Genomic DNA, 280000 nt, shown 5'->3' with positions numbered 1-280000 from the left:
CCTCTCCTCCACTACCTCTCTCTCTCTCTGATTCCTCCTCCACCCCCTCCACACTACCTCTCTCTCTCTCTCTCTGATTCCTCCTCCACTACCTCTCTCTCTCTGATTCCTCCTCCACTACCTCTCTCTCTCTCTCTGATTCCCCCTCCACTCTCTCTCTCTCTCTCTCTCTCTCTGATTCCCCCTCCACTACCTCTCTCTCTCTCTCTCTCTCTGATTCCTCCTCCACTACCTCTCTTTTATGTTCCTTTCTATGGCATAGTTCTTGCCTTGTCTCTTAAATCATTCACAGCCTTGTGGGAAGTTACCTGCGGTGTGGATGTTTAGGCCGAAGTAAGTGTAATTCTTTGTGTGCTCTAGAGCAACAGTGTCTAGATGAAATTTGTATTTTGTGTTCTGGCAACTGGACCTTTTTTGGAACACTATTATTTTAGTCTTACTGAGATTTATTGTCAGGGCCCAGGTCTGACAGAATCTGTGCAGAATATCTAGGTGCTGCTGTAGGCCCTCCTTGCTTGTTGACAGAAGCACCAGATCATCATCAAACAGTAGACATTTGACTCCAGATTCTAGTAGGGTGAGGCCGGGTGCTGCAGACTTTAGTGCCCTCACCACTTCATTGATATATATGTTGAAGAGGGTGGGGCTCAAGCTGCATCCCTGTCTCACCCCACAGCCCTGTGGGAAGAAATGTGTTTATTGTCCATTTTAACTGTACACTGTTCCTGTTTGTGTACATGGATTTTATGTCATATACTTTCCCCCAACACAATTTGTATAGCAGACCCTTTTGCCAAATTGAGTCGAAAACTTTTTTTTGAAATCAACAAAGTTTTAAGAAGACTTTGCTTTTATTCCGTTTGTTTGTCAATAAGGGTGTGCATGGTGTCTACGTGGTCTGTCGTACATCTTTTATTATTATTAATGTGGTAAATTGGTCATTTGTTAAGAAGCTAATTTGACATTTGCTTCAGTTTTCACTGAGGAAATGTTGGCTATTGATGATACAGGATTTATCAGAGATTGATGCTGTTGATGCAGATTCCACAGTCATTTTTGGGGTCAGTTTAGTCTTTTTGTGGATTGGATCTGTCCTTGGTTCCAAATATTATGGAAGATGTCATTGTTTTTGGTGTTTGTTCTTTGTTATTTGGCCAAAAAGATTGGAGAAGAGGTTTATAATAATATCCAGACATCTCCATTTTGAATAGGTAGCTCTTCATGTTTTTTTTCATTTTTGTGTTTTCCAATTTTCCCCAGAAGTAATTTGATTCTATGGATCCTTCAATTACATTGAGCACTTTTCTGTTGTGCTGTTCCTTCCTTTTTCCGTAGTGTATCTCTGTATTGTTTTACTGATTCACCATAGTGAAGGGTCTCTGGGTCTCTGTGTTTTTGGTTGGACAAGTTTCTCAATTTCTTTCTTAGGGTTTTACATTCTTCATCAAACCATTTGGCATTGTTGTTCATTTAGGTTGTCTGCTTGAAATTTTTAGATTTGATAGGGAAGCTGAGAGGTCAAATATACTGTTAATATGTTCTACTGCCAAGTTTACACCTTCACTATTACAGTGGAATGTTTTGTCCAGGAAGTTGTCTCAAAGGGAATTAATTTGTTGTTACCTAATTGTTTTTTGGTAGGTTTCCACACTACTTTCCTTCCATCTATAGCATTTCTTAATATTATTCAGTTCCTTTGGCTTTGATGCCTCATGATTGAGTATTTCTTGTAAGTTGTCTTAGGTTTTCTGCTGGAATTTAAATGTGATATATTAGCTGATAGGTCAAATATATTGTTCAGGCTTCTGTCGTGTCTTTGGCTATGCCGGTTTAGTGATATAACATGCTATTCTATAAAATTATTTATCCGCAATTAATATTACCTGATTGAGCTAATCATGTAAATGTAATTAACTAGAAAGTCGGGGCACCATGAAATAATATTTATAGAGCTGTTATCTTCCGAATAAACTCTTAAAGACCTAGTAATATTTTACATCAATAGCAGGCAATTTTAATCGTCATCTTAATTCAGTCTCATCTGAAAGTTGTAAATTCTTAGTTATCTGCAAGAACCCTGGCTAACAATTTGAATCCGCAACGCAAAATTGTTTACAAAATACCCAAATAATCACACAGAATTAGACATACAAATAATTAAATCATAACTTGATTACAAATTACGTCATAAAGGAAAACGTCCCTAACGGGCGGAACAGATATGACAGCTTGTTACACAAAAGAAAAGGGGCTGGGTTTGAGTGAAAGAGCGGGAAGACTGAGGAACGAAGGGCGGAGCTGTGCTATTGTAAATACAGTATCTTATGCATTCTAAATTACCGCCCATTTGGAAAAGGAAAATGCAATAAATATTTACTCTATGTCATGTATTGTCATATATTGTCATGTCTTGTCCCTGTGCTTTCTCTTCTATTCGTTTCCCCCTGCTGGTCTTATTAGGTTTTTTCCCTCTCTCTATCCCTCTCTCTCTCTATCGTTCGTTCCTGCTCCCAGCTGTTCCTCATTCTCCTAACGACCTCGTTTACTCTTTCACACCTGTCCCCTATTTTGCCCTCTGATTAAGTCTCTATTTCTCTCTCTGTTTCTGCTTCTGTCCTTGTCGGATCCTTGTTTGCTGTGCTGTGTTCTTGTTCCGTCCTGTCGTGTTTTGCCTTCATCAGATGCTGCGTGTGAGCAGATGTCTCTGTCAGCTACGGCCTGCGCCTACCCGAAGGGACCTGCAGTCTGTGGCCGCTTATCCTGTTATTCCCCTCTACAAACTAGAGGATTTCTGTTATCCCCGTTTGGACATTTCCTGTTAAGGATTCAGGATTTGTTATTTTCTGTTTGGACTTGAATAAACTCAGTTTCTGTTAAGTCGCTTTTGGGTCCTCACTCACCTGCATAACAGAAGGATCCGACCAAGAATGGACCCAGCGACTACGGATCCTCGCAACTCAGCCGTCGAGATCCAGGGAGCGTGCTCGGCAGACACGAGCAGGAATTGTCTGCTGCTCGTCATGCCGTTGAGACCCTGGCCGCTCAGGTCTCCGACCTCTCAAGACAGTTTCACAATCTCCGTCTCGATCCACCAGCTACTTCCTGGGCTTCCGAGTCTCCGGAACCCAGAATTAATAACCCACCGTGTTACTCTGGGCAGCCCACTGAATGCCGCTCGTTTCTCACCCAGTGTGATATTGTGTTCTCTCTCCAGCCCAACACATACTCAAGGGGTAGAGCTCGTATCGCCTACGTCATATCATATATTCATATATTACTGGACGGGCTCGTGAGTGGGGCACGGCAATCTGGGAGGCAAGGGCTGAGTGTACTAACGAGTATCAGAACTTTAAAGAGGAGATGATACGGGTTTTGATCGTTCAGTTTTTGGGAAGGAGGCTTCCAGGGCCCTGGCTTCCCTATGTCAAGGTGATCGATCCATAACGGATTACTCTATAGAGTTTCGCACTCTTGCTGCCTCCAGTGACTGGAACGAGCCGGCGTTGCTCGCTCGTTTTCTGGAGGGACTCCACGCTGAGGTTAAGGATGAGATTCTCTCCCGGGAGGTTCCTTCCAGCGTGGATTCTTTGATTGAACTCGCCATCCGCATAGAACGACGGGTAGATCTTCGTCACCGAGCTCGTGGAAGAGAGCTCGCGTTAACAGTGTCCCCCCTCTCCGCATCACTACCATCTCCCCCCACTGGCTCAGGTGTTGAGCCCATGCAGCTGGGAGGTATTCGCATCTCGACTAAGGAGAGGGAACGGAGAATCACCTCTGTCTCTATTGCGGTTCTGCTGGACATTTTGTCATTTCATGTCCAGTAAAAGCCAGAGCTCATCAGTAAGCGGAGGGCTACTGGTGAGCGCTACTACTCAGGTCTCTCCATCAAGATCCTGTACTACCTTGTCGGTCCATCTACGCTGGACCGGTTCGGCAGCTTCCTGCAGTGCCTTGATAGACTCTGGGGCTGAGGGCTGTTTTATGGACGAAGCATGGGCTCGGGAACATGACATTCCTCTCAGACAGTTAGGGGAGCCCACGGCCATGTTCGCCTTGGATGGTAGTCCTCTTCCCAGTATATTATGTGAAACACTACCTTTAACCCTCACAGTATCTGGTAACCATAGTGAGACCATTTCTTTTTTGATTTTTCGTTCACCTTTTACACCTGTTGTTTTGGGTCATCCCTGGCTAGTGTGTCATAATCCTTCTATTAATTGGTCTAGTAATTCTATCCTATCCTGGAACGTTTCTTGTCATGTGAAGTGTTTAATGTCTGCTATCCCTCCTGTTTCTTCTGCCCCCTCTTCACAGGAGGAGCCTGGTGATTTGACAGGGGTGCCGGAGGAATATCATGATCTGCGCACGGTCTTCAGTCGGTCCAGAGCCACCTCCTTCCTCCTCACTGGTCGTATGATTGTAGTATTGATCTCCTTCCGGGGACCACTCCCCGGGGTAGACTATACTCTCTGTCGGCTCCCGAACGTAAGGCTCTCGAAGATTATCTGTCTGTTGCTCTCGACGCCGGTACCGTTGTGCCTTCTTCCTCTCCCGCCGGAGCGGGGGTTTTTTTTGTTAAGAAGAAGGACGGTACCCTGCGCCCCTGCGTGGATTATTGAGGGCTGAATGACATAACGGTTAAGAATCGTTATCCGCTTCCCCTTATGTCGTCAGCCTTCGAGATTCTGCAGGGAGCCAGGTTCTTCACTAAGTTGGACCTTCGTAACGCTTACCATCTCGTGCGCATCAGAGAGGGGGACGAGTGGAAAACGGCGTTTAACACTCCGTTAGGGCACTTTGAATACCGGGTTCTGCCGTTCGGCCTCGCTAACGCTCCAGCTGTCTTTCAGGCATTAGTGAATGATGTACTGAGAGACATGCTGAACATCTTTGTTTTCGTTTACCTTGACGATATCCTGATTTTTTTCACCGTCCAGATTCATGTTCAGCACGTTCGACGTGTTCTCCAGCGCCTTTTAGAGAATTGTCTTTATGTGAAGGCTGAGAAGAGCGCTTTTCATGTCCCCTCCGTCATATTTCTCGGTTCTGTTATTTCCGCTGAAGGCATTCAGATGGATCCCGCTAAGGTCCATGCTGTCAGCGATTGGCCCGTCCCTAAGTCACGTGTCGAGTTGCAGCGCTTTCTCGGTTTCGCGAATTTCTATCGGCGTTTCATTCGTAATTTCGGTCAAGTGGCAGCTCCTCTCACAGCCCTTACTTCTGTCAAGACGTCTTAGGCCGCCCCATCCCGCATGCGGGATCGTGACTACAGCCTCAAGCTCATTACCATAACGCAACATTAGCGATTTCTGAAAATTGCAAATGAAATGAAATAAATATGCCTGCCATCAAGCTTATCATTTTCTTAACAATCCTGTCGTCTCAGATTTTCAAAATATGCTTTAGAACCAGAGAAAATCAATAATTTGTGTAAGAGTGGTGATAGCTAGCTTAGCATTTAGCGTTAGCATTTAGCACGCAACATTCACAAAAACCAGCAAAGGGATCAAATAAAATAATTTACCTTTGAAGAACTTCAGATGTTTCAATGAGGAGACTCTCAGTTACATAGCAGATGTCCAGTTTTTTTCCTGAAAGATGCTTGTGTAGGACACAACGTTCCGTTTTGTTACTATGCATTTGGCTACCGAAACTAACCGAAAATTCAGTCACCTAAACGTCGAACTTTTTTCCGAATTAACTCCATAATATCGACTGAAACATGGAAAACGTTGTTTGAATCAATCCTCAAGGTGTTTTGTCATATATCTCTTCATTGAAATGCTGTCCCTGGAAGCCTGCATTCTTCTCTGATTCGGATGGAAAAATACTGGTACCTGACTTTGCGCACCAATTTCCACGCAGACACCGTGAGGGACACTTGGTAATTGTAGGCTCTTATGGTCAATCTTCCAATGATATGCCTACAAATACGTCACAATGCTGCAGACACCTGGGGGAAACGATAGGAAGTGTCCGTTCATTCCTGTCGCATTCACAGCCATATAAGGAGATCATGGAAAACGTGCCTCCAGAAATCCTGTTGATTTCCTGGTCACTCAAACATCTTGGTTTTGCCTGTAGATTTTGTTCTATGGCACTCACAGTGAAAATCTTTGCAGTTCTGGAAACGTCAGAGTGTCTTCTTTCCAAAACTATCAATTCCAAGCACAGTCGAGCATCTTTTCGTGACAAAATATTGCGCTAAAAACGGGCACGTCTTTTTATCCAAAAATGAAATACTGCCCCTATAGGTCTAACAGGTTAAGTGGTCCGTTTCCGCCCAGGGAGCTTTTGATCTCCTCAAGAAGCGTTTTACATCCGCTCCTATCCTTGTTACTCCTGACGTCACTAAACAATTCATTGTCGAGGTTGACGCGTCAGAGGTGGGCGTGGGAGCCATTCTGTCCCAGCGCTCCCATTCTGACGATAAGGTCCATCCTTGCGCGTATTTTTCTCATCGCCTGTCGCCGTCGGAACGTAACTATGATGTGGGAAACCGCAAACTGCTCGCCATCCACTTAGCCCTAGGCGAATGGCGACAGTGGTTGGAGGGGGGCGACCGTTCCTTTTGTCGTTTGGACTGACCATAAGAACCTTGAGTACATCCGTTCTGCCAAACGACTCAATGCGCGTCAGGCTCGTTGGGCGTTGTTTTTCGCTCGTTTTGAGTTTGTGATTTCTTATCGTCCGGGCACTAAGAACACCAAGCCTGATGCTTTATCCCGTCTCTTCAGTTCTTCTGTAGCCTCTACCGACCCCGAGGGGATTCTCCCTGAAGGGCGTGTTGTCGGGTTGACTGTCTGGGGAATTGAGAGAAAAGCAAGCACTCACTCACACTCCGTCGCCACGCGCTTGTCCTAGTAACCTTCTTTTCGTTCCCGTTTCTACTCGTCTGGCCGTTCTTCAGTGGGCTCACTCTGCCAAGTTAGCTGGCCATCCCGGCGTTCGGGGTACGCTTGCTTCTATTCGCCAGCGGTTTTGGTGGCCTACTCAGGAGCGTGACACGCACCGTTTCGTGGCTGCTTGTTCGGATTGCGCGCAGACTAAGTCAGGTAACTCTCCTCCTGCCGGTCGTCTCAGACCGCTTCCCATTCCTTCTCGACCATGGTCTCACATCGCCTTAGACTTTATTACCGGTCTGCCTTCGTCAGCGGGGAAGACTGTTATTCTAACGGTTGTCGATATGTTCTCTAAGGCGGCTCATTTTATTCCCCTCACTAAGCTTCCTTCCGCTAAAGAGACAAATCATCATTGAGAATGTGTTCAGAATTCATGGCCTTCCGTTAGACGCCGTTTCGGACAGAGGTCCGCAATTCACGTCTCAGTTTTGGAGGGAGTTTTGTCGTTTGATTGGGGCTTCCGTCAGTCTCTCTTCCGGTTTTCATCCCCAGTCTAACGGTCAAGCAGAACGGGCCAATCAGACTATTGGTCACATCTTACGCAGTCTTTCTTTTCGAAACCCTGCGTCTTGGGCAGAACAGCTCCCCTGGGCAGAATACGCTCACAACTCGCTTCCTTCGTCTGCGACCGGGCTATCTCCGTTTCAGAGTAGTCTGGGGTACCAGCCTCCTCTGTTCTCGTCCCAGCTCGCCGAGTCCAGCGTTCCCTCCGCTCAGGCTTTTGTCCAACGTTGTGAGCGCACCTGGAGGAGGGTCAGGTCTGCACTTTGCCGTTATAGGGCGCAGACTGTGAGAGCCGCCAATAAGCGTAGGACTAAGAGTCCTAGGTATTGTCGCGGTCAGAGAGTATGGCTTTCCACTCGTAACCTTCCCCTCACGGTTCTGTCTCTCTCCACTCCAGATTCTGACATAGTGGTTCTGTCTTTAGTGGTTCTGTCTTTCTCCACTCCAGATTCTGACATAGTGGTTCTGTCTTTAGTGGTTCTGTCTTTAGTGGTTCTGTCTTTAGTGGTTCTGTCTTTAGTGGTTCTGTCTTTAGTGGTTCTGTCTTTCTTCACTCCAGATTCTGACATAGTGGTTCTGTCTTTAGTGGTTCTGTCTTTAGTGGTTCTGTCTTTCTCCACTCCAGATTCTCACATAGTGGTTCTGTCTTTAGTGGTTCTGTCTTTAGTGGTTCTGTCTTTCTTCACTCCAGATTCTCACATAGTGGTTCTGTCTTTAGTGGTTCTGTCTTTCTCCACTCCAGATTCTCACATAGTGGTTCTGTCTTTAGTGGTTCTGTCTTTAGTGGTTCTGTCTTTCTTCACTCCAGATTCTCACATAGTGGTTCTGTCTTTAGTGGTTTCTCTGTCTGTCTTTAGTGGTTCTGTCTTTAGTGGTTCTGTCTCTCTCCACTCCAGATTCTGACATAGTGGTTCTGTCTTTAGTGGTTCTGTCTTTCTCCACTCCAGATTCTGACATAGTGGTTCTGTCTTTAGTGGTTCTGTCTTTAGTGGTTCTGTCTTTCTCCACTCCAGATTCTGACATAGTGGTTCTGTCTTTAGTGGTTCTGTCTTTAGTGGTTCTGTCTTTCTCCACTTCAGATTCTCACATAGTGGTTCTGTCTTTAGTGGTTCTGTCTTTAGTGGTTCTGTCTTTAGTGGTTCTGTCTCTCTCCACTCCAGATTCTGACATAGTGGTTCTGTCTTTAGTGGTTCTGTCTTTAGTGGTTCTGTCTTTCTTCACTCCAGATTCTGACATAGTGGTTCTGTCTTTAGTGGTTCTGTCTTTCTCCACTCCAGATTCTCACATAGTGGTTCTGTCTTTAGTGGTTCTGTCTTTAGTGGTTCTGTCATTCTTCACTCCAGATTCTGACATAGTGGTTCTGTCTTTAGTGGTTCTGTCTTTAGATTCTGGTGGTTCTGTCTTTCTCCACTCCAGATTCTGACATAGTGGTTCTGTCTTTAGTGGTTCTGTCTTTAGTGGTTCTGTCTTTAGTGGTTCTGTCTTTAGTGGTTCTGTCTTTAGTGGTTCTGTCTTTCTCCACTCCAGATTCTGACATAGTGGTTCTGTCTTTAGTGGTTCTGTCTTTAGTGGTTCTGTCTTTCTCCACTCCAGATTCTGACATAGTGGTTCTGTCTTTAGTGGTTCTGTCTTTAGTGGTTCTGTCTTTCTCCACTCCAGATTCTGACATAGTGGTTCTGTCTTTAGTGGTTCTGTCTTTAGTGGTTCTGTCTTTCTCCACTCCAGATTCTCACATAGTGGTTCTGTCTTTAGTGGTTCTGTCTTTAGTGGTTCTGTCTTTAGTGGTTCTGTCTCTCTCCACTCCAGATTCTGACATAGTGGTTCTGTCTTTAGTGGTTCTGTCTTTAGTGGTTCTGTCTTTCTTCACTCCAGATTCTGACATAGTGGTTCTGTCTTTAGTGGTTCTGTCTTTCTCCACTCCAGATTCTCACATAGTGGTTCTGTCTTTAGTGGTTCTGTCTTTAGTGGTTCTGTCATTCTTCACTCCAGATTCTGACATAGTGGTTCTGTCTTTAGTGGTTCTGTCTTTAGTGGTTCTGTCTCTCTCCACTCCAGATTCTGACATAGTGGTTCTGTCTTTAGTGGTTCTGTCTTTAGTGGTTCTGTCTTTCTCCACTCCAGATTCTGACATAGTGGTTCTGTCTTTAGTGGTTCTGTCTTTCCCCACTCCAGATTCTGACATAGTGGTTCTGTCTTTCTCCACTCCAGATTCTGAAGTCGTGGTTCTGTCTTTAGTGGTTCTGTCTTTAGTGGTTCTGTCTTTCGTGGTTCTGTCTTTAGTGGTTCTGTCTTTAGTGGTTCTGTCTTTCTCCACTCCAGATTCTGACATAGTGGTTCTGTCTTTAGTGGTTCTGTCTTTAGTGGTTCTGTCTTTCTCCACTCCAGATTCTGACATAGTGGTTCTGTCTTTAGTGGTTCTGTCTTTAGTGGTTCTGTCTTTCTCCACTCCAGATTCTGACATAGTGGTTCTGTCTTTAGTGGTTCTGTCTTTCCCCACTCCAGATTCTGAAGTTCTGTCTTTAGTGGTTCTGTCTTTAGTGGTTCTGTCTTTAGTGGTTCTGTCTTTCGTGGTTCTGTCTTTAGTGGTTCAGTCTTTCCCCACTCCAGATTCTGACATAGTGGTTCTGTCTTTAGTGGTTCTGTCTTTAGTGGTTCTGTCTTTCTCCACTCCAGATTCTGACATAGTGGTTCTGTTTTTAGTCATTCTGTCTTTAGTGGTTCTGTCTTTAGTGGTTCTGTCTTTCTCCACTCCAGATTCTGAAGTCGTGGTTCTGTCTTTAGTGGTTCTGTCTTTAGTGGTTCTGTCTTTCGTGGTTCTGTCTTTAGTGGTTCTGTCTTTCTCCACTCCAGATTCTGAAGCCGTGGTTCTGTCTTTAGTGGTTCTGTCTTTAGTGGTTCTGTCTTTAGTGGTTCTGTCTTTCTCCACTCCAGATTCTGAAGTCGTGGTTCTGTCTTTAGTGGTTCTGTCTTTAGTGGTTCTGTCTTTAGTGGTTCTGTCTTTCTCCACTCCAGATTCTGAAGCCGTGGTTCTGTCTTTTCCACTCTGTGTCTTCCACAAATCAGCCATCCAAACAACGTTCCAAAACAGACTAATTGAATAATTCAGGCCAATCTACTGCGTCAACACACACTCTATGCTAAGTACACACACACTTCCACACTGAGTACACACACTTCGCACACACTCTCCACATGGGGCGGCAGGGTAGCCTAGTGGTTAGAGCATTCCTCAAATCCCCGAGCTGACAAGGTACAAAATCTGTCGTTCTGCCCCTGAACAGGCAGTTAACCCACTGTTCCTCGGCCGTCATTGAAAATAAGAATTTGTTCTTAACTGACTTGCCTGGTTAAATAAAGGTTAAATAAAGGTTAAATAAAGGTTGAATAAAGGTTGAATAAAGGTTAAATAAAGGTTAAATAAAGGTTAAATAAAGGTTAAATAAAGGTTAAATAAAGGTTGAATAAAGGTTAAATAAAGGTTAAATAAAGGTTGAATAAAGGTTGAATAAAGGTTGAATAAAGGTTAAATAAAGGTTAAATAAAGGTTAAATAAAGGTTAAATAAAGGTTGAATAAAGGTTGAATAAAGGTTAAATAAAGGTTGAATAAAGGTTAAATAAAGGTTAAATAAAGGTTAAATAAAGGTTAAATAAAGGTTAAATAAAGGTTAAATAAAGGTTAAATAAAGGTTAAATAAAGGTTAAATAAAGGTTAAATAAAGGTTGAATAAAGGTTAAATAAAGGTTAAATAAAGGTTAAATAAAGGTTAAATAAAGGTTAAATAAAGGTTGAATAAAGGTTAAATAAAGGTTAAATAAAGGTTAAATAAAGGTTAAATAAAGGTTAAATAAAGGTTAAATAAAGGTTAAATAAAGGTTAAATAAAGGTTAAATAAAGGTTAAATAAATGAATAAACATACACTGATGTGATTAAAGGCTGCGTCCACATTTACCTTTCCATCTCTAAACTAACATCCCAGACTTTTACAGAGAATGTAATGGCTGCATTGATTAACGTATAACTTCTTGGCTCTCTGCAATTCTGTGTTTGAACCCTGAACCCAGTGAACGGACCCTTCAGCTCCAGTCAGCTCCCCTCATCTCCAGTCAGCTCCAGTCATCTCCCCTCATCTCCAGTCAGTTCCCCTCATCTCCCCTCAGCCCCCCACATCTCCAGTCAGCTCCCCTCATCTCCAGTCAGTTCCCTCATCTCCCTCAGCCCCCTCATCTCCAGTCAGCCCTCATCTCTCCTTCCAGTCAGCTCCCTCATCTCCAGTCAGTTCCCTCATCTCCAGTCAGTTCTCTCATCTCCAGTCAGTTCCCCTCATCTCCAGTCAGCTCCCCTCATCTCCAGTCAGTTCCCTCATCTCCAGTCAGTTCCCTCATCTCCAGTCAGCTCCCTCATCTCCAGTCAGTTCCCCTCATCTCCAGTCAGTTCCCCTCATCTCCAGTCAGTTCCCTCATCTCCCCTCAGCTTCTCTCATCTCAGTCAGTTCCCCTCATCTCCAGTCAGTTCCCCTCATCTCCAGTCAGCTCCCCTCATCTCCAGTCAGTTCCCCTCATCTCCAGTCAGTTCCCCTCATCTCCAGTCAGTTCCCCTCATCTCCAGTCAGCTCCCCTCATCTCCAGTCAGTTCCCCTCATCTCCAGTCAGTTCCCCTCATCTCCAGTCAGTTCCCCTCATCTCCAGTCAGTTCCCCTCATCTCCAGTCAGTTCCCCTCATCTCCAGTCAGTTCCCCTCATCTCCAGTCAGTTCCCCTCCTCTCAGCTTCCCTCATCTCCAGTCAGTTCCTCATCTCCAGTCAGTTCCCTCATCTCCAGTCAGCTCCCTCATCTCCAGTCAGTTCCCCTCATCTCAGTCAGTTCCCTCATCTCCAGTCAGTTCCCCTCATATCCAGTCAGCTCCCCTCATCTCCCCTCAGCTCCCCTCATCTCCAGTCAGTTCCCCTCATCTCCAGTCAGTTCCCTCATCTCCAGTCAGCTCCCCTCATCTCCAGTCAGTTCCCCTCATCTCCAGTCAGTTCCCCTCATCTCCAGTCAGCTCCCCTCATCTCCAGTCAGTTCCCCTCATCTCCAGTCAGTTCCCCTCATCTCCCCTCAGCTTCCCCTCATCTCCAGTCAGTTCCCCTCATCTCCCAGTCAGTTCCCCTCATCTCCAGTCAGTTCCCCTCATCTCCCCTCAGCTCCCCTCATCTCCAGTCAGTTCCCCTCATCTCCAGTCAGTTCCCCTCATCTCCAGTCAGTTCCCCTCATCTCCAGTCAGCTCCCCTCATCTCCAGTCAGCTCCCCTCATCTCCAGTCAGTTCCTCTCATCTCCCCTCAGCTTCCCTCATCTCCAGTCAGCTCCCCTCATCTCCCCTCATCTCCCCTCATCTCCCCTCATCTCCCCTCATCTCCAGTCAGTTACCCTCATCCCCAGTCAGCTTCCCTCATCTCCAGTCAGTTCCCCTCATCTCCCCTCAGCTTCCCTCATCTCCAGTCAGTTCCCCTCATCTCCAGTCAGCTCCACTCATCTCCCCTCAGCTTCCCTCATCTCCAGTCAGCTCCACTCATCTCCGCTCAGCTCCCCTCATCTCCAGTCAGTTCCCCTCATCTCCCCTCAGCTTCCCTCATCTCCAGTCAGTTCCCCTCATCTCCCCTCATCTCCAGTCAGTTCCCCTCATCTCCAGTCAGTTCCACTCATCTCCCCTCATCTCCAGTCAGCTCCCTCATCTCCAGTCAGCTCCCTCATCTCCAGTCAGTTCCACTCATCTCCCCTCAGCTTCTCATCTCCAGTCAGTTCCCCTCATCTCCCCTCAGCTCCCTCATCTCCAGTCAGTTCCCTCATCTCCCTCAGCTTCCTCATCTCCAGTCAGTTCCACTCATCTCCCTCATCTCCAGTCAGTTCTCTCATCTCCCTCAGCTTCCCTCATCTCCAGTCAGCTCCTCCTCCCTCATCTCCAGTCAGTTACCCTCATCTCCAGTCAGCTTCCCTCATCTCCAGTCAGCTCCCCTCATCTCCAGTCAGTTCCCTCATCCCCAGTCAGTTCCCCTCATCTCCAGTCAGTTCCCTCATCTCCCTCAGCCCCCTCATCTCCAGTCAGCTCCCCTCAGCTCCCCTCATCTCCAGTCAGCTCCCCTCATCTCCAGTCAGCTTCCTCATCTCCCCTCATCTCCCCTCATCTCAGTCAGTTCCTCTCATCTCCAGTCAGTTCCCTCATCTCCCAGTCAGTCCTCATCTCCAGTCAGTTCCCCTCATCTCCAGTCAGTTCCCCTCATCTCCAGTCAGTTCCCCTCATCTCCCCTCAGCTTCCTCATCTCCAGTCAGTTCCCTCATCTCCAGTCAGTTCTCCTCATCTCCAGTCAGCTCCCTCATCTCCAGTCAGTTCCCCTCATCTCCAGTCAGTTCCCTCATCTCCAGTCAGTTCCCCTCATCTCCAGTCAGTTCCCCTCATATCCAGTCAGCTCCCCTCATCTCCCTCAGCTCCCCTCATCTCCAGTCAGTTCCCTCATCTCCAGTCAGTTCCCTCATCTCCAGTCAGCTCCCCTCATCTCCAGTCAGTTCCCTCATCTCCAGTCAGTTCCCCTCATCTCCAGTCAGTTCCCCTCATCTCCTCATCTCATCTCCCAGTCAGTTCCCCTCATCTCCAGTCAGTTCCCCTCATCTCCCCTCAGCTTCTCATCTCAGTCAGTTCCCCTCATCTCCAGTCAGTTCCCTCATCTCCCAGTCAGTTCCCCTCATCTCCAGTCAGTTCCCCTCATCTCCTCATCTCCAGTCAGCTCCCCTCATCTCCAGTCAGTTCCCCTCATCTCCAGTCAGTTCCCCTCATCTCAGTTCCCTCATCTCCAGTCAGTTCCCCTCATCTCCCCTCAGCTTCCTCATCTCCAGTCAGTTCCCCTCATCTCCAGTCAGTTCCCCTCATCTCCAGTCAGCTCCCCTCATCTCCAGTCAGTTCCTCATCTCCAGTCAGTTCCCTCATCTCCAGTCAGTTCCCCTCATCTCCAGTCAGCTCCCTCATCTCCAGTCAGTTCCCCTCATCTCCAGTCAGTTCCCCTCATCTCCAGTCATTCCCTCATCTCAGTCAGTTCCCCTCATCTCCAGTCAGTTCCCTCATCTCCAGTCAGTTCCCTCATCTCCAGCTTCCCTCATCTCCAGTCAGTTCCCCTCATCTCCAGTCAGTTCCCCTCATCTCCAGTCAGCTCCCTCATCTCCAGTCAGTTCCCCTCATCTCCAGTCAGTCCCTCATCTCCAGTCAGTTCCCCTCTATCAGTCTCCAGTCAGCTCCCCTCATCTCCAGTCAGTTCCCTCATCTCCAGTCTCCCCTCATCTCCAGTCAGCTCCCCTCATCTCCAGTCAGTTCCCCTCATCTCCAGTCCAGTCAGCTCCCTCATCTCCAGTCAGTTCCCCTCATCTCCAGTCAGTTCCCCTCTTTAGTCTCCTCAGCTTCCCTCATCTCCAGTCAGTTCCCCTCATTCCAGTCAGCTCCCCTCATCTCCAGTCAGCTCCCCTCATCTCCAGTCAGTTCCTCTCATCTCCCCTCAGCTTCCCTCATCTCCAGTCAGCTCCCCTCATCTCCCCTCATCTCCCCTCATCTCAGTCAGCCCCTCATCTCCAGTCAGTTCCTCTCATCTCCCTCAGCTTCCTCATCTCCAGTCAGTCCCCTCATCTCCCTCATCTCCCCTCAGTCAGTTCCTCCCCTCATCTCCAGTCAGTTCCCCTCATCTCCAGTCAGTTCCCCTCTCCCCTCATCTCTGACAGTCAGTTCCCCTCATCTCCAGTCAGTTCCCTCATCTCCTCATCTCCAGTCAGCTCCCTCATCTCCTCATCTCCAGTCAGTTCCCCTCATCTCCAGTCAGTTCCCCTCATCTCCAGTCAGTTCCCCTCATCTCCAGTCAGTTCCACTCATCTCCCCAGATCTCCCCTCATCTCCAGTCAGTTCCCTCATCTCCTCATCTCCAGTCAGTTCTCCTCCTCATCTCCAGTCAGTTCCCCTCATCTCCAGTCAGTTCCCCTCATCTCCAGTCAGTTCCCCTCATCTCCAGTCAGTTCCACTCATCTCCCCTCATCTCCATCTCCAGTCAGTTCCCCTCATCTCCAGTCAGTTCCCCTCATCTCCAGTCAGTTCCCTCATCTCCAGTCAGTTCCCCTCATCTCCAGTCTTCCCCTCATCTCCAGTCAGTTCCACTCATCTCCCCTCATCTCCCCTCATCTCCAGTCAGTTCCACTCATCTCCCCTCATCTCCCCTCATCTCCAGTCAGTTCCCCTCATCTCCAGTCTTCCCTCATCTCCAGTCAGTTCCCCTCATCTCCCTCAGCTCCCTCATCTCCAGTCAGCTCCCTCATCTCCCCTCATCTCCAGTCAGTTCCCCTCATCTCCAGTCAGTTCCCCTCATCTCCAGTCAGTCATCTCCCTCATCTCCCCTCATCTCCAGTCTCAGTTCCCCTCATCTCCAGTCAGTTCCCCTCATCTCCAGTCAGTTTCCCCTCATCTCCCTCATCTCCAGTCAGCTCCCCATCATCTCCAGTCAGTTCCCCTCATCTCCAGTCAGTTCCCCCTCCAGTCAGTTCCCTCATCTCCCTCAGCTCCCTCATCTCCAGTCAGTTCCCTCATCTCCCTCATCTCCAGTCAGTTCCCCTCATCTCCAGTCAGCTCCCTCATCTCCCCTCATCTCCAGTCAGTTCCCCTCATCTCCAGTCAGTTCCACTCATCTCCCTCATCTCCAGTCAGTTCCCCTCATCTCCAGTCAGTTCCCTCATCTCCCTCATCTCCAGTCAGTTCCCCTCATCTCCACTCTCCCTCATCTCCCCTCAGCTTCCCCTCATCTCCAGTCAGTTCCTCATCTCCCCTCATCTCCAGTCAGCTCCCTCATCTCCAGTCAGTTCCCCTCATCTCCAGTCAGTTCCCCTCATCTCCAGTCAGTTCCCCTCATCTCCAGTCAGTTCCACTCATCTCCCCTCATCTCCCCTCATCTCCAGTCAGTTCCCCTCATCTCCAGTCAGTTCCCCATCTCCCCTCATCTCCCCTCAGCTTCCCCCCTCATCTCCAGTCAGTTCCCCTCATCTCCAGTCAGTTCCCCTCATCTCCAGTCAGTTCCCTCATCTCCCAGTCAGTTCTCCCCCTCATCTCCAGTCAGTTCCTCATCTCCTCATCTCCCAGCTCATCTCCCTCATCTCCAGTCAGTTCCCTCATCTCCAGTCAGTTCCCTCATCTCCTCATCTCCAGTCAGTTCCCTCATCTCCAGTCAGTTCCCCTCAGTCCCTCATCTCCAGTCAGTTCCCTCATCTCCAGTCAGCTCCCATCTCCCCTCATCTCCTCAGCTTCCCTCATCTCCAGTCAGTTCCCTCATCTCTCCAGTCAGCTCCCTCATCTCCAGTCAGTTCCACTCATCTCCTCATCTCCCCTCATCTCCAGTCAGTCATCTCCCTCATCTCCCCTCAGCTCCCTCATCTCCAGTCAGCTCCCTCATCTCCCCTCATCTCAGTCAGCTCCCTCATCTCCAGTCAGTTCCACTCATCTCCTCATCTCCCTCATCTCCAGTCAGTTCCCCTCATCTCCAGTCTCCCCTCAGCTTCCCCTCCCATCTCCAGTCAGTCATCATCTCCCTCATCTCCAGTCAGTTCCCCTCATCTCCCCTCAGCTTCCCTCATCTCCAGTCAGTTCCCCTCATCTCCAGTCAGTTCCACTCATCTCTCATCTCCAGTCAGCTCATCTCCTCAGCTCCCTCATCTCCAGTCAGTTCCCTCATCTCAGCCCTCATCTCCAGTCAGTTCCTCATCTCAGTCTCCCTCATCTCCCCTCAGCTCCCTCATCTCCAGTCAGTTCCCTCATCTCCCCTCAGCTCCCTCATCTCCAGTCAGCTCCCTCATCTCCAGTCAGTTCCACTCATCTCCCCTCAGTCAGCTCCCTCATCTCCAGTCAGCTCCCTCATCTCCAGTCAGCTCTCCCCTCATCTCCAGTCAGCTCCCCTCATCTCCAGTCAGTTCCTCTCTCTCCTCAGCTTCCCTCCCTCATCTCCAGTCAGCTCCCTCATCTCCCCTCATCTCCAGTCAGCTCCCCTCATCTCCAGTCAGCTCCCCTCATCTCCAGTCAGCTCCCCCTCCTCATCTCCAGTCAGCTCCCTCATCTCATCCCAGTCAGCTTCCCTCATCTCCAGTCAGTTCCCCTCATCTCCAGTCAGCTCCCTCATCTCCAGTCAGTTCCCTCATCTCCAGTCAGTTCCTCATCTCCCCTCATCTCCCCTCCCCTCATCTCCAGTCAGTTCCTCTCATCTCCCTCAGCTTCCCTCATCTCCAGTCAGCTCCTCTCATCTCCCCTCATCTCCAGTCAGCTCCCTCATCTCCCCTCATCTCCAGTCAGCTTCCCTCATCTCCAGTCAGTTCTCATCTCCCTCATCTCCAGTCAGTTACCCTCATCTCCAGTCAGCTTCCCTCATCTCCAGTCAGTTCCCCTCATCCCCAGTCAGTTCCTCTCATCTCCAGTCATCTCCCTCATCTCCAGTCAGTTCCCTCATTTCAGTCAGCTTCCCTCAGCTCCAGATCTCTCCAACAACACCACAAGGCTTGAGAGAGAGAGAGAGAGAGAGAGAGAGAGAGAGAGAGAGAGAGAGAGAGAGAGAGAGAGAGAGAGAGAGAGAGAGAGAGAGAGAGAGAGAGAGAGAGAGAGAGAGAGAGAGAGAGAGAGAGAGAGAGAGAGAGAGAGAGAGAGAGAGAGAGAGAGAGAGAGAGAGAGAGAGAGAGAGAGAGAGAGAGAGAGAGAGACGGAACTAACTAACACGACCCAGTCCTGTGTGTTTGAGAGAGCCAGGCCTCAGCCAAGCCCACCATGGAAGTGCCTTTCACCCCAACACCAGCACCAGAGGAGAGGTACTTAGGTAGAGGCAGACACCCTCAGGTGTGGTGTCTGCTTACAGTGCAGGGAATTCTGGGTAAAGAATCCTGTGGCCCAAACGGAATGTGTATCACCAGCCAGCGCCTAAATAATGGACAACATTCTAGAAAATAAGGAGGGATGAAGAGAAGGAGGGATGAAGAGAAGGGGGATGAAGAGAAGGAGGGTGGGGGATAGGAGGGATGAAGAGAAGGAGGGTGGGGGATAGGAGGGATGAAGAGAAGGAGGGTGGGGGATAGGAGGGATGAAGAGAAGGAGGGTGGGGGATAGGAGGGATGAAGAGAAGGAGGGTGGGGATAGGAGGGATGAAGAGAAAGGAGGGTGGGGGATAGGAGGGATGAAGAGAAGGAGGGTGGGGGATAGGAGGAAGAAGAGAAGGAGGGATGAAGAGAAGGAGGGATGAAGAGAAGGAGGGTGGGGGATAGGAGGGATGAAGAGAAGGAGGGATGAAGAGAAGGAGGGATGAAGAGAAGGAGGGTGGGGGATAGGAGGGATGAAGAGAAGGAGGGTGGGGGATAGGAGGGATGAAGAGAAGGAGGGTGGGGGATAGGAGGGATGAAGAGAAGGAGGGTGGGGGATAGGAGGGATGAAGAGAAGGAGGGTGGGGGATAGGAGGGATGAAGAGAAGGAGGGTGGGGGATAGGAGGGATGAAGAGAAGGAGGGTGGGGGATAGGAGGGAAGAAGAGAAGGAGGGATGAAGAGAAGGAGGGATGAGGAGAAGGAGGGTGGGGGATAGGAGGGATGAAGAGAAGGAGGGTGGGGGATAGGAGGGATGAAGAGAAGGAGGGATGAAGAGAAGGAGGGTGGGGGATAGGAGGGATGAAGAGAAGGAGGGTGGGGGATAGGAGGGATGAAGAGAAGGAGGGTGGGGGATAGGAGGGATGAAGAGAAGGAGGGTGGGGGGATAGGAGGGATGAAGAGAAGGAGGGTGGGGGATAGGAGGGATGAAGAGAAGGAGGGTGGGGGATAGGAGGGATGAAGAGAAGGAGGGTGGGGGATAGGAGGGAAGAAGAGAAGGAGGGATGAAGAGAAGGAGGGTGGGGATAGGAGGGATGAAGAGAAGGAGGGTGGGGGATAGGAGGGATGAAGAGAAGGAGGGTGGGGGATAGGAGGTATTTATAACCCTCAGACAGGGATGGAGACAGAAAGAGAGATGGAGGTATTTATAACCCTCAGACAGGGATGGAGACAGAAAGAGAGATGGAGGTATTTATAACCCTCAGACAGGGATGGAGACAGAAAGAGAGATGGAGGTATTTATAACCCTCAGACAGGGATGGAGACAGAAAGAGAGATGGAGGTATTTATAACCCTCAGACAGGGATGGAGACAGAAAGAGAGATGGAGGTATTTATAACCCTCAGACAGGGATAGACAGAAAGAGAGATGGAGGTATTTATAACCCTCAGACAGGGATGGAGACAGAAAGAGAGATGGAGGTATTTATAACCCTCAGACAGGGATGGAGACAGAAAGAGAGATGGAGGTATTTATAACCCTCAGACAGGGATGGAGACAGAAAGAGAGATGGAGGTATTTATAACCCTCAGACAGGGATGGAGACAGAAAGAGAGATGGAGGTATTTATAATCCTCAGACAGGGATAGAGACAGAAAGAGAGATGGAGGTATTTATAACCCTCGGACAGGGATGGAGACAGAAAGAGAGATGGAGGTATTTATAATCCTCAGACAGGGATAGAGACAGAAAGAGAGATGGAGGTATTTATAACCCTCGGACAGGGATGGAGACAGAAAGAGAGATGGAGGTATTTATAACCCTCAGACAGGGATAGAGACAGAAAGAGAGATGGAGGTATTTATAACCCTCAGACAGGGATGGAGACAGAAAGAGAGCTGAGATGGAGGTATTTATAATCCTCAGACAGGGATAGAGACAGAAAGAGAGATGGAGGTATTTATAACCCTCAGGCAGGGATAGAGACAGAAAGAGAGCTGAGATGGAGGTATTTATAATCCTCAGACAGGGATAGAGACAGAAAGAGAGATGGAGGTATTTATAACCCTCAGACAGGGATAGAGACAGAAAGAGAGATGGAGGTATTTATAACCCTCAGACAGGGATGGAGACAGAAAGAGAGATGGAGGTATTTATAACCCTCAGACAGGGATGGAGACAGAAAGAGAGATGGAGGTATTTATAACCCTCAGACAGGGATAGAGACAGAAAGAGAGATGGAGGTATTTATAACCCTCAGACAGGGATAGAGACAGAAAGAGAGATGGAGGTATTTATAACCCTCAGACAGGGATGGAGACAGAAAGAGAGATGGAGGTATTTATAACCCTCAGACAGGGATGGAGACAGAAAGAGAGATGGAGGTATTTATAACCCTCAGACAGGGATAGACAGAAAGAGAGATGGAGGTATTTATAACCCTCAGAAGGGATAGAGAAAGAGAGATGGAGGTATGTATAACCCTCAGACAGGGATGGAGACAGAAAGAGATGGAGGTATTTATAACCCTCAGACAGGGATAGACAGAAAGAGAGATGGAGGTATTTATAACCCTCAGACAGGGATAGACAGAAAGAGAGATGGAGGTATTTATAATCCTCAGACAGGGATGGAGACAGAAAGAGAGATGGAGGTATTTATAATCCTCAGACAGGGATGGAGACAGAAAGAGAGATGGAGGTATTTATAATCCTCAGACAGGGAGAGAGACAGAAAGAGAGATGGAGGTATTTATAATCCTCAGACAGGGATGGAGACAGAAAGAGAGATGGAGGTATTTATAACCCTCAGACAGGGATGGAGACAGAAAGAGAGATGGAGGTATTTATAATCCTCAGACAGGGATGGAGACAGAAAGAGAGATGGAGGTATTTATAACCCTCAGACAGGGATGGAGACAGAAAGAGAGATGGAGGTATTTATAACCCTCAGACAGGGATGGAGACAGAAAGAGAGATGGAGGTATTTATAACCCTCAGACAGGGATAGACAGAAAGAGAGATGGAGGTATTTATAACCCTCAGACAGGGATGGAGACAGAAAGAGAGATGGAGGTATTTATAACCCTCAGACAGGGATGGACAGAAAGAGAGATGGTATTTATAACCCTCAGACAGGGATGGAGACAGAAAGAGAGATGGAGGTATTTATAACCCTCAGACAGGGATGGAGACAGAAAGAGAGATGGAGGTATTTATAACCCTCAGACAGGGATGGAGACAGAAAGAGAGATGGAGGTATTTATAATCCTCAGACAGGGATGGAGACAGAAAGAGAGATGGAGGTATTTATAACCCTCAGACAGGGATGGAGACAGAAAGAGAGATGGAGGTATTTATAATCCTCAGACAGGGATGGAGACAGAAAGAGAGATGGAGGTATTTATAACCCTCAGACAGGGATGGAGACAGAAAGAGAGATGGAGGTATTTATAACCCTCAGACAGGGATGGAGACAGAAAGAGAGATGGAGGTATTTATAACCCTCAGACAGGGATAGACAGAAAGAGAGATGGAGGTATTTTTACCCTCAGACAGGGATAGACAGAAAGAGAGATGGAGGTATTTATAACCCTCAGACAGGGATGGACAGAAAGAGAGATGGTATTTATAACCCTCAGACAGGGGTGGAGACAGAAAGAGAGATGGAGGTATTTATAACCCTCGGACAGGGATAGAGACAGAAAGAGAGATGGAGGTATTTATAACCCTCAGACAGGGATGGAGACAGAAAGAGAGATGGAGGTATTTATAACCCTCAGACAGGGATGGAGACAGAAAGAGAGATGGAGGTATTTATAATCCTCAGACAGGGATAGAGACAGAAAGAGAGATGGAGGTATTTATAACCCTCAGACAGGGATGGAGACAGAAAGAGAGATGGAGGTATTTATAATCCTCAGACAGGGATAGAGACAGAAAGAGAGATGGAGGTATTTATAACCCTCAGACAGGGATGGAGACAGAAAGAGAGATGGAGGTATTTATAACCCTCAGACAGGGATAGAGACAGAAAGAGAGATGGAGGTATTTATAACCCTCAGACAGGGATGGAGACAGAAAGAGAGCTGAGATGGAGGTATTTATAATCCTCAGACAGGGATAGAGACAGAAAGAGAGATGGAGGTATTTATAACCCTCAGGCAGGGATAGAGACAGAAAGAGAGCTGAGATGGAGGTATTTATAATCCTCAGACAGGGATAGAGACAGAAAGAGAGATGGAGGTATTTATAACCCTCAGACAGGGATAGAGACAGAAAGAGAGATGGAGGTATTTATAACCCTCAGACAGGGATGGAGACAGAAAGAGAGATGGAGGTATTTATAACCCTCAGACAGGGATGGAGACAGAAAGAGATGGAGGTATTTATAACCCTCAGACAGGGATAGAGACAGAAAGAGAGATGGAGGTATTTATAACCCTCAGACAGGGATAGAGACAGAAAGAGAGATGGAGGTATTTATAATCCTCAGACAGGGATGGAGACAGAAAGAGAGATGGAGGTATTTATAATCCTCAGACAGGGATGGAGACAGAAAGAGAGATGGAGGTATTTATAACCCTCAGACAGGGATGGAGACAGAAAGAGAGATGGAGGTATTTATAATCCTCAGACAGGGATGGAGACAGAAAGAGAGATGGAGGTATTTATAACCCTCAGACAGGGATGGAGACAGAAAGAGAGATGGAGGTATTTATAACCCTCAGACAGGGATGGAGACAGAAAGAGAGATGGAGGTATTTATAACCCTCAGACAGGGATAGACAGAAAGAGAGATGGAGGTATTTATAACCCTCAGACAGGGATGGAGACAGAAAGAGAGATGGAGGTATTTATAACCCTCAGACAGGGATGGACAGAAAGAGAGATGGTATTTATAACCCTCAGACAGGGGTGGAGACAGAAAGAGAGATGGAGGTATTTATAACCCTCGGACAGGGATGGAGACAGAAAGAGAGATGGAGGTATTTATAACCCTCAGACAGGGATGGAGACAGAAAGAGAGATGGAGGTATTTATAACCCTCAGACAGGGATGGAGACAGAAAGAGAGATGGAGGTATTTATAATCCTCAGACAGGGATAGAGACAGAAAGAGAGATGGAGGTATTTATAACCCTCGGACAGGGATGGAGACAGAAAGAGAGATGGAGGTATTTATAATCCTCAGACAGGGATAGAGACAGAAAGAGAGATGGAGGTATTTATAACCCTCTGACAGGGATGGAGACAGAAAGAGAGATGGAGGTATTTATAACCCTCAGACAGGGATAGAGACAGAAAGAGAGATGGAGGTATTTATAACCCTCTGACAGGGATGGAGACAGAAAGAGAGCTGAGATGGAGGTATTTATAATCCTCAGACAGGGATAGAGACAGAAAGAGAGATGGAGGTATTTATAACCCTCAGGCAGGGATAGAGACAGAAAGAGAGCTGAGATGGAGGTATTTATAATCCTCAGACAGGGATGGAGACAGAAAGAGATGGAGGTATTTATAACCCTCAGACAGGGATGGAGACAGAAAGAGAGATGGAGGTATTTATAACCCTCAGACAGGGATGGAGACAGAAAGAGAGATGGAGGTATTTATAATCCTCAGACAGGGATGGAGACAGAAAGAGAGATGGAGGTATTTATAACCCTCAGACAGGGATAGAGACAGAAAGAGAGATGGAGGTATTTATAACCCTCAGACAGGGATAGACAGAAAGAGAGATGGAGGTATTTATAATCCTCAGACAGGGATAGAGACAGAAAGAGAGATGGAGGTATTTATAATCCTCAGACAGGGATAGACAGAAAGAGAGATGGAGGTATTTATAATCCTCAGACAGGGATGGAGACAGAAAGAGAGATGGAGGTATTTATAATCCTCAGACAGGGATGGAGACAGAAAGAGAGATGGAGGTATTTATAACTCTCAGACAGGGATGGAGACAGAAAGAGAGATGGAGGTATTTATAATCCTCAGACAGGGATGGAGACAGAAAGAGATGGAGGTATTTATAACCCTCAGACAGGGATGGAGACAGAAAGAGATGGAGGTATTTATAACCCTCAGACAGGGATGGAGACAGAAAGAGAGATGGAGGTATTTATAACCCTCAGACAGGGATAGACAGAAAGAGAGATGGAGGTATTTATAACCCTCAGACAGGGATGGAGACAGAAAGAGAGATGGAGGTATTTATAACCCTCAGACAGGGATGGACAGAAAGAGAGATGCGTATTTATAACCCTCAGACAGGGGTGGAGACAGAAAGAGAGATGGAGGTATTTATAACCCTCAGACAGGGATGGAGACAGAAAGAGAGATGGAGGTATTTATAACCCTCAGACAGGGATAGAGACAGAAAGAGAGATGGAGGTATTTATAACCCTCAGACAGGGATGGAGACAGAAAGAGAGATGGAGGTATTTATAACCCTCAGACAGGGATAGAGACAGAAAGAGAGATGGAGGTATTTATAACCCTCAGACAGGGATGGAGACAGAAAGAGAGATGGAGGTATTTATAACCCTCAGACAGGGATGGAGACAGAAAGAGAGATGGAGGTATTTATAACCCTCAGACAGGGATGGAGACAGAAAGAGAGATGGAGGTATTTATAACCCTCAGACAGGGATGGAGACAGAAAGAGAGATGGAGGTATTTATAATCCTCAGACAGGGATGGAGACAGAAAGAGAGATGGAGGTATTTATAATCCTCAGACAGGGATGGAGACAGAAAGAGAGATGGAGGTATTTATAACCCTCAGACAGGGATAGAGACAGAAAGAGAGATGGAGGTATTTATAACCCTCAGACAGGGATGGAGACAGAAAGAGAGATGGAGGTATTTATAACCCTCAGACAGGGATGGAGACAGAAAGAGAGATGGAGGTATTTATAACCCTCAGACAGGGATGGAGACAGAAAGAGAGATGGAGGTATTTATAACCCTCAGACAGGGATGGAGACAGAAAGAGAGATGGAGGTATTTATAATCCTCAGACAGGGATGGAGACAGAAAGAGAGATGGAGGTATTTATAACCCTCAGACAGGGATGGAGACAGAAAGAGAGATGGAGGTATTTATAACCCTGACAGAAAGAGAGATGGAGGTATTTATAATCCTCAGACAGGGATGGAGACAGAAAGAGATGGAGGTATTTATAATCCTCAGACAGGGATGGAGACAGAAAGAGAGATGGAGGTATTTTTAACCCTCAGACAGGGATAGACAGAAAGAGAGATGGAGGTATTTATAACCCTCAGACAGGGATGGAGACAGAAAGAGAGATGGAGGTATTTTTAACCCTCAGACAGGGATGGAGACAGAAAGAGAGATGGAGGTATTTATAACCTCTGACTCTGGAGACAGAAAGAGAGATGGAGGTATTTATAACCCTCAGACAGGGATGGAGACAGAAAGAGAGATGGAGGTATTTTTAACCCTCAGCCAGGGATGGAGACAGAAAGAGAGATGGAGGTATTTATAACCCTCAGACAGGGATGGAGACAGAAAGAGAGATGGAGGTATTTATAACCCTCAGACAGGGATGGAGACAGAAAGAGATGGAGGTATTTTTAACCTCAGACAGGGATGGAGACACAGACCATTAGCTTCCCTGACATCTGGCCTTGAAGCTCTTTGAGATTGATTCATCTCTCATCCTCTGGAAATGACATGCTTTGCTTTCCTTTATAAAGGTTACCAAATATGTTCCTCCTTTGCAATAAGTCATAGCTCCCATGTGGAGGTGCATGGCCTCTTTTTCCCCTCTGGAACAGCCTGGACCAATCATCTCTCTGCTCTGGAACAGCCTGGACCAATCATCTCTCTGCTCTGGAACAGCCTGGACCAATCATCTCTCTGCTCTGGAACAGCCTGGACCAATCATCTCTCTGCTCTGGAACAGCCTGGACCAATCATCTCTCTGCTCTGGAACAGCCTGGACCAATCATCTCTCTGCTCTGGAACAGCCTGGACCAATCATCTCTCTGCTCTGGAACAGCCTGGACCAATCATCTCTCTGCTCTGGAACAGCCTGGACCAATCATCTCTCTGCTCTGGAACAGCATGGACCAATCATCTCTCTGCTCTGGAACAGCCTGGACCAATCATCTCACTGCTCTGTAACAGCCTGGACCAATCACCTCTCTGCTCTGGAACAGCCTGGACCAATCATCTCTCTGCTCTGGAACAGCCTGGACCAATCACCTCTCTGCTCTGGAACAGCCTGGACCAATCATCTCTCTGCTCTGGAACAGCCTGGACCAATCACCTCTCTGCTCTGGAACAGCCTGGACCAATCATCTCTCTGCTCTGTAACAGCCTGGACCAATCACCTCTCTGCTCTGGAACAGCCTGGACCAATCATCTCTCTGCTCTGGAACAGCCTGGACCAATCATCTCTCTGCTCTGGAACAGCCTGGACCAATCATCTCTCTGCTCTGGAACAGCCTGGACCAATCATCTCTCTGCTCTGGAACAGCCTGGACCAATCATCTCTCTGCTCTGGAACAGCCTGGACCACACCGCTCGTCTGGAACAGCATGCTTCTCTTCTGCTCTGGAACAGCCTGGACCAATCATCTCCAGCTCTGTAACAGCCTGGACCAATCATGGGAAAACTCTCTGCTCTGGAACAGCCTGGACCAATCATCTCTCTGCTCTGGAACAGCTGGATCCAATCATCTATCTGCTCTGGAATAGCCTGGACCAATCACCTCTCTGCTCTGGAACAGCCTGGACCAATCATCTGTGCTCTGAACAGCCTGGACCAATCACAGTGTGTGGACAATGTGTGTGCTCTGGAACAGCCTGGACCAATCATCTCTGTGCTCTGTAGAACAGCCTGGACCAATCACCTGATGTGCTAATTGGAAGACAGTGTGGACCCAATCATCCTCTGCTCTGCTCTGGAATGCTGTCCAGGACTGTGCAGGCAGGTCAGCACACGACCTGCTCTCCTGGACCTAACCATTTCTGGAAAATGGCTGGACCAATCACCTCTGCTCTGGAACAGTCCTGTACCAATTATCTCTGCACTGGAACAGCCTGGACCAATCATCATCACTCTGGAACAGCCTGGACCAATCATTTTATCTTATGGAACATATATGGACCAAAAATCAGTGTTGGAAATCAGCATATTATATTATCTTTGCTTCTGGAACAGTAGACACCAATCATTTAATTTCTGGAATTGTTGGAAATAATAATAAAATTATAGCCTGGACATAATAGAAACAAATCACCAGCTCTGGAACAGCTGGACCACGTGATGTTAATTATAGACATGTAGAACCAAGTATTCCCACACAGTAGAGAGACACGTGATGTTAATTATAGACATGTAGAACCAAGTATTCCCACACAGTAAGAGACACGTGATGTTAATTATAGACATGTAGAACCAAGTATTCCCACACAGTAGAGAGACACGTGATGTTAATTATAGACATGTAGAACCAATATTCCCACACAGTAGAGAGACATGTGATGTTAATTATAGACATGTAGAACCAGGTATTCCCACACAGTAGAGAGACACGTGATGTTAATTATAGACATGTAGAACCAAGTATTCCCACACAGTAGAGACACGTGATGTTAATTATAGACATGTAGAACCAAGTATTCCCACACAGTAGAGAGACACGTGATGTTAATTATAGACATGTAGAACCAGGTATTCCCACACAGTAGAGAGACACGTGATGTTAATTATAGACACGTGATGTTAATTATAGACATGTAGAACCAGGTATTCCCACACAGTAGAGAGACACGTGATGTTAATTATAGACATGTAGAACCAAGTATTCCCACACAGTAGAGAGACACGTGATGTTAATTATAGACATGTAGAACCAAGTATTCCCACACACAGTAGAGAGACACGTGATGTTAATTATAGACATGTAGAACCAAGTATTCCCACACACAGTAGAGAGACACGTGATGTTAATTATAGACATGTAGAACCAAGTATTCCCACACAGTAGAGAGACACGTGATGTTAATTATAGACATGTAGAACCAAGTATTCCCACACAGTAGAGAGACACGTGATGTTAATTATAGACATGTAGAACCAAGTATTCCCACACAGTAGAGAGACACGTGATGTTAATTATAGACATGTAGAACCAAGTATTCCCACACAGTAGAGAGACACGTGATGTTAATTATAGACATGTAGAACCAAGTATTCCCACACAGTAGAGAGACACGTGATGTTAATTATAGACATGTAGAACCAAGTATTCCCACACAGTAGAGAGACACGTGATGTTAATTATAGACATGTAGAACCAAGTATTCCCACACAGTAGAGAGACACGTGATGTTAATTATAGACATGTAGAACCAAGTATTCCCACACACAGTAGAGAGACACGTGATGTTAATTATAGACATGTAGAACCAAGTATTCCCACACAGTAGAGAGACACGTGATGTTAATTATAGACATGTAGAACCAGGTATTCCCACACAGTAGAGAGACACGTGATGTTAATTATAGACATGTAGAACCAAGTATTCCCACACAGTAGAGACACGTGATGTTAATTATAGACATGTAGAACCAAGTATTCCCACACAGTAGAGAGACACGTGATGTTAATTATAGACATGTAGAACCAAGTATTCCCACACAGTAGAGAGACACGTGATGTTAATTATAGACATGTAGAACCAAGTATTCCCACACAGTAGAGAGACACGTGATGTTAATTATAGACACGTGATGTTAATTATAGACATGTAGAACCAAGTATTCCCACACAGTAGAGAGACACGTGATGTTAATTATAGACATGTAGAACCAAGTATTCCCACACAGTAGAGAGACACGTGATGTTAATTATAGACATGTAGAACCAGGTATTCCCACACAGTAGAGAGACACGTGATGTTAATTATAGACATGTAGAACCAAGTATTCCCACACAGTAGAGAGACACGTGATGTTAATTATAGACATGTAGAACCAAGTATTCCCACACAGTAGAGAGACACGTGATGTTAATTATAGACATGTAGAACCAAGTATTCCCACACAGTAGAGAGACACGTGATGTTAATTATAGACACGTGATGTTAATTATAGACATGTAGAACCAAGTATTCCCACACAGTAGAGAGACACGTGATGTTAATTATAGACATGTAGAACCAAGTATTCCCACACACAGTAGAGAGACACGTGATGTTAATTATAGACATGTAGAACCAAGTATTCCCACACAGTAGAGAGACACGTGATGTTAATTATAGACATGTAGAACCAGGTATTCCCACACAGTAGAGAGACACGTGATGTTAATTATAGACATGTAGAACCAAGTATTCCCACACAGTAGAGAGACACGTGATGTTAATTATAGACATGTAGAACCAGGTATTCCCACACAGTAGAGAGACACGTGATGTTAATTATAGACACGTGATGTTAATTATAGACATGTAGAACCAAGTATTCCCACACAGTAGAGAGACACGTGATGTTAATTATAGACATGTAGAACCAAGTATTCCCACACAGTAGAGAGACACGTGATGTTAATTATAGACATGTAGAACCAAGTATTCCCACACAGTAGAGAGACACGTGATGTTAATTATAGACATGTAGAACCAAGTATTCCCACACAGTAGAGACACGTGATGTTAATTATAGACATGTAGAACCAAGTATTCCCACACAGTAGAGACACGTGATGTTAATTATAGACATGTAGAACCAAGTATTCCCACACAGTAGAGAGACACGTGATGTTAATTATAGACATGTAGAACCAAGTATTCCCACACAGTAGAGAGACACGTGATGTTAATTATAGACATGTAGAACCAAGTATTCCCACACAGTAGAGAGACACGTGATGTTAATTATAGACATGTAGAACCAAGTATTCCCACACAGTAGAGAGACACGTGATGTTAATTATAGACATGTAGAACCAAGTATTCCCACACAGTAGAGAGACACGTGATGTTAATTATAGACATGTAGAACCAAGTATTCCCACACAGTAGAGAGACACGTGATGTTAATTATAGACATGTAGAACCAAGTATTCCCACACAGTAGAGAGACACGTGATGTTAATTATAGACATGTAGAACCAGGTATTCCCACACACAGTAGAGAGACACGTGATGTTAATTATAGACATGTAGAACCAAGTATTCCCACACAGTTAGAGAGACACGTGATGTTAATTATAGACATGTAGAACCAAGTATTCCCACACAGTAGAGAGACACGTGATGTTAATTATAGACATGTAGAACCAGGTATTCCCACACAGTAGAGAGACACGTGATGTTAATTATAGACATGTAGAACCAAGTATTCCCACACAGTAGAGACACGTGATGTTAATTATAGACATGTAGAACCAAGTATTCCCACACAGTAGAGAGACACGTGATGTTAATTATAGACATGTAGAACCAAGTATTCCCACACAGTAGAGAGACACGTGATGTTAATTATAGACATGTAGAACCAAGTATTCCCACACAGTAGAGAGACACGTGATGTTAATTATAGACATGTAGAACCAAGTATTCCCACACAGTAGAGAGACACGTGATGTTAATTATAGACATGTGGAACCAAGTATTCCCACACACAGTAGAGAGACACGTGATGTTAATTATAGACATGTAGAACCAAGTATTCCCACACAGTAGAGAGACACGTGATGTTAATTATAGACACGTGATGTTAATTATAGACATGTAGAACCAAGTATTCCCACACAGTAGAGAGACACGTGATGTTAATTATAGACATGTAGAACCAAGTATTCCCACACAGTAGAGAGACACGTGATGTTAATTATAGACATGTAGAACCAGGTATTCCCACACAGTAGAGAGACACGTGATGTTAATTATAGACATGTAGAACCAAGTATTCCCACACAGTAGAGACACGTGATGTTAATTATAGACATGTAGAACCAAGTATTCCCACACAGTAGAGAGACACGTGATGTTAATTATAGACATGTAGAACCAAGTATTCCCACACAGTAGAGACACGTGATGTTAATTATAGACACGTGATGTTAATTATAGACATGTAGAACCAAGTATTCCCACACAGTAGAGAGACACGTGATGTTAATTATAGACATGTAGAACCAAGTATTCCCACACAGTAGAGAGACACGTGATGTTAATTATAGACATGTAGAACCAAGTATTCCCACACACAGTAGAGAGACACGTGATGTTAATTATAGACACGTGATGTTAATAGACATGTATTCCCACACAGTAGAGACACGTGATGTTAATTATAGACATGTAGAACCAAGTATTCCCACACACAGTAGAGAGACACGTGATGTTAATTATAGACATGTAGAACCAAGTATTCCCACACAGTAGAGAGACACGTGATGTTAATTATAGACATGTAGAACCAAGTATTCCCACACAGTAGAGAGACACGTGATGTTAATTATAGACATGTAGAACCAAGTATTCCCACACAGTAGAGAGACACGTGATGTTAATTATAGACATGTAGAACCAAGTATTCCCACACAGTAGAGAGACACGTGATGTTAATTATAGACATGTAGAACCAAGTATTCCCACACACAGTAGAGAGACACGTGATGTTAATTATAGACATGTAGAACCAGGTATTCCCACACAGTAGAGAGACACGTGATGTTAATTATAGACATGTAGAACCAAGTATTCCCACACAGTAGAGAGACACGTGATGTTAATTATAGACATGTAGAACCAAGTATTCCCACACAGTAGAGAGACACGTGATGTTAATTATAGACATGTAGAACCAAGTATTCCCACACAGTAGAGAGACACGTGATGTTAATTATAGACATGTAGAACCAGGTATTCCCACACAGTAGAGAGACACGTGATGTTAATTATAGACATGTGGAACCAGGTATTCCCACACAGTAGAGAGACACGTGATGTTAATTATAGACATGTAGAACCAAGTATTCCCACACACAGTAGAGAGACACGTGATGTTAATTATAGACATGTAGAACCAAGTATTCCCACACAGTAGAGAGACACGTGATGTTAATTATAGACATGTAGAACCAGGTATTCCCACACACAGTAGAGAGACACGTGATGTTAATTATAGACATGTAGAACCAAGTATTCCCACACAGTAGAGAGACACGTGATGTTAATTATAGACACGTGATGTTAATTATAGACATGTAGAACCAGGTATTCCCACACAGTAGAGAGACACGTGATGTTAATTATAGACATGTAGAACCAGGTATTCCCACACAGTAGAGAGACACGTGATGTTAATTATAGACATGTAGAACCAAGTATTCCCACACAGTAGAGAGACACGTGATGTTAATTATAGACATGTAGAACCAAGTATTCCCACACAGTAGAGAGACACGTGATGTTAATTATAGACACGTGATGTTAATTATAGACATGTAGAACCAAGTATTCCCACACAGTAGAGAGACACGTGATGTTAATTATAGACATGTAGAACCAGGTATTCCCACACACAGTAGAGAGACACGTGATGTTAATTATAGACATGTAGAACCAGGTATTCCCACACAGTAGAGAGACACGTGATGTTAATTATAGACACGTGATGTTAATTATAGACATGTAGAACCAGGTATTCCCACACAGTAGAGAGACACGTGATGTTAATTATAGACACGTGATGTTAATTATAGACATGTAGAACCAAGTATTCCCACACAGTAGAGAGACACGTGATGTTAATTATAGACACGTGATGTTAATTATAGACATGTAGAACCAGGTATTCCCACACACAGTAGAGAGACACGTGATGTTAATTATAGACATGTAGAACCAAGTATTCCCACACACAGTAGAGAGACACGTGATGTTAATTATAGACATGTAGAACCAAGTATTCCCACACAGTAGAGAGACACGTGATGTTAATTATAGACATGTAGAACCAAGTATTCCCACACACAGTAGAGAGACACGTGATGTTAATTATAGACATGTAGAACCAAGTATTCCCACACAGTAGAGAGACACGTGATGTTAATTATAGACACGTGATGTTAATTATAGACATGTAGAACCAAGTATTCCCACACAGTAGAGAGACACGTGATGTTAATTATAGACATGTAGAACCAAGTATTCCCACACAGTAGAGAGACACGTGATGTTAATTATAGACATGTAGAACCAGGTATTCCCACACACAGTAGAGACACGTGATGTTAATTATAGACATGTAGAACCAAGTATTCCCACACAGTAGAGAGACATGTGATGTTAATTATAGACATGTAGAACCAAGTATTCCCACACAGTAGAGAGACACGTGATGTTAATTATAGACATGTAGAACCAGGTATTCCCACACAGTAGAGAGACACGTGATGTTAATTATAGACATGTAGAACCAAGTATTCCCACACAGTAGAGAGACACGTGATGTTAATTATAGACATGTAGAACCAAGTATTCCCACACAGTAGAGAGACACGTGATGTTAATTATAGACACGTGATGTTAATTATAGACATGTAGAACCAAGTATTCCCCACACAGTAGAGAGACACGTGATGTTAATTATAGACATGTAGAACCAAGTATTCCCACACAGTAGAGACACGTGATGATGTAATTATAGACACGTGATGTTAATTATAGACATGTAGAACCAAGTATTCCCACACAGTAGAGAGACACGTGATGTTAATTATAGACACGTGATGTTAATTATAGACATGTAGAACCAAGTATTCCCACACACAGTAGAGAGACACGTGATGTTAATTATAGACATGTAGAACCAAGTATTCCCACACAGTAGAGAGACACGTGATGTTAATTATAGACACGTGATGTTAATTATAGACATGAAGAACCAAGTATTCCCACACACAGTAGAGAGACACGTGATGTTAATTATAGACATGTAGAACCAAGTATTCCCACACAGTAGAGAGACACGTGATGTTAATTATAGACACGTGATGTTAATTATAGACATGAAGAACCAAGTATTCCCACACACAGTAGAGAGACACGTGATGTTAATTATAGACACGTGATGTTAATTATAGACATGAAGAACCAAGTATTCCCACACACAGTAGAGACACGTGATGTTAATTATAGACATGTGAACCAAGTTAATTATAGACACGTGATGTTAATTATAGACATGAAGAACCAGGTATTCCCACACAGTAGAGAGACACGTGATGTTAATTATAGACATGTAGAACCAAGTATTCCCACACAGTAGAGACACGTGATGTTAATTATAGACACGTGATGTTAATTATAGACATGTAGAACCAAGTATTCCCACACACAGTAGAGAGACACGTGATGTTAATTATAGACATGTGTTAGAACCAAGTATTCCCACACACAGTAGAGAGACACGTGATGTTAATTATAGACATGTAGAACCAAGTATTCCCACACAGTAGAGAGACACGTGATGTTAATTATAGACATGTAGAACCAAGTATTCCCACACAGTAGAGAGACACGTGATGTTAATTATAGACATGTAGAACCAGGTATTCCCACACAGTAGAGAGACACGTGATGTTAATTATAGACATGTAGAACCAGGTATTCCCACACACAGTAGAGAGACACGTGATGTTAATTATAGACATGTAGAACCAAGTATTCCCACACAGTAGAGAGACACGTGATGTTAATTATAGACACGTGATGTTAATTATAGACATGTAGAACCAAGTATTCCCCACACAGTAGAGAGACACGTGATGTTAATTATAGACATGTAGAACCAAGTATTCCCACACAGTAGAGAGACACGTGATGTTAATTATAGACACGTGATGTTAATTATAGACATGTAGAACCAAGTATTCCCACACAGTAGAGAGACACGTGATGTTAATTATAGACACGTGATGTTAATTATAGACATGTAGAACCAAGTATTCCCACACACAGTAGAGAGACACGTGATGTTAATTATAGACATGTAGAACCAAGTATTCCCACACAGTAGAGAGACACGTGATGTTAATTATAGACATGTAGAACCAAGTATTCCCACACAGTAGAGAGACACGTGATGTTAATTATAGACACGTGATGTTAATTATAGACATGTAGAACCAAGTATTCCCACACACAGTAGAGAGACACGTGATGTTAATTATAGACATGTAGAACCAAGTATTCCCACACAGTAGAGAGACACGTGATGTTAATTATAGACACGTGATGTTAATTATAGACATGTAGAACCAGGTATTCCCACACAGTAGAGAGACACGTGATGTTAATTATAGACATGTAGAACCAAGTATTCCCACACAGTAGAGAGACACGTGATGTTAATTATAGACATGTAGAACCAAGTATTCCCACACAGTAGAGAGACACGTGATGTTAATTATAGACATGTAGAACCAAGTATTCCCACACAGTAGAGAGACACGTGATGTTAATTATAGACATGTAGAACCAGGTATTCCCACACAGTAGAGAGACACGTGATGTTAATTATAGACATGTAGAACCAGGTATTCCCACACAGTAGAGAGACACGTGATGTTAATTATAGACATGTAGAACCAGGTATTCCCACACACAGTAGAGAGACACGTGATGTTAATTATAGACATGTAGAACCAGGTATTCCCACACAGTAGAGAGACACGTGATGTTAATTATAGACATGTAGAACCAAGTATTCCCACACAGTAGAGAGACACGTGATGTTAATTATAGACATGTAGAACCAGGTATTCCCACACACAGTAGAGAGACACGTGATGTTAATTATAGACATGTAGAACCAAGTATTCCCACACACAGTAGAGAGACACGTGATGTTAATTATAGACATGTAGAACCAGGTATTCCCACACACAGTAGAGAGACACGTGATGTTAATTATAGACATGTAGAACCAAGTATTCCCACACAGTAGAGAGACACGTGATGTTAATTATAGACATGTAGAACCAAGTATTCCCACACACAGTAGAGAGACACGTGATGTTAATTATAGACATGTAGAACCAAGTATTCCCACACACAGTAGAGAGTTAATTATAGACACGTGATGTTAATTATAGACATGTGGAACCAGGTATTCCCACACACAGTAGAGAGAACACGTGATGTTAATTATAGACATGTAGAACCAAGTATTCCCACACAGTAGAGAGACACGTGATGTTAATTATAGACATGTAGAACCAGGTATTCCCACACAGTAGAGAGACACGTGATGTTAATTATAGACACGTGATGTTAATTATAGACATGTAGAACCAAGTATTCCCACACAGTAGAGAGACACGTGATGTTAATTATAGACATGTAGAACCAGGTATTCCCACACAGTAGAGAGACACGTGATGTTAATTATAGACATGTAGAACCAAGTATTCCCACACAGTAGAGAGACACGTGATGTTAATTATAGACATGTGGAACCAGGTATTCCCACACACAGTAGAGAGACACGTGATGTTAATTATAGACATGTAGAACCAGGTATTCCCACACAGTAGAGAGACACGTGATGTTAATTATAGACATGTAGAACCAGGTATTCCCACACAGTAGAGAGACACGTGATGTTAATTATAGACACGTGATGTTAATTATAGACACGTGATGTTAATTATAGACATGTAGAACCAGGTATTCCCACACAGTAGAGAGACACGTGATGTTAATTATAGACATGTAGAACCAGGTATTCCCACACAGTAGAGAGACACGTGATGTTAATTATAGACATGTAGAACCAGGTATTCCCACACAGTAGAGAGACACGTGATGTTAATTATAGACATGTAGAACCAAGTATTCCCACACAGTAGAGAGACACGTGATGTTAATTATAGACATGTAGAACCAAGTATTCCCACACAGTAGAGAGACACGTGATGTTAATTATAGACATGTAGAACCAGGTATTCCCACACACAGTAGAGAGACACGTGATGTTAATTATAGACATGTAGAACCAAGTATATAAGGCTTGAAATGGTTCTGTTTTCGTCAGATATTATATCTGTTTGGGCTTCTTGCAGTCAATTTGCAGTCTACAAATGATTTGTAATTATAAACTAGGTGGTTCTTGATGCTGATATCTTTCTCTACAGCAGAGTATGGTAGATATTGATACCTCTCTATATGTCAGAGTATGGTAGATATTGATACCTCTCTATATGACAGAGTATGGTAGATATTGATACCTCTCTATATGACAGAGTATGGTAGATATTGATATCTCTCGATATGACAGAGTATGGTAGATATTGATACCTCTCTAGACAGCAGAGTATGGTAGATATTGATGTCTCTCTAGATGACAGAGTATGGTAGATATTGATATCTCTCTAGACAGCAGAGTATGGTAGATATTGATATCTCTCTAGACAGCAGAGTATGGTAGATGTTGATATCTCTCTATATGACAGAGTATGGTAGATATTGATATCTCTCTATCTCTCTATATGACAGAGTATGGTAGATATTGATATCTCTCTATATGACAGAGTATGGTAGATATTGATATCTCTCTAGACAGTAGAGTATGGTAGATATTGATATCTCTCTATATGACAGCGTATGGTAGATATTGATATCTCTCTATATGACAGAGTATGGTAGATATTGATATCTCTCTAGACAGTAGAGTATGGTAGATATTGATATCTCTCTATCTCTCTATATGACAGAGTATGGTAGATATTGATATCTCTCTATATGACAGAGTATGGTAGATATTGATATCTCTCTAGACAGTAGAGTATGGTAGATATTGATATCTCTCTATATGACAGAGTATGGTAGATATTGATATCTCTCTATATGACAGAGTATGGTAGATATTGATATCTCTCTATATGACAGTGTATGGTAGATACTGATATCTATCTATATGACAGAGTATGGTAGATACTGATATCTCTCTATATGACAGAGTATGGTAGATATTGATATCTCTCTAGACAGTAGAGTATGGTAGATATTGATATATCTCTATATGACAGAGTATGGTAGATATTGATATCTCTCTATATGACAGAGTATGGTAGATATTGATATCTATCTATATGACAGAGTATGATAGATATTGATATCTCTCTATATGACAGAGTATGGTAGATAGTGATATCTCTCTATATGACAGAGTATGGTAGATATTGATATATCTCTATATGACAGAGTATGGTAGATATTGATATCTATCTATATGACAGAGTATGGTAGATACTGATATCTATCTATATGACAGAGTATGGTAGATAGTGATATCTCTCTATATGACAGAGTATGGTAGATATTGATATATCTCTATCTCTCTATATGACAGAGTATGGTAGATATTGATATCTCTCTAGACAGTAGAGTATGGTAGATATTGATATCTCTCTATATGACAGAGTATGGTAGATATTGATATCTCTCTATATGACAGCGTATGGCAGATAGTGATATCTATCTATATGACAGAGTATGGTAGATATTGATATCTATCGAGACAGCAGAGTATGGTAGATATTGATATCTCTCTATATGACAGAGTATGGTAGATATTGATATATCTCTATCTCTCTATATGACAGAGTATGGTAGATATTGATATCTCTCTAGACAGTAGAGTATGGTAGATATTGATATCTCTCTAGACAGTAGAGTATGGTAGATATTGATATCTCTCTATATGACAGAGTATGGTAGATATCGATATATCTCTATCTCTCTATATGACAGAGTATGGTAGATATTGATATCTCTCTATATGACAGAGTATGGTAGATATTGATATCTCTCTAGACAGTAGAGTATGGTAGATATTGATATCTCTCTATATGACAGAGTATGGTAGATATTGATATCTCTCTATATGACAGAGTATGGTAGATATTGATATCTCTCTATATGACAGAGTATGGTAGATATTGATATCTATCTATATGACAGAGTATGATAGATATTGATATCTCTCTATATGACAGAGTATGGTAGATATTGATATCTCTCTAGACAGTAGAGTATGGTAGATATTGATATCTCTCTATATGACAGAGTATGGTAGATATTGATATCTCTCTATATTACAGAGTATGGTAGATATTGATATCTCTAGACAGTAGAGTATGGTAGATATTGATATCTCCCTATATGACAGAGTATGGTAGATATTGATATCTCTCTATATTACAGAGTATGGTAGATATTGATATCTCTCTAGACAGTAGAGTATGGTAGATATTGATATCTCTCTATATGACAGAGTATGGTAGATATTGATATCTATCTATATGACAGAGTATGGTAGATATTGATATCTCTCTAGACAGCAGAGTATGGTAGATATTAATATCTCTCTATATGACAGAGTATGGTAGATATTGATATCTATCGATCTATATGACAGAGAATGGTAGATATTGATACATCTCTATATGACAGAGTATGGTAGATATTGATATCTCTCTATATGACAGAGTATGGTAGATATTGATATCTCTCTAGACAGCAGAGTATGGTAGATATTGATATCCCTCTAGACAGTAGAGTATGAGATAGTGATATCAGACAGCAGAGTATGGTAGATAGTGATATCTCTCTAGACAGCAGAGTTTGGTAGATATTGATATCTCTCTATATGACAGAGTATGGTAGATATTGATATCTCTCTATATGACAGAGTATGGTAGATATTGATATCTCTCTATATGACAGAGTATGGTTGATATTGATATCTCTCTAGACAGCAGAGTATGGTAGATATTGATATCGCTCTATATGACAGAGTATGGTATATCTTGATATCTCTCTATATGACAGAGTATAGTAGGTATTGATATCTCTCTATATGACAGAGTATGGTAGATATTGATATCTATCTATATGACAGAGTATGATAGATATTGATATCTCTCTATATGACAGAGTATGGTAGATATTGATATCTCTCTAGACAGTAGAGTATGGTAGATATTGATATCTCTCTATATGACAGAGTATGGTAGATATTGATATCTCTCTATATTACAGAGTATGGTAGATATTGATATCTCTCTATATGACACAGTATGGTAGATATTGATATCTCTCTATATGACAGCGTATGGCAGATAGTGATATCTGTCTATATGACAGAGTATGGTAGATATTGATATCTATCGAGACAGCAGAGTATGGTAGATATTGATATCTCTATATATGACAGAGTATGGTAGATATTGATATATCTCTATCTCTCTATATGACAGAGTATGGTAGATATTGATATCTCTCTAGACAGTAGAGTATGGTAGATATTGATATCTCTCTAGACAGTAGAGTATGGTAGATATTGATATCTCTATATGACAGAGTATATGACTAGATCTCTCTATATGACAGAGTATGGTAGATATTGATATCTCTCTATATGACAGAGTATGGTAGATATTGATATCTCTCTAGACAGTAGAGTATGGTAGATATTGATATCTCTCTATATGACAGAGTATGGTAGATATTGATATCTCTCTATATGACAGAGTATGGTAGATATTGATATCTCTCTATATGACAGAGTATGGTAGATATTGATATCTATCTATATGACAGAGTATGATAGATATTGATATCTCTCTATATGACAGAGTATGGTAGATATTGATATCTCTCTAGACAGTAGAGTATGGTAGATATTGATATCTCTCTATATGACAGAGTATGGTAGATATTGATATCTCTCTATATTACAGAGTATGGTAGATATTGATATCTCTCTAGACAGTAGAGTATGGTAGATATTGATATCTCCCTATATGACAGAGTATGGTAGATATTGATATCTCTCTATATTACAGAGTATGGTAGATATTGATATCTCTCTAGACAGTAGAGTATGGTAGATATTGATATCTCTCTATATGACAGAGTATGGTAGATATTGATATCTATCTATATGACAGAGTATGGTAGATATTGATATCTCTCTAGACAGCAGAGTATGGTAGATATTAATATCTCTCTATATGACAGAGTATGGTAGATATTGATATCTATCGATCTATATGACAGAGAATGGTAGATATTGATACATCTCTATATGACAGAGTATGGTAGATATTGATATCTCTCTATATGACAGAGTATGGTAGATATTGATATCTCTCTAGACAGCAGAGTATGGTAGATATTGATATCCCTCTAGACAGTAGAGTATGGTAGATAGTGATATCTCTCTAGACAGCAGAGTATGGTAGATAGTGATATCTCTCTAGACAGCAGAGTTTGGTAGATATTGATATCTCTCTATATGACAGAGTATGGTAGATATTGATATCTCTCTATATGACAGAGTATGGTAGATATTGATATCTCTCTATATGACAGAGTATGGTTGATATTGATATCTCTCTAGACAGCAGAGTATGGTAGATATTGATATCGCTCTATATGACAGAGTATGGTATATCTCTCTATCTCTCTATATGACAGAGTATAGTAGGTATTGATATCTCTCTATATGACAGAGTATGGTAGATATTGATATCTATCTATATGACAGAGTATGATAGATATTGATATCTCTCTATATGACAGAGTATGGTAGATATTGATATCTCTCTAGACAGTAGAGTATGGTAGATATTGATATCTCTCTATATGACAGAGTATGGTAGATATTGATATCTCTCTATATTACAGAGTATGGTAGATATTGATATCTCTCTAGACAGTAGAGTATGGTAGATATTGATATCTCTCTATATGACAGAGTATGGTAGATATTGATATCTCTCTATATAACAGAGTATGGTAGATATTGATATCTATCTATATGACAGAGTATGGTAGATATTGATATCTCTCTAGACAGCAGAGTATGGTAGATATTGATATCTCTCTATATGACAGAGTATGGTAGATATTGATATCTATCGATCTATATGACAGAGTATGGTAGATATTGATACATCTCTATATGACAGAGTATGGTAGATATTGATATCTCTCTATATGACAGAGTATGGTAGATATTGATATCTCTCTAGACAGCAGAGTATGGTAGATATTGATATCCCTCTAGACAGTAGAGTATGGTAGATAGTGATATCTCTCTAGACAGCAGAGTATGGTAGATAGTGATATCTCTCTAGACAGCAGAGTATGGTAGATATTGATATCTCTCTATATGACAGAGTATGGTAGATATTGATATCTCTCTATATGACAGAGTATGGTAGATATTGATATCTCTCTATATGACAGAGTATGGTTGATATTGATATCTCTCTAGACAGCAGAGTATGGTAGATATTGATATCGCTCTATATGACAGAGTATGGTATATCTCTCTATCTCTCTATATGACAGAGTATAGTAGGTATTGATATCTCTCTATATGACAGAGTATGGTAGATATTGATATCTCTCTATATGACAGAGTATGGTAGATATTGATATCGCTCTATATGACAGAGTATGGTAGATATTGATATCGCTCTATATGACAGAGTATGGTAGATATTGATATCGCTCTATATGACAGAGTATGGTAGATATTGATATCTCTCTAGACAGCAGAGTATGGTAGATATTGATATCTCTCTATATGACAGAGTATAGTAGGTATTGATATCGCTCTATTTGACAGAGTATGGTAGATATTGATATCTCTCTATATGACAGAGTATGGTAGACATTGATATCTCTCTATATGACAGAGTATGGTAGATATTGATATCTCTCTATATGACAGAGTATGGTAGATATTGATACCTCTCTAGACAGCAGAGTATGGTAGATATTGATATCTCTCTATATGACAGAGTATGGTAGACATTGATATCTCTCTATATGACAGAGTATGGTAGATATTGATATCTCTCTATATGACAGAGTATGGTAGATATTGATATCTCTCTATATGACAGAGTATGGTAGACATTGATATCTCTCTATATGACAGAGTATGGTAGATATTGATATCTCTCTATATGACAGAGTATGGTAGATATTGATATCTCTCTATATGACAGAGTATGGTAGACATTGATATCTCTCTATATGACAGAGTATGGTAAATATTGATATCTCTCTATATGACAGAGTATGGTAGATATTGATACCTCTCTAGACAGCAGAGTATGGTAGATATTGATATCTCTCTATATGACAGAGTATGGTAGATATTGATACCTCTCTATATGACAGAGTATGGTAGATATTGATACCTCTCTAGACAGCAGAGTATGGTAGATATTGATATCTCTATATATGACAGAGTATGGTAGATATTGATACCTCTCTATATGACAGAGTATGGTAGATATTGATACCTCTCTATATGACAGAGTATGGTAGATATTGATACCTCTCTATATGACAGAGTATGGTAGATATTGATATCTCTCTATATGACAGAGTATGGTAGATATTGATATCTCTCTATATGACAGAGTATGGTAGATATTGATATCTCTCTATATGACAGAGTATGGTATATATTGATACCTCTCTATATGACAGAGTATGGTAGATATTGATATCTCTCTATATGACAGAGTATGGTAGATATTGTTATCTATCGAGACAGCAGAGTATGGTAGATATTGATATCTCTCTATATGACAGAGTATGGTAGATATTGATATCTCTCTATATGACAGAGTATGGTAGATATTGATATCTCTCTATATGACAGAGTATGGTAGATATTGATATCTCTCTAGACAGCAGAGTATGGTAGATATTGATATCTCTCTATATGACAGAGTATGGTAGATATTGATATCTCTCTATATGACAGAGTATGGTAGATATTGATATCTCTTTTTGTGACAGAGTATGGTAGATATTGATACCTCTCTAGACAGCAGAGTATGGTAGATATTGATATCTCTCTATATGACAGAGTATGGTAGATATTGATACCTCTCTATGTGACAGAGTATGGTAGATATTGATACCTCTCTATATGACAGAGTATGGTAGATATTGATATCTCTTTTTGTGACAGAGTATGGTAGATATTGATACATCTCTATATGACAGAGTATGTTAGAAAAAGAAACGTCTCTATAATCAGAGACTAATCTAATCCCTATGTAGTGCACTACTTTAGACCAGGGCCCATAGGGGTAGTGCACTACTTTAGACCAGGACCCATAGGGGTAGTGCACTACTTTAGACCAGGACCCATAGGGGTAGTGCACTACTTTAGACCAGGGCCCATAGGGGTAGTGCACTACTTTAGACCAGGGTCCATAGGGGTAGTGCACTACTTTAGACCAGGGCCCATAGGGGTAGTGCACTACTTTAGACCAGGGCCCATAGGGGTAGTGCACTACTTTAGACCAGGACCCCATAGGGGTAGTGCACTACTTTAGACCAGGGCCCATAGGGGTAGTGCACTACTTTAGACCAGGGCCCATAGGGGTAGTGCACTACTTTAGACCAGGACCCATAGGGGTAGTGCACTACTTTAGACCAGGGCCCATAGGGGTAGTGCACTACTTTAGACCAGGACCCATAGGGGTAGTTCACTACTTTAGACCAGGGCCCATAGGGGTAGTGCACTACTTTAGACCAGGGCCCATAGGGGTAGTGCACTACTTTAGACCAGGGCCCATAGGGGTAGTTCACTACTTTAGACCAGGGCCCATAGGGGTAGTGCACTACTTTAGACCAGGGCCCATAGGGGTAGTGCACTACTTTAGACCAGGGCCCATAGGGTAGTGCACTACTTTAGACCAGGGCCCATAGGGGTAGTGCACTACTTTAGACCAGGGCCCATAGGGGTAGTGCACTACTTTAGACCAGGGCCCATAGGGGTAGTGCACTACTTTAGACCAGGGCCCATAGGGGTAGTGCACTACTTTAGACCAGGGCCCATAGGGGTAGTGCACTACTTTAGACCAGGACCCATAGGGGTAGTGCACTACTTTAGACCAGGGCCCATAGGGGTAGTGCACTACTTTAGACCAGGGCCCATAGGGGTAGTGCACTACTTTAGACCAGGGCCCATAGGGGTAGTGCACTACTTTAGACCAGGGCCCATAGGGGTAGTGCACTACTTTAGACCAGGGCCCATAGGGGTAGTGCACTACTTTAGACCAGGGCCCATAGGGGTAGTGCACTACTTTAGACCAGGGCCCATAGGGGTAGTGCACTACTTTAGACCAGGACCCATAGGGGTAGTGCACTACTTTAGACCAGGGCCCATAGGGGTAGTGCACTACTTTAGACCAGGACCCATAGGGGTAGTGCACTACTTTAGACCAGGGCCCATAGGGGTAGTGCACTACTTTAGACCAGGACCCATAGGGGTAGTTCACTACTTTAGACCAGGACCCATAGGGGTAGTGCACTACTTTAGACCAGGACCCATAGGGGTAGTGCACTACTTTAGACCAGGGCCCATAGGGGTAGTGCACTACTTTAGACCAGGGCCCATAGGGGTAGTTCACTACTTTAGACCAGAACCCCTAGGGGTAGTTCACTACTTTAGACCAGGACCCATAGGGGTAGTTCACTACTTTAGACCAGGACCCATAGGGGTAGTGCACTACTTTAGACCAGGGCCCATAGGGGTAGTGCACTACTTTAGACCAGGGCCCATAGGGGTAGTGCACTACTTTAGACCAGGACCCATAGGGGTAGTGCACTACTTTAGACCAGGGCCCATAGGGGTAGTGCACTACTTTAGACCAGGGCCCATAGGGGTAGTTCACTACTTTAGACCAGAACCCCTAGGGGTAGTTCACTACTTTAGACCAGGACCCATAGGGGTAGTTCACTACTTTAGACCAGGACCCATAGGGGTAGTGCACTACTTTAGACCAGGGCCCATAGGGGTAGTGCACTACTTTAGACCAGGGCCCATAGGGGTAGTGCACTACTTTAGACCAGGGCCCATAGGGGTAGTGCACTACTTTAGACCAGGGCCCATAGGGGTAGTGCACTACTTTAGACCAGGGCCCATAGGGGTAGTGCACTACTTTAGACCAGGACCCATAGGGGTAGTGCACTACTTTAGACCAGGGCCCATAGGGGTAGTGCACTACTTTAGACCAGGGCCCATAGGGGTAGTGCACTACTTTAGACTAGGGCCCATAGGGGTAGTGCACTACTTTAGACTAGGGCCCATAGGGGTAGTGCACTACTTTAGACCAGGGCCCATAGGGGTAGTTCACTACTTTAGACCAGGACCCATAGGGGTAGTGCACTACTTTAGACCAGGGCCCATAGGGGTAGTGCACTACTTTAGACCAGGGCCCATAGGGGTAGTGCACTACTTTAGACCAGGGCCCATAGGGGTAGTGCACTACTTTAGACCAGGGCCCATAGGGGTAGTGCACTACTTTAGACCAGGGCCCATAGGGGTAGTGCACTACTTTAGACCAGGGCCCATAGGGGTAGTGCACTACTTTAGACCAGGGCCCATAGGGGTAGTGCACTACTTTAGACCAGGGCCCATAGGGGTAGTGCACTACTTTAGACCAGGGCCCATAGGGGTAGTGCACTACTTTAGACCAGGGCCCATAGGGGTAGTGCACTACTTTAGACCAGGGCCCATAGGGGTAGTGCACTACTTTAGACCAGGGCCCATAGGGGTAGTGCACTACTTTAGACCAGGGCCCATAGGGGTAGTGCACTACTTTAGACCAGGGCCCATAGGGGTAGTGCACTACTTTAGACCAGGACCCATAGGGGTAGTTCACTACTTTAGACCAGAACCCATATGGGTAGTTCACTACTTTAGACCAGGGCCCATAGGGGTAGTGCACTACTTTAGACCAGGGCCCATAGGGGTAGTGCACTACTTTAGACCAGGGCCCATAGGGGTAGTGCACTACTTTAGACCAGGGCCCATAGGGGTAGTGCACTACTTTAGACCAGGGCCCATAGGGGTAGTGCACTACTTTAGACCAGGGCCCATAGGGGTAGTGCACTACTTTAGACCAGGGCCCATAGGGGTAGTGCACTACTTTAGACCAGGGCCCATAGGGGTAGTGCACTACTTTAGACCAGGGCCCATAGGGGTAGTGCACTACTTTAGACCAGGACCCATAGGGGTAGAGCACTACTTTAGACCAGGACCCATAGGGGTAGTGCACTACTTTAGACCAGGGCCCATAGGGGTAGTGCACTACTTTAGACCAGGGCCCATAGGGGTAGTGCACTACTTTAGACCAGGGCCCATAGGGGTAGTGCACTACTTTAGACCAGGGCATATAGGGGTAGTGCACTACTTTAGACCAGGACCCATAGGGGTAGTGCACTACTTTAGACCAGGGCCCATAGGGGTAGTGCACTACTTTAGACCAGGGCCCATAGGGGTAGAGCACTACTTTAGACCAGGGTCCATAGGGGTAGTGCACTACTTTAGACCAGGGCCCATAGGGGTAGAGCACTACTTTAGACCAGGGTCCATAGGGGTAGTGCACTACTTTAGACCAGGGCCCATAGGGGTAGTGCACTACTTTAGACCAGGGCCCATAGGGGTAGTGCACTACTTTAGACCAGGGCCCATAGGGGTAGTGCACTACTTTAGACCAGGGCCCATAGGGGTAGTGCACTACTTTAGACCAGGACCCATAGGGGTAGTGCACTACTTTAGACCAGGGCCCATAGTGGTAGTGCACTACTTTAGACCAGGGCCCATAGTGGTAGTGCACTACTTTAGACCAGGGTCCATAGGGGTACTACTTATTTCTTTTCTATCTTCCCTGTCTGTCTGTGGCGATGGAACAGACAATGTATTTCAGCTGTAGTTTGGCCTGAGGACCAGGCTGTCTCTCCTCTTCCCCTCTCCTCCCTCCCTCCCTTCCCTTCCCCTCTCCTCCCTCCCTTCCCTTCCCGTCTCCTCTGCTCACCCCTTCCCCTCTCCTCCCCCCTCCTCCCCCTTCCCCTCTCCTCTCCCCTCCTCCCTCCTCCTTCACCTCTCCTTTCCCCTCCTCTCTCCTTTCCCCTCCTCCTTCCCCTCTCCTCTCCTCTCCTCTCCTCTCCTCTCCTCTCCTCTCCTCTCCTCTCCTCTCCCTTCCTCCTCCCCTCCCCCTTCCCCTCTCCTTTCCCTCCTCCCCCCTTCCCCTCTCCTCTCCCCTCCTCCCTCTCCTTTCCCTCTCCTTTCCCCCCTTCCCCTCTCCTCTCCCTTCCTCCTCCCCTCCCCCCTCTCTTCTCCCCTCCTCCCTCCTCCTTTCCCTCTCCTTTCCCCCCTTCCCCTCTCCTCTTCCTCCTCCTCCCTCCCCCTCTCTTCTCCCCTCCTCCCTCCTCCTCTCCTCTCCTCTCCCTTCCTCCTCCCCCTCCTTTCCCTCTCCTTTACCCCCTCCTTCCCCTCTTCTCTCCCCTTTCCCCCTCCTTCCCCTCTCCTCTCCCCTCCTCCCTCCTCCTTTCCCTCTCCTTTCCCCCCTTTCCCTCTCCTCTCCCCTCCTCCCTCCTCCTTTCCCTCTCCTCCCCCTCCTTTCCCTCTCCTTTCCCCCCCCTTTCCCTCTCCTCTCCCCTCCTCCCTCCTCCTTTTCCCTCTCCTTTCCCCCCTCCTTCCCCTCTCCTCCCCTCCTACCCCTCTCCTCTCCCCTCCTCCCTCCTTTCCCTCTCCTTTCCCCTCCTCCCCCCTCCTCCTCCCTCCCCTCCTCCCCCCTTCCCCTCTCCTCTCCCCTCCTCCCTCCTCCTTTCCCTCTCCTTCCCCCCTTTCCCTCTCCTCTCCCCTCCTCCCTCCTCCTTTCCCTCTCCTCCCCCCCCTCCTTTCCCTCTCCTTTCCCCCCTTTCCCTCTCCTCTCCCCTCCTCCCTCCTCCTTTCCCTCTCCTTTCCCCTCCTCCTCCCTCCCCTCCTCCCCCCTTCCCCTCTCCTCTCCCCTCCTCCCTCCTCCTTTCCCTCTCCTTTCCCCTCCTCCCCCCTCCTCCTCCCTCCCTTCCTCTCTCCTCTCCTCCATCCATACTGTGACCGTTTGCCCACCCTAACTCAGGATCCAGAAATCTCCCTGCCTGCAGTGCTGACTACCTGAACAGTAATACTCCGTCTTGGCACCGTTTACAGGGCTCAAAAAAATATATTTATTCTTCAGAGACGATTGGTGGAGCTCTAAGAATGAAACCACTGTATTTCTCTCAGTCTCAGCCCACCATCACGGGGAACACTAAACGCCACAACTCTCAGCTTCCTGATAAAGACACCTTTATGTTCCCTACAGCTTTACTTTACCATGTGGAGGGAGGTTTTGTCATGATCATGAGCTCATAAAGTTGAAACTGTTTTTTTTTGGTCTTGTGAGACAGTTTATTCAGAGAGGTGGTTTGGTGGACCAGGACCACACAGTAAGAACAGAACCTGATGGAAACGCCTCAGCTGACTGTCTTCCGTCATGACAGGCCTGTGAGGATCAGCTCACTGTCTTCTGTCATGACAGGCCTGTGAGGATCAGCTGGCTGTCTTCTGTCATGACAGGCCTGTGAGGATCAGCTGACTGTCTTCTGTCATGACAGGCCTGTGAGGATCAGCTGACTGTCTTCTGTCATGACAGGCCTGTGAGGATCAGCTGGCTGTCTTCCGTCATGACAGGCCTGTGAGGATCAGCTGGCTGTCTTCTGTCATGACAGGCCTGTGTGGATCAGCTGACTGTCTTCTGTCATGACAGGCCTGTGAGGATCAGCTGACTGTCTTCTGTCATGACAGGCCTGTGTGGATCAGCTGGCTGTCTTCTGTCATGACAGGCCTGTGAGGATCCGCTGGCTGTCTTCTGTCATGACAGGCCTGTGAGGATCAGCTCACTGACTGTCTTCTGTCATGACAGGCCTGTGAGGATCAGCTGACTGTCTTCTGTCATGACAGGCCTGTGAGGATCAGCTGACTGTCTTCTGTCATGACAGGCCTGTGTGGATCAGCTGACTGTCTTCTGTCATGACAGGCCTGTGAGGATCAGCTGACTGTCTTCTGTCATGACAGGCCTGTGAGGATCAGCTCACTGACTGTCTTCTGTCATGACAGGCCTGTGTGGATCAGCTGACTGTCTTCTGTCATGACAGGCCTGTGAGGATCAGCTGACTGTCTTCTGTCATGACAGGCCTGTGTGGATCAGCTGACTGTCTTCTGTCATGACAGGCCTGTGAGGATCAGCTGACTGTATTCTGTCATGACAGGCCTGTGAGGATCAGCTGACTGTCTTCTGTCATGACAGGCCTGTGTGGATCAGCTCACTGACTGTCTTCTGTCATGACAGGCCTGTGTGGATCAGCTGACTGTCTTCTGTCATGACAGGCCTGTGAGGATCAGCTCACTGACTGTCTTCTGTCATGACAGGCCTGTGAGGATCAGCTGACTGTCTTCTGTCATGACAGGCCTGTGAGGATCAGCTGACTGTCTTCTGTCATGACAGGCCTGTGAGGATCAGCTGACTGTCTTCTGTCATGACAGGCCTGTGAGGATCAGCTCACTGACTGTCTTCTGTCATGACAGGCCTGTGAGGATCAGCTCACTGACTGTCTTCTGTCATGACAGGCCTGTGAGGATCAGCTGACTGTGTTCTGTCATGACAGGCCTGTGTGGATCAGCTGACTGTCTTCTGTCATGACAGGCCTGTGAGGATCAGCTCACTGACTGTCTTCTGTCATGACAGGCCTGTGAGGATCAGCTGACTGTCTTCTGTCATGACAGGCCTGTGAGGATCAGCTGACTGTCTTCTGTCATGACAGGCCTGTGAGGATCAGCTGACTGTCTTCTGTCATGACAGGCCTGTGTGGATCAGCTCACTGACTGTCTTCTGTCATGACAGGCCTGTGTGGATCAGCTGACTGTCTTCTGTCATGACAGGCCTGTGTGGATCAGCTGGCTGTCTTCTGTCATGACAGGCCTGTGAGGATCAGCTGACTGTCTTCTGTCGTGACAGGCCTGTGAGGATCAGCTGACTGTCTTCTGTCGTGACAGGCCTGTGAGGATCAGCTGGCTGTCTTCTGTCATGACAGGCCTGTGAGGATCAGCTGACTGTCTTCTGTCATGACAGGCCTGTGAGGATCAGCTGACTGTATTCTGTCATGACAGGCCTGTGAGGATCAGCTGGCTGTCTTCTGTCATGACAGGCCTGTGAGGATCAGCTGGCTGTCTTCTGTCATGACAGGCCTGTGAGGATCAGCTGACTGTCTTCTGTCATGACAGGCCTGTGAGGATCAGCTGGCTGTCTTCTGTCATGACAGGCCTGTGAGGATCAGCTGGCTGTCTTCTGTCATGACAGGCCTGTGAGGATCAGCTGGCTGTCTTCTGTCATGACAGGCCTGTGAGGATCAGCTGACTGTCTTCTGTCATGACAGGCCCGTGAGGATCAGCTGGCTGTCTTCTGTCATGACAGGCCTGTGTGGATCAGCTGACTGTCTTCTGTCATGACAGGCCTGTGTGGATCAGCTGACTGTCTTCTGTCATGACAGGCCTGTGTGGATCAGCTGACTGTCTTCTGTCATGACAGGCCTGTGAGGATCAGCTGACTGTCTTCTGTCATGACAGGCCTGTGTGGATCAGCTGACTGTCTTCTGTCATGACAGGCCTGTGAGGATCAGCTGACTGTATTCTGTCATGACAGGCCTGTGAGGATCAGCTGACTGTCATCTGTCATGACAGGCCTGTGTGGATCAGCTGGCTGACTGTCTTCTGTCATGACAGGCCTGTGAGGATCAGCTGACTGTCTTCTGTCATGACAGGCCTGTGTGGATCAGCTGGCTGTCTTCTGTCATGACAGGCCTGTGAGGATCAGCTGACTGTCTTCTGTCATGACAGGCCTGTGAGGATCAGCTCACTGTCTTCTGTCATGACAGGCCTGTGCGGATCAGCTGACTGTCTTCTGTCATGACAGGCCTGTGAGGATCAGCTCACTGTCTTCTGTCATGACAGGCCTGTGTGGATCAGCTGACTGTCTTCTGTCATGACAGGCCTGTGTGGATCAGCTGACTGTCTTCTGTCATGACAGGCCTGTGTGGATCAGCTGACTGTCTTCTGTCATGACAGGCCTGTGTGGATCAGCTCACTGACTGTCTTCTGTCATGACAGGCCTGTGTGGATCAGCTGACTGTCTTCTGTCATGACAGGCCTGTGTGGATCAGCTGACTGTCTTCTGTCATGACAGGCCTGTGTGGATCAGCTCACTGACTGTCTTCTGTCATGACAGGCCTGTGAGGATCAGCTGACTGTCTTCTGTCATGACAGGCCTGTGAGGATCAGCTGACTGTCTTCTGTCATGACAGGCCTGTGAGGATCAGCTGACTGTCTTCTGTCATGACAGGCCTGTGAGGATCAGCTCACTGACTGTCTTCTGTCATGACAGGCCTGTGAGGATCAGCTCACTGACTGTCTTCTGTCATGACAGGCCTGTGAGGATCAGCTGACTGTGTTCTGTCATGACAGGCCTGTGTGGATCAGCTGACTGTCTTCTGTCATGACAGGCCTGTGAGGATCAGCTCACTGACTGTCTTCTGTCATGACAGGCCTGTGAGGATCAGCTGACTGTCTTCTGTCATGACAGGCCTGTGAGGATCAGCTGACTGTCTTCTGTCATGACAGGCCTGTGAGGATCAGCTGACTGTCTTCTGTCATGACAGGCCTGTGTGGATCAGCTCACTGACTGTCTTCTGTCATGACAGGCCTGTGTGGATCAGCTGACTGTCTTCTGTCATGACAGGCCTGTGTGGATCAGCTGGCTGTCTTCTGTCATGACAGGCCTGTGAGGATCAGCTGACTGTCTTCTGTCGTGACAGGCCTGTGAGGATCAGCTGACTGTCTTCTGTCGTGACAGGCCTGTGAGGATCAGCTGGCTGTCTTCTGTCATGACAGGCCTGTGAGGATCAGCTGACTGTCTTCTGTCATGACAGGCCTGTGAGGATCAGCTGACTGTATTCTGTCATGACAGGCCTGTGAGGATCAGCTGGCTGTCTTCTGTCATGACAGGCCTGTGAGGATCAGCTGGCTGTCTTCTGTCATGACAGGCCTGTGAGGATCAGCTGACTGTCTTCTGTCATGACAGGCCTGTGAGGATCAGCTGGCTGTCTTCTGTCATGACAGGCCTGTGAGGATCAGCTGGCTGTCTTCTGTCATGACAGGCCTGTGAGGATCAGCTGGCTGTCTTCTGTCATGACAGGCCTGTGAGGATCAGCTGACTGTCTTCTGTCATGACAGGCCCGTGAGGATCAGCTGGCTGTCTTCTGTCATGACAGGCCTGTGTGGATCAGCTGACTGTCTTCTGTCATGACAGGCCTGTGTGGATCAGCTGACTGTCTTCTGTCATGACAGGCCTGTGTGGATCAGCTGACTGTCTTCTGTCATGACAGGCCTGTGAGGATCAGCTGACTGTCTTCTGTCATGACAGGCCTGTGTGGATCAGCTGACTGTCTTCTGTCATGACAGGCCTGTGAGGATCAGCTGACTGTATTCTGTCATGACAGGCCTGTGAGGATCAGCTGACTGTCATCTGTCATGACAGGCCTGTGTGGATCAGCTGGCTGACTGTCTTCTGTCATGACAGGCCTGTGAGGATCAGCTGACTGTCTTCTGTCATGACAGGCCTGTGTGGATCAGCTGGCTGTCTTCTGTCATGACAGGCCTGTGAGGATCAGCTGACTGTCTTCTGTCATGACAGGCCTGTGAGGATCAGCTCACTGTCTTCTGTCATGACAGGCCTGTGCGGATCAGCTGACTGTCTTCTGTCATGACAGGCCTGTGAGGATCAGCTCACTGTCTTCTGTCATGACAGGCCTGTGTGGATCAGCTGACTGTCTTCTGTCATGACAGGCCTGTGTGGATCAGCTGACTGTCTTCTGTCATGACAGGCCTGTGTGGATCAGCTGACTGTCTTCTGTCATGACAGGCCTGTGTGGATCAGCTCACTGACTGTCTTCTGTCATGACAGGCCTGTGTGGATCAGCTGACTGTCTTCTGTCATGACAGGCCTGTGTGGATCAGCTGACTGTCTTCTGTCATGACAGGCCTGTGTGGATCAGCTCACTGACTGTCTTCTGTCATGACAGGCCTGTGTGGATCAGCTGACTGTCTTCTGTCATGACAGGCCTGTGTGGATCAGCTGACTGTCTTCTGTCATGACAGGCCTGTGTGGATCAGCTCACTGACTGTCTTCTGTCATGACAGGCCTGTGCGGATCAGCTGACTGTCTTCTGTCATGATATTAATCATGTCCAATGTTATGGTCTATATTTTTATGTGACCTTTATTTAACCAGGCAAGTCAGTTAAGAACAAATTCTTATTTTCAACGACGGCCTGGGAATGTCTACACTGTATTTCTGATCAATTTGATGTTATTTTAATGGTAAAAAAAGAAGTACTTTTCATTTAAAAACAAGGACATTTGTGACCCAAAACGTTTGAACGGTAGTGTGTACAGTCTACTGTCTGAGACAGCAAATCTATCTGAAATAATTGCAGGCTACTGAGCATTGACACCACGTTGGCCTTGATCGCCGTCCTCAATCACCTTCTCCCCGTTTCCATGGTGTCCATCTACCCCGGCGGCGCCACCACGATGTGAATCCTCTCTTCCTCTCGGAAACGCTGCCAAGCCCCTCTCCCCCCCTCTCTCTCTCTCTCCCCTTTTCTCTCTCCCCTTTTCTCTCTCTCTCCCCCTCTCCCCCCCCTCTCTCTCTCTCTCTCTCTCTCTCTCTCTCTCTCTCTCTCTCTCTCTCTCTCTCTCTCCCTCTCTCTCCCCCTCCCTCTCCCCCTCCCTCTCTCTCTCTCTCTCTCTCTCTCTCTCTCTCTCTCTCTCTCTCTCTCTCTCCCTCTCTCTCCCCCTCCCTCTCCCCCTCCCTCTCTCTCTCTCTCTCTCTCTCTCTCTCTCTCCCCTTCTCTCTCTCTCTCTCTCCCTCTCCCCTTCTCTCTCTCTCTCTCTCTCCCTCTCTCTCCCTCTCCCATTCTGTCTCTCTCTCTCTCTCTCTCTCTCTCTCTCTCTCTCTCTCTCTCTCTCTCCCTTCTCTCTCTCTCTCTCTCTCTCTCTCTCTCCTCTCTCTCTCTCTCTCTCTCTCTCTCTCTCTCTCTCTCTCTCTCTCTCTCTCTCTCTCTCTCCCCTTCTCCCTCTCCCCTTCTCCCTCTCCCATTCTCTCCCTCTCTCTCTCCCTCTCTCTCCCTCTCTCTCTCTCTCTGAGCCTGTGAAAGGGATCACGGTAACAGATACCAACGGGCAACAAGTTCAAAGTCTCCTTTTTTTTATCCAGGTTTTTCATGAGTATAATGCTCTCTCTGTGTCCACTCTGCCGAGCCTCTTGCTTCACTTAGCTCTCTCTGTGTCCACTCTGCCGAGCCTCTTGCTTCACTTAGCTCTCTCTGTGTCCACTCTGTCGAGCCTCTTGCTTCACTTAGCTCTCTCTGTGTCCACTCTGCCGAGCCTCTTGCTTCACTTAGCTCTCTCTGTGTCCACTCTGCCGAGCCTCTTGCTTCACTTTGCTCTCCCTGTGTCCACTCTGCCGAGCCTCTTGCTTCACTTAGCTCTCTCTGTGTCCACTCTGCCGAGCCTCTTGCTTCACTTAGCTCTCTCTGTGTCCACTCTGCCGAGCCTCTTGCTTCACTTAGCTCTCTCTCACTACGAGGCGGACAGGCTAGTTCCGTCAATATGAGATCTGAGATGAAAGCCTGTTGCCAAAGGCAAGGTGAGGAATGGTACGGCCTTGTAGAACCTGAAGTGGGAAGCGGTGTTGGACAGCTTTAGGCTCGGTGCCCCAAAACAAACGGGTCAATTAGACCCTGATCAAAACTAGGGGTGTCCCTCCATCCCCTCCTTCCATTCATACACCTTTCATGTCTCCATCAATCCCTTCCTCTCCCTAAAAACACCTTGGCCATCAAAGCTAATCAAAGACAGATGACTTTATGTGATAGAGGAAGAAAAGGTGGAGTCGAACCTCAACACAGATTACGGTACGTCCTCTAGATGTGTTATATAAACAGAGTTTTGATCCCAGACTCATATTTTAACAGGTCTCAGTCGCTCCGTTATTGAAAACCGGTGACCTCTGAACTGCAGACGCCGCTGGTTAACGACCTGATATCAGACCTCATGTGAAGAATTATGGTCAGTAGAGTGAGTGTCTCCTCCGTGCGTGTTACCCCTCTCTACCCCTCTGTTACCCCTCTCTACCCCTCTGTTAACCCTCGCTACCCCTCTGTTAGAGTGAGTGTCTCCTCTGTACCTGTTACCCCTCTCTACCCCTCTGTTACCCCTCTCTACCCCTCTGTTACCCCTCTCTACCTCTCTGTTACCCCTCTCTACCCCTCTGTTAGAGTGAGTGTCTCCTCTGTACCTGTTACCCCTCTCTACCCCTCTGTTACCCCTCTCTACCCCTCTGTTACCCCTCTCTACCTCTCTGTTACCCCTCTCTACCCCTCTGTTAGAGTGAGTGTCTCCTCTGTACCTGTTACCCCTCTCTACCCCTCTGTTACCCCTCTCTACCCTCTGTTACCCCTCTCTACCCCTCTGTTAACCCTCGCTACCCCTCTGTTAGAGTGAGTGTCTCCTCCGTGCCTGTTACCCCTCTCTATCCCTCTGTTACCCCTCTCTACCCCTCTGTTACCCCTCTCTATCCCTCTGTTACCCCTCTCTACCCCTCTGTTAACCCTCTCTACCCCTCTGTTAGAGTGAGTGTCTCCTCCGTGCCTGTTACCCCTCTCTACCCCTCTGTTACCCCTCTCTACCTCTCTGTTACCCCTCTCTACCCCTCTGTTACCCCTCTCTACCCCTCTGTTAGAGTGAGTGTCTCCTCTGTACCTGTTACCCCTCTCTACCCGTCTGTTAGAGTGAGTGTCTCCTCTGTACCTGTTACCCCTCTCTAACCCTCTGTTACCCCTCTCTACCCCCTGTTACCCCTCTCTACCCCTCTGTTAGAGTGAGTGTCTCCTCTGTACCTGTTACCCCTCTCTATCCTCTGTTACCCCTTTCTACCTCTCTGTTAAAGTGAGTGTCTCCTCCGTTCCTGTTACCCCTCTCTACCCCTCTGTTACCCCTCTCCACCCCCTGTTACCCCTCTCTACCCCTCTGCTACAGTGAGTGTCTCCTCTGTACCTGTTATCCCTCGCTATCCTTTGTTACCCCTCACTACCCCTCTGTTACCCCTCTCTACCCCTCTGTTAGAGTGAGTGTCTCCTCTGTACTGTTACCCCTCTCTATCCTCTGTTACCCCTCTCTACCCCTCTGTTAAAGTGAGTGTCTCCTCGGTTCCTGTTACCCCTCTCTACCCCTCTGTTAGAGTGAGTGTCTCCTCTGTGCCTGTTACCCCTCTCTATCTTCTGTAACCCCTCTCTACCCCTCTGTTACCCCTCTCTACCCCTCTGTTACCTCTCTCTACCCCTCTGTTATCCCTCTCTATCCCTCTGTTAGAGTGAGTGTCTCCTCGGTTCCTGTTACCCCTCTCTACCCCTCTGTTACCCCTCTCTACCCCTCTGTTACCCCTCTCTATCCCTCTGTTAGAGTGAATGTCTCCTCTGTGCCTGTTACCCCTCTCTATCGTCTGTTACCCCTCTCTATCTTCTGTAACCCCTCTCTACCCCTCTGTTACCCCTCTCTACCCCTCTGTTACTTCTCTCTACCTCTCTGTTACCCCTCTCTACCCCTCTGTTACCCTTCTCTACCCCTCTGTTACCCCTCTCTACCCCTCTGTTACCCCTCTCTACCTCTCTGTTACCCCTCTCTACCCCTCTGTTACCCCTCTCTACCCCTCTGTTACCCCTCTCTATCTTCTGTAACCCCTCTCTACCCCTCTGTTACCCTTCTCTACCCCTATGTTACCCCTCTCTACCCCTCTGTTACCCCCCTCTACCTCTCTGTTACCCCTCTCTACCCCTCTGTTACCCCTCTCTACCCCTCTGTTACCCCTCTCTATCTTCTGTAACCCCTCTCTACCCCTCTGTTACCCTTCTCTATCCCTCTGTTACCCCTCTCTACCCCTCTGTTACCCCTCTCTACCCCTCTGTTACCCCTCTCTACCCCTGTGTTACCCTTCTCTACCCCTCTGTTACCCCTCTCTACCTCTCTGTTACCCCTCTCTACCCCTATGTTACCCCTCTCTACCCCTCTGTTACCCCTCTCTACCCCTCGGTTACCCCTCTCTACCCCTCTGTTACCCCTCTCTACCTCTCTGTCTTATATACCCATGGTATAAGGTCTGATATACCCATGGTATAAGGTCTGATATACCCATGGTATAAGGTCTGATATACCCATGGTATAAGGTCTGATATACCCATGGTATAAGGTCTGATATACCCATGGTATAAGGTCTGATATACCCATGGTATAAGGTCTGATATACCCATGGTATAAGGTCTGATATACCCATGGTATAAGGTCTGATATACCCATGGTATAAGGTCTGATATTCCCATGGTATAAGGTCTGATATTCCCATGGTATAAGGTCTGATATACCCATGGTATAAGGTCTGATATACCCATGGTATAAGGTCTGATATACCCATGGTATAAGGTCTGATATACCCATGGTATAAGGTCTGATATACCCATGGTATAAGGTCTGATATACCCATGGTATAAGGTCTGATATACCCATGGTATAAGGTCTGATATACCCATGGTATAAGGTCTGGTATACCCATGGTATAAGGTCTGATATACCCATGGTATAAGGTCTGATATACCCATGGTATAAGGTCTGATATACCCATGGTATAAGGTCTGATATACCCATGGTATAAGGTCTGATATACCCATGGTATAAGGTCTGATATACCCATGGTATAAGGTCTGATATACCCATGGTATAAGGTCTGATATATGGTATAATGTTGATATACCCATGGTATAAGGTCTGATATACCCATGGTATAAGGTCTGATATACCCATGGTATAAGGTCTGATATACCCATGGTATAAGGTCTGATATACCCATGGTATAAGGTCTGATATACCCGTGGTATAACGTCTGATATACCCGTGGTATAAGGTCTGATATACCCATGGTATAAGGTCTGATATACCCATGGTATAAGGTCTGATATACCCATGGTATAAGGTCTGATATACCCATGGTATAACGTCTGATATACCACGGCTTCAAGGATCGAACCACCCGGTTATAATATGTTTCACCATGGTTCTGTTCTGTAGCTGTATATAAGGGTATGTTATGTTTCACTGTTGAAACCCAACAACAGTGTTGGAAGATGGAGAACTTTCTGTTTTCCTGCTCTGTGAAAATCTTTCCTCTTCCTCACTTCATCATATTGACGTTGGAACAGCCCTTTAGTATTTAGTCTTTGATGTTCAGTCTCATTCCATGTCAGTCTGGCCCGGCAGGTCCAGTCCAGCTAGAGGCAGCCCAGGTCCAGTCCAGCTAGAGGCAGCCCAGGTCCAGTCCAGCTAGAGGCAGCCCAGGTCCAGTCCAGCTAGAGGCAGCCCAGGTCCAGTCCAGCTAGAGGCAGCCCAGGTCCAGTCCAGCTAGAGGCAGCCCAGGTCCAGTCCAGCTAGAGGCAGCCCAGGTCCAGTCCAGCTAGAGGCAGCCCAGGTCCAGTCCAGCTAGAGGCAGCCCAGGTCCAGTCCAGCTAGAGGCAGCCCAGGTCCAGTCCAGCTAGAGGCAGCCCAGGTCCAGTCCAGCTAGAGGCAGCCCAGGTCCAGTCCAGCTAGAGGCAGCCCAGGTCCAGTCCAGCTAGAGGCAGCCCAGGTCCAGTCCAGCTAGAGGCAGCCCAGGTCCAGTCCAGCTAGAGGCAGCCCAGGTCCAGTCCAGCTAGAGGCAGCCCAGGTCCAGTCAGCTAGAGGCAGCCCAGGTCCAGTCCAGCTAGAGGCAGCCCAGGTCCAGTCCAGCTAGAGGCAGCCCAGGTCCAGTCCAGCTAGAGGCAGCCCAGGTCCAGTCCAGCTAGAGGCAGCCCAGGTCCAGTCCAGCTAGAGGCAGCCCAGGTCCAGTCCAGCTAGAGGCAGCCCAGGTCCAGTCCAGCTAGAGGCAGCCCAGGTCCAGTCCAGCTAGAGGCAGCCCAGGTCCAGTCCAGCTAGAGGCAGCCCAGGTCCAGTCCAGCTAGAGGCAGCCCAGGTCAGTCCAGCTAGAGGCAGCCCAGGTCCAGTCCAGCTAGAGGCAGCCCAGGTCCAGTCCAGCTAGAGGCAGCCCAGGTCCAGTCCAGCTAGAGGCAGCCCAGGTCCAGTCCAGCTAGAGGCAGCCCAGGTCCAGTCCAGCTAGAGGCAGCCCAGGTCCAGTCCAGCTAGAGGCAGCCCAGGTCCAGTCCAGCTAGAGGCAGCCCAGGTCCAGTCCAGCTAGAGGCAGCCCAGGTCCAGTCCAGCTAGAGGCAGCCCAGGTCCAGTCCAGCTAGAGGCAGCCCAGGTCCAGTCCAGCTAGAGGCAGCCCAGGTCCAGTCCAGCTAGAGGCAGCCCTGGTCCAGTCCAGCTAGAGGCAGCCCAGGTCCAGTCCAGCTAGAGGCAGCCCAGGTCCAGTCCAGCTAGAGGCAGCCCAGGTCCAGTCCAGCTAGAGGCAGCCCAGGTCCAGTCCAGCTAGAGGCAGCCCAGGTCCAGTCCAGCTAGAGGCAGCCCAGGTCCAGTCCAGCTAGAGGCAGCCCAGGTCCAGTCCAGCTAGAGGCAGCCCAGGTCCAGTCCAGCTAGAGGCAGCCCAGGTCCAGTCCAGCTAGAGGCAGCCCAGGTCCAGTCCAGCTAGAGGCAGCCCAGGTCCAGTCCAGCTAGAGGCAGCCCAGGTCCAGTCCAGCTAGAGGCAGCCCAGGTCCAGTCCAGCTAGAGGCAGCCCAGGTCCAGTCCAGCTAGAGGCAGCCCAGGTCCAGTCCAGCTAGAGGCAGCCCAGGTCAGTCCAGCTAGAGGCAGCCCAGGTCCAGTCCAGCTAGAGGCAGCCCAGGTCCAGTCCAGCTAGAGGCAGCCCAGGTCCAGTCCAGCTAGAGGCAGCCCAGGTCCAGTCCAGCTAGAGGCAGCCCAGGTCCAGTCCAGCTAGAGGCAGCCCAGGTCCAGTCCAGCTAGAGGCAGCCCAGGTCCAGTCCAGCTAGAGGCAGCCCAGGTCCAGTCCAGCTAGAGGCAGCGCAGGTCCAGTCCAGTCCAGCTAGAGGCAGCCCAGGTCCAGTCCAGCTAGAGGCAGCCCAGGTCCAGTCCAGTCCAGCTAGAGGCAGCCCAGGTCCAGTCCAGCTAGAGGCAGACCAGGTCCAGTCCAGCTAGAGGCAGCCCAGGTCCAGTCCAGCTAGAGGCAGCCCAGGTCAGTCCAGCTAGAGGCAGCCCAGGTCCAGTCCAGCTAGAGGCAGCCCAGGTCAAGTCCAGCTAGAGGCAGCCCAGGTCCAGTCCAGCTAGAGGCAGCCCAGGTCCAGTCCAGCTAGAGGCAGCCCAGGTCCAGTCCAGCTAGAGGCAGCCCAGGTCCAGTCCAGCTAGAGGCAGCCCAGGTCCAGTCCAGCTAGAGGCAGCCCAGGTCCAGTCCAGCTAGAGGCAGCCCAGGTCCAGTCCAGCTAGAGGCAGCCCAGGTCCAGTCCAGCTAGAGGAAGCCCAGGTCCAGTCCAGCTAGAGGAAGCCCAGGTCCAGTCCAGCTAGAGGCAGCCCAGGTCCAGTCCAGCTAGAGGCAGCCCAGGTCCAGTCCAGCTAGAGGCAGCCCAGGTCCAGTCCAGCTAGAGGCAGCCCAGGTCCAGTCCAGCTAGAGGCAGCCCAGGTCCAGTCCAGCTAGAGGCAGCCCAGGTCCAGTCCAGCTAGAGGCAGCCCAGGTCCAGTCCAGCTAGAGGCAGACCAGGTCCAGTCCAGCTAGAGGCAGACCAGGTCCAGTCCAGCTAGAGGCAGCCCAGGTCCAGTCCAGCTAGAGGCAGCCCAGGTCCAGTCCAGCTAGAGGCAGCCCAGGTCCAGTCCAGCTAGAGGCAGCCCAGGTCAAGTCCAGCTAGAGGCAGCCCAGGTCCAGTCCAGCTAGAGGCAGCCCAGGTCCAGTCCAGCTAGAGGCAGACCAGGTCCAGTCCAGCTAGAGGCAGCCCAGGTCCAGTCCAGCTAGAGGCAGCCCAGGTCCAGTCCAGCTAGAGGCAGCCCAGGTCCAGTCCAGCTAGAGGCAGCCCAGGTCAAGTCCAGCTAGAGGCAGCCCAGGTCCAGTCCAGCTAGAGGCAGCCCAGGTCCAGTCCAGCTAGAGGCAGCCCAGGTCCAGTCCAGCTAGAGGCAGCCCAGGTCAAGTCCAGCTAGAGGCAGCCCAGGTCCAGTCCAGCTAGAGGCAGCCCAGGTCCAGTCCAGCTAGAGGCAGACCAGGTCCAGTCCAGCTAGAGGCAGACCAGGTCCAGTCCAGCTAGAGGCAGCCCAGGTCCAGTCCAGCTAGAGGCAGCCCAGGTCCAGTCCAGCTAGAGGCAGCCCAGGTCCAGTCCAGCTAGAGGCAGCCCAGGTCCAGTCCAGCTAGAGGCAGCCCAGGTCCAGTCCAGCTAGAGGCAGCCCAGGTCCAGTCCAGCTAGAGGCAGCCCAGGTCCAGTCCAGCTAGAGGCAGCCCAGGTCCAGTCCAGCTAGAGGCAGCCCAGGTCCAGTCCAGCTAGAGGCAGCCCAGGTCCAGTCCAGCTAGAGGCAGCCCAGGTCCAGTCCAGCTAGAGGCAGCCCAGGTCCAGTCCAGCTAGAGGCAGCTCAGGTCCAGTCCAGCTAGAGGCAGCCCAGGTCCAGTCCAGCTAGAGGCAGCCCAGGTCCAGTCCAGCTAGAGGCAGCCCAGGTCCAGTCCAGCTAGAGGCAGCCCAGGTCCAGTCCAGCTAGAGGCAGCCCAGGTCCAGTCCAGCTAGAGGCAGCCCAGGTCCAGTCCAGCTAGAGGCAGCCCAGGTCCAGTCCAGCTAGAGGCAGCCCAGGTCCAGTCCAGCTAGAGGCAGCCCAGGTCCAGTCCAGCTAGAGGCAGCCCAGGTCCAGTCCAGCTAGAGGCAGCCCAGGTCCAGTCCAGCTAGAGGCAGCCCAGGTCCAGTCCAGCTAGAGGAAGCACAGGTCCAGTCCAGCTAGAGGCAGCCCAGGTCCAGTCCAGCTAGAGGCAGCCCAGGTCCAGTCCAGTCCAGCTAGAGGCAGCCCAGGTCCAGTCCAGCTAGAGGCAGCCCAGGTCCAGTCCAGTCCAGCTAGAGGCAGCCCAGGTCCAGTCCAGCTAGAGGCAGACCAGGTCCAGTCCAGCTAGAGGCAGCCCAGGTCCAGTCCAGCTAGAGGCAGCCCAGGTCCAGTCCAGCTAGAGGCAGCCCAGGTCCAGTCCAGCTAGAGGCAGCCCAGGTCAAGTCCAGCTAGAGGCAGCCCAGGTCCAGTCCAGCTAGAGGCAGCCCAGGTCCAGTCCAGCTAGAGGCAGCCCAGGTCCAGTCCAGCTAGAGGCAGCCCAGGTCCAGTCCAGCTAGAGGCAGCCCAGGTCCAGTCCAGCTAGAGGCAGCCCAGGTCCAGTCCAGCTAGAGGCAGCCCAGGTCCAGTCCAGCTAGAGGCAGCCCAGGTCCAGTCCAGCTAGAGGAAGCCCAGGTCCAGTCCAGCTAGAGGAAGCCCAGGTCCAGTCCAGCTAGAGGCAGCCCAGGTCCAGTCCAGCTAGAGGCAGCCCAGGTCCAGTCCAGCTAGAGGCAGCCCAGGTCCAGTCCAGCTAGAGGCAGCCCAGGTCCAGTCCAGCTAGAGGCAGCCCAGGTCCAGTCCAGCTAGAGGCAGCCCAGGTCCAGTCCAGCTAGAGGCAGCCCAGGTCCAGTCCAGCTAGAGGCAGCCCAGGTCCAGTCCAGCTAGAGGCAGACCAGGTCCAGTCCAGCTAGAGGCAGACCAGGTCCAGTCCAGCTAGAGGCAGCCCAGGTCCAGTCCAGCTAGAGGCAGCCCAGGTCCAGTCCAGCTAGAGGCAGCCCAGGTCCAGTCCAGCTAGAGGCAGCCCAGGTCAAGTCCAGCTAGAGGCAGCCCAGGTCCAGTCCAGCTAGAGGCAGACCAGGTCCAGTCCAGCTAGAGGCAGCCCAGGTCCAGTCCAGCTAGAGGCAGCCCAGGTCCAGTCCAGCTAGAGGCAGCCCAGGTCCAGTCCAGCTAGAGGCAGCCCAGGTCAAGTCCAGCTAGAGGCAGCCCAGGTCCAGTCCAGCTAGAGGCAGCCCAGGTCCAGTCCAGCTAGAGGCAGCCCAGGTCCAGTCCAGCTAGAGGCAGCCCAGGTCCAGTCCAGCTAGAGGCAGCCCAGGTCCAGTCCAGCTAGAGGCAGCCCAGGTCCAGTCCAGCTAGAGGCAGCCCAGGTCCAGTCCAGCTAGAGGCAGCCCAGGTCCAGTCCAGCTAGAGGCAGCCCAGGTCCAGTCCAGCTAGAGGCAGCCCAGGTCAAGTCCAGCTAGAGGCAGCCCAGGTCCAGTCCAGCTAGAGGCAGCCCAGGTCCAGTCCAGCTAGAGGCAGCCCAGGTCCAGTCCAGCTAGAGGCAGCCCAGGTCCAGTCCAGCTAGAGGCAGCCCAGGTCCAGTCCAGCTAGAGGCAGCCCAGGTCCAGTCCAGCTAGAGGCAGCCCAGGTCCAGTCCAGCTAGAGGCAGCCCAGGTCCAGTCCAGCTAGAGGCAGCCCAGGTCAAGTCCAGCTAGAGGCAGCCCAGGTCCAGTCCAGCTAGAGGCAGCCCAGGTCCAGTCCAGCTAGAGGCAGCCCAGGTCCAGTCCAGCTAGAGGCAGCCCAGGTCCAGTCCAGCTAGAGGCAGCCCAGGTCCAGTCCAGCTAGAGGCAGCCCAGGTCCAGTCCAGCTAGAGGCAGCCCAGGTCCAGTCCAGCTAGAGGCAGACCAGGTCCAGTCCAGCTAGAGGCAGACCAGGTCCAGTCCAGCTAGAGGCAGACCAGGTCCAGTCCAGCTAGAGGCAGCCCAGGTCCAGTCCAGCTAGAGGCAGCCCAGGTCCAGTCCAGCTAGAGGCAGCCCAGGTCCAGTCCAGCTAGAGGCAGCCCAGGTCCAGTCCAGCTAGAGGCAGCCCAGGTCCAGTCCAGCTAGAGGCAGCCCAGGTCCAGTCCAGCTAGAGGCAGCCCAGGTCCAGTCCAGCTAGAGGCAGCCCAGGTCCAGTCCAGCTAGAGGCAGCCCAGGTCCAGTCCAGCTAGAGGCAGATCAGGTCCAGTCCAGCTAGAGGCAGACCAGGTCCAGTCCAGCTAGAGGCAGCCCAGGTCCAGTCCAGCTAGAGGCAGCCCAGGTCCAGTCCAGCTAGAGGCAGCCCAGGTCCAGTCCAGCTAGAGGCAGCCCAGGTCCAGTCCAGCTAGAGGCAGCCCAGGTCCAGTCCAGCTAGAGGCAGCCCAGGTCCAGTCCATCGTTGACTGGTGTTGGGAACCTCCTCAGCTCTACATCAGTGCTGATATTTGAGCTCTGCAACAGTCCTGATATTTAACTGGTGTTGGGAACCTCCTCAGCTCTACATCAGTGCTGATATTTGAGCTCTACAACAGTCCTGATATCCTGATTATGTACAGGCAGCTTGATTTATACAGGCAGCTTGGTATATACAGGCAGCTTGATTTATACAGGCAGCTTGGTTTATACAGGCAGCTTGGTTTATACAGGAAACTTGGTTTATACAGGCAGCTTGGTTTATACAGGCAGCTTGGTATATACAGGCAGCTTGATTTATACAGGCAGCTTGGTATATACAGGCAGTATGGTATATACAGGCAGCTTGATTTATACAGGCAGCTTGGTTTATACAGGCAGTATGGTATATACAGGCAGCTTGATTTATACAGGCAGCTTGGTATATACAGGCAGCTTGGTTTATACAGGCAGCTTGGTTTATACAGGAAACTTGGTTTATACAGGCAGCTTGGTTTATACAGGCAGCTTGGTATATACAGACCACAGGCAGCTTGGTTTATACAGGCAGCTTGGTATATACAGGCAGCTTGGTTTATACAGGCAGTTTGGTTTATACAGGCAACTTGGTTTATACAGGCAGCTTGGTTTATACAGGTAGCTTGGTTTATACAGGCAGCTTGGTTTATACAGGCAGCTTGGTAAATACAGGTAGCTTGGTTTATACAGGCAGCTTGGTTTATACAGGCAGCTTGGTTTATACAGGCAGCTTGGTAAATACAGGTAGCTTGGTTTATACAGGCAGCTTGGTATATACAGGCAGCTTGGTATATACAGGCAACTTGGTATATACAGGCAGCTTGGTATATACAGGCAGCTTGGTTTATACAGGCAGCTTGGTTTATACAGGCAGCTTGGTATATACAGGCAGCTTGGTTTATACAGGCAGCTTGGTTTATACAGGCAGCTTGGTTTATGCAGGCAGCTTGGTTTATACAGGCAGCTTGGTTTATACAGGCAGTATGGTATATACAGGCAGCTTGGTATATACAGGCAGCTTGGTTTATACAGGCAACTTGGTTTATACAGGCATCTTGGTTTATACAGGCAGCTTGGTATATACAGGCAGCTTGGTATATGAAGGCAGCTTGGTTTATACAGGCAGCTTGGTTTATACAGGCAGTATGGTATATACAGGCAGCTTGGTATATACAGGCAACTTGGTTTATACAGGCAGCTTGGTTTATACAGGCAACTTGGTTTATACAGGCAGCTTGGTATATACAGGCAGCTTGGTTTATACAGGCAGCTTGGTATATACAGGCAGCTTGGTTTATACAGGCAGCTTGGTTTATACAGTCAGCTTGGTTTATACAGGCAACTTGGTTTATATAGGCAGCTTGGTTTATACAGGCAACTTGGTATATACAGGCAACTTGGTTTATACAGGCAGCTTGGTTTATACAGGCAGCTTGGTAAATACAGGCAGCTTGGTTTATACAGGCAACTTGGTTTATACAGGCAGTTTGGTTTATACAGGCAGCTTGGTATATACAGGCAGCTTGGTTTATACAGGCAGCTTGGTATATACAGGCAGCTTGGTTTATACAGGCAACTTGGTTTATACAGGCAGCTTGGTATATACAGGCAGCTTGGTATATACAGGCAGCTTGGTATATACAGGCAGCTTGGTTTATACAGGCAGCTTGGTATATACAGGCAGCTTGGTTTATACAGGCAGCTTGGTTTATACAGGCAGCTTGGTATATACAGGCAGCTTGGTTTATACAGGCAGCTTGGTATATACAGGCAGCTTGGTTTATACAGGCAACTTGGTATATACAGGCAGCTTGGTTTATACAGGCAGTATGGTATATACAGGCAGCTTGGTATATACAGGCAGCTTGGTATATACAGGCAACTTGGTTTATACAGGCAACTTTGTATATACAGGCAGCTTGGTATATACAGGCAACTTGGTATATACAGGCAGCTTGGTATATACAGGCAGCTTGGTATATACAGGCAACTTGGTTTATACAGGCAGCTTGGTATGTACAGGCAGCTTGGTATATACAGGCAGCTTTGCTTTATACAGGCAACTTGGTATATACAGGCAACTTGGTTTATACAGGCAGCTTGTTTTATACAGGCAGCTTGGTATATACAGGCAACTTGGTTTATACAGGCAGCTTGGTATATACAGGCATCTTGGTTTATACAGGCAGCTTGGTTTATACAGGCAACTTGGTATATACAGGCAGCTTGGTTTATACAGGCAACTTGGTATATACAGGCAGCTTGGTTTATACAGGCAGCTTGGTTTATACAGGCAGCTTGGTTTATACAGGCAACTTGGTTTATACAGGCAGCTTGGTATATACAGGCAGCTTGGTTTATACAGGCAACTTGGTTTATACAGGCAACTTGGTTTATACAGGCAACTTGGTTTATACAGGCAACTTGGTTTATACAGGCCACAGGTAGTTTGGTATATACAGGCCACAGGTAGTTTGGTATATACAGGCCACAGGCAGCTTGGTATATACAGGCCACAGGCAGCTTGGTATATACAAACCACAGGCAGTTTGGTATTTACAGGTCACAGGCAGCTTGGTATATACAGGCCACAGGTAGTTTGGTATATACAGGCAGTTTGGTATATACAGGCCACAGGTAGTTTGGTATATACAGGCCACAGGCAGCTTGGTATATACAGGCCACAGGTAGTTTGGTATATACAGGCCACAGGCAGCTTGGTATATACAGGCCACAGGTAGTTTGGTATATACAGGCCACAGGCAGCTTGGTATATACAGGCCACAGGCAGCTTGGTATATACAGGCCACAGGTAGTTTGGTATATACAGGCCACAGGCAGCTTGGTATATACAGGCCACAGGTAGTTTGGTATATACAGGCCACAGGCAGCTTGGTATATACAGGCCACAGGCAGCTTGGTATATACAGGCCACAGGTAGTTTGGTATATACAGGCAGCTTGGTATATACAGGCAGCTTGGTATATACAGGCAGCTTGGTTTATACAGGCAGCTTGGTATATACAGGCAGCTTGGTTTATACAGGCAGCTTGGTATATACAGGCCACAGGTAGTTTGATATATACAGGCAGCTTGGTATATACATGCAGCTTGGTTTATACAGGCCACAGGCAGCTTGGTATATACAGGCAGCTTGGTATATACAGGACACAGGCAGCTTGGTATTTACAGGCCACAGGCAGTTTGGTATATACAGGCCACAGGCAGTTTGGTAAATACAGGCAGCTTGGTATATACAGGCCACAGGCAGCTTGGTATTTACAGGCCACAGGCAGCTTGGTATATACAGGCCACATGCAGCTTGGTAAATACAGGCAGCTTGGTATTTACAGGCCACAGGCAGCTTGGTATTTACAGGCCACAGGCAGCTTGGTATATACAGGCCACAGGCAGCTTGGTATTTACAGGCCACAGGCAGTTTGGTATATACAGGTCACAGGCAGCTTGGTATATACAGGCCACAGGTAGTTTGGTATATACAGGTCACAGGTAGTTTGGTATTTACAGGCCACAGGTAGTTTGGTATATACAGGCCACAGGTAGTTTGGTATTTACAGGCCACAGGTAGTTTGGTATTTACAGGCCACAGGTAGTTTGGTATATACAGGCCACAGGTAGTTTGGTATTTACAGGCCACAGGTAGTTTGGTATTTACAGGCCACAGGTAGTTTGGTATATACAGGCCACAGGCAGCTTGGTATATACAGGCCACAGGCAGTTTGGTATATACAGGCCACAGGTAGTTTGGTATATACAGGCCACAGGCAGTTTGGTATATACAGGCCACAGGTAGTTTGGTATATACAGGCCACAGGTAGTTTGGTATATACAGGCCACAGGTAGTTTGGTATATACAGGCCACAGGCAGTTTGGTATATACAGGCCACAGGTAGTTTGGTATATACAGGCCACAGGTAGTTTGGTATATACAGGCCACAGGCAGTTTGGTATATACAGGCCACAGGTAGTTTGGTATATACAGGCCACAGGTAGTTTGGTATATACAGGCCACAGGTAGTTTGGTATATACAGGCCACAGGTAGTTTGGTATATACAGGCCACAGGCAGCTTGGTATATACAGGCCACAGGTAGTTTGGTATATACAGGCCACAGGTAGTTTGGTATTTACAGGCCACAGGTAGTTTGGTATATACAGGCCACAGGCAGTTTGGTATATACAGGCCACAGGCAGCTTGGTATATACAGGCCACAGGCAGCTTGGTATATACAGGCCACATGTAGTTTGGTATATACAGGCCACAGGCAGCTTGGTATATACAGGCCACAGGTAGTTTGGTATATACAGGCCACAGGTAGTTTGGTATATACAGGCCACAGGCAGCTTGGTTTATACAGGCAGCTTGGTATATACAGGCAGCTTGGTTTATACAGGCAGCTTGGTTTATACAGGCAGCTTGGTATATACAGGCAGCTTGGTTTATACAGGCAGCTTGGTATATACAGGCAGCTTGGTTTATACAGGCAACTTGGTATATACAGGCAGCTTGGTTTATACAGGCAGTATGGTATATACAGGCAGCTTGGTATATACAGGCAGCTTGGTATATACAGGCAACTTGGTTTATACAGGCAACTTTGTATATACAGGCAGCTTGGTATATACAGGCAACTTGGTATATACAGGCAGCTTGGTATATACAGGCAACTTGGTATATACAGGCAACTTGGTATATACAGGCAGCTTGGTATATACAGGCAGCTTGGTATATACAGGCAGCTTGGTATATACAGGCAACTTGGTATATACAGGCAACTTGGTTTATACAGGCAGCTTGGTTTATACAGGCAGCTTGGTATATACAGGCAACTTGGTTTATACAGGCAGCTTGGTATATACAGGCAACTTGGTTTATACAGGCAGCTTGGTTTATACAGGCAGCTTGGTATATACAGGCAGCTTGGTTTATACAGGCAACTTGGTATATACAGGCAGCTTGGTTTATACAGGCAGCTTGGTTTATACAGGCAGCTTGGTTTATACAGGCAACTTGGTTTATACAGGCAGCTTGGTTTATACAGGCAGCTTGGTTTATACAGGCAGCTTGGTTTATACAGGCAACTTGGTTTATACAGGCAGCTTGGTTTATACAGGCAACTTGGTTTATACAGGCAGCTTGGTATATACAGGCAACAGGTTTTGGTATATACAGGCCACAGGCAGCTTGGTTTATACAGGCAGCTTGGTATATACAGGCAGCTTGGTTTATACAGGCAGGCAGCTTGGTATATACAGGCCACAGGTTGGGCAGTTTGGTATACAGGCCAGGTAGTTTGGTTATACAGGCAGCTTGGTATATACAGGCAGTTTGGTTATACAGGCAGCTTGGTATAAGGCCACAGGTAGCTTGGTTATACAGGCAGCTTGGTAATACAGGTAGCTTGGTTTATACAGGCACAGGTAGTTTGGTTTATACAGGCAGCTTGGTATATACAGGCAGCTTTTGGTTTATACAGGCAACTTGGTTTATACAGGCAGTTTGGTTTATACAGGCAGCTTGGTATATACAGGCAGCTTGGTTTATACAGGCAGCTTGGTATATACAGGCAGCTTGGTTTATACAGGCAGCTTGGTTTATACAGGCAGCTTGGTATATACAGGCAGCTTTGGTATATACAGGCAGCTTGGTATATACAGGCAGCTTGGTTTATACAGGCAGCTTGGTATATACAGGCAGCTTGGTTTATACAGGCAGCTTGGTTTATACAGGCAGCTTGGTATATACAGGCAGCTTGGTATATACAGGCCACAGGTTTATACAGGCAGCTTTGGTATATACAGGCCACAGGCAGCTTGGTATATACAGGCAGCTTGGTATATACAGGCCACATGGTTTATACAGGCAGCTTGGTATATACAGGCCACAGGCAGCTTGGTTTACAGGCCAGGCAGCTTGGTTTATACAGGCAGGCAGCTTGGTATATACAGGCCAGGCAGTTTGGTTTATACAGGCAGCTTGGTATATACAGGCAGCTAGTTTGGTTTATACAGGCAACTAGTTTGGTATATACAGGCCACAGGTAGTTTGGTATATACAGGCAACAGGTAGTTTGGTATATACAGGCAGGCTTTTGGTATATACAGGCAGGCAGTTTGGTTTATACAGGCAACTTGGTATTTACAGGCAGCTTGGTATATACAGGCAAGGCAGCTTGGTTGGTATATTTGGTATATACAGGCAGTTTGGTATATACAGGCAGGTTGGTATATACAGGCAACAGGTAGTTTGGTATATACAGGCAGTTTGGTTTATACAGGCAACTTTTGGTATATACAGGCAGCTTGGTTTATACAGGCCACAGGTATATACAGGCCATATACAGGCAGGCTTTGGTATATACAGGCAACAGGTAGTTTGGTATATACAGGCAACTTGGTTTATACAGGCAGCTTGGTATATACAGGCAGCTTGGTATATACAGGCAGCTTGGTTTATACAGGCAACTTGGTATATACAGGCAACTTGGTTTATACAGGCAGCTTGTTTTATACAGGCAGCTTGGTATATACAGGCAACTTGGTTTATACAGACAGCTTGGTATATACAGGCCACTTGGTTTATACAGGCAGCTTGGTTTATACAGGCAACAGGTAGTTGGTATATACAGGCAGCTTGGTTTATACAGGCAAGGCATATACAGGCAGCTTGGTTTATACAGGCAGCTTGGTTTATACAGGCAGCTTGGTTTATACAGGCAACTTGGTTTATACAGGCAGCTTGGTATATACAGGCAGCTTGGTTTATACAGGCAGCTTGGTTTATACAGGCACAGGTAGTTTGGTTTATACAGGCAACAGGTTTTGGTTTATACAGGCAGCTTGGTTTATACAGGCAGGTAGTTTGGTATATACAGGCAGCTTGGTTTATACAGGCAGCTTGGTTTATACAGGCAACAGGGTTTATACAGGCCACAGGTAGTTTGGTATATACAGGCCACAGGTAGTTTGGTATTTACAGGCCACAGGTAGTTTGGTATATACAGCACACAGGCAGCTTGGTATTTACATGCCACAGGTAGTTTGGTATATACAGGCAGCTTGGTATATACAGGCCACAGGCAGATTGGTATTTACATGCCACAGGTAGTTTGGTATATACAGGCAGCTTTGGTATATACAGGCCACAGGTAGTTTGGTATATACAGGCAGCTTGGTATATACAGGCCACAGGTAGTTTGGTATATACAGGCCACAGGTAGTTTGGTATATACAGGCCACAGGTAGTTTGGTATATACAGGCCACAGGTAGTTTGGTATTTACAGGCCACAGGTAGTTTGGTATATACAGGCAGCAGGTATATACAGGCAGCTTGGTATATACAGGCAGCTTGGTTTATACAGGCAGCTTGGTTTATACAGGCAGCTTGGTATATACAGGCAGCCACAGGCAGGCCATATACAGGCAGCTTGGTTTATACAGGCCACAGGCAGCTTGGTATATACAGGCCACAGGCAGTTTGGTATATACAGGACACAGGCAGCTTGGTATTTACAGGCCACAGGCAGTTTGGTATATACAGGCCACAGGCAGTTTGGTAACAGGCCAGGCAGCTTGGTATATACAGGCCACAGGCAGCCACAGGCAGTATATTACAGGCCACAGGCAGCTTGGTATATACAGGCCACATGCAGCTTGGTATATACAGGCCACAGGCAGCTTGGTATATACAGGCCACAGGCAGCTTGGTATATACAGGCCACAGGCAGTTTGGTAAATACAGGCAGCTTGGTATTTACAGGCCACAGGCAGCTTGGTATATACAGGCCACAGCAGCTTGGTAAATACAGGCAGCTTGGTATTTACAGGCCACAGGCAGCTTTGGTATTTACAGGCCACAGGCAGCTTGGTATATACAGGCCACAGGCAGCTTGGCAGCTTGGTATTTACAGGCCACAGGCAGTTTGGTATATACAGGCCACAGGCAGCTTGGTATATACAGGCCACAGGCAGCTTGGTATATACAGGCCACAGGCAGTTTGGTATATACAGGCCACAGGCAGTTTGGTATATACAGGCCACAGGCAGCTTGGTATATACAGGCCACAGGCAGTTTGGTATATACAGGCCACAGGCAGCTTGGTATATACAGGCCACAGGCAGCTTGGTATATACAGGCCACAGGTAGTTTGGTATATACAGGCCACAGGTAGTTTGGTATATACAGGCCACAGGCAGCTTGGTATATACAGGCCACAGGTAGTTTGGTATATACAGGCCACAGGCAGCTTGGTATATACTCAGATTGTATATGCTTGAAGTTAGTAAGGGAGATATAAGTCTCCAGCTTCAGTGATTTTTGCAATTTGTTCCAGTCATTGATAGCAGAGAACTGGAAGGAAAGGTGGTCAAAGGAGGTGTTGGCTTTGGGTGTGACCAGTGAGATATACCTGCAGGAGCGCGTGCTACTGGTGGGTGTTATTATCGTGACCAGTGAGCTGAGATAAGGCGGGGCTTTACCTAGCAAAGGCTTATAGATAATCTGGAGCCAGTGGGTCTGGTGACAAATAGGTAGCGAGGCCCAGCCAATGAGAGCATACAGGTTGCGGTGGTGGGTGGTATAAGGTGCTTTAGCAACAAAAGTGATAAACTGCATCCAGTTTGCTGAGTAGAGTGTTGGAGGCTATTTCGTAAATGACATTGCCGAAGTCGAGGATCGGTAGTAGTCAGTTTTACAGGGGCATGTTTGTTAGCATGAGTGAAGGAGGCTTTCTTGCGAAGTAGAAAACCGATTCTAGATTTAACCGGACACCTAGGTATTTGTAGTAGTCCACATATTCTAAGTCAGAACCGTCCAGAGTACTGATGCCGGATGCGCGGGCAGTTGCGGGCAGCAATCAGTTGAAGAGCATGCATTTGTTTTTTTCTAGCGTTTTTGAGCAGTTGGAGGCCACGGAATGAGTGTTATATGGCATTGAAGCTCGTCTGGAGGTTTGTTAACACAGTGTCCAAAGAAGGGCCAGAAGTATACAGAATGGTGTCGTCTGCGTAGAGGTGGATCAGAGAATCACCAGCAGCAAGAGCGACATCATTGATACATACAGACAAAAAGAGTCGCCCGAGAATTGAACCCTGTGGCACCCCCATAGAGACTGCCAGAGGTCCGGACAACAGGCCCTCCGACAACACTTTGACACACTGATCTCTGTCTGAGAAGTAGTTGGTGAACCAGGCGAGGCAGTAATTTGAGAAACCAAGGCTGTTGAGTCTGCCGATAAGAATGCAGTGATTGACAGAGTCGAAAGCCTTGACCAGATCAATGAATACGGCTGCACAGTATTGTCTCTTATCGATGGCGGTTATGATATAGTTTAGGACCTTGAGCGTGGCTGAGGTGCACCCATGACCAGCTCGGGAACCAGATTGCATAGCGGAGAAGGTATGGTGGGATTCAAAATAGTCATTCAAGGGTTTTTCTTTATTTTTACTATTTTCTACATTGTAGAATAATATTGAAGACGTCACAACTATGAAATAACACATATGGAATCATGTAGTAGCCAAAAAAGTGTTTAACAAATCAAAATATATTTTATTTTTGAGATTCTTCAAAGTAGCCATCCTTTGCCTTGATGACAGCTTTGCACACTCTTGGCATTCTCTCAACCAACAGGTGTGCCTTGTTAGAAGTTAATTTGTGGAATTTATTTCCTCAATGCGTTTGAGCCAATTAGTTGTGTTGTGACAAGGTAGGGGTGGTATGCAGAAGATAGCCCTATTTGGTAAAAGACCAAGTCCATATTATGGCAAGAACAGCTCAAATCAGCAAAGAGAAATGACAGTCCATCATTAATTTAAGACATGAAGGTCAGTCAATACGGAAAATGTCAAGAACTTTGAAAGTTTCTTCAAGTGCAATCACAAAAACCATCAAGTGCTGTGATGAAACTGGCTCTCATGAGGACCGCCACAGGAAAGTAAGACCCAGAGTTACCTCTGCTGCAGAGGATAAGTTTATTAGAGATACCAGCCTCAGAAATTGCAGCCCAAATAAATGCTTCACAGACTTCAACTAACAGACACATCTCAACATCAACTGTTCAGAGGAGACTGTGTGAATCAGGCCTTCATGGTTGTATTGCTGCAAAGAAACCACTACTAAAGGACACCAATAAGAAGAAGAGACTTGCTTGGTCCAAGAAACACGAGCAATGAACATTAGACCGGTGGAAATCTGTCCTCTGGTCTGATGAGTCCAAATTTGAGATGTTTGGTTGCAACCGCCGTGTCTTTGTGAGATGCAGAGTAGGTGAACGGATGATCTCCGCATGTGTGGTCCCCACCGTGAAGCATGGAGGAGGTGTGATTTCTTTGTGAGCTACAGAGTAGGTGAACGGATGATCTCCACATGTGTGGTTCCCACCGTGAAGCATGGAGTAGGTGTGATGTCTTTGTGAGATGCAGAGTAGGTGAACGGATGATCTCCCCATGTGTGGTTCCCACCGTGAAGCATGGAGGAGGAGGTGTGATGTCTTTGTGAGATGCAGAGTAGGTGAACGGATGATCTCCCCATGTGTGGTTCCCACCGTGAAGCATGGAGGAGGAGGTGTGATGTCTTTGTGAGATGCAGAGTAGGTGAATGGATTATCTCCACATGTGTGGTCCCCACCGTGAAGCATGGAGGAGGTGTGATGTCTTTGTGAGATACAGAGTAGGTGAACGGATGATCTCCACATGTGTGGTTCCCACCGTGAAGCATGGAGGAGGTGTGATGTCTTTGTGAGATACAGAGTAGGTGAACGGATGATCTCCACATGTGTGGTTCCCACCGTGAAGCATGGAGGAGGTGTGATGTCTTTCTGAGACACAGAGTAGGTGAACGGATGATCTCTGCCGCATGTGTGGTTTCCACCGTGAAGCATGGAGGAGGAGGTGTGATGTCTTTGTGAGACGCAGAGTAGGTGAACGGATGATATCTGCATGTGTGGTTCCCACCGTGAAGCATGGAGGAGGAGGTGTGATGTCTTTGTGAGACACAGAGTAGGTGAACGGATGATCTGCACATGTGTGGTTCCCACCGTGAAGCATGGAGGAGGAGGTGTGATGGTGTGGGGGTGCTTTGCTGGTGACACTGTCAGTGATTTATTTAGAATTCAAGGCACACTTAAATGGCTACCACAGCATTCTGCAGCGATATGCCATCCCATCTGGTTTGCGTTTAGTGGGACTATCATTTGTTTTTCAACAGGACAACGACCTAACACACCTCGAGGCTGTGTAAGGGCTATTTGACCAAGAAGGAGAGTGATGGAGTGCTGCATCAGATGACCTGGCCTCCACAACACCCGACCTCAACCCAATTGAGATGGTTTGTGATGAGTTGGACCGCAGAGTTAAGGAAAAGCAGCCAACAAGTGCTATGCATATGTGGGAACTCCTTCAAGACTGTTGGGAAAGCATTCCAGGTGAAGCTGGTTGAGAGAATGCCAAGAGTGTGCAAAGCTGTCATCAAGGCAAAGGGTGGCTACTTTGAAGAATCTCAAATATAAAACATATTTTGATTTGTTTAACACCTTTTTTGGTTACTACATGATTCCATATGTGTTATTTAATAGTTTTGATGTCTTCACTATTATTCTACAATGTAGAAAATAGTCAAAATAAAGATAAACCCTTGAATGAGTAGGTGTGTCCAGACTTATGACTGGTTCTGTATGTAAATGAGTACAGAGCCATCAGCGCCACTACTGGTTTTGGTTTCATGACACCATTTCACTGTGGAGCCGCCCGTCCAGTCCAACCATTTTAGTGTACTAGAACCCTCAGCCAACTATATTTAATGATCTGAACGTCCTGAGTTCCAAATTTCACAAGGAGTTCCGTAGGGAAGCACAAGTCTCTGAACCACTCTCAAATATTTTAAAAAGCTCTAGAACATTTAAATGGATTCCAAACAATGTTTTAATTCCCTCCCAATAAAATTGTATAATATACACTGTGCTCCTTTGTAAAGCATTGACTTCTGAACCTATAACACATTTCCTGTGAGAAGTGTGTTTTAATACTTTGCTCACAAATAATGGAAAATGTTGCTAGCAAGCGAACGTTAATGCTAATGGTACGATGCGCCTCATAAACGAGCGCCCTGCGTATTACAGCCTGATTAACAATCTAACCTCTACCCACCTTCCTGCCATCACCAACATGTTGGGCCTTCCTGCTACCTCCAACCTGTTGGGCCTTCCTGCCACGTCCTACACGTTGGGCCTTCCTGCTACCTCCTACACATCGGGCCTTCCTGCTACCTCCAACCTGTTGGGCCTTCCTGCTACCTCCTACATGTTGGGCCTTCCTGCCATCACCGACACGTTGGGCCTTCCTGCTACCTCCTACATGTTGGGCCTTCCTGCTACCTCCTACCTGTTGGGCCTTCCTGCCATCACCGACACGTTGGGCCTTCCTGCTACCTCCCTGTTGGGCCTTCCTGCCACGTCCTACACATTGGGCCTTCCTGCCATCACCAACATGTTGGGCCTTCCTGCTACCTCCTACATGTTGGGCCTTCCTGCTACCTCCTACCTGTTGGGCCTTCCTGCTACCTCGTACCTGTTGGGCCTTCCTGCTACCTCGTACCTGTTGGGCCTTCCTGCTACCTCCTACCTGTTGGGCCTTCCTGCTACCTCCTACCTGTTGGGCCTTCCTGCTACCTCGTACCTGTTGGGCCTTCCTGCTACCTCGTACCTGTTGGGCCTTCCTGCCACCTCCTACCTGTTGGGCCTTCCTGCTACCTCGTACCTGTTGGGCCTTCCTGCTACCTCGTACCTGTTGGGCCTTCCTGCTACCTCGTACCTGTTGGGCCTTCCTGCTACCTCGTACCTGTTGGGCCTTCCTGCTACCTCGTACCTGTTGGGCCTTCCTGCTACCTCCTACACATTGGGCCTTCCTGCCATCACCAACATGTTGGGCCTTCCTGCTACCTCCTACACGTTGGGCCTTCCTGCCACCTCCTACCTGTTGGGCCTTCCTGCCACCTCCGACACGTTGGGCCTTCCTGCTACCTCGTACCTGTTGGGCCTTCCTGCTACCTCCTACCTGTTGGGCCTTCCTGCTACCTCCTACCTGTTGGGCCTTCCTGCTACCTCGTACCTGTTGGGCCTTCCTGCTACCTCCTACCTGTTGGGCCTTCCTGCTACCTCCTACCTGTTGGGCCTTCCTGCTACCTCGTACCTGTTGGGCCTTCCTGCTACCTCCTACCTGTTGGGCCTTCCTGCTACCTCCTACCTGTTGGGCCTTCCTGCCATCACCGACACGTTGGGCCTTCCTGCTACCTCGTACCTGTTGGGCCTTCCTGCTACCTCGTACCTGTTGGGCCTTCCTGCTACCTCGTACCTGTTGGGCCTTCCTGCTACCTCCTACACGTTGGGCCTTCCTGCCACCTGTTGGGCCTTCCTGCTACCTCCTACCTGTTGGGCCTTCCTGCCATCACCCTGTTGGGCCTTCCTGCTACCTCGCCTTCCTGCTACCTCCTACCTGTTGGGCCTTCCTGCTACCTCGTACCTGTTGGGCCTTCCTGCTACCTCGTTGGGCCTTCCTGCCTCACCAACATGTTGGGCCTTCCTGCTACCTTGGGCCTTCCTGCTACCTGTTGGGGCCTTCCTGCCACCCTCCTACCTGTTGGGCCTTCCTGCTACCTCCTACCTGTTGGGCCTTCCTGCTACCTCCAACCTGTTGGGCCTTCCTGCTGTTGGGCCTTCCTGCTACCTCGTTATGTTGGGCCTTCCTGCCACGTCCTACATGTTGGGCCTTCCTGCCATCACCAACATGTTGGGCCTTCCTGCTACCTCCTGTTGGGCCTTCCTGCTACCTCCTACCTGTTGGGCCTTCCTGCCACCTCCTACATGTTGGGCCTTCCTGCCATCACCAACATGTTGGGCCTTCCTGCCATCACCAACATGTTGGGCCTTCCTGCCACCTCCTACACGTTGGGCCTTCCTGCCATCACCAACATGTTGGGCCTTCCTGCTACCTCCTACATGTTGGGCCTTCCTGCCATCACCAACATGTTGGGCCTTCCTGCTACCTCCAACCTGTTGGGCCTTCCTGCCATCACCGACACGTTGGGCCTTCCTGCTACCTCGTTATGTTGGGCCTTCCTGCCACCTCCTTCCTGCCACACATTGGGCCTTCCTGCCATCACCCTTCCTGCCACATGTTGGGCCTTCCTGCTACCTCCTACACCTTCCTGTTGGGCCTTCCTGCCACCTCCTACCTGTTGGGCCTTCCTGCCATCACCCTACCACGTTGGGCCTTCCTGCCACCTCCTACACATTGGGCCTTCCTGCCACCTCCTACACGTTGGGCCTTCCTGCCACCTCCTACCTGTTGGGCCTTCCTGCCACCTCCTACACGTTGGGCCTTCCTGCCACCTCCTACACGTTGGGCCTTCCTGCCACCTCCTACACATTGTTGGGCCTTCCTGCCACCTCCTACACGTTGGGCCTTCCTGCCACCTCCTACACGTTGGGCCTTCCTGCCACCTCCTACACGTTGGGCCTTCCTGCCACCTCCTACACGTTGGGCCTTCCTGCCACCTCCTAACATTAGGTCAGGTTTAGCCCTCTTTCTGTTGTGTTATTGTTAGTGGTAAAGTTACGTTTTACACACCTTAGTGAATTGTAGTTGTAGTTTGATATCCATAGTGATTTGACATGTAGTTTAATATCCATAGTGATTTGACATGTTGTAGTTTGATATCCATAGTGATTTGACATGTAGTTTGATATCCATAGTGATTTGACATGTAGTTTGATATCCATAGTGATTTGACATGTAGTTTGATATCCATAGTGATTTGACATGTAGTTTGATATCCATAGTGATTTGACATGTAGTTTGATATCCATAGTGATTTGACATGTAGTTTGATATCCATAGTGATTTGACATGTTGTAGTTTGATATCCATAGTGATTTGACATGTTGTAGTTTGATATCCATAGTGATTTGACATGTTGTAGTTTGATATCCATAGTGATTTGACATGTAGTTTGATATCCATAGTGATTTGACATGTAGTTTAATATCCATAGTGATTTGACATGTAGTTTTATATCCATAGTGATTTGACATGTTGTAGTTTGATATCCATAGTGATTTGACATGTTGTAGTTTGATATCCATAGTGATTTAACATGTAGTTTGATATCCATAGTGATTTGACATGTTGTAGTTTGATATCCATAGTGATTTGACATGTAGTTTGATACCCATAGTTTTGACATCTAGTTTGATATCCATAGTGATTTGACATGTAGTAGTTTGATATCCATAGTGATTTGACATCTAGTTTGATATCCATAGTGATTTGACATGTAGTAGTTTGATATCCATAGTGATTTGACATGTAGTTTGATATCCATAGTGATTTGACATGTAGTTTGATATCCATAGTGATTTGACATGAGTTTGATACCCATAGTGATTTGACATGTTGTAGTTTGATATCCATAGTGATTTGACATGTAGTTTTGATATCCATAGTGATTTGACATGTAGTTTGATACCCATAGTTTTGACATCTAGTTTGATATCCATAGTGATTTGACATGTAGTTTGATATCCATAGTGATTTGACATGTAGTTTGATATCCATAGTGATTTGACATGTAGTTTGATATCCATAGTGATTTGACATGTTGTAGTTTGATATCCATAGTGATTTGACATGTTGTAGTTTGATATTTGACATCCATAGTGATTTGACATGTAGTTTGATATCCATAGTGATTTGACATGTAGTTTGATATCCATAGTGATTTGACATGTAGTTTGATATCCATAGTGATTTGACATGTAGTTTGATATCCATAGTGATTTGACATGTTGTAGTTTGATATCCATAGTGATTTGACATGTAGTTTGATATCCATAGTGATTTGACATGTAGTAGTTTGATATCCATAGTGATTTTGACATCTAGTTTGATATCCATAGTGATTTGACATGTAGTTTTGATATCCATTGATTTGACATCTAGTTTGATATCCATAGTGATTTGACATGTAGTAGTTTGATATCCATAGTGATTTGACATGTAGTTTGATATCCATAGTGATTTGACATGTTGTAGTTTGATATCCATAGTGATTTGACATGTAGTTTGATATCCATAGTGATTTGACATGTAGTTTGATATCCATAGTGATTTGACATGTAGTTTTGATATCCATAGTGATTTGACATGTAGTTTGATATCCATAGTGATTTGACATGTAGTTTTGATATCCATAGTGATTTGACATGTAGTTTGATACCCATGTGATTTGACATGTAGTTTGATATCCATAGTGATTTGACCATGTGATTTGACATGTAGTTTGATATCCATAGTGATTTGACATGTAGTTTGATATCCATAGTGATTTGACATGTTGGGTTTGATAGTTTTGATATCCATAGTGATTTGACATGTAGTTTGATATCCATAGTGATTTGACATGTAGTTTGATATCCATAGTGATTTGACATGTAGTTTGATATCCATAGTGATTTGACATGTAGTTTTGATATCCATAGTGATTTGACATGTTGTAGTTTGATATCCATAGTGATTTGACATGTAGTTTGATATCCATAGTGATTTGATTTTTGATATCATAGTGATTTGACATGTAGTTTGATATCCATAGTGATTTGACATGTAGTTTGATATCCATAGTGATTTGACATGTAGTTTTGATATCCATAGTGATTTGACATGTAGTTTTGATATCCATAGTGATTTGACATGTAGTAGTTTGATATCCATAGTGATTTGACATGTAGTTTGATATCCATAGTGATTTGACATGTAGTAGTTTGATATCCATAGTGATTTGACATGTAGTTTTGATATCCATAGTGATTTGACATGTAGTTTGATATCCATAGTGATTTGACATGTAGTTTGATATCCATAGTGATTTGACATGTAGTTTGATATCCATAGTGATTTGACATGTAGTTTGATATCCATAGTGATTTGACATGTAGTAGTTTGATATCCATAGTGATTTGACATGTTGTAGTTTGATATCCATAGTGATTTGACATGTTGTAGTTTGATATCCATAGTGATTTGACATGTAGTTTGATATCCATAGTGATTTGACATGTTGTAGTTTGATATCCATAGTGATTTGACATGTAGTTTGATATCCATAGTGATTTGACATGTAGTTTGATATCCATAGTGATTTGACATGTTGTAGTTTGATATCCATAGTGATTTGACATGTTGTAGTTTGATATCCATAGTGATTTGACATGTAGTTTGATATCCATAGTGATTTGACATGTAGTTTAATATCCATAGTGATTTGACATGTAGTTTTATATCCATAGTGATTTGACATGTTGTAGTTTGATATCCATAGTGATTTGACATGTTGTAGTTTGATATCCATAGTGATTTGACTTGTTGTAGTTTGATATCCATAGTGATTTGACATGTTGTTTGATATCCATTGACATATCCCATAGTGATTTGACATGTAGTTTGATATCCATAGTGATTTGACATGTTGTAGTTTGATATCCATAGTGATTTGACATGTTGTAGTTTGATATCCATAGTGATTTGACATGTTGTTTTGATATCCATAGTGATTTGACATGTTGTAGTTTGATATCCATAGTGATTTGACATGTAGTAGTTTGATATCCATAGTGATTTGACATGTTGTAGTTTGATATCCATTTGAGTGATTTGACATGTAGTTTGATATCCATAGTGATTTGACATGTAGTTTGATATCCATAGTGATTTGACATGTATTTGATATCCATAGTGATTTGACATGTAGTTTGATATCCATAGTGATTTGACATGTAGTTTGATATCCATAGTGATTTGACATGTAGTTTGATATCCATAGTGATTTGACATGTAGTTTGATATCCATAGTGATTTGACATGTTGTAGTTTGATATCCATAGTGATTTGACATGTAGTTTAATATCCATAGTGATTTGACATGTTGTAGTTTGATATCCATAGTGATTTGACATGTAGTTTGATATCCATAGTGATTTGACATGTAGTTTGATATCCATAGTGATTTGACATGTAGTTTGATATCCATATTGATTTGACATGTAGTTTGATATCCATAGTGATTTGACATGTAGTAGTTTGATATCCATAGTGATTTGACATGTAGTTTGATATCCATAGTGATTTGACATGTAGTTTGATATCCATAGTGATTTGACATGTTGTAGTTTGATATCCATAGTGATTTGACATGTAGTTTGATATCCATAGTGATTTGACATGTAGTTTGATATCCATAGTGATTTGACATGTAGTTTGATATCCATAGTGATTTGACATGTAGTTTGATATCCATAGTGATTTGACATGTTGTAGTTTGATATCCATAGTGATTTGACATGTAGTAGTTTGATATCCATAGTGATTTGACATGTAGTTTGATATCCATAGTGATTTGACATGTAGTTTGATATCCATAGTGATTTGACATGTGATTTGAGTAGTTTGATATCCATAGTGATTTGACATGTAGTTTGATATCCATAGTGATTTGACATGTTGTAGTTTGATATCCATAGTGATTTGACATGTTGTAGTTTGATATCCATAGTGATTTGACATGTTGTAGTTTGATATCCATAGTGATTTGACATGTAGTTTGATATCCATAGTGATTTGACATGTTGTAGTTTGATATCCATAGTGATTTGACATGTTGTAGTTTGATATCCATAGTGATTTGACATGTTGTAGTTTGATATCCATAGTGATTTGACATGTTGTAGTTTGATATCCATAGTGATTTGACATGTTGTAGTTTGATATCCATAGTGATTTGACATGTTGTAGTTTGATATCCATAGTGATTTGACATGTAGTTTGATATCCATAGTGATTTGACATGTTGTAGTTTGATATCCATAGTGATTTGACATGTTGTAGTTTGATATCCATAGTGATTTGACATGTTGTAGTTTGATATCCATAGTGATTTGACATGTTGTAGTTTGATATCCATAGTGATTTGACATGTAGTTTGATATCCATAGTGATTTGACATGTAGTTTGATATCCATAGTGATTTGACATGTTGTAGTTTGATATCCATAGTGATTTGACATGTTGTAGTTTGATATCCATAGTGATTTGACATGTTGTAGTTTGATATCCATAGTGATTTGACATGTTGTAGTTTGATATCCATAGTGATTTAACATGTAGTTTGATATCCATAGTGATTTGACATGTTGTAGTTTGATATCCATAGTGATTTGACATGTAGTGGTGCTGAGTTGTAAAAATGGTGAACTGAAGCCAAATGTTTCTTTCCATGATCGCTCAGTGAGGTCCCTCTGTCTCTTACCCCCCACACACCCATGTACCCTAATCCCCCCCCATCCTGACTCCATCGCCACATGGGCCCCCAGGCTGCGTCCCTCTCCCAGCATGCATCCTGGTAATGAGGACCAGTTAGAACACTAATGAGGGTGTAGCTCGTAGCTCTAGCCAGTACTGACTCAGCGTACAGTAAAGGGCTGTTGAAGGAGAGCTTCTCAACCGGTTTTATTTCCTATATGGTACCCACAATCACATTTCTCTCTGTCCGAAGTACCCCCCCCTGTTTGTACAACTGATCATCATGTCTTCTACTGTATGTTCTCATGGGTCTTCCCAAGTACCCCTGGTGGATTGGCGAGGGAGATGCAGGGGAGAGGTCCTAGCAGCCACGGTTGAGAGCCAGTGGCACGGTAGTAAACGTGGTCCCCCTGGACGGGATCCAACCCAACTCTTCATCCCCCAACCTGGACGGGATCCAACCCAACTCTTCATCCCCCAACCTGGACGGGATCCAACCCAACTCTTCATCCCCCAACCTGGACGGGATCCAACCCAACTCTTCATCCCCCAACCTGGACGGGATCCAACCCAACTCTTCATCCCCCAACCTGGACGGGATCCAACCCAACTCTTCATCCCCCAACCTGGACGGGATCCAACCCAACTCTTCATCCCCCAACCTGGACGGGATCCAACCCAACTCTTCATCCCCCAACCTGGACGGGATCCAACCCAACTCTTCATCCCCCAACCTGGACGGGATCCAACCCAACTCTTCATCCCCCAACCTGGACGGGATCCAACCCAACTCTTCATCCCCCAACCTGGACGGGATCCAACCCAACTTTTCATCCCCCAACCTGGACAGGATCCAACCCAACTCTTCATCCCCCAACCTGGACGGGATCCAACCCAACTCTTCATCCCCCACACCCATGGCTGGAACGACATATATGAGAACACTGAAGTCCAGACTTCTTGTCATTTTGTTTTGTTTTAAATGATTGGCTAATAATAAAAACGATATATGTTGAACAAAGCTCAGAATGTTTATATTATGGATCTGACTGAGTTCTATTAGCGCCTGCCTCTTCACGACTGAGTGGAATCGGTGGTGTGTTCGTTATGTTCACCTCCGTCTCCCCGGATTTGCCTTCTTAGCAACTTTTTAGCACCAGTCTCACAAACAGCTAACAGTCTCTCGGCACAGGCCAGGGGTCTGGCGTGGAACGGACTAGCCCAGCTCACCAGACGTGAAACTGACAATCCCAGCTCACCTGGTGTGAAACTGACAATCCCAGCTCGCCTGGCGTGGAACGAACTACCTCAGCTTGCCTGGCATGGAACGAACTACCCTAGCTTGCCTGGCATGGAACGAACTACCCCAGCTTGCCTGGCGTGGAACGGTCTACCCCAGCTTGCCTGGCATGGAACGAACTACCCCAGCTTGCCTGGCATGGAACGAACTACCCCAGCTTGCCTGGCGTGGAATGGTCTACCCCAGCTTGCCTGGCGTGGAACGGTCTACCCCAGCTTGCCTGGCGTGGAACGGTCTACCCCAGCTTGCCTGGCGTGGAACGATCTACCCCAGCTTGCCTGGCATGGAACAATCTACCCCAGCTTGCCTGGCATGGAACGAACTACCCCAGCTTGCCTGGCGTGGAACGGCCTACCCCAGCTTGCCTAGCGTGGAACGGACTACCCCAGCTTGCCTGGCGTGGAACGGACTTCCCCAGCTTGCCTGGCGTGGAACGGTCTTCCCCAGCTTGCCTGGCGTGGAACGGACTACCCCAGCTCGCAGTAGACTCAAGTAGACAACTGGAGTCAGGGATGCTGATGAGTGTGTTTGCGAGATGCCGGACAAAGAAAACATATGAAACGTTTCAATATGAGCATCTCCACAGGATCTTCCCTACAGACCTACATTAAAATATGGTTCCGTTACATTCTATAGAACTCACACCGTCCTGTTTGGTCTGTCAGTAGAATATGGTTCCGTTACATTCTATAGAACTCACACCGTCCTGTTTGGTCTGTCATTAGAATATGGTTCCGTTACATTCTATAGAACTCACACCGTCCTGTTTGGTCTGTCAGTAGAATATGGTTCCGTTACATTCTATAGAACTCACACCGTCCTGTTTGGTCTGTCAGTAGAATATGGTTCCGTTACATTCTATAGAACTCACACCGTCCTGTTTGGTCTGTCAGTAGAATATGGTTCCGTTACATTCTATAGAACTCACACCGTCCTGTTTGGTCTGTCAGTAGAATATGGTTCCGTTACATTCTATAGAACTCACACCGTCCTGTTTGGTCTGTCAGTAGAATATGGTTCCGTTACATTCTATAGAACTCACACCATCCTGTTTGGTCTGTCAGTAGAATATGGTTCCATTACATTCTATAGAACTCACACCGTCCTGTTTGGTCTGTCAGTAGAATATGGTTCCGTTACATTCTATAGAACTCACACCGTCCTGTTTGGTCTGTCATTAGAATATGGTTCCGTTACATTCTATAGAACTCACACCCGTTACCTGAACTTTGGTCTGTCATTAGAATATGGTTCCGTTACATTCTATAGAACTCACACCGTCCTGTTTGGTCTGTCAGTAGAATATGGTTCCGTTACATTCTATAGAACTCACACCGTCCTGTTTGGTCTTTCATTAGAATATGGTTCCGTTACATTCTATAGAACTCACACCGTCCTGTTTGGTCTGTCAGTAGAATATGGTTCCGTTCCTCACACCGTCCTGTTTGGTCTGTCACATTCTATTCTAGAACTCACACCGTCCTGTTTGGTCTGTCATTAGAATATGGTTCCGTTACATTCTATAGAACTCACACCGTCCTGTTTGGTCTTTCATTAGAATATGGTTCCGTTACATTCTATAGAACTCACACCGTCCTGTTTGGTCTGTCAGTAGAATATGGTTCCGTTACATTCTATAGAACTCACACCGTCCTGTTTGGTCTTTCATTAGAATATGGTTCCGTTACATTCTATAGAACTCACACCGTCCTGTTTGGTCTTTCATTAGAATATGGTTCCGTTACATTCTATAGAACTCACACCGTCCTGTTTGGTCTGTCAGTAGAATATGGTTCCGTTACATTCTATAGAACTCACACCGTCCTGTTTGGTCTGTCATTAGAATATGGTTCCGTTACATTCTATAGAACTCACACCGTCCTGTTTGGTCTGTCATTAGAATATGGTTCCGTTACATTCTATAGAACTCACACCGTCCTGTTTGGTCTGTCATTAGAATATGGTTCCGTTACATTCTATAGAACTCACACCGTCCTGTTTGGTCTGTCATTAGAATATGGTTCCGTTACATTCTATAGAACTCACACCGTCCTGTTTGGTCTGTTCATTAGAATATGGTTCCTGTTACATTCTATAGAACTCACACCGTCCTGTTTGGTCTGTCAGTAGAATATGGTTCCGTTACATTCTATAGAACTCACACCGTCCTGTTTGGTCTGTCAGTAGAATATGGTTCCGTTACATTCTATAGAACTCACACCGTCCTGTTTGGTCTGTCAGTAGAATATGGTTCCGTTACATTCTATAGAACTCACACCGTCCTGTTTGGTCTTTCATTAGAATATGGTTCCGTTACATTCTATAGAACTCACACCGTCCTGTTTGGTCTGTCAGTAGAATATGGTTCCGTTACATTCTATAGAACTCACACTGTCCTGTTTGGTCTGTCAGTAGAATATGGTTCCGTTACATTCTATAGAACTCACACCGTCCTGTTTGGTCTGTCAGTAGAATATGGTTCCGTTACATTCTATAGAACTCACACCGTCCTGTTTGGTCTGTCAGTAGAATATGGTTCCGTTACATTCTATAGAACTCACACCGTCCTGTTTGGTCTGTCAGTAGAATATGGTTCCGTTACATTCTATAGAACTCACACCGTCCTGTTTGGTCTGTCAGTAGAATATGGTTCCGTTACATTCTATAGAACTCACACCGTCCTGTTTGGTCTGTCAGTAGAATATGGTTCCGTTACATTCTATAGAACTCACACCGTCCTGTTTGGTTTGGTCTGTCAGTAGAATATGGTTCCGTTACATTCTATAGAACTCACACCGTCCTGTTTGGTCTGTCAGTAGAATATGGTTCTATAGAACTCACACCGTCCTGTTTGGTCTGTCAGTAGAATATGGTTCCGTTACATTCTATAGAACTCACACTGTCCTGTTTGGTCTTTCATTAGAATATGGTTCCGTTACATTCTATAGAACTCACACCGTCCTGTTTGGTCTGTCAGTAGAATATGGTTCCGTTACATTCTATAGAACTCACACCGTCCTGTTTGGTCTGTCAGTAGAATATGGTTCCGTTACATTCTATAGAACTCACACCGTCCTGTTTGGTCTGTCAGTAGAATATGGTTCCGTTACATTCTATAGAACTCACACCGTCCTGTTTGGTCTGTCAGTAGAATATGGTTCCGTTACATTCTATAGAACTCACACCGTCCTGTTTGGTCTGTCAGTAGAATATGGTTCCGTTACATTCTATAGAACTCACACCGTCCTGTTTGGTCTGTCATTCTATAGAATATGGTTCCAGTTACATTCTATAGAACTCACACCGTCCTGTTTGGTCTGTCAGTAGAATATGGTTCCGTTTCTATATTTTGGTCTATAGAACTCACACCGTCCTGTTTGGTCTGTCAGTAGAATATGGTTCCGTTACATTCTATAGAACTCACACCGTCCTGTTTGGTCTTTCAGTAGAATATGGTTCCGTTACATTCTATAGAACTCACACCGTCCTGTTTGGTCTGTCATTAGAATATGGTTCCGTTACATTCTATAGAACTCACACCGTCCTGTTTGGTCTGTCATTAGAATATGGTTCCGTTACATTCTATAGAACTCACACCGTCCTGTTTGGTCTGTCATTAGAATATGGTTCCGTTACATTCTATTTGGTCTTTCAGAACTCACACTCGTCCTGTTTGGTCTGTCAGTAGAATATGGTTCCGTTACATTCTATAGAACTCACACCGTCCTGTTTGGTCTGTCATTAGAATATGGTTCCGTTACATTCTATAGAACTCACACCGTCCTGTTTGGTCTGTCAGTAGAATATGGTTCCGTTACATTCTATAGAACTCACACCGTCCTGTTTGGTCTGTCATTAGAATATGGTTCCGTTACATTCTATAGAACTCACACCGTCCTGTTTGGTCTGTCATTAGAATATGGTTCCGTTACATGGTTCCGTTACATTCTATAGAACTCACACCGTCCTGTTTGGTCTGTCATTAGAATATGGTTCCGTTACATTCTATAGAACTCACACCGTCCTGTTTGGTCTGTCAGTAGAATATGGTTCCGTTACATTCTATAGAACTCACACCGTCCTGTTTGGTCTGTCATTAGAATATGGTTCCGTTACATTCTATAGAACTCACACCGTCCTGTTTGGTCTGTCAGTAGAATATGGTTCCGTTACATTCTACATGTTTGGTCTATAGAATATGGTTCCGTTACATTCTATAGAACTCACACCGTCCTGTTTGGTCTGTCAGTAGAATATGGTTCCGTTACATTCTATAGAACTCACACCGTCCTGTTTGGTCTCACACCGTCAGTAGAATATGGTTCCGTTACATTCTATAGAACTCACACCGTCCTGTTTGGTCTGTCATAGAATATGGTTCCGTTACATTCTATAGAACTCACACCGTCCTGTTTGGTCTGTCATTAGAATATGGTTCCGTTACATTCTATAGAACTCACACCGTCCTGTTTGGTCTGTCATTAGAATATGGTTCCGTTACATTCTATAGAACTCACACCGTCCTGTTTGGTCTGTCATTAGAATATGGTTCCGTTACATTCTATAGAACTCACACCGTCCTGTTTGGTCTTTCATTAGAATATGGTTCCGTTACATTCTATAGAACTTCCTGTTTGGTCTTCAGTAGAATAGAACTCACACCGTCCTGTTTGGTCTGTCAGTAGAATATGGTTCCGTTACATTCTATAGAACTCACACTGTCCTGTTTGGTCTGTCAGTAGAATATGGTTCCGTTACATTCTATAGAACTCACACCGTCCTGTTTGGTCTGTCATTAGAATATGGTTCCGTTACATTCTATAGAACTCACACCGTCCTGTTTGGTCTGTCATTAGAATATGGTTCCGTTACATTCTATAGAACTCACACCGTCCTGTTTGGTCTGTCAGTAGAATATGGTTCCGTTACATTCTATAGAACTCACACCGTCCTGTTTGGTCTGTCATTAGAATATGGTTCCGTTACATTCTATAGAACTCACATTCTATAGAACTCACACCGTCCTGTTTGGTCTGTCATTAGAATATGGTTCCGTTACATTCTATAGAACTCACACCGTCCTGTTTGGTCTGTCATTAGAATATGGTTCTTTCATTAGAATATGGTTCCGTTACATTCTATAGAACTCACACCGTCCTGTTTGGTCTGTCATTAGAATATGGTTCCGTTACATTCTATAGAACTCACACCGTCCTGTTTGGTCTGTCATTAGAATATGGTTCCGTTACATTCTATAGAACTCACACCGTCCTGTTTGGTCTGTCATTAGAATATGGTTCCGTTACATTCTATAGAACTCACACCGTCCTGTTTGGTCTGTCAGTAGAATATGGTTCCGTTACATTCTATAGAACTCACACCGTCCTGTTTGGTCTGTCATTAGAATATGGTTCCGTTACATTCTATAGAACTCACACCGTCCTGTTTGGTCTGTCATTAGAATATGGTTCCGTTACATTCTATAGAACTCACACCGTCCTGTTTGGTCTGTCATTAGAATATGGTTCCGTTACATTCTATAGAACTCACACCGTCCTGTTTGGTCTGTCATTAGAATATGGTTCCGTTACATTCTATAGAACTCACACCGTCCTGTTTGGTCTGTCATTAGAATATGGTTCCGTTACATTCTATAGAACTCACACCGTCCTGTTTGGTCTGTCATTAGAATATGGTTCCGTTACATTCTATAGAACTCACACCGTCCTGTTTGGTCTGTCATTAGAATATGGTTCCGTTACATTCTATAGAACTCACACCGTCCTGTTTGGTCTGTCATTAGAATATGGTTCCGTTACATTCTATAGAACTCACACCGTCCTGTTTGGTCTGTCATTAGAATATGGTTCCGTTACATTCTATAGAACTCACACCGTCCTGTTTGGTCTGTCAGTAGAATATGGTTCCGTTACATTCTATAGAACTCACACCGTCCTGTTTGGTCTTTCATTAGAATATGGTTCCGTTACATTCTATAGAACTCACACCGTCCTGTTTGGTCTGTCAGTAGAATATGGTTCCGTTACATTCTATAGAACTCACACCGTCCTGTTTGGTCTGTCAGTAGAATATGGTTCCGTTACATTCTATAGAACTCACACCGTCCTGTTTGGTCTGTCAGTAGAATATGGTTCCGTTACATTCTATAGAACTCACACCGTCCTGTTTGGTCTGTCAGTAGAATATGGTTCCGTTACATTCTATAGAACTCACACCGTCCTGTTTGGTCTGTCAGTAGAATATGGTTCCGTTACATTCTATAGAACTCACACCGTCCTGTTTGGTCTGTCAGTAGAATATGGTTCCGTTACATTCTATAGAACTCACACCGTCCTGTTTGGTCTGTCAGTAGAATATGGTTCCGTTACATTCTATAGAACTCACACCGTCCTGTTTGGTCTGTCAGTAGAATATGGTTCCGTTACATTCTATAGAACTCACACCGTCCTGTTTGGTCTGTCAGTAGAATATGGTTCTGTCAGTTATGGTTCCGTTATTCTATAGAACTCACACTGTCCTGTTTGGTCTTTCATTAGAATATGGTTCCGTTACATTCTATAGAACTCACACCGTCCTGTTTGGTCTGTCAGTAGAATATGGTTCCGTTACATTCTATAGAACTCACACCGTCCTGTTTGGTCTGTCAGTAGAATATGGTTCCGTTACATTCTATAGAACTCACACCGTCCTGTTTGGTCTGTCAGTAGAATATGGTTCCGTTACATTCTATAGAACTCACACCGTCCTGTTTGGTCTGTCAGTAGAATATGGTTCCGTTACATTCTATAGAACTCACACCGTCCTGTTTGGTCTGTCAGTAGAATATGGTTCCGTTACATTCTATAGAACTCACACCTGTCCTGTTTGGTCTGTCAGTAGAATATGGTTCCGTTACATTCTATAGAACTCACACCGTTACATTCTATAGAACTCCTGTTGTTTGGTCTGTCAGTAGAATATGGTTCCGTTACATTCTATAGAACTCACACTGTCCTGTTTGGTCTGTCAGTAGAATATGGTTCCGTTACATTCTATAGAACTCACACCGTCCTGTTTGGTCTGTCAGTAGAATATGGTTCCGTTACATTCTATAGAACTCACACCGTCCTGTTTGGTCTTTCAGTAGAATATGGTTCCGTTACATTCTATAGAACTCACACCGTCCTGTTTGGTCTGTCAGTAGAATATGGTTCCGTTACATTCTATAGAACTCACACCGTCCTGTTTGGTCTTTCATTAGAATATGGTTCCGTTACATTCTATAGAACTCACACCGTCCTGTTTGGTCTGTCAGTAGAATATGGTTCCGTTACATTCTATAGAACTCACACCGTCCTGTTTGGTCTGTCAGTAGAATATGGTTCCGTTACATTCTATAGAACTCACACCGTCCTGTTTGGTCTGTCAGTAGAATATGGTTCCGTTACATTCTATAGAACTCACACTGTCAGTAGAATATGGTTCCTGTTTGGTCCTGTTTGGTCTGTCAGTAGAATATGGTTCCGTTACATTCTATAGAACTCACACCGTCCTGTTTGGTCTGTCAGTAGAATATGGTTCCGTTACATTCTATAGAACTCACACCGTCCTGTTTGGTCTGTCAGTAGAATATGGTTCCGTTACATTCTATAGAACTCACACCGTCCTGTTTGGTCTGTCAGTAGAATATGGTTCCGTTACATTCTATAGAACTCACACCGTCCTGTTTGGTCTGTCAGTAGAATATGGTTCCGTTACATTCTATAGAACTCACACCGTCCTGTTTGGTCTTGAATATGGTCTGAACTCAGTAGAATATGGTTCCGTTACATTCTATAGAACTCACACCGTCCTGTTTGGTCTGTCAGTAGAATATGGTTCCGTTACATTCTATAGAACTCACACCGTCCTGTTTGGTCTGTCAGTAGAATATGGTTCCGTTACATTCTATAGAACTCACACCGTCCTGTTTGGTCTGTCAGTAGAATATGGTTCCGTTACATTCTATAGAACTCACACCGTCCTGTTTGGTCTGTCAGTAGAATATGGTTCCGTTACATTCTATAGAACTCACACCGTCCTGTTTGGTCTGTCAGAACTCACACCGTCCTGTTTGTGGTCTGTCAGTAGAATATGGTTCCGTTACATTCTATAGAACTCACACCGTCCTGTTTGGTCTGTCATTAGAATATGGTTCCGTTACATTCTATAGAACTCACACCGTCCTGTTTGGTCTGTCAGTAGAATATGGTTCCGTTACATTCTATAGAACTCACACCGTCCTGTTTGGTCTGTCAGTAGAATATGGTTCCGTTACATTCTATAGAACTCACACCGTCCTGTTTGGTCTGTCAGTAGAATATGGTTCCGTTACATTCTATAGAACTCACACCGTCCTGTTTGGTCTGTCAGTAGAATATGGTTCCGTTACATTCTATAGAACTCACACCGTCCTGTTTGGTCTGTCAGTAGAATATGGTTCCGTTACATTCTATAGAACTCACACCGTCCTGTTTGGTCTGTCAGTAGAATATGGTTCCGTTACATTCTATAGAACTCACACCGTCCTGTTTGGTCTGTCAGTAGAATATGGTTCCGTTACATTCTATAGAACTCACACCGTCCTGTTTGGTCTGTCAGTAGAATATGGTTCCGTTACATTCTATAGAACTCACACCGTCCTGTTTGGTCTGTCAGTAGAATATGGTTCCGTTACATTCTATAGAACTCACACCGTCCTGTTTGGTCTGTCAGTAGAATATGGTTCCGTTACATTCTATAGAACTCACACCGTCCTGTTTGGTCTGTCAGTAGAATATGGTTCCGTTACATTCTATAGAACTCACACCGTCCTGTTTGGTCTGTCAGTAGAATATGGTTCCGTTACATTCTATAGAACTCACACCGTCCTGTTTGGTCTGTCAGTAGAATATGGTTCCGTTACATTCTATAGAACTCACACCGTCCTGTTTGGTCTGTCAGTAGAATATGGTTCCGTTACATTCTATAGAACTCACACCGTCCTGTTTGGTCTGTCAGTAGAATATGGTTCCGTTACATTCTATAGAACTCACACCGTCCTGTTTGGTCTTTCATTAGAATATGGTTCCGTTACATTCTATAGAACTCACACCGTCCTGTTTGGTCTGTCAGTAGAATATGGTTCCGTTACATTCTATAGAACTCACACCGTCCTGTTTGGTCTGTCATTAGAATATGGTTCCGTTACATTCTATAGAACTCACACCGTCCTGTTTGGTCTGTCAGTAGAATATGGTTCCGTTACATTCTATAGAACTCACACCGTCCTGTTTGGTCTGTCAGTAGAATATGGTTCCGTTACATTCTATAGAACTCACACCGTCCTGTTTGGTCTTTCATTAGAATATGGTTCCGTTACATTCTATAGAACTCACACCGTCCTGTTTGGTCTGTCAGTAGAATATGGTTCCGTTACATTCTATAGAACTCACACCGTCCTGTTTGGTCTGTCAGTAGAATATGGTTCCGTTACATTCTATAGAACTCACACCGTCCTGTTTGGTCTGTCAGTAGAATATGGTTCCGTTACATTCTATAGAACTCACACCGTCCTGTTTGGTCTGTCAGTAGAATATGGTTCCGTTACATTCTATAGAACTCACACCGTCCTGTTTGGTCTGTCAGTAGAATATGGTTCCGTTACATTCTATAGAACTCACACCGTCCTGTTTGGTCTGTCAGTAGAATATGGTTCCGTTACATTCTATAGAACTCACACCGTCCTGTTTGGTCTGTCAGTAGAATATGGTTCCGTTACATTCTATAGAACTCACACCGTCCTGTTTGGTCTGTCAGTAGAATATGGTTCCGTTACATTCTATAGAACTCACACCGTCCTGTTTGGTCTTTCATTAGAATATGGTTCCGTTACATTCTATAGAACTCACACCGTCCTGTTTGGTCTGTCATTAGAATATGGTTCCGTTACATTCTATAGAACTCACACCGTCCTGTTTGGTCTGTCAGTAGAATATGGTTCCGTTACATTCTATAGAACTCACACCGTCCTGTTTGGTCTGTCAGTAGAATATGGTTCCGTTACATTCTATAGAACTCACACCGTCCTGTTTAGTCTGTCAGTAGAATATGGTTCCGTTACATTCTACAGTCTGTCAGTAGAATATGGTTCCGTTACATTCTATAGAACTCACACCGTCCTGTTTGGTCTGTCAGTAGAATATGGTTCCGTTACATTCTATAGAACTCACACCGTCCTGTTTGGTCTGTCAGTAGAATATGGTTCCGTTACATTCTATAGAACTCACACCGTCCTGTTTGGTCTGTCAGTAGAATATGGTTCATTAGAATATGGTTCAGTAGAATATGGTTCCGTTACATTCTATAGAACTCACACCGTCCTGTTTGGTCTGTCAGTAGAATATGGTTCCGTTACATTCTATAGAACTCACACTGTCCTGTTTGGTCTGTCAGTAGAATATGGTTCCGTTACATTCTATAGAACTCACACCGTCCTGTTTGGTCTGTCAGTAGAATATGGTTCCGTTACATTCTATAGAACTCACACTGTCCTGTTTGGTCTGTCAGTAGAATATGGTTCCGTTACATTCTATAGAACTCACACCGTCCTGTTTGGTCTGTCAGTAGAATATGGTTCCGTTACATTCTATAGAACTCACCGTCCTGTTTGGTCTGTCAGTAGAATATGGTTCCGTTACATTCTATAGAACTCACACCGTCCTGTTTGGTCTGTCAGTAGAATATGGTTCCGTTACATTCTATAGAACTCACACCGTCCTGTTTGGTCTGTCAGTAGAATATGGTTCCGTTACATTCTATAGAACTCACACCGTCCTGTTTGGTCTGTCAGTAGAATATGGTTCCGTTACATTCTATAGAACTCACACCGTCCTGTTTGGTCTGTCAGTAGAATATGGTTCCGTTACATTCTATAGAACTCACACCGTCCTGTTTGGTCTGTCATTAGAATATGGTTCCGTTACATTCTATAGAACTCACACCGTCCTGTTTGGTCTGTCAGTAGAATATGGTTCCGTTACATTCTATAGAACTCACACTGTCCTGTTTGGTCTGTCATTAGAATATGGTTCCGTTACATTCTATAGAACTCACACTGTCCTGTTTGGTCTGTCATTAGAATATGGTTCCGTTACATTCTATAGAACTCACACTGTCCTGTTTGGTCTTTCATTAGAATATGGTTCCGTTACATTCTATAGAACTCACACTGTCCTGTTTGGTCTGTCAGTAGAATATGGTTCCGTTACATTCTATAGAACTCACACCGTCCTGTTTGGTCTGTCAGTAGAATATGGTTCTGTTACATTCTATAGAACTCACACCGTCCTGTTTGGTCTGTCAGTAGAATATGGTTCCGTTACATTCTATAGAACTCACACCGTCCTGTTTGGTCTGTCAGTAGAATATGGTTCCGTTACATTCTATAGAACTCACACCGTCCTGTTTGGTCTGTCAGTAGAATATGGTTCCGTTACATTCTATAGAACTCACACCGTCCTGTTTGGTCTGTCAGTAGAATATGGTTCCGTTACATTCTATAGAACTCACACCGTCCTGTTTGGTCTGTCATTAGAATATGGTTCCGTTACATTCTATAGAACTCACACCGTCCTGTTTGGTCTGTCAGTAGAATATGGTTCCGTTACATTCTATAGAACTCACACCGTCCTGTTTGGTCTGTCAGTAGAATATGGTTCCGTTACATTCTATAGAACTCACACCGTCCTGTTTGGTCTGTCAGTAGAATATGGTTCCGTTACATTCTATAGAACTCACACCGTCCTGTTTGGTCTGTCAGTAGAATATGGTTCCGTTACATTCTATAGAACTCACACCGTCCTGTTTGGTCTGTCAGTAGAATATGGTTCCGTTACATTCTATAGAACTCACACCGTCCTGTTTGGTCTGTCATTAGAATATGGTTCCGTTACATTCTATAGAACTCACACCGTCCTGTTTGGTCTGTCATTAGAATATGGTTCCGTTACATTCTATAGAACTCACACCGTCCTGTTTGGTCTGTCAGTAGAATATGGTTCCGTTACATTCTATAGAACTCACACCGTCCTGTTTGGTCTGTCAGTAGAATATGGTTCCGTTACATTCTATAGAACTCACACCGTCCTGTTTGGTTTGGTCTGTCAGTAGAATATGGTTCCGTTACATTCTATAGAACTCACACCGTCCTGTTTGGTCTGTCAGTAGAATATGGTTCCGTTACATTCTATAGAACTCACACTGTCCTGTTTGGTCTTTCAGTAGAATATGGTTCCGTTACATTCTATAGAACTCACACCGTCCTGTTTGGTCTTTCAGTAGAATATGGTTCCGTTACATTCTATAGAACTCACACCGTCCTGTTTGGTCTGTCAGTAGAATATGGTTCCGTTACATTCTATAGAACTCACACCGTCCTGTTTGGTCTGTCAGTAGAATATGGTTCCGTTACATTCTATAGAACTCACACTGTCCTGTTTGGTCTGTCAGTAGAATATGGTTCCGTTACATTCTATAGAACTCACACCGTCCTGTTTGGTCTGTCATTAGAATATGGTTCCGTTACATTCTATAGAACTCACACCGTCCTGTTTGGTCTGTCAGTAGAATATGGTTCCGTTACATTCTATAGAACTCACACTGTCCTGTTTGGTCTGTCAGTAGAATATGGTTCCGTTACATTCTATAGAACTCACACCGTCCTGTTTGGTCTGTCATTAGAATATGGTTCCGTTACATTCTATAGAACTCACACCGTCCTGTTTGGTATGGTTCCGTCATTATAGAATATGGTTCAGTAGAATATGGTTCCGTTACATTCTATAGAACTCACACTGTCCTGTTTGGTCTGTCAGTAGAATATGGTTCCGTTACATTCTATAGAACTCACACTGTCCTGTTTGGTCTGTCAGTAGAATATGGTTCCTGTCATTAGAATATGGTTCCGTTCTATAGAACTCACACCGTCCTGTTTGGTCTGTCATTAGAATATGGTTCCGTTACATTCTATAGAACTCACACTGTCCTGTTTGGTCTGTCAGTAGAATATGGTTCCGTTACATTCTATAGAACTCATCCTGTTTGGTCTGTCATATGGTTCCGTTACATTCTATAGAACTCACACTGTCCTGTTTGGTCTGTCAGTAGAATATGGTTCCGTTACATTCTATAGAACTCACACTGTCCTGTTTGGTCTGTCAGTAGAATATGGTTCCGTTACATTCTATAGAACTCACACTGTCCTGTTTGGTCTGTCAGTAGAATATGGTTCCGTTACATTCTATAGAACTCACACTGTCCTGTTTGGTCTGTCAGTAGAATATGTTGTATGTATATGTTAATATATGTTTTATTCTACATGACTGAAATTGGGAGTCGTAAATTGTGCCATTAAATGTAACACATGTATGTTCAATTAAATACTGACAATTTCAGGAAATATTTAAATCCATTTTTTAATGATATTGAGGTCATAAATCAGTACATTTTTAGTCAAACAAATAAATAATTAAACCACCATTCAAAGCAGTTGCTTTTATGAATTTTGTCTTGCTGCTTTTTGTTCTATGTTGCTCTGTCTGTATGCTATGTCTTGCGTGTTCTATGTTGCTATTGTCTATATTGTAATTGTTTTTAATAACCTGCCCAGGGACTGCGGTTGAAAATTAGCCGGCTGGCTAAAACCAGCATTTTTACTGAAACGTTGATTAATGTGCATTGTCCCTGTAAAAATAAAATAAACTCAAACTCGGGCTTTGTTAGGAAACACTGCCATCGTGTGGTGGGTATTGTGAATTACTACATGTATATCAGAGGAGAGGAGCAGAGACGAGAGCACCGGACACTAGTGGTAAAACCAATGACTGTATGGAGGGACTGGCTGTTGACCGACAAACCCGATGCGGTACACATCCAAGAGGCCAGAAACAGACGGGGTTGGTTTACAAATCAAAGGATTACTGACCACCCGATAGCTATAGTGTAGCCTATCGGTTAGGGCGTTGGACTAGTAACCGGAAGGTTGCAAGTTCAAATCCCAGAGCTGACAAGGTACTAATCTGTCATTCTGCCACTGAACAGGCAGTTAACCCACTGTTCCTTGGACGTCATTGAAAATAAGAATTTGTTCTTAACTGACTTGCCTTGTAAAATTAAAATATTTCCTATTCACATGTTTACTGGAAACATCAATACATTTGCACAATGAAGTATTTGCTTGTTTTTCAATTACTTTTACAATGATTGGTTAACTAACTATAGATATAACATCTAATTCAATTGTATTGTCTCATACACATCCTCTACAGGTGTTATTACAGGTGCAGAGAAATGCTTGTTTCTAGTGTCAACCGTTTCTAGCTCTCGTCTGCCAATCGGTGGCATACCGAGTCATCCCACTCCCTCGTCTGATTGGTCGTTTCCCACAAACCGTTAATCGGCGTACGCGTCGTCACACTCCCTCATTTGATTGATCGAGTAGGCGGGCCTTCTGACTTTGTGGATGTGGTAACTAGAGACGACCCTAGTTTAGCCAGGGAATCCGGGTAAAGGTGGAGCTCAGGAACAGGATATAGCTGGGTGCACATATGTACTAGGCTAATTCAGGAGACAAATTGTAGTTTTTATGCCCTGATACTAAAACAAATACTTTAGATAAAGAGAGCGAAACCTTCTTCACAACAATTGAACCGCTCTCCTTGAAGTTCTTGATGATCCGATTAATGGTTGATTTAGGTGCAATCTTACTGGCAGCAATATCCTTGCCTGTGAAGCCCTTTTTTGTCCAAAGCAATGATGACGGCAGGTGTTTCCTTGCAGGTAACCATGGTTGACAGAGGAAGAACAATGATTCCAAGCACCACCCTTCTTTTGAAGCATCCAGTCTGTTATTCGAACTCAATCAGCATGACAGAGTGATCTCCAGCCTTGTCCTCGTCAACACTCACACCTGTGTTAACGAGAGAATCACTGACATGATGTCAACTGGTCCTTTTGTGGCAGGACTGAAATGCAGCGGAATTTTTTTGGGGGGGGGTTCAGTTCATTTGCATGGCAAAGAGGGACTTGGCAATTAATTGCAATTCATCTGATCAGTCTTCATAACATTCTGCAGTATATGCAAATTGCCATCATACAAACTGAGGCAGCAGACTGTGAAAATTAATATTTGAGTCATTCTCTAAACTTTTGAAAACGACTGTATAACTGTAATACATACATGCAGACACAGAGTCATTCAAAGACTGGAATTTGATACTCCTGGTATTGGAGTGAATAATAATCTCAAAGACATTCATACCGCACCTTTATTTGCCAAGGTAGAGTCATTGATCAGTGAATATATTAAATGTACAGGCTACAATGTGGTAATAACTACAGTACATGATCAGTGAATATATTAAATGTACAGGCTACAATGTGGTAATAACTACAGTACATGATCAGTGAATATATTAAATGTACAGGCTACAATGTGAGGATCTCATGCATGGTAATAACTACAGTAGATGATCAGGAAATATATTAAATGTACAGGCTACAATGTGGTAATAACTACAGTACATGATCAGGGAATATATTAAATGTACAGGCTACAATGTGAGGATCTCATGCATGGTAATAACTACAGTAGATGATCAGGGAATATATTAAATGTACAGGCTACAATGTGGTAATAACTACAGTACATGATCAGGGAATATATTAAATGTACAGGCTACAATGTGGTAATGACTACAGTAGATGATCAGGGAATATATTAAATGTACAGGCTACAATGTGGTAATAAGTACAGTAGATGATCAGTGAATATATTAAATGTACAGGCTACGATGTGGTAATAACTACAGTACATGATCAGGGAATATATTAAATGTACAGGCTACAATGTGGTAATAACTACAGTACATGATCAGGGAATATATTAAATGTACAGGCTACAATGTGGTAATGACTACAGTAGATGATCAGGGAATATATTAAATGTACAGGCTACAATGTGGTAATAACTACAGTAGATGATCAGTGAATATATTAAATGTACAGGCTACAATGTGGGGACCTCATGCATGGTAATAACTACATGTACATGATCAGGGAATATATTATCTCATAAAGTTATATTATATTCTACTCAATCCATAGGCTTCATTAATGTCATTCAGACTGTTTTGAAGTCGATACAACTGGCTATGATAGCTGAGGTTCTGAACTAATGAAAACCAAAAGTTTAAGGGTTTATACACAGATTGGCTTACATTTATTTTTTATTTATTTCACCTTTATTTAACCAGGTAGACCAGTTGAGAACAAGTTCTCATTTACAACTGTGATCTGACCAAGATAAAGCAAAGCAGTGTGACACATTCAACAACACAGAGTTACACATGGAATAAACAAACATACAGTCAATAACACAATAGAAAAAAATAAAGTCCTAGATGTGAGAAGTGTGTAGAAGGGAGGTTCCTAGATGTGAGAAGTGTGTAGAAGGGAGGTTCCTAGATGTGAGAAGTGTGTAGAAGGGAGGTTCCTAGATGTGAGAAGTGTGTAGAAGGGAGGTTCCTAGATGTGAGAAGTGTGTAGAAGGGAGGTTCCTAAAGTGAGAAGTGTGTAGAAGGGAGGTTCCTAGATGTGAGAAGTGTGTAGAGGGAGGTTCCTAGATGTGAGAAGTGTGTAGAAGGGAGGTTCCTAGATGTGAGAAGTGTGTAGAAGGGAGGTTCCTAGATGTGAGAAGTGTGTTGAAGGGAGGTTCCTAAAGTGAGAAGTGTGTAGAAGAGAGGTTCCTAGATGTGAGAAGTGTGTAGAAGGGAGGTTCCTAGATGTGAGAAGTGTGTAGAAGGGAGGTTCCTAGATGTGAGAAGTGTGTAGAAGGGAGGTTCCTAGATGTGAGAAGTGTGTAGAAGGGAGATTCCTAAAGTGAGAAGTGTGTAGGAGGGAGGTTCCTAGATGTGAGAAGTGTGTAGAAGGGAGATTCCTAGATGTGAGAAGTGTGTAGAAGGGAGGTTCCTAAAGTGAGAAGTGTGTAGAAGAGAGGTTCCTAGATGTGAGAAGTGTGTAGAAGGGAGGTTCCTAGATGTGAGAAGTGTGTAGAAGGGAGGTTCCTAGATGTGAGAAGTGTGTAGAAGGGAGGTTCCTAGATGTGAGAAGTGTGTAGAAGGGAGGTTCCTAGATGTGAGAAGTGTGTAGAAGGGAGGTTCCTAGATGTGAGAAGTGTGTAGAAGGGAGGTTCCTAAATGTGAGAAGTGTGTAGAAGGGAGGTTCCTAGATGTGAGAAGTGTGTAGAAGGGAGGTTCCTAAATGTGAGAAGTGTGCAGAAGGGAGGTTCCTCGATGTGAGAAGTGTGTAGAAGGGAGGTTCCTAGATGTGAGAAGTGTGTAGAAGGGAGGTTCCTAGATGTGAGAAGTGTGTAGAAGGGAGGTTCCTATGTGAGAAGTGTGTAGAAGGGAGGTTCCTAAATGTGAGAAGTGTGCAGAAGGGAGGTTCCTCGATGTGAGAAGTGTGTAGAAGGGAGGTTCCTAGATGTGAGAAGTGTGTAGAAGGGAGGTTCTAGATGTGAGAAGTGTGTAGAAGGGAGGTTCCTCGATGTGAGAAGTGTGTAGAAGGGAGGTTCCTAGATGTGAGAAGTGTGTAGAAGGGAGGTTCCTAGATGTGAGAAGTGTGTTGAAGGGAGGTTCCTAAAGTGAGAAGTGTGTAGAAGAGAGGTTCCTAGATGTGAGAAGTGTGTAGAAGGGAGGTTCCTAGATGTGAGAAGTGTGTAGAAGGGAGGTTCCTAGATGTGAGAAGTGTGTAGAAGGGAGGTTCCTAGATGTGAGAAGTGTGTAGAAGGGAGGTTCCTAAAGTGAGAAGTGTGTAGAAGAGAGGTTCCTAGATGTGAGAAGTGTGTAGAAGGGAGGTTCCTAGATGTGAGAAGTGTGTAGAAGGGAGGTTCCTAAAGTGAGAAGTGTGTAGAAGAGAGGTTCCTAGATGTGAGAAGTGTGTAGAAGGGAGGTTCCTAGATGTGAGAAGTGTGTAGAAGGGAGGTTCCTAGATGTGAGAAGTGTGTAGAAGGGAGGTTCCTAGATGTGAGAAGTGTGTAGAAGGGAGGTTCCTAGATGTGAGAAGTGTGTAGAAGGGAGGTTCCTAGATGTGAGAAGTGTGTAGAAGGGAGGTTCCAAGATGTGAGAAGTGTGTAGAAGGGAGGTTCCTAGATGTGAGAAGTGTGTAGAAGGGAGGTTCCTAGATGTGAGAAGTGTGTAGAAGGGAGGTTCCTAAATGTGAGAAGTGTGTAGAAGGGAGGTTCCTAGATGTGAGAAGTGTGTAGAAGGGAGGTTCCTAAATGTGAGAAGTGTGCAGAAGGGAGGTTCCTCGATGTGAGAAGTGTGTAGAAGGGAGGTTCCTAGATGTGAGAAGTGTGTAGAAGGGAGGTTCCTAGATGTGAGAAGTGTGTAGAAGGGAGGTTCCTCGATGTGAGAAGTGTGTAGAAGGGAGGTTCCTAAATGTGAGAAGTGTGCAGAAGGGAGGTTCCTCGATGTGAGAAGTGTGTAGAAGGGAGGTTCCTAGATGTGAGAAGTGTGTAGAAGGGAGGTTCCTAGATGTGAGAAGTGTGTAGAAGGGAGGTTCCTCGATGTGAGAAGTGTGTAGAAGGGAGGTTCCTAGATGTGAGAAGTGTGTAGAAGGGAGGTTCCTAGATGTGAGAAGTGTGTTGAAGGGAGGTTCCTAAAGTGAGAAGTGTGTAGAAGAGAGGTTCCTAGATGTGAGAAGTGTGTAGAAGGGAGGTTCCTAGATGTGAGAAGTGTGTAGAAGGGAGGTTCCTAGATGTGAGAAGTGTGTAGAAGGGAGGTTCCTAGATGTGAGAAGTGTGTAGAAGGGAGGTTCCTAAAGTGAGAAGTGTGTAGAAGAGAGGTTCCTAGATGTGAGAAGTGTGTAGAAGGGAGGTTCCTAGATGTGAGAAGTGTGTAGAAGGGAGGTTCCTAAAGTGAGAAGTGTGTAGAAGAGAGGTTCCTAGATGTGAGAAGTGTGTAGAAGGGAGGTTCCTAGATGTGAGAAGTGTGTAGAAGGGAGGTTCCTAGATGTGAGAAGTGTGTAGAAGGGAGGTTCCTAGATGTGAGAAGTGTGTAGAAGGGAGGTTCCTAGATGTGAGAAGTGTGTAGAAGGGAGGTTCCTAGATGTGAGAAGTGTGTAGAAGGGAGGTTCCTAAATGTGAGAAGTGTGTAGAAGGGAGGTTCCTAGATGTGAGAAGTGTGTAGAAGGGAGGTTCCTAAATGTGAGAAGTGTGCAGAAGGGAGGTTCCTCAATGTGAGAAGTGTGTAGAAGGGAGGTTCCTCGATGTGAGAAGCGTGTAGAAGGGAGGTTCCTAGATGTGAGAAGTGTGTAGAAGGGAGGTTCCTAGATGTGAGAAGTGTGTAGAAGGGAGGTTCCTAGATGTGAGAAGTGTGTAGAAGGGAGGTTCCTAGATGTGAGAAGTGTGTAGAAGGGAGGTTCCTAGATGTGAGAAGTGTGTAGAAGGGAGGTTCCTAGATGTGAGAAGTGTGTAGAAGGGAGGTTCCTAGATGTGAGAAGTGTGTAGAAGGGAGGTTCCTAGATGTGAGAAGTGTGTAGAAGGGAGGTTCCTAGATGTGAGAAGTGTGTAGAAGGGAGGTTCCTAGATGTGAGAAGTGTGCAAAAGGGCATGAGATAAAGGAATGTGTAGCATTGGGGAAAGAAAAGGTATGTGTTAATTGTAGGGGTGCTCAGGGGGCTGGGGATCGGAAATGTGCTGTGCGAAAGAGGCAGGTTGAGGTTTCCAGGGTTAGAGTAGAGCAGAAGTTGTCATTTGCTGAGGCAGTGAAGAAAGTAGAGGAAGGTGGTTCAAGGTGGAGGGATCCTGAGAGGAGTGGTGTGACTAGTAGATCTGTACCAGAACAGAGGGAGGGATCCTGAGAGGAGTGGTGTGACTAGTAGATCTGTACCAGAACAGAGGGATCAAACCAACCAATCTACTAGTCACACCACTCCTCTCAGGATCCCTCCACCTTGAACCATCTTCCTCTACTGGGGCGGCAGGGTAGCCTAGTGGTTAGAGAGTAGAGGCGGCAGGGTAGCCTAGTGGTTAGAGAGTAGAGGCGGCAGGGTAGCCTAGTGGTTAGAGAGTAGAGGCGGCAGGGTAGCCTAGTGGTTAGAGAGTAGAGGCGGCAGGGTAGCCTAGTGGTTAGAGTGTAGAGGCGGCAGGGTAGCCTAGTGGTTAGAGTGTAGAGGCGGCAGGGTAGCCTAGTGGTTAGAGTGTAGAGGCGGCAGGGTAGCCTAGTGGTTAGAGTGTAGAGGCGGCAGGGTAGCCTAGTGGTTAGAGTGTAGAGGCGGCAGGGTAGCCTAGTGGTTAGAGTGTAGAGGCGGCAGGGTAGCCTAGTGGTTAGAGTGTAGAGGCGGCAGGGTAGCCTAGTGGTTAGAGTGTAGAGGCGGCAGGGTAGCCTAGTGGTTAGTGCGTTGGACGAGTAACCGAAAGGTTGCAAGTTTATATCCCCGAGCTGACAAGGTACAAATATGTCATTCTACCCCTGAACAGGCAGTTAACCCACTGTTCCCAGGCCGTCATTGAAAATAATAATTTGTTCTTTAACTGACTTGCCTAGTAAAATAAAGATAAAATACATTTTCTTTCCCCAATGCTCCACATTAAGATTGAATTTATAGCATTTATAGTAATGGTTATCAACTGTACTGCAGGAATAAAAACGTAAGTCTCAGACAATAGAGGTTGTGGTGGCAGCTGCAGAGAGGTATTTTGGGTGTGTGAGACATCAGGAGAGAAAACAGGGTGGTTCAGTGGTGGTGGCAGCTGCAGAGAGGTGTTTTGGGTGTGTGAGACATCAGGAGAGTAAACAGGGTGGGTTCAGTGGTGGTGGCAGCTGCAGAGAGGTGTTTTGGGTGTGTGAGACATCAGGAGAGAAAACAGGGTGGTTCAGTGGTGGTGGCAGCTGCAGAGAGGTGTTTTGGGTGTGTGAGACATCAGGAGAGAAAACAGGGTGGTTCAGTGGTGGTGGCAGCTGCAGAGAGGTGTTTTGGGTGTGTGAGACATCAGGAGAGTAAACAGGGTGGGTTCAGTGGTGGTGGCAGCTGCAGAGAGGTGTTTTGGGTGTGTGAGACATCAGGAGAGTAAACAGGGTGGGTTCGGTGGTGGTGGCAGCTGCAGAGAGGTGTTTTGGGTGTGTGAGACATCAGGAGAGTAAACAGGGTGGTTCAGTGGTGGTGGCAGCTGCAGAGAGGTGTTTTGGGTGTGTGAGACATCAGGAGAGTAAACAGGGTGGGTTCAGTGGTGGTGGCAGCTGCAGAGAGGTGTTTTGGGTGTGTGAGACATCAGGAGAGAAAACAGGGTGGTTCAGTGGTGGTGGCAGCTGCAGAGAGGTGTTTTGGGTGTGTGAGACATCAGGAGAGTAAACAGGGTGGGTTCAGTGGTGGTGGCAGCTGCAGAGAGGTGTTTTGGGTGTGTGAGACATCAGGAGAGAAAACAGGGTGGTTCAGTGGTGGTGGCAGCTGCAGAGAGGTGTTTTGGGTGTGTGAGACATCAGGAGAGAAAACAGGGTGGTTCAGTGGTGGTGGCAGCTGCAGAGAGGTGTTTTGGGTGTGTGAGACATCAGGAGAGTAAACAGGGTGGGTTCAGTGGTGGTGGCAGCTGCAGAGAGGTGTTTTGGGTGTGTGAGACATCAGGAGAGTAAACAGGGTGGGTTCGGTGGTGGTGGCAGCTGCAGAGAGGTGTTTTGGGTGTGTGAGACATCAGGAGAGTAAACAGGGTGGTTCAGTGGTGGTGGCAGCTGCAGAGAGGTGTTTTGGGTGTGTGAGACATCAGGAGAGTAAACAGGGTGGGTTCAGTGGTGGTGGCAGCTGCAGAGAGGTGTTTTGGGTGTGTGAGACATCAGGAGAGAAAACAGGGTGGTTCAGTGGTGGTGGCAGCTGCAGAGAGGTGTTTTGGGTGTGTGAGACATCAGGAGAGTAAACAGGGTGGGTTCAGTGGTGGTGGCAGCTGCAGAGAGGTGTTTTGGGTGTGTGAGACATCAGGAGAGTAAACAGGGTGGGTTCGGTGGTGGTGGCAGCTGCAGAGAGGTGTTTTGGGTGTGTGAGACATCAGGAGAGTAAACAGGGTGGTTCAGTGGTGGTGGCAGCTGCAGAGAGGTGTTTTGGGTGTGTGAGACATCAGGAGAGTAAACAGGGTGGGTGGGTTCAGTGGTGGTGGCAGCTGCAGAGAGGTGTTTTGGGTGTGTGAGACATCAGGAGAGTAAACAGGGTGGTTCAGTGGTGGTGGCAGCTGCAGAGAGGTGTTTTGGGTGTGTGAGACATCAGGAGAGTAAACAGGGTGGGTTCAGTGGTGGTGGCAGCTGCAGAGAGGTGTTTGGGTGTGTGAGACATCAGGAGAGTAAACAGGGTGGGTTCAGTGGTGGTGGCAGCTGCAGAGAGGTGTTTTGGGTGTGTGAGACATCAGGAGAGTAAACAGGGTGGTTCAGTGGTGGTGGCAGCTGCAGAGAGGTGTTTTGGGTGTGTGAGACATCAGGAGAGTAAACAGGGTGGGTTCAGTGGTGGTGGCAGCTGCAGAGAGGTGTTTTGGGTGTGTGAGACATCAGGAGAGTAAACAGGGTGGTTCAGTGGTGGTGGCAGCTGCAGAGAGGTGTTTTGGGTGTGTGAGACATCAGGAGAGTAAACAGGGTGGGTTCAGTGGTGGTGGCAGCTGCAGAGAGGTGTTTTGGGTGTGTGAGACATCAGGAGAGTAAACAGGGTGGGTTCAGTGGTGGTGGCAGCTGCAGAGAGGTGTTTTGGGTGTGTGAGACATCAGGAGAGTAAACAGGGTGGTTCAGTGGTGGTGGCAGCTGCAGAGAGGTGTTTTGGGTGTGTGAGACATCAGGAGAGTAGCAGGGTGGTTTCAGTGGTGGTGGCAGCTGCAGAGAGGTGTTTTGGGTGTGTGAGACATCAGGAGAGTAAACAGGGTGGGTTCAGTGGTGGTGGCAGCTGCAGAGAGGTGTTTTGGGTGTGTGAGACATCAGGAGAGTAAACAGGGTGGGTTCAGTGGTGGTGGCAGCTGCAGAGAGGTGTTTTGGGTGTGTGAGACATCAGGAGAGTAGCAGGGTGGGTTCAGTGGTGGTGGCAGCTGCAGAGAGGTGTTTTGGGTGTGTGAGACATCAGGAGAGTAAACAGGGTGGGTTCAGTGGTGGTGGCAGCTGCAGAGAGGTGTTTTGGGTGTGTGAGACATCAGGAGAGAAAACAGGGTGGTTTCAGTGGTGGTGGCAGCTGCAGAGAGGTGTTTTGGGTGTGTGAGACATCAGGAGAGTAAACAGGGTGGGTTCAGTGGTGGTGGCAGCTGCAGAGAGGTGTTTTGGGTGTGTGAGACATCAGGAGAGTAAACAGGGTGGGTTCAGTGGTGGTGGCAGCTGCAGAGAGGTGTTTTGGGTGTGTGAGACATCAGGAGAGTAAACAGGGTGGGTTCAGTGGTGGTGGCAGCTGCAGAGAGGTGTTTTGGGTGTGTGAGACATCAGGAGAGTAAACAGGGTGGGTTCAGTGGTGGTGGCAGCTGCAGAGAGGTGTTTTGGGTGTGTGAGACATCAGGAGAGTAAACAGGGTGGGTTCAGTGGTGGTGGCAGCTGCAGAGAGGTGTTTTGGGTGTGTGAGACATCAGGAGAGTAAACAGGGTGGTTCAGTGGTGGTGGCAGCTGCAGAGAGGTGTTTTGGGTGTGTGAGACATCAGGAGAGTAAACAGGGTGGGTTCAGTGGTGGTGGCAGCTGCAGAGAGGTGTTTTGGGTGTGTGAGACATCAGGAGAGACTGTTGGCCTGAAGTAGGGCTAAATAGGTTTAAATAGTATGGTATTAATACTTGTTGTGAGTGTATTGTTAGATGGTATAGTATGTATTAATACTTGTTGTGAGTGTAGTGTTAGATGGTATGGTATGTATTAATACTTGTTGTGAGTGTAGTGTTAGATGGTATAGTATGTATTTATACTTGTTGTGAGTGTAGTGTTAGATGGTATGGTATGTATTAATACTTGTTGTGAGTGTATTGTTAGATGGTATGGTATGTATTAATACTTGTTGTGAGTGTAGTGTTAGATGGTATGGTATGTATTAATACTTGTTGTGAGTGTAGTGTTAGATGGTAGGGTATTTATTAATACTTGTTGTGAGTGTAGTGTTAGATGGTAGGGTATGTATTAATACTTGTTGTGAGTGTATTGTTAGATGGTATGGTATGTATTAATACTTGTTGTGAGTGTAGTGTTAGATGGTATAGTATGTATTAATACTTGTTGTGAGTGTAGTGTTAGATGGTATGGTATGTATTAATACTTGTTGTGAGTGTAGTGTTAGATGGTATAGTATGTATTAATACTTGTTGTGAGTGTAGTGTTAGATGGTAGGGTATTTATTAATACTTGTTGTGAGTGTAGTGTTAGATGGTAGGGTATTTATTAATACTTGTTGTGAGTGTAGTGTTAGATGGTATGGTATGTATTAATACTTGTTGTGAGTGTAGTGTTAGATGGTAGGGTATGTATTAATACTTGTTGTGAGTGTAGTGTTAGATGGTAGGGTATGTATTAATACTTGTTGTGAGTGTAGCGTTAGATGGTATGGTATGTATTAATACTTGTTGTGAGTGTAGTGTTAGATGGTAGGGTATTTATTAATACTTGTTGTGAGTGTAGTGTTAGATCGTAGGGTATGTATTAATACTTGTTGTGAGTGTAGTGTTAGATGGGTATGGTATGTATTAATACTTGTTGTGAGTGTAGTGTTAGATGGTATGGTATGTATTAATACTTGTTGTGAGTGTAGTGTTAGATGGTAGGGTATGTATTAATATTTGTTGTGAGTGTAGTGTTAGATGGTATGGTATGTATTAATACTTGTTGTGAGTGTAGTATTAGATGGTATGGTATGTATTAATACTTGTTGTGAGTGTAGTATTAGATGGTATGGTATTAATTAATACTTGTTGTGAGTGTAGTATTAGATGGTATGGTATTAATTAATACTTGTTGTGAGTGTAGTGTTAGATGGTAGGGTATTTATTAATACTTGTTGTGAGTGTAGTGTTAGATGGTAGGGTATTTATTAATACTTGTTGTGAGTGTAGCGTTAGATGGGTATTTGCTGTATTCTTTGTTGTTGTTGATATACTCCAGCCTAGTAGGTGGCAGTAATGCAACATTTATTGGATGCCAACCCGCCGTTAAACCTGAGCATTGTTTTGGAAGAAGAAGAAGAAGAAGAAGAAGAAGAAGAAGAAGAAGAAGAAGAAGAAGAAGAAACGTTCCAGCCAATGAAAATGGGAGAAAGTGGTCTCTTCCAGCCAATGAGAAGTTAGCCCGGAACTCTCCTGACGCCTCTCATATTACAGCAGCAAGCATGGGGAAGACTGGAACACCGGGTGGAAAGATCAACAGACCCAAGACAGTAAGTTACACATATAAAACCTAACTTTACTTTGATATTTACACCAGTACGAGATGTAGAAAGGTTACTTCATCATAACCTAGAACCAGAAAGACAGCTCGTTTAATGTCGAAGGTAAAATTACATCCAAGAAGTTCGTGTTAGCAAAACGGCTAACTAGCTAAGCTGCAGTTAGATCACATGGCATTATTTCGTTATGACACATTTCAATGTAAGCTCGCTAGCTACAACGTTGTTATTTCTAGTAACACTGCACCAAAAAAATGTAAAATTTTAATTAAGATGTGAATCTATACTGTCTACGGCGTGTTACTAGCTAGCTAAAACCCCAGAAAGCCTTGCTGTCTCATGTTGTGATGTATGTTCATCAGGAGCTGGGCAAGAAGCTCTATAAGCGGCGGAGGAATCTGACCCGCGAGAAGAGGAGGAGACACATCAAGGTGGGAGCTGTGGTGGACGAAGGACTCACCACCATCCACCATCTCAGGAAGAGAAAGTAGGTCCTGTTTCCAGACTGTTTGTAATTCATACTGTAAGCCAGTGGTTGTTAACCAGGGGTACCCCCTAGGGGATACTTGAAGCCTCATGGGACCGGGCAGAGACAAATGTACTTGGTGGTTCGGTCATAGATATAATAAAACAGTGGTATATTTATGGGTAGATTAACCAACAAAGATGGAGAACAACAAGCATGAGCAAACTGCCTGACCAATGGGCCTGTGTTCTGAATGTGGTTGGCCAGGATCCTGACCAGGTGAAGTGTTGTTGTCTAGGATCCTGACCAGGTGAAGTGTTGTTGTCTAGGATCCTGACCAGGTGAAGTGTTGTTGTCTAGGATCCTGACCAGGTGAAGTGTTGTTGTCCAGGATCCTGACCAGGTGAAGTGTTGTTGTTGTTGTCCAGGATCCTGACCAGGTGAAGTGTTGTTGTTGTCCAGGATCCTGACCAGGTAAAGTGTTGTTGTTGTCCAGGATCCTGACCAGGTGAAGTGTTGTTGTCCAGGATCCTGACCAGGTGAAGTGTTGTTGTCTAGGATCCTGACCAGGTGAAGTGTTGTTGTCCAGGATCCTGACCAGGTGAAGTGTTGTTGGCCAGGATCCTGACCAGGTGAAGTGTTGTTGTCCAGGATCCTGACCAGGTGAAGTGTTGTTGGCCAGGATCCTGACCAGGTGAAGTGTTGTTGGCCAGGATCCTGACCAGGTGAAGTGTTGTTGTTGTCCAGGATCCTGACCAGGTGAAGTGTTGTTGTCTAGGATCCTGACCAGGTGAAGTGTTGTTGTCTAGGATCCTGACCAGGTGAAGTGTTGTTGTCCAGGATCCTGACCAGGTGAAGTGTTGTTGTCTAGGATCCTGACCAGGTGAAGTGTTGTTGTCTAGGATCCTGACCAGGTGAAGTGTTGTTGTCCAGGATCCTGACCAGGTGAAGTGTTGTTGTCCAGGATCCTGACCAGGTGAAGTGTTGTTGTCCAGGATCCTGACCAGGTGAAGTGTTGTTGTTGTCCAGGATCCTGACCAGGTGAAGTGTTGTTGTTGTCCAGGATCCTGACCAGGTGAAGTGTTGTTGTTGTCCAGGATCCTGACCAGGTGAAGTGTTGTTGTTGTCCAGGATCCTGACCAGGTGAAGTGTTGTTGTTGTCCAGGATCCTGACCAGGTGAAGTGTTGTTGTCCAGGATCCTGACCAGGTGAAGTGTTGTTGTCCAGGATCCTGACCAGGTGAAGTGTTGTTGTTGTCCAGGATCCTGACCAGGTGAAGTGTTGTTGTCCAGGATCCTGACCAGGTGAAGTGTTGTTGTTGTCCAGGATCCTGACCAGGTGAAGTGTTGTTGTTGTCCAGGATCCTGACCAGGTGAAGTGTTGTTGTTGTCCAGGATCCTGACCAGGTGAAGTGGTGTTGTTGTCCAGGATCCTGACCAGGTGAAGTGTTGTTGTCTAGGATCCTGACCAGGTGAAGTGTTGTTGTTGGCCAGGATCCTGACCAGGTGAAGTGTTGTTGTTGGCCAGGATCCTGACCAGGTGAAGTGTTGTTGTTGGCCAGGATCCTGACCAGGTGAAGTGTTGTTGTTGTTGTCCAGGATCCTGACCAGGTGAAGTGTTGTTGTTGTTGTCCAGGATCCTGACCAGGTGAAGTGTTGTTGGCCAGGATCCTGACCAGGTGAAGTGTTGTTGGCCAGGATCCTGACCAGGTGAAGTGTTGTTGTTGGCCAGGATCCTGACCAGGTGAAGTGTTGTTGTTGTCCAGGATCCTGACCAGGTGAAGTGTTGTTGTTGTTGTCCAGGATCCTGACCAGGTGAAGTGTTGTTGTTGTTGTCCAGGATCCTGACCAGGTGAAGTGTTGTTGGCCAGGATCCTGACCAGGTGAAGTGTTGTTGGCCAGGATCCTGACCAGGTGAAGTGTTGTTGTTGGCCAGGATCCTGACCAGGTGAAGTGTTGTTGTTGTCCAGGATCCTGACCAGGTGAAGTGTTGTTGTCCAGGATCCTGACCAGGTGAAGTGTTGTTGTCCAGGATCCTGACCAGGTGAAGTGTTGTTGTCTAGGATCCTGACCAGGTGAAGTGTTGTTGTCTAGGATCCTGACCAGGTGAAGTGTTGTTGTTGTTGTCCAGGATCCTGACCAGGTGAAGTGTTGTTGGCCAGGATCCTGACCAGGTGAAGTGTTGTTGGCCAGGATCCTGACCAGGTGAAGTGTTGTTGTTGGCCAGGATCCTGACCAGGTGAAGTGTTGTTGTTGTCCAGGATCCTGACCAGGTGAAGTGTTGTTGTCCAGGATCCTGACCAGGTGAAGTGTTGTTGTCCAGGATCCTGACCAGGTGAAGTGTTGTTGTCTAGGATCCTGACCAGGTGAAGTGTTGTTGTCTAGGATCCTGACCAGGTGAAGTGTTGTTGTCCAGGATCCTGACCAGGTGAAGTGTTGTTGTCCAGGATCCTGACCAGGTGAAGTGTTGTTGTTGTCCAGGATCCTGACCAGGTGAAGTGTTGTTGTTGTCCAGGATCCTGACCAGGTGAAGTGTTGTTGTCCAGGATCCTGACCAGGTGAAGTGTTGTTGTCCAGGATCCTGACCAGGTGAAGTGTTGTTGTCCAGGATCCTGACCAGGTGAAGTGTTGTTGTCTAGGATCCTGACCAGGTGAAGTGTTGTTGTCTAGGATCCTGACCAGGTGAAGTGTTGTTGTCCAGGATCCTGACCAGGTGAAGTGTTGTTGTCCAGGATCCTGACCAGGTGAAGTGTTGTTGTTGTCCAGGATCCTGACCAGGTGAAGTGTTGTTGTTGTCCAGGATCCTGACCAGGTGAAGTGTTGTTGTTGTCCAGGATCCTGACCAGGTGAAGTGTTGTTGTCTAGGATCCTGACCAGGTGAAGTGTTTTTGTCCAGGATCCTGACCAGGTGAAGTGTTGTTGTCCAGGATCCTGACCAGGTGAAGTGTTGTGGTTGTTTTGAATCCTAGGGTGTATGGTAGTAGTACCCAGGTCTTGGTTGCTGTGGTCTGATTGGCTTCTTGAGCTGCTGTGGTCTGATTGGCTTGTTGAGCTGCTGTGTTTGTTCCTTCGCTCCATCATCATGTTGCAGCCCCAGAGCCAACATCACTCTGTAGTCTGTTGGTGTTGTTGATGATGATTGTCGTCCCTGCTCAGCCCCAGAGCCAACATCACTCTGTAGTCTGAAAGTGATGTTTGTCATCCCTGCTCAGCTCCAGAGCCAACATCACTCTGTAGTCTGATGTTGTTGATGATTGTCGTCCCTGCTCAGCTCCAGAGCCAACATCACTCTGTAGTCTGATGTTGTTGTTGATGATTGTCGTCCCTGCTCAGCCCCAGAGCCAACATCACTCTGTAGTCTGATGTTGTTGATGATTGTCGTCCCTGCTCAGCTCCAGAGCCAACATCACTCTGTAGTCTGATGTTGTTGTTGATGATTGTCGTCCCTGCTCAGCTCCAGAGCCAACATCACTCTGTAGTCTGATGTTGTTGTTGATGATTGTCGTCCCTGCTCAGCCCCAGAGCCAACATCACTCTGTAGTCTGATGTTGTTGATGATTGTCGTCCCTGCTCAGCTCCAGAGCCAACATCACTCTGTAGTCTGATGTTGTTGTTGATGATTGTCGTCCCTGCTCAGCTCCAGAGCCAACATCACTCTGTAGTCTGATGTTGTTGATGATTGTCGTCCCTGCTCAGCTCCAGAGCCAACATCACTCTGTAGTCTGATGTTGTTGTTGATGATTGTCGTCCCTGCTCAGCTCCAGAGCCAACATCACTCTGTAGTCTGATGTTGTTGATGATTGTCGTCCCTGCTCAGCCCCAGAGCCAACATCACTCTGTAGTCTGATGTTGTTGATGATGATTGTCGTCCCTGCTCAGCTCCAGAGCCAACATCACTCTGTAGTCTGATGTTGTTGATGATTGTCGTCCCTGCTCAGCCCCAGAGCCAACATCACTCTGTAGTCTGATGTTGTTGATGATTGTCGTCCCTGCTCAGCTCCAGAGCCAACATCACTCTGTAGTCTGATGTTGTTGATGATTGTCGTCCCTGCTCAGCCCCAGAGCCAACATCACTCTGTAGTCTGATGTTGTTGATGATTGTCGTCCCTGCTCAGCTCCAGAGCCAACATCACTCTGTAGTCTGATGTTGTTGATGATTGTCGTCCCTGCTCAGCCCCAGAGCCAACATCACTCTGTAGTCTGATGTTGTTGATGATTGTCGTCCCTGCTCAGCTCCAGAGCCAACATCACTCTGTAGTCTGATGTTGTTGATGATTGTCGTCCCTGCTCAGCTCCAGAGCCAACATCACTCTGTAGTCTGATGTTGTTGTTGATGATTGTCGTCCCTGCTCAGCTCCAGAGCCAACATCACTCTGTAGTCTGATGTTGTTGATGATTGTCGTCCCTGCTCAGCTCCAGAGCCAACATCACTCTGTAGTCTGTTGTTGTTGTTGATGATTGTCCCCCTGCTCAGCTCCAGAGCCAACTTCACTCTGTAGTCTGATGTTGTTGATGATTGTCGTCCCTGCTCAAGGTAGAGCCAACATCACTCTGTAGTCTGATGTTGTTGATGATGATTGTCGTCCCTGCTCAGCTCCAGAGCCAACATCACTCTGTAGTCTGATGTTGTTGATGATTGTCGTCCCTGCTCAGCTCCAGAGCCAACATCACTCTGTAGTCTGATGTTGTTGATGATTGTCGTCCTGCTCAGCTCCAGAGCCAACATCACTCTGTAGTCTGATGTTGCTGATGATTGTCGTCTCTGCTCAGCTCAGAGCCAACATCACTCTGTAGTCTGATTTGATGATTGTCGTCCCTGCTCAGCTCCAGAGCCAACATCACTCTGTAGTCTGATGTTGTTGTGATGATTGTCGTCCCTGCTCAGCTCCAGAGCCAACATCACTCTGTAGTCTGATTGTTGTTGATGATTGTCCCCTGCTCAGCTCCAGAGCCAACATCACTCTGTAGTCTGTTGTTGTTGTTGATGATTGTCGTCCCCTGCTCAGCTCCAGAGCCAACATCACTCTGTAGTCTGATGTTGTTGATGATTGTCCCTGCTCAGCTCCAGAGCCAACTGTAGTCTGATGTTTTGATGATTGTCGTCCCTGCTCAGCCCCAGAGCCAACATCACTCTGTAGTCTGATGTTGTTGTGATGATTGTCGTCCCTGCTCAGCTCCAGAGCCAACATCACTCTGTAGTCTGATGTTTTGATGATTGTCGTCCCTGCTCAGCCCCAGAGCCAACATCACTCTGTAGTCTGTTGTTGTTGTTGATGATTGTCGTCCCTGCTCAGCTGAGCCAACATCACTCTGTAGTCTGATGTTGTTGATGATTGTCCCCTGCTCAGCAGAGCCAACATCACTCTGTAGTCTGATGTTGTTGTTGATGATTGTCGTCCCTGCTCAGCTCCAGAGCCAACATCACTCTGTAGTCTGATGTTGTTGTTGATGATTGTCGTCCCTGCTCAGCCCCAGAGCCAACATCACTCTGTAGTCTGATGTTGTTGATGATGATTGTCGTCCCTGCTCAGCTCCAGAGCCAACATCACTCTGTAGTCTGATGTTGTTGATGATTGTCATCCCTGCTCAGCTCCAGAGCCAACATCACTTGTAGTCTGATGTTGTTGTTGATGATTGTCCCCTGCAGCAGAGCCAACATCACTCTGTAGTCTGATGTTGATGATTGTCGTTTCAGTCAGAGCCAACATCACTCTGTAGTCTGATGTTGTTGATGATTGTCGTCCCTGCTCAGCTCAGAGCCAACATCACTCTGTAGCCTGATGTTGTTGATGATTGTCACCCTGCTCAGCCCCAGAGCCAACATCACTTGTAGTCTGACCCCTGCTCAGCTCCAGAGCCAACATCACTCTGTAGTCTGATGTTGTGATTGTCCCCTGCTCAGCAGAGCCAACATCACTCTGTAGTCTGATGTTGTTGATGATTGTCTTTCAGTCACCCCAGAGCCAACATCACTCTGTCTGGGAAGAAGAAACAGCTGAAACAGTCACCCCTCAGAATGGAAGGTAGAAGTGAATAACTATACATTTTAAACTGGGTCACCCCTCACAATGTAGCCACTGAAAGGTCACCTCCACCTGTCAATCACAATGTAGCTGAGTTTGTCACCCCTCACAATGTAGCTGAGTTTGTCACCCCTCACAATGTAGCTGAGTTTGTCACCCCTCACAATGTAGCTGAGTTTGTCACCCCTCACAATGTAGCTGAGTTTGTCACCCCTCACAATGTAGCTGAGTTTGTCACCCCTCACAATGTAGCTGAGTTTGTCACCCCTCACAATGTAGCTGAGTTTGTCACCCCTCACAATGTAGCTGAGTTTGTCACCCTCACAATGTAGCTGAGTTTGTCACCCCTCACAATGTAGCTGAGTTTGTCACCCCTCACAATGTAGCTGAGTTTGTCACCCCTCACAATGTAGCTGAGTTTGTCACCCCTCACAATGTAGCTGAGTTTGTCACCCCTCACAATGTAGCTGAGTTTGTCACCCCTCACAATGTAGCTGAGTTTGTCACCCCTCACAATGTAGCTGAGTTTGTCACCCCTCACAATGTAGCTGAGTTTGTCACCCTCACAATGTAGCTGAGTTTGTCACCCCTCACAATGTAGCTGAGTTTGTCACCCCTCACAATGTAGCTGAGTTTGTCACCCCTCACAATGTAGCTGAGTTTGTCACCCCTCACAATGTAGCTGAGTTTGTCACCCCTCACAATGTAGCTGAGTTTGTCACCCCTCACAATGTAGCTGAGTTTGTCACCCCTCACAATGTAGCTGAGTTTGTCACCCCTCACAATGTAGCTGAGTTTGTCACCCCTCACAATGTAGCTGAGTTTGTCACCCCTCACAATGTAGCTGAGTTTGTCACCCCTCACAATGTAGCTGAGTTTGTCACCCCTCACAATGTAGCTGAGTTTGTCACCCCTCACAATGTAGCTGAGTTTGTCACCCCTCACAATGTAGCTGAGTTTGTCACCCCTCACAATGTAGCTGAGTTTGTCACCCCTCACAATGTAGCTGAGTTTGTCACCCCTCACAATGTAGCTGAGTTTGTCACCCCTCACAATGTAGCTGAGTTTGTCACCCCTCATAATGTAGCTGAGTTTAGTCACCCCTCACAATGTAGCTGACTTTAGTCACCCCTCATAATGTAGAGCAGCTGACTTTAGTCACCCCTCATAATGTAGAGCAGCTGACTTTAGTCACCCCTCATAATGTAGAGCAGCTGACTTTAGTCACCCCTCATAATGTAGAGCAGCTGACTTTAGTCACCCCTCACAATGTAGCTGAGTTTAGTCACCCCTCACAATGTAGCTGACTTTAGTCACCCCTCACAATGTAGCTGACTTTAGTCACCCCTCACAATGTAGCTGACTTTAGTCACCCCTCACAATGTAGCTGAGTTTAGTCACCCCTCACAATGTAGCTGACTTTAGTCACCCCTCACAATGTAGCTGAGTTTAGTCACCCCTCAATGTAGAGTAGCTGAGTTTAGTCACCCCTCATAATGTAGAGTAGCTGAGTTTAGTCACCCCTCATAATGTAGCTGACTTTGGTCATCCCTCATAATGTAGAGCAGCTGACTTTAGTCACCCCTCATAATGTAGAGCAGCTGACTTTAGTCACCCCTCACAATGTAGAGCAGCTGACTTTAGTCATCCCTCATAATGTAGAGCAGCTGACTTTAGTCATCCCTCATAATGTAGAGCAGCTGACTTTAGTCACCCCTCATAATGTAGAGTAGCTGACTAGTGACCCCTCACAATGTAGAGTAGCTGACTAGTGACCCCTCATAATGTAGAGTAGCTGACTAGTCACCCCTCATAATGTAGAGTAGCTGACTAGTCACCCCTCATAATGTAGAGCAGCTGACTAGTGACCCCTCACAATGTAGAGTAGCTGACTAGTGACCCCTCACAATGTAGAGTAGCTGACTAGTGACCCCTCATAATGTAGAGCAGCTGACTTTAGTCACCTCATCATCTGAACCGTCTCGTTGTTCTGGCGGTCCAGTCCATGTAGACGGCCATGCACGCATTAATCAGCATATGAAGAGACCATGCCCCGACATATTGAGGCTGTTCTGAGGGCAAATATACGTTTTATATATATATATATATATATGTGTTATATATGCCATTTAGCAGACGCTTTTATCCAAAGCGACTTACAGTCATGTGTGCATACATTCTACGTATGGGTGGTCCCGGGAATCGAACCCACTACCCTGGCGTTACAAGCGCCATGCTCTACCAACTGAGCTACAGAAGGACCAAAGGGAGGTGTTCCTAATGTTTTATTTTATGGCCATTTTATTAGGTGTACCCATCTAATGCCTGGTCAGACTCCTCTTTGCCTCCAGAACAGCCTGACTTCTTCGGGCATGGATTCTACAAGTTCGGGAAACGTTCCACAGGGTTGTTGGTCCATGCTGACGTGATGTCATCGCGCAGTTGCTGCTGATTGACCGGCGGTACAGTCATGTGTGCATACATTCTACGTATGGGTGGTCCCGGGAATCGAACCCACTACCCTGGCGTTACAAGCGCCATGCTCTACCAACTGAGCTACAGAAGGACCAAAGGGAGGTGTTCCTAATGTTTTATTTTATGGCCATTTTATTAGGTGTACCCATCTAATGCCTGGTCAGACTCCTCTTTGCCTCCAGAACAGCCTGACTTCTTCGGGCATGGATTCTACAAGTTCGGGAAACGTTCCACAGGGTTGTTGGTCCATGCTGACGTGATGTCATCGCGCAGTTGCTGCTGATTGGCCGGCGGTACAGTCATGCTGCCAACAGCCCTGTTCCATCTCGACCCAGAGATGAATCTATTGGGGTTTGGACGGCAACGATGTTCACAGATGGCGTTCAAAGGTTTCTCCGTCGGTATCAAGGGGACCTAACGTGTGCCAGGGAAACATTCCCCGCGGCATTACGCCACCGCTACTGTTGAAGACGGAGACACGGACTCCTGACTCTGCCATCAGCTGGCACCATTCTTCTACTTTAGGGGAACGGGGTAGTGTACCTAATAAACTGGCCTGTTAGCTGGCACCATTCTTCTCCTTTAGGGGAACGGGGTAGTGTACCTAATAAACTGGCCTGTTAGCTGGCACCATTCTTCTCCTTTAGGGGAACGGGGTAGTGTACCTAATAAACTGGCCTGTTAGCTGGCACCATTCTTCTCCTTTAGGGGAACGGGGTAGTGTACCTAATAAACTGGCCTGTTAGCTGGCACCATTCTTCTCCTTTAGGGGAACGGGGTAGTGTACCTAATAAACTGGCCTGTTAGCTGGCACCATTCTTCTCCTTTAGGGGAACGGGGTAGTGTACCTAATAAACTGGCCTGTTAGCTGGCACCATTCTTCTCCTTTAGGGGAACGGGGTAGTGTACCTAATAAACTGGCCTGTTAGCTGGCACCATTCTTCTCCTTTAGGGGAACGGGGTAGTGTACCTAATAAACTGGCCTGTTAGCTGGCACCATTCTTCTACTTTAGGGGAACGGGGTAGTGTACCTAATAAACTGGCCTGTTAGCTGGCACCATTCTTCTGCTTTAGGGGAACGGGGTAGTGTACTAATAAACTGGCCTGTGTATATATATATATCTCTCTATCGCTGTGTGCAGCATCTGAGGTCTGTCTCTCTCTCCCTCCTCAGTTGAGGCAGCAACAAACAAGACGAAGGCAGCAGCACCAACGAAGGCAGCAGCACCAACGAAGGCAGCAGCACCAAAGAAGGCAGCAGCACCAAAGAAGGCAGCAGCACCAAAGGCAGCCAGACGTCAGAAAGGGGGTGTGTCCCAGGGGGATGTGGAAATGGCAGATATGGAATGAGAAGAGGATGAGAGACTGTTCTGTTGGCCCCATGCCAAGGCCAGACCAGGCTCCATATTCAGACCAGGCTCCATATTCAGACCAGGTCCCATATTCAGACCAGGTCCCATATTCAGACCAGGCCCCATATTCAGACCAGGTCCCATGCCAAGGCTAGACCAGGTTCCATATTCAGACCAGGCTCCATATTCAGACCAGGTCCCATATTCAGACCAGGCCCCATATTCAGACCAGGCCCCATGCCAAGGCTAGACCAGGTTCCATATTCAGACCAGGCTCCATATTCAGACCAGGCCCCATGCCAAGGCTAGACCAGGTTCCATATTCAGACCAGGTTCCATATTCAGACCAGGCTCCATATTCAGACCAGACCCCATATTCAGACCAGGCCCCATATTCAGACCAGGCCCCATATTCAGACCAGGCCCCATATTCAGACCAGGCTCCATATTCAGACCAGGTCCCATATTCAGACCAGACCCCATATTCAGACCAGGCCCCATATTCAGACCAGGCCCCATATTCAGACCAGGCCCCATATTCAGACCAGGCCCCATATTCAGACCAGGCTCCATATTCAGACCAGGCCCCATATTCAGACCAGGCCCCATATTCAGACCAGGCTCCATATTCAGACCAGGCCCCATATTCAGACCAGGCCCCATATTCAGACCAGGCCCCATATTCAGACCAGGTCCCATATTCAGACCAGGCCCCATATTCAGACCAGGCCCCATATTCAGACCAGGCCCCATATTCAGACCAGGCCCCATGCCAAGGCCAGACCAGGCTCCATATTCAGACCAGGTCCCATATTCAGACCAGGCTCCATATTCAGACCAGGCCCCATATTCAGACCAGGCCCCATGCCAAGGCCAGACCAGGCTCCATATTCAGACCAGGTCCCATATTCAGACCAGGCTCCATATTCAGACCAGGCCCCATATTCAGACCAGGCCCCATATTCAGACCAGGCTCCATATTCAGACCAGGCCCCATATTCAGACCAGGCTCCATATTCAGACCAGGTCCCATATTCAGACCAGGCTCCATATTCAGACCAGGTTCCATATTCAGACCAGGCCCCATATTCAGACCAGGCCCCATATTCAGACCAGGCCCCATGCCAAGGCCAGACCAGGCCCCATATTCAGACCAGGTCCCATATTCAGACCAGGCCCCATATTCAGACCAGGCCCCATATTCAGACCAGGTCCCATATTCAGACCAGGCCCCATATTCAGACCAGGTCCCATATTCAGACCAGGTCCCATATTCAGACCAGGTCCCATATTCAGACCAGGCCCCATATTCAGACCAGGCCCCATATTCAGACCAGGCCCCATATTCAGACCAGGCCCCATATTCAGACCAGGCTCCATATTCAGACCAGGCCCCATGCCAAGGCCAGACCAGGCCCCATATTCAGACCAGGTCCCATATTCAGACCAGGCTCCATATTCAGACCAGGCCCCATATTCAGACCAGGCTCCATATTCAGACCAGGCCCCATGCCAAGGCCAGACCAGGCCCCATATTCAGACCAGGCCCCATATTCAGACCAGGCCCCATATTCAGACCAGGCTCCATATTCAGACCAGGCCCCATATTCAGACCAGGCTCCATATTCAGACCAGGCCCCATATTCAGACCAGGCTCCATATTCAGACCAGGTCCCATATTCAGACCAGGCTCCATATTCAGACCAGGCTCCATATTCAGACCAGGCTCCATATTCAGACCAGGTCCCATATTCAGACCAGGCTCCATATTCAGACCAGGTCCCATATTCAGACCAGGCTCCATATTCAGACCAGGCTCCATATTCAGACCGGGCCCCATATTCAGACCAGGCTCCATATTCAGACCAGGCTCCATATTCAGACCGGGCCCCATATTCAGACCAGGCCCCATATTCAGACCAGGTCCCATATTCAGACCGGGCCCCATATTCAGACCGGGCCCCATATTCAGACCGGGCCCCATATTCAGACCGGGCCCCATATTCAGACCAGGCCCCATATTCAGACCAGGCCCCATATTCAGACCAGGTTCCATATTCAGACCAGGCCCCATGCCAAGGCCAGACCAGGCCCCATATTCAGACCAGGCCCCATATTCAGACCAGGTCCCATATTCAGACCAGGCCCCATATTCAGACCAGGCCCCATGCCAAGGCCAGACCAGGCTCCATATTCAGACCAGGTCCCATATTCAGACCAGGCTCCATATTCAGACCAGGCCCCATATTCAGACCAGGCCCCATATTCAGACCAGGCCCCATATTCAGACCAGGTCCCATATTCAGACCAGGCCCCATATTCAGACCAGGTCCCATATTCAGACCAGGCTCCATATTCAGACCGGGCCCCATATTCAGACCAGGTCCCATATTCAGACCAGGCTCCATATTCAGACCAGGCTCCATATTCAGACCAGGCTCCATATTCAGACCAGGTCCCATATTCAGACCAGGCTCCATATTCAGACCAGGTCCCATATTCAGACCAGGCTCCATATTCAGACCAGGCTCCATATTCAGACCAGGTCCCATATTCAGACCAGGCTCCATATTCAGACCGGGCTCCATATTCAGACCAGGCTCCATATTCAGACCAGGCTCCATATTCAGACCAGGCCCCATATTCAGACCAGGCTCCATATTCAGACCAGGCTCCATATTCAGACCGGGCCCCATATTCAGACCGGGCCCCATATTCAGACCAGGTCCCATATTCAGACCAGGCTCCATATTCAGACCAGGCCCCATGCCAAGGCCAGACCAGGCCCCATATTCAGACCAGGCTCCATATTTAGACCAGGCTCCATATTCAGACCAGGTCCCATATTCAGACCAGGTCCCATATTCAGACCAGGCTCCATATTCAGACCAGGCCCCATGCCAAGGCCAGACCAGGCCCCATATTCAGACCAGGCTCCATATTCAGACCAGGCCCCATATTCAGACCAGGTCCCATATTCAGACCAGGCCCCATATTCAGACCAGGCCCCATATTCAGACCAGGCTCCATATTCAGACCAGGTCCCATATTCAGACCAGGCCCCATATTCAGACCAGGCTCCATATTCAGACCAGGCTCCATATTCAGACCAGGCTCCATATTCAGACCAGGCTCCATATTCAGACCAGGCTCCATATTCAGACCAGGCTCCATATTCAGACCAGGCTCCATATTCAGACCAGGCCCCATATTCAGACCAGGCTCCATATTCAGACCAGGCCCCATATTCAGACCAGGCCCCATATTCAGACCAGGCTCCATATTCAGACCAGGCTCCATATTCAGACCAGGCTCCATATTCAGACCAGGCTCCATATTCAGACCAGGCTCCATATTCAGACCAGGCTCCATATTCAGACCAGGCTCCATATTCAGACCGGGCCCCATATTCAGACCAGACCCCATATTCAGACCAGGCCCCATATTCAGACCAGGTCCCATATTCAGACCAGGCCCATATTCAGACCAGGCCCCATATTCAGACCAGGCTCCATATTCAGACCAGGTCCCATATTCAGACCAGGTCCCATATTCAGACCAGGTTCCATATTCAGACCAGGCCCCATATTCAGACCAGGCTCCATATTCAGACCAGGCCCCATATTCAGACCAGGCTCCATATTCAGACCAGGCTCCATATTCAGACCAGGCTCCATATTCAGACCAGGCTCCATATTCAGACCAGGCTCCATATTCAGACCAGGCCCCATATTCAGACCAGGCCCCATATTCAGACCAGGCCCCATATTCAGACCAGGCCCCATATTCAGACCAGGCTCCATATTCAGACCAGGCTCCATATTCAGACCAGGCTCCATATTCAGACCAGGCCCCATATTCAGACCAGGCCCCATATTCAGACCAGGCCCCATATTCAGACCGGGCCCCATATTCAGACCGGGCCCCATATTCAGACCGGGCTCCATATTCAGACCGGGCCCCATGCCAAGGCCAGACCAGGCCCCATATTCAGACCAGGCTCCATATTCAGACCAGGCTCCATATTCAGACCAGGCCCCATATTCAGACCAGGTCCCATATTCAGACCAGGCCCCATGCCAAGGCCAGACCCCATATTCAGACCAGGCCCCATATTCAGACCGGGCCCCATATTCAGACCGGGCCCCATATTCAGACCAGGTCCCATATTCAGACCAGGCTCCATATTCAGACCAGGCCCCATGCCAAGGCCAGACCAGGCTCCATATTCAGACCAGGCTCCATATTCAGACCAGGCCCCATATTCAGACCAGACTCCATATTCAGACCAGGCTCCATATTCAGACCAGGCCCCATATTCAGACCAGACCCCATATTCAGACCAGGCCCCATATTCAGACCAGGCTCCATATTCAGACCAGGCTCCATATTCAGACCAGGTCCCATATTCAGACCGGGCCCCATATTCAGACCAGGCCCCATATTCAGACCAGGCCCCATATTCAGACCAGGCTCCATATTCAGACCAGGCTCCATATTCAGACCAGGCCCCATATTCAGACCAGGCCCCATGCCAAGGCCAGACCAGGCTCCATATTCAGACCAGGCTCCATATTCAGACCAGGCTCCATATTCAGACCAGGCTCCATATTCAGACCAGGCCCCATATTCAGACCAGGCTCCATATTCAGACCAGGCTCCATATTCAGACCAGGCTCCATATTCAGACCAGGCTCCATATTCAGACCAGGCTCCATATTCAGACCAGGCCCCATATTCAGACCAGTCCCCATATTCAGACCAGGCCCCATATTCAGACCAGGCCCCATATTCAGACCAGGCCCCATATTCAGACCAGGCCCCATATTCAGACCAGGCCCCATATTCAGACCAGGTCCCATATTCAGACCAGGTCCCATATTCAGACCAGGTCCCATATTCAGACCAGGTCCCATATTCAGACCAGGTCCCATATTCAGACCAGGCTCCATATTCAGACCAGGCCCCATATTCAGACCAGGCCCCATATTCAGACCAGGCCCCATATTCAGACCAGGCCCCATATTCAGACCAGGCCCCATATTCAGACCAGGCCCCATGCCAAGGCCAGACCAGGCCCCATGCCAAGGCCAGACCAGGCCCCATATTCAGACCAGGCCCCATATTCAGACCAGGCTCCATATTCAGACCAGGCCCCATATTCAGACCAGGCCCCATATTCAGACCAGGCCCCATATTCAGACCAGGCTCCATATTCAGACCAGGCCCCATATTCAGACCAGGCCCCATATTCAGACCAGGCCCCATATTCAGACCAGGCCCCATATTCAGACCAGGCCCCATATTCAGACCAGGCCCCATATTCAGACCAGGCTCCATATTCAGACCAGGTCCCATATTCAGACCAGGCCCCATATTCAGACCAGGCCCCATATTCAGACCAGGCCCCATATTCAGACCAGGCCCCATATTCAGACCAGGCCCCATATTCAGACCAGGCCCCATATTCAGACCAGGCCCCATATTCAGACCAGGCCCCATGCCAAGGCCAGACCAGGCCCCATATTCAGACCAGGTCCCATATTCAGACCAGGCTCCATATTCAGACCAGGTCCCATATTCAGACCAGGTACCATATTCAGACCAGGCCCCATATTCAGACCAGGTCCCATATTCAGACCAGGCCCCATGCCAAGGCCAGACCAGGCCCCATATTCAGACCGGGCCCCATATTCAGACCGGGCCCCATATTCAGACCAGGCCCCATATTCAGACCAGGCCCCATATTCAGACCAGGCCCCATATTCAGACCAGGTCCCATATTCAGACCAGGCCCCATGCCAAGGCCAGACCAGGCCCCATATTCAGACCAGACCCCATATTCAGACCAGGCTCCATATTCAGACCAGGTCCCATATTCAGACCAGGCTCCATATTCAGACCAGGCTCCATATTCAGACCAGGCTCCATATTCAGACCAGGTCCCATATTCAGACCAGGCTCCATATTCAGACCAGGCTCCATATTCAGACCAGGCTCCATATTCAGACCAGGCTCCATATTCAGACCAGGCCCCATATTCAGACCAGGCCCCATATTCAGACCAGGCTCCATATTCAGACCAGGCCCCATATTCAGACCAGGTCCCATATTCAGACCAGGCCCCATATTCAGACCAGGCCCCATATTCAGACCAGGCTCCATATTCAGACCAGGCTCCATATTCAGACCAGGCCCCATATTCAGACCAGGTCCCATATTCAGACCAGGTCCCATATTCAGACCAGGCTCCATATTCAGACCAGGCCCCATATTCAGACCAGGCTCCATATTCAGACCAGGCTCCATATTCAGACCAGGCTCCATATTCAGACCAGGCCCCATATTCAGACCAGGTCCCATATTCAGACCAGGCTCCTCCATATTCAGACCAGGTCCCATATTCAGACCAGGCTCCATATTCAGACCAGGCTCCATATTCAGACCAGGCTCCATATTCAGACCAGGCTCCATATTCAGACCAGGCTCCATATTCAGGGCCCCATATTCAGACCAGGCTCCATATTCAGACCAGGCTCCATATTCAGACCAGGCTCCATATTCAGACCAGGTCCCATATTCAGACCAGGCCCCATATTCAGACCAGGCTCCATATTCAGACCAGGCCCATATTCAGACCAGACCCCATATATATGAATATGATTACATGGATGGGGGGGCTGATCCTGGATCAGTTTTAGCCTTTTAGACCTAATGAATATGATTACATGGGCGGGGGAGGCCTGGTCCTGGATCAGTTTTAGCCTTTTAGACCTAATGAATATGATTACATGGACGGGGAGGCCTGGTCCTGGATCAGTTTTAGCCTTTTAGACCTAATGAATAATGATTACATGGACGGGGGAGGCCTGGTCCTGGATCAGTTTTAGCCTTTTAGACCTAATGAATAATGATTACATGGACGGGGGAGGCCTGGTCCTGGATCAGTTTTAGCCTTGTGTTTGTTTATCTGAATGCCGTCATTGTAAATAAGAATTTGTTCTTAACTGACTTGCCTAGTTTTAAATAAAATAAAAAACAGACAGAATGGGGGAATCACTTTTTTTCCCCTCCCAACTACAAAGGAGGAATGACTGTGGAATCTGATCTGGAGTCAGTGGTCTTGTTCAACCATGGTGGAAGTTATGTCTGCATCCCAAATGGCTCGCTGTTCCCTAAGGCCCGTCGGACTCTTGTCAAAAGTGGTGAATTGTATTGGGGATCGAACCCGATGACTACAGCCTCCCGTCATGCCTGTAGGTAAACCAAGGTGACCTGTTCATACCTGTAGATAAACCAAGGTGACCTGTAGGTAAACCAAGGTGACCTGTAGATAAACCAAGGTGACCTGTTCATACCTGTAGATAAACCAAGGTGACCTGTAGGTAAACCAAGGTGACCTGTTCATACCTGTAGGTAAACCAAGGTGACCTGTTCATACCTGTAGGTAAACCAAGGTGACCTGTTCATACCTGTAGGTAAACCAAGGTGACCTGTTCATACCTGTAGATAAACCAAGGTGACCTGTAGGTAAACCAAGGTGACCTGTAGATAAACCAAGGTGACCTGTTCATACCTGTAGGTAAACCAAGGTGACCTGTTCATACCTGTAGGTAAACCAAGGTGACCTGTTCATACCTGTAGATAAACCAAGGTGACCTGTAGGTAAACCAAGGTGACCTGTAGATAAACCAAGGTGACCTGTAGGTAAACCAAGGTGACCTGTAGGTAAACCAAGGTGACCTGTAGATAAACCAAGGTGACCTGTTCATACCTGTAGATAAACCAAGGTGACCTGTTCATACCTGTAGGTAAACCAAGGTGACCTGTTCATACCTGTAGGTAAACCAAGGTGACCTGTAGGTAAACCAAGGTGACCTGTTCATACCTGTAGATAAACCAAGGTGACCTGTTCATACCTGTAGGTAAACCAAGGTGACCTGTTCATACCTGTAGGTAAACCAAGGTGACCTGTAGGTAAACCAAGGTGACCTGTTCATACCTGTAGATAAACCAAGGTGACCTGTTCATACCTGTAGGTAAACCAAGGTGACCTGTTCATACCTGTAGGTAAACCAAGGTGACCTGTAGGTAAACCAAGGTGACCTGTTCATACCTGTAGGTAAACCAAGGTGACCTGTAGATAAACCAAGGTGACCTGTTCATACCTGTAGGTAAACCAAGGTGACCTGTTCATACCTGTAGATAAACCAAGGTGACCTGTAGGTAAACCAAGGTGACCTGTTCATACCTGTAGGTAAACCAAGGTGACCTGTTCATACCTGTAGGTAAACCAAGGTGACCTGTAGGTAAACCAAGGTGACCTGTTCATACCTGTAGGTAAACCAAGGTGACCTGTTCATACCTGTAGATAAACCAAGGTGACCTGTAGGTAAACCAAGGTGACCTGTAGGTAAACCAAGGTGACCTGTAGGTAAACCAAGGTGACCTGTAGGTAAACCAAGGTGACCTGTTCATACCTGTAGGTAAACCAAGGTGACCTGTTCATACCTGTAGGTAAACCAAGGTGACCTGTTCATACCTGTAGATAAACCAAGGTGACCTGTAGGTAAACCAAGGTGACCTGTAGGTAAACCAAGGTGACCTGTAGGTAAACCAAGGTGACCTGTTCATACCTGTAGGTAAACCAAGGTGACCTGTTCATACCTGTAGATAAACCAAGGTGACCTGTAGGTAAACCAAGGTGACCTGTAGGTAAACCAAGGTGACCTGTAGGTAAACCAAGGTGACCTGTTCATACCTGTAGATAAACCAAGGTGACCTGTAGGTAAACCAAGGTGTCCTGTAGATAAACCAAGGTGACCTGTTCATACCTGTAGGTAAACCAAGGTGACCTGTAGGTAAACCAAGGTGACCTGTAGGTAAACCAAGGTGACCTGTAGGTAAACCAAGGTGACCTGTAGATAAACCAAGGTGACCTGTAGGTAAACCAAGGTGACCTGTTCATACCTGTAGATAAACCAAGGTGACCTGTAGGTAAACCAAGGTGACCTGTAGATAAACCAAGGTGACCTGTAGGTAAACCAAGGTGACCTGTAGGTAAACCAAGGTGACCTGTAGGTAAACCAAGGTGACCTGTAGATAAACCAAGGTGACCTGTAGGTAAACCAAGGTGAACCTGTAGGTAAACCAAGGTGACCTGTAGGTAAACCAAGGTGACCTGTTCATACCTGTAGATAAACCAAGGTGACCTGTAGGTAAACCAAGGTGACCTGTAGATAAACCAAGGTGACCTGTAGATAAACCAAGGTGACCTGTAGATAAACCAAGGTGACCTGTAGGTAAACCAAGGTGACCTGTAGGTAAACCAAGGTGACCTGTTCATACCTGTAGATAAACCAAGGTGACCTGTAAATAAACCAAGGTGACCTGTTCATACCTGTAGATAAACCAAGGTGACCTGTAGGTAAACCAAGGTGACCTGTAGGTAAACCAAGGTGACCTGTAGGTAAACCAAGGTGACCTGTAGGTAAACCAAGGTGACCTGTAGATAAACCAAGGTGACCTGTAGATAAACCAAGGTGACCTGTAGATAAACCAAGGTGACCTGTAGATAAACCAAGGTGACCTGTTCATACCTGTAGATAAACCAAGGTGACCTGTAGGTAAACCAAGGTGACCTGTAGGTAAACCAAGGTGACCTGTAGGTAAACCAAGGTGACCTGTAGATAAACCAAGGTGACCTGTAGATAAACCAAGGTGACCTGTAGATAAACCAAGGTGACCTGTAGATAAACCAAGGTGACCTGTAGGTAAACCAAGGTGACCTGTAGGTAAACCAAGGTGACCTGTAGATAAACCAAGGTGACCTGTAGGTAAACCAAGGTGACCTGTTCATACCTGTAGATAAACCAAGGTGACCTGTTCATACCTGTAGATAAACCAAGGTGACCTGTTCATACCTGTAGGTAAACCAAGGTGACCTGTAGGTAAACCAAGGTGACCTGTAGGTAAACCAAGGTGACCTGTAGGTAAACCAAGGTGACCTGTTCATACCTGTAGATAAACCAAGGTGACCTGTTCATACCTGTAGGTAAACCAAGGTGACCTGTAGGTAAACCAAGGTGACCTGTAGGTAAACCAAGGTGACCTGTTCATACCTGTAGGTAAACCAAGGTGACCTGTAGGTAAACCAAGGTGACCTGTAGATAAACCAAGGTGACCTGTAGATAAACCAAGGTGTCCTGTAGATAAACCAAGGTGACCTGTAGGTAAACCAAGGTGTCCTGTAGATAAACCAAGGTGACCTGTTCATACCTGTAGGTAAACCAAGGTGACCTGGTAAACCAAGGTGACCTGTAGGTAAACCAAGGTGACCTGTAGGTAAACCAAGGTGACCTGTAGATAAACCAAGGTGACCTGTAGGTAAACCAAGGTGACCTGTTCATACCTGTAGATAAACCAAGGTGACCTGTAGGTAAACCAAGGTGACCTGTAGATAAACCAAGGTGACCTGTAGGTAAACCAAGGTGACCTGTAGATAAACCAAGGTGACCTGTAGGTAAACCAAGGTGACCTGTAGATAAACCAAGGTGACCTGTAGGTAAACCAAGGTGACCTGTAGGTAAACCAAGGTGACCTGTAGGTAAACCAAGGTGACCTGTTCATACCTGTAGATAAACCAAGGTGACCTGTAGGTAAACCAAGGTGACCTGTAGGTAAACCAAGGTGACCTGTAGGTAAACCAAGGTGACCTGTAGATAAACCAAGGTGACCTGTAGGTAAACCAAGGTGACCTGTAGGTAAACCAAGGTGACCTGTAGGTAAACCAAGGTGACCTGTTCATACCTGTAGGTAAACCAAGGTGACCTGTAAATAAACCAAGGTGACCTGTTCATACCTGTAGATAAACCAAGGTGACCTGTAGGTAAACCAAGGTGACCTGTAGGTAAACCAAGGTGACCTGTAGGTAAACCAAGGTGACCTGTAGATAAACCAAGGTGACCTGTAGATAAACCAAGGTGACCTGTAGATAAACCAAGGTGACCTGTAGATAAACCAAGGTGACCTGTAGGTAAACCAAGGTGACCTGTTCATACCTGTAGGTAAACCAAGGTGACCTGTAGGTAAACCAAGGTGACCTGTAGGTAAACCAAGGTGACCTGTAGGTAAACCAAGGTGACCTGTAGATAAACCAAGGTGACCTGTAGATAAACCAAGGTGACCTGTAGATAAACCAAGGTGACCTGTAGATAAACCAAGGTGACCTGTAGATAAACCAAGGTGACCTGTAGGTAAACCAAGGTGACCTGTTCATACCTGTAGATAAACCAAGGTGACCTGTAGGTAAACCAAGGTGACCTGTAGATAAACCAAGGTGACCTGTAGGTAAACCAAGGTGACCTGTAGATAAACCAAGGTGACCTGTAGGTAAACCAAGGTGACCTGTAGGTAAACCAAGGTGACCTGTAGGTAAACCAAGGTGACCTGTAGGTAAACCAAGGTGACCTGTTCATACCTGTAGGTAAACCAAGGTGACCTGTAGGTAAACCAAGGTGACCTGTAGGTAAACCAAGGTGACCTGTAGGTAAACCAAGGTGACCTGTAGATAAACCAAGGTGACCTGTTCATACCTGTAGGTAAACCAAGGTGACCTGTAGGTAAACCAAGGTGACCTGTTCATACCTGTAGGTAAACCAAGGTGACCTGTAGGTAAACCAAGGTGACCTGTAGGTAAACCAAGGTGACCTGTAGGTAAACCAAGGTGACCTGTAGGTAAACCAAGGTGACCTGTAGATAAACCAAGGTGACCTGTAGATAAACCAAGGTGACCTGTTCATACCTGTAGATAAACCAAGGTGACCTGTAGGTAAACCAAGGTGACCTGTAGATAAACCAAGGTGACCTGTAGGTAAACCAAGGTGACCTGTAGGTAAACCAAGGTGACCTGTAGATAAACCAAGGTGACCTGTAGGTAAACCAAGGTGACCTGTAGGTAAACCAAGGTGACCTGTAGGTAAACCAAGGTGACCTGTAGGTAAACCAAGGTGACCTGTAGATAAACCAAGGTGACCTGTAGATAAACCAAGGTGACCTGTAGGTAAACCAAGGTGACCTGTTCATACCTGTAGGTAAACCAAGGTGACCTGTTCATACCTGTAGGTAAACCAAGGTGACCTGTAGGTAAACCAAGGTGACCTGTAGGTAAACCAAGGTGACCTGTAGGTAAACCAAGGTGACCTGTAGGTAAACCAAGGTGACCTGTAGATAAACCAAGGTGACCTGTAGATAAACCAAGGTGACCTGTAAAAACCAAGGTGACCTGTAGGGTGACCTGTAGATAAACCAAGGTGACAAGGTGTCCTGTAGGTAAACCAAGGTGACCTGTAGGTAAACCAAGGTGACCTGTTCATACCTGTAGGTAAACCAAGGTGACCTGTAGGTAAACCAAGGTGACCTGTAGATAAACCAAGGTGACCTGTAGATAAACCAAGGTGTCCTGTAGATAAACCAAGGTGACCTGTAGGTAAACCAAGGTGTCCTGTAGATAAACCAAGGTGACCTGTTCATACCTGTAGGTAAACCAAGGTGACCTGTAGGTAAACCAAGGTGACCTGTAGGTAAACCAAGGTGACCTGTAGGTAAACCAAGGTGACCTGTAGATAAACCAAGGTGACCTGTAGATAAACCAAGGTGACCTGTTCATACCTGTAGATAAACCAAGGTGACCTGTAGGTAAACCAAGGTGACCTGTAGATAAACCAAGGTGACCTGTAGATAAACCAAGGTGACCTGTAGGTAAACCAAGGTGACCTGTAGGTAAACCAAGGTGACCTGTAGATAAACCAAGGTGACCTGTAGATAAACCAAGGTGACCTGTAGATAAACCAAGGTGACCTGTAGATAAACCAAGGTGACCTGTTCATACCTGTAGGTAAACCAAGGTGACCTGTAGATAAACCAAGGTGACCTGTAGATAAACCAAGGTGACCTGTAGATAAACCAAGGTGACCTGTTCATACCTGTAGATAAACCAAGGTGACCTGTAGATAAACCAAGGTGACCTGTAGATAAACCAAGGTGACCTGTTCATACCTGTAGATAAACCAAGGTGACCTGTAGGTAAACCAAGGTGACCTGTTCATACCTGTAGATAAACCAAGGTGACCTGTAGATAAACCAAGGTGACCTGTTCATACCTGTAGATAAACCAAGGTGACCTGTAGATAAACCAAGGTGACCTGTAGGTAAACCAAGGTGACCTGTAGATAAACCAAGGTGACCTGTAGGTAAACCAAGGTGACCTGTTCATACCTGTAGATAAACCAAGGTGACCTGTAGGTAAACCAAGGTGACCTGTTCATACCTGTAGGTAAACCAAGGTGACCTGTAGGTAAACCAAGGTGACCTGTAGGTAAACCAAGGTGACCTGTAGATAAACCAAGGTGACCTGTAGATAAACCAAGGTGACCTGTAGATAAACCAAGGTGACCTGTAGATAAACCAAGGTGACCTGTAGATAAACCAAGGTGACCTGTAGGTAAACCAAGGTGACCTGTTCATACCTGTAGATAAACCAAGGTGACCTGTAGATAAACCAAGGTGACCTGTAGATAAACCAAGGTGACCTGTTCATACCTGTAGATAAACCAAGGTGACCTGTTCATACCTGTAGGTAAACCAAGGTGACCTGTAGATAAACCAAGGTGACCTGTAGATACCTGTAGATAAACCAAGGTGACCTGTTCATACCTGTAGATAAACCAAGGTGACCTGTAGGTAAACCAAGGTGACCTGTAGATAAACCAAGGTGACCTGTAGATAAACCAAGGTGACCTGTAGGTAAACCAAGGTGACCTGTAGATAAACCAAGGTGACCTGTAGGTAAACCAAGGTGACCTGTAGATAAACCAAGGTGTCCTGTAGATAAACCAAGGTGACCTGTAGATAAACCAAGGTGACCTGTAGGTAAACCAAGGTGACCTGTTCATACCTGTAGATAAACCAAGGTGTCCTGTAGATAAACCAAGGTGACCTGTAGATAAACCAAGGTGACCTGTAGGTAAACCAAGGTGACCTGTAGGTAAACCAAGGTGACCTGTAGATAAACCAAGGTGACCTGTAGGTAAACCAAGGTGACCTGTAGGTAAACCAAGGTGACCTGTAGGTAAACCAAGGTGACCTGTAGGTAAACCAAGGTGACCTGTTCATACCTGTAGGTAAACCAAGGTGACCTGTAGATAAACCAAGGTGACCTGTAGATAAACCAAGGTGACCTGTTCATACCTGTAGGTAAACCAAGGTGACCTGTAGATAAAAACCAAGGTGACCTGTAGATAAACCAAGGTGACCTGTTCATACCTGTAGGTAAACCAAGGTGACCTGTAGATAAACCAAGGTGACCTGTAGATAAACCAAGGTGACCTGTAGATAAACCAAGGTGACCTGTAGGTAAACCAAGGTGACCTGTTCATACCTGTAGATAAACCAAGGTGACCTGTAGATAAACCAAGGTGACCTGTTCATACCTGTAGATAAACCAAGGTGACCTGTAGATAAACCAAGGTGACCTGTAGATAAACCAAGGTGACCTGTAGATAAACCAAGGTGACCTGTAGGTAAACCAAGGTGACCTGTTCATACCTGTAGATAAACCAAGGTGACCTGTAGGTAAACCAAGGTGACCTGTTCATACCTGTAGATAAACCAAGGTGACCTGTAGGTAAACCAAGGTGACCTGTAGGTAAACCAAGGTGACCTGTAGGTAAACCAAGGTGACCTGTAGATAAACCAAGGTGACCTGTAGATAAACCAAGGTGACCTGTTCATACCTGTAGATAAACCAAGGTGACCTGTAGATAAACCAAGGTGACCTGTAGATAAACCAAGGTGACCTGTTCATACCTGTAGATAAACCAAGGTGACCTGTAGATAAACCAAGGTGACCTGTAGATAAACCAAGGTGACCTGTTCATACCTGTAGATAAACCAAGGTGACCTGTTCATACCTGTAGGTAAACCAAGGTGACCTGTAGATAAACCAAGGTGACCTGTAGATAAACCAAGGTGACCTGTAGATAAACCAAGGTGACCTGTAGATAAACCAAGGTGACCTGTTCATACCTGTAGATAAACCAAGGTGACCTGTTCATACCTGTAGGTAAACCAAGGTGACCTGTAGGTAAACCAAGGTGACCTGTAGGTAAACCAAGGTGACCTGTAGATAAACCAAGGTGACCTGTAGGTAAACCAAGGTGACCTGTAGATAAACCAAGGTGTCCTGTAGATAAACCAAGGTGACCTGTAGATAAACCAAGGTGACCTGTAGGTAAACCAAGGTGACCTGTTCATACCTGTAGATAAACCAAGGTGTCCTGTAGATAAACCAAGGTGACCTGTAGATAAACCAAGGTGACCTGTAGGTAAACCAAGGTGACCTGTAGGTAAACCAAGGTGACCTGTAGGTAAACCAAGGTGACCTGTAGGTAAACCAAGGTGACCTGTAGGTAAACCAAGGTGACCTGTTCATACCTGTAGATAAACCAAGGTGACCTGTAGATAAACCAAGGTGACCTGTAGATAAACCAAGGTGACCTGTAGATAAACCAAGGTGACCTGTAGGTAAACCAAGGTGACCTGTAGATAAACCAAGGTGACCTGTAGATAAACCAAGGTGACCTGTAGATAAACCAAGGTGACCTGTAGGTAAACCAAGGTGACCTGTAGATAAACCAAGGTGACCTGTAGATAAACCAAGGTGACCTGTAGGTAAACCAAGGTGACCTGTAGGTAAACCAAGGTGACCTGTTCATACCTGTAGATAAACCAAGGTGACCTGTTCATACCTGTAGGTAAACCAAGGTGACCTGTTCATACCTGTAGGTAAACCAAGGTGACCTGTTCATACCTGTAGATAAACCAAGGTGACCTGTTCATACCTGTAGGTAAACCAAGGTGACCTGTTCATACCTGTAGATAAACCAAGGTGACCTGTTCATACCTGTAGATAAACCAAGGTGACCTGTAGGTAAACCAAGGTGACCTGTAGGTAAACCAAGGTGACCTGTTCATACCTGTAGGTAAACCAAGGTGACCTGTTCATACCTGTAGATAAACCAAGGTGACCTGTTCATACCTGTAGGTAAACCAAGGTGACCTGTTCATACCTGTAGATAAACCAAGGTGACCTGTTCATACCTGTAGATAAACCAAGGTGACCTGTTCATACCTGTAGATAAACCAAGGTGACCTGTTCATACCTGTAGATAAACCAAGGTGACCTGTTCATACCTGTAGATAAACCAAGGTGACCTGTAGATAAACCAAGGTGACCTGTTCATACCTGTAGATAAACCAAGGTGACCTGTTCATACCTGTAGATAAACCAAGGTGACCTGTTCATACCTGTAGATAAACCAAGGTGACCTGTTCATACCTGTAGATAAACCAAGGTGACCTGTTCATACCTGTAGATAAACCAAGGTGACCTGTTCATACCTGTAGATAAACCAAGGTGACCTGTTCATACCTGTAGGTAAACCAAGGTGACCTGTTCATACCTGTAGATAAACCAAGGTGACCTGTAGATAAACCAAGGTGACCTGTTCATACCTGTAGATAAACCAAGGTGACCTGTAGATAAACCAAGGTGACCTGTACATACCTGTAGATAAACCAAGGTGACCTGTTCATACCTGTAGATAAACCAAGGTGACCTGTTCATACCTGTAGGTAAACCAAGGTGACCTGTAGATAAACCAAGGTGACCTGTAGATAAACCAAGGTGACCTGTAGATAAACCAAGGTGACCTGTTCATACCTGTAGATAAACCAAGGTGACCTGTAGATAAACCAAGGTGACCTGTTCATACCTGTAGATAAACCAAGGTGACCTGTTCATACCTGTAGGTAAACCAAGGTGACCTGTTCATACCTGTAGATAAACCAAGGTGACCTGTTCATACCTGTAGATAAACCAAGGTGACCTGTTCATACCTGTAGATAAACCAAGGTGACCTGTTCATACCTGTAGATAAACCAAGGTGACCTGTTCATACCTGTAGGTAAACCAAGGTGACCTGTTCATACCTGTAGGTAAACCAAGGTGACTCATTAACATGTAAATATGAACTGCAGCGCAGTGGGAAATAACATTATGCACATTTATACTAAAAGGTTAGTATTTCAGCCCTAGCAACACACAGACAGGATATGTAACAGGAAAGGGTTGGCCTAGCTACACACAGACAGGATATGTAACAGGAAAGGGTTGGCCTAGCTACACACAGACAGGATATGTAACAGGAAAGGGTTGGTCTAGCTACACACAGACAGGATATGTAACAGGAAAGGGTTGGCCTAGCTACACACAGACAGGATATGTAACAGGAAAGGGTTGGCCTAGCAACACACAGACACGAAATGTAACAGGAAAGGGTTGGGTTGGCCTAGCAACACACAGACAGGATATGTAACAGGAAAGGGTTGGCCTAGCAACACACAGACAGGAAATGTAACAGGAAAGGGTTGGGTTGGCCTAGCAACACACAGACAGGATATGTAACAGAAAGGGTTGGCCTAGCAACACACAGACAGGATATGTAACAGGAAAGGGTTGGCCTAGCAACACACAGACAGGATATGTAACAGGAAAGGGTTGGCCTAGCAACACACAGACAGGATATGTAACAGGAAAGGGTTGGTCTAGCTACACACAGACAGGATATGTAACAGGAAAGGGTTGGCCTAGCAACACACAGACAGGATATGTAACAGGAAAGGGTTGGCCTAGCAACACACAGACAGGATATGTAACAGGAAAGGGTTGGCCTAGCAACACACAGACAGGATATGTAACAGGAAAGGGTTGGCCTAGCTACACACAGACAGGATATGTAACAGGAAAGGGTTGGCCTAGCTACACACAGACAGGATATGTAACAGGAAAGGGTTGGCCTAGCAACACACAGACAGGATATGTAACAGGAAAGGGTTGGTCTAGCTACACACAGACAGGATATGTAACAGGAAAGGGTTGGCCTAGCAACACACAGACAGGATATGTAACAGGAAAGGGTTGGCCTAGCAACACACAGACAGGATATGTAACAGGAAAGGGTTGGCCTAGCTACACACAGACAGGATATGTAACAGGAAAGGGTTGGGTTGGCCTAGCAACACACAGACAGGATATGTAACAGGAAAGGGTTGGCCTAGCTACACACAGACAGGATATGTAACAGGAAAGGGTTGGCCTAGCAACACACAGACAGGATATGTAACAGGAAAGGGTTGGGTATGGGTTGGCTAGCTACACACAGACAGGATATGTAACAGGAAAGGGTTGGGTTGGCCTAGCTACACACAGACAGGATATGTAACAGGAAAGGGTTGGTCTAGCTACACACAGACAGGATATGTAACAGGAAAGGGTTGGCCTAGCAACACACAGACAGGATATGTAACAGGAAAGGGTTGGTCTAGCTACACACAGACAGGATATGTAACAGGAAAGGGTTGGTCTAGCTACACACAGACAGGATATGTAACAGGAAAGGGTTGGTCTAGCTACACACAGACAGGATATGTAACAGGAAAGGGTTGGCCTAGCAACACACAGACAGGATATGTAACAGGAAAGGGTTGGCCTAGCTACACACAGACAGGATATGTAACAGGAAAGGGTTGGTCTAGCAACACACAGACAGGATATGTAACAGGAAAGGGTTGGCCTAGCTACACACAGACAGGATATGTAACAGGAAAGGGTTGGCCTAGCAACACACAGACAGGATATGTAACCACAGGCTGGTTTATAGGACTCTACCTTAGTCTCTGTCTGGCTCAGTGCTAGGCTGGTTTCTAGGACTCTACCTTAGTCTCTGTCTGTCTCAGTGCTAGGCTGGTTTCTAGGACTCTACCTTAGTCTCTGTCTGGCTCAGTGCTAGGCTGGTTTATAGGACTCTACCTTAGTCTCTGTCTGTCTCAGTGCTAGGCTGGTTTATAGGACTCTACCTTAGTCTCTGTCTGTCTCAGTGCTAGGCTGGTTTATAGGACTCTACCTTAGTCTCTGTCTGTCTCAGTGCTAGGCTGGTTTATAGGACTCTACCTTAGTCTCTGTCTGTCTCAGTGCTTCAGCCCCACAGGCTGGTTTATAGGACTCTACCTTAGTCTCTGTCTGGCTCAGTGCTAGGCTGGTTTATAGGACTCTACCTTAGTCTCTGTCTGTCTCAGTGCTAGGCTGGTTTATAGGACTCTACCTTAGTCTCTGTCTGGCTCAGTGCTAGGCTGGTTTATAGGACTCTACCTTAGTCTCTGTCTGTCTCAGTGCTTCAGCCCCACAGGCTGGTTTATAGGACTCTACCTTAGTCTCTGTCTGTCTCAGTGCTAGGCTGGTTTCTAGGACTCTACCTTAGTCTCTGTCTCAGTGCTTCAGCCCCACAGACTGGTTTATAGGACTCTACTGAAATGGTAGATTTGCAGTATAACTGAAAAGTACGAGGAGACATGCAGATATATCGTGTATTCTAGGAGTTATTTCAGAGTTTGGAGTTGGGCTGGTTCATCCACCGTTTTCTTTACCCAATTATTAATAAACCTTATGAATTGTGAAATTAAAATGTTTGATTTACTCTGTAACTACGAGTTACTGAGTCGAGATATGAGATATTTGAGGTGTGCAGCGAATAGGCTATTTTACTTCTGTAATTTTGATATTTTGGGTGAAACCCAAGGTAATGTGTGATAAAGATAGTGCTGCTGGCTGGTATGGGGGCAGAGCAGGGAACATTCCTCCCACTTACTGCCGCTAGTCGCTCTGAGGACAAAGAATCAAATGGGTCAGGCTGGAGAAACCAGGATCTGTCGCTGCCGGAAACGTTATAGCTCCTGCTACAAACGTTACTGTAGGCCACATACATATCTGGAGCTCATCCGACGTCCCGTTTTATTGTTGACGTTTGTTGTGGATACAATTTTTAGTTTTTCCTCTTCTGAGAATGAAGATGGCTATTTCACATTGTCGAAGGTTTGCGCCACAGTTTTAAAGGGACGGAGACAAGGCGCTCTCTTCCTCCTCCTCGGACAGACGAGGAAGAGCCTGGAAACCGCTTGGGAATGTAAAACATACTCCGCGTCAATGTTCTCAACGTGGCTCTCTGGATGATGTATCCTCTGGGACCTCGTTTCAATGGTACACTTGTCTGGTGTGGATGTTAATGTTTCCTGAACCAACGACCTATAGCCGATAAGAGCATCGGTTACCGACAGTGTGCCAGTTATCATCCGTCTATTCTCATCGAGAGACAACTACTACTTGGTTGAAATGAATGGGCCACAATACAAACTGCGTATGTGTCTAATCAACAGAAAACGCTTGTAGGTATCTTAGCCTACTTCCCGAACACCAGTTATTAGGTTACTTTGACCAGCACACAGACAAGGTAGGTGGACAACCTCACAGCTGATGTCCTGTATATTACAACACGGATGGGATGTTTCTAGGTATTACGTGTTGTATCTGGGACGGGGATGATATATCAACAGATAATAAGCTCATGTTTTTTGTTGTTGTATTTAATGAAAAAGACGTATTTCATAAAGATTGCATCACGAGGTGGTCGTACTTCGGATACAGTTGATGATGCGTGATGCTGGTCTGGCCGTGGACCGTTATTTATGTATGTCCGGGAGGAGGAAGGGACAGGTGACTTTCAACTGCAACAAATAGATACAAGTCAACCCGGTCTCAGAGCATTTCGTATTATTCTTTACAAAAAATCATCCGATAAACTCCATTTAGTATGATATGTTACGTTTCGTATGGTAAACTATGTATTCATTTGTGGATTGTCATCAATTTCGTATAATATATTATGAATTACAATTGATATGATTTTTATGTCCAGTATGAAGGAAGTTAGAGGTAGTTTCGCTAGCCAATGCGAACTAGTGTTAGCGCAATGACTGTAAGTCTATGGGTATCTGTGCGTTGGCCCCATCCTGACCTCAGTGTGTGCGTAGTATATCGAACAGAGCAGAATATAATACATCTTTATTGTCCCTGGAGGGGAAGTTCTTTTGCAGCAAAAATGTCAATACAAACCGGACACATGAAAACTGAGGTATAGAAACCCAGTCCTGCGAAGGAGATTGTTTAGCATACAGCTGGGTTTTATCCCCACCATCTCTGACCACCGTACAGAACGTGAATAAGACGGTCCCAAATGGGACCCTATTCCCTTTATAGTACACAGCCTTGACCCGCCTTTGGTCAGAAGCAGGACACTATAAAGGGTCAAGGGTATCATTTGGGATACAGGGTCATTACAGATCTCCTGGTTCGAACCAGGACCCAGCTCTAGCTGTACGGTGTCTCCTGGCTCTAACCAGGACCCAGCTCTAGCTGTACGGTGTCTCCTGGCTCTAACCAGGACCCAGCTCTAGCTGTACGGTGTCTCCTGGCTCTAACCAGGACCCAGCTCTAGCTGTACGGTGTCTCCTGGCTCTAACCAGGACCCAGCTCTAGCTGTACGGTGTCTCCTGGTTCTAACCAGGACCCAGCTCTAACTGTACGGTGTCTCCTGGCTCTAACCAGGACCCAGCTCTAGCTGTACGGTGTCTCCTGGCTCTAACCAGGACCCAGCTCTAGCTGTACGGTGTCTCCTGGCTCTAACCAGGACCCAGCTCTAGCTGTACGGTGTCTCCTGGCTCTAACCAGGACCCAGCTCTAGCTGTACGGTGTCTCCTGGCTCTAACCAGGACCCAGCTCTAGCTGTACGGTGTCTCCTGGCTCTAACTGTACGGTGTCTCCTGGCTCTAACCAGGACCCAGCTCTAGCTGCAGAATGTCTCCTGGCTCTAACCAGGACCCAGCTCTAGCTCTCTGACTCCTGGCTCTAACCAGGACTCCTCTCTCCTCTCTCGGTGTCTCCTGGCTCTAACCAGGACCCAGCCTAGCTCTACACACTCCTGGCTCACCAGGACCCAGCACTAGCTGTACGGTGTCGCACTGGCTCTACACCAGGACCCAGCTCTAACTGCACGGTGTCTCCTGGCTCTAACCAGGACCCAGCTCTACCTGTACACAGTCTCCTGGCTCTAACCAGGACCCAGCTCTAGCACATCCTGGTAGTCTAACCAGGACCCAGCTCTAGCATGACCTGTCTCCTGGCTCTAACCAGGACCCAGCTCTAGCTGTACATGTCTCCCAGGCCTCCTTAACAGATCCTGTAGTAGACCCAGCTCTAGCTGTAGTAGTGTCATTGTAATCCCAGACCTCAGCTTAACAGATCCTGTAGTAGTCATCCTGGCTAATCCCAGACCTCCTTAGCAGATCCTATAGTAGTCATGGTAATCCCAGACTCCTTAACAGATCCTGTAGTAGTCATTGTAATCCCAGACCTCCTTAACAGATCCTGTAGTAGTCATTGTAATCCCAGACCTCCTTAACAGATCCTGTAGTAGTCATTGGTAATCCCAGACCTCCTTAACAGATCCTGTAGTAGTCATTGTAATCCCAGACCTCCTTTAACAGATCCTGTAGTAGTCATGGTAATCCCAGACTCCTTAACAGATCCTGTAGTAGTCATGGTAATCCCAGACCTCCTTAACAGATCCTGTAGTAGTCATGGTAATCCCAGACCTCCTTAACAGATCCTGTAGTAGTCATTGTAATCCCAGACCTCTCCTGTAGTAGTCATTGTAATCCCAGACCTCCTTAACAGATCCTGTAGTAGTCATGGTAATCCAGACATTAACAGATCCTGTGGTAGTCATGGTAATCCCAGACCTCCTTAACAGATCCTGTAGTAGTCATGGTAATCCCAGACCTCCTTAACAGATCCTGTAGTAGTCATTGTAATCCCAGACCTCCTTAACAGATCCTGTAGTAGTCATGGTAATCCCAGACCTCCTTAACAGATCCTGTAGTAGTCATGGTAATCCCAGACCTCCTTAACAGATCCTGTAGTAGTCATTGTAATCCCAGACCTCCTTAACAGATCCTGTAGTAGTCATGGTAATCCCAGACCTCCTTAACAGATCCTGTAGTAGTCATGGTAATCCCAGACCTCCTTAACAGATCCTGTAGTAGTCATTGTAATCCCAGACCTCCTTAACAGATCCTGTAGTAGTCATGGTAATCCCAGGGATCAGATAGCAGCAGAGCTGGAGGAGATAACACCAGTAGGACTGATACTGTTCCTTCTTCAGGAAACAAGGAGGGAGCAAAGTTCTGCTGGGAGGAGAGACGTGGACTGAGAGACGAGTGAGAGAGACGTGGACTGAGAGAAGAGAGAGAGACCTGGGCTGAGAGAAGAGAGAGGGAGACGTGGACTGAGAGAAGAGAGAGAGCAGGAGAGACGTGGACTGAGAGAAGAGAGAGACCTGGGCTGAGAGAAGAGAGAGAGCAGGAGAGACGTGGACTGAGAGAAGAAAGAGGGCAGGAGAGACGTGGACTGAGAGAAGAGAGAGAGCAGGAGAAACGTGGACTGAGAGAAGAGAGAGAGACCTGGGCTGAGAGAAGAGAGAGGGAGACGTGGACTGAGAGAGGAGAGAGAGCAGGAGAGACGTGGACTGAGAGAGGAGAGAGAGCAGGAGAGACGTGGACTGAGAGAAGAGAGAGGGAGACGTGGACTGAGAGAAGAGAGAGAGCAGGAGAGAAATGGACTGAGAGAAGAGAGAGACGTGGACTGAGAGAGGAGAGAGAGCAGGAGAGACGTGGACTGAGAGAGGAGAGAGAGCAGGAGAGACGTGGACTGAGAGAAGAGAGAGAGCAGGAGAGACGTGGACTGAGAGAAGAGAAAGAGAGAGATCTGTACTGTGAATTGAGAGTGTGGGAGAAGGAAGGAGAGACAAAGCTGAACTGTGGACCTGTAGACATATTAATGGAGACCTGCTCCCAGGCTGTTGGTGAGTAATGAGCTACACACCAAGTGCATACAGTTGAAGTCGGAGGTTTACATACACCTTAGCCAAATACATTTAAACTCCGTTTTTCACAATTCCTGACATTTAATCCAAGTAACAATTCCCTGTTTTAGGTCAGTTAGGATCACCAGTTTATTTTAAGAATGTGAAATGTCAGAATAATAGTAGAGAGAATGATTTATTTCAGCTTGTATTTCTTTCATCACATTCCCAGTGGGTCAGAAGTTTACATACAGTCAATTAGTATTTGGTAGCATTGCCTTTAAATTGGGTCAAACATTTCGGGTAGCCTGCTGCCACCCCCGTGCTTCACGTTTGGGATGGTGTTCTTCAGCATGCAAGCAAGCCTCCCCTTTCTCCTCCAAACATAACGATGGTCATTCTGGCCAAATAGTTCTATTTTTGTTTCATCAGACCAGAGGACATTTCTCCAAAAAGTACAATCTTTGTCTCCACGTGCAGTTGCAAACCGTACTCTGGCTTTTTTTATGGAGGTTTTGGAGCAGTGGCTTCTTCCTTGCTGAGCAGCCTTTCAGGTTATGTTGATATAGGACTCGTTTTACTGTGAATATAGATACTTTTCTACCCGTTTCCTCCAGCATCTTCACAAGGTCCTTTGTTGTTCTGGGATTGATTTGCACTTTTTTTGCACCAAAGTACATTAATCTCTAGGAGACAGAATGAGTCTCCTTCCTGAGCGGTATGACGGCTGCGTGGTCCCATGGAGTTTATACTTGCATACTATTGTTTGTACAGATGAACGTGGTACCTTCAGGCATTTAGAAATTGCTCCCAAGGATGAACCAGACTTGTGGATGTCTACAATTGTTTTTCTGAGGTCTTGGGCTGATTTCTTTTGATTTTCCCATGATGTCAAGCAAAGAGGCACTGAGTTGGAATGTAGGCCTTGAAATACATCCAATTGACTCAAATGATGTCAATTAGCCTATCAGAAGCTTCTAAAGCCATGACATCATATTCTGGAATGTTCCAAGCTGTTTAAAGGCACAGTCAACTTAGTGTATATAAACTTCTGACCCACTGGAATTGTGATACAGTGAATTACAAGTGAAATAATCTGTTGTTAAACAATTGTTGGAAAAATGACTTGTGTCACAAAGTAGATGTCCTAACCGACTTGCCAAAACTATAGTTTGTTAACAAGAAACTTGTGGAGTGGTTGAAAAACGAGTTTTAATGACTCCAATCTAAGTGTATGTAAACTTTCCACTTCAACCAAATTGTGATATATTGGCCTATCAACCCATTGGTATAGGGGTTATATTGTGATATATTGGCCTGTCAACCCATTGGTATAGGGGTTATATTGTGATATACAGGCCTATCAACCCATTGGTATATGGGGTTATATTGTGATATACAGGCCTGTCAACCCATTGGTATAGGGGTTATATTGTGATATACAGGCCTGTCAACCCATTGGTATAGGGGTTATATTGTGATATACAGGCCTGTCAACCCATTGGTATAGGGGTTATATTGTGATATACAGGCCTGTCAACCCATTGGTATAGGGGTTATATTGTGATATACAGGCCTGTCAACCCATTGGTATAGGGGTTATATTGTGATATACAGGCCTGTCAACCCATTGGTATATGGGGTTATATTGTGATATACAGGCCTGTCAACCCATTGGTATAGGGGTTATATTGTGATATACAGGCCTGTCAACCCATTGGTATAGGGGTTATATTGTGATATACAGGCCTGTCAACCCATTGGTATAGGGGTTATATTGTGATATACAGGCCTGTCAACCCATTGGTATAGGGGTTATATTGTGATATACAGGCCTGTCAACCCATTGGTATAGGGGTTATATTGTGATATACAGGCCTATCAACCCATTGGTATAGGGGTTATATTGTGATATACAGGCCTATCAACCCATTGGTATAGGGGTTATATTGTGATATACAGGCCTATCAACCCATTGGTATAGGGGTTATATTGTGATATACAGGCCTATCAACCCATTGGTATAGGGGTTATATTGTGATATACAGGCCTATCAACCCATTGGTATAGGGGTTATATTGTGATATACAGGCCTATCAACCCATTGGTATAGGGGTTATATTGTGATATACAGGCCTATCAACCCATTGGTATAGGGGTTATATTGTGATATACAGGCCTGTCAACCCATTGGTATAGGGGTTATATTGTGATATACAGGCCTATCAACCCATTGGTATAGGGGTTATATTGTGATATACAGGCCTATCAACCCATTGGTATAGGGGTTATATTGTGATATACAGGCCTATCAACCCATTGGTATAGGGGTTATATTGTGATATATTGGCCTATCAACCCATTGGTATAGGGGTTATATTGTGATATACAGGCCTATCAACCCATTGGTATAGGGGTTATATTGTGATATACAGGTCTATCAACCCATTGGTATATGGGGTTATATTGTGATATACAGGCCTGTCAACCCATTGGTATAGGGGTTATATTGTGATATACAGGCCTATCAACCCATTGGTATAGGGGTTATATTGTGATATACAGGCCTGTCAACCCATTGGTATAGGGGTTATATTGTGATATATTGGCCTATCAACCCATTGGTATAGGGGTTATATTGTGATATATTGGCCTATCAACCCATTGGTATAGGGGTTATATTGTGATATACAGGCCTGTCAACCCATTGGTATAGGGGTTATATTGTGATATACAGGCCTGTCAACCCATTGGTATAGGGGTTATATTGTGATATATTGGCCTATCAACCCATTGGTATAGGGGTTATATTGTGATATAGGCCTATCAACCCATTGGTATAGGGGTTATATTGTGATATACAGGCCTATCAACCCATTGGTATAGGGGTTATATTGTGATATACAGGCCTATCAACCCATTGGTATAGGGGTTATATTGTGATATACAGGCCTGTCAACCCATTGGTATAGGGGTTATATTGTGATATACAGGCCTATCAACCCATTGGTATAGGGGTTATATTGTGATATAGGCCTATCAACCCATTGGTATAGGGGTTATATTGTGATATACAGGCCTATCAACCCATTGGTATAGGGGTTATATTGTGATATACTGGCCTATCAACCCATTGGTATAGGGGTTATATTGTGATATACAGGCCTATCAACCCATTGGTATAGGGGTTATATTGTGATATATTGGCCTATCAACCCATTGGTATAGGGGTTATATTGTGATATACAGGCCTGTCAACCCATTGGTATAGGGGTTATATTGTGATATACAGGCCTATCAACCCATTGGTATAGGGGTTATATTGTGATATACAGGCCTATCAACCCATTGGTATAGGGGTTATATTGTGATATACAGGCCTGTCAACCCATTGGTATAGGGGTTATATTGTGATATACAGGCCTATCAACCCATTGGTATAGGGGTTATATTGTGATATACAGGCCTATCAACCCATTGGTATAGGGGTTATATTGTGATATACAGGCCTATCAACCCATTGGTATAGGGGTTATATTGTGATATACAGGCCTATCAACCCATTGGTATAGGGGTTATATTGTGATATACAGGCCTATCAACCCATTGTATAGGGGTTATATTGTGATATACAGGCCTATCAACCCATTGGTATAGGGATTATATTGTGATATACAGGCCTATCAACCCATTGTTATAGGGGTTATATTGTGATATACAGGCCTATCAACCCATTGGTATAGGGGTTATATTGTGATATACAGGCCTATCAACCCATTGGTATAGGGGTTATATTGTGATATACAGGCCTATCAACCCATTGGTATAGGGGTTATATTGTGATATACAGGCCTATCAACCCATTGGTATAGGGGTTATATTGTGATATACAGGCCTATCAACCCATTGGTATAGGGGTTATATTGTGATATACAGGCCTTCTGTTCTTATTGTTAACTCTGTTCTTATTGTTAACTCTGTTCTGTTCTTATTGTTAACTCTGTTCTGTTCTTATTGTTTTAACTCTGTTCTGTTCTTATTGTTAACTCTGTTCTGTTCTTATTGTTTTAACTCTGTTCTGTTCTTATTGTTAACTCTGTTCTGTTCTTATTGTTAACTCTGTTCTGTTCTTATTGTTAACTCTGTTCTGTTCTTATTGTTAACTCTGTTCTGTTCTTATTGTTAACTCTGTTCTGTTCTTATTGTTAACTCTGTTCTTATTGTTAACTATGTTCTGTTCTTATTGTTAACTCTGTTCTGTTCTTATTGTTAACTCTGTTCTTATTGTTAACTCTGTTCTGTTCTTATTGTTAACTCTCTTCTGTTCTTATTGTTTTAACTCTGTTCTGTTCTTATTGTTTTAACTCTGTTCTGTTCTTATTGTTTTAACTCTGTTCTGTTCTTATTGTTAACTCTGTTCTGTTCTTATTGTTAACTCTGTTCTGTTCTTATTGTTAACTCTGTTCTGTTCTTATTGTTAACTCTGTTCTGTTCTTATTGTTTTAACTCTGTTCTGTTCTTATTGTTAACTCTGTTCTGTTCTTATTGTTAACTCTGTTCTGTTCTTATTGTTTTAACTCTGTTCTGTTCTTATTGTTAACTCTGTTCTGTTCTTATTGTTAACTCTGTTCTTATTGTTAACTCTGTTCTGTTCTTATTGTTAACTCTGTTCTTATTGTTAACTATGTTCTGTTCTTATTGTTAACTCTGTTCTGTTCTTATTGTTAACTCTGTTCTGTTCTTATTGTTAACTCTGTTCTGTTCTTATTGTTAACTCTGTTCTTATTGTTAACTCTGTTCTGTTCTTATTGTTAACTCTGTTCTGTTCTTATTGTTAACTCTGTTCTTATTGTTAACTCTGTTCTGTTCTTATTGTTAACTCTGTTCTGTTCTTATTGTTAACTCTGTTCTGTTCTTATTGTTAACTCTGTTCTTATTGTTAACTCTGTTCTGTTCTTATTGTTAACTCTGTTCTGTTCTTATTGTTAACTCTGTTCTGTTCTTATTGTTAACTCTGTTCTGTTCTTATTGTTAACTCTGTTCTGTTCTTATTGTTAACTCTGTTCTGTTCTTATTGTTAACTCTGTTCTGTTCTTATTGTTAACTCTGTTCTGTTCTTATTGTTAACTCTGTTCTTATTGTTAACTCTGTTCTGTTCTTATTGTTAACTCTGTTCTGTTCTTATTGTTAACTCTGTTCTTATTGTTAACTCTGTTCTTATTGTTAACTCTGTTCTGTTCTTATAGTTAACTCTGTTCTGTTCTTATTGTTTTAACTCTGTTCTGTTCTTACTCTTAAACTGACAGAGGCAACAGAAGCATCGTCTGCTCCCTCAGTCGTCTCGTAGACAGATTGGGGTCTGCTGGACTATTTTTAGGGGCTGTTGTCTTTTAGTTCTGGACCTACAGCTTGGTTCTCTCTGTCACGTTTCCTCTCAAAGGCTTGGTGGTAAAACAATGACTTTCTTCTTTTTATAAAGCCAAGTAGTGACTTAACAAGGCCTTTGTTGGAGAGAAGTAGAATACATTTATTCTTGTTTTTCTTGGTTCATGTTTTTTTTCGTTGTTTGTCTTTATGCTTTGTAGTCCGTTTCATAACCATTAGTCTGGTTGGTTTAGTGGCAGAACTGGGGTTGTGGAGTACAGTATGTCTGGTTGGTTTAGTGGCAGAACTGGGGTTGTGGAGTACAGTATGTCTGGTTGGTTTAGTGGCAGAACTGGGGTTGTGGAGTACAGTATGTCTGGTTGGTTTAGTGGCAGAACTGGGGTTGTGGAGTACAGTATGTCTGGTTGGTTTAGTGGCAGAACTGGGGTTGTGGAGTACAGTATGTCTGGTTGGTTTAGTTGTGGAGTACAGTATGTCTGGTTGGTTTAGTGGCAGAACTGGGGTTGTGGAGTACAGTATGTCTGGTTGGTTTAGTGGCAGAACTGGGGTTGTGGAGTACAGTATGTCTGGTTGGTTTAGTGGCAGAACTGGGGTTGTGGAGTACAGTATGTCTGGTTGGTTTAGTGGAAGGCAGAACTGGGGTTGTGGAGTACAGTATGTCTGGTTGGTTTAGTGGCAGAACTGGGGTTGTGGAGTACAGTATGTCTGGTTGGTTTAGTGGAAGGCAGAACTGGGGTTGTGGAGTACAGTATGTCTGGTTGGTTTAGTGGCAGAACTGGGGTTGTGGAATACAGTATGTCTGGTTGGTTTAGTGGCAGAACTGGGGTTGTGGAGTACAGAAAAACATGTTTTATGGTTTTACATAGAAATAGGCTTGACTCTTGCGTCAACCTGATAACAGTGTTCTTTGAACCCTTCAAATAAAATAGAGAGCGACAGAGAGAGAGGAGGAAGAGGAGGGGGGAGAGGTAGCAGAGAGAGAGAGAGAGAAAGAGGAGTGAGGGGAGAGGTAGCAGAGAGAGAGAGAGAGGAGGAAGAGGAGGGGGAGAGGTAGCAGAGAGAGAGAGAGGAGGAAGAGGAGGGGGGAGAGGTAGCAGAGAGAGAGAGAGAGGAGGAAGAGGAGTGAGGGGAGAGGTAGCAGAGAGGGAGGGGAAGAGGAGTGGGGAGAGAGGTAGCAGAGAGAGAGAGAGAGAGAGAGGAGGAAGAGGAGGGGGAGAGGTAGCAGAGAGAGAGAGAGAGAGGAGGAAGAGGAGGGCGGAGAGGTAGCAGAGAGAGAGAGAGGGAGGAAGAGGAGGGGGAGAGGTAGCAGAGAGAGAGAGAGAGAGGAGGAGGAAGAGGAGTGAGGGGAGAGGTAGCAGAGAGGGAGGGGAAGAGGAGTGGGGAGAGAGGTAGCAGAGAGAGAGAGAGATTAGTTTAGTGCTGTGTGAAAGGCTGGCAGACTGTCTACTTGAGCCACTGCCAGCCAGGATCTTTTCAGAGCAGGCTCTTCACCAAGGCTGAAACCAAATGGCATTACTTTTGACCAAGGCCAATAGGGAATGGGATGCTATTTGGGATGCAGACCATTCCTGTCTCTGTATCTCATCATGTAAAACTACCGTGTCGGATTCAATTAACAAGTCTCGAGTTGTTTCTACTTCAACGAGTTGCCAGTTTATACTTCAACGAGTCGCCAGTTTCTACTTCAACGAGTCGCCTGTTTATACTTCAACGAGTCGCCAGTTTCTACTTCAACGAGTCACCAGTTTCTACTTCAACGAGTCACCAGTTTCTACTTCAACGAGTCGCCTGTTTCTACTTCAACGAGTCGCCAGTTTCTACTTCAACGAGTCACCTGTTTCTACTTCAACGAGTCGCCCGTTTATACTTCAACGAGTTGCCAGTTTCTACTTCAACGAGTCGCCAGTTTATACTTCAACGAGTCGCCTGTTTCTACTTCAACGAGTCGCCCGTTTATACTTTAACGAGTTGCCAGTTTCTACTTCAACGAGTCGCCAGTTTCTACTTCAACGAGTCGCCAGTTTATACTTCAACGAGTCGCCAGTTTATACTTCAACGAGTCGCCAGTTTCTACTTCAACGAGTCGCCCGTTTATATTCCAACGAGTCGCCAGTTTCTACTTCAACGAGTCGCCCGTTTATATTTCAACGAGTCGCCAGTTTCTACTTCAACGAGTCGCCCGTTTATATTTCAACGAGTCGCCAGTTTCTACTTCAACGAGTCGCCAGTTTCTACTTCAACGAGTCGCCCGTTTCTACTTCAACGAGTCGCCCGTTTATACTTCCACGAGTCGCCTGTTTATACTTCAACGAGTCGCCAGTTTATACTTCAACGAGTCGCCCGTTTATATTTCAACGAGTCGCCCGTTTATATTTCAACGAGTCGCCAGTTTCTACTTCCACGAGTCGCCCGTTTATATTCCAACGAGTCGCCCGTTTATACTTCAACGAGTCGCCCGTTTATATTTCAACGAGTTGCCAGTTTCTACTTCAACGAGTCGCCAGTTTCTACTTCAACGAGTCGCCAGTTTCTACTTCAACGAGTCGCCTGTTTCTACTTCAACGAGTCGCCAGTTTCTACTTCAACGAGTCGCCAGTTTCTACTTCAACGAGTCGCCAGTTTCTACTTCAACGAGTCGCCAGTTTCTACTTCAACGAGTCGCCAGTTTCTACTTCAACGAGTCGCCAGTTTCTACTTCAACGAGTCGCCTGTTTATACTTCAACGAGTCGCCTGTTTCTACTTCAACGAGTCGCCAGTTTCTACTTCAACGAGTCGCCAGTTTCTACTTCCACGAGTCGCCAGTTTCTACTTCAGTTTCTACTTCAGCCAGTTTCTACTTCAGGCCCTAGATCTCCTGCTTACTCCAGACCAGGCCCTAGATCTCCTGCTTACTCCAGACCAGACCCTGATCTCCTGCTTACTCCAGACCAGACCCTGATCTCCTGCTTACTCCAGACCAGGCCCTGGATCTCCTGCTTACTCCAGACCAGACCCTGGATCTCCTGCTTACTCCAGACCAGACCCTGATCTCCTGCTTACTCCAGACCAGGCCCTAGATCTCCTGCTTACTCCAGACCAGACCCTGATCTCCTGCTTACTCCAGACCAGGCCCTAGATCTCCTGCTTACTCCAGACCAGACCCTGATCCCCTGCTTACTCCAGACCAGACCCTGATCTCCTGCTTACTCCAGACCAGGCCCTGATCTCTGGGACTGAAAGAGGAAGTGGCGTGGCGAAAGAGAGGCCAAGCGACGTGGCATCCTGACGAGACTACGTCGACAAGCAAATAGACCCTCCATTGACCCTCGATCTCTAATGTTGAGGAAGTTTTAAGATAGAATGATAAGCTGTAGTCCACGCTATTTACCAAGAGAGTTCATCTATATGTTTGATAGCTGTCTATTCCCCATGCTTGGCACTAAGACCGGCACTCAAAGAGCTGAACAGGGCCATAAGTAAACAAGACCATGTACTGTTCAGAGGCAGCCTTTTTCTTGGCCAGTGATTTTAATGCAGGGAAACTGAAATAGATTTTTATGATAGAGTATGTCCCCTGTGCCACTTGAGGCAACAAAACTCTAAATCACCTTTACTCCACACACAGAAACACATACTAAGCTCTCCTTTGCCTTCCCTTTGGCAAATCTGACCAGAACTCTCTGTTTCTTACAAGCAGAAACTCAAGTGGTCCGATGAAACGGATGCTAAGCTACAGGACTGTTTCTCTAGCACAGACTGGAATATGTTCTGGGGCTCATCCGATAACACTTAGGAGTTTACCACATCAGTCACTTGCTTCATTAATAACTGCATCAATGACGTCGTCCCTACAGTGACCGTACGTACGTACATATCCTAACCAGAAACCATGGACAACATCCGCACTGGGCTAAAGGCTAGAGATTGAGCTTTCAAGGAGCAGACACTCCCTCTACAGGAGGGTCTGACCCCTGTCCCCTACCTACTACCCTCTACAGGAGTGTCTGGCCCCTGACCCCTGCCTACTACCCTCTACAGGAGTGTCTGACCCCTGCCCTCTACAGGAGGGTCTGACCCCTGTCCCCTACCTACTTCCCTCTACAGGAGTGTCTGACCCCTGTCCCCTACCTACGACAGGAGTGTCTGACCCCTGTCCCCTACCTACTACAGGAGGGTCTGACCCCTGCCCTCTACAGGAGTGTCTGTCCCCTGCCCTCTACAGGAGTGTCTTCCCCTGCCCTCTACAGGAGTGTCTGTCCCCTGCCCTCTACAGGAGTGTCTTCCCCTGCCCTCTACAGGAGTGTCTGTCCCCTGCCCTCTACAGGAGTGTCTTCCCCTGCCCTCTACAGGAGTGTCTTCCCCTGCCCTCTACAGGAGTGTCTGTCCCCTGCCCTCTACAGGAGTGTCTGTCCCCTGCCCTCTACAGGAGTGTCTGTCCCCTGCCCTCTACAGGAGTGTCTTCCCCTGCCCTCTACAGGAGTTTCTGACCCCTGTCCCCTGCCCTCTACAGGAGTGTCTTCCCCTGCCCTCTACAGGAGTGTCTGACCCCTGTCCCCTACCTACTACAGGAGTTTCTGACCCCTGTCCCCTACCCTCTACAGGAGTGTCTTCCCCTGCCCTCTACAGGAGTGTCTGACCCCTGTCCCCTACCTACTACAGGAGTGTCTGGCCCCTGTCCCATACCTACTACAGGAGTGTCTGACACCTGTCCCCTACCTACTACAGGAGTGTCTGACCCCTGCCCTCTACAGTAGTGTCTGACCCCTGTCCCATACCTACTACAGGAGTCTGACCCCTGTCCCCTGCCCTCTACAGGAGTGTCTTCCCCTGCCCTCTACAGGAGTGTCTGAACCCTGTCCCCTACCTACTACAGGAGTTTCTGACCCCTGTCCCCTACCCTCTACAGGAGTGTCTTCCCCTGCCCTCTACAGGAGTGTCTGACCCCTGTCCCCTACCTACTACAGGAGTGTCTGGCCCCTGTCCCATACCTACTACAGGAGTGTCTGACACCTGTCCCCTACCTACTACAGGAGTGTCTGACCCCTGCCCTCTACAGTAGTGTCTGACCCCTGTCCCATACCTACTACAGGAGTCTGACCCCTGTCCCCTGCCCTCTACAGGAGTGTCTGACCCCTGTCCCATACCTACTACAGGAGTGTCTGACCCCTGTCCCCTGCCCTCTACAGGAGTGTCTGACCCCTGTCCCCTTCCTACTACCCTATACAGGAGTGTCTGGCCCCTGACCCCTGCCCTTTACTCTCTACAGGAGTGTCTGAATCTGCCCACCCCTGCCGTCGACCCTGAGGGCGTGTGTTCAACCAACCAGAGAGCCCCGTGGACCTGTGACATCACTGTGACATCATCATGTTCCCCTCCGTGACCCGTATCCTCCCCTCTCGGGTGTCATCGCCGCTCCTCCTGGCCGCCATGTTGACGCTGGCGGCCGCCGGCCCCGTCTCGGGATCGGACGCGGAGACGTGTTTCTCCCGACAGCATCAGAACGCCGTAGTGAATGTCCGCCAGGCGCTGGTCCGACCGACCACCGTCATGGACTCCAGACTCACCCAATCAGAGAGAGACTGTGTTCTGGCCTGCTGCTCAGAGGACGTCAAGCCAGGTAGGGGATACCACACAGTAACACACAATACCACACAGTAACACACAATAACACACAGTAACACACAGTAACACACAATAACACACAGTAACACACAATAACACACAATAACACACACAATAACACACAGTAACACACAATAACACACAGTAACACACAGTAACACACAATAACACACAATAACACACAATAACACACACAGTAACACACAATAACACACAATAACACACAATAACACACAGTAACACACAATAACACACACAATAACACACAGTAACACACAATAACACACAGTAACACACAATAACACACAATAACACACAATAACACACACAGTAACACACAATAACACACAATAACACACAATAACACACAGTAACACACAGTAACACACAATAACACACACAATAACACACACAATAACACACAATAACACACAATAACACACAATAACACACAGTAACACACAATAACACACAATAACACACAATAACACACACAATAACACACAGTAACACACAATAACACACAGTAACACACAGTAACACACAATAACACACAATAACACACAATAACACACACAATAACACACAGTAACACACAATAACACACAGTAACACACAGTAACACACAATAACACACAATAACACACACAGTAACACACAATAACACACAATAACACACAATAACACACAGTAACACACAATAACACACAATAACACACACAATAACACACACAATAACACACAATAACACACACAGTAACACACAATAACACACACAGTAACACACAATAACACACACACACAATAACACACACAATAACACACACAATAACACACACACACAATAACACACACAATAACACACACAGTAACACACACAATAACACACACAATAACACACACAGTAACACACAATAACACACAATAACACACAGTAACACACAATAACACACAGTAACACACAGTAACACACAATAACACACAATAACACACAATAACACACACAATAACACACAATAACACACAGTAACACACAGTAACACACAATAACACACAATAACACACAATAACACACATAACACACACATAACACACACAGTAACACACAATAACACACAATAACACACACAGTAACACACAATAACACACAATAACACACAATAACACACACAATAACACACACAATAACACACAATAACACACACAGTAACACACAATAACACACACAGTAACACACAATAACACACACACACAATAACACACACAATAACACACACAATAACACACACACACAATAACACACACAACAACACAGTAACACACAATAACACACACAATAACACACACAGTAACACACAATAACACACACACACAATAACACACACAATAACACACACACACACAATAACACACACAGTAACACACACAATAACACACAATAACACACACAATAACACACAATAACACACACAGTAACACACAATAACACACACAGTAACACACAATAACACACACATACAATAACACACACAATAACACACACAATAACACACACACACACAATAACACACACAATAACACACACAATAACACACACACACAATAACACACACAATAACACACACAATAACACACACACACAATAACACACACAATAACACACACAATAACACACACACACAATAACACACACAATAACACACACAATAACACACACACAAGATAACACACACAATAACATACCATAACACACAATAACACACAATAACACACCATAACACACAATAACACACAATAACACACCATAACACACAATAACACACCATAACACACAATAACACACACACACAATAACACACACACACAATAACACACAATAACACACAGTAACACACACACAACAACACACACAATAACACACACAATAACACGCAATAACACACAGTAACACACAGGAACACACAATAACACACACAATAACACACAATAACACACAATAACACACAATAACACGCAATAACACACAGTAACACACAGTAACACACAATAACACACAATAACACACACAATAACACACACAATAACACACAATAACACACAATAACACGCAATAACACACAATAACACACAATAACACACCATAACACACAATAACACACACAATAACACACTCGTGTCTTTGGCTATGCCAGATTAATTGATGCTATTTATGACATACTATTCTATAAAATCCTTTCTCTGTAATTAATACCACCTGATTGAGCTAATCATGTAAATGTAATTAACTAGAACGTCGGGCACCACAAAAGAATATTTATAGAGCTGTTATCTTCCGAATAAACTCTTAAAGACCTAGTAATATTTTACATCAATAGCAGTCAACATTAATCTTCATCTTACTTCAGTCTCATCTGAAAGTTGTAAATTCTTGGTTCTGCAAGAACCCTGGCTAACAATTTGAATCAGCAATACAAAATTGGGTTTAATTATTTATTTACTAAATACCTAACCAATCACACAGAATTCACATACACACAATTAATCATAACTTGATTACAAATTACGTCATAAAGGAAAACGTCCCTAGCGGGCGGAACAGATATGACAGTTTTTACACAAAAGAAGATGGGCTGGGGTTTGAGTGAAAGAGCGGGAAGACTGAGGAACAAAGGAAAGAAGCTGTGCTATCGCAAATACAGTATCTTATGCATTCTAAATTACCGCCCATTTGGAAAAGGAAAATGCAATAAATATTTACTCTGAGCTGCGCTTCAGTAGGTTGGTGGTAGATGGAAGACAGTGTTGCCAAACTGAGTCCTCTGTCCTTTGAAGAATGTCTCTGGTGGTCACTTGAATAAGTTGTAGTAACGTCGTTTGTAGTAGATGGGATACTCTATCTGTTCCTGCCTAACCTGCGTTTGCAGCTGCGTTCGCTAACTCAACGGCTAGGAGGTATCACTTCTGTCGTGAATAAGAGTTCAAAGTTCATACCCTTCTCAACCAAAGCTCACGCTGATGTTGGCTTCTTTCTGTAGTTATTATCTGAACCATTCAGCCCTAGGACCGTCATCCTACCTCATCGGAACATTAAGTTCTATTGTCGTCAAGGGCTTATATAGGAAGGGAGAGGAGGGCGTGTTTGAAAAGTTTTATAGCCCATGTCCCTTCATAGGGCGGGCCACTGATTGAGCAGCCCTATCTTATGAAAACCCACATCTCACATTTTAGAAGCTGAAATCACATTTCATCCCATCACGAATAATTTCATATTCAAACATTTAAATTGAACAATTGCATGTGAATCCGATAACTCTGATGTGTAGACTTTCCACTGTAGAGTTTATGTCATCTTATCATTGATGAGAATGTCTCAGATGACAACCGAACTGACATCATATTCATTAACCTCTTAAGCCCACCCGACACGCAGGCGTGCCATCTAGCCATCTGGAAATGCAAATGCGCTACGCTAAATGCTAATAGCACTGGTTAAAACTCAAACGTTCATTAAAACACACATGCAGGGTACTGAATTAAAGCTACACTCGTTGTGAATCTAGCCAACAAGTCAGATTTTTAAAATGCTTTTCGGCGAAAGCATGAGAAGCTATTATCTGATAGCATGCAACACCCCAAAATACCTGAAGGGGACGTAAACAAAATAATTAGCATAGCCGGCGCTACACAAAACGCAGAAATAAAATATAAAACATTCATTACCTTTGACGAGCTTATTTGTTGGCACTCCTAGATGTCCCATAAACATCACTATTGGGTCTTTTTTTTCGATTAAATCGGTCCATATATACCCAAAATATCGATCTATGAAAAGTGTGTGAATCAGAAAAAAACACAGTTTTAAAACGCAACGTCATTTTTTAAAATTAAACAAGTCGACGATAAACTTTCACAAAACACTTCGAAATACTTTTGTAATCCAACTTTAGGTATTAGTAAACATTAATAATCTATCAAATTGATCACGGGGCGATGTGTATTCAATAGCTCCACGTCTTCAAATCATGGTCGGAAATCTCTCTTCCAAAACATCCTGTCGGAGACCGGAAGGAATGGGGTCTCTCTTACTCGTTTGACCAAGAAACAACGCCAGGCAATTGACAAGACTGGCGACATCGTGTGGAAGCTGTAGGACTTGCAATCTCGGCCCCATCTAATTTGCTGTCCCATAGACAATACATGCAAGTGGTGGATTGATATTTTTTCCAGTTTTCGGTGATCCTTGCGCTTTTTGATGAAACACGCGTTCTGTTATAGTCACAGCCGTGATTTAACCAGTTTTAGAAACGTCTGAGTGTTTTCTATCCACACATACTAATCATATGCATATACTATATTCCTGGCATGAGTAGCAGGACGCTGAAATGTTGCACGATTTTTAACAGAATGTTTGAAAAAGTAAGGGCTAGGCTTAAGTGGGTTTAAGTACCACTGCATATGTTCAATTGGTCGGATTACCAGAATATAGTTAATTTCCTCCCACCTTCTGATGTTCCCAGAATCTCTATGTTAACCAAGGGGTTTGCAAATGTAACATCAGTAGGGTAGAGAGGAAAAAGGGGGAAGAGGTATTTATGACTGTCATAAACCTACCACCTAGGCCAACGTCATGACAACACACACACACAATAACACACAATAACACGCAATAACACACACACACACAATAACACACACAATAACACACACAATAACACACAATAACATGCAATAACACACACACGCAATAACACACAATAACACACACACACAACACACACACACACAATAACACACAATAACACACACAATAACACACACACACAATAACACACACAATAACACACACACAATAACACTCAATTACACGCAATAACACATGATAACACACACACACAATAACACACAGTAACACACAGTAACAAACAATAACATACAACAACACACACGCAGTAACACACACAATAACACACAATAACACACAATCACACACAACAACATGCAATAACACAAACACACAATAACACGCAATAACACACACACAATAACACACACACGCAATAACACACACACACAATAACACACACACAATAACACACACACAATAACACACACACACGTAGTAACCCACAATAACACACAATAACACACAATCACACACACGCAACAACACACAGTAACACGCAATAACACACGATACCACGCATTAACAAACAATACCACGCAATAACACACAATACCACGCAATAACACACACACACGTAGTAACCCACAATAACACACAATCACACACACGCAACAACACACAGTAACACGCAATAACACACGATACCACGCATTAACAAACAATACCACGCAATAACACACAATACCACGCATTAACAAACAATACCACGCAATAACACACAATACCACGCAATAACACACAATACCATGCATTAACACACAATACCACGCAATAACACACAATACCATGCAATAACACACAATACCACGCAATAACACACAATACCACGCATTAACACACAATACCATGCAATAACACACAATACCACGCAATAACACACAATACCATGCATTAACACACAATACCACGCAATAACACACAATACCATGCATTAACACACAATACCACGCAATAACACACAATACCACGCAATAACACACAATACCACGCAATAACACACAATACCACGCATAACACACAATACCACGCAATAACACACAATACCGCGCAATAACACACAATACCACGCATTAACACACAATACCACACAATAACACACAATACCACGCAATAACACACAATACCGCGCAATAACACACAATACCACGCAATAACACACAATACCGCGCAATAACACACAATACCACGCAATAACACACAATACCGCGCAATAACACACAATACCGCGCAATAACACACAATACCGCGCAATAACACACAATACCGCGCAATAACACACAATACCACGCAATAACACACAATACCACGCAATAACACACAATACCATGCAATAACACACAATACCATGCAATAACACACAATACCGCGCAATAACACACAATACCGCGCAATAACACACAATACCACGCAAGAACACACAATACCACGCAATAACACACAAAACCACGCAATAACACACAATACCACGCAATAACACACAATACCGCGCAATAACACACAATACCACGCAATAACACACAATACCACGCAATAACACACGATACCACGCAATGACACACGATACCACGCAATAACACACGATACCACGCAATAACACACAATACCACGCAATAACACACAATACCACGCAATAACACACAATACCACGCAATAACACACAATACCATGCAATAACACACAATACCATGCAATAACACACAATACCACGCAATAACACACAATACCACGCAATAACACACAATACCACGCAATAACACACAATACCACGCAATAACACACAATACCACGCAATAACACACAATACCATGCAATAACACACAATGCCGCGCAATAACACGGCGGAACAGAAGGATTGTTAGTCGTGATACTTGGTATTGGTAGAGGAGAGACAGCACGGTGGAACAGAAGGATTGTTAGTCGTGATACTTGGTATTGGTGGAGGAGAGACAACACGGTGGAACAGAAGGATTGTTAGTCGTGATACTTGGTATTGGTAGAGGAGAGACAACACGGTGGAACAGAAGGATTGTTAGTCGTGATACTTGGTATTGGTAGAGGAGAGACAACACGGTGGAACAGAAGGATTGTTAGTCGTGATACTTGGTATTGGTAGAGGAGAGACAACACGGTGGAGCTTTCAAACAGAAGGATTGTTAGTTGTGATACTTGGTATTGGTAGAGGAGAGACAACACGGTGGAGCTTTCAAACAGAAGGATTGTTAGTCGTGATACTTGGTATTGGTAGAGGAGAGACAACACGGTGGAACAGAAGGATTGTTAGTCGTGATACTTGGTATTGGTAGAGGAGAGACAACACGGTGGAACAGAAGGATTGTTAGTCGTGATACTTGGTATTGGTGGAGGAGAGACAACACGGTGGAACAGAAGGATTGTTAGTCGTGATACTTGGTATTGGTAGAGGAGAGACAACACGGTGGAACAGAAGGATTGTTAGTCGTGATACTTGGTATTGGTAGAGGAGAGACAACACGGTGGAACAGAAGGATTGTTAGTCGTGATACTTGGTATTGGTGGAGGAGAGACAACACGGTGGTACAGAAGGATTGTTAGTCGTGATACTTGGTATTGGTAGAGGAGAGACAACACGGTGGAAGAGAAGGATTGTTAGTCGTGATACTTGGTATTGGTAGAGGAGAGACAACACGGTGGAGCAGAAGGATTGTTAGTCGTGATACTTGGTATTGGTAGAGGAGAGACAACACGGTGGAACAGAAGGATTGTTAGTCGTGATACTTGGTATTGGTAGAGGAGAGACAACACGGTGGAACAGAAGGATTGTTAGTCGTGATACTTGGTATTGGTAGAGGAGAGACAACACGGTGGTACAGAAGGATTGTTAGTCGTGATACTTGGTATTGGTAGAGGAGAGACAACACGGTGGAACAGAAGGATTGTTAGTCGTGATACTTGGTATTGGTAGAGGAGAGACAACACGGTGGAGCTTTCAAACAGAAGGATTGTTAGTCGTGATACTTGGTATTGGTAGAGGAGAGACAACACGGTGGAACAGAAGGATTGTTAGTCGTGATACTTGGTATTGGTAGAGGAGAGACAACACGGTGGAGCTTTCAAACAGAAGGATTGTTAGTCGTGATACTTGGTATTGGTAGAGGAGAGACAACACGGTGGAGCTTTCAAACAAAAGGATTGTTAGTCGTGATACTTGGTATTGGTGGAGGAGAGACAACACGGTGGAACAGAAGGATTGTTAGTCGTGATACTTGGTATTGGTAGAGGAGAGACAACACGGTGGAACAGAAGGATTGTTAGTCGTGATACTTGGTATTGGTAGAGGAGAGACAACACGGTGGAACAGAAGGATTGTTAGTCGTGATACTTGGTATTGGTGGAGGAGAGACAACACGGTGGAACAGAATGATTGTTAGTCGTGATACTTGGTATTGGTAGAGGAGAGACAACACGGTGGAACAGAAGGATTGTTAGTCGTGATACTTGGTATTGGTAGAGGAGAGACAACACGGTGGAGCAGAAGGATTGTTAGTCGTGATACTTGGTATTGGTAGAGGAGAGACAACACGGTGGAACAGAAGGATTGTTAGTCGTGATACTTGGTATTGGTAGAGGAGAGACAACACGGTGGAACAGAAGGATTGTTAGTCGTGATACTTGGTATTGGTAGAGGAGAGACAACACGGTGGTACAGAAGGATTGTTAGTCGTGATACTTGGTATTGGTAGAGGAGAGACAACACGGTGGAACAGAAGGATTGTTAGTCGTGATACTTGGTATTGGTAGAGGAGAGACAACACGGTGGAACAGAAGGATTGTTAGTCGTGATACTTGGTATTGGTAGAGGAGAGACCACATGGTGGAACAGAAGGATTGTTAGTCGTGATACTTGGTATTGGTAGAGGAGAGACAACACGGTGGAACAGAAGGATTGTTAGTCGTGATACTTGGTATTGGTAGAGGAGAGACAACACGGTGGAACAGAAGGATTGTTAGTCGTGATACTTGGTATTGGTAGAGGAGAGACAACACGGTGGAACAGAAGGATTGTTAGTCGTGATACTTGGTATTGGTAGAGGAGAGACAACACGGTGGAACAGAAGGATTGTTAGTCGTGATACTTGGTATTGGTAGAGGAGAGACAACACGGTGGAGCTTTCAAACAGAAGGATTGTTAGTCGTGATACTTGGTATTGGTAGAGGAGAGACAACACGGTGGAACAGAAGGATTGTTAGTCGTGATACTTGGTATTGGTAGAGGAGAGACAACACGGTGGAGCTTTCAAACAGAAGGATTGTTAGTCGTGATACTTGGTATTGGTGGAGGAGAGACAACACGGTGGAACAGAAGGATTGTTAGTCGTGATACTTGGTATTGGTAGAGGAGAGGCAACACGGTGGAGCAGAAGGATTGTTAGTCGTGATACTTGGTATTGGTAGAGGAGAGACAACACGGTGGAACAGAAGGATTGTTAGTCGTGATACTTGGTATTGGTAGAGGAGAGACAACACGGTGGAACAGAAGGATTGTTAGTCGTGATACTTGGTATTGGTAGAGGAGAGACAACACGGTGGAACAGAAGGATTGTTAGTCATGATACTTGGTATTGGTAGAGGAGAGACCACACGGTGGAACAGAAGGATTGTTAGTCGTGATACTTGGTATTGGTAGAGGAGAGACAACACGGTGGAGCTTTCAAACAGAAGGATTGTTAGTCGTGATACTTGGTATTGGTGGAGGAGAGACAACACGGTGGAGCTTTCAAACAGAAGGATTGTTAGTCGTGATACTTGGTATTGGTAGAGGAGAGACAACACGGTGGAACAGAAGGATTGTTAGTCGTGATACTTGGTATTGGTAGAGGAGAGACCACACGGTGGAACAGAAGGATTGTTAGTCGTGATACTTGGTATTGGTAGAGGAGAGACAACACGGTGGAACAGAAGGATTGTTAGTCGTGATACTTGGTATTGGTAGAGGAGAGACAACACGGTGGAGCAGAAGGATTGTTAGTCGTGATACTTGGTATTGGTAGAGGAGAGACAACACGGTGGAGCTTTCAAACAGAAGGATTGTTAGTCGTGATACTTGGTATTGGTAGAGGAGAGACAACACGGTGGAGCTTTCAAACAGAAGGATTGTTAGTCGTGATACTTGGTATTGGTAGAGGAGAGACAACACGGTGGAGCTTTCAAACAGAAGGATTGTTAGTCGTGATACTTGGTATTGGTAGAGGAGAGACAACACGGTGGAGCTTTCAAACAGAAGGATTGTTAGTCGTGATACTTGGTATTGGTAGAGGAGAGACAACACGGTGGAGCTTTCAAACAGAAGGATTGTTAGTTGTGATACTTGGTATTGGTAGAGGAGAGACAACACGGTGGAGCTTTCAAACAGAAGGATTGTTAGTCGTGATACTTGGTATTGGTAGAGGAGAGACAACACGGTGGAACAGAAGGATTGTTAGTCGTGATACTTGGTATTGGTAGAGGAGAGACCACACGGTGGAACAGAAGGATTGTTAGTCGTGATACTTGGTATTGGTAGAGGAGAGGCAACACGGTGGAGCAGAAGGATTGTTAGTCGTGATACTTGGTATTGGTAGAGGAGAGACAACACGGTGGAACAGAAGGATTGTTAGTCGTGATACTTGGTATTGGTAGAGGAGAGGCAACACGGTGGAACAGAAGGATTGTTAGTCGTGATACTTGGTATTGGTAGAGGAGAGACAGCACGGTGGAACAGAAGGATTGTTAGTCGTGATACTTGGTATTGGTAGAGGAGAGACAGCACGGTGGAACAGAAGGATTGTTAGTCGTGATACTTGGTATTGGTAGAGGAGAGACAACACGGTGGAACAGAAGGATTGTTAGTCGTGATACTTGGTATTGGTAGAGGAGAGACAACACGGTGGAACAGAAGGATTGTTAGTCGTGATACTTGGTATTGGTAGCCTCTTTGGGAAAGGTGTACCGCTAGCGACCGGCCTCGACAACATCCGGTGAAATTGCAGAGCGCGATATTCAAAATGCAACATTTGTAGAATGAAACATTCATGAAAATACAAGTGTTATACATCGGTGAAAAGCTTAACTTTTTGTTAATCCGCTTTGTCAGATTTCAAAAAGGCTTTACGGCGAAAGCACACCATGCGATTATCTGAGGACAGCGGCCCGCATACAAAAGCTTTTTTTAAAGCTTTAAGGAATACCTAGGGTAGGATAAGTAATCCTTCTCACCCCCCCCCCCTAAAAGATTTAGATGCACTATTGTAAAGTGACTGTTCCACTGGATGTCATAAGGTGAATGCACCAATTTGTAAGTCGCTCTGGATAAGAGCGTCTGCTAAATGACTTAAATGTAAATGTTAAAAATCCAACCATGCAGAGGCATCACGAAAGTCAGAATTAGCCATAAAATAAATCACTTACCTTTGAAGATCTTCCTCTGTTTGCAATCCCAATGGTCCCGGCTACACAACAAATGTTTGTTTTGTTCGATAAAGTCCTTCTTTATATCCCAAAAAAGGTCAGTTTAGCTGGCGCGCTTCATTCAATAATCCACCGGTTTCCCCTCGTTCAAAATGCTTTACAAAATGAATCCCGAATTCATTACCAATAGGTTTCGTCCAAACAAGTCAATCAACTTTTATAATCAATCCTCAGCCTAATAAATATCAGATCAATAAAGGATCCAATTTAAGACGGAGAATAGTATGTTCATTACCGGAGATAAATAACCAAGTGTGCGCTCTAATCCACGCACGTCATAACACTACAGCCAAAATGGGAGCCACTTAGAAAAACTACAAATTCTAGCTTATTTAAATAAATAAAAACAGCCTAAAACTCGTTCTAAAGACGTGTGGACATCTAGTGGAAGCCCTAGGAACTGCAATCTGGGAGGTATTCCTTTTATATCCCCATAGACAGCCATTATAATGAGAGGTGAGGTGAGCCCCCCAAAACAATTCCCGGATGGATTCTCCTCGGGTTTACGCCAGCTATATCTGTTCTGTTATACTCACGGACATTATTTTAACCGTTTTTGAAACTTTAGAGTGTTTCCTATCCAATACTACAAATGATATGCATCATATCTTAGCTTCTGGGCCTGAGTAACAGGCAGTTTACATTGGGCACCTCCTTCATCCAAACTTCCGAATACTGCCCCCTTATCCATAAGAAGGATTGTTAGTCGTGATACTTGGTATTACTCTCCGTGTCTGATTGCTCTCTCCCCTCAGGTATAAAGTGTACCCTGGCTGTGTTCAACCCTCACAAGCCCTCTGAGCCTCCCAACAACCACAACTGTCATCTGTTCCACTGCCAGAGTGAGCAGGACTGTCCCCTCCTGACTGCTGAGCAGGGCATCAACACATACGACATCTTCAAAGGTGAATGCATCTTCTTTCAACTAAACGTCTGGGCCCTGGTCCACAGCTCTATGTAGAGAATAGGGGTCCACAGCTCTATGTAGAGAATAGGGGTCCACAGCTATGTGTAGAGAATAGGGGTCCACAGCTCTATGTAGAGAATAGGGGTCCACAGCTCTATGTAGAGAATAGGGGTCCACAGCTCTATGTAGAGAATAGGGGTCCACAGCTCTATGTAGAGAATAGGGGTCCACAGCTCTATGTAGAGAATAGGGGTCCACAGCTCTATGTAGAGAATAGGGGTCCACAGCTCTATGTAGAGAATAGGGGTCCACAGCTCTATGTAGAGAATAGGGGTCCACAGCTATGTGTAGAGAATAGGGGTCCACAGCTCTATGTAGAGAACAGGGGTCCACAGCTCTATGTAGAGAATAGGGGTCCACAGTTCTGTGTAGAGAATAGGGGTCCACAGCTCTATGTAGAGAATAGGGGTCCACAGCTCTATGTAGAGAATAGGGGTCCACAGCTCTATGTAGAGAATAGGGGTCCACAGCTCTATGTAGAGAATAGGGGTCCACAGCTCTATGTAGAGAATAGGGGTCCATAGCTCTATGTAGAGAATAGGGGTCCATGTCAGACGTACTAGTTGTTTGTGTGCTCTTGTCTTGTTTTTGTGTTTCACAGAGTCTTTCATCTCTGCGTGAGTTGATGTTCTGATGTCATGTTTTCCATAGGTTTGATTCATCCCACCACGGGGATACCTACTCCACCTTCCACAATCCAACCAACTACTATTACTGCTACTACTACTACTACTACAACTCCAGCACCTACCATCAGACCACAACCCACTACTACTACAACGACCACCACTAAACCTACCACCACAACCACACCACAACCTACTACTACTACCACCACACCACAACCTACTACTACCACCACTAAACCTACCACCACAACCACACCACAACCCACTACTACCACCACTACAACCGCACCACAACCTACTACTACTACCACTACAACCACACCACAACCTACTACTACCACCACTACACCTACCACCACAACCACACCACAACCCACTACTACCACCACTACAACCACACCACAACCTACAACTACCACCACTACAACCACACCACAACCCACTACTACCACCACTACACCTACCACCACAACCACACCACAACCCACTACTACCACCACTACAAACACACCACAACCCACTACTACCACCACTACAACCACACCACAACCCACTACTACCACCACTACACCTACCACCACAACCACACCACAACCCACTACTACCACCACCACAACCACACCACAACCCACTACTACCACCACTACAACTACCACCACAACCACACCCCAACCCACTACTACTACAACAACCACTACACCTACACCTACCACCACAACAAAACAACCGTCTTTAATGATAGTAACAACGGCTGTTATAACACGACCAACTCCAACCACTACTACAACAACACAACAAGCAACATCCTGGCCACTAACAGAGGCCCACGCTACTCCTACAACAATATCGACAATAACCACTATGAACAGAAAGCCCAATAAACCTCCCAATAAACCTCCCAAAAAACCTAACAAATCGTCTAAAAAACCCAAACCACATCCTGCCACTACTACTACTACAACAACAACAACTTTACCTGTCTCAACTACACCCCGCAGAGACCCAGACCCCACCCCTCCAGCACCAACACCCCGCAGAGACCCAGACCCCACCCCTCCAGCACCAACACCCCGCAGAGACCCAGACCCCATCAGAACTACTGAAAAACTCCAGCCAGCCACTGAGCCAGCTACCTCCACCACCACTTCTACTGGTGCTACTGCCACCACGAAGAGCCCAGCAGCCATTGAGCCCCTGATCCCAAGGACAACACCAGAAAACGAGCTAGTGCTGGTGCCCCAGGGGGTCCAGGCAACCCCAGCCTCCCCAGGGACAGAGGGTCAGGGCAGGGGGAAGGAGGTGGCAGGGCAGGGGGCTCTGAAGAGCTCCCTGGTGGCTGTGGTGGTGATAGGCCTGGCCATCCTGACTCTGGCCCTGGCTGTGGTTGGACGTAAGGCCATGGAGTCATTTGACCGGCGACACTACACCAGGCTGGAGCTCAACGACCTACACTACGAGGTGTGACACACACACACACACACACACACACACACACACACACACACACACACACACACACACACACACACACACACACACACACACACACACGTCCTGGTTCACAAAGAGGGATAATAAACAAGACACACGGGGAATGAAAGGTCCACCATGCAAAAAGAATATGTTTCTCTTCAGTTTGCTCTGTTTTAATTCAATCGTTTCTTTAACCACATATTTATTAGATAAGAAACGTGTTCAGTTTAATTTTAAGAGCATATCAATGTACTGTCATTCATTACAACACAATAACAATAGTGTCATTGAACAGACCCCTCTTCTAGCATTCTACAACAGTAGAGAGATATCAGAGGGCTCTAGAACAGTAGAGAGACATCAGAGGGCTCTAGAACAGTAGAGAGACATCAGAGGGCTCTAGAACAGTAGTGAGATATCAGAAGGCTCTAGAACAGTAGAGAGATATCAGAAGGCTCTAGAACAGTAGAGAGATATCAGAGGGCTCTACAACAGTAGAGGGACATCAGAGGGCTCTAGAACAGTAGCGAGATATCAGAAGGCTCTAGAACAGTAGAGAGATATCAGAGGGCTCTACAACAGTAGAGGGATATCAGAGGGCTCTACAACAGTAGAGGGATATCAGAGGGCTCTAGAACAGTAGAGAGACATCAGAGGGCTCTAGAACAGTAGCGAGATATCAGAAGGCTCTAGAACAGTAGAGAGATATCAGAGGGCTCTACAACAGTAGAGGGACATCAGAGGGCTCTAGAACAGTAGCGAGATATCAGAAGGCTCTAGAACAGTAGAGAGATATCAGAGGGCTCTACAACAGTAGAGAGACATCAGAGGGCTCTAGAACAGTAGCGAGATATCAGAAGGCTCTAGAACAGTAGAGAGACATCAGAGGGCTCTAGAACAGTAGCGAGATATCAGAAGGCTCTAGAACAGTAGCGAGATATCAGAAGGCTCTAGAACAGTAGAGAGATATCAAAGGGCTCTACAACAGTAGCGGGATATCAGAGGGCTCTAGAACAGTAGAGAGATATCAAAGGGCTAAGGAATAAAGAACCTTAAGCAGCAATATCTCTATTCCAACAACTCAGGAACCCTCTGAATTTAAAGGTTATAGTGTAATTTGGATGAACTATCCCTTTAAGCAAACAGCAAACACAAAGTGATAGCCTCCCCTATGTACAAGAGAGTCATTGGAGGCTGGTCAAGGGAGGACGGCTCATAATAATGGCTGGAATGGAATAGATGGAAACCAAGTCTAGATGTGTTTGATGCCTGTCTATTCATTCCAGCCATTACTATGAGTCCCTCCTCAGATTCAAGATGGCACCAGCCACCACTGATAAGTGTACTGACTGAGACCTTTTAAAGAGGAACAACTGACTGAGACCTTTTAAAGAGGAACAACTGACAGAGACATTTTAAAGAAGAGCAACTGACTGAGACCTTTTAAAGAGGAACAACTGACTGAGACCTTTAAAAGAAGAGCAACTGACTGAGACCTTTAAAGAGGAGCAACTGACCAATACCTTTTAAAGAGGAACAACTGACTGAGACCTTTTAAAGAGGAACAACTGACAGAAACCTTTTAAAGAGGAACAACTGACTGAGACCTTTTACGAGGAACAACTGACAGAAACCTTTTAAAGAGGAACAACTGACTGAGACCTTTTACGAGGAACAACTGACAGAGACATTTTAAAGAGGAGCAACTGACTGAGACCTTTTAAAGAGGAACAACTGACTGAGACCTTTTAAAGAGGAACAACTGACTGAGACCTTTTAAAGAGGAACAACTGACTGAGACCTTTTAAAGAGGAGCAACTGACTGAGACCTTTTAAAGAGGAACAACTGACTGAGACCTTTTAAAGAGGAACAACTGACTGAGACCTTTTAAAGAGGAACAACTGACTGAGACCTTTTAAAGAGGAACAACTGACTGAGACCTTTTAAAGAGGAACAACTGACTGAGACCTTTTAAAGAGGAACAACTGACTGAGACCTTTTAAGAGAGGAGACCTTTTAAAGAGCAACTGACTGAGACCTTTTAAAGAGGAACAACTGAGACCTTTAAAGAGGAGCAACTGACTGAGACCTTTTAAAGAGGAACAACTGACTGAGACCTTTTAAATAGCAACTGACAGAAACCTTTTAAAGAGGAACAACTGACTGAGACCTTTTAAAGAGGAGCAACTGACTGAGACCTTTTAAAGAGGAACAACTGACTGAGACCTTTTAAAGAGGAACAACTGACTGAGACCTTTTAAAGAGGAACAACTGACTGAGACCTTTTAAAGAGGAACAACTGACTGAGACCTTTTAAAGAGGAACAACTGACTGAGACCTTTTAAAGAGGAACAACTGACTGAGACCTTTTAAAGAGGAACAACTGACTGAGACCTTTTAAAGAGGAACAACTGACTGAGACCTTTTAAAGAGGAACAACTGACTGAGACATTTTAAAGAGGAACAACTGACTGAGACATTTTAAAGAGGAACAACTGACTGAGACCTTTTAAAGAGGAACAACTGACTGAGACCTTTTAAAGAGGAACAACTGACCAATACCTTTTAAAGAGGCGCAACTGACCAATACCTTTTAAAGAGGAACAACTGACTGAGACCTTTTAAATAGCAACTGACAGAAACCTTTTAAAGAGGAACAACTGACTGAGACCTTTTAAAGAGGAACAACTGACTGAGACCTTTTAAAGAGGAACAACTGACTGAGACATTTTAAAGAGGAGCAACTGACTGAGACCTTTTAAAGAGGAACAACTGACTGAGACCTTTTAAAGAGGAACAACTGACTGAGACCTTTTAAAGAGGAACAACTGACTGAGACCTTTTAAAGAGGAACAACTGACTGAGACCTTTTAAAGAGGAACAACTGACTGAGACCTTTTAAAGAGGAACAACTGACTGAGACATTTTAAAGAGGAACAACTGACTGAGACCTTTTAAAGAGGAACAACTGACTGAGACCTTTTAAAGAGGAGCAACTGACTGAGACCTTTTAAAGAGGAACAACTGACTGAGACCTTTTAAAGAGGAGCAACTGACTGAGACCTTTAAAGAGGAACAACTGACTGAGACCTTTTAAAGAGGAGCAACTGACTGAGACCTTTGAGACCTTTTAAAGAGGAACAACTGACTGAGACCTTTTAAAGAGGAGCAACTGACTGAGACCTTTTAAAGAGGAACAACTGACTGAGACCTTTTAAAGAGGAACAACTGACTGAGACCTTTTAAAGAGGAACAACTGACTGAGACCTTTTAAATAGGAACAACTGACTGAGACATTTTAAAGAGGAACAACTGACTGAGACCTTTTAAAGAGGAACAACTGACTGAGACATTTTAAAGAGGAACAACTGACTGAGACCTTTTAAAGAGGAACAACTGACTGAGACCTTTTAAAGAGGAGCAACTGACTGAGACCTTTAAAAGAGGAACAACTGACTGAGACCTTTTAAAGAGGAACAACTGACTGAGACATTTTAAAGAGGAACAACTGACTGAGACCTTTTAAAGAGGAACAACTGACTGAGACCTTTTAAAGAGGAACAACTGCACAGTGTGTTTGGTACAATAAGACTTGCCTTTCTCTTCTGCATGTTTAACCATCTATAGCCATATGATGATGTCTGTGGACTGCTTGTTTCCAATCACCAACTCCAATCTAACTGTCTGACTGACTTTAAACATGTGTTTTTCACTGTGCTGTATACTGTGGGGTAATTCCTTTGCCTCTGGCAGAGTTCTGGACGAACAGAATGATGGATGCAAATGTTGTACAACAATCTGATGCACTATGGTATCCTATGTTTTTGATATAACACACTTCTTTTTAAATGGTAGGATTGTTTTCATAGGTAGATGACACACTGGTCGCACACTATTTTCATACGTCGATTTGTATTGTGTACTGTGTGAGTATCCACTTATACAAGAAGGAATGTGTGAGATTACTGACTGACTGAGTGGAATGGAGAAATGCCCCCTGGTTGGTTAGATGTAATACTACGATGTACCACAGGGTGGCGCAGCATTGAAGTAATACCCTGATGTACCACAAGGCGGCGCAGCTATCTTAGAAACCACTACTGACTTCTTATTGGCATGCAGCGCAGTCACTTTAAAACATGTCACACCACTCGGGAGCATGGAGCCAAATTTAATATAATTTTGCACAAAATGATAAACTTGTTTATGACTGGTATTGCTTAGATAATTTGTAAGGTGTGTAGTTTGGTCTTGTTTTGTGAAGTGTTGCTTTCCAATCACTTTGGGATTAGATGTTTTATTAACTGAATTCTTGTAAGAAAATAAAAAAAATGTGATTTTTGAATAATGTTTCTGGTGTATTTGAATCTACTTTTATCTCACGGTGAAGTGGTTTGGAAATAAAGAAGCACACGAAGCTTTGCAGTCAAAATATAACCGTTGTTGTTCGTTCTTGTTATTTTACCAGGCAAGTCAGTTTAAGAACAAATTCTTATTTTCAATGACTGCCTGGGAACAGTGGGGTTAACTGCCTGTTCAGGGGCAGAACGACAGCTCGGGGATTTGAACTTGCAACCTTTCGGCTACTAGTCCAACTCGTCTAACCACTAGGCTACCCTGCCGCCCCGTGTTTGGGGGTTTGTACTGGAGGAGAAGTCCGGTGCAGGAGAGCAGAGTGTAGCGAACAGGCTACACTCTTATTCCGGTCCAACGAAAGAACAAAAGTACATAAAATGTGGCCGGAACACGGAACAACAGACAAGTCTGGCACGTAACAATACCCACATAACATAAAAACAATTACACACAAAGACATGGAGGGGAACAGAGGACTAAATACATGCAGTGTGATTAGGGAATGAAAACCAGGTTTAGGGAACAAGACAAAACAAATGGAAAGATGAGGAAACTGAGCGGAGATGGCTAGAAAGCCGGTGACGTCGAACGCCGAACGAACGAGGAGAGGAGCCGGACTTCGGAAGTCTTGACAGTTCTAGAAACGATGCGAAGTTGCTGGATATTGGCGGATACAGGAACACGCTGTCGTACACATTTATCCGGAGCATCCCAAACATGCTCAATGCGGTGACGTGTCTGGTGAGTTTGCAGGCCATGGAAGAACTGGGACATTTTCAGCTTCCAGGTATTGTGTACAGATCCTTGTGACTTGGGGCCGTTCATTATCATGCTGAAACACTGAGGTGATGGCAAGGGATGAACGGCACGACAAAGGGCCTCGGGATCTCGTGACATCAGCAAAACAGCTCGCCCACACAATGACATAAGTCTGCCATCTGCCTGGTACAGTCGAAACCGGGATTAATCTGTGAAGAGCACGCTTCTTCAGTTCAAGACCCTGGTGAGGATGACAAGCACGCAAATGAGCTTCCCTGAGACGGTTTCTGACAGTTTGTGCAGAAATTCTTCGTTTGTGCAAACCTACAGGTTCATCAGCTGTCCGGGTGGCTGGTCTCAGGTGATCTCGCAGGTGAAGAAGCCGGATGTAGAGGTCCCGGGTTGGCAAATTCTCTAAAATGACAATGGAGGCAGCTTATGGCAGAGAAATTAACATTTGATTCTCTTGCAACATCTCTGGTGGACATTCCTGCAGTCAGCATGCCAATTGCACACTCCCCTCAAAACTTGAGACATCTGTGGCCATTGTGTTGTGTGACAAAACTTTACATTTGAGTGGCTTTTTATTTTCCCCAGGACAAGGTGCACCTGTGTAATGATCAGTTTAATCAGCCTCTTGATATGCCTCACCTGTCAGGTGGATGGATTATCTTGGCAAAGGAGAAATGCTCACTAACAGGGATGTATAATTTGTGCCCCAAAATTGAGAGAAATAAGCATTTTAATTCTCCATGGAAACATTTCTAGGGATCTTTTATTTCAGCTTCTGAAACATGGGACCAACATTTACATGTTGTGTTTTCTATTTTGGTTCAGTATATAATGCATGATAATACCATTCCTCCTCTCTTCTCCTTCCTCTGTTCCGAGGAGTGAAAGGAGATCCGGCCAGCAGCCGAGGCAGGGTCATAGGGGTATGTTATTCTAAACCGAAGCACCCAGTGCTCCGGCAGAAAATAGTCCCTTCGGAATGTGTATCTTTCACACTCAAACAATTGTTATATTAGACCAGGTTTAATGTCTTCGACCGGGAACAAGTGTCTTGACCCATCGGTTGCGTGATTTTATCAGCCACCGTAGCGATTTTGAATGTGTTGAAATCCGCTGGACGAGAGAGGCTGCATGTAATCAAGTCCAACAATAGGCAGCAGAGAAAGAGACGGAGGGGAAGGAGAGAAGAAGGTACAGGAGGGGGAGGGTTGGCATGTTCTGCTCCCGGGGCGGAAGGAGACGTTGCACTCAGGCAGGAGAATGAATCGCAGCGCCACCGAGCCTGGAACCTCCGACGTAGTAGAATGGAGCTGAGAAGAATCACAGTTACATTGTAGCCAGAAACAAACCCCCGACGTAGTAGAATGGAACTGAGAAGAATCATCACAGTTACATTGTAGCCAGAAACAGAACCCCGAATATTGTTCCAATATAACAGTTCCGTCTGAGGAATAGAAACACAGCGATGCGGACCAGGCGCTGAACAGGAGCGGCCGGGGTGAGAACAAGGCAGAAAGATGGGCGCCGTGCTACGGACTGTGTTGTTGTGTAGTTTTTCTTTGCTAATAAGAGGTGAGTTTTGATCTTTTTGCTTGTTTTATTTATTTTTCCTTCCGTGGAAAGTTTGTGTGGTGTTGGGGGTGTGTGGTTTCCAGAGGTGGGGATCCTAGTGTCCAGATTTGAGGCTCTTTCTTTACAATGGCCTCGTTTGCTCATTAGTGGGGCCCAGTGAAGGGGATGTGATTTACTCATCATCAAGGAGTAACTAGCTAACGTTAGCAGGATGGCTAACTACAACACAGTGTTTCCCCCACAGCTACCTGTATCTCCTGTAACTAGCTAACTACAACACAGTGTTTCCCCCACAGCTACCTGTATCTCCTGTAACTAGCTAACTACAACAGTGTTTCCCCCACAGCTACCTGTATCTCCTGTAACTAGCTAACTACAACACAGTGTTTCCCCCACAGCTACCTGTATCTCCTGTAACTAGCTAACTACAACACAGTGTTTCCCCCACAGCTACCTGTATCTCCTGTAACTAGCTAACTACAACACAGTGTTTCCCCCACAGCTACCTGTATCTCCTGTAACTAGCTAACTACAACACAGTGTTTCCCCCCCCAGCTACCTGTATCTCCTGTAACTAGCTAACTACAACACAGTGTTTCCCCCACAGCTACCTGTATCTCCTGTAACTAGCTAACTACAACACAGTGTTTCCCCCACAGCTACCTGTATCTCCTGTAACTAGCTAACTACAACACAGTGTTTCCCCCACAGCTACCTGTATCTCCTGTAACTAGCTAACTACAACACAGTGTTTCCCCCACAGCTACCTGTATCTCCTGTAACTAGCTAACTACAACACAGTGTTTCCCCCACAGCTACCTGTATCTCCTGTAACTAGCTAACTATAACACAGTGTTTTCCCCACAGCTACCTGTATCTCCTGTAACTAGCTAACTACAACAGTGTTTTCCCCACAGCTCCTTGCTACCTAAATCTCCAGTAACCAACTAGTCTTTTTTCCACTGTTTTGTTGGTTTGTAACATTTTAGTTAAGCAGTGATTATTATGTTTACTAGTTTGTAGTATTTCCACACCTGTTTAAGCCACGACAGGTATTTTCTACTGTTGTGCTTTAGTTGAACTATCTTAGCCATCCAGAGAGACACCCTGATACCTTTTTTTATTTTATATTTTTTAACCTTTATTTAACTAGGCAAGTCACTTAAGAACAAATTATTATTTTCAATGACGGCCTGGGAACAGTGGGTTAACTGCCTGTTCAGGGGTAGAATGACAGATTTGTACCTTGTCAGCTCGGGGATTCGAACTTGCAACCTTTCGGTTACTAGTCCAACGCTCTAACCACTAGGCTACCCTGCCGCCCACACCTAGCTAAGTCTGCTAGCTACACTGGCTAACGATAACGTTGACTGCATCTGTTCCATTAAAAGGTGCCTCCACAGACGAGACTCATTTGTTGCATACGTTAATTTGTTTAAGAGTAACCAACAACTAATTGCAAGTCAATCAATCAATCAATCAAATTTTATTTATAAAGCCCTTCGTACATCAGCTGATATCTCAAAGTGCTGTACAGAAACCCAGCCTAAAACCCCCAAACAGCAAGCAATGCAGGTGTAGAAGCACGGTGGCTAGGAAAAACTCCCTAGAAAGGCCAAAACCTATAAAAGTAGCTTAACGAGGTAGAACATAAGACTGGATACTGGATGGACCACATTAGAACAGAGGACGTGCATAACCTTTTGGACAACGTTCTACAGAGTGTAGTAAAGTAACTAGGCTAATGTGGATTGTAGTTCTCTAACCAGCTATACACCAATAAGTCAAGTCCTATTTGCTCTTAAATATTAGTTTTCCACTGCTTGGTGGCTGTGTAAACATCTGTTCAAATAATCATGGATTCCTTGTTCACACAATCTGCAACGGCAGCTTAATCTGGACTAGGTTTCATTCTCACATAAACCTCATTCAATCTGGACTGGGTCTCATTCTCACATAAACCTAATTCAATCTGGACTAGGTGTCATTCTCACATAAACCTAATTCAATCTGGACTGTGTCTCCTTCTCACATAAACCTCATTCAATCTGGACTAGGTCTCATTCTCACATAAACCTCATTCAATCTGGACTGTGTCTCCTTCTCACATAAACCTCATTCAATCTGGACTGTGTCTCCTTCTCACATAAACCTCATTCAATCTGGAGTAGGTGTCATTCTCACATAAACCTCATTCAATCTGGACTGCGTCTCCTTCTCACATAACCCTCATTCAATCTGGACTAGGTTTCATTCTCACATAAACCTCATTCAATCTGGACTGTGTCTCCTTCTCACATAAACCTCATTTCAATCTGGACTAGGTGTCATTCTCACATAAACCTCATTCAATCTGGACTAGGTGTCATTCTCACATAAACCTCATTCAATCTGGACTGGGTGTCATTCTCACATAAACCTCATTCAATCTGGACTGTGTCTCCTTCTCACATAAACCTCATTCAATCTGGACTAGGTTTCATTCTCACATAAACCTCATTCAATCTGGACTGGGTCTCCTTCTCACATAAACCTCATTCAATCTGGACTAGGTTTCATTCTCACATAAACCTCATTCAATCTGGACTGGGTCTCCTTCTCACATAAACCTAAGGTCTCTTTCTAGTAGGGTAAGGCAGGTGAGGTCACTGTGTTGAACTATGGAGAGGAAGTATCTCTCCCAGCAGTCACCATATTCAGTTTGCTACTGCCGTTCAGTGACGTTAGTGCACTTCCTATTCAGTTTGCTACTGCCGTTCAGTGACGTTAGTGCACTTCCTATTCAGTTTGCTACTGCCGTTCAGTGACGTTAGTGCACTTCCTATTCAGTTTGCTACTGCCGTTCAGTGACGTTAGTGCACTTCCTATTCAGTTTGCTACTGCCGTTCAGTGACGTTAGTGCACTTCCTGTTCAGTTTGCTACTGCCGTTCAGTGACGTTAGTGCACTTCCTGTTCAGTTTGCTACTGCCGTTCAGTGACGTTAGTGCACTTCCTATTCAGTTTGCTACTGCCGTTCAGTGACGTTAGTGCACTTCCTATTCAGTTTGCTACTGCCGTTCAGTGGCGTTAGTGCACTTCCTATTCAGTTTGCTACTGCCGTTCAGTGACGTTAGTGCACTTCCTATTCAGTTTGCTACTGCCGTTCAGTGACGTTAGTGCACTTCCTATTCAGTTTGCTACTGCCGTTCAGTGACGTTAGTGCACTTCCTATTCAGTTTGCTACTGCCGTTCAGTGACGTTAGTGCACTTCCTATTCAGTTTGCTACTGCCGTTCAGTGACGTTAGTGCACTTCCTATTCAGTTTGCTACTGCCGTTCAGTGACGTTAGTGCACTTCCTGTTCAGTTTGCTACTGCCGTTCAGTGACGTTAGTGCACTTCCTGTTCAGTTGGCATAGCTAGACTATCATTGGGAAATGGGTTTTTCACCGTGTCCTCTAGTCTTCAGATACTATGTGATGAGAATGTTTTCAGTCTGGTCTGGGTGGTATTGAATTCAGTGGTTCCCAAATGACTCCCTGTTCCCTATAATAGTCCACTACCTTGGACCCGGGCCCATAGGCTGCATCACAGATGGCTCCCTATAATAGTCCACTACATTGGACACATTGGCTGCATCCCAAATGACTCCCTATAATAGTCCACTACCTTGGACCCATAGGCTGCATCCCAAATGACTCCCTATAATAGTCCACTACCTTGGACCCAGGCCCATAGGCTGCATCACATATGGCTCCCTATAATAGTCCACTACCTTGGACCCGGGCCCATAGGCTGCATCACAGATGGCTCCCTATAATAGTCCACTACCTTGGACCCATAGGCTGCATCCCAAATGACTCCCTATTCCCTATAATAGTCCACTACCTTGGACCCGGGCCCATAGGCTGCATCCCAAAGGACTCTATTCCCTATGTGATTTTGATAGTGGTAGTCACGTCTGAGTAGTATTGAGCAGTAATACTGGCTACAGTCGGATAGACCCTCTCGCTCGCCATCTAGCGGCCATATTGGATGAAAGGAAAAGTGGTTCAACTTCCAAGGACTGGCGTGTTTGGATCGGAGAGGACTGGCGTGTTTGGATCGGAGAGGACTGGCGTGTTTGGATCGGAGAGGACTGGCGTGTTTGGATGGGAGAGGACTGGCGTGTTTGGATGGGAGAGGACTGGCGTGTTTGGATGGGAGAGGACTGGCGTGTTTGGATGGGAGAGGACTGGCGTGTTTGGATGGGAGAGGACTGGCGTGTTTGGATGGGAGAGGACTGGCGTGTTTGGATGGGAGAGGACTGGCGTGTTTGGATGGGAGAGGACTGGCGTGTTTGGATGGGAGAGGACTGGCGTGTTTGGATGGGAGAGGACTGGCGTGTTTGGATGGGAGAGGACTGGCGTGTTTGGATGGGAGAGGACTGGCGTGTTTGGATGGGAGAGGACTGGCGTGTTTGGATCGGAGAGGACTGGCGTGTTTGGATGGGAGAGGACTGGCGTGTTTGGATGGGAGAGGACTGGCGTGTTTGGATGGGAGAGGACTGGCGTGTTTGGATGGGAGAGGACTGGCGTGTTTGGATGGGAGAGGACTGGCGTGTTTGGATGGGAGAGGACTGGCGTGTTTGGATGGGGAGAGGACTGGCGTGTATGGATCGGAGAGGACTGGCGTGTATGGATCGGAGAGGACTGGCGTGTATGGATCGGAGAGGACTGGCGTGTATGGATTTTGAGAGGACTGGCGTGTTTGGATCGGGAGAGGACTGGCGTGTATGGATCGGGAGAGGACTGGCGTGTATGGATCGGGAGAGGACTGGCGTGTATGGATCGGGAGAGGACTGGCGTGTATGGATCGGGAGAGGACTGGCGTGTATGGATCGGGAGAGGACTGGCGTGTATGGATCGGAGAGGACTGGCGTGTATGGATGGGAGAGGACTGGCGTGTTTGGATGGGAGAGGACTGGCGTGTTTGGATGGGAGAGGACTGGCGTGTTTGGATGGGAGAGGACTGGCGTGTTTGGATGGGAGAGGACTGGCGTGTTTGGATGGGAGAGGACTGGCGTGTTTGGATGGGAGAGGACTGGCGTGTTTGGATGGGAGAGGACTGGCGTGTTTGGATGGGAGAGGACTGGCGTGTTTGGATGGGAGAGGACTGGCGTGTTTGGATGGGAGAGGACTGGCGTGTATGGATCGGAGAGGACTGGCGTGTATGGATGGGGGGTCCCTGTCGGCCCCCGGCTGAGAGGACCCGGCGTGTATGGATCAGGAGAGGACCCCGTGTATGGATCCACTAGAGGACTGGCGTGTATGGATCCCAGAGGACTGGCGTGTTTGGATCAGGAGAGGACTGGCGTGTTTGGATCAAAGAGGACTGGCGTGTTTGGATCCACTGACTGGCGTGTTTGGATCGGAGAGGACCCCGGCGTGTTTGGATCGGGAGAGGACTGGCGTGTTTGGATCGGGAGAGGACTGGCGTGTTTGGATGGGAGAGGACTGGCGTGTTTGGATGGGAGAGGACTGGCGTGTTTGGATGGGAGAGGACTGGCGTGTTTGGATGGGAGAGGACTGGCGTGTTTGGATGGGAGAGGACTGGCGTGTATGGATCGGAGAGGACTGGCGTGTATGGATCGGAGAGGACTGGCGTGTATGGATCGGGAGAGGACTGGCGTGTTTGGATCGGGAGAGGACTGGCGTGTTTGGATCGGGAGAGGACTGGCGTGTTTGGATCGGGAGAGGACTGGCGTGTTTGGATCGGAGAGGACTGGCGTGTTTGGATGGGAGAGGACTGGCGTGTTTGGATGGGAGAGGACTGGCGTGTTTGGATGGGAGAGGACTGGCGTGTTTGGATGGGAGAGGACTGGCGTGTTTGGATGGGAGAGGACTGGCGTGTTTGGATGGGAGAGGACTGGCGTGTTTGGATGGGAGAGGACTGGCGTGTTTGGATGGGAGAGGACTGGCGTGTTTGGATGGGAGAGGACTGGCGTGTTTGGATCGGAGAGGACTGGCGTGTTTGGATCGGAGAGGACTGGTCTCAAGACAACATGGAGGATAACTAAAGTTTGGACATTGTTCAGAGACTTTTCAGTCTGAAGTACAAGCTGCCTCTAGAAAATTGTTCAATCTGTTTGTAGTGTTATATCCCTGTAGCGGCCGGGGGTCCCTGTAGCGGCCGGGGGTCCCTGTAGCGGCCGGGGGTCCCTGTAGCGGCCGGGGGTCCCTGTAGCGGCCAGGGGTCCCTGTAGCGGCCGGGGGTCCCTGTAGCGGCCGGGGGTCCCTGTAGCGGCCGGGGGTCCCTGTAGCGGCCGGGGGTCCCTACAGAGAGGAATAGATCCAGCTCTTAACCAAATGAAGTTAAACGTTTATCCTTGGTTGGTTGATGTTGAAACAGACAGTGGTTGTTGAATCTGACTCGTCTGGCCCCCGGCTGTCTGGCCCCCGGCTGACTTGGCCGTCTGGCCCCCGGCTGACTTGGCCGTCTGGCCCCCGGCTGACTTGGCCGTCTGGCCCCCGGCTGACTTGGCCGTCTGGCCCCCGGCTGACTTGGCCGTCTGGTCCCCGGCTGACTTGGCCGTCTGGTCCCCGGCTGACTTGGCCGTCTGGTCCCCGGCTGACTTGGCCGTCTGGTTCCCGGCTGACTTGGCCCCGGCTGTCTGGCCCTCCTGCCTGGTTCCCGGCTGACTTGGCCGTCTGGCCCCCGGCTGACTTGGCCGTCTGGCCCCCGGCTGACTTGGCCGTCTGGCCCCCGGCTGACTTGGCCGTCTGGCCCCCGGCTGACTTGGCCGTCTGGTTCCCGGCTGACTTGGCCGTCTGGTTCCCGGCTGACTTGGCCGTCTGGTTCCCGGCTGACTTGGCCGTCTGGTTCCCGGCTGACTTGGGCCCTTCAGATAGCCAACCATTTCTACTGGTGTTAAAAAAAACTTACTGCAAAGTTACTGTCAACAACAACAAAAAATAATTTTGTTTTTAAGTGTCCTGAAGATCAGTGTTGTACAGACTTCAGTGAGCTGCCCCATGATCTGACCCCCCCCCCCCCCCAACTCAGTCAGTCAGTCAGTCAGAAGCACATAGTCTGAGGCACGAAGCTGCAGTTTGACCTTGGGGTTTGTCCCAAATGGACACCTATTCCCTCTATAGTGCACTACTTAGTGCACCATGGTAGGGAATAGGGGGCCACTTAAGCCTGTGGTGGTTGTGGTGGTTGTTGGGGTACGTTGGCATGTGGTGGTAGTCACCAGTTTTCAGATTGGGCTGGCAGGTTCTTCTTCTCTCTGGGGGCTGGTAGCCCATACCAACTGGGACCTCTAGTTGTAGTCATATAGTCTCTGTCCTCTTCTCTCTGGGGGGGTACTGTAGGGGTGTTGTATGACTGTATAGTTTTTCTGTCTGACCCCCTCCCCCACCAGGTGTACCCCCTCCTGTTCTATGTACTGTATAGTATTTCTGTCTGACCCCCTCCCCCACCAGGTGGACCCCTCCTGTTCTATGTACTGTATAGTATTTCTGTCTGACCCTACCCCCTCCCCCACCAGGTGTACCCCTCCTGCTCTATGTACTGTATAGTATTTCTGTCTGACCCTACCCCCTCCCCCACCAGGTGTACCCCTCCTGCTCTATGTACTGTATAGTATTTCTGTCTGACCCTACCCCCTCCCCCACCAGGTGTACCCCTCCTGCTCTATGCCAACCGACGGGACCTGCGGCTGGTGGATGCGGCCCACGGCAGGGCCAACGCCACGGTGGTGGTGGGCGGTCTGGAGGACGCCGCCGCTGTGGACTACGTATACGCTCAGGGATTGGTCTACTGGAGTGACGTCAGCGAGGAGGCCATCAAACGCACCACCTTCAACCAATCGGGGCCCGGCTCGGCGGCGGCCGCCCAGACGGTGGTTGTATCGGGGCTGGCGTCCCCGGACGGCCTGGCCTGTGACTGGTTAGGCAGGAAGCTGTACTGGACGGACTCCGAGACCAATCGGATAGAGGTGGCCGAGCTGGATGGATCGTTACGGAGAGTTCTCTTCTGGCAGGACCTGGACCAGCCCCGAGCCATCTCTCTGGACCCGGGGAGAGGGTGAGTACCTGGCAACCTGTAGTAAAGTAGTGCTCAGTAGAACTACCTGGACCTGGCTTTTACTGGGGGAGGGGGACCAAGGTTCCTAAAACCAAGAGCTTCTCCCTCGTATCCGTCCGTCTGGAGGATACTGGAACGTTAGGGGACAGTGCAGGCTGGAGGATACTAGAAGGTTAGGGGACAGTGCAGGCTGGAGGATACTAGAACGTTAGGGGACAGTACAGGCTGGAGGATACTGGAACGTTAGGGGACAGTGCAGGCTGGAGGATACTAGAAGGTTAGGGGACAGTGCAGGCTGGAGGATACTAGAACGTTAGGGGACAGTGCAGGCTGGAGGATACTGGAACGTTAGGGGACAGTGCAGGCTGGAGGATACTAGAAGGTTAGGGGACAGTGCAGGCTGGAGGATACTGAACGTTAGGGGACAGGCTGGAGGATACTAGAACGTTAGGGGACAGTACAGGCTGGAGGATACTAGAACGTTAGGGGACAGGCTGGAGGATACTAGAACGTTAGGGGACAGTGCAGGCTGGAGGATACTAGAACGTTAGGGGATAGTACAGGCTGGAGGATACTAGAACGTTAGGGGACAGGCTGGAGGATACTAGAACGTTAGGGGACAGTGCAGGCTGGAGGATACTAGAACGTTAGGGGATAGTACAGGCTGGAGGATACTAGAACGTTAGGGGACAGTGCAGGCTGGAGGATACTAGAACGTTAGGGGACAGTGCAGGCTGGAGGATACTAGAACGTTAGGGGACAGTACAGGCTGGAGGATACTAGAACGTTAGGAGAACTGTGATGCCTCTCTACTGACCCCACTGATACAGTAGAACTGCCTCTACCAGGACCCACAGCTAGATGCTGTGTTAATGGAGATGTGAGGGCTGAGACAGTAGAACGACCAGGACCCACAGCTAGATGCTGTGTTAATGGTGATGTGAGGGCTGAGACAGTAGAACGACCAGGACCCACAGCTAGATGCTGTGTTAATGGTGATGTGGGGCTGATACAGTAGAACGACCAGGACCCACAGCTAGATGCTGTGTTAATGGAGATGTGAGGGCTGTTTGTTTACTCTGTACTGGTCAGTGGACCCACAGCTTTGTTTACTGTTTGTTTACTGGAGATGTGGGGCTGGTCAGTGGGACCCACGGTTTGTTTAATGGTGTGTGAGGGCTGAGTAGAACTGGACCCACAGCTAGATGCTGTGTTAATGGACTGTGGGGGCTGAGACAGTGTTTAGATGCTGTAATGGTGATGTAAGGGCTGAGACAGTAGAACGGTTTACTCTTTGTTTACTCTGTGTTTACTCTGTACTGGTCAGTGGACACGGTTTGTTTACTCTGATTGTTTACTCTACTGGTCAGTGGACGGTTTGTTTACTCTCTACTGGTCAGTGGACACGGTTTGTTTACTCTGTACTGGTCAGTGGACACGGTTTGTTTACTCTTTGTTTACTCTGTGTGTTTACTCTGTACTGGTCAGTGGACACGGTTTGTTTACTCTGTACTGGTCAGTGGACACGGTTTGTTTACTCTGTTTGTTTACTCTTTGTTTACTCTGTGTGTTTACTCTCTACTGGTCAGTGGACACGGTTTGTTTACTCTGTACTGGTCAGTGGACACGGTTTGTTTACTCTGTACTGGTCAGTGGACACGGTTTGTTTACTCTGTACTGGTCAGTGGACACGGTTTGTTTACTCTGTACTGGTCAGTGGACACGGTTTGTTTACTCTGTTTGTTTACTCTTTGTTTACTCTGTGTGTTTACTCTCTACTGGTCAGTGGACACGGCTGATTACATGTTGTTGACATTTCACCAGTCTTTGCTCTCTGGTGAGTGGATATAATAGGTTTGTCTCCTTCAGTAGTTGGGCTCGCCAGCTGGGACATACACTATCTCTGTCACATACAGTTAGGTGTGTCACATAGTTTCCATTTTGAACTGGCTACTTGCCAAATCTCAAACTCAAATTGTCTTTGTTCAGCTGACATGAGCTGTAGTTGAAGTCGGAAGTTTACATACACTGAGGTTGTAGTCGTTAAAACTTGTTTTTCAACCACTCCACACATTTCTTGTTAACAAACTACAGTTTTGGCAAGTCGGTTAGGACATCTACTTTGTGACATAAGTCATTTTTCCAACAATTGCTTAGACAGATGATTTCACTTATAATTCACTGTATCACAATTCCAGTGGGTCAGAAGTTTACATTCACTTTGTTGACTGTGCCTTTAAACAGCTTGGAAAAATTCCAGAATATGATGTCATGGCTTTAGAAGCTTCTGATAGGCTGATTGACATCATTTGAGTCAGTTGGAGGTGTACCTGTGTATGTATTTCAAGGCCTACCTTCAAACCCAGTGCCTCTTTGCTTGACATCATGGAAAATCAAAAGAAATCCGCCTAAAAAAATTGTAGACATCCACAAGTCTGGTTCATCCTTGGGAGCAATTTCCAAACGCCTGAAGGTACCACTTTCATCTGTACAAACAATAGTACGCAAGTATAAACTCCATGGGACCACGCAGCCATCATACCGCTCAGGAAGGAGACGCATTCTGTCTCCTAGAGATGAACGTACTTTGGTGCGAAATGTGCAAATCAATCCCAGAACAACAGCAAAGGACCTTGTGAAGATGCTGGAGGAAACAGGTACAAAAGTATCTATATCCACAGTAAAACGAGTCCTATATCAACATAACCTGAAAGGCTGCTCATCAAGGAAGAAGCCACTGCGGACATGCGGTCTTCCAGAGTACTTAAAGGTAGATTTTATATTGGTAGGATCTGGACCATCCTGTGTTTAGGGTGTTATATTGGTAGGATCTGGACCATCCTGTATTTAGGGTGTTATATTGGTAGGATCTGGACCATCCTGTATTTAGGGTGTTATATTGGTAGGATCTGGACCATCCTGTATTTAGGGTGTTATATTGTTAGGATCTGGACCATCCTGTGTTGTCCAGGCTGTATTTAGGGTGTTATATTGGTAGGATCTGGACCATCCTGTATTTAGGGTGTTATATTGGTAGGATCTGGACCATCCTGTATTGAGGGCGTTGTCCAGGCTGTGTTTGGGGCGGTGTCCAGGCCGTGTTTGGGGCGTTGTCCAGGCTGTGTTTGGGGCGTTGTCCGGGCTGTGTTTGGGGCGTTGTCCGGGCTGTGTTTGGGGCGTTGTCCGGGCTGTGTTTGGGGCGTTGTCCGGGCTGTGTTTGGGGCGTTGTCCGGGCTGTGTTTGGGGGCGTTGTCCGGGCTGTGTTTGGGGCCGTTGTCCGGGCTGTGTTTGGGGCGTTGTCCGGGCTGTGTTTGGGGCGTTGTCCGGGCTGTGTTTGGGGCCGTTGTCCGGGCTGTGTTTGGGGCCGGTGTCCGGGCTGTGTTTGGGGCCGGTGTCCGGGCTGTGTTTGGGGCCGGTGTCCGGGCTGTGTTTGGGGCCGGTGTCCGGGCTGTGTTTGGGGCCGGTGTCCGGGCTGTGTTTGGGGCCGGTGTCCGGGCTGTGTTTGGGGCCGGTGTCCGGGCTGTGTTTGGGGCCGGTGTCCGGGCTGTGTTTGGGGCCGGTGTCCGGGCTGTGTTTGGGGCCGGTGTCCGGGCTGTGTTTGGGGCCGGTGTCCGGGCTGTGTTTGGGGCCGGTGTCCGGGCTGTGTTTGGGGCCGGTGTCCGGGCTGTGTTTGGGGCCGGTGTCCGGGCGGTATGTTGGCCTAGTTTCCCCCCAAAAAGTTAACCTTATTCATTTAATATTTTACATGGGATGGGGGGGGGGGGGCTATGACTGGGTCATGGCCCAAAGTCCCACCTAAACAAGTGTGTGGGGGTGTGTGCATGGGATCCAGTCTCACCTAAATAGGTGGGGGGGGCAGCAGTCTAATGAATGTGAACTATTATTTTAGGCTAGTTGCTGGGCTCAGGTCTCTTTGGAAGCCCTCAGGATGTGACTGAGGGCAGTTTGATTCTCCCAGGAGGGTCACGGTGGGGCTGTGGAGACTGGAGGGGACTAGTGCCACTGTGCTGGGCTGACCAGGTGAACCTATGGGTAACCCGAGAGTGAAGCCAGACAAAGGCTTCAAAAGGAATCTGATACTGTGGATGCTGGACCATACTGGTGGGCTGGCCTGAGCTCCCATACACCCCTCACCCCCTCTCAGCTGAAGCCTACTCTCTCCTCAGGTAACACGTGTAGCCCATCACCCCCCCCATTAAAAACATGGCCCCTAGTCACCCTATAGCTGAGGGTAATGGCCCCTAGTCAACCTATAGCTGAGGGTAATGGCCCCTAGTCAACCTATAGCTGAGGGTAATGGCCCCTAGTCACCCTATAGCTGAGGGTAATGGCCCCTAGTCACCCTATAGCTGAGGGTAATGGCCCCTAGTCACCCTATAGCTGAGGGTAATGGCCCCTAGTCACCCTATAGCTGAGGGTAATGGCCCCTAGTCACCCTATAGCTGAGGGTAATGACCCCTAGTCAACCTATAGCTGAGGGTAATGGCCCCTAGTCGTCCGTTAGCTGAGGGTGATGGCCCCTAGTCGTCCGTTAGCTGAGGGTGATGGCCCCTAGTCGTCCGTTAGCTGAGGGTGATGGCCCCTAGTCGTCCGTTAGCTGAGGGTGATGGCCCCTAGTCACCCGTTAGCTGAGGGTGATGGCCCCTAGTCGTCCGTTAGCTGAGGGTGATGGCCCCTAGTCGTCCGTTAGCTGAGGGTGATGGCCCCTAGTCGTCCGTTAGCTGAGGGTGATGGCCCCTAGTCGTCCGTTAGCTGAGGGTGATGGCCCCTAGTCGTCCGTTAGCTGAGGGTGATGGCCCCTAGTCGTCCGTTAGCTGAGGGTGATGGCCCCTAGTCGTCCGTTAGCTGAGGGTGATGGCCCCTAGTCGTCCGTTAGCTGAGGGTGATGGCCCCTAGTCGTCCGTTAGCTGAGGGTGATGGCCCCTAGTCGTCCGTTAGCTGAGGGTGATGGCCCCCAGTCAAATCAAATCAAATGTATTCGTACATTAGCTGATATCTCAAAGTGTTGTACAGAAACCCAGCCTAAAACCCCAAACAGCAAGCAATGCAGGTGTAGAAGCACGGTGGCTAGGAAAAACTCCGTTAGCTAGAAAGGCCCGTTAACCTGAGGGTGAAACCTAGGAACCAGGGTGATGTGGGGTGGCCAGTCTTCCTGGCTGTGCGGGCTGAGGGTGATGGCCCCTAGTGTCCGTTAGCTGAGGTGATGGCCCCTATCTTCCGTTAGCTGAGGGTGATGGCCCCTGGAGAGCTGAGGGTGATGGCCAAGATGTTCAAATGTTCATAAATGACCAGCATGGTCAAATAATAATAAGTCTGAACAGTTGAAACTGGAGCAGCAGGGTGATGGCCAGGTGGACTGGGGACAGGAAGGAGTCATCATGTCAGGTAGTCCTGGGGCATGGTCCCAGGGCTCAGGTCCTCCGAGAGAGAATTAGAGAGGGTACACTTAAATTCACACAGGACACCGAATAGGACAGGAGAAGAACTCCAGATATAACAAACTGATCCTGAGCCCCTAGTCGTCCGTTAGCTGAGGGTGATGGCCATAAATACTGGAGGCTGTTAGCTGAGGGTGATGGCCCCTAGGAGTTAGCTGACTGATGGCCCCAGCTGAGGGTGAGACCGAGGACATCCCCGGACAGGGCCAAACAGGAAGGATATAACCCCACCCACTTTGCCAAAAGCACAGCCCCCACACCACGAGGGGATATCTTCAACCACCAACTTACCATCCCGAGACAAGGCCAAGTATAGCCTACAAGGATCTCCGTTAGCTGGCACAACCCAGCTGAGGGTGGGCGCCAACCCCGACAGGAAGATGGCCCCAGTCAGTCCGTTAGCTGAGGGTGATGGCCCCATCAGTCCGTTAGCTGAGGGTGATGGCCCACCCCTCTCAGGGATGGCCCCTAGGCATGAGGGTGAGGCCCCAGTAAGCCAGTGACTCAGCCCCTGTAATAGGGTTCGAGGCAGAGAATCCCAGTGGAAAGAGGGGAACCGGCCAGGCGAGACAGCAAGGGCGGTTCGTTGCTCCAGAGCCTTTCCGTTCACCTTCCCACTCCTGGGCCAGACTACACGTAATGACCCCCTCCTCCTCCTCCCTCTGCCCCCCCCCCTCTCTTTGCGGCGGCTTTCCTCTCTCCATGGCCTGCCAGAGGGAGGTATTGGAGTCTAAGTTACTATAGAGAGGAACCAGGCTATGTGGGTGGCCAGTCTTCTTCTGGCTGTGCCGGGTGGAGATTATAACAGAACATGGCAAGGCAGCTATTTACACAGAGTAACAGCCAAGCCATGTTGGCATGCAGTGTGTTTGGGGCGGGGGGCCAGTCTCAGCCCCTGGGTGAGGCAGAGAATGTGGAAAGAGGGGAACCGGCCAGGCGAGTGTCGGCTCGGCTCTGGGCCAGACTACACGTAATGTCTTCCCTGTAAAAAATGAGGGGGGTAAGAGACTGAGCTGGATGCCAACAGGCGCTTGTTGTTATAGTGTGTGTTAATGGGTCTTGGTGGGTGTCTGGCTCACATGTGTGCCGCCTGTTTGATCCACTCAGTGGAAGGAGTGTGGCTACAGATTCGGCCTGGCCTCGCTGCCTAGCCCTGGAGCTGCAGATTGACTGGCCTCGCTGCCTAGCCCTGGAGCTGCAGATTGACTGGCCTCGCTGCCTAGCCCTGGAGCTGCAGATTGACTGGCCTCGCTGCCTAGCCCTGGAGCTGCAGATTGACTGGCCTCGCTGCCTGGAGCTACAGATTCAGCCTGGCCTCGCTGCCTGGAGCTACAGATTCGGCCTGGCCTCGCTGCCTAGCCCTGGAGCTGCAGATTGACTGGCCTCGCTGCCTAGCCCTGGAGCTGCAGATTGACTGGCCTTGCTGCCTGGAGCTACAGATTCAGCCTGGCCTCGCTGCCTGGAGCTACAGATTCAGCCTGGCCTCGCTGCCTGGAGCTACAGATTCAGCCTGGCCTCGCTGCCTGGAGCTACAGATTCAGCCTGGCCTCGCTGCCTGGAGCTACAGATTCGGCCTGGCCTCGCTGCCTGGAGCTACAGATTCGGCCTGGCCTCGCTGCCTGGAGCTACAGATTCGGCCTGGCCTCGCTGCCTGGAGCTACAGATTCAGCCTGGCCTCGCTGCCTGGAGCTACAGATTCAGCCTGGCCTCGCTGCCTGGAGCTACAGATTCAGCCTGGCCTCGCTGCCTGGAGCTACAGATTCAGCCTGGCCTCGCAGCCTGGAGCTACAGATTCAGCCTGGCCTCGCTGCCTGGAGCTACAGATTCGGCCTGGCCTCGCTGCCTGGAGCTACAGATTCAGCCTGGCCTCGCTGCCTGGAGCTACAGATTCAGCCTGGCCTCGCTGCCTGGAGCTACAGATTCAGCCTGGCCTCGCTGCCTGGAGCTACAGATTCGGCCTGGCCTCGCTGCGAGGGCCTGCTACGGCTACACACTACGCCTGTATTAACCCCCCAGGACTTTAGAATCAACAGATTTATTCACAACTCACATTTACACACAGTCAGTAACAACTGTTTTGTAGCTAAATAGTCTGGAGTACCTAGACCTGAGCTGTGTTCAATACTCAGACCTGAGCTGTGTTCAATTCTCAGACCTGAGCTGTGTTCAATACTCATACTAACTGTACCTAGACCTGAGCTGTGTTCAATACTCATACTAACTGTACCTAGACCTGAGCTGTGTTCAATACTCATACTAACTGTACCTAGACCTGAGCTGTGTTCAATACTCAGACCTGAGCTGTGTTCAATACTCATACTAACTGTACCTAGACCTGAGCTGTGTTCAATTCTCATACTAACTGTACCTAGACCTGAGCTGTGTTCAATACTCATACTAACTGTACCTAGACCTGAGCTGTGTTCAATACTCATACTAACTGTACCTAGACCTGAGCTGTGTTCAATACTCATACTAACTGTACCTAGACCTGAGCTGTGTTCAATACTCATACTAACTGTACCTAGACCTGAGCTGTGTTCAATACTCATACTAACTGTACCTAGACCTGAGCTGTGTTCAATACTCAGACTAACTGTACCTAGACCTGAGCTGTGTTCAATACTCAGACTAACTGTACCTAGACCTGAGCTGTGTTCAATACTCAGACTAACTGTACCTAGACCTGAGCTGTGTTCAATACTCATACTAACTGTACCTAGACCTGAGCTGTGTTCAATACTCATACTAACTGTACCTAGACCTGAGCTGTGTTCAATACTCATACTAACTGTACCTAGACCTGAGCTGTGTTCAATACTCATACTAACTGTACCTAGACCTGAGCTGTGTTCAATACTCATACTAACTACCTAGACCTGAGCTGTGTTCAATACTCATACTAACTACCTAGACCTGAGCTGTGTTCAATTCTCAGACCTGAGCTGTGTTCAATACTCATACTAACTGTACCTAGACCTGAGCTGTGTTCAATACTCATACTAACTGTACCTAGACCTGAGCTGTGTTCAATACTCATACTAACTGTACCTAGACCTGAGCTGTGTTCACTACTCATACTAACTGTACCTAGACCTGAGCTGTGTTCAATACTCATACTAACTGTACCTAGACCTGAGCTGTGTTCAATACTCAGACTAACTACCTAGACCTGAGCTGTGTTCAATACTCATACTAACTGTACCTAGACCTGAGCTGTGTTCAATACTCATACTAACTACCTAGACCTGAGCTGTGTTCAATACTCAGACCTGAGCTGTGTTCAATACTCAGACCTGAGCTGTGTTCAATACTCAGACCTGAGCTGTGTTCAATACTCAGACCTGAGCTGTGTTCAATACTCAGACCTGAGCTGTGTTCAATAATCAGACCTGAGCTGTGTTCAATACTCATACTAACTACCTAGACCTGAGGTTTGTAGTCGACACATCCTGTCTAGAGGTTTGTAGTCGACACATCCTGTCTAGGGGTTTGTAGTCGACACATCCTGTCTAGGGGTTTGTAGTCGACACATCCTGTCTAGGGGTTTGTAGTCGACACATCCTGTCTAGGGGTTTGTAGTCGACACATCCTGTCTAGGGGTTTGTAGTCGACACATCCTGTCTAGGGGTTTGTAGTCTAGACACATCCTGTCTAGGGGTTTGTAGTCTAGACACATCCTGTCTAGGGGTTTGTAGTCTAGACACATCCTGTCTAGGGGTTTGTAGTCTAAACACATCCTGTCTAGGGGTTTGTAGTCTAAACACATCCTGTCTAGGGGTTTGTAGTCTAAACACATCCTGTCTAGGGGTTTGTAGTCTAAACACATCCTGTCTAGGGGTTTGTAGTCTAAACACATCCTGTCTAGGGGTTTGTAGTCTAAACACATCCTGTCTAGGGGTTTGTAGTCTAAACACATCCTGTCTAGGGGTTTGTAGTCTAGACACATCCTGTCTAGGGGTTTGTAGTCGAGACACATCCTGTCTAGGGGTTTGTAGTCGAGACACATCCTGTCTAGGGGTTTGTAGTCGAGACACATCCTGTCTAGGGGTTTGTAGTCGAGACACATCCTGTCTAGGGGTTTGTAGTCGAGACACATCCTGTCTAGGGGTTTGTAGTCTAGACACATCCTGTCTAGGGGTTTGTAGTCGAGACACATCCTGTCTAGGGGTTTGTAGTCGAGACACATCCTGTCTAGGGGTTTGTAGTCGAGACACATCCTGTCTAGGGGTTTGTAGTCGAGACACATCCTGTCTGGAGGTTTTGCACGTTGAGCATTTCCAAACGGACATTGATGTTTCTGTGACCATGTTTGACTTGGGTCCGTCGTCCTGTGTGGTTGTTGGTGCTCATTGGTTACCTGGCAACAGTAGAATCCGTGTGTAGTCTATGCATAGGCCCCTTGAGACGTGACATGTCTGTGTTTTTAGATGGATGCTTCAGACAACCACTTCAGTACAGTGGTCGGTCTGGATAATTCTAGGCCGACACAGATAGGCGTTATTGGATATAAATCCATGAGAGGACCCGTCTGTCCACGTAAGAGGAGTGAACCTATGGAGACTTCCAGTTGTTCTGGTGGGACCCTGAGTCCTCCCTCTAGAGGAGTTATTCTGCACAGAGAGGTCCTCTGTTCTGCCTGGGGTCCTACTGGGGTTGGTTGAGCAGCCTGGGGTCCTGCTGGGGTTGGTTGAGCAGCCTGGTGGGGTCCTACTGGGGTTGGTTGAGCAGCCTGGTGGGGTCCTACTGGGGTTGGTTGAGCAGCCTGGGGTCCTGCTGGGGTTGGTTGAGCAGCCTGGTGGGGTCCTACTGGGGTTGGTTGAGCAGCCTGGTGGGGTCCTACTGGGGTTGGTTGAGCAGCCTGGTGGGGTCCTGCTGGGGTTGGTTGAGCAGCCTGGTGGGGTCCTACTGGGGTTGGTTGAGCAGCCTGGTGGGGTCCTACTGGGGTTGGTTGAGCAGCCTGGTGGGGTCCTACTGGGGTTGGTTGAGCAGCCTGGTGGGGTCCTACTGGGGTTGGTTGAGCAGCCTGGTGGGGTCCTACTGGGGCTGGTTGAGCAGCCTGGTGGGGTCCTACTGGGGTTGGTTGAGCAGCCTGGTGGGGTCCTGCTGAGGTTGGTTGAGCAGCCTGGTGGCGTCCTGCTGAGGTTGGTTGAGCAGCCTGGTGGGGTCCTACTGGGGTTGGTTGAGCAGCCTGGTGGGGTCCTTGGTTGAGGCCTGGTGGTTGAGCAGCCTGGTGGGGTCCTACTGGGGTTGGTTGAGCAGCCTGGTGGGGTCCTACTGGGGTTGGTTGAGCAGCCTGGTGGGGTCCTACTGGGGTTGGTTGAGCAGCCTGGTGGGGTCCTACTGGGGTTGGTTGAGCAGCCTGGTGGGGTCCTACTGGGGTTGGTTGAGCAGCCTGGTGGGGTCCTACTGGGGTTGGTTGAGCAGCCTGGTGGGGTCCTACTGGGGTTGGTTGAGCAGCCTGGTGGGGTCCTACTGGGGTTGGTTGAGCAGCCTGGTGGGGTTGGTTGAGCAGCCTGGTGGGGTCCTGCTGGGGTTGGTTGAGCAGCCTGGTGGGGTCCTACTGGGGTTGGTTGAGCAGCCTGGTGGGGTCCTACTGGGGTTGGTTGAGCAGCCTGGTGGGGTCCTACTGGGGTTGGTTGAGCAGCCTGGTGGGGGTCCTACTGGGGCTGGTTGAGCAGCCTGGTGGGGTCCTACTGGGGCTGGTTGAGCAGCCTGGTGGGGTCCTACTGGGGCTGGTTGAGCAGCCTGGTGGCGTCCTACTGGGGTTGGTTGAGCAGCCTGGTGGCGTCCTGCTGAGGTTGGTTGAGCAGCCTGGTGGGGTCCTACTGGGGTTGGTTGAGCAGCCTGGTGGGGTCCTACTGGGGTTGGTTGAGCAGCCTGGTGGGGTCCTACTGGGGTTGGTTGAGCAGCCTGGTGGGGTCCTACTGGGGTTGGTTGAGCAGCCTGGTGGGGTCCTACTGGGGTTGGTTGAGCAGCCTGGTGGGGTCCTACTGGGGTTGGTTGAGCAGCCTGGTGGGGTCCTACTGGGGTTGGTTGAGCAGCCTGGTGGGGTCCTACTGGGGTTAGAGTTGGTGGGAACTTTACCAAAATGTTTATAAATCACTACCGACACAGACTGAGTTACGGGTTAGAGTTGGTGGGAACTTTACCAATATGTTTATAAATCACTACCGACACAGACTGAGTTACGGGTTAGAGTTGGTGGTAACTTTACCAATATGTTTATAAATCACTACCGACACAGACTGAGTTACGGGTTAGAGTTGGTGGTAACTTTACCAATATGTTTATAAATCACTACCGACACAGACTGAGTTACGGGTTAGAGTTGGTGGGAACTTTACCAATATGTTTATAAATCACTACCGACACAGACTGAGTTACGGGTTAGAGTTGGTGGGAACTTTACCAATATGTTTATAAATCACTACCGACACAGACTGAGTTACGGGTTAGAGTTGGTGGTAACTTTACCAATATGTTTATAAATCACTACCGACACAGACTGAGTTACGGGTTAGAGTTGGTGGTAACTTTACCAATATGTTTATAAATCACTACCGACACAGACTGAGTTACGGGTTAGAGTTGGTGGGGACTTTACCAATATGTTTATAAATCACTACCGACACAGACTGAGTTACGGGTTAGAGTTGGTGGGAACTTTACCAATATGTTTATAAATCACTACCGACACAGACTGAGTTACGGGTTAGAGTTGGTGGGAACTTTACCAATATGTTTATAAATCACTACCGACACAGACTGAGTTACGGGTTAGAGTTGGTGGTAACTTTACCAATATGTTTATAAATCACTACCGACACAGACTGAGTTACGGGTTAGAGTTGGTGGTAACTTTACCAATATGTTTATAAATCACTACCGACACAGACTGAGTTACGGGTTAGAGTTGGTGGTAACTTTACCAATATGTTTATAAATCACTACCGACACAGACTGAGTTACGGGTTAGAGTTGGTGGTAACTTTACCAATATGTTTATAAATCACTACCGACACAGACTGAGTTACGGGTTAGAGTTGGTGGGAACTTTACCAATATGTTTATAAATCACTACCGACACAGACTGAGTTACGGGTTAGAGTTGGTGGGAACTTTACCAATATGTTCCTCTCTGTGTCTGCAGGTACATGTACTGGACGGACTGGGGCGAGGTTCCTAAGATTGAGCGAGCGGGGATGGACGGTACCAGCAGAGCCATGATCATTGACAAGGAGATCTACTGGCCCAACGGTCTCACGCTGGACTACAGCCAGGAGAAACTGTACTGGGCTGACGCCAAGTTCAACTTCATACATCGCTCCAATCTGGACGGCACTGGGAGGTACAGTAATCAACCAACCAATCAGAAACTCTCATTTTGGTTCCAGTGTAATAAAAGCAGGAAGTAATATTCCAGATGAGTAACCAACCAATCAGAAACTCTCATTTTGGTTCCAGTGTAATAAAAGCAGGAAGTAATATTCCAGATGAGTGACCAGGCTACTTTTACTGCCGTATACCGAGTGTCTACAGAGACAACGGATCCACACCCCTGGGGAACTTTTTTTTTTTTTACATATTTTGTTGTCTTACAGCCTGAATTTAAAATGGATTAAATTGTATATTTGTTAGTCACACATTACCTCATAACGTCAGGTTTTTTTAAACTAAATTTTAATTTAAAAATTAAAAGCTGAAGTGTCTTTGGGTCATTTTTACAAGGCGGTAAAATCTTCTGCTTTCTAAATATATATATATATATATATCATAATAAAAGACTGTCTTTTCAAGCCTTTCATTCCAAGTTTTGTTGACTAGAAAATATATTATATAATATCTGTATCTGTCTTTTCATCACCCAAAACATTTCAATTATTATATCGTGTTTGGAGCTGTCATCACCCAAAACATGACGACCTCTCAATGTATTATATCGGTGTATTGGAGCTATCACCCAAAACATGATCTCAATGTATTATATCGGTGTATTGGAGCTGTCATCACCCAAAACATGACGACCTCTCAATGTATTATATCAGTGTATTGGAGCTGTCATCACCCAAAACATGACGACCTCTCAATGTATTATATCGGTGTATTGGAGCTGTCATCACCCAAAACATGACGACCTCTCAATGTATTATATCGTGTATTGGAGCTGTCATCACCCAAAACGTGACGACATCTCAATGTATTGTATCTGTATCGGTGTATTGGAGCTGTTATCACCCAAAACGTGACGACATCTCAATGTATTGTATCTGTATCGGTGTATTGGAGCTGTCATCACCCAAAACGTGACGACATCTCAATGTATTGTATCTGTATCGGTGTATTGGAGCTGTTATCACCCAAAACGTGACGACATCTCAATGTATTGTATCGGTGTATTGGAGCTGTCATCACCCAAAACGTGACGACATCTCAATGTATTACTGCGTTTATCAGGAAGGTTTGAACCCTTTCTTGGAATATGTTATTGTTTATAATGATTTAAAAAGGTCACATATATACAGTGTTCAGATGAAATCAGATGTTCCTGATTTAGTTCAAGGTTAGGTGCGGCAGCGTAGCCTAGTGGTTAGAGCGTTGGACTAGTAACCGGAAGGTTGCGAGTTCAAACCCCCGAGCTGACAAGGTACAAATCTGGTACAAATCTGTCGTTCTGCCCCTGAACAGGCAGTTAACCCACTGTTCCCAGGCCGTCATTGAAAATAATAATTTGTTCTTAAGTGACTTGCCTAGTTAAATAAAGGTAAAAAAAAAAAAAAAAAAAGTGGCTTAAATCTGCTTGAATCTACGGTGAGACTTGAACATGGCCGTCTAGCAAAGATCAACAACCAACTTGACAGAACTTGAAGAATTAAAAAAAAAAATATATATATATAATATACAAATATTGTACAATCCAGGTGTCCAAAGCTCTTAGAAAATTACCCAGAATGACTCACTGCTGTAATCACTGTCCAAGGGGACTCTTAACATGGGGTGTGACTACTGATGGAATCAAGACATATGTTTATTCAAATCAAAGTGTATTTGTCACGTGTGCTGAATACAACAGGTGTAGTAGACCTCACAGTGAAATGCTGAATACAACAGGTGTAGTAGACCTTACAGTGAAATGCTGAATACAACAGGTGTAGTAGACCTCACAGTGAAATGCTGAATACAACAGGTGTAGTAGACCTCACAGTGAAATGCTGAATACAACAGGTTTAGGTAGACCTTACAGGGAAATGCTGAATACAACAGGTGTAGTAGACCTCACAGTGAAATGCTGAATGCAACAGGTGTAGTAGACCTCACAGTGAAATGCTGAATACAACAGGTGTAGTAGACCTTACAGTGAAATGCTGAATACAACAGCTGTAGTAGACCTTACAGTGAAATGCTGAATACAACAGGTGTAGTAGACCTTACAGTGAAATGCTGAATACAACAGGTGTAGTAGACCTTACAGTGAAATGCTGAATGCAACAGGTGTAGTAGACCTCACAGTGAAATGCTGAATGCAACAGGTGTAGTAGACCTCACGGTGAAATGCTGAATACAACAGGTGTAGTAGACCTTACAGTGAAATGCTGAATACAACAGGTGTAGTAGACCTTACAGTGAAATGCTGAATACAACAGGTGTAGTAGACCTCACAGTGAAATGCTGAATACAACAGGTGTAGTAGACCTTACAGTGAAATGCTGAATACAACAGGTGTAGTAGACCTCACAGTGAAATGCTGAATACAACAGGTGTAGTAGACCTCACAGTGAAATGCTGAATACAACAGGTGTAGTAGACCTCACAGTGAAATGCTGAATACAACAGGTGTAGTAGACCTCACAGTGAAATGCTGAATACAACAGGTGTAGGTAGACCTTACAGTGAAATGCTGAATACAACAGGTGGAGAAGACCTCACAGTGAAATGCTGAATACAACAGGTGTAGTAGACCTCACAGTGAAATGCTGAATACAACAGGTGTAGTAGACCTTACAGTGAAATTCTGAATGCAACAGGTGTAGTAGACCTCACGGTGAAATGCTGAATGCAACAGGTGTAGTAGACCTCACGGTGAAATGCTGAATACAACAGGTGTAGTAGACCTCACAGTGAAATGCTGAATACAACAGGTGTCGTAGACCTTACAGTGAAATGCTGAATACAACAGGTGTAGTAGACCTCACAGTGAAATGCTGAATACAACAGGTGTAGTAGACATTACAGTGAAATGCTGAATGCAACAGGTGTCGTAGACCTCACAGTGAAATGCTGAATACAACAGGTGTAGTAGACCTCACAGTGAAATGTTTACTTCCTGTAGGGGGCGGGCTGTAGGGGGCGGGCTGTAGCTGCTGTGTCTCCAGGGAGGACTACTGTTACCATAGTACTAAACTAGTGTCTGTCTCTGTGTCTCCAGGGAGGTGGTGGTTAAGGGAGATCTCCCTCACCCCTTCGCTCTGACGCTGTACGAGGACACTCTCTTCTGGACCGACTGGAACACCCATTCCATCCACTCGTGTCAGAAAGAGACCGGGGAGGATCGGAAGAAAGTCCACTCGGACATCTTCTCTCCCATGGATATACACGTCTACAGCCAGAAGAGACAGCCGCTACGTAAGGACACACAGCCTAATCACTGGTCCCACTCACTGTGAATGACATGCTCCTATCCAAAATATAGAATGATCAGGGCCCGGTCGCCTGTCTTCCTCCTCTGTGATCGGCTAGCTAGGTCTAGGACAATAGAGCTATGATCGGCTAGCTGGGTCTAGAACAATAGAGCTATGATCTGCTAGCTGGGTCTAGGTCAATAGAGCTATGATCGGCTAGCTGGGTCTAGGTCAATAGAGCTATGATCGGCTAGCTGGGTCTAGGTCAATAGAGCTATGATCGGCTAGCTGGGTCTAGGTCAACAGATGTATGATCGGCTAGCTGGGTCTAGGTCAATAGAGCTATGATCGGCTAGCTGGGTCTAGGTCAACAGATGTATGATCGGCTAGCTGGGTCTAGGACAATAGAGCTATGATCGGCTAGCTGGGTCTAGGACAATAGAGCTATGATCGGCTAGCTGGGTCTAGGACAATAGAGCTATGATCGGCCAGCTGGGTCTAGGACAATAGATCTGTGATCGGCTAGCTAGGTCTCGGACAATAGATCTATGATCGGCTAGCTAAGTCTAGGATATAACAGAAGATTTGTGATGGTCTAGGACAGTAAAGCCCTGTACTCTGAGGTATAATTCAGATAATTTGTCACAGTGCAGAGGGGACCTGCTACACGTCCATGACCCTTTGTCACTACTGCAGAGGTTGGCCGGCTAACTACTGCAGAGGTTGGCCGGCTAACTACTGCAGAGGTTGGCCGGCTAACTACTGCAGAGGTTGGCCGGCTAACTACTGCAGAGGTTGGCCGGCTAACTACTGCAGAGGTTGGCCGGCTAACTACTGCAGAGGTTGGCCGGCTAACTACTGCAGAGGTTGGCCGGCTAACTACTGCAGAGGTTGGCCGGCTAACTACTGCAGAGGTTGGCCGGCTAACTACTGCAGAGGTTGGCCGGCTAACTACTGCAGAGGTTGGCCGGCTAACTACTGCAGAGGTTGGCCGGCTAACTACTGCAGAGGTTGGCCGGCTAACTACTGCAGAGGTTGGCCGGCTAACTACTGCAGGGGTTGGCCGGCTAACTACTGCAGGGGGCTTACTGCAGAGGTTGGCCGGCTAACTACTGCAGGGTTGGCCGGCTAACTACTGCAGGGGTTGGCCGGCTAACTACTGCAGGGGTTGGCCGGCTAACTACTGCAGGGTTGGCCGGCTACTGCAGACTGGCCGGCTAGGGGTTGGCCGGCTAACTACTGCAGAGGTTGGCCGGCTAACTACTGCAGAGGTTGGCCGGCTAACTACTGCAGAGGTTGGCCGGCTAACTACTGCAGAGGTTGGCCGGCTAACTTGGCCGGCAGAGAGGCTGGCCGGCTAACTACGGCAGAGGCTGGCCGGCTAACTACGGCAGAGGCTGGCCGGCTAACTAGAGGTTGGCCGGCTAACTACTGCAGAGGCTGGCCGGCTAACTACGGCAGAGGCTGGCTACGGCAGGCTGGCCGGCTAACTACTGCAGAGGTTGGCCGGCTAACTACTGCAGAGGTTGGCCGGCTAACTACTGCAGAGGTTGGCCGGCTAACTACTGCAGAGGTTGGCCGGCTAACTACTGCAGAGGTTGGCCGGCTAACTACTGCAGAGGTTGGCCGGCTAACTACTGCAGAGGCTGGCCGGCTAACTACGGCAGAGGCTGGCCCGCTAACTACGGCAGAGGCTGGCCGGCTAACTAGCTCTAGTAGTTAGCTACTGCCATCAGTTGTCATGTTATCATATTCTGCCTGTTCCTCCGTGTTTAGAATGCATACTGCCATTTGAATATATCTCAGGAAAAGGGAATCCGGACACACCGTGGACATGGTTAAATGCAGATGCATAACGCATTGGGACTTCATGAGCAGAATACTAAAGCTGCATGAACTGTCAAGTCTAGACAGGTCCCAGGACTCTACTCTACTCTCAGTGACCTTACCGACACATGGACCTCTCAGTGACCTTACCGACACATGGACCTCTCAGTGACCTTACCGACACATGGACCTCTCAGTGACCTTACCGACACATGGACCTCTCAGTGACCTTACCGACACATGGACCTCTCAGTGACCTTACCGACACATGGACCTCTCAGTGACCTTACCGACACATGGACCTCTCAGTGACCTTACCGACACATGGACCTCTCAGTGACCTTACCGACACATGGACCTCTCAGTGACCTTAGTGACCTTACCGACACATGGACCTCTCAGTGACCTTACCGACACATGGACCTCTCAGTGACCTTACCGACACATGGACCTCTCAGTGACCTTACCGACACATGGACCTCTCAGTGACCTTACCGACACATGGACCTCTCAGTGACCTTACCGACACATGGACCTCTCAGTGACCTTACCGACACATGGACCTCTCAGTGACCTTACCGACACATGGACCTCTCAGTGACCTTACCGACACATGGACCTCTCAGTGACCTTACCGACACATGGACCTCTCAGTGACCTTACCGACACATGGACCTCTCAGTGACCTTACCGACACATGGACCTCTCAGTGACCTTACCGACACATGGACCTCTCAGTGACCTTACCGACACATGGACCTCTCAGTGACCTTACCGACACATGGACCTCTCAGTGACCTTACCGACACATGGACCTCTCAGTGACCTTACCGACACATGGACCTCTCAGTGACCTTACCGACACATGGACCTCAGTGACCTTACCGACACATGGACCTCACAGTGACCTTACCGACACATGGACCTCACAGTGACCTTACCGACACATGGACCTCACAGTGACCTTACCGACACATGGACCTCACAGTGACCTTACCGACACATGGACCTCTCAGTGACCTTACCGACACATGGACCTCACAGTGACCTTACCGACACATGGACCTCACAGTGACCTTACCGACACATGGACCTCACAATGATATTATCACTGGCTAACAGATTGTGTGTATATATACAAAAGTATGTGGACACCGATATTTAGTGGCTTCTGCTATTTCAGCCACACGCGTTGCTGACAGGTGTATAAAATCCAGCACGCAGCCATGCAATCTCCATAGACAAACATTGTAGAATGGCCTTACTGAAGAGCTCAGTAGTGACTTTCAACATGTCACTGTGATAGGATGTCACCTTTCCAACAATTATGTTAAGTTTTGTGCCCTGCCACGGTCAACTGAAGAGCCAAGCAAGTAGAAACCATCTGTTCTCAGTTAGAACACTCACTTACCGAGGTCCAAACTGCCTCTGGTAGAACACTCACTACCGAGGTCCAAACTGCCTCTGGAGAACACTCACTACCGAGGTCCAAACTGCCTCTGGAGAACACTCACTACCGAGGTCCAAACTGCCTCTGGAGAACACTCACTACCGAGGTCCAAACTGCCTCAGTCAGAACACTCACTACCGAGGTCCAAACTGCCTCTGGAGAACACTCACTACCGAGGTCCAAACTGCCTCTGGAGAACACTCACTACCGAGGTCCAAACTGCCTCTGGAGAACACTCACTACCGAGGTCCAAACTGCCTCTGGAGAACACTCACTACCGAGGTCCAAACTGCCTCTGGAGAACACTCACTACCGAGGTCCAAACTGCCTCTGGAGAACACTCACTACCGAGGTCCAAACTGCCTCTGGAGAACACTCACTACCGAGGTCCAAACTGCCTCAGTCAGAACACTCACTACCGAGGTCCAAACTGCCTCTGGAGAACACTCACTACCGAGGTCCAAACTGCCTCTGGAAGCAACGCCAGCCTTAGATCACAATGCCAAGCGTCGGCTGGAGTGGTGTAAAGCTCGCCGCCATTGAACTCTGGAGCAGTGGAAACGCATTCGCTGGAGTCATGAATCACGCTTCACCATCTGGCTGTCTGACAGACTACTCTGGGTTTGGCAGATGCCAGGAGGACGCTACCTGCCAGAATGCAGAGTGCCCACTGTAAAGTTTGGTGGAGGAGGAATAATGGTCTGGGGCTGTGTTTCATGGTTTGGGACCCTTAGTTTGAGTGAAGAGCTTAATGCTACAGAATACAATGACATTCTAGACTATTCTGTGCTTCCAACTTTGTGGTAACAGTTTGGGCGAGGCCCTTTCCTGTTTCAGCAAGAAAATGCCCCCTGTGCACAAAGCAAAGTCCATACAGAAATCATTTGGAAGAACTTGACTGGCCTGCATAGAGCCCTGACCTCAACCCCATCGAACACCTTTGGGATGAATTGGAACGCAGCATTGTTCCAACATCTAGTGGAAAGCCTTCCCAGAAGAGTGGAGGCTGTTATAGCAGCAATGTTCCTACATCTAGTGGAAAGCCTTCCCAGAAGAGTGGAGGCTGTTATAGCAGCAAAGGAGGGACCATCTCCATATTAATGCCCATGGTTTTGGAATGAGTTGTTGGCTGAGCAGGTGTCCACATACTTTTGGTCATGTAGTGTCGTCTTCAGAGATAATGTCTGGTCATGTAGTGTCGTCTTCAGAGATAATGTCTGGTCATGTAGTGTCGTCTTCAGAGATAATGTCTGGTCATGTACAGTAGTCTTCAGAGATAATGTCTGGTCATGTAGTGTAGTCTTCAGAGATAATGTCTGGTCATGTAGTGTCGTCTTCAGAGATAATGTCTGGTCATGTAGTGTATTCAATGGGGAACAAGGTGCCATTTGGGACAGCAGGGATAATGGTGTGTGATGTGTCTGTAGTCCCCTGACAGCAGGGATAATGGTGTGTGATGTGTCTGTAGTCCTCTGACAGCAGGGATAATGGTGTGTGATGTGTCTGTAGTCCTCTGACAGCAGGGATAATGGTGTGTGATGTGTCTGTAGTCCTCTGACAGCAGTGATAATGGTGTGTGATGTGTCTGTAGTCCTCTAACAGCAGGGATAATGGTGTGTGATGCGTCTGTAGTCCTCTGACAGCAGGGATAATGGTGTGTGATGTGTCTGTGGTCCTCTGACAGCAGGGATAATGGTGTGTGATGTGTCTGTAGTCCTCTGACAGCAGGGATAATGGTGTGTGATGTGTCTGTAGTCCTCTGACAGCAGTGATAATGGTGTGTGATGTGTCTGTAGTCCTCTGACACCAGTGATAATGGTGTGTGATGTCTGTAGTCCTCTGACACCAGGGATAATGGTGTGTGATGTCTGTAGTCCTCTGACACCAGGGATAATGGTGTGTGATGTCTGTAGTCCTCTGACAGCAGTGATAATGGTGTGTGATGTGTCTGTAGTCCTCTGACAGCAGTGATAATGGTGTGTGATGTATGTAGTCCTCTGACAGCAGGGATAATGGTGTGTGATGTGTCTGTAGTCCTCTGACAGCAGGGATAATGGTGTGTGATGTGTCTGTAGTCCTCTGACAGCAGGGATAATGGTGTGTGATGTGTCTGTAGTCCTCTGACAGCAGGGATAATGGTGTGTGATGTGTCTGTAGTCCTCTGACAGCAGGGATAATGGTGTGTGATGTGTCTGTAGTCCTCTGACACCAGGGATAATGGTGTGTGATGTCTGTAGTCCTCTGACAGCAGGGATAATGGTGTGTGATGTCTGTAGTCCTCTGACAGCAGGGATAATGGTGTGTGATGTGTCTGTAGTCCTCTGACAGCAGGGATAATGGTGTGTGATGTCTGTAGTCCTCTGACAGCAGGGATAATGGTGTGTGATGTGTCTGTAGTCCTCTGACAGCAGGGATAATGGTGTGTGATGTGTCTGTAGTCCTCTAACAGCAGGGATAATGGTGTGTGATGTGTCTGTAGTCCTCTGACAGCAGGGATAATGGTGTGTGATGTGTGTAGTCCTCTGACAGCAGGGATAATGGTGTGTGATGTGTCTGTAGTCCTCTGACAGCAGGGATAATGGTGTGTGATGTGTCTGTAGTCCTCTGACAGCAGGGATAATGGTGTGTGATGTGTCTGTAGTCCTCTGACAGCATGTTGTCTCCTTCCTGAACAGTGTCTTCACCATGTTCGGTGAACAACGGAGGCTGTTCCCAGCTCTGTCTCCTGTCTCCTATTACACCTCACTACCAGTGTGCCTGTCCCACCGGAGTCCAGCTGCTAGAGGACAGCAAGACCTGCAGAGACGGTGAGCCCTACACCACAGCCCCCTCTTCTGAGCCCTACACCACAGCCCCCTCTTCTGAGCCCTACACCACAGCCCCCTCTTCTGAGCCCTACACCACAGCCCCCTCTTCTGAGCCCTACACCACAGCCCCCCCCCTCTTCTGAGCCCTACACCACAGCCCCTCCCCTCTTCTGAGCCCTACACCACAGCCCCCTCTTCTGAGCCCTACACCACAGCCCCCTCTTCTGAGCCCTACACCACAGCCCCCCTTCTGAGCCCTACACCACAGCCCCCTCTTCTGAGCCCTACACCACAGCCCCCTCTTCTGAGCCCTACACCACAGCCCCCTTCTGAGCCCTACACCACAGCCCCCTCTTCTGAGCCCTGCACCACAGCCCCCTCTTCTGAGCCCTACACCACAGCCCCCTTCTGAGCCCTACACCACAGCCCCCTCTTCTGAGCCCTACACCACAGCCCCCCTTCTGAGCCCTACACCACAGCCCCCTCCTGAGCCCTACACCACAGCCCCCCCTTCTGAGCCCTACCCCACAGCCCCTCCCTTCTGAGCCCTACACCCCAGCCCCCCTTCTGAGCCCTACACCACAGCCCCCCCTTCTGAGCCCTACACCACAGCCCCCCCTTCTGAGCCCTACACCACTGATCTTCCTCTCTCCTTTCCCCGACCTTCCTCTCTCCTTTCCCCGACCTTCCTCTCTCCTTTCCCCGACCTTCCTCTCTCCTTTCCCCGACCTTCCTCTCTCCTTTCCCCGACCTTCCTCTCTCCTTTCCCCGACCTTCCTCTCTCCTTTCCCCGACCTTCCTCTCTCCTTTCCCCGACCTTCCTCTCTCCTTTCCCCGACCTTCCTCTGTCCTTTCCCCGACCTTCCTCCTTCTCTCTCTCTCTCTCTCTTGTTTCCCTCCCTTTCTGAGGTGTTGAGCAGCTGGTGGTGGTGCTGGCTGACCTGTGGTCTCCATGGCAACACCTCTACTCCATTCACTGATTCACAGTCCTGGTCATCTGTCTCTCCTCGGCTTTCATTGACATGTTGTGGTTCAGTTCCCCCAGTTAAAAGGGCGAGGGAGGGGGTTGGTGCTGGTTCCTACTGGGTTAACCCTTTCAGCTGTAGGGTTGGTGCTGGTTCCTACTGGGTTAACCCTTTCAGCTGTAGGGTTGGTGCTGGTTCCTACTGGGTTAACCCTTTCAGCTGTAGGGTTGGTGCTGGTTCCTACTGGGTTAACCCTTTCAGCTGTAGGGTTGGTGCTGGTTCCTACTGCCTGGGTTAACCCTTTCAGCTGTGGGGTTGGTGCTGGTTCCTACTGCCTGGGTTAACCCTTTCAGCTGTAGGGTTGGTGCTGGTTCCTACTGGGTTAACCCTTTCAGCTGTAGGGTTGGTGCTGGTTCCTACTGGGTTAACCCTTTCAGCTGTAGGGTTGGTGCTGGTTCCTACTGGGTTAACCCTTTCAGCTGTAGGGTTGGTGCTGGTTCCTACTGCCTGGGTTAACCCTTTCAGCTGTGGGGTTGGTGCTGGTTCCTACTGCCTGGGTTAACCCTTTCAGCTGTAGGGTTGGTGCTGGTTCCTACTGCCTGGGTTAACCCTTTCAGCTGTGGGGTTGGTGCTGGTTCCTACTGGGTTAACCCTTTCAGCTGTAGGGTTGGTGCTGGTTCCTACTGGGTTAACCCTTTCAGCTGTAGGGTTGGTGCTGGTTCCTACTGGGTTAACCCTTTCAGCTGTAGGGTTGGTGCTGGTTCCTACTGGGTTAACCCTTTCAGCTGTAGGGTTGGTGCTGGTTCCTACTGCCTGGGTTAACCCTTTCAGCTGTAGGGTTGGTGCTGGTTCCTACTGGGTTAACCCTTTCAGCTGTAGGGTTGGTGCTGGTTCCTACTGGGTTAACCCTTTCAGCTGTAGGGTTGGTGCTGGTTCCTACTGCCTGGGTTAACCCTTTCAGCTGTGGGTTGGTGCTGGTTCCTACTGCCTGGGTTAACCCTTTCAGCTGTAGGTTGGTGCTGGTTCCTACTGCCTGGGTTAACCCTTTCAGCTGTGGGGTTGGTGCTGGTTCCTACTGCCTGGGTTAACCCTTTCAGCTGTAGGGTTGGTGCTGGTTCCTACTGGGTTAACCCTTTCAGCTGTAGGGTTGGTGCTGGTTCCTACTGCCTGGGTTAACCCTTTCAGCTGTAGGGTTGGTGCTGGTTCCTACTGGATTAACCCTTTCAGCTGTAGGTTTGGTGCTGGTTCCTACTGGGTTAACCCTTTCAGCTGTAGGGTTGGTGCTGGTTCCTACTGGGTTAACCCTTTCAGCTGTAGGGTTGGTGCTGGTTCCTACTGGGTTAACCCTTTCAGCTGTAGGGTTGGTGCTGGTTCCTACTGCCTGGGTTAACCCTTTCAGCTGTAGGGTTGGTGCTGGTTCCTACTGCCTGGGTTAACCTTTTCAGCTGTAGGGTTGGTGCTGGTTCCTACTGCCTGGGTTAACCCTTTCAGCTGTAGGGTTGGTGCTGGTTCCTACTGCCTGGGTTAACCCTTTCAGCTGTGGGGTTGGTGCTGGTTCCTACTGCCTGGGTTAACCCTTTCAGCTGTAGGGTTGGTGCTGGTTCCTACTGCCTGGGTTAACCCTTTCAGCTGTAGGGTTGGTGCTGGTTCCTACTGGGTTAACCCTTTCAGCTGTAGGGTTGGTGCTGGTTCCTACTGCCTGGGTTAACCCTTTCAGCTGTAGGGTTGGTGCTGGTTCCTACTGCCTGGGTTAACCCTTTCAGCTGTAGGGTTGGTGCTGGTTCCTACTGGGTTAACCCTTTCAGCTGTAGGGTTGGTGCTGGTTCCTACTGCCTGGGTTAACCCTTTCAGCTGTAGGGTTGGTGCTGGTTCCTACTGCCTGGGTTAACCCTTTCAGCTGTAGGGTTGGTGCTGGTTCCTACTGCCTGGGTTAACCCTTTCAGCTGTAGGGTTGGTGCTGGTTCCTACTGCCTGGGTTAACCCTTTCAGCTGTAGGATTGGTGCTGGTTCCCGTGTCCCCATTACCCCCTCCTGGGTTAACCCTTTCAGCTGTAGGGTTGGTGCTGGTTCCTACCGGGTTAACCCTTTCAGCTGTAGGGTTGGTGCTGGTTCCTACTGGGTTAACCCTTTCAGCTGTAGGGTTGGTGCTGGTTCCTACTGCCTGGGTTAACCCTTTCAGCTGTAGGGTTGGTGCTGGTTCCTACTGCCTGGGTTAACCCTTTCATCTGTAGGGTTGGTGCTGGTTCCTACCGGGTTAACCCTTTCAGCTGTAGGGTTGGTGCTGGTTCCTACCGGGTTAACCCTTTCAGATGTAGGGTTGGTGCTGGTTCCTACTGGGTTAACCCTTTCAGCTGTAGGGTTGGTGCTGGTTCCTACTGGGTTAACCCTTTCAGCTGTGGGGTTGGTGCTGGTTCCTACTGGGTTAACCCTTTCAGCTGTAGGGTTGGTGCTGGTTCCTACTGGGTTAACCCTTTCAGCTGTAGGGTTGGTGCTGGTTCCTACTGGGTTAACCCTTTCAGCTGTAGGGTTGGTGCTGGTTCCTACTGGGTTAACCCTTTCAGCTGTAGGGTTGGTGCTGGTTCCTACTGGGTTAACCCTTTCAGCTGTAGGGTTGGTGCTGGTTCCTACCGGGTTAACCCTTTCAGCTGTAGGGTTGGTGCTGGTTCCTACTGGGTTAACCCTTTCAGCTGTTGGGTTGGTGCTGGTTCCTACTGGGTTAACCCTTTCAGCTGTAGGGTTGGTGCTGGTTCCTACTGGGTTAACCCTTTCAGCTGTAGGGTTGGTGCTGGTTCCTACTGGGTTAACCCTTTCAGCTGTAGGGTTGGTGCTGGTTCCTACTGGGTTAACCCTTTCAGCTGTGGGGTTGGTGCTGGTTCCTACCGGGTTAACCCTTTCAGCTGTGGGGTTGGTGCTGGTTCCTACCGGGTTAACCCTTTCAGCTGTGGGGTTGGTGCTGGTTCCTACCGGGTTAACCCTTTCAGCTGTGGGGTTGGTGCTGGTTCCTACTGCCTGGGTTAACCCTTTCAGCTGTGGGGTTGGTGCTGGTTCCTACTGGGTTAACCCTTTCAGCTGTAGGGTTGGTGCTGGTTCCTACTGGGTTAACCCTTTCAGCTGTGGGGTTGGTGCTGGTTCCTACTGCCTGGGTTAACCCTTTCAGCTGTAGGGTTGGTGCTGGTTCCTACTGGGTTAACCCTTTCAGCTGTAGGGTTGGTGCTGGTTCCTACCGAGTTAACCCTTTCAGCTGTGGGGTTTGTGCTGGTTCCTACTGCCTGGGTTAACCCTTTCAGCTGTAGGGTTGGTGCTGGTTCCTACTGGGTTAACCCTTTCAGCTGGAGGGTTGGTGCTGGTTCCTACTGGGTTAACCCTTTCAGCTGTGGGGTTGGTGCTGGTTCCTACTGGGTTAACCCTTTCAGCTGTAGGGTTGGTGCTGGTTCCTACTGCCTGGTTTAACCCTTTCAGCTGTAGGGTTGGTGCTGGTTCCTACTGCCTGGGTTAACCCTTTCAGCTGTAGGGTTGGTGCTGGTTCCTACTGCCTGGGTTAACCCTTTCAGCTGTAGGGTTGGTGCTGGTTCCTACTGGGTTAACCCTTTCAGCTGTAGGGTTGGTGCTGGTTCCTACTGGGTTAACCCTTTCAGCTGTAGGGTTGGTGCTGGTTCCTACTGGGTTAACCCTTTCAGCTGTAGGGTTGGTGCTGGTTCCTACTGGGTTAACCCTTTCAGCTGTAGGGTTGGTGCTGGTTCCTACTGGGTTAACCCTTTCAGCTGTAGGGTTGGTGCTGGTTCCTACTGCCTGGGTTAACCCTTTCAGCTGTGGGGTTGGTGCTGGTTCCTACTGCCTGGGTTAACCCTTTCAGCTGTGGGGTTGGTGCTGGTTCCTACTGGGTTAACCCTTTCAGCTGTAGGGTTGGTGCTGGTTCCTACTGCCTGGGTTAACCCTTTCAGCTGTGGGGTTGGTGCTGGTTCCTACTGGGTTAACCCTTTCAGCTGTAGGGTTGGTGCTGGTTCCTACTGGGTTAACCCTTTCAGCTGTAGGGTTGGTGCTGGTTCCTACTGGGTTAACCCTTTCAGCTGTAGGATTGGTGCTGGTTCCTACTGCCTGGGTTAACCCTTTCAGCTGTAGGGTTGGTGCTGGTTCCTACTGGGTTAACCGTTTCAGCTGTAGGGTTGGTGCTGGTTCCTACTGGGTTAACCCTTTCAGCTGTAGGGTTGGTGCTGGTTCCTACTGCCTTTGGTTAACCCTTTCAGCTGTAGGGTTGGTGCTGGTTCCTACTGCCTGGGTTAACCCTTTCAGCTGTGGGGTTGGTGCTGGTTCCTACTGCCTTGGTTAACCCTTTCAGCTGTAGGGTTGGTGCTGGTTCCTACTGCCTTGGTTAACCCTTTCAGCTGTAGGGTTGGTGCTGGTTCCTACTGCCTGGGTTAACCCTTTCAGCTGTAGGGTTGGTGCTGGTTCCTACTGCCTTGGTTAACCCTTTCAGCTGTAGGGTTGGTGCTGGTTCCTACTGCCTGGGTTAACCCTTTCAGCTGTAGGGTGGTGCTGATTCCTACTGGGTTAACCCTTTCAGCTGTAGGGTTGGTGCTGGTTCCTACTGGGTTAACCCTTTCAGCTGTGGGGTTGGTGCTGGTTCCTACTGGGTTAACCCTTTCAGCTGTAGGGTTGGTGCTGGTTCCTACCGGGTTAACCCTTTCAGCTGTAGGGTTGGTGCTGGTTCCTACCGGGTTAACCCTTTCAGCTGTAGGGTTGGTGCTGGTTCCTACCGGGTTAACCCTTTCAGCTGTAGGGTTGGTGCTGGTTCCTACTGGGTTAACCCTTTCAGCTGTAGGGTTGGTGCTGGTTCCTACTGGGTTAACCCTTTCAGCTGTAGGGTTGGTGCTGGTTCCTACTGGGTTAACCCTTTCAGCTGTAGGGTTGGTGCTGGTTCCTACTGCCTGGGTTAACCCTTTCAGCTGTGGGGTTGGTGCTGGTTCCTACTGGGTTAACCCTTTCAGCTGTTGGGTTGGTGCTGGTTCCTACTGGGTTAACCCTTTCAGCTGGTAACGCCAGAGGTCAGATGGGGTTGGTGCTGGTTCCTACTGCCTTGGTTAACCCTTTCAGCTGTTGGGTTGGTGCTGGTTCCTACTGCCTGGGTTAACCCTTTCAGCTGTAGGGTTGGTGCTGCCCCCCCCTCTTAAGTACTGAGTCACTACGTAGTTCACATGGGCACTGGATGCTATTGTTGCTAGGCACTGGATGCTATTGTTGCTAGGCACTGGATCTCTTCACCCTCCTGTATATCCCTCTCTCTCTCCCCACTCAGCCCCCTCCTGTGGTGTTATCGTGTCCCCACTCAGCCCCCTCCTGTGGTGTTATCGTGTCCCCACTCAGCCCCCTCCTGTGGTGTTATCGTGTCCCCACTCAGCCCTCCTGTGGTGTTATCGTGTCCCCACTCAGCCCCCTCCTGTGGTGTTATCGTGTCCCCACTCAGCCCCCTCCTGTGGTGTTATCGTGTCCCCACTCAGCCCCCTCCTGTGGTGTTATCGTGTCCCCACTCAGCCCCCTCCTGTGGTGTTATCTTGTCCCCACTAGCCCTCCTGTGGTGTTACTGTCCCCACTCAGCCCTCCTGTGGTGTTATCGTGTCCCCACTCAGCCCCCTCCTGTGGTGTTATCGTGTCCCCACTCAGCCCCCTCCTGTGGTGTTATCGTGTCCCCACTCAGCCCTCCTGTGGTGTTATCGTGTCCCCACTCAGCCCCCTCCTGTGGTGTTATCGTGTCCCCACTCAGCCCTCCTGTGGTGTTATCGTGTCCCCACTCAGCCCTCCTGTGGTGTTATCGTGTCCCCACTCAGCCCTCCTGTGGTGTTATCGTGTCCCCACTCAGCCCCCTCCTGTGGTGTTATCGTGTCCCCACTCAGCCCTCCTGTGGTGTTATCGTGTCCCCACTCAGCCCCCTCCTGTGGTGTTATCGTGTCCCCACTCAGCCCCTCCTGTGGTGTTATCGTGTCCCCACTCAGCCCTCCTGTGGTGTTATCGTGTCCCCACTCAGCCCCCTCCTGTGGTGTTATCGTGTCCCCACTCAGCCCTCCTGTGGTGTTATCGTGTCCCCATCAGCCCCCTCCTGTGGTGTTATCGTGTCCCCACTCAGCCCTCCTGTGGTGTTATAGTGTCCCCACTCAGCCCTCCTGTGGTGTTATCGTGTCCCCACTCAGCCCCTCCTGTGGTGTTATCGTGTCCCCACTCAGCCCCCTCCTGTGGTGTTATAGTGTCCCCACTCAGCCCCCTCCTGTGGTGTTATCAGTGTCCCCACTCAGCCCCCTCCTGTGGTGTTATCGTGTCCCCACTCAGCCCCCCTGTGGTGTTATCGTGTCCCCACTCAGCCCCCTCCTGTGGTGTTATCGTGTCCCCACTCAGCCCCCTCCTGTGGTGTTATCGTGTCCCCACTCAGCCCCCTCCTGTGGTGTTATCGTGTCCCCACTCAGCCCTCCTGTGGTGTTATCGTGTCCTCTCCTCTCTCACCCCCATCCAGGTCCCACACAGCTCCTCCTCCTGGCCCGGCGGACTGACCTGCGTCGCATCTCCCTGGATACGCCCGACTTCACCGACATCATCCTCCCGACGGACGACATCCGCCACGCCATCGCCATCGACTATGACCCGGTGGACGGACACATCTATTGGACGGACGACGACGTCCGGGCCATCAGGAGGTCCTACCTGGACGGCTCTGACGCTCAGTTCATCGTCACCTCACAGGTCAGTCATCCTGACCTCAGGTCACTAACAGCTGGGCCAGATAGTTACTACATTTGGTAACAGCAGCAGAGGTCACTAACAGCTGGGCCAGATAGTTACTACATTTGGTAACAGCAGAGATCACTAACAGCTGGGCCAGATAGTTACTACATTTGGTAACAGCAGAGATCACTAACAGCTGGGCCAGATAGTTACTACATTTGGTAACAGCAGAGATCACTAACAGCTGGGCCAGATAGATACTACATTTGGTAACAGCAGAGGTCACTAACAGCTGGGCCAGATAGTTACTACATTTGGTAACAGCAGCAGAGGTCACTAACAGCTGGGCCAGATGGTTACTTCTCTGCAGAGCTGCCTCCAGAGCGACGCTAACCTGATCTTCTCTCTTAGGTGAACCATCCTGACGGCATCGCTGTGGACTGGATCGCCCGGAACCTGTACTGGACGGACACGGGAACGGACCGCATCGAGGTGACACGCCTCAACGGAACCATGAGGAAGATCCTGATATCAGAGGACCTGGACGAGCCACGAGCCATCGTACTGGATCCTGTAGCTGGGTAACTGCTGTCTCTCGACTAACCCTGAACCAGGGCTCTTAATGGATCCTGTCTCTGGGTAACTGCTGTCTCTATACTAACCCTGAACCAGGGCTCTTAATGGATCCTGTAGCTGGGTAACTGCTGTCTCTATACTAACCCTGAACCAGGGCTCTTAATGGATCCTGTCTCTGGGTAACTGCTGTCTCTATACTAACCCTGATCCTGTAGCTGGGTAACTGCTGTCTCTATACTAACCCTGAACCAGGGCTCTTAATGGATCCTGTCTCTGGGTAACTGCTGTCTCTATACTAACCCTGAACCAGGGCTCTTAATGGATCCTGTAGCTGGGTAACTGCTGTCTCTATACTAACCCTGAACCAGGGCTCTTAATGGATCCTGTCTCTGGGTAACTGCTGTCTCTATACTAACCCTGAACCAGGGCTCTTAATGGATCCTGTAGCTGGGTAACTGCTGTCTCTATACTAACCCTGAACCAGGGCTCTTAATGGATCCTGTCTCTGGGTAACTGCTGTCTCTATACTAACCCTGAACCAGGGCTCTTAATGGATCCTGTAGCTGGGTAACTGCTGTCTCTATACTAACCCTGAACCAGGGCTCTTAATGGATCCTGTTGCTGGGTAACTGCTGTCTCTATACTAACCCTGAACCAGGGCTCTTAATGGATCCTGTTGCTGGGTAACTGCTGTCTCTATACTAACCCTGAACCAGGGCTCTTAATGGATCCTATAGCTGGGTAACTGCTGTCTCTATACTAACCCTGAGCCATCATACATGTTGCTGGTAGGGCTCTCCCCTCTCTCTGGTAGGGCTCTCCCCTCTCTCTGGTAGGGCTCTCCCCTCTCTCTGGTAGGGCTCTCCCCTCTCTCTGGTAGGGCTCTCCCCTCTCTCTGGTAGGGCTCTCCCCTCTCTCTGGTCGAGCTCTCCCTCTCTCGGGTAAGGCTCTCCCCTCTCTCTGGTAGGGCTCTCCCTCTCTCTGGTCTGGGCTCTCCCTCTCTCTGGTAGGGCTCTCCCCTCTCTCTGGTAGGGCTCTCCCTCTCTCTGGTAGGGCTCTCCCTCTCTCTGGTAAGGCTCTCCCCTCTCTCTGGTAGGGCTCTCCCCTCTCTCTGGTAGGGCTCTCCCCTCTCTCTGGTAGGGCTCTCCCCTCTCTCTGGTAGGGCTCTCCCCTCTCTCTGGTAGGGCTCTCCCCTCTCTCTGGTAGGGCTCTCCCCTCTCTCTGGTAGGGCTCTCCCCTCTCTCTGGTAGGGCTCTCCCCTCTCTCTGGTAGGGCTCTCCCCTCTCTCTGGTAGGGCTCTCCCCTCTCTCTGGTAGGGCTCTCCCCTCTCTCTGGTAGGGCTCTCCCCTCTCTCTGGTAGCTCATGCTGTTCCCTCTCTGGTCGTTTCAGATACATGTACTGGACAGACTGGGGCGAGGTTCCTAAGATTGAGCGTGCCGACCTGGACGGGACGGAGAGACTAGTGATGGTCAACACCTCCCTGGGCTGGCCCAATGGTCTGGCGCTGGACTACACAGACCGGATGATCTACTGGGGCGACGCCAAGACGGACAAGATAGAGGTATTTCACTTTGTCTACTTTCTATAGGATGGATGGATGAGTGTTTAAGAATGTCTTCCTATCGCCACGTTCAGCCCTCTGCTGTGTTGGCATGTTCCATCGGCTGCCGTGTTGGCATGTTCCATCAGCTGCCGTGTTGGCATGTTCCATCGGCTGCCGTGTTGGCATGTTCCATCAGCTGCCGTGTTGGCATGTTCCATCAGCTGCCGTGTTGGCATGTTCCATCAGCTGCCGTGTTGGCATGTTCCATCAGCTGGTGTGTTGGCATGTTCCATCAGCTGCCGTGTTGGCATGTTCCATCAGCTGCCGTGTTGGCATGTTCCATCGGCTGCCGTGTTGGCATGTTCCATCAGCTGCCGTGTTGGCATGTTCCATCAGCTGCCGTGTTGGCATGTTCCATCGGCTGCCGTGTTGGCATGTTCCATCAGCTGCCGTGTTGGCATGTTCCATCAGCTGCCGTGTTGGCATGTTCCATCAGCTGCCGTGTTGGCATGTTCCATCGGCTGCCGTGTTGGCATGTTCCATCGGCTGCCGTGTTGGCATGTTCCATCGGCTGCCGTGTTGGCATGTTCCATCGGCTGCCGTGTTGGCATGTTCCATCGGCTGCCGTGTTGGCATGTTCCATCGGCTGCCGTGTTGGCATGTTCCATCGGCTGCCGTGTTGGCATGTTCCATCGGCTGCCGTGTTGTGGGGGAGGGGGTCAGCTGTGTTGGCATGTTCCATCGGCTGGTGGGTTGTGGGGGAGGGGGGTCAGCTGTGTTGGCATGTTCCATCGGCTGGTGGGTTGTGGGGAGGGAGGTCAGCTGTGTTGGCATGTTCCATCGGTTGGTGGGTTGTGGGGGAGGGGGGTCAGCTGTGTTGGCATGTTCCATCGGCTGGTGGGTTGTGGGGGAGGGGGTCAGCTGTGTTGGCATGTTCCATCGGTTGGTGGGTTGTGGGGGAGGGGGGTCAGCTGTGTTGGCATGTTCCATCGGTTGGTGGGTTGTGGGGGAGGGGGTCAGCTGTGTTGGCATGTTCCATCGGCTGGTGGGTTGTGGGGGAGGGGGTCAGCTGTGTTGGCATGTTCCATCGGTTGGTGGGTTGTGGGGGAGGGGGTCAGCTGTGTTGGCATGTTCCATCGGCTGGTGGGTTGTGGGGGAGGGGGTCAGCTGTGTTGGCATGTTCCATCGGCTGGTGGGTTGTGGGGGAGGGGGGTCAGCTGTGTTGGCATGTTCCATCGGTTGGTGGGTTGTGGGGGAGGGGGGTCAGCTGTGTTGGCATGTTCCATCGGTTGGTGGGTTGTGGGGAGGGGGTCAGCTGTGTTGGCATGTTCCATCGGCTGGTGGGTTGTGGGGGAGGGGGGTCAGCTGTGTGGAGCGGTGGGTAGCTAGCTGTCTGTCTGCGGGGGGCATCACAGGACCCTCTGCCACTACTCTGCCATCACAGGATCCCCTAGCAGCATCACAGGACCCTCTGCCACTGACGAGGACCCTCTAGCCCTGACACACACACTTCCCCTAGCAGCATCACAGGACCCTCTGCCACTATGAACAGCCTGACACACACACTTCCCCTAGCAGCATCACAGGACCCTCTACCACTATGAACAGCCTGACACACACTTCCCCTAGCAGCATCACAGGACCCTCTACCACTATGAACAGCCTGACACACACACTTCCCCTAGCAGCATCACAGGACCCTCTACCACTATGAGCAGCCTGACACACACACACTTCCCCTAGCAGCATCACAGGACCCTCTACCACTATGAACAGCCTGACACACACTTCCCCTAGCAGCATCACAGGACCCTCTACCACTATGAACAGCCTGACACACACTTCCCCTAGCAGCATCACAGGACCCTCTACCACTATGAGCAGCCTGACACACACACTTCCCCTAGCAGCATCACAGGACCCTCTACCACTATGAACAGCCTGACACACACACTTCCCCTAGCAGCATCACAGGACCCTCTACCACTATGAACAGCCTGACACACACACACTTCCCCTAGCAGCATCACAGGACCCTCTACCACTATGAGCAGCCTGACACACACACTTCCCCTAGCAGCATAAATAAAAAAAAATAACAGGACCATTATCTCAACACCCTCCCTCCTTTTCCGAAGGGAGGTCATATGACCAGGGAGTTATTACCTGATTGGTGGACCGGTTCTGGAAGCGTTCTGGCTCAACGTAGTGTCTCTGGTGGACCGGTTCTGGAGGGTATTGGAAGTGTTCTGGCTCAACGTAGTGTCTCTGGTGGACCGGTTCTGGAGGGCATTGGAAGCGTTCTGGCTCAACGTAGTGTCTCTGGTGGACCGGTTCTGGAGGGTATTGGAAGCGTTCTGGCTCAACGTAGTGTCTCTGGTGGACCGGTTCTGGAGGGCATTGGAAGCGTTCTGGCTCAACGTAGTGTGTCTGGGGGACCGGTTCTGGAGGGCATTAGAAGTGTTCTGGCTCAACGTAGTGTGTCTGGTGGACCGGTTCTGGAGGGCATTAGAAGTGTTCTGGCTCAACGTAGTGTGTCTGGTGGACCGGTTCTGGAGGGCATTAGAAGTGTTCTGGCTCAACGTAGTGTGTCTGGTGGACCGGTTCTGAAGGGCATTGGAAGCATTCTGGCTCATCGTAGTGTCTCTGCGGGACCGGTTCTGAAGCCCTGTTTGCTGTGGCACCATAGATTCTCCTTAGAAGCTGCTACCAAGTTGGTAACATAGAAACGTTGCTTCATAGCAACTCAGACTCTCCATGATGAGATTTTCTCCTTGAAAACATCTTGCTCTTGTAAACATTTAAGACTAGTCTACATCATGGCCAGCTGGATCAGTAAGTTAGTCCAGAGCCCAGGCAGCAGTGCGGTCCTCCTATGAGGTCTAGTCTACATCATGGCCAGCTGGATCAGTACCTCAGTCCAGAGCCCAGGCAGCAGTGTGGTCCTCCTATGAGGTCTAGTCTACATCATGGCCAGCTGGATCAGTACCTCAGTCCAGAGTCCAGGCAGCAGTGCGGTCCTCCTATGAGGACTAGTCTACATCATGGCCAGCTGGATCAGTACCTCATCCCAGAGCCCAGGCATCAGTGAGGTCCAGTCTACATCATGGCCAGCTGGATCAGTACCTCAGTCCAGAGCCCAGGCAGCAGTGAGGGCATCCTATGAGGACTAGTCTACATCATGGCCAGCTGGATCTGTACCTCAGTCCAGAGCCCAGGCAGCAGTGAGGTCATCCTATGAGGACTAGTCTACATCATGGCCAGCTGGATCAGTACCTCAGTCCAGAGCCCAGGCAGCAGTGAGGTCATCCTATGAGGACTAGTCTACATCATGGCCAGCTGGATCTGTACCTCAGTCCAGAGCCCAGGCAGCAGTGAGGTCCTCCTATGAGGACTAGTCTACATCATGGCCAGCTGGATCAGTACCTCAGTCCAGAGCCCAGGCAGCAGTGAGGTCATCCTATGAGGACTAGTCTACATCATGGCCAGCTGGATCAGTACCTCAGTCCAGAGCCCAGGCAGCAGTGAGGTCATCCTATGAGGACTAGTCTACATCATGGCCAGCTGGATCAGTACCTCAGTCCAGAGCCCAGGCAGCAGTGAGGTCTAGTCTACATCATGGCCAGCTGGATCAGTACCTCAACCCAGAGCCCAGGCAGCAGTGAGGTCCTCCTATGAGGACTAGTCTACATCATGGCCAGCTGGATCAGTAAGTCAGTCCAGAGCCCAGGCAGCAGTGAGGTCCAGTCTACATCATGGCCAGCTGGATCAGTACCTCAGTCCAGAGCCCAGGCAGCAGTGAGGTCATCCTATGAGGACTAGTCTACATCATGGCCAGCTGGATCAGTACCTCAGTCCAGAGCCCAGGCAGCAGTGAGGTCCTCCTATGAGGACTAGTCTACATCATGGCCAGCTGGATCAGTACCTCAGTCCAGAGCCCAGGCAGCAGTGAGGTCATCCTATGAGGACTAGTCTACATCATGGCCAGCTGGATCAGTACCTCAGTCCAGAGCCCAGGCAGCAGTGAGGACTAGTCTACATCATGGCCAGCTGGATCAGTACCTCAGTCCAGAGCCCAGGCAGCAGTGAGGTCCAGTCTACATCATGGCCAGCTGGATCAGTACCTCATCCCAGAGCCCAGGCATCAGTGAGGTCCAGTCTACATCATGGCCAGCTGGATCAGTACCTCAGTCCAGAGCCCAGGCAGCAGTGAGGGCATCCTATGAGGACTAGTCTACATCATGGCCAGCTGGATCAGTACCTCAGTCCAGAGCCCAGGCATCAGTGAGGTCCTCCTATGAGGACTAGTCTACATCATGGCCAGCTGGATCAGTACCTCAGTCCAGAGCCCAGGCAGCAGTGAGGTCATCCTATGAGGACTAGTCTACATCATGGCCAGCTGGATCAGTACCTCAGTCCAGAGCCCAGGCAGCAGTGAGGACTAGTCTACATCATGGCCAGCTGGATCAGTACCTCAGTCCAGAGCCCAGGCAGCAGTGAGGTTCTCCTATGAGGTCTAGTCTACATCATGGCCAGCTGGATCAGTACCTCAGTCCAGAGCCCAGGCAGCAGTGAGGTCCAGTCTACATCATGGCCAGCTGGATCCCCCTCAGAAACCCAATCGTAAAATTTCTTCACTTTTCGTGGTGTTGACAGCTGAGCCACCGTGGAGCCTTGGTGACTGGTGGGTACAGATGTAATGCAGGGGAGGGGTCGATGTGAGTCCTACTTCTTTACATTTCCCTCCACGGGGCTCTAACTTCCATATGGAAACGACTAGTTTCAAAGACATCCTTTGTTTTCTACAGTTGGCATCCTCACACAGCATGTCATCATGGTGCAATATGTTCCAACACATCGGCTAGTGCTTGTTGGTTTTAATCTGGGGGCATTGCTCTGCAGCCAACTGCCCCCCCCCCAGGTGGTCCTCCTGGCTTCTGGGTCTGCTAGGTTGGTTGGTGGTGGTAGCCTGGGTTCTGAGTCTGCTCGATTGGTTGGTGGTGGTAGCCTGGGTTCTGGGTCTGCAAGGTTGGTTGGTGGTGGTAGCCTGGGTTCTGGTTCTGCTAGGTTGGTTGGTGGTGGTAGCCTGGGTTCTGGGTCTGCTAGGTTGGTTGGTGGTGGTGGTAACCTGGGTTCTGGGTCTGCTGGTGGTGGTAGCAGCCTGGGTTCTGGGTCTGCTGGTGGTGGTAGCAGCCTGGGTTCTGGGTCTGCTGGTGGTGGTAGCAGCCTGGGTTCTGGGTCTGCTGGTGGTGGTAGCAGCCTGGGTTCTGGGTCTGCTGGTGGTGGTAGCAGCCTGGGTTCTGGGTCTGCTGGTGGTGGTAGCCTGGGTTCTGGGTCTGCTGGTGGTGACAGCCTGGGTTCTGGGTGTGCTCCAGAACGAGGTTTTGATCAAGGTTTTTGCGGGCCAGAGCCACATCTGGTTCTGATATGCTGCCTCCCCTCTAGCTGGGGTTCCCCTCTTTTAGAACAGCCCCAGAATGGAAACACACCCCACTGTGGACACCCCTCTAGCTGGGGTTCCCCTCTTTTAGGTGGCCCCAGAATGCTGGTCACACCCCACTGTGGACACACTCGTTTGTTTTACTATCCTTGTGGGGACCGATATGATTCCCATTCTAAATAATTAGGCCACCTCACTGAGAAAGGACACTGAGTGTTCAACACATCAGGAACACCTTCCTAACATCTGATCCTCCACAGCCTCACTGAGGGGTTCCATGGGTCTGCTGGCCCATGTTGAGCTCCAGTCCTTCCCACAGTGCTGGCCCATGTTGAGCTCCAGTCCTTACAAACAGTGCTGGCCCATGTTGATCTCCAGTGCTTCCCACAGTGCTGGCCCATGTGATCTCCAGTCCTTCCCACAGTGCTGGCCCATGTTGAGCTCCAGTCCTTCCCACAGTGCTGGCCCATGTTGAACTCTAATGCTTCCCACAGTGCTGGCCCATGTTGAGCTCAGTCCCCTGACAGTGCTGGCTGGCCATGTTGATCTCCAGTGCTTCCCACAGTGCTGGCCCATGTTGATCTCCAGTGCTTCCCACCTGGCCCATGTTGATCTGCTTCCCACAGTGCTGGCCCATGTTGATCTCCAGTGCTTCCCACAGTGCTGGCCCATGTTGATCTCAGTCCTTCCCACAGTGCTGGCCCATGTTGATCTCCAGTGCTTCCCACAGTGCTTCCTGGGTTCCCACTGCTGGCCCATGTTGAACTCCAGTCTTCCCACAGTGCTGGCCCATGTTGATCTCAGTCCTTCACCAGTGTTCCCAGTGCTGGCCCATGTTGATCTCCAGTCCTTCCCAGAAAGGGTTCCAGTGCTGGCCCATGTTGATCTCCAGTCCTTCCCACAGTGCTGGCCCATGTTGAACTCCAGTCCTTCCCACAGTGCTGGCCCATGTTGATCTCCAGTGCTTCCCACAGTGCTTCCCACAGTGCTGGCCCATGTTGAGCTCCAGTCCTTCCCACAGTGCTGGCCCATGTTGAACTCCAGTCCTTCCCACAGTGCTGGCCCATGTTGATCTCCAGTCCTTCCCACAGTGCTGGCCCATGTTGAACTCCAGTCCTTCCCACAGTGCTGGCCCATGTTGATCTCCAGTCCTTCCCACAGTGCTGGCCCATGTTGATCTCCAGTGCTTCCCACAGTGCTGGCCCATGTTGAACTCCAGTGCTTCCCACAGTGCTGGCCCATGTTGATCTCCAGTCCTTCCCACAGTGCTGGCCCATGTTGATCTCCAGTGCTTCCCACAGTGCTGGCCCATGTTGAACTCCAGTCCTTCCCACAGTGCTGGCCCATGTTGAACTCTAGTGCTTCCCACAGTGCTGGCCCATGTTGAACTCCAGTCCTTCCCACAGTGCTGGCCCATGTTGATCTCTAGTGCTTCCCACAGTGCTGGCCCATGTTGATCTCCAGTCCTTCCCACAGTGCTGGCCCATGTTGAACTCCAGTGCTTCCCACAGTGCTGGCCCATGTTGAACTCCAGTCCTTCCCACAGTGCTGGCCCATGTTGAACTCCAGTGCTTCCCACAGTGCTGGCCCATGTTGAGCTCCAGTCCTTCCCACAGTGCTGGCCCATGTTGAACTCCAGTCCTTCCCACAGTGCTGGCCCATGTTGATCTCCAGTCCTTCCCACAGTGCTGGCCCATGTTGATCTCCAGTCCTTCCCACAGTGCTGGCCCATGTTGATCTCCAGTGCTTCCCACAGTGCTGGCCCATGTTGAACTCCAGTGCTTCCCACAGTGCTGGCCCATGTTGAGCTCCAGTGCTTCCCACAGTGCTGGCCCATGTTGAACTCCAGTCCTTCCCACAGTGCTGGCCTCAGTCCTTCCCACAGTGCTGGCCCATGTTGAGCTCCAGTGCTTCCCACAGTGCTGGCCCATGTTGAACTCTAGTGCTTCCCACAGTGCTGGCCCATGTTGAGCTCCAGTCCTTCCCACAGTGCTGGCCCATGTTGAGCTCCAGTCTTCCCACAGTGCTGGCCCATGTTGAGCTCCAGTCCTTCCCACAGTGCTGGCCCATGTTGAGCTCCAGTGCTTCCCACAGTGCTGGCCCATGTTGAGCTCTCAGTCCTTCCCACAGTGCTGGCCCATGTTGAGCTCCAGTGGCCACAGTGCTGGCCCATGTTGAACTCCAGTCCTTCCCACAGTGCTGGCCCATGTTGAACTCCAGTCCTTCCCACAGTGCTGGCCCATGTTGTGGCTTCCCACAGTGCTGGCCCATGTTGATCTCCAGTCCTTCCCACAGTGCTGGCCCATGTTGATCTCCAGTCCTTCCCACAGTGCTGGCCCATGTTGAACTCCAGTCCTTCCCACAGTGCTGGCCCATGTTGAGCTCCAGTGCTTCCCACAGTGCTGGCCCATGTTGAGCTCCAGTGCTTCCCACAGTGCTGGCCCATGTTGAGCTCCAGTGCTTCCCACCGTTGTGTGAAGTCGGCAGGAAGTGGATCTCTATTCCGACGAGCTCGTTCCATCTCATCCCACAGATGCTCAGTTAGATTGAGATCTGGTGACTGGGCAGTAAGCTGAATTCACGGTCCTGTTGGTGGAACTGTTCATGGGCACAATCCTGGCCTTGTGGCGTTATCCTGGCCTTGTGGCATTATCCTGGCCTTGTGGCGTTATCCTGGCCTTGTGGCGTTATCCTGGCCTTGTGGCGTTATCCTGGCCTTGTGGCGTTATCCTGGCCTTGTGGCGTTATCCTGGCCTTGTGGCGTTATCCTGGCCTTGTGGCGTTATCCTGGCCTTGTGGCGTTATCCTGGCCTTGTGGCGTTATCCTGGCCTTGTGGCGTTATCCTGGCCTTGTGGCGTTATCCTGGCCTTGTGGCGTTATCCTGGCCTTGTGGCGTTATCCTGGCCTTGTGGCGTTATCCTGGCCTTGTGGCGTTATCCTGGCCTTGTGGCGTTATCCTGGCCTTGTGGCGTTATCCTGGCCGTGTGGCGTTATCCTGGCCTTGTGGCGTTATCCTGGCCTTGTGGCGTTATCCTGGCCGTGTGGCGTTATCCTGGCCGTGTGGCGTTATCCTGGCCTTGTGGCGTTATCCTGGCCGTGTGGCGTTATCCTGGCCATGTGGCGTTATCCTGGCCTTGTGGCGTTATCCTGGCCTTGTGGCATTATCCTGCTGATAAACGTATTAATTCCACTTGACTTGTAAATTTTTGTCCAGCCTGAATTCAAAATGAATTGAATCAAATCTCCCCTTCTCTCTCTCTCTCTCTCTCTCCCCTTCTCTCTCCCCCCTCCCTCTTCCCCAGGTGATGTGTATGGACGGTTCAGGCAGGAGGATCCTGGTAGAAGATAAGCTACCTCACATCTTTGGCTTCACTCTGCTGGGGGACTATGTGTACTGGACAGACTGGCAGAGGCGGAGTATCGAGAGGGTTCACAAACACACCACGGAGAGAGAGTTCATCATAGACCAGCTACCAGACCTGATGGGGCTCAAAGCTACATATGTACACCAGACCTTCGGTAGGTAGCACAGCCTGGACCTGACCCCTGACCCCACGGGGCTCAAAGCTACATATGTACACCAGACCTTCGGTAGGTAACACAGCCTGAACCCTGACCCCACCGGGCTCAAAGCTACATATGTACACAAGACCTTCGGTAGGTAGCACAGCCTGACCCCTGACCTCACGGTGCTCAGTGCTACCAAAACTCCACTCTGTGTAGTTGGACAGGGAGGCCACAGTTTTACATCAGTCTCTGTTCTCCACTCTGTGTAGTTGGACAGGGAGGCCACAGTTTCAGTCTCTGTTCTCCACTCTGTGTAGTTGGACAGGGAAGCCCCAGTTTCAGGCTCTGTTCTCCAGCATTCTGTTTCATACCTGTTTTATTGTTTGGAAATGAAGGCACTATGTCCACACACACATGAAGATGTCATAGGTATTAAGACAGATTAATTTATAGTGTTTATTAGTAGTTAAACGTTAGGTTTCTGGTCCCATATTCATAGCAGACTGATTCCATCCAGCTTGTGACTCTACAAACTTGATGGATGCATTTTGCAGTTAGTTTTGGTCGGCGGCAGACTGTGGGTGGTAGACTGTGGGTGGTAGACTGTGGGTGGTAGACTGTGGGCGGTAGACTGGGTGGTAGACTGTGGGCGGTAGACTGGGTGGTAGACTGTGGGCGGTAGACTGTGGGCGGCAGACTGTGGGCGGTAGACTGTGGGCGGCAGACTGTGGGCGGCAGACTGTGGGCGGCAGACTGTGGGCGGCAGACTGTGGGCGGCAGACTGTGGGCGGCAGGCTGTGGGCGGCAGGCTGTGGGCGGCAGACTGTGGGCGGCAGACTGTGGGCGGCAGACTGTGGGCGGCAGACTGTGGGCGGCAGACTGTGGGCGGCAGACTGTGGGCGGCAGACTGTGGGCGGCAGACTGTGGGCGGTAGACTGTGGGCGGCAGACTGTGGGCGGCAGACTGTGGGCGGTAGACTGTGGGCGGCAGACTGTGGGCGGCTGTGGGCGGCAGACTGTGGGCGGCTGTGGGCGGACTGTGGGCGGCAGACTGTGGGCGGCGGCAGACTGTGGGCGGCAGACTGTGGGCGGTAGACTGTGGGCGGTAGACTGGGCGGTAGACTGTGGGTGGTAGACTGGGCGGTAGACTGTGGGCGGTAGACTGTGGGCGGTAGACTGTGGGCGGTAGACTGTGGGCGATAGACTGTGGGCGGTAGACTGGGTGGTAGACTGGGGCGGCGGACTGTGGGTGGTAGACTGTGGGCGGCAGACTGTGGGTGGGGCGGCAGGCTGTGGGCGGCAGGCTGTGGGCGGTAGGCTGGGGCGGTAGACTGTGGGTGGTAGACTGTGGGTGGTAGACTGTGGGTGGTAGACTGTGGGTGGTAGACTGTGGGTGGTAGACTGTGGGCGGCAGGCTGTGGGCGGCAGGCTGTGGGCGGCAGACTGTGGGCGGGCAGACTGTGGGCGGTGGGCGGTGTGGGCGGCAGACTGTGGGCGGTAGACTGTGGGCGGCAGACTGTGGGCGGCAGACTGTGGGCGGCAGACTGTGGGCGGCAGGCTGTGGGCGGCAGGCTGGGGGGGCGTGGGCAGGCTGTGGGCGGTAGACGACTAATCAGTGATATTTCATCAGTTCACCTAATGCTGCAGACGGTACATCCAGACTGTGGGCGGTAGACTGTGGGCGGCAGGCTGTGGGCGGTAGACTGTGGGCGGCAGACTGTGGGCGGTAGACTGTGGGTGGTAGACTGTGGGCGGCAGACTGTGGGCGGCAGACTGTGGGCGGCAGACTGGGGGCAGACTGGGCGGCAGACTGTGGGCGGCAGACTGTGGGCGGCAGACTGTGGGCGGCAGGCTGTGGGCGGCAGACTGTGGGCGGCAGTCTGTGGGTGGCAGGCTGGGGCGGCAGGCTGTGGGCGGCACTGTGGGCGGCAGGCGGCAGACTGTGGGTGGTAGGCTGTGGGCGGCAGACTGTGGGCGGCAGACTGTGGGCGGCAGACTGTGGGCGGCAGACTGTGGGCGGCAGACTGTGGGCGGCAGACTGTGGGCGGCAGGCTGTGGGCGGCAGGCTGTGGGCGGCAGGCTGTGGGCGGCAGACTGTGGGCGGCAGACTGTGGGCGGTAGGCTGTGGGCGGCAGGCTGTGGGCGGCAGGCTGTGGGCGGTAGACGACTAATCAGTGATATTTCATCAGTTCACCTCAGCTAATGCTCCTGCTCAGACTGTGGGCTCTGTGGGTGCCCTGAGATGGTGATTGTGGGCGGCAGACAGAGAATAAACTGTGGGCGGCATATCCTCTGTCTGTGGGCTCCTCCTACTGGGCCCCTCTGTCTCCTGTGGGCTCCTGTGGGCCTGTGGGTGGCCTCCTCTGTGGGCTCTGTGGGCGGCAGGCTGTGGGCCTACTGTGGGCTCCTCCTCTGTGGGCGGCAGACTGTGGGCTCTGTGGGCGGTCTCCAGACTGCCTCCTAATCAGTGATATCCATCCTCACCTCTAATCCTACTGCCCCCTCTTCTGCCCTGAGATGGTGATTAACAGACAGAGAATAAACTTTATATCCTCTGCCTCCCCTCTTCTTCTCCTCTCTCCTCCTACTGCCTCCCCCTCTCCTCCTCTTCTCCTCCTACTGCCCCCCCCTCTTCTCCTCTCTCCTCCTACTGCCCCCCCTCTTCTCCTCTCTCCTCCTACTGCCTCCCCCTCTTCTCCTCTCTCTCCTCCTACTGCCCCCCCTCTTCTCCTCTCTCCTCCTACTGCCCCCCCCTCTTCTCCTCTCTCTCCTCCTACTGCCTCCCCCTCTTCTCCTACTGCCTCCCCCTCTTCTCCTATCTCTCCTCCTCTCTCTACTGCCTCCCCTCTCTCTCTCCTCTGCCTCCCCCTCTTCTCCCCCTCTGCCTCCCCCTCTCCTCCTACTGCCTCCCCCTCTTCTCCTTCTCTCCCCTCCTCCTACTGCCTCCCCCTCTCCTCCTCTCTCTCCTCCTACTGCCTCCCCCTCTTCTCTCTCTCCTCCTCCTACTGCCTCCCCTCTTCTCCTACTGCCTCCCCCTCTTCTCCTACTGCTCCCCCTCTTCTCCTACTGCCTCCCCCTCTTCTCCTACTGCCTCCCCCTCTTCTCCAACTGCCTCCCCCTCTCCTCCTACTGCCTCCCCCTCCTCTCCTCTTCTCCTCTCTCTCCTCCTACTGCCTCCCCCTCCTCTCCTCTCCCTCCTCCTACTGCCTCCCCCTCCTCTCCTCCTCTCCCAGGTACCAACCTGTGTGCGGAGACGAATGGTGGGTGTAGCCACCTATGCCTGTATAAGCCGGTGGGCGTCCAGTGTGCCTGTCCCATTGGTCTAGAGCTGATAGCTGACCAGTCCACCTGCATCGTACCAGAAGCCTTCCTCCTCTTCTCCCGACACACAGACATCAGACGCATCTCCTTGGAAACCAACAACAACAACGTGGCCATCCCGCTGACCGGGGTTAAAGAGGCGTCTGCACTTGACTTTGACATCACCGACAACCGTATCTACTGGACAGATATCACACTGAAGGTAAGGAGGGAGGTGTCTCTCTCTAACCGTATCTACTGGACAGATATCACACTGAAGGTAAGGAGGGAGGTGTCTCTCTCTAACCGTATCTACTGGACAGATATCACACTGAAGGTAAGGAGGGAGGTGTCTCTCTCTAACCGTATCTACTGGACAGATATCACACTGAAGGTAAGGAGGGAGGTGTCTCTCTCTAACCGTATCTACTGGACAGATATCACACTGAAGGTAAGGAGGGAGGTGTCTCTCTCTAACCGTATCTACTGGACAGATATCACACTGAAGGTAGGAGGAGGTGTCTCTCTCTAACCGTATCTACTGGACAGTATCACACTGAATAGGTAAGGAGGGAGGTGTCTCTCTCCGTATCTACTGGACAGATATCACACTGAAGGTAAGGAGGGAGGTGTCTCTCTCTAACCGTATCTACTGGACAGATATCACACTGAAGGTAAGGAGGGAGGTGTCTCTCTCTAACCGTATCTACTGGACAGATATCACACTGAAGGTCTTCCTGTCTCTCCTAACCGTATCTACTGGACAGATATCACACTGAAGGTAAGGAGGGAGGTGTCTCTCTCTGGCTCCCCTCCATCTTCTCAGGCTGATAAAGCCCAGATTACCCCTCAGTCCTCCCCCTCCTCTCTCCCCTCTCTCCTCTCTCTCCCCTCTCTCCCTCTCCCTCTCCCTCTCTCTCCTCCCTCTCTGTCTCCTCTCCTCTCTCTCTCCCTCTCCCTCTCCTCTCTCCTCTCTCCTCTCTCCTCTCCCCTCTCCCTCTCTCTCTCCTCTCCCCTCTCCTCCTCTCCTCTCTCTCTCCCCTCCTCTCCTCTCCTCTCCTCTCTCTCCTCTTCCTCCTCTCCCTCTCCTCTCCCTCTCCTCTCCTCTCCCTCTCCTCTCCCTCTCCTCCCATCTCTCCCTCTCCCTCTCTCCCTCTCCCCTCTGCCCTCCCATCTCTCCCGTTTCCTCTCCCCTCCCATCTCTCCCGTTTCCTCTCCCCTCCCATCTCTCCCGTTTCCTCTCCCCTCCCATCTCTCCCGTTTCCTCTCCCCTCCCATCTCTCCCGTTTCCTCTCCCCTCCCATCTCTCCTCTCCCTCTCCTCTCCCATCTCTCTCCCTCTCCTCCCTCTCCCCTCCTCTCCCTCTCCCCTCTCCCCTCTCTCCTCTCCCCTCTCCCCTCTCTCTCCAGACAATCAGTCGTGCGTTTATGAACGGCAGTGCTCTGGAACACGTGGTGGAGTTTGGCCTGGACTACCCAGAAGGCATGGCGGTGGACTGGTTGGGGAAGAATCTGTACTGGGCCGACACGGGGACCAATCGTATTGAGGTGGCCAAGCTGGATGGACAGCACAGACAGGTCCTAGTCTGGAAGGATCTGGACAGCCCTCGAGCCCTGGCACTGGACCCTGCTGAGGGGTAGGTAGTGACTCACTCTGAGATTCAGTCTAATCTGGGTTTTAGCTCTCTGACTGGATAACAGTGTTCTGTCTAATCTGGGTTTTAGCTCTCTGACTGGATAACGGTGTTCTGTCTGAGATTCAGTCTAATCTGGGTTTTAGCTCTCTGACTGGATAACGGTGTTCTGTCTGAGATTCAGTCTAATCTGGGTTTTAGCTCTCTGACTGGATAACGGTGTTCTGTCTAATCTGGGTTTTAGCTCTCTGACTGGATAACGGTGTTCTGTCTGAGATTCAGTCTAATCTGGGTTTTAGCTCTCTGACTGGATAACGGTGTTCTGTCTGAGATTCAGTCTAATCTGGGTTTTAGCCCTCTGACTGGATAACAGTGTGTCTCTGGGTTTTAGCTCTCTGACTGGATAACGGTGTTCTGTCTGAGATTCAGTCTAATCTGGGTTTTAGCTCTCTGACTGGATAACAGTGTTCTGTCTAATCTGGGTTTTAGCTCTCTGACTGGATAACGGTGTTCTGTCTGAGATTCCTAATCTGGGTTTTAGATCCAGTAACGGTGTTCTGTCTAATCTGGGTTTTAGCTCTCTGACTGGATAACGGTGTTCTGTCTGAGATTCAGTCTAATCTGGGTTTTAGCTCTCTGACTGGATAACGGTGTTCTGTCTGAGATTCAGTCTAATCTGGGTTTTAGCCCCTCTGACTGGATAACGGTGTTCTGTCTGAGATTCAGTCTAATCTGGGTTTTACCTCTCTGACTGGATAACGGTGTTCTGTCTGAGATTCAGTCTAATCTGGGTTTTACCTCTCTGACTGGATAACGGTGTTCAGTCTAATCTGGGTTTTAGCCCTCTGACTGGATAACAGTGTTCTGTCTGAGATTCAGTCTAATCTGGGTTTTACCTCTCTGACTGGATAACGGTGTTCAGTCTAATCTGGGTTTTAGCCCTCTGACTGGATAACAGTGTTCTGTCTGAGATTCAGTCTAATCTGGGTTTTAGCTCTCTGACTGGATAACGGTGTTCTGTCTGAGATTCAGTCTAATCTGGGTTTTAGCTCTCTGACTGGATAACGGTGTTCTGTCTAATCTGGGTTTTAGCTCTCTGACTGGATAACGGTGTTCTGTCTGAGATTCAGTCTAATCTGGGTTTTAGCTCTCTGTTCTAATGTATCTGACAGTAATGTCTTTTTCTAGGTTTATGTACTGGACAGAGTGGGGTGGGAAGCCCAAGATTGACCGCTCAGCGATGGACGGGACGGGTCGGATCACTCTGGTGCCCAATGTGGGCCGAGCCAACGGGCTGACCATCGACTATGCCGAGAGGCGCCTGTACTGGACTGACCTGGACACGACACTCATAGAGTCCTCCAACATGCTGGGTGAGTTATCTCTCACGCACGCACGCACGCACGCACACACACACACACACGTCTAACTGTTTCCTCTCCTCCTCCTGTCTCCTCCAGGTCTAACTGTTTCCTCTCCTCCTCCTGTCTCCTCCAGGTCTAACTGTTTCCTCTCCTCCTCCTGTCTCCTCCAGGTCTAACTGTTTCCTCTCTCCTCTCCTCCTCCTCCCCCAGGTCTAACTGTTTCCTCTCTCCTCTCCTCCTCCTCCCCCAGGTCTAACTCTTCCCTCTCTCCTCTCCTCCTCCTCCCCCAGGTCTAACTCTTCCCTCTCTCCTCTCCTCCTCCTCCGCCAGGTCTAACTCTTCCCTCTCTCTCCTCTCCTCCAGGTCTAACTGTTCCCTCTCTCTCCTCTCCTCCTCATGTCTCCTCCAGGTCTTAACTGTTTCTCTCCTCCTCCTCCAGGTCTAACTGTTCCCTCTCTCTCTCCTCTCCTCCTCCTTCAGGTCTAACTGTTCCCTCTCTCTCTCCTCTCCTCCTGTCTCCTCCAGGTCTAACTGTTCCCTCTCTCTCCTCTCCTCCTCCTCCTCCTCCTGTCACCTCCAGGTCTAACTGTTCCCTCTCCTCTCCTCCTCCTTCAGGTCTAACTGTTCCCTCTCTCTCCTCTCCTCCTCTCCTCCTCCTCCTCCAGGTCTGACTGCTCCTCCTCCTCCTCCTCCTCCTCCAGGTCTAACTGTTCCTCCTCCTCCTCCTCCTCCAGGTCTAACTGTTCCTCCTCCTCCTCCTCCTCCAGGTCTAACTGTTCCCCCTCTCTCCTCTCCTCCAGGTCTAACTGTTCCCCCTCTCTCCTCTCCTCCAGGTCTAACTGTTCCCTCTCTCTCCTCTCCTCCTCATGTCTCCTCCAGGTCTTAACTGTTTCTCTCCTCCTCCTCCAGGTCTAACTGTTCCCTCTCTCTCTCCTCTCCTCCTCCTCCAGGTCTAACTGTTCCCTCTCCTCTCCTCCTCCTTCAGGTCTAACTGTTCCCTCTCTCTCTCCTCCTCCTCCTCCTCCTCCTCCTCCTCCTCCTCCAGGTCTGACTGCTCCTCCTCCTCCTCCTCCTCCTCCAGGTCTAACTGTTCCCCCTCTCTCCTCTCCTCCATGTCTAACTGTTCCCCCTCTCTCCTCTCCTCCAGGTCTAACTGTTCCCTCTCTCTCCTCTCCTCCTCATGTCTCCTCCAGGTCTTAACTGTTTCTCTCCTCCTCCTTCAGGTCTAACTGTTCCCTCTCTCTCTCCTCTCCTCCTCCTTCAGGTCTAACTGTTCCCTCTCTCTCTCCTCTCCTCCTGTCTCCTCCAGGTCTAACTGTTCCCTCTCTCTCCTCCTCCTCCTCCTCCTCCTCCTCCTGTCACCTCCAGGTCTAACTGTTCCCTCTCCTCTCCTCCTCCTTCAGGTCTAACTGTTCCCCTCTCTCTCCTCCTCCTCCTCCTCCTCCTCCTCCAGGTCTGACTGCTTCCTCCTCCTCCAGGTCCTGTTCTCCTCCAGGTCTAACTGTTCCCCCTCTCACCTCTCCTCCTCCTCCAGGTCTAACTCTTCCCTCTCCTCTCCTCCTCCTCTTGTCCTCCAGGTCTAACTGTTCCCCCTCTCCTCTCTCCTCCAGGTCTAACTGTTCCCCCTCTCTCCTCTCCTCCAGGTCTAACTGTTCCCCCTCTCACCTCTCCTCCTCCCCCAGGTCTAACTCTTCCCTCTCCTCTCCTCCTCCTCCAGGTCTAACTCTTCCCTCTCCTCCTCCTCCTCCTGTCTCCTCCAGGTCTAACTGTTCCTCCTCTGCTCCCCCAGGTCTGGAGCGTGAGGTTATAGCCGACGACCTCCCCCACCCCTTTGGTCTGACCCAGTACCAGGACTACATCTATTGGACGGACTGGTCTCAGCGCAGCATCGAACGGGCCAATAAGACATCGGGCCAGAACCGTACGGTCATCCAGGGTCACCTAGACTACGTGATGGACATCTTGGTCTTCCACTCGTCACGCCAGGGGGGCTGGAACGCCTGCGCCTCCACCAATGGGCAATGCTCACACCTCTGTCTGGCTGTACCAATCAGCAGCTTCGTCTGTGGATGTCCCGCCCACTTCTCCCTCAACAATGACAACAAGACCTGCAGTGGTGAGAGACGAGCACGCACACACACACACACGGTACTAGGTCTGTAACTGGGCTTGTAGCTCCCACGGCATAGCCAAGAAAAACAGCCACAGGCCATTATTCCTCCTCCACCAAACTTTACATTGGGGCAGGTAGTGTTCCCCTGGCATCCTCCTAACCCAGATCTGTCCGTCAGATGGTGAAGCGTGATTCATCGCTCCAGACAAAGTGTTTCCACTGCCTGAGGGCTGAACACCCCTCCAGCCAACACTTGGCATTGAGCATGGTGATCTGAGGCTTGGCATTGTCATGGGATCTGCTTGGCCATGAGCATGGTGATCTGATTTGGCATGAAGCATGGTGACAAACAGTTTTTGTGTTGCTTCCAGAGGCAGTTTGGAACTCAGTGAGCATGCTGAGAGGCTTGGCATTGAGCATGAGTGATCTGAGGCTTGGAATTGGCATGGTGATCTGAGGCTTGGCATTGAGCATGAGTGATCTGAGGCTTGGCATTGGCATGGTGATCTGAGGCTTGGCAGTGAGCGTTTTAACCGGGGCAGTTTGGAACTCGGTAGTGGGCGTTGCTTCCAGAGGCAGTTTGGAACTCGGTAGTGGGCGTTGCTTCCAGAGGCAGTTTGGAACTCGGTAGTGGGCGTTGCTTCCAGAGGCAGTTTGGAACTCGGTAGTGGGCGTTGCTTCCAGAGGCAGTTTGGAACTCGGTAGTGGGCGTTGCTTCCAGAGGCAGTTTGGAACTCGGTAGTGGGCGTTGCTTCCAGAGGCAGTTTGGAACTCGGTAGTGGGCGTTGCTTCCAGGGGCAGTTTGGAACTCGGTAGTGGGCGTTGCTTCCAGAGGCAGTTTGGAACTCGGTAGTGGGCGTTGCTTCCAGAGGCAGTTTGGAACTCGGTAGTGGGCGTTGCTTCCAGAGGCAGTTTGGAACTCGGTAGTGGGCGTTGCTTCCAGAGGCAGTTTGGAACTCGGTAGTGGGCGTTGCTTCCAGAGGCAGTTTGGAACTCGGTAGTGGGCGTTGCTTGAGCATCTGGAACTCTGAGTGGGCTGCTTCCAGAGGCAGTTTGGAACTTGTAGTGGGCGTTGCTTCCAGAAACCCAGTTCATGAAGCTCCAGACAAACAGCTTTTGTGTTGCTTCCAGAGTCAGTTTGGAACTCGGTAGTGGGCGTCGTTTCCAGAGGCAGTTTGGAACTCGGTAGTGGGCGTTGCTTCCAGAGGCAGTTTGGAACTCGGTAGTGGGCGTTGCAACCGAGGACAGAGTGTTTTTACTTGCTGCACTCAGCGGTTTCTGTGAGCTTGTGTGGTCTACCACTTCCCGGGTGAGCCGTTGTTGCTCCTAGTCGTTTTCCACTTCACAATAACAGCACTTACAGTTGACCGGGGCAGCTCTAGCAGAGCAGAAATTTGACAAACTGACTTGTTGGAAAGGTGACATCCTATGAAAGTCACTGAGCTCTTCAGTAGGGGTCATTCTACTGACAATGTTTGTCTATGGAGATTGCATGGCCGTGTGCTCAATTTTATACACCTGTCAGCAAGGCTGTGGCTGAAACAGCCAAATCCACTCATTTGAAGGGGTGTTGACATACTGCTGGTCATATACTGTAGATGCCCCTACAGCTATGCTGACCAGGGGAGAGAGAACCCACTGGACCACCCACTGTGATCATATATATGCCATTTAGCAGACGCTTTTTCATTACTCAGACATCACATGCTTGATTCTCTCTCTGTCTCTGTCCCTTTCCCTCTTCATATCTCTCCTCTCTCTTTGTTTTTCTTTCTCTCTCATTCATTTCTCATCAAAATTAATTGTTGTAATGGTCTCTTCCCCCTCCTCCTCCTCCTCCAGCCCCTACGTCGTTCCTCTGTCTCTCTCTCCATTCATCTCTCATCCAAAGTAATTGTTTTAATGGTCTCTTCCCCCTCCTCCTCCTCCAGCCCCTACGTCGTTCCTCTGTCTCTCTCTCCATTCATCTCTCATCCAAAGTAATTGTTGTAATGGTCTCTTCCCCTCCTCCTCCTCCTCCAGCCCCTACGTCGTTCCTCTGTTCTCTCTCATTCATTTCTCATCCAAAGTAATTGTTGTAATGGTCTCTTCCCCTCCTCCTCCTCCTCCAGCCCCTATCGAGTCGTTCCTCTGTCTCTCTCTCCATTCATCTCTCATCCAAAGTAATTGTTTCCTAATGGTCTCTTCCCCCTCCTCCTCCTCCTCCAGCCCCTATCAGAGTATGAGTTGACTGACTGTCTCTCTCTCAGATTCATTGACTCTCATCCAAAGTAATTGTTGTAATGGTCTCTTCCCCTGTTCCTCCTCCAGAGCCTGACGCCTGTTCCTCCCATCCTGTTCCTCCTATCAGAGTCAAAATTAATTGTTGTTCCTCCTATGGTCTCTTGTTCCTCCAGCCAGAGTATGTTCCTCTTGTTCAGTGACAGCCATTAACCGGATGGTGATGGATGAGCATCAGTCTCCTGACATCATCCTTCCCCTTCACAGTCTGAGGAATGTCAGGGCTGAGTTGACTGACGACCTGTTCCTCCTATAAGACAACTGTACTGGATCGACTCCAAACAGAACTATCCTCAGAGCGAGTTGACTGACGGCCTGTTCCTCCTATGGTATGAGTGACTGACACCTGTTCCTCCTATCAGACCCTTTGCCTCCCTGACCTCCTACATCAGGGAGTTGACTGACGGCCTGTTCCTCCTATCAGAGTATGAGTTGACTGACGGCCTGTTCCTCCTATCAGAGTATGAGTTGACTGACGGCCTGTTCCTCCTATCAGAGTATGAGTTGACTGACGGCCTGTTCCTCCTATCAGAGTATGAGTTGACTGACGGCCTGTTCCTCCTATCAGAGTATGAGTTGACTGACGGCCTGTTCCTCCTATCAGAGTATGAGTTGACTGACTGCCTGTTCCTCCTATCAGAGTATGAGTTGACTGACGGCCTGTTCCTCCTATCAGAGTATGAGTTGACTGACGGCCTGTTCCTCCTATCCTATCAGAGTATGAGTTGACTGACGGCCTGTTCCTCCTATCCTATCAGAGTATGAGTTGACTGACGGCCTGTTCCTCCTATCAGAGTATGATTTGACTGACGGCCTGTTCCTCCTATCAGAGTATGAGTTGACTGACGGCCTGTTCCTCCTATCAGAGTATGAGTTGACTGACGGCCTGTTCCTCCTATCAGAGTATGAGTTGACTGACGGCCTGTTCCTCCTATCAGAGTATGAGTTGACTGACGGCCTGTTCCTCCTATCAGAGTATGAGTTGACTGACGGCCTGTTCCTCCTATCAGAGTATGAGTTGACTGACGGCCTGTTCCTCCTATCAGAGTATGAGTTGACTGACGGCCTGTTCCTCCTATCAGAGTATGAGTTGACTGACGGCCTGTTCCTCCTATCCTATCAGAGTATGAGTATGAGTTGACTGAGTATGGCCTGTTCCTCCTATCCTATCAGAGTATGAGTTGACTGACGGCCTGTTCCTCCTATCAGAGTATGAGTTGACTGACGGCCTGTTCCTCCTATCAGAGTATGAGTATGAGTTGACAGAGTGAGTTGACTGACGCCTGTTCCTCCTATCAGAGTATGAGTTGACTGACGGCCTGTTCCTCCTATCAGAGCATGAGTTGACTGACGGCCTGTTCCTCCTATCAGAGTATGAGTTGACTGACGGCCTGTTCCTCCTATCAGAGTATGAGTTGACTGACTGCCTGTTCCTCCTATCAGAGTATGAGTTGACTGACGGCCTGTTCCTCCTATCAGAGTATGAGTTGACTGACGGCCTGTTGAGTTGACCTCCTATCAGAGTATGAGTTGACTGACGGCCTGTTCCTCCTATCAGAGTATGAGTTGACTGACGGCCTGTTCCTCCTATCAGAGTATGAGTTGACTGACGGCCTGTTCCTCCTATCAGAGTATGAGTTGACTGACGGCCTGTTCCTCCTATCAGAGTATGAGTTGACTGACTGGCCTGTTCCTCCTATCAGAGTATGAGTTGACTGACGGCCTGTTCCTCCTATCAGAGTATGAGTTGACTGACGGCCTGTTCCTCCTATCAGAGTATGAGTTGACTGACGGCCTGTTCCTCCTATCAGATGTATGAGTTGACTGACTGACGGCCTGTTCCTCCTATCAGAGTATGAGTTGACTGACGGCCTGTTCCTCCTATCAGAGTATGAGTTGACTGACGGCCTGTTCCTCCTATCAGAGTATGAGTTGACTGACGGCCTGTTCCTCCTATCAGAGTATGAGTTGACTGACTGCCTGTTCCTCCTATCAGAGTATGAGTTGACTGACTGCCTGTTCCTCCTATCCTATAGAGTGATGACGGTGGTGTGGAGCCAAGTGGGCGGTCCTAACCTGGGCCTCCAGCCGTTTGACCTGAGCATCGACATCTACAGCCGCTTCATCTACTGGACCAGCGAGGTCACTAATGTCATTAACGTGACGAGGACAGACGGCAGCCGGGTGGGAGTGGTGCTGAGAGGAGAACACGACAGACCCAGAGCCATCGTGGTCAACCCAGAGCGAGGGTTAGTAGTTGAAGAAACGCTCTGTGATGTCTCTCTTCCTCTGTTTTGTGCGGTCACAGACAGACTCCTGTCCCAGACGGGGGGCCTTGTTCCTCGTCGTGTTTTGACTTGGCCTGTACGACTGATTCATCCAGATGAAATGTGAAAAGTATAATAACCGTTCCTGGTAGAAATGAAACGGAACGGTTTGGAGAATATGGCACAAATGATTAGACCAAAGACGAGGACACAACACGAGACTGAATCCAAAACATCACACTGTTGATTTGATGGCCATTTTACATGTACTGTACCCTTCACCTCGTGTTGATAACGACATCCTGGGATAATGTGGGGTAGGACTGTTCCTGGGATAATGTGGGGTAGGACTGTTCCTGGGATAATGTGGGGTAGGACTGTTCCTGGGATAATGTGGGGTAGGACTGTTCCTGGGATAATGTGGGGTAGGACTGTTCCTGGGATAATGTGGGGTAGGACTGTTCCTGGGATAATGTGGGGTAGGACTGTTCCTGGGATAATGTGGGGTAGGACTGTTCCTGGGATAATGTGGGGTAGGACTGTTCCTGGGATAATGTGGGGTAGGACTGTTCCTGGGATAATGTGGGGTAGGACTGTTCCTGGGATAATGTGGGGTAGGACTGTTCCTGGGATAATGTGGGGTAGGACTGTTCCTGGGATAATGTGGGGTAGGACTGTTCCTGGGATAATGTGGGGTAGGACTGTTCCTGGGATAATGTGGGGTAGGACTGTTCCTGGGATAATGTGGGGTAGGACTGTTCCTGGGATAATGTGGGGTAGGACTGTTCCTGGGATAATGTGGGGTAGGACTGTTCCTGGGATAATGTGGGGTAGGACTGTTCCTGGGATAATGTGGGGTAGGACTGTTCCTGGGATAATGTGGGGTAGGACTGTTCCTGGGATAATGTGGGGTAGGACTGTTCCTGGGATAATGTGGGGTAGGACTGTTCCTGGGATAATGTGGGGTAGGACCGTTCCTGGGATAATGTGGGGTAGGACTGTTCCTGGGATAATGTGGGGTAGGACTGTTCCTGGGATAATGTGGGGTAGGACTGTTCCTGGGATAATGTGGGGTAGGACTGTTCCTGGGATAATGTGGGGTGGGGCCGTTCCTGGGATAATGTGGGGTAGGACCGTTCCTGGGATAATGTGGGGTAGGACCGTTCCTGGGATAATGTAGGGTAGGACTGTTCCTGGGACAGTGTGGGGTAGGTGCACCATAAGACAAATACTGTTATGTACCTCTCCAGATGTACACAGCCGTCATGTCTGTTAATATAGTCTCCCTCTCTCTCCAGGTACATGTACTTTACCAACCTGCAGGAGCGCAGTCCTAAGATAGAACGAGCCAATCACTGATCTGCCTGGCGGGACAGAGAGAGGGACCCTGTTGTTCTTCAGTGGCCTGGGGAAGCCCTGTTGCCCTGGCCCCCCTGTAGACAATGAGGTTGGCAAGCTGTTCTGGGTCGACTCAGAATCACTGATCTGCCTGGCAGGTCATAGCAGTGACCTTCACTTCCTGGTGCCTACCAACCTCATGTCAGCCAATCACTGATCTGCCTGGCCGAGGTCATAGCCAATCACTGCTCCGTTCCTTCACTTCCTGACCCTTGTTTTGCCTCTCCCCCCTCCTCCAGGAGCCAAATGTCAGCCAATCACTGATCTGCCTGGCCGAGGTCATAGCCAATCACTGCTCCGCTCCTTCACTTCCTGACCCTTGTTTTGCCTCTCCCCCCCCTCCTCCAGGAGCCAATCGGATTGTGATTGAGGACTCCAACATCCTCCAGCCGGTTGGTCTGACGGTGTTTGGTAACCACCTGTACTGGATCGACCGTCAGCAACAGATGATCGAGCGCATCGACAAGACGACCAGGGAGGGAAGGACCAAGATCCAGGCTCGCATTGCCTCTCTCAGCGACATTCACGCTGTCTACGACCTCGACATGAGCGAGTACAGTAAGTATTCTGACCTCTGACCCCTCTACTCAGCAGCTAGACATGAGTACAGATAGTATTCTGACCTCTGACCCCTCTACTCAGCAGCTAGACATGAGAGTACAGATTGTATTCTGACCTCTAACCCCTGACCCCTCTACTCAGCAGCTAGACATGAGAGTACAGATAGTATTCTGACCTCTGACCCCTCTCCTCAGCAGCTAGACATGAGAGTACAGATAGTATTCTGACCTCTGACCCCAGCAGCTAGACATGAGAGTACAGATAGTATTCTGACCTCTAAACCGTGTGGTTCCATGTTCAGCAGAGATCTTCTGTGTTTAAAACATGCAGGAGAGGCAAAGCATCTAACGACGCTCTTAGCTGTTCTACGAGTGGTCTGACCGAGGCAGACAGACCTGCGAGTGGTCTGACCGAGGCAGACAGACCTGCGAGTGGTCTGACCGAGGCAGACAGACCTGCGAGTGGTCTGACCGAGGCAGACAGACCTGCGAGTGGTCTGACCGAGGCAGACAGACCTGCGAGTGGTCTGACCGAGGCAGACAGACCTGCGAGTGGTCTGACCGAGGCAGGCGTTAGACCTGCGAGTGGTCTGACCGAGGCAGGCGTTAGACCTGCGAGTGGTCTGACCGAGGCAGGCGTTAGACCTGCGAGTGGTCTGACCGAGGCAGGCGTTAGACCTGCGAGTGGTCTGACCGAGGCAGGCGTTAGACCTGCGAGTGGTCTGACCGAGGCAGGCGTTAGACCTGCGAGTGGTCTGACCGAGGCAGGCGTTAGACCTGCGAGTGGTCTGACCGAGGCAGGCGTTAGACCTGCGAGTGGTCTGACCGAGGCAGGCGTTAGACCTGCGAGTGGTCTGACCGAGGCAGGCGTTAGACCTGCGAGTGGTCTGACCGAGGCAGGCGTTAGATTAGACCTACGAGTGGTCTGACTGAGGCAGACAGACCTGCGAGTGGTCTGACTGAGGCAGGCGTTAGATTAGACCTACGAGTGGTCTGACCGAGGCAGGCGTTAGACCTGCGAGTGGTCTGACCGAGGCAGGCGTTAGACCTGCGAGTGGTCTGACCGAGGCAGGCGTTAGACCTGCGAGTGGTCTGACCGAGGCAGGCGTTAGACGTACGAGTGGTCTGACCGAGGCAGGCGTTAGACCTACGAGTGGTCTGACCGAGGCAGGTGTTAGACCTACGAGTGGTCTGACCGAGGCAGGTGTTAGATTAGACCTACGAGTGGTCTGACCGAGGCAGGTGTTAGACCTACGAGTGGTCTGACCGAGGCAGGTGTTAGATTAGACCTACGAGTGGTCTGACCGAGGCAGGCGTTAGACCTACGAGTGGTCTGACCGAGGCAGGTGTTAGACCTGCGAGTGGTCTGACCGAGGCAGGTGTTAGACCTGCGAGTGGTCTGACCGAGGCAGGTGTTAGACCTGCGAGTGGTCTGACCGAGGCAGGTGTTAGACCTGCGAGTGGTCTGACCGAGGCAGGTGTTAGACCTGCGAGTGGTCTGACCGAGGCAGGCGTGTTAGATTAGACCTGCGAGTGGTCTGACCGAGGCAGGCGTTAGATTAGACCTACGAGTGGTCTGACCGAGGCAGGCGTTAGACCTGCGAGTGGTCTGACCGAGGCAGGCGTTAGACCTACGAGTGGTCTGACCGAGGCAGGCGTTAGATTAGACCTACGAGTGGTCTGACCGAGGCAGGCGTTAGATTAGACCTGCGAGTGGTCTGACCGAGGCAGGCGTTAGATTAGACCTACGAGTGGTCTGACCGAGGCAGGCGTTGGTCTGAGAGGCAGACTAGACCTACGAGTGGTCTGACCGAGGCAGGTGTTAGACCTACGAGTGGTCTGACCGAGGCAGGCGTTAGATTAGACCTACGAGTGGTCTGACCGAGGCAGGTGTTAGACCTACGAGTGGTCTGACCGAGGCAGGTGTTAGATTAGACCTACGAGTGGTCTGACCGAGGCAGGCGTTAGATTAGACCTGCGAGTGGTCTGACCGAGGCAGGCGTTAGATTAGACCTGCGAGTGGTCTGACCGAGGCAGGCGTTAGACCTACGAGTGGTCTGACCGAGGCAGGCGTTAGACCCTGACGAGTGGTCTGACCGAGGCAGGCGTTAGACCTACGAGTGGTCTGACCGAGGCAGGTGTTAGATTAGACCTGCGAGTGGTCTGACCGAGGCAGGCGTTAGACCTGCGAGTGGTCTGACCGAGGCAGGCGTTAGACCTACGAGTGGTCTGACCGAGGCAGGCGTTAGATTAGACCTACGAGTGGTCTGACCGAGGCAGGCGTTAGATTAGACCTGCGAGTGGTCTGACCGAGGCAGGCGTTAGATTAGACCTGCGAGTGGTCTGACCGAGGCAGGTGTTAGATTAGACCTGCGAGTGGTCTGACCGAGGCAGGTGTTAGATTAGACCTGCGAGTGGTCTGACCGAGGCAGGTGTTAGATTGACCTGCAGAACAGGTCTGACCGAAGGCAGGTGTTAGAACAGTTGTAACCTGACCTGCGAGTGGTCTGACCGAGGCAGGCGTTAGACCTCACCTGCGAGTGGTCTGACCGAGGCAGGCGTTAGACCTACGAGTGGTCTGACCGAGGCAGGCGTTAGACCTGCGAGTGGTCTGACCGAGGCAGGCGTTAGACCTGACCTCTCCTGGTCTGACCGAGGCAGGCGTTAGATTAGACCTGCGAGTGGTCTGACCGAGGCAGGCGTTAGAACCTTAGACCTGCAGAGTGGTCTGACCGAGGCAGGCGTTAGATTAGACCTGCGAGTGGTCTGACCGAGGCAGGTGTTAGAACAGGACGTAACCTGCGAGTGGTCTGACCGAGGCAGGTGTTAGAACAGTTAACCTGCGAGTGGTCTGACCGAACAGGTGTTAGATTGTAACCTGTCGAGTGGTCTGACCGAGGCAGGTGTTAGATTAGACCTGCGAGTGGTCTGACCGAGAACAGGTGTTAGACCTACGTCTGGTCTGACCGAGAACAGGTGTTAGACCTGTCGAGTGGTCTGACCGAGAACAGGTGTTAGACCTAGAACAGAGTGGTCTGACCGAGAACAGGTGTTAGACCTGTCGAACAGTGTCTCTCCTCCTCCAGACCGAGGCAGGTGTTAGACCTGTCTCTGTCCTGACCGAGAACAGGCGTTAACCTGTCGAGTGGTCTGACCGAGGCAGGCGTTAGACCTGCGAGTGGTCTGACCGAGGCAGGCGTTAGACCTCCGAGTGGTTTGACCGAGGCAGGCGTTAGATTAGACCTGTCTGGTCTGACCGAGGCAGGCGTTAGATTAGACCTGCGAACAGTGGTCCTGTCCGAGGCAGGCAGTTAGATTAACCTGTCTCTGGTCTGACCGAGGCAGGTGTTAGTAACCTGCGAGTGGTCTGACCGAGAACAGGTGTTAGATTAGACCTGCGAACAGTTGTAGTGGTCTGACCGAGGCAGGTGTTAACCTAGACCTCCGAGTGGTCTGACCGAGAACAGGTGTTAGACCTAGACCTACGAGTGGTCTGACCGAGAACAGGTGTTAACCTGTCTCTCCTCCTCCAGAACAGTGGTCTGACCGAGAACAGGTGTTAGACCTTGTACGTCTGGTCTGACCTGCAGAACAGTTAGATTAACCTGCGAGTGGTCTGACCGAGAACAGGTGTTAGACCTGCGAGTGGTCTGACCCTGAGAACAGGTGTTAGAACAGACCTGTCGAGTGGTCTCCCCTCCAGAACAGGCGTAACCTGTCTCTAGACCTGCAGAACAGTGGTAACCTGACCTCCTCCTCCTCCAGGCGTTGATTAACCTGTCGAGTGGTCTGACCGAGGCAGGTGTTAGAACAGTTGACCTGTCTCTGGTCCTGACCAGAACAGTTGTTAACCTGTCTCTCCTCCTGAACCAGGCAGGTGTTAGATTAACCTGTCGAGTGGTCTGACCGAGAACAGGTGTAACCTGGTCTCCTCAGAACAGTTGTAACCTGTCGAGTGGTCCTGAACCGAGAACAGTTGTAACCTGTGGTCTGACTCCTCCAGAACAGGCGTTAGACCTCCAGAACAGTGGTAACCTGACTCTCCTCCTCCAGAACAGTTAGATTAGACCTGTCGAGTGGTCTGACCGAGGCAGGCGTTAGAACAGTTAGACCTACAGTTGTAGTGGTCTGACCTCCTCCAGGCAGTTGTAACCTGCGAGTGGTCTCCTCCTCAGAACAGTTGCGTTAGAACCTGTCTGGTCTCCCGAGAAGGCGTTAGATTAACCTGTCTCTCCTGGTCCTCCAGAACAGTTGTAACCTGTTAGACCTACGAACAGTGGTCTGACTCCTCCAGAACAGTTGTAACCTGAGTGGTCTCCTCCTCCAGAACAGTTGTAACCTGTCTCTGGTCTGATTGAACAGTTTAGATTAACCTGTCTCTGGTCTGACAGAACAGTTGTTAACCTGTGGTCTGACCTCCAGAACAGGTGTTAACCTGACCTCGAGTGGTCCTGACCGAGAACAGGTGTTAGACCTGTCTCTCTCCTCCAGACCGAGAACAGTTGTAACCTGTTAGACCTCCTCAGAACAGTGGTCTGAACCGTTGCACGTTAGAACAGTTGTAACCTGTCAGGTGTTCCTCCTCCAGAACAGAACAGTGGTCTGACCGAGGCAGGCGTTAACCTCTCGAACAGTGGTCTGACCCTCCTCAGAACAGTTAGATTAGACCTCCAGAACAGTTGTAGTGGTCTGACCGAGGCAGGCGTCCCTGTCGAACAGTGGTCTGACCGAGAACAGTTGTAACGTCTCTCCTCCTCCCAGAACAGTTGTAACCTGTCTCTCCCCTCCAGAACAGGTGTTAGATTGACCTGTGGTCTCTCCTCCTCCAGAACAGGTGTTAGAACAGTTAGACCTGTTGTCTGACCTCCTCCAGAACAGGTGTTAGACCTACGTCTGGTCTCCTCCAGAACAGTTGTAACCTGATCCTCGAGTCCTGACCAGAACAGTGTTAGATAACCTCTCTCCTCCTCCAGAACAGTGGTCTCCTGACCCAGAACAGGTGTTAGATTAGACCTGTGGTCTCCCCTGTCTCTCCTCCTCCAGAACAGTTGCGTAACCTGTCTCTGCCTCCTTCCTCCAGAACAGTTGTAACCTGTCTCTCCTCCTCCAGAACAGTTGTAACCTGTCTCTCCTCCAGATGGTTGTAACCTGTCTCTCCTCCTCCAGAACAGTTGGCTCCAGAACAGTTGTAACCTGTCTCTCCTCCTCCAGAACAGTTGTAACCTCTCTGGTCTCAGAACAGTTGTAACCTGTCTCTTCTCCAGAACATTGTAACCTGTTGTTCCTGAACTCTGACCTCACTCCTCTCCTCCAGAACAGTTGTAACCCTCTGTACCTCCTCCAGAACAGTTGTAACCTGTTCTCAGAACATCTGTAACCTGTCAGAACAGTTGTAACCTGTCTCTCCTCCTCCCTCCAGAACAGTTGTAACCCCTGTCTCTCCTCCTCCAGAACAGATTGTAACCTGTCTCTCCTCCTCCAGAACAGTTGTAACCTGTCTCTCCTCTCCTCCTCCAGAACAGTTGTAACCTGTCTCCTCCAGAACAGTTGTAACCTGTCTCTCCAGAACAGTTGTAACCTGTCTCTCCTCCTCCAGAACAGTTGTAACCTGTCTCTCCTCTCCTCCTCCAGAACAGTTGTAACCTGTCTCTCCTCCTCCAGAACAGTTGTAACCTGTCTCTCCTCCTCCAGAACAGTTGTAACCTGTCTCTCCTCCTCCAGAACAGTTGTAACCTGTCTCTCCTCCTCCAGAACAGTTGTAACCTGTCTCTCCTCCTCCAGAACAGTTGTAACCTGTCTCTCCTCCCCCAGAACAGTTGTAACCTGTCTCTCCTCCTCCAGAACAGTTGTAACCTGTCTCTCCTCCTCCAGAACAGTTGTAACCTGTCTCTCCTCCTCCAGAACAGTTGTAACCTGTCTCTCCTCTCCTCCTCCAGAACAGTTGTAACCTGTCTCTCCTCCTCCAGAACAGTTGTAACCTGTCTCTCCTCCTCCAGAACAGTTGTAACCTGTCTCTCCTCCTCCAGAACAGTTGTAACCTGTCTCTCCTCCTCCAGAACAGTTGTAACCTGTCTCTCCTCCCTCCAGAACAGTTGTAACCTGTCTCTCCTCCTCCAGAACAGTTGTAACCTGTCTCTCCTCCTCCAGAACAGTTGTAACCTGTCTCTCCTCTCCTCCTCCAGAACAGTTGTAACCTGTCTCTCCTCTCCTCCTCCAGAACAGTTGTAACCTGTCTCTCCTCCTCCAGAACAGTTGTAACCTGTCTCTCCTCCTCCAGAACAGTTGTAACCTGTCTCTCCTCCTCCAGAACAGTTGTAACCTGTCTCTCCTCCTCCAGAACAGTTGTAACCTGTCTCTCCTCCTCCAGAACAGTTGTAACCTGTCTCTCCTCCTCCAGAACAGTTGTAACCTGTCTCTCCTCCTCCAGAACAGTTGTAACCTGTCTCTCCTCCCCCAGAACAGTTGTAACCTGTCTCTCCTCCTCCAGAACAGTTGTAACCTGTCTCTCCTCCTCCAGAACAGTTGTAACCTGTCTCTCCTCCTCCAGAACAGTTGTAACCTGTCTCTCCTCCTCCAGAACAGTTGTAACCTGTCTCTCCTCCTCCAGAACAGTTGTAACCTGTCTCTCCTCCTCCAGAACAGTTGTAACCTGTCTCTCCTCTCCTCCCCCAGAACAGTTGTAACCTGTCTCTCCTCTCCTCCTCCAGAACAGTTGTAACCTGTCTCTCCTCCTCCCAGAACAGTTGTAACCTGTCTCTCCTCTCCTCCTCCAGAACAGTTGTAACCTGTCTCTCCTCCTCCAGAACAGTTGTAACCTGTCTCTCCTCCTCCAGAACAGTTGTAACCTGTCTCTCCTCCTCCAGAACAGTTGTAACCTGTCTCTCCTCCCCAGAACAGTTGTAACCTGTCTCTCCTCCCCCAGAACAGTTGTAACCTGTCTCTCCTCCTCCAGAACAGTTGTAACCTGTCTCTCCTCCTCCAGAACAGTTGTAACCTGTCTCTCCTCCTCCAGAACAGTTGTAACCTGTCTCTCCTCCTCCAGAACAGTTGTAACCTGTCTCTCCTCCTCCAGAACAGTTGTAACCTGTCTCTCCTCCTCCAGAACAGTTGTAACCTGTCTCTCCTCCTCCAGAACAGTTGTAACCTGTCTCTCCTCCTCCAGAACAGTTGTAACCTGTCTCTCCTCTCCTCCTCCAGAACAGTTGTAACCCGTCTCTCCTCCCCCAGAACCCCCCACCTGTTCTCCAGAACAGTTGTAACCTGTCTCTCCTCCTCCAGAACAGTTGTAACCCGTCTCTCCTCCTCCAGAACAGTTGTAACCTGTCTCTCCCCTCCAGAACAGTTGTGACCTGTCTCTCAGCTCCAGAACAGTTGTAGACTGTCCTCCTCTGTTCAGATTCAGAGTTTCAGTGTGACTCCAGACAGTGTGTTGACCTCAGCCTCCCTGCAACAGAACAGTTGTCAACTGTCAGGATCTCCTCCAGAACAGTTGTAACCTAAGACTCTCCTCACACAGAACAGGGTAACCATCACATCTCTCTCCACACAGAGAGGATCTCTCCTCACACAGAACAGAGTAGGGAGAGAGACACATCTCACACACACAGAGAGGAGAGACCTCCAGAACAGTTGTAGACACATCTCACAGAGAGGTAACCTGAGACACATCTCACATCTCCAGAACAGAGAGGGAAGACACATCTCACACACACAGAACAGTTGAACATCTCACACACACAGAGAGGGAGAGAGAGACACATCTCTCCAGAACAGAGAGGGAACCTGACACTCTCACCTCACAGAACAGTTGTAACACATCTCTCACCTCCAGAACAGTTGTAACACATCTCACACACCAGAGAGGGAGAGACACATCTCACACACACAGAGAGGTAACCACATCTCACCACACAGAGACAGTTGTAGACACATCTCACACCCCAGAACAGTTGTAACCTGAGAGGACACATCTCACACACCAGAGAGGGAACCTGACACATCTCACACACAGAACAGGGTAGACCATCTCACACACATCTCACACACAGAACAGGGAGTAACACATCTCACACACCAGAGAGGGAGAGACACATCTCACACACCAGAACAGTTGTAACCCATCTCACACACACAGAGAGGTTGTAACACATCTCACACACGCAGAGAGGGAGTAACACATCTCACACACACACAGAGAGGGAGAGACACATCTCACACACAGAAGGGAGAGACACAGAACAGAGGGAGACACATCTCACACACACAGAACAGTTGTAACCTGACACATCTCCACACAGAACAGAGGGGAGAGACACATCTCACACACACAGAACACATCTCACACACACACAGAGAGGGAGAGACACATCTCACACACTCCAGAACAGTTGTAACCATCTCTCCTCACACCAGAACAGTTGAGACACATCTCACACACTCAGAGAGGGAGAGACACATCTCACACACCAGAACAGTTGTAACACATCTCACACACACAGAACAGGGTAACCTGACACATCTCACCCCAGAACAGTTGTAACACATCTCACACACAGAACAGGGAGTAACACATCTCACCTCCACCAGAACAGGGTAGACCTGTCTCATCTCACTCACACAGAGAGTTGGAGAGACACATCTCACCTCACCCAGAACAGTTGTACACCTGTCTCTCAGAGGGTTGAGACCTGTCTCTCACACCACAGAGGGGAGACCTGTCACATCTCACACTCACAGAACAGGGAGAGACACATCTCACACACACAGAGAGGGAGAGACACATCTCACACACAGAGAGGGAGAGACACATCTCACACACACACAGAACAGTTGGAGACACATCTCACACACAGAACAGTTGAGACACATCTCACTCCACACAGAGAGGGAGAGACACATCTCACACACACCAGAACAGAGGGAGAGACACATCTCACACAGTTGTAACACAGAGAGGGAGAGACACATCTCTCTCACCAGAGAGAGGACAGTTGTAGACACATCTCACACACAGAGAGGGAGAGACACATCTCACACACACAGAACAGTTGTAACACATCTCACACACACAGAACAGGGTAGACACATCTCTCACACAGAGGGAGAGACACATCTCACACACACACACATCTCACACACCTCCAGAGAGGGTAGAGAGGGACATCTCACACACAGAGGGACACATCTCACACACACAGAACAGGGAACCTCCACATCTCACACCTCGCAGAGAGGGAACCTGTCTCATCTCACCACCAGAGAGGGGAGAGACACATCTCACACACCAGAACAGAGGGGAGAGACACATCTCACCTCACACAGAGAGGGAGTAGACACATCTCACACACACCAGAGAGGGAGAACACATCTCACACACCAGAGAGGGTAGACCTGACACATCTCACACACGCAGAGAGGGAGAGACACATCTCACCTCACCAGAGAGGGTAGACCTCTCACACAGAGACACATCTCACACACCAGAGAGGGAACCTGACACATCTCACACCTCCAGAACAGGGAGAGACACATCTCACACACACAGAGAGGGAGAGACACATCTCACACACACAGAGAGGGAGAGACACATCTCACACACACAGAGAGGGAGAGACACATCTCACACACACAGAGAGGGAGACCATCTCACACATCTCACACCACACAGAGAGGGAGAGACACATCTCACACACACAGAGAGGGAGAGACACATCTCACACACACAGAGAGGGAGAGACACATCTCACACACACACAGAGAGGGAGAGACACATCTCACACACACAGAGGAGGGAGAGACACATCTCACACACGCAGAGAGGGAGAGACACATCTCACACACGCAGAGAGGGAGAGACACATCTCACACACACAGAGAGGGAGAGACACATCTCACACACACAGAGAGGGAGAGACACATCTCACACACGCAGAGAGGGAGAGACACATCTCACACACACACAGAGAGGGAGAGACACATCTCACACACACAGAGAGGGAGAGACACATCTCACACACACAGAGAGGGAGAGACACATCTCACACACACAGAGAGGGGAGAGACACATCTCACACACACAGAGAGGGGAGAGACACATCTCACACACACACAGAGAACCTGAGAGACAGTTGTATCTCACACACACACAGAGGGAGACCATCTCATCTCACACACACACAGAGAGGGAGAGACACATCTCACACACACAGAGAGAGGGAGAGACACATCTCACACACACACAGAGGGAGAGACACATCTCGCACCAGTCTAATGTAGATTACTGCTGAACCTGGTTTAACCTGGTTTAATTTAGCGTGGTTTAACCCTCTCCAGTCTAATGTACATTACTGCTGAACCTGGTTTAAACTGGTTTGAACCTGGTTTAATTTAATGTGGTTTAACCCTCTCCAGTGCGCTGCTCTCCGGACCACTTCAGCTGTTCCAGCGGTCAGTGTGTGGGGAAACATCAGAAGTGTGACCACTCTACAGACTGCTCTGACAACTCAGACGAGATGGGCTGCTGTAAGTCCAATGATAGATCTGATCCTAGACCAGTTTATCTATAGTGTGACCACTCTACAGACTGCTCTGACAACTCAGACGAGATGGGCTGCTGTAAGTCCAATGATAGATCTGATCCTAGACCAGTTTATCTATAGTGTGACCACTCTACAGACTGCTCTGACAACTCAGACGAGATGGGCTGCTGTAAGTCCAATGATAGATCTGATCCTAGACCAGTTTATCTATAGTGTGACCACTCTACAGACTGCTCTGACAACTCAGACGAGATGGGCTGCTGTAAGTCCAATGATAGATCTGATCCTAGACCAGTTTATCTATAGTGTGACCACTCTACAGACTGCTCTGACAACTCAGACGAGATGGGCTGCTGTAAGTCCAATGATAGATCTGATCCTAGGACAGTTTATCTCACGAGAGAGTGTTTTCTATAGTGTGTCTAAATGATAGATCTGATCCTAGACCAGTTTATCTATAGTGTGTCTAAATGATAGATCTGATCCTAGACCAGTTTATCTATAGTGTGTCTACATGACAGATCTGATCCTAGACCAGTTTATCTATAGTGTGTCTACATGACAGATCTGATCCTAGACCAGTTTGTCTACATGATGGATCTAATCCTAGACCAGTTTATCTATAGTGTGTCTACATGATAGATCTGATCCTAGACCAGTTTATCTATAGTGTGTCTACATGACAGATCTGATCCTAGACCAGTTTATCTATAGTGTGTCTACATGATAGATCTGATCCTAGACCAGTTTATCTATAGTGTGTCTACATGACAGATCTGATCCTAGACCAGTTTATCTATAGTGTGTCTACATGATAGATCTGATCCTAGACCAGTTTATCTATAGTGTGTCTACATGATAGATCTGATCCTAGACCAGTTTATCTATAGTGTGTCTACATGATGGATCTGATCCTAGACCAGTTTATCTATAGTGTGTCTACATGATGGATCTGATCCTAGACCAGTTTATCTATAGTGTGTCTACATGATGGATCTGATCCTAGACCAGTTTATCTATAGTGTGTCTACATGATGGATCTGATCCTAGACCAGTTTATCTATAGTGTGTCTACATGATGGATCTGATCCTAGACCAGTTTATCTATAGTGTGTCTACATGATGGATCTGATCCTAGACCAGTTTATCTATAGTGTGTCTACATGATGGATCTAATCCTAGACCAGTTTATCTATAGTGTGTCTACATGATGGATCTGATCCTAGACCAGTTTATCTATAGTGTGTCTACATGACAGATCTGATCCTAGACCAGTTTATCTATAGTGTGTCTACATGATGGATCTAATCCTAGACCAGTTTATCTATAGTGTGTCTACATGATGGATCTGATCCTAGACCAGTTTATCTATAGTGTGTCTACATGATGGATCTGATCCTAGACCAGTTTATCTATAGTGTGTCTACATGACAGATCTGATCCTAGACCAGTTTATCTATAGTGTGTCTACATGATGGATCTGATCCTAGACCAGTTTATCTATAGTGTGTCTACATGATGGATCTGATCCTAGACCAGTTTATCTATAGTGTGTCTACATGATGGGGTGAAGAATGTGTTCTAACTACCTGGCTAAAAGGTCGTATTTTACCTGCTGGATCTCTCAACTAAACATGGAATAATGTCCTCCTAGTAAGCTCCTCCTCTGCCCCCCAGACCCGACTGAAGAGCCGTCCTCCCAGCCCACCAACACCATCGGCTCCATTGTGGGGGTTGTCATGGCGCTGTTTGTGGTGGGTGCCATCTACTTGGTGTGCCAGCGCGTGCTCTGTCCCCAGATGAAGGATGACAGGGAGACTGTAACCAATGACTTGGTGGTTCACGGCCCTTCTGTTTCTCTGGGTTATGTACCTCACCCTGCCTCTCTGTCCGGATCTCTGCCAGGTAGGACCGCTCGCCACACCACACAGACAGATGGATCAGCTCCTAGAGAGATATCACCATCTATAGCTACAATCTGCATGTGACCAATACAATTTGATGAGACACCCCAGTCCGAACCTCATAACCCCAGTCCGAACCTCATAACCCCAGTCCGAACCTCATAACCCCAGTCCGAGCCCAGTCAACCTCATGACCCCAGACCCGCCGAGCGTTGGACTAGTCCGGAACCTCTGCCCCAGTTCAAGCCCCAGAGCTGACAGGTCCGAACCCCAGTCTGACCCCAGCCCCAGACCCTGTTGACCCACTGTCCCAGGCTGTCATGAAAATAAGAATCCTTAACTGACTTGCCTGGTTAAATGAAAATAAAAAAATCCGAACTAACCCCCTCAGTCCGAACCTCATGACCCCAGTCCGAACCTCATGACCCCAGTCCGAACCTCATGACCCCCCCAGTCCGAACCTCATGACCCCCCCAGTCCGAACCTCATGACCCCCAGTCCGAACCTCATGACCCCCAGTCCGAACCTCATGACCCCCAGTCCGAACCTCATGACCCCCAGTCCGAACCTCATGACCCCCAGTCCGAACCCAGTCCGAACCTCATGACCCCCAGTCCGAACCTCATGACCCCCAGTCCGAACCCCATGACCCCCAGTCCGAACCTGTTTACTGTTAGTGTTATATGAGAAATACTTGATTGTCTTTGTCTTGTTGACTCCTGCTACTTTGTCTTGTTGACTCCTGCTACTTTGTCTTGTTGACTCCTGCTACTTTGTCTTGTTGACTCCTGCTACTTTGTCTTGTTGACTCCTGCTACTTTGTCTTGTTGACTCCTGCTACTTTGTCTTGTTGACTCCTGTTACTTTGTCTTGTTGACTCCTGCTACTTTGTCTTGTTGACTCCTGCTACTTTGTCTTGTTGACTCTTGCTACTTTGTCTTGTTGACTCCTGCTACTTTGTCTTGTTGACTCCTGCTACTTTGTCTTGTTGACTCCTGCTACTTTGTCTTGTTGACTCCTGCTACTTTGTCTTGTTGACTCCTGCTACTTTGTCTTGTTGACTTGTCTTTGTCTTGTTGACTCCTGCTACTTTGTCTTGTTGACTCCTGCTACTTTGTCTTGTTGACTCCTGCTACTTTGTTGTCTTGTTGACTCCTGCTACTTTGTCTTGTTGACTCCTGCTACTTTGTCTTGTTGACTCCTGCTACTTTGTCTTGTTGACTCCTGCTACTTTGTCTTGTTGACTCCTGCTACTTTGTCTTGTTGACTCCTGCTACTTTGTCTTGTTGACTCCTGCTACTTTGTCTTGTTGACTCCTGCTACTTTGTCTTGTTGACTCCTGCTACTTTGTCTTGTTGACTCCTGCTACTTTGTCTTGTTGACTCCTGCTACTTTGTCTTGTTGACTCCTGCTACTTTGTCTTGTTGACTCCTGCTACTTTGTCTTGTTGACTCCTGCTACTTTGTCTTGTTGACTCCTGCTACTTTGTCTTGTTGACTCCTGCTACTTTGTCTTGTTGACTCCTGCTACTTTGTCTTGTTGACTCCTGCTACTTTGTCTTGTTGACTCCTGCTACTTTGTCTTGTTGACTCCTGCTACTTTGTCTTGTTGACTCCTGCTACTTTGTCTTGTTGACTCCTGCTACTTTGTCTTGTTGACTCCTGCTACTTTGTCTTGTTGACTCCTGCTACTTTGTTGACTTGTTGACTTGTTGACTCTGTTACTTTGTCTTGTTGACTCCTGCTACTTTGTCTTGTTGACTCCTGCTACTTTGTCTTGTTGACTCCTGCTACTTTGTCTTGTTGACTCCTGCTACTTTGTCTTGTTGACTCCTGCTACTTTGTCTTGTTGACTCCTGCTACTTTGTCTTGTTGACTCCTGCTACTTTGTCTTGTTGACTCCTGCTACTTTGTCTTGTTGACTCCTGTTACTTTGTCTTGTTGACTCCTGCTACTTTGTCTTGTTGACTCCTGCTACTTTGTCCTGTTTTGTTGACTCCTGCTACTTTGTCTTGTTGACTCCTGCTACTTTGTCTTGTTGACTCCTGCTACTTTGTCTTGTTGTTGTTGACTCCTGCTACTTTGTCTTGTTGACTCCTGCTACTTTGTCTTGTTGACTCCTGCTACTTTGTCTTGTTGACTCCTGCTACTTTGTCTTGTTGACTCCTGCTACTTTGTCTTGTTGACTCCTGCTACTTTGTCTTGTTGACTCCTGCTACTTTGTCTTGTTGACTCCTGCTACTTTGTCTTGTTGACTCCTGCTACTTTGTCTTGTTGACTCCTGTTACTTTGTCTTGTTGACTCCTGCTACTTTGACTTGTTGACTTGTTGACTCCTGCTACTTTGTCTTGTTGACTCCTGCTACTTTGTCTTGTTGACTCCTGCTACTTTGTCTTGTTGACTCCTGCTACTTTGTCTTGTTGACTGCTACTTTGTCTTGTTGACTCCTGCTACTTTGTCTTGTTGACTCCTGCTACTTTGTCTTGTTGACTCCTGTCTTGTTGACTCCTGCTACTTTGTCTTGTTGACTCCTGCTACTTTGTCTTGTTGACTCCTGCTACTTTGTCTTGTTGACTCCTGCTACTTTGTCTTGTTGACTCCTGTGTCTTGTTGACTCCTGCTACTTTGTCTTGTTGACTCCTGCTACTTTGTCTTGTTGACTCCTGCTACTTTGTCTTGTTGACTCCTGCTACTTTGTCTTGTTGACTCCTGCTACTTTGTCTTGTTGACTCCTGCTACTTTGTCTTGTTGACTCCTGTTACTTTGTCTTGTTGACTCCTGCTACTTTGTCTTGTTGACTCCTGCTACTTTGTCTTGTTGACTCCTGCTACTTTGTCTTGTTGACTCCTGCTACTTTGTCTTGTTGACTCCTGCTACTTTGTCTTGTTGACTCCTGCTACTTTGTCTTGTTGACTCCTGCTACTTTGTCTTGTTGACTCCTGCTACTTTGTCTTGTTGACTCCTTGTCTTGTTGACTCCTGCTACTTTGTCTTGTTGACTCCTGCTACTTTGTCTTGTTGACTCCTGTTACTTTGTCTTGTTGACTCCTGTTACTTTGTCTTGTTGACTCCTGCTACTTTGTCTTGTTGACTCCTGCTACTTTGTCTTGTTGACTCCTGCTACTTTGTCTTGTTGACTCCTGTCTACTTTGTCTTGTTGACTCCTGCTACTTTGTCTTGTTGACTCCTGCTACTTTGTGTCTTGTTGACTCCTGCTACTTTGTCTTGTTGACTCCTGTACTTTGTCTTGTTGACTCCTGCTACTTTGTCTTGTTGACTCCTGCTACTTTGTCTTGTTGACTCCTGCTACTTTGTCTTGTTGACTCCTGCTACTTTGTCTTGTTGACTCCTGTTACTTTGTCTTGTTGACTCCTGCTACTTTGTCTTGTTGACTCCTGCTTTGTTGTCTTACTTTGTCTTGTTGACTCCTGCTACTTTGTCTTGTTGACTCCTGCTACTTTGTCTTGTTGACTCCTGCTACTTTGTCTTGTTGACTCCTGCTACTTTGTCTTGTTGACTCCTGCTACTTTGTCTTGTTGACTCCTGTCTACTTTGTCTTTGTTGACTCCTGCTACTTTGTCTTGTTGACTCCTGCTACTTTGTCTTGTTGACTTTGTCTTGTTGACTCCTGCTACTTTGTCTTGTTGACTCCTGCTACTTTGTCTTGTTGACTCCTGCTACTTTGTCTTGTTGACTCCTGCTACTTTGTCTTGTTGACTCCTGCTACTTTGTCTTGTTGACTCCTGCTACTTTGTCTTGTTGACTCCTGCTACTTTGTCTTGTTGACTTGACTCCTGCTTACTTTGTCTTGTTGACTCCTTTGTCTTGTTGACTTTGTTTGTCTTGTTGACTCCTGCTACTTTGTCTTGTTGACTCCTGCTACTTTGTCTTGTTGACTCCTGCTACTTTGTTGTTGTTGACTCCTGTTACTTTGTCTTGTTGACTCCTGCTACTTTGTCTTGTTGACTCCTGCTACTTTGTCTTGTTGACTCCTGTTACTTTGTCTTGTTGACTCCTGTTACTTTGTCTTGTTGACTCCTGCTTACTTTGTCTTGTTGACTTGTTGTCTACTTTGTCTTGTTGACTCCTGCTACTTTGTCTTGTTGACTCCTGCTACTTTGTCTTGTTGACTCCTGCTACTTTGTCTTGTTGACTCCTGCTACTTTGTCTTGTTGACTCCTGCTACTTTGTTGTTGTTGACTCCTGCTACTTTGTCTTGTTGACTCCTGCTACTTTGTCTTGTTGACTCCTGCTACTTTGTCTTGTTGACTCCTGCTACTTTGTCTTGTTGACTCCTGCTACTTTGTCTTGTTGACTCCTGCTACTTTGTCTTGTTGACTCCTGCTACTTTGTCTTGTTGACTCCTGCTACTTTGTCTTGTTGACTCCTGCTACTTTGTCTTGTTGACTCCTGCTACTTTGTCTTGTTGACTCCTGCTACTTTGTCTTGTTGACTCCTGTTACTTTGTCTTGTTGACTCCTGCTACTTTGTCTTGTTGACTCCTGCTACTTTGTCTTGTTGACTCCTGCTACTTTGTCTTGTTGACTCCTGCTACTTTGTCTTGTTGACTCCTGCTACTTTGTCTTGTTGACTCCTGCTACTTTTGTTGACTCCTGTTACTTTGTCTTGACTCCTGCTACTTTGTCTTGTTGACTCCTGCTACTTTGTCTTGTTGACTCCTGCTACTTTGTCTTGTTGACTCCTGCTACTTTGTCTTGTTGACTCCTGCTACTTTGTCTTGTTGACTCCTGCTACTTTGTCTTGTTGACTCCTGCTACTTTGTCTTGTTGACTCCTGCTACTTTGTCTTACTTTGTCTTGTTGACTCCTGCTACTTTGTCTTGTTGACTCCTGCTACTTTGTCTTGTTGACTCCTGCTACTTTGTCTTGTTGACTCCTGCTACTTTGTCTTGTTGACTCCTGCTACTTTGTCTTGTTGACTCCTGCTACTTTGTCTTGTTGACTCCTGCTACTTTGTCTTGTTGACTCCTGTTACTTTGTCTTGTTGACTCCTGCTACTTTGTCTTGTTGACTCCTGCTACTTTGTCTTGTTGACTCCTGCTACTTTGTCTTGTTGACTCCTGCTACTTTGTCTTGTTGACTCCTGCTACTTTGTCTTGTTGACTCCTGCTACTTTGTCTTGTTGACTCCTGTTACTTTGTCTTGTTGACTCCTGCTACTTTGTCTTGTTGACTCCTGCTACTTTGTCTTGTTGACTCCTGCTACTTTGTCTTGTTGACTCCTGCTACTTTGTCTTGTTGACTCCTGCTACTTTGTCTTGTTGACTCCTGCTACTTTGTCTTGTTGACTCCTGCTACTTTGTCTTGTTGACTCCTGCTACTTTGTCTTGTTGACTCCTGCTACTTTGTCTTGTTGACTCCTGCTACTTTGTCTTGTTGACTCCTGTTACTTTGTCTTGTTGACTCCTGCTACTTTGTCTTGTTGACTCCTGCTACTTTGTCTTGTTGACTCCTGCTACTTTGTCTTGTTGACTCCTGCTACTTTGTCTTGTTGACTCCTGTTACTTTGTCTTGTTGACTCCTGTTACTTTGTTGTTGTTGACTCTTTCTACTTTGTCTTGTTGACTCCTGCTACTTTGTTGTTGTTGACTCTTTCTACTTTGTCTTGTTGACTCCTGTTACTTTGTCTTGTTGACTCCTGTTACTTTGTCTTGTTGACTCCTGCTACTTTGTTGTTGTTGACTCTTTCTACTTTGTCTTGTTGACTCCTGCTACTTTGTTGTTGTTGACTCCTGCTACTTTGTTGTTGTTGACTCTTTCTACTTTGTCTTGTTGATTCCTGCTACTTTGTCTTGTTGACTCCTGCTACTTTGTCTTGTTGACTCCTGCTACTTTGTTGTTGTTGACTCTTTCTACTTTGTGTTGCCTTCAGGTATGTCCAGGGGGAAGTCTGTGATTGGTTCGTTGAGCATCATGGTCTTGCTTTGGTCCAGTGGCCCCTTTGTCTTGTTGACTCCCCACGTTGTCTGGAGCCTCCTCCTCAAGCTCTTTCCACCAAGGGCACTTACTTCCCCCGGTGTCTTGTTGACACACACACACTTTGTCTTGTTGACTCCTGCACACACACACACTGCTACTTTGTCTTGTTGACTCCTGCACACTTTGTCTTGTTGACTCCTGCACACACACACTTTGTCTTGTTGACTCCTGCTACTTTGTCTTGTTGACACACCACACACACGCTTGTTGACACCACTACCTTACACACACACGTTGACACCTTACTTTGTCGTTGTCCAAGTTACTGCATGTCAGTGCTTGAGGCGTTACTACAGACCCTGGTTTGAATCCTGGCTGTTTCACAACCGGCCGTGATTGGGAGTCCCATAGAGCGGGGCACAATTGGCCGTCTGGGTTTGGCCGTCATTGTAAATAATAATTTGTTCTTAACTGACTCGCCTAGATAAGTAAAGGTTAAATAAAAAAATACAGACACGCACTTTAAACCAGTGTTAATTTCGTCAACAAAAAAATAGTGACTCAAAGTCCCGTCAAACTTGTATTTTTCTGTGGCTTTTGACTATAACTGACTGAGTGGACCAGGAAAAGATGGACTGACTAAATGCATATCGCCAGGCGCCTCCTCTGCTTCCTCGTCCCGAACCAGTCCCCACCAGTCATCTAGTTAGCTTCCTCGTCCCGAACCAGTCCCCACCAGTCATCTAGTTAGCTTCCTCGTCCCGAACCAGTCCCCACCAGTCATCTAGTTAGCTTCCTCGTCCCGAACCAGTCCCCACCAGTCATCTAGTTAGCTTCCTCGTCCCTAACCAGTCCCCACCAGTCATCTAGTTGGCTTCCCTTTTCCTGGTTAACCAACACAACCTGCATTACCAAATGAGAAACTATAGCAGCATTTAGTTGAATAACAGGTATGTTCTTCTCTCCCTTGAGTCGAAACGTAGGCCGTCTTTCAATTTGTAGTCTCACTCAACCCTCCCACCCAGCCTACTGCGTTTCATAGCCAGGTTCCCTCAACCCTCCCACCTAGCCTACTGCGTTTCATAGCCAGGTTCCCTCAACCCTCCCACCCAGCCTACTGCGTTTCATAGCCAGGTTCCCTCAGCCCTCCCACCCAGCCTACTGCGTTTCATAGCCAGGTTCCCTCAACCCTCCCACCTAGCCTACTGCGTTTCATAGCCAGGTTCCCTCAACCCTCCCACTTAGCCTACTGCGTTTCATAGCCAGGTCCCCTCAGCCCTCCCACCTAGCCTACTGCGTTTCATAGCCAGGTTCCCTCAACCCTCCCACCTTGCCTACTGCGTTTCATAGCCAGGTCCCCTCAACCCTCCCACTTAGCCTACTGCGTTTCATAGCCAGGTCCCCTCAACCCTCCCACTTAGCCTACTGCTTTTCATAGCCAGGTCCCCTCAACCCTCCCATCTAGCCTACTGCGTTTCATATCCAGGTCCCCTCAGCCCTCCCACCTAGCCTACTGCGTTTCATAGCCAGGTCCCCTCAACCCTCCCACTTAGCCTACTGCGTTTCATATCCAGGTCCCCTCAGCCCTCCCACCTAGCCTACTGCATTTCATATCCAGGTCCCCTCAGCCCTCCCACCTAGCCTACTGCGTTTCATAGCCAGGTCCCCTCAACCCTCCCACTTAGCCTACTGCGTTTCATAGCCAGGTCCCCTCAACCCTCCCACTTAGCCTACTGCGTTTCAAAGCCAGGTCCCCTCAACCTAGTTCAGTTATGTTACCTCATTAGGGGGCGGGTTCAGCACGACTAGTTCAGTTATGTGACCTCATTAGGGGGCGGGTTCAGCACGACTAGTTCAGTTATGTGACCTCATTAGGGGATCGTTCAGCACGACTAGTTCAGTTATGTTACCTCATTAGGGGCCAGTTCCCACGACTAGTTCTTGTTATGTTACCTCATTAGGGGGCGGGTTCAGCACCTAGTTCAGTTATGTGACCTCATTAGGGTCGAGTCCAGCACTTTGACTAGTTCTAGTTATGTTACCTCATTAGGGGCGTGTTCAGCCCCGACTAGTTCAGTTATGTTACCTCATTTGGGGCGTCAGCACGACTAGTTCAGTTATGTGACCTCATTAGGGTCGAGTTCAGCACCCTAGTTCAGTTATGTTACCTCATTAGGGGGCGCGTTCAGTCACGACTAGTTCAGTTATGTTACCTCATTAGGGGCGCGTTCAGCACCCCACTAGTTCAGTTATGTTACCTCATTAGGGGCCCTACTTTCAGCACTAGTTCAGTTATGTTACCTCATTAGGGGCGCGTTCAGCACCCTGCTAGTTCAGTTATGTTACCTCATTAGGGGGCCGTTCAGCACGACTAGTTCAGTTATGTTACCTCATTAGGGGCCCGTTCAGCACGACTAGTTCAGTTATGTTACCTCATTAGGGGGCGCGTTCAGCACGACTAGTTCAGTTATGTTACCTCATTAGGGGGCGCGTTCAGCACGACTAGTTCAGTTATGTTACCTCATTAGGGGGCGCGTTCAGCACGACTAGTTCAGTTATGTTACCTCATTAGGGGGCGGGTTCAGCACGACTAGTTCAGTTATGTTACCTCATTAGGGTCGAGTTCAGCACGACTAGTTCAGTTATGTTACCTCATTAGGGGTCGAGTTCAGCACGACTAGTTCAGTTATGTTACCTCATTAGGGGACGCGTTCAGCACGACTAGTTCAGTTATGTGACCTCATTAGGGTCGAGTTCAGCACGACTAGTTCAGTTATGTTACCTCATTAGGGGGCGGGTTCAGCACGACTAGTTCAGTTATGTTACCTCATTAGGGTCGAGTTCAGCACGACTAGTTCAGTTATGTTACCTCATTAGGGGGCGCGTTCAGCACGACGCACTGCTGTTACTGTTTATTATCTATCCTGATTGTCTAGTCACTTTACCTCTACCTACATGTACATATTACCTCAACTATCTGGTACCCCTGCACGTTGACCCGGTACTGGTACCCATGCGCGTTGACTCTGTATTGGTACCCCTGCACGTTGACCTCGGTACTGGTACCCCTGCACGTTGACCCCGGTACTGGTACCCCTGCGCGTTGACCCCGGTACTGGTACCCCTGCGCGTTGACCCCGGTACTGGTACCCCTGCGCGTTGACCCCGGTACTGGTACCCCTGCGCGTTGACCCCGGTACTGGTACCCCTGCACGTTGACCCCGGTACTGGTACCCCTGCGCGTTGACCCCCGTACTGGTACCCCTGCGCGTTGACCCCGGTACTGGTACCCCTGCACGTTGACCCCGGTACTGGTACCCCTGTTCGTTGACTCTATTTCCTTTATTTATTTAGTAACATTTTAACTGCATTGTGGGAAATTGTTCATAAGTCAACATCTCACTGTAAATTTTACACCTGTTCTATTTGGCGCATGTGATGAATAACGATTTGATTTTGAACTTCTATCTCCATGTCCCTCTTTCTCCTCTTCTATCCTCCTTCTCCTCTTCTCTCCTCCCTCCATCTCCTCTCTCCTCTTCTCTCCTCCCTCCATCTCCTCTTCTTTCTCTCCTCTCTCCTCCCTCTCTCCTCCGTCTCCTCTTCTTTCTCTCCTCTCTGTCTCCTCTCCAGATCCTGAACCCTCCTCCATCTCCTGCGACCGTCAGGTCTCAGTACACCATGGAGTTTGGCTACTCCTCCAACAGCCCGTCAACGCACCGTTCATACAGGTAACCCTCTATCCTCTCCACGGTAGTCTCTCCTCGCCACGGTTGTCTCTCCTCGCCACGGTTGTCTCTCCTCTCCACGGTTGTCTCTCCTCGCCACGGTTGTCTCTCCTCGCCACGGTTGTCTCTCCTCTCCACGGTTGTCTCTCCCCGCCACGGTTGTCTCTCCTCGCCACGGTTGTCTCTCCTCGCCACGGTTGTCTCTCCTCGCCACGGTTGTCTCTCCTCGCCACGGTTGTCTCTCCTCGCCACGGTTGTCTCTCCTCGCCACGGTTGTCTCTCCTCGCCACGGTTGTCTCTCCTCGCCACGGTTGTCTCTCCTCGCCACGGTTGTCTCTCCCGCCACGGTTGTCTCTCCCGCCTCGGTTGTCTCTCCCCGTCTCTAGTTGTCTCTCCTCGCCACGGTTGTCTCTCCTCGCCACGGTTGTCTTCCTCGCCACGGTTGTCTCTCCTCTCCACGGTTGTCTCTCCTCGCCACGGTTGTCTCTCCTCTCCACGGTTGTCTCTCCTCTCCACGGTTGTCTCTCCACGGTTGTCTCTCCACGGTTGTCTCTCCACGGTTGTCTCTCCACGGTTGTCTCTCCACGGTTGTCTCTCCACATTTGTCTCTACCCGCCACGGTTGTCTCTCCTCGCCACGGTTGTCTCTCCCCGCCACGGTTGTCTCTCCCCTCCACGGTTGTCTCTCCCCGCCACGGTTGTCTCTCCCCGCCACGGTTGTCTCTCCTCGCCACGGTTGTCTCTCCTCGCCACGGTTGTCTCTCCCCTCCACGGTTGTCTCTCCCCGCCACGGTTGTCTCTCCTCGCCACGGTTGTCTCTCCTCGCCACGGTTGTCTCTCCCGCCTCGGTTGTCTCTCCCCCCTCGGTTGTCTCTCCCCGCCTCGGTTGTCTCCCTCCGCCACGGTTGTCTCTCCCCGCCACGGTTGTCTCTCCCCGCCACGGTTGTCTCTCCCCTCCACGGTTGTCTCTCCCCGCCACGGTTGTCTCTCCACGGTTGTCTCTCCTCTCCACGGTTGTCTCTCCTCGCCACGGTTGTCTCTCCTCGCCACGGTTGTCTCTCCTCGCCACGGTTGTCTCTCCCCGCCACGGTTGTCTCTCCCCGCCACGGTTGTCTCTCCACGGTTGTCTCTCCACGGTTGTCTCTCCACGGTTGTCTCTCCACGGTTGTCTCTCCTCGCCACGGTTGTCTCTCCCCGCCACGGTTGTCTCTCCTCCCACGGTTGTCTCTCCTCCCACGGTTGTCTCTCCCACGCCACGGTTGTCTCTCCTCGCCACGGTTGTCTCTCCTTAGCCACTGTTGTCTCTCCTCGCCACGGTTGTCTCTCCTCGCCACGGTTGTCTCTCCTCTCCACGGTTGTCTCTCCTCCCACGGTTGTCTCTCCTCGCCCACGGTTGTCTCTCCTCGCCACGGTTGTCTCTCCTCTCCACGGTTGTCTCTCCCCGCCACGGTTGTCTCTCCCGCCACGGTTGTCTCTCCTCCCACGGTTGTCTCTTCTCTCCACGGTTGTCTCTCCCACTCGCCACGGTTGTCTCTCCCCGCCACGGTTGTCTCTCCACCTAGCCACGGTTGTCTCTCCCCTCAACTCTCCCACGGTTGTCTCTACCTTTCATATCCACGGTTGTCTCTCCCTCCACGGTTGTCTCTCCACGGTTGTCTCTCCACGGTTGTCTCTCCACGGTTGTCTCTCCCCAGCCCCGGTTGTCTCTCCCCGCCACGGTTGTCTCTCCCCTCGCCACGGTTGTCTCTCCTAGCCACGGTTGTCTCTCCCTCGCCACGGTTGTCTCTCCCGTCGCCACGGTTGTCTCTACCCCCACGGTTGTCTCTCCCCTCGCCACGGTTGTCTCTCCTCCCCACGGTTGTCTCTCCTCGCCAGGTTTGTCTCTCCTCTCCACGGTTGTCTCTCCCGCCACGGTTGTCTCTCCCCCCACGGTTGTCTCTCCCGCCACGGTTGTCTCTCCTCGCCACGGTTGTCTCTCCCCACCACGGTTGTCTCTCCACGGTCTCTCCACGGTTGTCTCTCCACGGTTGTCTCTCCCTCCCACGGTTGTCTCTCCTCTCCACGGTTGTCTCTCCCCCACCACGGTTGTCTCTCCCCATAGCCACGGTTGTCTCTCCCCTTAGCCACGGTTGTCTCTCCCTCCCACGGTTGTCTCTCCCCGCCACGGTTGTCTCTCCCACTTAGCCACGGTTGTCTCTCCTCGCCACGGTTGTCTCTCCTCATACGGTTGTCTCTCCACGGTTGTCTCTCCACGCCACTTGTCTCTCCTCGCCACGGTTGTCTCTCCTCTCCACGGTTGTCTCTACCCCTCCACGGTTGTCTCTACCCACCACGGTTGTCTCTCCCCCACGGTTGTCTCTCCACGGTTGTCTCTCCCACGGTTGTCTCTACCTCGCCACGGTAGTCTCTCCTTTCCACGGTTGTCTCTCCTCGCCACGGTTGTCTCTCCTCGCCACGGTTGTCTCTCCTCCTCCACGGTTGTCTCTCCATTACCACGGTTGTCTCTCCCCTCGCCACGGTTGTCTCTCCTCCCACGGTTGTCTCTTCCCTCCACGGTTGTCTCTCCTCCCACGGTTGTCTCCCCTGCCACGGTTGTCTCTCCTCTCCACGGTTGTCTCCCCTCTCTCCGGTTGTCTCCCCTCCCACGGTTGTCTCTCCTACCACGGTTGTCTCTCCCTCTCACGGTTGTCTCTCCTCGCCACGGTTGTCTCTCCTCGCCACGGTTGTCTCTCCTCTGCGGTTGTCTCTCCCGCCACGGTTGTCTCTCCCCCCACGGTTGTCTCTCTCTCCCCCACGGTTGTCTCTCCCGCCTACGGTTGTCTCTCCACGGTCTCTCCACGGTTGTCTCTCCACGGTTGTCTCCGCCACGGTTGTCTCTCCTCGCCACGGTTGTCTCTCCCCGCCACGGTTGTCTCTCCCCTCCACGGTTGTCTCTCCCCGCCACGGTTGTCTCTCCTCGCCACGGTTGTCTCTCCTCGCCACGGTTGTCTCTCCCCGCCACGGTTGTCTCTCCTCGCCACGGTTGTCTCTCCTTGTCTCTCCACGGTTGTCTCTCCTCGCCACGGTTGTCTCTCCTCGCCACGGTTGTCTCTCCCCGCCACGGTTGTCTCTCCTCTCCACGGTTGTCTCCCTCTGCCACGGTTGTCTCTCCTCGCCACGGTTGTCTCTCCTCTCCACGGTTGTCTCGCCACGGTTGTCTCTCCTCGCCACGGTTGTCTCTCCCCGCCACGGTTGTCTCTCCTCTCCACGGTTGTCTCTCCCCGCCACGGTTGTCTCTCCCCGCCACGGTTGTCTCTCCACGGTAGTCTCTCCTCTCCACGGTTGTCTCTCCTCGCCACGGTTGTCTCTCCCCGCCACGGTTGTCTCTCCCCGCCACGGTTGTCTCTCCCCGCCACGGTTGTCTCTCCACGGTTGTCTCTCCTCGCCACGGTTGTCTCTCCACGGTTGTCTCTCCACGGTTGTCTCTCCACGCCACGGTTGTCTCTCCACGCCACGGTTGTCTCTCCACGGTTGTCTCTCCACGGTTGTCTCTCCACGGTTGTCTCTCCTCGCCACGGTTGTCTCTCCTCGCCACGGTTGTCTCTCCTCTCCACGGTTGTCTCTCCTCCTCCACGGTTGTCTCTCCTCCGCCACGGTTGTCTCTCCTCTACGGTTGTCTCTCCCCTCCACGGTTGTCTCTACCTCGCCCCGGTTGTCTCTCCTCGCCACGGTTGTCTCTCCTCGCCACGGTTGTCTCTCCTCGCCACGGTTGTCTCTCCTCGCCACGGTTGTCTCTCCTCGCCACGGTTGTCTCTCCCCGCCACGGTTGTCTCTCCTCTCCCACGGTAGTCTCTCCTCTCCACGGTTGTCTCTCCTCGCCGGTTGTCTCTCCTCGACGGTTGTCTCTCCTCTCCACGGTTGTCTCTCCTCGCCACGGTTGTCTCTCCTCTCCACGGTTGTCTCTCCTCGCCACGGTTGTCTCTCCTCTCCACGGTTGTCTCTCCTCTCCACGGTTGTCTCTCCTCGCCACGGTTGTCTCTCCTCTCCACGGTTGTCTCTCCTCGCCACGGTTGTCTCTCCTCTCCACGGTTGTCTCTCCTCGCCACGGTTGTCTCTCCTCGCCACGGTTGTCTCTCCTCGCCACGGTTGTCTCTCCTCGCCACGGTTGTCTCTCCTCTCCACGGTTGTCTCTCCTCTCCACGGTTGTCTCTCCTCGCCACGGTTGTCTCTCCTCGCCACGGTTGTCTCTCCTCGCCACGGTTGTCTCTCCACGGTTGTCTCTCCTCTCCACGGTTGTCTCTCCTCTCCACGGTTGTCTCTCCTCGCCACGGTTGTCTCTCCTCGCCACGGTTGTCTCTCCTCGCCACGGTTGTCTCTCCTCGCCACGGTTGTCTCTCCTCGCCACGGTTGTCTCTCCTCGCCACGGTTGTCTCTCCTCGCCACGGTTGTCTCTCCTCTCCACGGTTGTCTCTCCTCTCCACGGTTGTCTCTCCTCTCCACGGTTGTCTCTCCTCTCCACGGTTGTCTCTCCTCGCCACGGTTGTCTCTCCTCGCCACGGTTGTCTCTCCTCGCCACGGTTGTCTCTCCTCGCCACGGTTGTCTCTCCTCGCCACGGTTGTCTCTCCTCGCCACGGTTGTCTCTCATTATAGTAGTAATATAATGTTAATATTATAGTAATATAATGTTAATATTATAGTAATATAATGTTAATATTATAGTAATAAAATAATGTTAATATTATAGTAAAAATGTTAATATGATAGTAATATTATTGTAATAATATAATGTAATATTATTGTAATAAGATAATGTTATATTATAGTAATATGTTAATATTATATTATAGTAATATGTTAATATTATAGTAATAATTATATTATAGTAATAATATATTATAGTAATAATATAATGTTATATTATAGTAATAATATAATGTTATATTATAGTAATAATATAATGTTAATATTATAGTAATAATATAATAATGTTATAGTAATAATAATAATAATATGTTAATATTATAGTAATAATATAATGTAATATTATAGTAATAATATAATGTTATATTATAGTAATAATATAATGTTAATATTATAGTAATAATATAATGTTAATGTGATAATAAGTAATAATATTATGTTATATTATAGTAATAATATTATGTTAATATTATAGTAGTAATATTATGTTAATATTATAGTAGTAATATTATGTTAATATTATAGTAATAATATAATGTTATATTATAGTAATAATATTATGTTAATATTATAGTAATAATATTATGTTAATATTATAGTAATAATATTATGTTAATATTATAGTAATAATATTATGTTAATATTATAGTAGTAATATAATGTTATATTATAGTAATAATATAATGTTAATATTATAGTAATAATATAATGTTATATTATAGTAATAATATAATAATGTTATAGTAATAATATAATAATGTTATAGTAATAATATAATGTTATATTATAGTAATAATATAATGTTAATATGATAGTAATAATATAATGGTTATATTATAGTAATAATATAATAATGTTATAGTAATAATATAATGTTATATTATAGTAATAATATAATGTTAATGTGATAGTAATAATATAATGGTTATATTATAGTAATAATATAATAATGTTATAGTAATAATATAATGTTATATTATAGTAATAATATAATGTTAATATGATAGTAATAATATAATGGTTATATTATAGTAATAATATAATGTTATATTATAGTAATAATATAATAATGTTATAGTAATAATATAATGTTATATTATAGTAATAATATAATGTTAATGTTATAGTAATAATATAATGTTAATATTATAGTAATAATATAATGTTAATATTATAGTAATAATATAATGTTAATGTGATAGTAATAATATAATGTTAATATTATAGTAATAATATAATGTTATATTATAGTAATAATATAATGTTAATATGATAGTAATAATATAATGTTATATTATAGTAATAATATAATGTTAATATTATAGTAATAATATAATGTTAATATTATAGTAATAATATAATGTTAATATTATAGTAATAATATAATGTTAATATTATAGTAATAATATAATGTTAATATTATAGTAATAATATAATGTTATATTATAGTAGTAATATAATGTTAATATTATAGTAGTAATATAATGTTAATATTATAGTAAATAATATAATGTTATATTATAGTAGTAATATAATGTTAATATTATAGTAGTAATATAATGTTAATATTATAGTAGTAATATAATGTTAATATTATAGTAATAATATAATGTTAATATTATAGTAATAATATAATGTTAATATTATAGTAATAATATAATGTTAATATTATAGTAATAATATAATGTTAATATTATAGTAATAATATAATGTTAATATTATAGTAATAATATAATGTTAATATTATAGTAATAATATAATGTTAATATTATAGTAATAATATAATGTTAATATTATAGTAATAATATAATGTTAATATTATAGTAATAATATAATGTTAATATTATAGTAATAATATAATGGTATATTATAGTAATAATATAATGTTAATATTATAGTAATAATATAATGTTAATATTATAGTAATAATATAATAATATTATAGTAATAATATAATAATATTATAGTAATAATATAATGTTAATATTATAGTAATAATATAATGTTAATATTATAGTAATAATATAATGTTAATATTATAGTAATAATATAATGTTAATATTATAGTAATAATATAATGTTAATGTTATAGTAATAATATAATGTTAATGTTATAGTAATAATATAATGTTAATGTTATAGTAATAATATAATGTTAATGTTATAGTAATAATATAATGTTAATATTATAGTAATAATATAATGTTAATATTATAGTAATAATATAATGTTAATATTATAGTAATAATATAATGTTAATATTATAGTAATAATATAATGTTAATATTATAGTAATAATATAATGTGATAGTAATAATATAATGTGATAGTAATAATATAATGTTAATGTGATAGTAATAATATAATGTTAATATTATAGTAATAATATAATGTTAATATTATAGTAATAATATAATGACATATCCAGGAAGACTAGTCAACATATGAAACTACGGGTCTGATCAGTTTCTGTCTGGTTCTGGTTCTGACTGGTTCTGGTTCTGACTGGTTCTGGTTCTGACTGCTTCTGGTTCTGACTGGTTCTGGTTCTGACTGCTTCTGGTTCTGACTGCTTCTGACTGGTTCTGACTGATTATGGTTCTGTCTGCTTCTGGTTCTGACTGCTTCTGACTGGTTCTGTCTGCTTCTGGTTCTGACTGCTTCTGACTGCTTCTGACTGCTTCTGGTTCTGTCTGCTTCTGGTTCTGACTGGTTCTGTCTGCTTCTGGTTCTGACTGCTTCTGACTGATTATGGTTCTGTCTGCTTCTGGTTCTGACTGCTTCTGACTGGTTCTGTCTGCTTCTGGTTCTGACTGCTTCTGACTGCTTCTGACTGGTTCTAACTGGTTCTGACTGCTTCTGACTGCTTCTGGTTCTGACTGCTTCTGACTGGTTCTGTCTGCTTCTGGTTCTGACTGGTTCTGACTGCTTCTGGTTCTGTCTGCTTCTGGTTCTGACTGGTTCTGTCTGCTTCTGGTTCTGTCTGCTTCTGGTTCTGTCTGCTTCTGGTTCTGACTGGTTCTGGTTCTGACTGGTTCTGTCTGCTTCTGGTTCTGACTGGTTCTGACTGCTTCTGGTTCTGTCTGCTTCTGGTTCTGACTGCTTCTGACTGCTTCTGACTGGTTCTGACTGGTTCTGGTTCTGACTGGTTCTGACTGGTTCTGACTGCTTCTGGTTCTGTCTGCTTCTGGTTCTGACTGCTTCTGACTGGTTCTGTCTGCTTCTGGTTCTGACTGGTTCTGGTTCTGACTGGTTCTGTCTGCTTCTGGTTCTGACTGGTTCTGACTGCTTCTGGTTCTGTCTGCTTCTGGTTCTGACTGCTTCTGACTGGTTCTGACTGCTACTGGTTCTGACTGGTTCTGACTGGTTCTGGTTCTGACTGCTTCTGACTGGTTCTGTCTGCTTCTGGTTCTGACTGCTTCTGACTGCTTCTGGTTCTGTCTGCTTCTGGTTCTGACTGGTTCTGTCTGCTTCTGGTTCTGACTGCTTCTGACTGCAGTCTGTACTGAGACCAGGTGGTTCTGTCTGCTTCTGGTTCTGACAGTCAGTCATGACTGGTTCTGTCTGGTCTGACTGCTTCTGGTTCTGACTGGTTCTGACAGTCAGCATGTAAATGTTCTTGGTTCTGACTGGTGAACAGAGCCTGGTTCCAGTGGTGACTGCTTCTGACTGATTCTGAAACACGCCACCTGATTAGGTGGTTCTGTCTGCTTCTGGTTCTGATGTAGACCAGGTTGGTAGTGACTGCTGACTGGTTCTGTCTGGTTCTGGTTCTGACTGGTTCTGACTGCTTCTGGTTCTGTCTGCTTCTGGTTCTGACTGGTTCTGTCTGCTTCTGGTTCTGTCTGCTTCTGGTTCTGACTGGTTCTGTTCTGACTGGTTCTGTCTGCTTCTGGTTCTGACTGGTTCTGACTGCTTCTGGTTCTGTCTGCTTCTGGTTCTGTCTGCTTCTGACTGCTTCTGACTGGTTCTGACTGCTTCTGGTTCTGACTGGTTCTGAGACTGACAGGGTTCTGTGTGTTCTGGAGACTGATCTCTTCTGACTGGTTCTGTCTGCTTCTGGTTCTGACTGGTTCTGTCTGTTCTGGTTCTGAATTCTGGTTCTGACTGGTTCTGGTTCTGACTGGTTCTGACTGCTTCTGGTTCTGTCTGCTTCTGGTTCTGACTGGTTCTGACTGTTCTGTAAATGACTGGTTCTGGTTCTGTCTGCTTCTGTCTGCTTCTGTCTGCCTGGTTCTGTCTGCTTCTGACTGGTTCTGTCTGGTTCTGTCTGCTTCTGGTTCTGACTGGTTCTGGTTCTGACTGGTTCTGGTTCTGACTGGTTCTGGTTCTGACTGGTTCTGACTGGTTCTGACTGGTTCTGGTAGTGTCTTCTCTGGTGTCTGGAGAGACCCATCTCTTCAAACAGTCAGTCATGTAAATGTAGACCAGGTTGGTAACGTGTGTCTGGAGACTGATCTCTTCAAACAGTCAGTCATGTAAATGTAGACCAGGTTGGTAACGTGTGTCTGGAGACTGATCTCTTCTTCTGGGCTAATTAATGTATCTGCTCTCCTTCCTGTCCCCAGTTACCGTCCCTACACCTACAGTCACTTCGCCCCTCCTACAACCCCCTGCTCCACGGACGTCTGCGACAGCGACTACACCCCCGGACGCCGCGCCCCGCCCACCTCCAACTCCGGCGTCGTCAAAGGTTACACCAGCGACCTGAACTACGACTCGGAACCCTTTCCCCCACCCCCCACCCCCCGCAGCCAGTACCTGTCAGCGGAGGAGAACTGTGAGAGCTGCCCCCCCTCCCCCTATACGGAGCGCTCCTACTCTCACCACCTCTACCCCCGCCCCCGTCACCCTGCACAGACTCCTCCTGAAACCCCTCGCTGTACATAACAATTGTTGATATTGTGTTTCTAAAAGAGGGGGAGGAGAGGAGGCTGCTGAGGGATGTACAGAACATATGAACAGAGAAACAGGAAGCTCGGGGTGGAAGAAAGAGCTCCGGGAACATTTGTACATTTTAAAAATAGAAAAAAGCATATCTATATATTTTCTATACAGCGTTTACTGGATACGCCGTAGAGGTTTTGTATTCAAACATTTGTACATTTAATTTTTAATTTTTTTAAGAAAAACGTTTTATTAAAACCATCACAAACATGATAAAGTTGCCTTAAATCCAGAAGATACAAACAGTTGTCTGTTTTCACGAGGCTGGAAGAACATCTAAAACACGTAGATGGAACTATCTGACGCCAAATAACCGTGACAACGCCCGGAACAAGGAGAGGTGAGGCAGGATGACGCCCCCTGGAGGTGACAGACAGCTACTGCACCACGGCACTCTGCAGCCCGGGCAGCCATTTTGTAGTGGATCAGTGATCCCCATAGTAACCAGTCAGCTGGTTTCCTTAGTAACAGAAAATAAGGTGTACTGAGTGATTTTCCAGGACTTCCTGTCTGCCTGTCCGCTTGTATTGCTTCAACTAGGTACTACATATTATACAAGCTCCTTATTCATCTAACGGGGTACATAAAGAACCTCTGACCCGACCCAGGGCCCCTCGTCACGACCACAACACTCCTGACCTGACCCGGGGCTCCTCATCACTAGCACAACACTCCTGACCCGACCCGGGGCTCCTCATCACTAGCACAACACTCCTGACCCGACCCGGGGCTCCTCATCACTAGCACAACACTCCTGACCCGACCCGGGGCTCCTCACTACCACAACACTCCTGACCCGACCCGGGGCCCTCGTCACTAGCACAACACTCCTGACCCGACCCAGGGCCCCACTTCACTACCACAACACTCCTGACCCGACCCAGGGCCCCACTTCACTACCACAACACTCCTGACCCGACCCAGGGCCCCACTTCACTACCACAACACTCCTGACCCGACCCAGGGCCCCACTTCACTACCACAACACTCCTGACCCGACCCAGGGCCCCACTTCACTACCACAACACTCCTGACCCGACCCGGGGCCCCTCATCACTAGCACAACACTCCTGACCCGACCCGGGGCCCCTCGTCACTACCAACACTCCTGACACTCCTGACCCTCCTGACCCGGGGCCCCGTCACTACCACAACACTCCTGATCCGACTCGTCACTACCACAACACTCCTGACCCGACCCGGGGCCCCTCGTCACTACCACAACACTCCTGACCCGACCCGGGGCCCCTCGTCACCACCACAACACTCCTGACCCGACCCGGGGCCCCTCGTCACTAGCACAACACTCCTGACCCAACCTGGGACCCCTCGTCACTACCACAACACTCCTGACCCGACCCATAGATCCAGGAAGGGTTGGGGTACAGAGGCCGAGGTCAGGGTTCACAGATGGGGAAACAGATTCTCACATATGAGGTTATTACTGCACAATATTCAACCAAAATCTATGTCCTGTCATTTGAGGTTATTACTGCACAATATTCAACCAAAATCTATATCCTGTCATTTGAGGTTATATTTTTCTGTATGTTTTTGTTTTAAATGCCAGACTGCAATTGAAGATTAACTTTACCCAGAACACATCTGGTACTGAGGGGGGTCATGTATCCTGTCTGGATGAGACAGACCCAGGACACATCTGGTACTGAGGGGGGTCATCTATCCTGTCTGGGTGAGACAGACCCAGAACACATCTGGTACTGAGGGGGGTCATCTATCTTTCGCTGTAGCCTACCTTCTGAGGTCTACCTCTGTTTCACCTGTATTCTCTGCCTCCATCTTCCCCCCAGACTGCAATTGAAGAAACTCTTCTGGTACCCCAGAGGGAAACTTCTCCTCCATCTTCCCCCCGAGGGAAACTTCTCCTCCATCTTCCCCCCGAGGGAAACTTCTCCTCCATCTTCCCCCCGAGGGAAACTTCTCCTCCATCTTCCCCCCAGAGGGAAACCTCTCCTCCATCTTCCTCCCAGAGGGAAACCTCTCCTCCATCTTCCTCCCAGAGGGAAACCTCTCCTCCATCTTCCTCCCAGAGGGAAACCTCTCCTCCATCTTCCTCCCAGAGGGAAACCTCTCCTCCATCTTCCTCCCAGAGGGAAACCTCTCCTCCATCTTCCTCCCAGAGGGAAACCTCTCCTCCATCTTCCTCCCAGAGGGAAACCTCTCCTCCATCTTCCTCCCAGAGGGAAACCTCTCCTCCATCTTCCCCCCGAGGGAAACTTCTCCTCCATCTTCCATCTTCCTCCCAGAGGGAAACCTCTCTCTTCATCTTCCATCCCATCTCCTCCATCTTCCCCAGAGGGAAACCTCTCCTCCATCTTCCTCCCAGAGGGAAACCTCTCCTCCATCTTCCTCCCAGAGGGAAACCTCTCCTCCATCTTCCTCCCAGAGGGAAACCTCTCCTCCATCTTCCATCCCCCAGAGGGAAACCTCCCTCCATCTTCCTCCCAGAGGGAAACCTCTCCTCCATCTTCCTCCCAGAGGGAAACCTCTCCTCCATCTTCCTCCCATCTTCCCCCGAGGGAAACTTCTCCTCCATCTTCCCCCTTCTCCTCCATCTTCCCCGATCTTCCATCTTCCCCGAGGGAAACTTCTCCTCCATCTTCCCCCGAGAGGAAACTTCTCCTCCATCTTCCCCCTTCTCCTCCATCTTCCCCCAGAGGACTAGTTATTGTACCTGATCAGTTCTTCGAATCATTTAGTTGTGTTTTTTTTGCAAAGTGTTTTAATATTTTTGTACCACATAGTGTATATTATCGTATTTATAAGCTATAAAGAATAACATTGTATATCTATTCATTGAATTCTTGCAGTACTTTGTCATTCCGTCTTTCAATATATGCCTCATTTTATTTTTCTATGATGTGTCGGACAGTCCAAACGCATGGCGACAATCTTAGACAATATCAACAATCCTTTCGTAATGTCCTGTCCCTCTGTCTCCTCTGTCTCTGTCCTGTCTGTCTCCTCTGTCTCTGTCCTGTCTGTCTCCTCTGTCTCTGTCCTGTCTGTCTCCTCTGTCTCTGTCCCGTCTGTCTCCTCTGTCTCTGTCCTGTCTCTGTCCTGTCTCTCTTTCCTGTCTGTCTCCTCTGTCTCTGTCCTGTCTGTCTCCTCTGTCTCTGTCCCGTCTGTCTCCTCTGTCTCTGTCCCGTCTGTCTCCTCTGTCTCTGTCCTGTCTCTCTGTCTGTCTCTGTCTTTCCTGTCTGTCTCCTCTGTCTCTGTCCTGTCTGTCTCCTCTGTCTCTGTCCTGTCTGTCTCCTCTGTCTCTGTCCTGTCTGTCTCCTCTGTCCTGTCTGTCTCCTCTGTCCTGTCTGTCTCCTCTGTCCTGTCCTGTCTGTCTCCTCTGTCCTGTCTGTCTCCTCTGTCTCTGTCCTGTCTGTCTCTGTCCCGTCTCAAACTGAAAGACTGTCGGGAGAAAAGGGATCCTTGTTTAAACTGGGTTGGTTTTGTCTCTCCCTGTTTATCCAATCAGGGCTGTGGGACATTTCAGACTGAAACTGAGGACGAGATAAAGCTGTCATCCTCTCAGAACATTCACACATACCTCAAAACGTCCATCTTTGTCTTTTTGTTGTCCAATGGGCAGGCCAACTTTTAGTATAGACTGGAAGGACATTACAGGGTCCTGGTTCTCTCCATCTTCTCTGCTACTTCTGTTACAGCTATGTATCTTGATCAAAATGGCCGTCTTCTATCCGGACCCAGACACACTAAGTCCAATCCTTGCTGAGCCCCTGTTCCTGTCTGTCCCCTGTCTGTTTTTAGATTCAACCAGCATTGTTGGAAATGTGGTCATTCTCTAAGTGCACTTTACAGTTCTGATCGTACTTCCTGGTACAGACAACATGATACACACAGCTCAGATGGATAGGAGGAGGAATGTGTTTGTGCTGCAGTTCTGATCGTACTTCCTGGTACAGACAACATGATACACACAGCTCAGATGGATAGGAGGAGGAATGTGTTGGTGCTGCAGTTCTGATCGTACTTCCTGGTACAGACAACATGATACACACAGCTCAGATGGATAGGAGGAGGAATGTGTTGGTGCTGCAGTTCTGATCGTACTTCCTGGTACAGACAACATGATACACACAGCTCAGATGGATAGGAGGAGGAATGTGTTGGTGCTGCAGTTCTGATCGGACAACATGATACACACAGCTCAGATGGATAGGAGGAGGAATGTGTTGTCAGAGGTTCCTGATGTACACATGGTGGTTGTGGAGGGAGGATATGATGTCAGAGGTTCCTGATGTACACATGGTGGTTGTGGAGAGGGAGGATATGATGTCAGAGGTTCCTGATGTACACATGGTGGTTGTGGAGAGGGAGGATTGATGTCAGAGGTTCTGGTCTGATGTACACATGGTGGTTGTGGAGTCCTGGGAGGATATGATGTCAGAGGTTCCTGATGTACAGATGTCTGGGTCGGCCTGTCCTGGGATGTTACATTGATAACAGAGGTCTTCTGGTCTCTGGTCTACCAGCATCGGTGGTCTGATGGTAGAGATGTCTGGGTCTGCCTGTCCTGGGATGGTCAGGCCTGTCCTGGGATGTTACATTGATAACAGAGGTCTTCTGGTCTCTGGTCTACCAGCATCGGTCTCTGATGGTAGAGATGTCTGGGTCTGCCTGTCCTGGGATGTTACATTGATAACAGAGGTCTTCTGGTCTCTGGTCTACCAGCATCGGTCTCTGATGGTAGAGATGTCTGGGTCTGCCTGTCCTGGGATGTTACATTGATAACAGAGGTCTTCTGGTCTCTGGTCTACCAGCATCGGTCTCTGATGGTAGAGATGTCTGGGTCGGCCTGTCCTGGGATGTTACATTGATAACAGAGGTCTTCTGGTCTCTGGTCTACCAGCATCGGTCTCTGATGGTAGAGATGTCTGGGTCGGCCTGTCCTGGGATGTTACATTGATAACAGAGGTCTTCTGGTCTCTGGTCTACCAGCATCGGTCTCTGATGGTAGAGATGTCTGGGTCTGCCTGTCCTGGGATGTTACATTGATAACAGAGGTCTTCTGGTCTCTGGTCTACCAGCATCGGTCTCTGATGGTAGAGATGTCTGGGTCTGCCTGTCCTGGGATTGATAACATCTGATAACAGGTCTCTGATGGTCTTCTGGGGATCATTGATAACTGGTCTACCAGCATCGGTCTCTGATGGTAGAGATGTCTGGGTCGGCCTGTCCTGGGACTTCACATTGATAACAGAGGTCTTCTGGTCTCTGGTCTACCAGCATCGGTCTCTGATGGTAGAGATGTCTGGGTCGGCCTGTCCTGGGATGTTACATTGATAACAGAGGTCTTCTGGTCTCTGGTCTACCAGCATCGGTCTCTGATGGTAGAGATGTCTGGGTCGGCCTGTCCTGGGATGTTACATTGATAACAGAGGTCTTCTGGTCTCTGGTCTACCAGCATCGGTCTCTGATGGTAGAGATGTCTGGGTCGGCCTGTCCTGGGACTTTACATTGATAACAGAGGTCTTCTGGTCTCTGGTCTACCAGCATCGGTCTCTGATGGTAGAGATGTCTGGGTCGGCCTGTCCTGGGATGTTACATTGATAACAGAGGTCTTCTGGTCTCTGGTCTACCAGCATCGGTCTCTGATGGTAGAGATGTCTGGGTCGGCCTGTCCTGGGATGTTACATTGATAACAGAGGTCTTCTGGTCTCTGGTCTACCAGCATCGGTCTCTGATGGTAGAGATGTCTGGGTCGGCCTGTCCTGGGATGTTACATTGATAACAGAGGTCTTCTGGTCTCTGGTCTACCAGCATCGGTCTCTGATGGTAGAGATGTCTGGGTCTGTCCTGGGATGTCCTGATAACAGGATTCTGGTCTACCAGCATCGTCTCTGATGGTAGAGATGTCTACATTGATAACAGAGGTCTTCTGGTCTCTGGTCTGATATGGTAGAGATGTCTGGGTCGGCCTGTCCTGGGATGTTACATTGATAACAGAGGTCTTCTGGTCTCTGGTCTACCAGCATCGGTCTCTGATGGTAGAGATGTCTGGGTCGGCCTGTCCTGGGATGTTACATTGATAACAGAGGTCTTCTGGTCTCTGGTCTACCAGCATCGGTCTCTGATGGTAGAGATGTCTGGGTCGGCCTGTCCTGGGATGTTACATTGATAACAGAGGTCTTCTGGTCTCTGGTCTACCAGCATCGGTCTCTGATGGTAGAGATGTCTGGGTCGGCCTGTCCTGGGACTTCACATTGATAACAGAGATCTTCTGGTCTTCTGGTCTACCAGCATCGGTCTCTGATGGTAGAGATGTCTGGGTCGGCCTGTCCTGGGATGTTACCAGAGGTCTTCTGGTCTCTGGTCTACCAGGATGGTAGAGATGTTACATTGACATAACAGAGGTCTTCTGGTCTCTGGTCTACCAGCATCGGTCTCTGATGGTAGAGATGTCTGGGTCGGCCTGTCCTGGGACTTTACATTGATAACAGAGGTCTTCTGGTCTCTGGTCTACCAGCATCGGTCTCTGATGGTAGAGATGTCTGGGTCGGCCTGTCCTGGGATGTTACATTGATAACAGAGGTCTTCTGGTCTCTGGTCTACCAGCATCGGTCTCTGATGGTAGATGTCTGATGGCCTGTCCTGGGAGACATTGATAACAGAGGTCTCTGGTCTACCAGCATGGTCTCTGATGGTAGAGATGTCTGGAGTCTACATTGATAACAGAGGTCTTCTGGTCTCTGGTCTACCAGCATCGGTCTCTGATGGTAGAGATGTCT

At 47.7% G+C, this 280000-nt stretch overlaps 4 protein-coding genes, 10 long non-coding RNA genes and 1 pseudogene across 78 annotated transcripts; 7 read left to right on the top strand and 8 right to left on the bottom strand.

The window, feature by feature from the left end:
- Positions 1-118101: 118101 nt before the first annotated feature.
- Positions 118102-119119, bottom strand: LOC127923815 (uncharacterized). Its single transcript, XM_052507857.1, has 2 exons — positions 118601-119119; positions 118102-118359 (listed from the first exon to the last, which is right to left on the bottom strand). Exons 1-2 carry the CDS (start codon positions 119117-119119, stop codon positions 118102-118104), a joined length of 777 nt encoding a protein of 258 aa, XP_052363817.1.
- A 2505-nt stretch (positions 119120-121624) lies between these two features.
- Positions 121625-124681, top strand: LOC127923810 (soluble scavenger receptor cysteine-rich domain-containing protein SSC5D-like). The gene is made up of 7 exons (XM_052507852.1): positions 121625-122003; positions 122217-122324; positions 122559-122671; positions 122821-123113; positions 123186-123298; positions 124124-124195; positions 124628-124681. Exons 1-7 carry the CDS (start codon positions 121839-121841, stop codon positions 124679-124681), a joined length of 918 nt encoding a protein of 305 aa, XP_052363812.1. The 5' UTR covers positions 121625-121838.
- Positions 124682-125829: 1148 nt separating this feature from the next.
- Positions 125830-128914, top strand: LOC127923811 (soluble scavenger receptor cysteine-rich domain-containing protein SSC5D-like). Its single transcript, XM_052507853.1, has 5 exons — positions 125830-125919; positions 126650-126793; positions 126943-127456; positions 127683-128261; positions 128384-128914. The coding sequence occupies exons 1-5, from the start codon at positions 125830-125832 to the stop codon at positions 128521-128523; spliced, it is 1467 nt and encodes a 488-aa protein (XP_052363813.1). The 3' UTR covers positions 128524-128914.
- Positions 128915-141642: 12728 nt separating this feature from the next.
- mansc1 (MANSC domain containing 1) lies at positions 141643-170950 on the top strand. 3 transcript variants are annotated; one of them, XM_052507855.1, is made up of 4 exons: positions 141643-142268; positions 156368-156718; positions 168646-168795; positions 169509-170950. In XM_052507855.1, exons 2-4 carry the CDS (start codon positions 156466-156468, stop codon positions 170948-170950), a joined length of 1845 nt encoding a protein of 614 aa, XP_052363815.1. In that variant the 5' UTR covers positions 141643-142268; positions 156368-156465. The 3 variants fall into 3 exon arrangements, with proteins under 3 accessions (XP_052363815.1, XP_052363814.1, XP_052363816.1); XM_052507854.1 differs by lacking the exon at positions 141643-142268 and adding an exon at positions 145587-145736; XM_052507856.1 differs by lacking the exon at positions 141643-142268 and adding an exon at positions 145588-145736 and having other exon boundaries at positions 156328-156718.
- On the bottom strand, positions 144210-145022 carry LOC127923814 (uncharacterized). 5 transcript variants are annotated; one of them, XR_008115526.1, is made up of 4 exons: positions 144616-145022; positions 144429-144508; positions 144309-144348; positions 144210-144267 (listed from the first exon to the last, which is right to left on the bottom strand). It is a non-coding gene; the product is annotated as an uncharacterized LOC127923814 (long non-coding RNA). The 5 variants fall into 5 exon arrangements; XR_008115528.1 differs by lacking the exon at positions 144429-144508; XR_008115527.1 differs by lacking the exon at positions 144309-144348 and having other exon boundaries at positions 144222-144267; positions 144656-145022.
- Positions 170951-172166: 1216 nt separating the features above from the next.
- LOC127923813 (uncharacterized) lies at positions 172167-175391 on the bottom strand. Of its 40 annotated transcripts, none has more exons than XR_008115492.1 (8): positions 174424-175391; positions 174088-174367; positions 173439-174023; positions 173050-173382; positions 172733-172956; positions 172511-172566; positions 172400-172427; positions 172194-172343 (listed from the first exon to the last, which is right to left on the bottom strand). It is a non-coding gene; the product is annotated as an uncharacterized LOC127923813 (long non-coding RNA). The 40 variants fall into 40 exon arrangements; XR_008115515.1 differs by lacking the exons at positions 172194-172343; positions 172400-172427 and having other exon boundaries at positions 172471-172566; positions 173439-173578; positions 173632-173659; positions 173716-174023; XR_008115485.1 differs by lacking the exon at positions 172511-172566 and having other exon boundaries at positions 172400-172510; positions 172761-172956.
- Positions 175392-176964: 1573 nt separating this feature from the next.
- LOC127923816 (low-density lipoprotein receptor-related protein 6-like) lies at positions 176965-273397 on the top strand (annotated as a pseudogene). The gene is made up of 23 exons (XR_008115529.1): positions 176965-177659; positions 185299-185707; positions 198299-198496; positions 201572-201768; positions 207717-207848; positions 215313-215539; positions 215933-216102; positions 217488-217659; positions 226385-226601; positions 229822-230111; positions 231298-231524; positions 232710-232894; positions 234675-235001; positions 236841-236858; positions 237401-237595; positions 239315-239527; positions 240844-241041; positions 241292-241501; positions 251914-252024; positions 253719-253946; positions 259835-259985; positions 263515-263612; positions 272858-273397. The product of XR_008115529.1 is annotated as a low-density lipoprotein receptor-related protein 6-like (transcript).
- Positions 177707-178722, bottom strand: LOC127923819 (uncharacterized). 2 transcript variants are annotated; one of them, XR_008115533.1, is made up of 3 exons: positions 178219-178722; positions 178010-178165; positions 177707-177959 (listed from the first exon to the last, which is right to left on the bottom strand). It is a non-coding gene; the product is annotated as an uncharacterized LOC127923819 (long non-coding RNA). The 2 variants fall into 2 exon arrangements; XR_008115534.1 differs by having other exon boundaries at positions 177707-178165; positions 178219-178478; positions 178531-178722.
- Positions 199126-201354, bottom strand: LOC127923822 (uncharacterized). Its single transcript, XR_008115539.1, has 3 exons — positions 200877-201354; positions 199521-200420; positions 199126-199283 (listed from the first exon to the last, which is right to left on the bottom strand). It is a non-coding gene; the product is annotated as an uncharacterized LOC127923822 (long non-coding RNA).
- Positions 203291-204993, bottom strand: LOC127923820 (uncharacterized). The gene is made up of 3 exons (XR_008115535.1): positions 204601-204993; positions 203998-204462; positions 203291-203960 (listed from the first exon to the last, which is right to left on the bottom strand). It is a non-coding gene; the product is annotated as an uncharacterized LOC127923820 (long non-coding RNA).
- LOC127923817 (uncharacterized) lies at positions 205024-207683 on the top strand. The gene is made up of 3 exons (XR_008115530.1): positions 205024-205147; positions 205184-205428; positions 205465-207683. It is a non-coding gene; the product is annotated as an uncharacterized LOC127923817 (long non-coding RNA).
- Positions 230252-230707, top strand: LOC127923818 (uncharacterized). Of its 2 annotated transcripts, none has more exons than XR_008115532.1 (3): positions 230252-230396; positions 230506-230574; positions 230682-230707. It is a non-coding gene; the product is annotated as an uncharacterized LOC127923818 (long non-coding RNA). The 2 variants fall into 2 exon arrangements; XR_008115531.1 differs by having other exon boundaries at positions 230506-230619; positions 230670-230707.
- Positions 247751-248806, bottom strand: LOC127923821 (uncharacterized). 3 transcript variants are annotated; one of them, XR_008115537.1, is made up of 3 exons: positions 248794-248806; positions 248408-248437; positions 247751-248062 (listed from the first exon to the last, which is right to left on the bottom strand). It is a non-coding gene; the product is annotated as an uncharacterized LOC127923821 (long non-coding RNA). The 3 variants fall into 3 exon arrangements; XR_008115536.1 differs by lacking the exon at positions 248794-248806 and adding an exon at positions 248713-248733 and having other exon boundaries at positions 247751-247972; XR_008115538.1 differs by lacking the exon at positions 248794-248806 and adding an exon at positions 248713-248725.
- A 1898-nt stretch (positions 273398-275295) lies between the features above and the next one.
- Positions 275296-275890, bottom strand: LOC127923808 (uncharacterized). Of its 5 annotated transcripts, none has more exons than XR_008115458.1 (4): positions 275875-275890; positions 275714-275743; positions 275562-275651; positions 275296-275445 (listed from the first exon to the last, which is right to left on the bottom strand). It is a non-coding gene; the product is annotated as an uncharacterized LOC127923808 (long non-coding RNA). The 5 variants fall into 5 exon arrangements; XR_008115457.1 differs by having other exon boundaries at positions 275846-275876; XR_008115459.1 differs by lacking the exon at positions 275875-275890 and adding an exon at positions 275783-275798.
- A 1590-nt stretch (positions 275891-277480) lies between these two features.
- LOC127923809 (uncharacterized) lies at positions 277481-279847 on the top strand. 11 transcript variants are annotated; one of them, XR_008115467.1, is made up of 6 exons: positions 277481-277553; positions 277662-277720; positions 277831-278275; positions 278475-279008; positions 279221-279398; positions 279715-279847. It is a non-coding gene; the product is annotated as an uncharacterized LOC127923809 (long non-coding RNA). The 11 variants fall into 11 exon arrangements; XR_008115463.1 differs by having other exon boundaries at positions 279626-279843; XR_008115466.1 differs by having other exon boundaries at positions 279221-279309; positions 279626-279841.
- Positions 279848-280000: the final 153 nt, after the last annotated feature.

This window comes from Oncorhynchus keta, unplaced genomic scaffold (genome assembly GCF_023373465.1).
Source record: "Oncorhynchus keta strain PuntledgeMale-10-30-2019 unplaced genomic scaffold, Oket_V2 Un_contig_3287_pilon_pilon, whole genome shotgun sequence".
NCBI lineage: Eukaryota > Metazoa > Chordata > Actinopteri > Salmoniformes > Salmonidae > Oncorhynchus > Oncorhynchus keta.
The sequence above is the reverse complement of the archived record's forward strand: the minus strand, read 5'-3'. Positions and strand labels throughout refer to the sequence as shown.

Excerpts from the sequence above, each read along its gene's own strand:
- LOC127923815 (XM_052507857.1), bottom strand. The coding sequence starts at position 119,119 with ATGAGGGGTGACAAACTCAGCTACATTGTGAGGGGTGACAAACTCAGC. Across the intron at positions 118,360-118,600 it reads AACTCAGCTACATTGTGAGG|GGTGACAAACTCAGCTACAT; the intron begins GTGACAAACTCA and ends CTACATTGTGAG.
- LOC127923810 (XM_052507852.1), top strand. The coding sequence starts at position 121,839 with ATGTGGAAATGGCAGATATGGAATGAGAAGAGGATGAGAGACTGTTCT. Across the intron at positions 122,004-122,216 it reads AGGCCCCATATTCAGACCAG|GCTCCATATTCAGACCAGAC; the intron begins GTCCCATGCCAA and ends TATTCAGACCAG. Across the intron at positions 123,114-123,185 it reads AGGCCCCATATTCAGACCAG|GCCCCATATTCAGACCAGGC; the intron begins GTCCCATATTCA and ends TATTCAGACCAG.
- LOC127923811 (XM_052507853.1), top strand. The coding sequence starts at position 125,830 with ATGCCAAGGCCAGACCAGGCCCCATATTCAGACCAGGCTCCATATTCA. Across the intron at positions 125,920-126,649 it reads AGGCCCCATATTCAGACCAG|GCCCCATATTCAGACCAGGC; the intron begins GTCCCATATTCA and ends TATTCAGACCAG. Across the intron at positions 128,262-128,383 it reads CTCCTCCATATTCAGACCAG|GCTCCATATTCAGACCAGGC; the intron begins GTCCCATATTCA and ends TATTCAGACCAG.
- mansc1 (XM_052507855.1), top strand. The coding sequence starts at position 156,466 with ATGTTCCCCTCCGTGACCCGTATCCTCCCCTCTCGGGTGTCATCGCCG. Across the intron at positions 156,719-168,645 it reads CTCAGAGGACGTCAAGCCAG|GTATAAAGTGTACCCTGGCT; the intron begins GTAGGGGATACC and ends CTCTCCCCTCAG. Across the intron at positions 168,796-169,508 it reads CACATACGACATCTTCAAAG|GTTTGATTCATCCCACCACG; the intron begins GTGAATGCATCT and ends TGTTTTCCATAG.